Source organism: Stegostoma tigrinum, chromosome 17 (assembly GCF_030684315.1).
Source record: "Stegostoma tigrinum isolate sSteTig4 chromosome 17, sSteTig4.hap1, whole genome shotgun sequence".
Lineage (NCBI taxonomy): Eukaryota > Metazoa > Chordata > Chondrichthyes > Orectolobiformes > Stegostomatidae > Stegostoma > Stegostoma tigrinum.
The window spans coordinates 60139412-60427769 of NC_081370.1; the positions used below are offsets into that span (position 1 = coordinate 60139412).

General features: G+C 42.4%; 6 protein-coding genes across 22 annotated transcripts in view; 3 read left to right on the forward strand and 3 right to left on the reverse strand.

The window, feature by feature from the left end:
* Positions 1–31981: 31981 nt before the first annotated feature.
* e2f8 (E2F transcription factor 8) lies at positions 31982–63957 on the forward strand. 4 transcript variants are annotated; one of them, XM_048545028.2, is made up of 14 exons: positions 31982–32132; positions 36795–36896; positions 38149–38430; positions 38615–38771; positions 40689–40997; positions 52678–52839; positions 54465–54602; positions 54732–54944; positions 56692–56776; positions 57005–57572; positions 59608–59895; positions 60098–60233; positions 60822–61228; positions 62786–63957. In XM_048545028.2, exons 2-14 carry the CDS (start codon positions 36804–36806, stop codon positions 62981–62983), a joined length of 3036 nt encoding a protein of 1011 aa, XP_048400985.1. In that variant the 5' UTR covers positions 31982–32132; positions 36795–36803; the 3' UTR covers positions 62984–63957. The 4 variants fall into 4 exon arrangements, with proteins under 4 accessions (XP_048400985.1, XP_048400987.1, XP_048400988.1 ...); XM_048545030.2 differs by having other exon boundaries at positions 36830–36896; XM_048545029.2 differs by lacking the exon at positions 31982–32132 and adding an exon at positions 34122–34163.
* Positions 63958–77667: 13710 nt separating this feature from the next.
* Positions 77668–123343, forward strand: csrp3 (cysteine and glycine-rich protein 3 (cardiac LIM protein)). The gene is made up of 6 exons (XM_048545618.1): positions 77668–77773; positions 94753–94891; positions 95927–96095; positions 105137–105263; positions 116678–116771; positions 122835–123343. The coding sequence occupies exons 2-6, from the start codon at positions 94780–94782 to the stop codon at positions 122909–122911; spliced, it is 579 nt and encodes a 192-aa protein (XP_048401575.1). The 5' UTR covers positions 77668–77773; positions 94753–94779; the 3' UTR covers positions 122912–123343.
* A 12607-nt stretch (positions 123344–135950) lies between these two features.
* Positions 135951–190563, reverse strand: LOC125459522 (palmitoyltransferase ZDHHC13-like). Of its 2 annotated transcripts, XM_059652191.1 has the most exons (17): positions 190450–190563; positions 187608–187780; positions 182462–182584; positions 182287–182364; positions 179611–179755; positions 176186–176250; positions 175927–176089; positions 174200–174331; positions 171030–171163; positions 166120–166224; positions 162992–163112; positions 162321–162383; positions 158482–158575; positions 149956–150039; positions 143315–143472; positions 141492–141586; positions 135951–138498 (listed from the first exon to the last, which is right to left on the reverse strand). In XM_059652191.1, the coding sequence occupies exons 1-17, from the start codon at positions 190465–190467 to the stop codon at positions 138360–138362; spliced, it is 1890 nt and encodes a 629-aa protein (XP_059508174.1). In that variant the 5' UTR covers positions 190468–190563; the 3' UTR covers positions 135951–138359. The 2 variants fall into 2 exon arrangements, with proteins under 2 accessions (XP_059508174.1, XP_059508175.1); XM_059652192.1 differs by lacking the exon at positions 149956–150039.
* Positions 190564–203256: 12693 nt separating this feature from the next.
* Positions 203257–231498, forward strand: LOC125459326 (L-lactate dehydrogenase A chain-like). Of its 7 annotated transcripts, none has more exons than XM_048545653.2 (8): positions 203257–203338; positions 204942–205104; positions 207403–207517; positions 210956–211129; positions 216528–216701; positions 221947–222052; positions 223577–223700; positions 229316–231498. In XM_048545653.2, the coding sequence occupies exons 2-8, from the start codon at positions 204979–204981 to the stop codon at positions 229478–229480; spliced, it is 984 nt and encodes a 327-aa protein (XP_048401610.1). In that variant the 5' UTR covers positions 203257–203338; positions 204942–204978; the 3' UTR covers positions 229481–231498. The 7 variants fall into 7 exon arrangements, with proteins under 7 accessions (XP_048401610.1, XP_048401611.1, XP_048401607.1 ...); XM_048545654.1 differs by lacking the exon at positions 203257–203338 and adding an exon at positions 203603–203694; XM_048545650.1 differs by lacking the exon at positions 203257–203338 and adding an exon at positions 203874–204130.
* On the reverse strand, positions 230959–271174 carry LOC125459523 (histone-lysine N-methyltransferase PRDM9-like). The gene is made up of 12 exons (XM_048546052.2): positions 271013–271174; positions 263841–263964; positions 261776–262047; positions 261121–261182; positions 258841–259112; positions 257461–257541; positions 255565–256152; positions 253496–253618; positions 245213–245794; positions 242442–242588; positions 238933–239583; positions 230959–232005 (listed from the first exon to the last, which is right to left on the reverse strand). Exons 1-12 carry the CDS (start codon positions 271172–271174, stop codon positions 231704–231706), a joined length of 3366 nt encoding a protein of 1121 aa, XP_048402009.2. The 3' UTR covers positions 230959–231703.
* A 13752-nt stretch (positions 271175–284926) lies between these two features.
* Positions 284927–288358, reverse strand: part of dhcr7 (7-dehydrocholesterol reductase) — a 49745-nt gene continuing 46313 nt past the window's right edge. For all 7 annotated transcript variants that reach the window (XM_048545557.2, XM_059652196.1, XM_048545555.2 and 4 more), the window contains one exon: positions 284927–288358. This exon is cut by the window's right edge and continues 392 nt beyond it. In XM_048545557.2, coding sequence (XP_048401514.1) covers positions 288286–288358 — 73 coding nt within the window. In that variant the 3' untranslated portion in view covers positions 284927–288285.

Below are 288358 nucleotides of genomic sequence, written 5' to 3' on the forward strand. Positions count from 1 at the left end.
TGCAGGGTATCTGGGACATCCTGGAGTAAAATACCTCATCCTGGAAGCAGATGTGGTGGAGATGGAGGAATTGAGAGTATAGGATAGCATTTTTGCAGGAGGGTGGGTGAGAAGAAATGTTTTGGGAGTCATTGGGTTTGAAATGCATATCCTGGGGTGAGTTGGTTTCCAGAGATGGTGTTGGAGAGGTCCAGGAAGGGGAGGGAGGTGTCAGAAATGGTCCACGTGAATTGGAGAGCAGGGCAGAAGGTGTTGTTGAAGTTCATGGACTGTTTGAGCTCCTCATAGGAGCACTAGGCAGCACCAATGCAGTCATCAACATAATGGAGAAAGAGGTAAGGGATAGTGCCAGTGTAGTTGTGGACGAGGGACTGTTCCACGAATCCTACAAACAGACAGGCATAGCTCGAGCTCATACGGATGCCCATGGCCACCCCTTTGGTTTGTAGGAAGTGAGAGGAATCAACAGAAAAATTGTTGAGTGTGAGGACCAAGCAAATGAGAGTATCGGTGGAGGGGGTCTGATTAGGTCTAAGGGAGAAGAAGAAGCAGAGGGCTTTTAGGCCCTCCCCATGGGGGATACAGGTGAAGGGGGCATATGGCTGCATATTCTGATTGGGAGAGGATGGAGTAAGTGAGAGGAGAGGTCCAAGCAAAAATGTCACAGCATGTGAATTTGAGATGAAGAGTTCGAAAGAGGGATGGAGGCCAGGAGGGGGTATTCAGAAGGATGGAGTTTGCTGGAGGCAGGAAAAGGGGTTGTTACAAGGTGGGTTGGATTCCTATTTACAGAAATAGGTGAGGAGGAGGAGGAGGAGCTGGTAGAAAAAGAGTTCGACATCATGATATGAGCTGAATTCGTTCCCCTGTGGCACAGGGAAATGAAGGTGAGCCCTTTGGTAAGGACTGACCATTCAGCCATAATGAGTGGGGAGGTCTAGGGGCATGGTGAATACTCAGCAGGGCTTGGGGCTGGGGCTGGGTGTAGAGCTGCGGTCAGGGGCGGAGAGGAGACTTCATCCAGAGTGGGTGTGCGCACAGGGCAGAAGCGGAAGTAACCTGGTCATCAGTGATGTCACATGGTCTTCAATATCAGCGGAAGCAGCAGTCACGTGATTTTCAACATCAGTGGAAGTTGCAGTCACGTGATCTTCGATGTCAGTGGAAACAACAGTCATGTGATCCACACGAACTTTTGGAGCACCTGCGTGGTTTAATGGCACAGGGCTGATCCTGGAGAAGGTCAGTAGTGAGATTAGGGTGCTGAATGGTTGCAGAGGTCTGTCTCTTGAAATAAATATGAAAGAATTCGGCATCTTACAGTCTTTGATGTCTGTTAGAGCAGAAAAAGAAGAGTTTGTTGAGGATGTCGGTAATTTCGAAAGTGCCTGGAACAGAATCAGCTGTGGTTTCTGATTTCTACTTATCAAAGAAAGGTGGGGGTGGATTCAGACAATCAAAGATCAGTTTGGCTGTAATGTCCCTACCTTCAATGTCCTGCTGACAATTGCTGCCAACGTTCACACATGATGAATGATTTTGGGCAAGCTAGCAAACTACTATAGATGACCTTGAAACAATTTGCCAGCTTGTATCACTGCCTTTCAGAAAGCACCGTAGGAAACAGGGCTTCATAAAACATAAACCAAAGAGTATGCTTTATCACCTAACTGGAGCTGTCATCTAGTTTACTTTATCGAGAAGATAAGATTATCTGCTCTCCAGTATAAAATATCTAATCTCATTTGCAATAAAAAGTCAATATCATTTTTAAAAATGTAATGAATTAGGCACTGTTGCTGTAGCTGAGTAAGTAGTGCAGTTCATTAGTTCCACATTTTTCATGTAGCTGTGGGATGCAAGTTCTCCACTTGGTAAGTGTGATAACCCCTACAAGGCCCACAGGGAATCACTAATTGTTCTCCTTGTGGAGCTTGGTGAGTATGAGTTCCCTTGGTAACAGGCAAAGGTGTACCCAGCTGGAAATCATCACTTGAGCCCTTGGTGGTACAGTGATAGTGTCTCTACCCTTCAACTGAGAGACCTGGATTCCTGTTCCAGAGGTGCGTAAGAACTGGTTGTTCAGAAGAATAAGTTTTTTTTAAAAAACGCAGACCCAGAGGTAGGTCTGTAGAATGGCTCATGTAGGACTGAACTAGACTGTTATAGCTATATTAGCCACAAGTAGTCACTGTTTTGGTGTTCAACAATAAATAACATTCCTGTCCTGTTGGGCTTCCTAATTTATTACAATAAGATCCTCACTTTCACAGGAATTGCCTAGAGACCCTGTGGAATAACTGCACAGGGCCTGGTATCCCATCACCAAGTCACAGTGCACTGGCCCTGGCCGTGGCCATGGCCGTGGCCGTGGCCAGCTCAGAGTCAGTCCCTGAACTGAGAAGTGAGTCTAAATTTCCTCTTTATATTAATTAACCAGGACTCTCCGATTGGCCCAGGAGAACAAACACAATCAAGGATCTTGTAATCAATAAGATCCACCTTGTTCCAATCACCACATCCCTCTCCCTCAGTGTCCGGAGATGTAGGCCGAGTCTTCCTCTCATGGCTTTTCCTGCGATGCTCTTGTCCTAGGTTCAATTTCTCTGACTCTGAACCAGGTGGTGTGTACCAGACCATAGCCCATCTCTTGTGCCTGGAATGTCTCGGGAAAGTTTTCTCCTCTTCCAGCAGTAATGGTATCGAGGCTGCCATCCATCTCCAAATCTGAGGTTTCCTTGGCACTAGATGGAGGGGGAGAACCTACGGTTTCTGATGGGGTCTCTGGCTATTCTGTGGGAACAGGTATGTTTTACTCTTGCCCTGTTTGCGAGGTAACAGCTTTTAGGTGAACCACATGTTTGTTCAGGAAAGCCTCACCTACCCGAACTTTGTAAGTCTCCAGAGCTGACCTTGCATTATTCTCGCCTCATACCCATACAGAGCCAATTCCACAATACTGGCACCAAACTTCGTCCCCCAAATTAGATTGTCTCTCTTCCTTAGAGGAGGCATGTGGTCTGCATTGGCATTCCTGCTGCCTTTTCACCCTCCCCACCAGGCCTGGGAATATCAGGTTTAACCTGGTACAGAGCCTTCTCCCCATCAGCAACTCAGCTAGAGTTATTACTGTGTTGCATGAGGGTTGGTCCTATAATTGAACGTGAGCCAGATAGTTTGGTATCAAGTGACGTTGTAGACTGCTTCTTTAAGCCTGCCTTTGGACCACTCTTCCTGCCAGACCATTGGACGATGGATGGGATGGAGTTGTCCTTTTGTGCTGAATGCCATTTGACTTTAGGAAATACTCAAATTCCCTGCTGGTAAATGACATTCCAGTGTCCGTGACCAACACTTGTGGGAGACCAGGTATCATGAACCATGCTCGCAGCTTCTCAGTTGCCATCCTCAATTTTGCTGAACGAACTTTATGTACATCCAATCACTTTGAATGGGCATCCACAATGACCAGGAACATTGAACCCATGAAAGGACAGGCATGGTCAACATGCAACTATGTCCAGGGTTTCCCAGCCATTCCCGCAAATGTAGGGCCACCACCGGTGGCAATTTTTGGCCTTGTTGGCACTCTGGGCACTGCCCCACCCACACAGCTATGTCAGCATCTTGATGCCCTCACTTTATCTTCCAATGGGTGCAACCTGTAAACCCAGTCACAAGGATACATGAGCATCAACAAAAGCACAAAAGCAACAAAAAGACACGACCAGTACTCACTTGTCTCCACTCACACGGATAAGGAGAATTACCAGTTCAAATGGGACAACATCAGGATCCTAGGACAGGCCAAACAGTGACAAGCACGGGAATTCCTAGAGGCTTGGTTCTCCACCAAGAAGGCCATCAATAAACATGTAGCATTAGATCCTATATAGACACCACTGCAAAGAAAAATCAGAAATGAGGTAACTAATTCCATCGGACTCCAGAGTTTAAATACCAGGTAGTAAAACACAACAGTGCTTCATTGGAGGCTGCACTGATGATATTACCCAACAGGGTAATGATACATCTACGAACTAACAAACCAGCTCGGCGAGCCAACCAAACACAGCAACCCAGTTGTGTCAACTTTGTAACACAAGTAGGTCACTTGGAGTGCCCGGAACGTGTATTTTTCCCTTCTAAGATGTATGCCCACCTTGCTGAAACATTTAAGCCTATGTCCAAGTTCTCGAAGTTCTCTTTATTTATCTTCCTGGTTATTAGCACATCATCCACATAAATGGCAACTTGGCGTCACCCTTACAAAATGTTTTCCATGGGCTCCTGGAAAAGGGCACAGGCTGGTGATACCCCAAATGGCAGTCTTATATACTGGTATAAACCCTTATGGATGTTAATTGTAGCCTATTCTGAGGCTGCTCATCCAGTCACAATTGCGGTTAGGCGTGGATCATATGCAGCTTTGCAAAGGATAGTCTCCAGCCTCACACCTCCCCAACCATCAACTTTGTGTACAAGTCTTGTATGTGACGGATTTGGTTTTTATTCAGCTGCAAGGTGCAGTTTCCCATTTGCTTTGAATCCCCACAAAGGCAAACTGAGCTGTTAGGGTTCACTATCAGTATCAACAGTGCTGCTCATTCTGTAAACTGCACTGGTTTGATGATTACTTTGCTCTACAGCTTCCTGATATTCACCTCTACTTTTGCTCACTAGGCAAATGGCGTCAAGCCTGCCTTGCAAAATTGTGGAATTGGTTCCTGGTCAATGTGTTGAAGTGGCTATGGCTGCTTTGATACTTAGAAATAGCTGCTCGGAAATGACAAATATAGAGGAAAATGTAACTTTAAATAGCAAAAGTGCTTGCCAACAGTTTCTTGGTTCAATTCACTCTGGATCATAAACTTCTCCTGTGAGATTTCATGTGGCCGAACAGGCCTCAGATCTTTTGCTGGATGGGGCAGCAAGTACCACAAGATACAGACAGCAAGATTTGCTTCCTTTTCTTTCCTTCTAATTCAGCCCCCGCTTCATCATCAGGATGTTGGGACAAAAGCATGAGGCATCTTGATGGATCAGTTGACATCATTTTGAATGATTGGTAGCAAGGTCCTCCCAGGTATCAATGGTAATGCTGCCATATTTCCAGGGGAGCTTCAGAGAGTCTTTGAAGCATTGTCTTTGCCTTCCTTTTGAATGCCAGTCATTTGAGAGTTGACCCAGCAGAACACGGTGACAGGAGAAGATTTTGAACCATCTAGAGGCACTTGATCTCAAGAAAGATGGTAGTATTTGGTTGATGGTTCTCCCATTGAATCCAGAAGATGCTGTGGAGGTAATGCTGTTGCAATTCCTCTTACATTCTTACATGTCAGTGATGCAAATTCCAGGTCTCAATGCAGCACAGTCATGAGAACTGCACTACACACATGGAGAAATAGTAAGAACTGCAGATGCTGGAGTCAGAGATAACATAGTGTGGAGCTGGAGGAACACAGCAGGCCAGGCAGCATCAGAGGAGCAGGATGTTTCAGGTCAGGAGCCTTCTTCAGAAATGAGGAGGGGGAAGAGAGCTCAGAAGAAAATAGACAAAGGAGGGGTGAGGCTGGTGAAGTAGGTAGAATGGTGATAGTTGAGTTCAGGTAGGGAGTGGTGTGGGGTTGGTCAGTAAGGTGTGGAAAAGTGGGAGAGAAGATGGTTAAGTTATATCAGGTCAAGTAGGTGGGAATGAGAGGGAGAGTTGGTCATGGGATGAGGCTGGGCGTAGGGAGATTTTGAAACTGGTGAATTCCATGTTCAGGCCATTGGGCTGTAGGCTCCCAAGGTGGAATATGAGGTATTGTTCCTCCAGTTTACATGCGGTATCATTGTGACACTTGAGGATGCCCAGGATGGACATGTCACTCAGGGAGTGGGAGGAGTGTTGAAATGCTTCACGACCAGGTGTTGTCATTTGTCATGAACAGAACGCAGGTGCTCTACAAATCAAGGTCTCCGAGCCTCTGCTTGGTTTCACCGATGTATAGGAAGCCACTTCAGGAGCAGCGGATACAATAGACTAAGTTGACGGATGTGCTGGTGAACTTCTGTCTCATGTAACAAAGTGTAGAGCTGGGTGAACACAGCAGGCCAAGATGGATAGAGGAGAAGATAGGTGGAGAGCAGACAGACAAGTTAAAGAGGGAAGAGCCTCTTCAACTTGTCTGTCTCCTCTCCACCCATCTTCTCCTCTATCCATCTTCGATCCGCCTCCCCCCTCTCCCTATTCATTTCAGAACCCTCTCCCCCTCCCCCATTTCTGATGAAGGGTCTAGGCCCGAAACGTCAGCTTTTGTGCTCCTAAGATGCTGCTTGGCTTGCTGTGTTCATCCAGCTCTACACTTTGTATTCTCGGATTCTCCAGCATCTGCAGTTCCTATTACTTCTGTCTCATGTGGAAGGTTTGCTTTGTGCCTTGATTGGAGGTGAGGGTGGAGGTGTAAGGTCAGGTGTAGCACCTCCTGCAGTTGCAGGGAAAGGGGATCTTGGAGCTAGTGGAGAATGTGGAGTGGCCGACAGAGTTGCGGAAAGAGTGGTCCCTACGAAAGGCAGGTGGGGTGGAGATGGAAATATATCTTTGGTTGTGGTGTCAAACTGTCGGTGGCGGAAGTGGCAGAGAATGATACGTTGGTTATGAAGGTTCGTGTGTAATATGTGAGGACAAGGGGGATTCTGTCTTTGTTTATGTTGGGGGGAGGGATGTGAGGGCAGAGGTGTGAAAGAGCAAGAGATGTGGTTGAGGTCATTTTCAACCACCGAATGGCGAGGCTGCGGTCCTTGAAATAGGAGGACATCTGGGATGTGTGGAAGTGGAACACCCCATTTTGGGAGCAGATGTGGTGGAGGCAGAGGAGTTGGGAGTAGGGGATCTCAAAAGACACAACTAATATTCACTCATCTCAATCCATGTGGATAAGGAGAACCACCAATTTGACTGGGACAACACCAAAATCCTGGGCCAAGCTAAGCAGAGACAGGCATAGAGATTCCTAGAAGCCTGGTACTCCACGAAGAAAGCCATCAATAAACACATAGAATTTAACCCCATATACACTCCACTACGAAGGAAAACTGAAAGTGAAACAATCCAGCTCAACTGACTCCAGAGTTTAAAAACCAGGTGGGAAAATACACTGACACTTCATTGAAGGCTGCACTAGTGATGTCACCCAGCAGGGTAATGAAACATCTGCAGAGCAACAAACCAGCTCGGCAAGCCAACCAACCTTAACGCCCACAACCTGAGCTTCAAATCTACTCCAAAACCTTAGAATTTATTAATTTCTCAAAAATCTGTTGTTTTAAATGTCAAGAGAAATGGGCACTAATTCTGACAACAAAGCATTGGGCCCACATTTATGGGCTGAGTCTTTGTATTGCTGTATGGATTGATATTTGAGTTCACCTCCATTCATTAAGTATGTTTCTGCAGTTTTTGGCCAGAGTGCTATCATGCAGCATTATTCAGCAGAGGAGTGCTCCATCACTGGAGAAGAAAAATCTGACAAAACATCTGCAACTGCACTAGCATTTAATTTCTGAACCAACTGCACACAGCATCATTTATTGTGGAGAAATATCACCTGCTCATCTGACAGAGTACGGATAAAGTGATTTCAATATCATAAGTGGAGAGCTTGAAAATTTTTTGCATTGTTGCATAGAATCTAAATTGCTTGGACTTCCAATTCAATCTTTACCATCTGCTCTGCAGTTCACGCATTTTTCTTGCCACAGAATATTTCCAGCCCAGAGGCAGGAAGGTTGTCTGTTTCAAATCTGCTGCCAAGAATTACTAAAAGCAATCACCAATATATGAGTGCACTGTGGTTTGCCATGCCTATTCAATGAGGATGTGTGAGAGGGTATTAATATTATACCTTCTTGAAACACTGCTGATATGAGTGATGCTGCTCAAAATACTTGAGGGGAGACAATTACATACTGATAATGTCACTGGCCTAGGTTGACCAAGAGGCCCAGTCTGATGCTCTGGTTACATGAATTTAAACCCCATTTAAATTCAATTAAACAAAATCATCTGGAATTGAAAGATATTTTTATGGTTACCATCACTGAGACATGAAGACTCTCAGTAGTATTGTCAAGTCCGAGAATAAAGGAGGCATTGTTAGACCTGTCTCTTGGGAATGCATTGAGCTAAGTAGATGAAGTGATTGCAGGGAAATGTTTGGGAAGCAGTGATCCATCTGATTTTGATTGATTTTGATTTTATTGTCATGTGTATTTTACAGTAAAAGTACAATAAAATACAGTGAAAGGCTTTCATTTATCATCATAAAACACCACCATTTTGAATAAATTAAGAATAAAGAAAAAAGAAAGGTATAGCTGAAAAGAGTCCATCAGTCATCTCCATAAACAATGCCTTCACCGCCATCCCTCCACAACTGCTTCGCCACCATCTACAACAGATCCAACAAAAAATCGAAATTGCTGATCCTCAGGCACTATCTTTGCCGCTGGTCTGATACTCCTCTGCTTCCACTTCATTGCTTGCTGCACTGGACCCACCAACGTCAGAGTCATGTCTCTCACTGCTGGGCCAACCTCACTGACGTTGCCTTGATCCCTTCTTCCTGTGCTTTGCTGCCGGATCCAACCAACAATGAAGTCGCCGACCCTCTGGTGCCATCTTTTGCCACTGGGTCTATCTTGCCAACATCACCCCACTCCATCCACTCAACCAGGAATTCCATAACAAGCTCAAGAACATTAAAATCAACGACAACGAGATTATGGTATCATTTGATGTCACAACATTATTTATGTCCATTAACATACCAGTGGCCAAAGAAACACTTGCCATGTTACTGGATGCAGCAGGAGTGCTGACTCCAAATAGCTCCATCAGCAAGGACAACATACTGAGACTACTGGACCTATGCCTCACCACACAGTTCATCTTTAATGGCTAAATATACAAACAAACCAATGGCACACCTGTGGGGTCACCCATCTCAGGACTTATTGCAGAGGCAGTCATGCAAAGACTAAACGCACTGCACTCCACCTCATACAGCCATAACTGTGTATTCGATAACATGGACAACACATTTATCATCATTAAACACACAAAGTTAGAAGAAACAAACCATCTCATCAATAACATTTTCACCGGGATCAAATTTACGAGAGGAGAGGAAGACAACAATCAACTTCCGTTCCTAGACGTCAGGGTAGAACGAATGGCCAAAGGGGAGTTCCAAACCACACTATATAGAAAGGCAATCCACACTGACCAAATCCTCAATTTCCACAGCAATCACCCCAATGTCCACAAACAAAGCTGCATTAGGACCCTATTCAAATGGGCCAAAACTCACTACAACACACCAGAACAATGCAAGAAGGAGGAACAGCACCTATACAAGGGACTTACTAACAACGGATATCCCAACAACCTCATCAGCAGGTGCCTACTGGATAGACAACACCAAGAGGACACAGCACACCCAAAGACACTGGCCACATTACTCTATATCAAGAACATATCAGAAGTGACAATGTGACTCCTATGAACACAACGAAACATGGTAGCACACAAACCCATAACCACACTACAACAAACACTCACAAGGACCAAAGACCCCATACTCATGGCATGCAGGACCAACGTAGTTTACAAAATACCTTGCAATGACTGCAACAAATATTACATTGGCCAGACCGGAAGGAAACTAGTCATCAGGATACATGAACACCACCTAGCAGCAAAACGACATGACGAACTTTCCCTCATCTGAGAGCACTAAGTCAATGAAGGCTATCAATTTAACTGAGACAACATGACCTTCCTAGCTCAAGCCAACCACAGACACATTCGGGAATTCCTAGAGGCCTGGTTCTGCACCCATAATGCATTCAACTAACATGTGGAATTAGTCCCCATATACAAATCCATGCAAAAATGAGCCGGAAATGACAACGCAACTTAACAGATCAGATCATATACATTCCAAGGGGAGTAGAACAACATCACTTCATTGGAGGCCACACTGATGATGTTACCTAGCATGGTGACGAAACGTCTGTACAATAACTAGCCAGCTCAGCAAACAGGCCAACAACCTTGCCAACATGGCCTCTGCCAAGGTAGCCACTGATTCCATGCTTTGTGCTTGCTCCAGAAAAGTAATTAGGGCCTCACTCTCCTCTGTGCTGGGCCTGCTCAAGGTCCACGGTAGTCCTGCCTGAGGTCCATGCTCTGGATCTGGCTCAAGACCGCTCAAGGTTCATGCACTGAACTCTTGCTGCTGCTGATGCCATCCAGGCTCAGGACAAAGTAAGGAAAGAGAAGAAAGAGGAGAGAGGGGTTGAAAAGGAAAAGAAAAGAAAAGCAGTCAGAGTGGATGAGTTGCAGCACAGGAACCCTACTCTGTCACCATCTTGGAAACACCAGCGTCGTTGTATAATTAGGTTTACAACAATGGCGGGAAACAGCGTTGGTCAATACAGAGTAAAAATAATCAACCAGAGGAGAGCTGACTTCAACAGGCAACAATGGCATTAGGCCCAAGAGACTAAAACCGAAGGTTGGTGAACCTAGAAAACAGAGATGGTTTGCGCACACATAAGGTGTATTCCCTCAAAATAGAAAAGGTAAGATAAACAAGTCCAAAGCTCCCTGACAAAGGAAGTGGAAAATGATTAAAAGAAGAAATGTGCTTAGATTAGGTAGTGAATTCAATTGAGAACCAAGCTAAATACAAAAGATTCACAGGGAGGTAGAGAAGCAGTTGGGAATACGAAATAAGAAGGGAATATAAATACATCAGTGGTAAAAGGAAGAGTAGCATAAATGAATATTTTGCATCTCCCTTTACATACAAGGCAAATGCTGCATAGGCTCATGGTGACAGAGGAGGAAGCTTGATCTCAAGAGAGACTTGAAATTGTTATGGAGGTGGTATTGGGTAAGCTATCATTGCTTAAAGGTGATAGGGCACATAGGCCAAATGAGATGCATTTAAAGATAATGAAGGAAGTGGCCGAAAAACAGTGCTGGCAATAATCTTTCAATATTCTGTGATTCTGGAACTGATGGTGGAAGATTGGAGATGTTCACTGGCGTTTCAAAGATCAATCCAGTGATTACTGACCACTCAGTTTAATTTGGTGATGGGAAAATGCTGAGAAATAATTATTCAGGATAAAGTAATAGTCACCAGGAAAATGTGCTTTAATCCAGAAGAGTCAGCATGGATTTGTTAAAAGAAAATCATGTCTAACTAACTTGCTGGAGTATTTTTTAAGAGGCAACAGAAAGGTTTGGCAAGTGGCTCATGGGGGCTTCCAAAATGGATTCTGTACCATGCCACATGAGACTTCTGAGGAAACTGATAAGTCATGGAATAAAAGGGACAAAAGCAATGTGGATACAATATCAGTTGAATGCTTGAGAATGGAGAATAATGATGAATGAGTATTTTTCAGGCTGGAGAAAGGGCTGTGGTGGAGTTCCCCAATGGTCAGTATTGGGACCTTTGTTTTTTTCTGATATTTGGAAATAATCTAGATATTGGTGTTCAAGAACAATTTCTAAGTTTGCAGATGACATAAAACAGTGAGGATGATAATGTACAATTTCAAAAAGTCAACTTGATGGAGGTGGGCAGTGAGATGACACTGTTCCCTCTGAGTTGCATGGAGTTGTGCAACTACTCTGAGGGTTCTGCAGGATACCATGCATGTTGATTGGCACAATTGGCATGTCAACGTATTGCTTTCTGTTTCCAGAAGTCGTTGCCATGCACGGACCGCAGAAATCCACACACCAAAGAGAAAAATTAAAAAGAAATATTGGTGGCAGATTAACTGAAATGAATGAATGTGCAGTGATATACTTTGATACAAAGAACATCAAGGGATAGTACAAAATAATGAGGACTATTCTAAGGGTGTGCTGGAGCAGAGATATGGGCATATATGTACATAAGTCATTAAAGGTGGCAGGAGAAGTAGACTGCAGTTTTTAAAACATACAATGTTCTGAGCTTCATCAACGTAGGCCATAGAGTCCAAGAGCAGGAAGGTTATGATGAACTTATAAGAACATAGAACATAGAACAGTATAGCACAGTACAGGCTCTTCAGCCCACAATGTTGTGCCGACCTATTATCCTACTCTAAAAGCAAACCACCCTGCATACCCTACATTTACTATCATCCATGTGCCTATCTAAGAGTCACTTAAATGTCCCTAATGTATCTAACTCCATTACCACTGCCAGCAGCACATTCCACGCACTCACCGCTCTCTGTGTAAAGAACCTACCTCTGACATCTCCCCTGCGCCTTCCTTAAAATTATTCCACCTCATAATAGTCATTTTGGCCTGAGTGGCTATCCACTCTATCTATTCCTCTCGTCATCTTATAAACCTCTATCAAGTCATCTCTCATCCTTCTTTGCTCCAATGAAAAAAGCCCATCTCCCTCAGCCTTTCTTCATAAGATCTGCCCTCCAGTCCAGCCAGCATCCTGGTAAATCTCTTCTGTATCCTCTCTAAAGCATCCACATCCTTCCTGTAATGAGGCGATCAGAACTGAACACAATATTCCAAGTGTGGTCTAACCAGGGTTTTATAGAGTTGCAGCATAACCTCGTAGCTCTTAAACTCAATTCCCCTGACAATGAAAGCCAACATACCATACGCCTTCTTAACAGCCCAATCAACTTGAGTAGCAACTTTGAGGGATCCATGGATGTGGACCCCAAGGTCCTCTGTTTCTCCACACTGCCAAGAATCCTGCCATTAACACTGCATTCTGCATTCAAATTTGACCTTCCAAAATGAATTGCTTCACATTTTTCTGGGTTGAAATCCATCAGCCATTTCTTTGCCCAGCTCTGCATCCTGTCAATGTTCCAGTGCAAACTACAACAGCCCTCCACAGTATCCATAACTCCACCAACCTTCATGTCATTGCCAAACTTACTAACCCACCCTTCTACTTCCTCATCCAAGTCATTTCTAAAGATCACAAAGAGCAGAGGTCCCAGGACAGATCCCTGTGGAACATCACTGGTCACTGAGTTCCAGGCTGAATACTTTCCATCTAATACCACCCTCTGTCTTCTATTGGACAGCTAATTGTGTATCCATATAGCCAAATTTCCTTGAATCCCATGCCTTCTTACCTTCTGAATGAACCTACCATGGGGAACATTATCAAATGCCTTGCTAAAATCCATATACACCACATCCACTGCTCCACCTTCATCAATGTGTTTTGTCGCATCCTCAAAGAATTCAATTAGGCTTGTGAGACATGACCTGCCCCTCGTAATGCCATGCTGACTATTTCTAATCAAACTATACTTTTCCAAATAATCATAAATACTATCTCTCAGTAACCTCTCCAATAATTTTCCCACTACAGAAGTAAGACTGACTGGTCTATAGTTGCCAGGATTTCCCTATTCCCTTTCTTGAACAAAAGAATAATATTTTCCACCTTCAATCATCCAGTACTACTCCAGTGGACAGTGACGATGCTAAGATCATTGCCAAAGACACCGTAATCTCTTCCCTCGCTTCCTGTAGTAACCTTGGGTATATCTCTTCTGGCCCAGGGGGCTTATCCATCCTCATGTTTTTCAAAATTTCTAGCTCATCCTCATTCTTAAAATCAACCTGTTCGAGCATATCAGCCTGTTTCACACTGTACTCACAAATGTCGATGAATACTGAAGCAAACTATCCTTTAAGGACCTCCCCTACTTCCTCCGACTCTGTGCACAGGTTCCCTCCACTATCCCTGATCAGCCCATCTTCTTGTTCCTCACATAAGTATAGAATGCCTTGGGGTTTTTCTTACTCCTACCCACCAATGCTTCTTCATACCCCCTTCTAGCTTTCCTAAGTCCATTCTTCAGTTCCTCCTGGCTACCTTGTAGCCCTCATCTTACCATCCCTTCCTGCCTCAGTGGGACAAACCCATCCAGTACTCATAGCAAGTGCTCCCTAAACAAATTCCTCATTTCTGTTGTACATTTCTCTGAGAACATAGATGCCACATTATATGTGAACTTTCTGCAATAATTCCACAGCCCGAAGAAATATCTATTTTTGGTATTGATGTGAGGGCCGGGCACCTTTGATTGCCCTCACTTTATCTTCCAATGGGTGTGCCCTGGTCTTGTCAACTCGGTAGCCCAAGAAGGTCACTTGGGATGCCTGAAACACGCAATTTTCCCTCCTAAGGCATATGCCAGCCTGGGAGAAACATCTAAGGACTATGTACAAATTCTTTAAGTGTTTCTTATTGGCCTTCCCTGTTATTATGCCACCTAGATAGATGGTGACTTGAGGCTGACCTTGTAAACTGTTCTCCATCTGCTGAAAGGTTTTACAGGCTGATGATACATCAAATGGCTGTTTCATATACTGGTACAAACACTTATGGGTATTAGACGCAGCACAGCATGGAGCTGGAGGAACGCAGCAGGTCAGGCAGCTTCAGAGGAGCAGGAAAGTTGACATTTCAGGTCGGGACCCTTCTTCAGAAATAGGGAGGAGGAAGGGAGCTTGGAAATAAATAGTAAGAAGAGGGTTGGGGCTGGGAAGGTGTGTGAGATGGTGATAGATGAGTGCAGGTAGGGTGTGGTGGGGATTGGTCAGTGGGATGGATGGGGTGGATAGGTGGGAGAGAAGATGGACAGGTTGTATCAGGTCAAGAGGGCGGGAGGGAGGATGGATGGGGCTGGGGAAAAGTAGGTGGGCCGGTGATAGGTGGATGCAGGTAGGGGTAGTGGGGATTGGTCGGTGGGAAGGGTAGGATGGATGGGTAGGAAAGAAGATGGACAGGGTTGTGTCAGGTCAAGGGGGCAGGGATGAGAGGGAGGTTTGGGCGTGTGATGAGGCCAGGTGTGGGGAGATTTTAAAACTGGTGAACACTATGTTAAAGCCAACGGGTTGCAGACTGCAGAGGCAGAATATGAGGTGTTGTTCCTCCAGTTTGTCTGTGGTGTCATTGTAGCCTTGGAGGAGGCCCAGGATGGACATGTCATCAACGGAGTGGGAGGGGGAGTTAAAATGGTTGGCAACCGGAAGGTGTTGTCAATTATCATGTACAGAGCACAGATGTTCTACAAAACGGTCCCCAGGTCTGCGCTTGGTCTCACCGATGTCAAGGAGGCCATATTGGGATCAATGGATACAGTAGACCAGGTTGGAGAATGTATTGGTGAACCCCTGTCAGATATAAAAAGTTTGCTTTGGGCCTTGGATGGAGGTGAGAGGCGGGGAGATGTAGGGGCATGTGTAGCACTTCCTACGGGTTGCAGGGAATGGTACTGGGTGTGGTGAGGTTAGTGGGGAGATTGGAGCAGACGAGGGAGTCTCAGAGTGAGCAGTCCTTACAGAAGACAGGTAGGGGTGAGGAGGGAAGTATCTCTTCTGTCGTGGAGTCAGATTGTAGCTGGCAGAAGTGGCAGAGAATGATGTGCTCGATACGGAGGTTGGTGGGACGGTATGTGAGGGCAAGGGGGATTCTGTCTTTTTTTTGGGGGGGAGGGGGTTTGAGGGCAGAAGGGCAGGAAAGCAAGAGATGAGGTTGAGGGAATTTTTGATTACCGGAGGAGGGAAGTTGCAGTCATCTAGGATGTCTGGGAGTGGTATGCTCCATCTTGAGAGCAGATGACGCGGAGGTGAATTTGAAGGAATTGGGAGTAGGGGATTGCATTCTTATGACTAATTCTTAAAACTAAATGTTTTAGTATCTGGTGCCTCAGGGAAAGTTAGGCTCCTAAAAATCAAAAATGCTGTGGGTCCACACACTGTCTGAATTATTTGTTGCTTTTCATCTATCCTAATGTCATTTTCCTGGAAAAAATAATGCATTCTTTCCTTATAATGGGCCCAGTCTTCAACAGCAGTATTGAGCAAGTCAAGCTTCCCAAGTAAGAGCATAATGCCAGAAATGCTTATCCAACTCAAATGTAGCTGTTGTGAGCAAATTTCTGCAGGAACACGCTTTTCTCTCATTGCCACTGAAATACCTAGACAGGGGCTGGTATCCCATCGCCAAGTCAACCTTTATTTACATGTGGCGAGTCCTTGACACTGATCCAATTCCCTCACAGCCAAATCTCAGACTGAACAGGATATCTGACACTCCTTATCTGTCAGCCAGGGCTCCCTGATTAGACCAGATTAGCAGCTCCAATCAGGGAAGTCATATTCTTAAAGCCAACCTTGCTGACCTTTTTACAATCACTACAGTCTCCTCCTGCTTCTGATCTTTTAGGCTGCTTAACTGACAACCTAGAACTGATGGACAGGAATTTCCTTTAATTACGTATTGGGAAGACTAAAGTTTTGGGTTCCAGCTACATCTCTATTTCTTTGCTAATTACAACATTCCTCTCCATTATAAGCACAAGAATGAAACTGTTCTCAACCTTAATACCAAATTTCAGAATGGCAAAAGGCTTCTTTGAAAGCACCTTCCAAATCCCTCACCCACTAATATTTGTAAGGGCAAGGGCAGCGTGTACATGGGAACACTACTACCCACCGGTTTCCCTCTGACTCACTCATGATCTGACATGGAAATACATCAATATTCCTTCACTGTCACCATGTCAAAATCCTGGAATTCCCTCCTTAACAGCGTTGTAAGAGTATCCACAACAAATGGATGAGGGTATCTACAACAAATAGATGAGAGTACCCACAACAAATGGAATTACGTTTGGGTAATAAACGCTGGCCAAGCCAGTGAAGTCCACATTCAATGAATGAATAAAAAAGGGGAAAAAATGAACCCTGAGAGGAGATGCCAAGCACATGTTAGCACTCATTTCCACCTCTACAACATCAACTGACCTCACGCTTCCCTCACAGGTCATTTGCTGCTCAATCCCCCATACTTTAGTTAGCTGTAGTGTCGACAATCCCAATGCACTCAGACTGAGCATTCTACATTCTGTACTCTAAATGTGAGGTCTAAAATTATAATTTTACTACTATGACAAAGGCACTATATAAATTTGAAGAATTATTGTCATTGACTTTAGACTTCATTGGACGATGATTCAATTATACTTAGTGAGGAAAAGAGTTGTTTATTTCAGTACTATGATAAATTCTATTGTTTCTTCAAAAAATCTGTTTCTTTCAGCACTGTTCTAAATGTTATAATTTACATGATGTTAACTATGCAGATAGTTGAATAAATTCTGCCACCTTCAGGTAATAGAGTTTAGGTATAGAGTTGATAGCCAGAGACTATTTCCCAGGGCAGAAATGGCTAGCACGAGGGGTCATAGTTTTAAGCTGGTTGGTGGAAAGTATAGAAGGGATGTCAGAGGCAGGTTCTTTACGCAGAGAGTTGTGAGGGCATGGAATGCGTTGCCAGCAGCAGTTGTGGAAGCAAGGTCATTGGGGTCATTTAAGAGACTGCTGGACATGTATATGGTCACAGAAATTTGAGGGTGCATACATGAGGATCAATGGTCAGCACAACATTGTGGGCTGAAGGGCCTGTTCTGTGCTGTACTGTTCTGTGTTCTGTGTTCTGTAATCTTCTGAAATGAAACTTGATGCATTAGTGACAACAGGATAGCTTTTCGAAAAGATGTTTAAAGCATATTTATAAAATCACTGTATGTATGAATTCTATTTAAGGAATCTTTACATAGAAATGAAAATATAAAGCAAGGCATGAAGAATGTACAAGTTGTGAATCTAGAAGTTAGGCTGTTGGATCTCAATGAGAAAGAAATTCTAACCTCAGTGAGATTTTCTTCTTCTGTCAAATTACAATGTGTTGAAGTCAAGGTTGAACAATGGGGAACACATATACTTTAATCAACAAAATGTAAAGTAACATTAATTGGAAAAACTTCATATGAGATTTCTGGCTATTACATAAGCTATTCTGCCATCTTGTGGGTGGGAAGACCAATAATGCTAAAATGAGTACAATATAAATGATCAACTTGTCGCAGCATATTATGTTTGTAAACTATCTCTTACAAAGCAAAATATCTCAAATGCTTCAACAGGAGCACTCTAAAGTATACAAGAACTAGGAGAAGTGTGCAATAAAGAGGTTTATTTTGAATATCTGCGAAGGGGGAGGAATATAATTAAACTGCGGGAACTCACCCACCCTTTTGCACCTCGGTCTGGGTGGTTGTAATTTTAACAAGCAGAATGCTATTTTACCCTAGAAATGAGTGGGAGAATGAGGTGGTGCTATGCCAGACTACAACTGCTGGGGATCTGCACCTTGGGCCATATTCCCAGGTTTCCTTGTCAAACAGGAGGAGAATGCTGAATTCAAATCAGAGGTGACAGAAACATGGATAAAGGATTTAGCAGGATAGAATGGGCAAAAGCAAACAATTTAGAAGTACAATCGGGTAGAATTGAACATTTTCCTGATGTGTGATTTTTAACACACATCAGATTCTAACAGAATAGCCACTCTGTTGATTTTCAATTGGACAAGCAGCTGGCAGGGAAATTACACCGCAACATTTCCGGCCAAAAGCATGGGAACAGCTTTGTCTTTACTGACGTTGAAATATCTATGATTTGATATCAGTCAAGCAGGTGCAAGGCAGCAGATTTGAGGCTCGTGTCTGAAAGGTAACTCTTTATGGGTGCAGTATGTAGAGAGAAGCTAAACTGAAGCTTACAAAATAATGCCTGTGAGAAGCATCAGGGAGAGGAGGTATCGTGAGGCTGAAATTTTGGGGCACGGTAGAGGTGATATATATAATGGTGATATATAAAAGGTGATATTGGAACAGGCCAAGAAAAGAATTAAGAAAATGTGATGATATGCTGATGGATCCTGAAGGGGACTTAGAATAAGGAGTCGTCTGAATTTAAAAAAAAACACTGGCATCATGGCAACTGTGTGATCGCTATCAATTCTCATAAAACTCCATCTGGTTCATCTCATGTCCTTTACAGAAAGGAATTTGCCATCCTTACCAGATTTCATGTTAGGTTCTTCATTAGTAGGGAGATCAAGGGCTTTTGGGGGAAGGCAGGAGAATGAGGCTGAGCAACATATCAGTCATGATCAAATGGCAGAGCAGGCTCAATGGGCTAAGTGGCTCAATTCTGCTCTTACATCTTATGATCCACATGTAACTCCAAACCCAAAGCAATATAGTTGATTCTTTAACTGTCCGCTGGAAAATTAGGGGTCGGCAATAAATACTGACTTAGCCAGCAATGACCACATCCCATGAAGAAAATCAACCACATTAAAACTGCAGAGAGGTCATGGAGACATAATGCATGACACATTTATATGGGATGGAGCCAAAAATAAATTCTAATTGGGACATTTGATTGTGGAATGTCCAAGAAATTGTTCTGGTCTTAGCTGCGGCAATAATGCAACAATTTGAACAAATGAATCAGAAAGAAGTAAGCCATTTGATCCCTCAAGGCTGCACGACCGTTAAGATAATGGCTGATTTGATTATTCTACATTCCAGTCTATCCCGACAATGTTTCAACCACCGCTTAACACAAATCTATTGATTGATTCTTTGAAAATATTCAAAGTCTCTCCTTCCACTGCTTTTCTGGGAAGTGAGTGCTAAAGGCTCTCAAACCTCTATGAGCAAACGTTTCTCGTCATCAGTATCGTAAATAAGTGACTCCTTGTTTTTAAACCAAGATCCCTAGTTCTAGAATTTCTCATACAAGGAAACAACCTTCCCAGTTCCACCCTTCAAGAGCTACTATGTTTCAATCAATTAATTATGATGCAGCTTTATTCTCAAATTCTTGAAGTGGAATGAAGATGTATTCAAGCCCATGTCACCTAAAAAGGGTCGGGGGCGGGGGGTGCGATCCAGAATTGTAAAGGTGAACACAATGCCAATTCAAAGTAATAAGAGCCTTTGGCAAGAGTGAATTTGAAAAAAAGAAGATTGGAGAGAAACAAACATTAAAGTGCAGCCTTGAAGCCAAATCAAAAGAGGAGCTCCGGAAAGAAAATTTATAAAGAGAGTATCAAAGTAAAGGAAAATCAAAAAAGGGACATGGGAGTCATATTAGAGGGAAGGTGGAGTGCTAAGCAGGGTTTCAATTAATTCAGTGTTAAAATGAAGGAATTGGGATAAAGGGGAAACATAATTCCAAGTCAAGATGTACACTGGGTCATATCAAACTCATTTGTTTATACAGGGTTCTGAGTACTGTGTTTACCAGCAGAAACTTCAAACCTCTTGGGAATGTTCGATGTATATTTAGTTGATTAAAAAATGTGCAGTTCTGCTATCTGGTCATGAATAGTGAGTGGACAAGTAAGCAACTTATGGGAGGGGCAGGGTCCCTGAAAGTCCCCATCCTCATTGATTGCAGAGACTAACACATGAATATGAATGATAAAGCTGAAGAGATTTCAATCTTCTTCAGCATGGTGTACTGAGAGGATAATCCACTTTGACCTAAGTTCCCCGGGTGCAAGTATGCCAGTCTCCAATCAATTACTTCCATGCAGGCAATATGAGGACCTGGCTGAAAGCACTGAATACAGAAGCTTGAAGACACAAACTAACAGGTTCAAGAACAGCTTTTTCCTTGTTGTTATTACACTGCTGAGTGGAAATCTCTAATTTCAAATCTAATATTGATCTTGCTTTACTGCACCACCTGTGCAGCCATAATCCTGTATGCTTCGCTCTGTCTAAACACCCTATGTTCTGTATGTGCTTATACATTATGATCTGCCTGTACTGCTCGCAAAACAAAACTTTTCACTGTACTCAGGTTCATGTGACAACAAGAAATCAAATCAAATAGAACAAAGACTTCGGACCCTCACAACATTTTGGTAATAGTACTGAAGATTTATACTCCAGAACTAGCCATACATTAGCCAATCAGTTCCAATACAGCTACAATACTGCCACTTAAAAGTAATGTAAAACATTGCTCAACCATGTTCTGTTTACCAAAAGTAGGGTTTTCCAATCTGGCCAATTCTAGTTCAGGAAAGTGATGGAAAGTGTAATTGTCAGTGCTGGAAGCAGCCCTAACTCATCAATAATTTTCTCACTGATGCTCAGTTTGTGTTCTGCCAATATCACTCAAATCCAAGTCTCATTACAGCCTTAGTTCAAATATGAAGAAAAGAATTGAATTCCAAAGGTGAGGTTTCCTTTGACCAAGCATGGCACCAAGATCCCAGGAATTGGGAAAAATCAGGTGGAGCCATAACTGCACAATGAAAAATATTCAAATCATCATCTGGTAGTACAGAACTAAACTTGCTTATCAAGAAACATTTTGTTGAAGCTTTTCATCTTGCACATATCAGGACAATTCACAAAGTGATATCAATATAAAGGGAAAACAACATTTATAATGTATGGGAGGAGATTGATGAGTGATTGACAAAATGGGCTCTGATTGATATAGACATTCCCATGGAGAATGCACCAGCTAGTTGTTAACTCTCAATTAACCACAAGACAATAAGGAATAGCAGTAGGCCATTTTGATCCTTGAGTCTGTTCTGCTATTCAACAGGATCATGACATATTCGACATTTCACACATCCACTTTGTTGACTGTTCCCCAAAACCCTAAATTCCCCTACTGAGCAAGAATCCATCAATCTCAGCCTTAAATATGCACAAGGATCTCTGTGGCAAGGAGTTCCAAAGACTCACAATACTCTGAGAGAAGAAATTCTTCTTCATCTTAGTTCTAATTTGTTAATAGGATTTAAATCCAGTACATTGATATTATTTGGAAACTCCTGAACAGTCACATTTCATTTGATAGTTTACAATGTATTATCACAAGAAACACTGCACACCTTGCTAAATCTCCTCAGATAACAGCTTCCAAACCCACAACTGCTTCTATCCAGAAGGACAAGGACAGCAGATACATGACATCACCATCACCTGCAAGTTCTCCTCCAAGCCACTCACCATCTTTATTTGGAAATATATCACCACTCCCTCACTGTCACTTCGTCAAAATCCTGGACTTTCCGCCATCTGGGCATTTTGGGTCTACCAACAGCACTTGGACTGCAGATCTTGAAGAAGGCAGCTCATACCACGTTTTCAAGAGCAACTAGAGAACGGCAATAAGTGCTAGCCAGTCAGTAATGCCCAAGTCCCACAAGAGGTTAAAATAATCTGTTTGGTCTTTGTTTATTAGACAGTTGTTCCATATCAGAGATCATCCGAGTGAAATTTCTCTGACATGTCTCCAACGAAATGATATCTTTTCTTAAATAAAGGGGAAAAGGTGGTAAGGAAAAGTCAGGGAACTTTAGATCAGTGAGCCTGACATCGGTGGTGGCAAGTTGTTAGAGGGAATCTTGAGGGATAGGATTTACGTGTATTTAGAAAGGCAAGAACTGATTAGGGATAGTCAACATGGCTTCGTCCTTGGGAAATCGTGTCTCAAACTTGATTGAGTTTTTTGAAGAAGTAACGAAGAGAATTGATGAGGGCAGAGCAGTGAGTGTGATGTATATGGACTTCAGTAAGGTGTTTGACAAGGTTCCTCATGATAGACTGGTTAGCAAGTTTTGATCAGAAGGAATACAGGGAGAACTAGATATTTGGATACAGAACTGGCTCAAAGGTAGAAGACAGATGGTGGTGTTGGAGAGTTGCTTTTCACACTGAGGCCTGTGACCAGCGGTGTGGCACAAGGATTGGTACTGGGTCCACTGAGCTTTTCGTCATTTGTATAAATGATTTGGATGTGAACATAGGAAGTGTGGTTAGTAAGTTTGCAGATAACACTAAAATTGGACATAGAGTGGACAGCAAAGAAGGTTACCTCAGAGTACAACAGGACCCTGATCAAATGGGCCAATGGGCTGAGGAGTGGCACATGGCATTTAATTAGATAAACGTGGACTGATGTACTTTGGAATGGCAAATCAGGGCAGGACTTATACATTTAATGGTAAGATCCTGGGGTGTGTTGCTGAATAGAGACCTTGGAGTGCAGGTTCATAGTTCCTTGAAAGTGGAGTCACGGATAGATAGGTGCTTGGTATCTTGCTTTTATTGGTTGGTGCATTGAGTATAGGAGTTGAAAGATCAAGTTGTGGCTGTATAGGACATTGGTTCGGCCACTTTTGGAGTATTGCATGTAATTCTGGTCTCCCTTCTGTAGGAAGCTTGTTGTGAAACTAGAAAGGGTTCAGAAAAGCTTTATGAGGATGTTAGATAACAAAGTGTAGAGCTGGATGAACACAGCAGGCCAAGCAGCATCATAGGAGCAGGAAAGCTGATGTTTCAGGCCTGGACCCTTCTTCAGAAATGGGGGAGGGGAAGGATGTCCTGAAATAAACAGGGAGAAAGGGGAAGGCGGATAGAAGATGGATAGAGGAGAAGGTAGGTGGAGAGCAGACAGACCAGTCAAAGAGACAGGGATGGAGCCAGTAAAGGTGAGTGTAGGCGGGGAGGTAGGGAGGAGATAGGTCAGTCCAGGGAGAATGGACAGGTCAAGGGGACAGAATGAGGTTAGTAGGAAGGAGATGAGGGTGGGGCTTGAGGTGGAAGGAGGGGACAGGTAGGTGGAAGGACAGGTTAGAGAGGTGGGGATGAGCTAGGCTGGTTTTGGGATGCGGTAGGGGAAGGGGAGATTTTGAAGTTTGTGAAGTCCATACTGATACCATTAGGCTGCAGGGTTCCCAAGCCGAATATGAGTTACTGTTCCTGCAACCTTCGGGTAGCATCGTTGTGGTACTGCAGGAGGCCCAGGATGGACATGTCGTCTGTGGAACGGGAGGGAGAGTTGAAATGGTTTGCGACTAGGAGGTACAGTTGTTTAGTGTGCATCGAGCGTAGGTTTTCTGCGAAATAGTCCTCAAGCCTCCGCTCAGTTTCCCCAATGTACAGGAGGCTACAACGGGAAGTGCGGATACAGTATGTAACATTAACAAATGTGCAGGTGAACATCTGCCTGATGTGGAAAGTCTTCTTGGGGCCTGGGATGGGGGTGAGGGTTGGGGGGGAGGTGAAGGGGCAGGTTTAGCACTTCCTGCGGTTGCAGGTGTGGTGGCACTGGAGGGGAGTGTGAAGTGGACAAGGGAGTCATGGAGAGAGTGGTCCCTCCAGAAAGTACATAAGGGTGGGGAGGGAAAAATGTCTTTGGTGCTGGAGTCGGATTGCAGATGGTGGAAGTGTCAGAGGATGATGTGTTGGATTTGGAGGTTGGCAGGTTGGTACGTGAGGACGAGGGGGATTCTGTTTTGGTTTTCTTTTATTGCGGGGAGGAGGTGTGAGGGATGAGTTGTGGGAAATGCGGGAGACATGGTCAAGGGCGTTCTCAACTACTGAGGGGGGGAAGTTGCGGTCCTTGAAAAACGAGGACATCTGAGATGTGCGGGAGTGGAATGCCTCATCCTAGAAGCAGATGCGGCGGAGGCAAAGAAATTGGGAATAGGGGATGGCATTTTTGTAGGAAGGTAGGTGGGAAGAGGTGTAATCCAGGTAGCTGTGGGAGTCAGTGGGCTTGAAATGGATATCGGTTTCTAGGTGGTTGCCAGAGATGGTGACAGAGAGGTCCAGGAAGGTGAGAGAGGTGTCAGAGATGGTCCAGGTAAACTTAAGGTTGGGGTGGAAGGTGTTAGTGAAGTGGATGAACTGCTCGAACTGTTCAAGCTCCTCGTGGGAGCATGAGGCAGCGCCGATACAGTCATCAATGTAGCGGAGCAAGAGGTGGGGTTTAGGGCCAGTGTAGCTGTGGAAGAGGGATTGTTCCACATAACCTACAAAGAGGCAGGCATAGCTTGGGCCCATGAGGGTACCCATGACCACTCCCTTCCTCTGTTGGAAGTGGGAGGAATTGAAAGAGAAGTTGTTGAAAGTGAGGACGGGTTCGGCTAAGCAGATGAGGGTGTCGATGGAGCGGACCTGGTCGGGCCTGTGGGACAGGAAGAAGCTGAAGGCTTTTAGGCCCTCTGTATGGGGAATGCAGATGTATAGGGACTGGAAGTCCATGGTAAAGATGAGGTGTTGGGGACCGGGGAGTTGGAAGTTCTGGAGGAGGTGGAGGGCGTGGGTGGTGTCATTGATGGAGGTAGAGAGTTGCTGGACTAAGGGGGAGAAAATGGAGTCCAGATAGGTGGAGATAAGTCCAGTGAGGCAGGAGCAGGTGGAGACAATGGGTCAACCAGGGCAGTCAGGTTTGTGGATTTTTGGAAGGAGTTAGAAGCGGGCAGTGCAGGGTTGGGGAACAATGAGATTGCAGGCTGTGGGTGGAAGGTCACCTGAGGTGATGAGGTTGTGGATGGTTTGGGAGATGATGGCTTGGTGCTCAGGGGTCGGGTCCTGATCAAGGGGTCGGTAGGATGAGGTGTTGGAGAGCTGGCATCTGGCCTCGGCAATGTAGAGATCAGTGTGCCATACTACAATTGCGCCTCCCTTTTCTGCCGGTTTTATAGTGAGGTTGGGATTGGAGCAGAGGGAGTGGAGGCCTGAGTTTGGAGTGAGTGAAAGGGATGGAGAGGTTGAGGCGATTGATGTCATGACAGCAGTTGGAGATGAAGAGGTCAAGGGAGGGTAGGAGGCCTTGGGGTGGTGTCCAGAAGGAGTGGGTGCGTTGGAGGTGGGGGAAGGGGTCAGTAGAGGGATGGTTAGGCTCACAGTTAAAGAAGTAAGCGCGGAGGCGGAGGAAAAACTGCTCAATGTCCAAGCGTGACCAGTATTCATTGACATGTGGGTGGAGGGGAACAAAGGTGAGCCTTTTACTGAGGATGGTGAAGACTCAGCAGGGCCACGTGCTGCTGTCTCCTCTGGAGCTGCTGGCTGTGGAGGCGGTGGGCAAAGCGATGTCGGCGTCGGCTGTGGGCGGAATTACGATGGTGGGTGGAGTTGTGTCAGCGGCAGTGGGCGGAATTGTGTCGGCGTCAGCAGTGAGCGGAGTTGCATCAGCATCTGTGGTGGGATTGGAGGGTTGGAGCTATATGGAGAGGCTGAATAGACTGGGACTACTTTCTCTGGAGCATTGGAGGCTGAGGGGTTTATAAAAACATGAGGGGTGTGGATGGGGTAAATAGGCAAGGTCTTTTCCCCGGGATGAGGGAGCCCAAAACTGGACAGCATAGGTTTAAGGTGAGAAGGGAAAGATACAAAAGGATACTAAGGGGCAACTTCCTCACACAGAGGGTGGTGCATATATGGAATGTGCTGCCAGAGGAAGTGGTGTACCCTGGTACAACAACAACATTTAAAAAGCATCTAGATGGGTGTATGAATAGGAAGGGTTTAGAGGAATATGACCCAAATGGTGGCAAATAACACTAGGTTTATATAGGATATCTGGTCAGTATGGATGGTTTGGACAGAAAAGTCTGTTTCTATGGTGTATATCTCAAATGACTCTATGACCAAAACTGCTCACGGTACGCCAGATGTGGTCTCACCAGCACCTTATACAGTGCAGTGAGACTTTCCTCCTCTTACAGTCTAACCTCCTTGAAATAATGGCCAAAATTCCATTAGACTTCCTGATTATCATCTCCACCTGTGTATTAGCTTTCTGTGTTTTGTGCACAAATATGCCTTTATGTTGCAGCTTTCTGCAGTTTTTCTCTATTTAAATATATTTGGTTCTTTTGTTCTCCCTTCCAAAATGAACAACTTACATTTATACTGCAACTGTCAATATTTTACCCGCTTAGTTAACCTATCAATATCTCTCTGTTATCTCTTTGTATCCCACTTGCAACTTGCTTTTCCACTTATTTTTGTGTGGTCTGCAAATTTGGCTACAGTAAATTCAATTCCTTCCTCCAAGTTATTAATATATAAACAATTATGGTCCCAGCACTGATATCTGTGGAATACCACCGCTTACAGGTTGCCAATCTAAAAGAGAACCTTTTACTGCCATTCGTCATTTCCTGCCCATTAACCAATTCTCTATTGACACGAAAATACTACCTCCAATATCATGGGCTCTTATTTTATGAAGTAACTGTCTGTGAGGTACTTTAGCAAACTCCTTAACTTAAAAGCTTTGTTTCAGTTTTAAATCAGACCAGTCAAGTCTAATTGATCAAGGAAGTGAGAAATGAACCAGATGTCACCTATTTTGTTGAGATGAAACAAATGTCGTGCAAATTTGCAAACTACGGGGCACTTCCTAGTAGCATGCAATACGCACAACTTTACTGGCAATCATAAATTCATTGCCAGCACACTTCTTTGCACATTCAAGATTATTTAGCAAATGTTGTCCAATTGCAGAATCACATCAAATTTTGGACACTAAGTTTTTACTTTTGCAAGCATGGTCTGGTTGGATATGTTCAGTAATTTGTTTTGTTGAGAACAGCAAAAAGGAAATGGTGTTTGATACAATGATTAGATTGTCTTTGGGACGAATGGCCTCCATACATAGCATTACACTGGCACAGAAATTCATGTACCAGATTACTTATTGTGTGATAGGCAGAAGGTTTTTTTGGCTTAATGGCAACATCTGCTAGTGATGCTAACATAACTTAAGGAAGATACAGATATGCATTGCAACAGTATATCATGGTGATCTTAACTCACCATCACTGCGTGAATCAGCATTTATTGAACCTCTGAACTCAGCAACTCATGCATTTGGTTTTCATGAGAAACATGTCTTTGGGAAACACCTAGTCTCCTGCCCCTTGCATACTTCCAATATGTAAATAATACATTTACTATATTTGAATCCACAACCGCATATCAGAATTCACTTACGTATTTTAATGGATTCTATCCTGCACTCATTCATCCTGGAAATGGAGCAAACACATGAGCTCCCTTTCCTCAATGTCCTAACTGAGAAATTGGTCAAGGGTTCTCTTAATAATGTCAATCACAAGCCTATCTTCTCTGATCCAGCTTCATGTTGGCACTCTTTCAGTTCCATGCCCTTTAAGATTAGCTTTATCAGCAACCTTGGACATAGGGCCTGAGCTATTTGTTCACTGTACAAGCTGAAATACTGATACTGAAATAAAGCACATCAAAGCCATCCGAGGGATATTGTCTACCTTCTCAGATAATTTCTTTTTGTACGTCGCACAAACTCATTAATGAGTTTAAGGCTGACATCTTTGGTGAAAAGTGGAACAGAACAGAAGTTGCTGAAAAAGCTCCGCAGGTCTGGCAACATCCGTGAAGAAAGAATCAGAGCTAATGTTTCAGGTCTAGTGACCCTTCCTCAGAACTGATGAAGTTCTGAGGAAGGGTCACCAGACACAAAACGTTAACTCTGATGTTTTCTTCACAGATGCTGCCAGACCTGCTAACCTATTCCAGCAACTTGTTTTTGTTCCTGATTTACAGCATCCGCAGTTGTTTGGTTTTTATTTGATGAAAAGTGCCCGTTTATCTCAGTTTACCCTAGAAAAGTAAGGTATGTTAAATATTAAGGCAACAGGTGAAACTAGCTGTTTCAAGCTACTACAATGTTGTAGCAACAGGATTCTGCCACCAAGCCAAAAAAGCATTCTGCCTATTGCATAGGTCAATAATTTGGCACGTGAATTTCAGTGCCAGCGTGATGTCAGTTATGTAGACTGAAAGCACCCTAAAGCATTATGGATCATATCAGACAGCATATCCTTCAGTTGTTCACAACAAACAAGGTTCTGATGATATCCAACCAGTCCACCTTTGCAAAACTTGAAATGCAGCGTTCAAAATTAGATGTGATTCTATAATTAGACAATATGTGCCAAATAATCCAAAGTATGCAAAGAACTGTGATAACAACTAATTTACAATAATCAATCAGTATAACAGAGTAGTTTCCTTGCACTGAAAAGACAAAGTCTGAAGTGACACGACACCAGGTTATAGTCTAAAGGGTTCATTTGAAATCACAAGCTTTTGGAGCGCTGCTCCTTCTTCAGGTGAAGTCAGCTGACAAAGAAGCAGCATTCCGAAAGCTGTGATTTCAAATAAACCTATTGGACTATAACCTGTTGTCATGTTTTGACTATGTCCACCCCAGTTCAACACTGATACTTACACAGCAGTCAATAGACAATAGACAATCATAAGGAGAATGTCTTCCAGAAATCAATTGTGGTTCTATTGAAAGAGTCCAGGAAATCTGCAAATGACATAGCTGCAGAACTGGTGCAAAACAAGAAACCTCTCTCTCTCTCCTCTAAACTCTGTTCTACCTTCTGAGTCCACTGGCGCAAACAACCTCAACTAGAGAGGCGATCATAGCTCCTGAATTCTGACTTCCAGCTTTTGACTTCAGAAAAAGAATCACCAAGCAAGAAATAGGCTTGCAACAATCTTAGCTACAAAAATGAAAGTAAGATTGTATATTTTTGCCTGTACCACATTTAATCATTGCATTAATATTTTTCTACTTTTTTTAACTTCGTAACTGTCAACAATAATTGTACTTGTAATAGTAAAATAACCTTTACCTTGAATGAAACTCTTGAAAAACGAATCAATAATTCACAGGCCACTCTGTGAGTGCACCTGATGTAGTCATATCACTGTGCATAACTAATTTCTAGGTTAAGGTCTCATTCCTAGGCCTGAGTACAAAAATAAGGGCTGGTAATCCAAAGCACCTTGGGTGAGACATTAAATCAAGCTCTATCAGTCTGCTGGGATGAATATAAATTAAGGACCCAATGGCACAATTTTGAAGAGCAGGAAGCTATCCTTGGTGCCCTAAACAATATTTATTCCTAAATCTACATCACCAAAACAATACTCGGTCATTATCATTATTTTTGGGAATTTGTTGTGCGCAAATTGGCTGCTCTATTTCCTTTGTTACAAGCGTAATAATTCAGAAGCATTTCACTTTCTGTAAAGCGCTTTGAGCTAATCTGATGGTTGTGGACAATGTAACATTTGACAAAGTTTTGCTTTTGTTTTATTAGTATAGCCCAAGCTTAGCCTCAGCCAATACAGATAATAAAATATGCACTGAATAGCGATCAAAAATGAAAAAGGTGATTGACTTTAGGCCCTCTCAATTCAGTATGCCTTAATACCACAATGGAATATGCATCCGCTCAATCAATGGGGTCAGCAGTCTGTAGTATTTCACAACAACGACGAAATTACGTAAATCTTTCTCTGAAGCATATCCTGCAAGTGACTTTTGACTTCCATGCCATCTATTATTTACAGCCACAAGAAACTAATTATATTCATTAACAAAGGTCAAATTGCTCTTTCTATTTCTCTACTAAGATTATCATTTTGCATATAGACAAGCGGAGGCCGGAAGAACATAGCAAGCCAAGCAGTATCTGGAGGAACAGAGCAGTCAACGTTTCGCTTATTACCCTTCTTGACTTCTGATGGCTAGCTTCAATTGCCATCGATGGTAAAATATCTTGCTGAAAATACTACGCTTGATGCTCAGGAGTAAATACGCACTATTCATTTTAATTTAGAGCAAAAATGCCTTAACACACAGAAAGAACAAATCATACTACCTCATTCATGCTCAGCTAATTTGACCTGATCAAACCATAACGCTGGGTCTTCAAGATCCTCCAAAAATATTGCATACATATAAAGAACATATTTGCAAACCCTCAAACATCAAGTGACAGCCAAGGTGGAAACTTTTACAATATTTGTCTGGTTGATGTAATGATGGATGCTATCATTGTAGTATCAGCTTTCCATCTTTGAGGAATTAAGCAGTATTCAACTTGCAATCAACAAGCTGCCAGAGGAAGCAGTTAAGGCTGCAGTGGCTCAGTGGATAGCACTGCTGCTTCACATTACCAGGCGTCTCAGGCAACTGGCTGTGTGGAGTTTGCGCGTTCTCCCGGTGTCTGCGTGAGTTTCCTCCGGGTGCTCTGGTTTCCTCCCAAAGATGTGCAGACTAGGTGGATTGGCCATGCTAAATTGCCCATAGTGTCGAGGGATGTATAAATTAGGGGGATGAATCTGAGTGGGATGCTCTGAGGGTGGGTGTGGGCTTGTTGGGCTGAAGGGCCTGTTTCCACACTCTAGGGGATTCTAAGAATTACATCTAAAAGGCAACTAGATGGAAAGGTTGAGACTGATATGGGCCAAATACTGGCAAATTGGAATGAATCAGTTTAGGATACCTGGTTTGCATGGACGAGTTGGACCAAGGGGTCTATTTAGTGCAGTATAACTCTATGGCTCTGTAGAGTTTGAATTTGATCAGGACATTTTTTTAAGCTGACGTTGGATTGTCTAAATAACCTGTTAATGGGAACGAGAATATTCAAGACGAACAAAAAAAAATCGAAACATTGTCAAACAATTAAAATCGAGAAGTCTGCAAAAAAAATTCCGGCTCCATCAGCTTTTCACGATTTCAATTTGCACTGAGAACGTGAGAAAAGGTTACAAAGGCTTCCCACCAGTTCATCCGCGCTTAGTTCTGAACAATTCATTATCACCTTATTTGTGGTTCAAACTAAAACCAGATTTTAAAACTATTTATACTCATACTCCTCGTCCTGTTTTTCTATTACATGCTTTGAAGAAAACAACCTTCTGCGTTAGTTGAAATACGTCTGAATGCAGCAGTAACGCGTTCATTGAGCAGATGTCCAAACATTTGGGAGAAAGCTACCATATAGTTGGAACGTATAACAACTCATTATTTATACAAATGTCAGTGACCTGAACGCATGCACTTTTTAAAGCAATTAGTGGAAACTGAACTGCTAATACATGTAAGGCAATATACCGCCTAGCATTAAACAGTTCAGAAATGTCCTGAAGGTGGCGAGGGAGGAAGTGAGAAAGGAAGCAGGTACTTCACCCGAAGAATAAATTGATGTCCTTGTTTATTTTTTGCGCGCCCTTTCCCCCGCCAATTTTACCCGGCGGTCCAAAAGTTAATGTATGTTCTGGGATTGGTCAGAAAAAGTTTTTTGGGCAAGGTCCTGATTGGTGGAGAAGTTCTAGAGGGGCGGAGTCGGTGAAACAGGACGAGAAATGAACCTCAAACTCCCACCCCATCCAACATTTCAGTGTTTCTCATTTAGGAAGTTCCCGGGCAACTTTAATCACAAGTGTTGTGTGAGTTTTTTTAATGACAATGGCAAAAGCTCAATTGAACAGATTCATCTTTCAGCAGCAAAGCAATGAGTGATTAACAAGAAAAGTTTGTTCGGGTAAGGTTTTGCAACACGTATTTACGTTGTCTTGTAGAGTGTGCTTTTTGCCTTCATGGGTTCTGAGTACCGTATTAAGGCGGGTAAACTTCACTCACTGCAAGTGGTGATCATCTTTCATTTTTGATCTGGGTGAAGAGGATTAGGATTCACTCTCTCACCCTTTCACCGCCAACCCCGACCATTGCATTTTATTTTGTTCTTGAGGTTGCATTTGTTAGATCACAAACTGAATCGTGCACGACTTACTGATCATATAGGCAATATCAGACAGTTCTGGAGATGATCTTTTCAGATAGTCATACAGCACGCAAACAAACCCTTCGATGCAACCAGTCCGTACCGAACATAATCTCAAACTATACTACTCCAATCTGCCTGCTCCTGGCCCATATCCCTCCAAACCTTTCCTATTCCTGTACTTATCCAAATGTCTTTTCAACGTTATAATTGTACCCACGTCTGGAACTTTTTTTTGGTGCCTTCAAATTTTCGATTTTTTTTTCAGTTGGCCTAAAGCATTAATTCAGTTTATCTCTGTAGAGGTTTCCAGACCTGTTGAATGTTTGCAGCATTGCCAGTTATGTTTAAAACCAAAATTGTCACATCTATTTTATATTGACGGTCCTCTTTTGCTGTTGGCATTGGTGCCGATAACGTGAAGTAAGCTGGGAAGGACAACAAGCTGTTATACAAACTAAACAAAACATTGCATTTATCTGCACAAACTTGATTTTTACACTAAATGATGAAGGCTGTTATGACGATATAGCCAGGCGTTCGTTACTGATAGCAGTACCTCTGCCCTGTGCATCAGGACAGGCGTAAGCCATTCAGCCCATCGAGCTTGCTCCACCATTCAATAAGATCATGACTCATCTGATTGTAGTCTCAACTCCACGTTCCCGTTTACAACCAATACAGTTTGACTCCGTAGGTGGTCAGTAATCTAGCAAATTGTGCCTTAAAAAATATTCCATACCTCTGCCTCCACTACTGCCCTGGGGGGGAGGAGAGTGTTCCTAAAACTCATGATCCCTTCAGACGCGAGATTTCTCCGCATTTCTATCTTAGGAGATTCCTGATTTTTAGACTGTGTACTAGGGAGCAGGGAGCAACATCCTTTCGGCATCCACTCTGCTAAGTCCATTTGGGGTCTTGTGTTTTGCGCCCAGGATTTAAAAAGCGTCCCTCCCAGAGGCTGTTCCTCAAACCCAACAAACCCGGGGGTCGGAAATGAGAGCCTCTTTCTCTCCCCCCGTCTATTCCCTGACCGACCTCACCGTGCTTGACCTCCCTCCGAAATTCTTAACCTAAATATTTTTCGTCTCCCTGCCTCGTACCTTCCAACATACTCTGACCGATCAGCCCCCGCTGCTTTCGGGGTGCCTCCTTTTATCAGTACTCTATCTCCTCATCCTGATTCCACCCGCCGCCGCCGCAATTAATCCCTACCCACTGATTTCCACCTGATTACTTGCCTTCCACTCTTTCTCCCTCTCAACCCCTATTTTCTCTTCCCCCTCCCCCATCCCCCTCTTATTCCCCACTTCCCCCCCCCCCCCATTTCCTCTGATTCCCACCCCCCAACATCTTTGAGCCACGGGCTCACATTCAAACTCTAACGGCACGGGCTCGTGTTCTGGAACCCGCTGCCGCGCGGGAAAAGCCGTTCAAACCCGTTGCCCGCTAAACCGCCGCCACCTCACGGCCAGCCGGAGCGGAGGCTGGGGTGGGGGCTGGGTAGGGGAGTTTGGGGGCGGGGAGGTGCAAGCGCTGTGCCCGGCTTCCGAGCGTTTTGTTCATTTCTTTTACCCAGCGACCGCCGGAGCGAGAGGTCGGGTCTGGTGCCGCCCGCCCGCCTCCTCCCCCACCCCCACCCCCGGGCAGCACCATCGTCGCAGGCTGAAATCAGGGCAGGGAGGGAAAAGACGTTACCCGCCATCTCTTTCGCCCCCACATCTCCAAGCCCTTCCGGCCAACAAATCAAATCTAACCACCCTTCCTCAGGAGTTTGTCCATCCTTGAGAGGTATTTGTTTTTAAATGTGTCTTTATTATTGTATTTGTTCACTCACTGGGCTCCGAAACCGCTTCGGTGATGGACCGGGCGCGCGCGGGATGTTTTCGTTTACGCGCCAAATTTCAAAAGGTGAAAGGGAGGCGGGGAAATGAAACTTCAAGGAGGCGGGCGGAAGAGCCCCGCCCCCTCTCCCTATTCTCATTGGTACAGCGCCGGCAGAGTTTGGACGGTCGCTCGGGGTAACGCGGTGACAATTGGTCGCTCTCCGATGCCAATCACTTCCCTCTGACCGCGCCCCCTTTCCCCTCCTATCTCGCCAATTCACCTGGTCTCTGAGAAAGAGAACTACGCACGGGGTTGTGAGGATGGCACTTATGGATTCTGCTCATTGAAAATAATTTACATTTCAAGCCTTCTGAGCCTTTTCTTTCTCTTTTGTATCCATCAATTCTCTCCAACCACTTCACCAGATCCTTGCACAGTCTTTTTTCCCTTTTGTACATGGAGCTTGCTATGCACATATTGGCTCTCGTTTTCTTATCCCTGAACTCAGTGGGGTAGGGTAGGCTTTCATCCACTGGAGTTTAGAAGAGTAAGGGACCACGAAGGGTCCATGCCCAAAACGTCAGCTTTTGTGCTCCTGAGATGCAGCTTGGCCTGCTGTGTTCATCCAGCTTCACACTTTGTTGTCTTGGATTCTCCAGCATCTGCAGTTCCCATTATCACTGATCGTTGGATTCAAGTAGCTTGATTTGTGAAGCAAAGTAATGCGAAAAGAGTGGGTTGAATTCCTGCACCAGCTGAGGTTACCCATGAGGGATGTTCCTTATCAACTCTCCCCATGCTACACTTGTCCCCACACCTCCTCCCTCACCCCTATCCCAGGCCCCAAGATGACATTCCACATTAAGCAGAGGTTCACCTACACATCTGCCAATGTGGTATACTGCATCCACTGTACCCGGTGCGGCTTCCTCTACATTGGGGAAACCAAGCGGAGGCTTGGAGACCGCTTTGCAGAACACCTCCGCTCAGTTCACAACAAACAACTGCACCTCCCAGTCGCAAACCATTTCCACTCCCCCTCCCATTCTCTAGATGACATGTCCATCATGGGCCTCCTGCACTGCCACAATGATGCCACCCAAAGGTTGCAGGAACAGCAACTCATATTCCGCCTGGGAACCCTGCAGCCTAATGGTATCAATGTGGACTTCACCAGTTTCAAAATCTCCCCTTCCCCAACTGCATCCCTAAACCAGCCCAGTTCGTCCCCTGCCCCCACTGCACCACACAACCAGCCCAGCTCTCCCCCTCCACCCACTGCATCCCAAAACCAGTCCAACCTGTCTCTGCCTCCCTAACCTGTTCTTCCTCTCACCCATCCCTTCCTCCCACCCCAAGCCGCACCTCCATCTACCTACTAACCTCATCCCACCTCCTTGACCTGTCCGTCTTCCCTGGACTGACCTATCCCCTCCCTACCTCCCCAGCTATACTCTCTCCACCTATCTTCTTTACTCTCCATCTTCGGTCCGCCTCCCCCTCTCTCCCTATTTATTCCAGTTCCCTCTCCCACCCCCTCTCTGATGAAGGGTCTAGGCCCGAAACGTCAGCTTTTGTGCTCCTGAGATGCTGCTTGGCCTGCTGTGTTCATCCAGCCTCACATTTTATTATCTTGGAATTCTCCAGCATCTGCAGTTCCCATTATCTCAGATGTGGTGACTCTCAGGTTAAGTCGCCATCAGTTTTCTCTGTCTCTCCATGAGATCCTCAGGGGCTTTAGCAAGAATGTATGTGAAAAGAATGCCTCAAGAGCTATGGGCCACAGTTTCAAAATACTGAATTGCCCAGTTAGGCCAGGGAGGAAGAGATGCTTTTTTTTTCTTGGTGATGAGCCTTCAGAGTTCAATTCCTCAAACAACGGTTCAATAAAAGTCCTTGTATATTTTCAAGACAGAGGTAGACAGAATTTTGAAAAGCAAGAGCTGAAAGGTTATCAGGGATGTGTGGGAATGTAGTTTACAATCAGATTTCTTTTGTGTTTCTATCAGCTGCGCTCTTCTTGATTGATAGAGCAGGCTCAAGGACCAGAATAGCCTCCTACTTCCAACTTGCAAGCCTGCGAAAAGACCTTCATTGGATGTAAAGTCTTTGTGCTTTCCCAAAGTTGTGAAAAGTGCTATATAAATATCAGACTTTCTTTCTATTCAGTTGTTCTATCCAGTTAGCATTCTTATTATTCAGGTGCATTGAAATATGATGTGAGATGTGATTTTATCATGTGGCAGGGCAAAAAAGCAGGCCTCAAGTTTACTGTAACCAAAACAGTGATTATAACCTCTACAATTATCATCATTCTAAGCCACATGCCAGCTTAATAAGCCAACTCAGCTATTCACTTCCCTTCTTTTAGCCAATTTTGTCTTTACTCAGGCTCACCTGTACATTTTATTTTGTTTCAAAGAATTATGTTCATTTCCCTTGCCTGCCTTTTAGACTTTTTTCTGACTTTGATAAAATCATTTGCAATTTGCAAACTACTTAATTTAAACCTACGTTTTAATTATGGTCAGATGACTAGATTAAAACATTTTGACATTGGATAAAAGTCAAATGATAATTTGTTATGATTTTTAGTCAGAGAAGATGACAAGCATTTGTTTAAATCTAAGCGAAAGCTTGAATACTGCTGATAGAAATGGAAATCCTGAAGAAGAAGTTACAGAAATCAACCAAAGAGTGAGTTGCTTGCAGTTTGTCCCATTTCCACTTTGCTGAACAAGTAATGTACTGTGGTATTATTGTGTGCCTGTGAGACTTAGTTCTGACCTGGTATTGTATGTGCTAATGATCTCGTAGGCAAGATGGATGGTTCATTCTTCTCCATTCTAGAGAGTATAAGCTAAGTATCATGTCTGAAATGCACGTTATATGCTAATAGCAATCACTGAATGTAGGGAGATGATGTAGTATTATTCACTGTTCCCTTCAAGCCAAGCAGCTGCTCTGAGGGTCCATGCATTCCATTCAACTTGCTGACGTCATGCCAACTCATTCACATCTGTTCGTCCAGCCACTGCTGCACTCAGAAGTGGAGAATTAAAGGGAACATAGATGATAATGTTGCAGGGTAGAAACCCCAAGGCCTAGGCTAATGCTTCATATTCAACCATCATACCTAATGAAATGTAAATTCAAGTTAATTACTAATTCTGGAATATAAGCTACTTCTTGCTATTATTGTCATGAAAACCCATCTCGTTCACTAACGTCCTTGAAGAATGGCAGATTTCCTTCTTTACTTGATGCGGCCTACTTGTGTTTCTAGATATGGTTGACTGTTGAGTGACCTACATTCAAGGGCAGTTAAGGCCAGGCAACAAATGCTGGCCTTGCCAGTGACAGTCACATGCATGGAAGGATTAGGATAATTTTCTAACACGGAATAATTAGGCCAGAAGGACACCTTTCAGCTGCCACTTGAAAGAGTTGGCTGTTCAGTGCAGGACAAGTTTCAAACCAGAACTACTTAATATCTGATAACATTTATTTAAATATTTATTTTGATGTGGTAGAAATATCATGTCTTCTTTACTATCTAGACGGTCATCAGATGTGGTCAGCATTTATTTCTGTTCTCTATCTGTCCTTCAGCAAGCTGAGTGGAGCCCCTTAAACTTTTGCGGTCCATGAAGTATAGGTACACCCACAGTGTAGTTAGGAAGGGAACTCCTGAATTTTGACCATGTGACATTGAAGGTACTATAGTTCCAAAGCAGGATGGTGTGTTGCTTGGAGGAGGACTTGCGGGTTTTGTTGATTACCTGGAACTGCTGCTGTTGTTTTAGTAAGATGTGATTAGTTAATTAATTGTTTTGAAAAAAGGGCTGATAACAACACAGCAGATCTGTGTATTTTGTATTAACTCTACAATGTGGTAAAAGTGATGCAAGATGCCAGAATGTTTGGATTTTCATATTTTTCCAAATAGGGAAATATATTTTTGGAACCACATAAAAAGGCTACAAAAACTCCACTGAAGCAACAATTGTCTACCTCGCATTCATTATTGGGAGCAATTAAACCAGACTTGGGAGCCATGACGACACCAACAAAGCTTCAGGAATCACCTGTTGGAGAGCCATGGACACCTACCGCTAATTTGAAAATGTTAATCAGCGCAGCTAGTCCAGAGATTAGGAGCAGAGAAAAGAAGAAACAGGAGCTACTTGTGGATGATGATCTTACTTCAGAGACTAATGAGAATTTACAGGTACACAAACTATTCAGAAGTACGTATGTGTAGTCCATTAGCAAAGCTCAATGTGGTGAGTTACATCATTATAAAATTAGACTTGGAGAACAAAATGTGATAAAAATAAAACCTATGAATACTACTACAAAAACATTTCCAAACAATGAATTAACGTCATGTAAAGTGTCTACTTGCATTTCAGGATCAATTGTCTGGGGAAGAATTTGAGAAATTTCATCCAAGTCGCAAAGAAAAAAGCCTGGGTTTGTTGTGCTATAGATTCCTGGCACGATACCCTGATTATCCCAACCCTGCACTGAACAACGATATATGTTTGGATGAAGTAGCAGCAGAATTGAGTGAGTTGCTGCATATATCTTGCATTGAGTAAATATGTATGATGGAGATGCAGCACTTAATGTTATGTTAATAAGGCCTGAAAGTTACTGCATTTGGTTTTGATTTAGTTTCAGGTATAAATTATTTTTGTTTGAGGTGTTGCCTACAGTTGGCAACTTCTCACAGGAATTTAATTCTAGCAATCGGCAATGATGATGTAATTTGCAAATAGTCATTTGGAACATATGGGCTTGGCCATTCTACTACTTTCATTTCTCAGAGAAATGCACTGTCTAATCAGAATCAACCTCCGTGATTTTAAATTCTGTGAAAGCCTGGCAACAGTCAACTGTTAACCATCATTAGCTGTCTGCCAATCAAGTCCACTTGCCAACCAATTAGTATTGGTATTCTTGTGAATTGTACCAACATATGCAAAACAAAAAATTGAACAAAGTGTCTCTTATTTTTTGTCCAGCAATTACTTAATTTCCTTGTGACCAAGATGCTGAAAGTGTAAAATAAAACAGGATATGCTGGAGAAACACTAAATGGAGAAAGAAACAATTCACAGTTCATGTCAGTTGATCATCCTCAGTACTAATGAAGTGTCCTATTAACTTACAACAGAGAGATTGCCAACTGGTTAGTAAGTATAAGCATTGCAAAGGAAAATGCAATTACTAATGATGATTGACAGTAAACTGCTAGGTTTTGATCAAATTTGATATCTGACATTGTGTCTGATTGGTCAATGCATTTCCCTGAGAAATTAAAACTAAAATGTCACAGCCAAGCCCATTTAAGCTGTTTTGGTTTACTTTAAGGCGTAAAGTCTTTTGATTATATGGTATGTGGAGCTTAATGCAAATGAGATTTCCAAGACTGTAATACCAGGTCATTCCATGAAAAATACTTGGCGGTATTCCTGTTCCTGAAATAGACTTCTGGTTACCATTTTAACTGATTTTAGGCCAGATATGTTATGGTACTCATTATGCCCTTATTTAAAAATAACCTGAACATAAAACGGTGTAAGCATAGGTTTATTCAGCTTTGTTGATCATCTTGGGCAACACAGTGACTAAATGGTTAGCACTGCTGCCTCATGGTGCCAGGGACCAAAGTTCGATTTCAGCCTCGGGTAACTGTCTGTGTGACGTTTGCACACTTGCCTCGTGTCTGCATGGGTTTCCTCTGGGTACTCCAGTTTCCTCCCACTGTCCAAAGATTTGCAGGTTAGGTGGCTTGACCATGCTAAATTGCCCATAACATGAAGGCTAGGTGGGTTAACCATGGGAAATGCAGGGTTTTAGGTTAGAGGGTGCGTCTGGGTGGAATGCCCTTTCCAGGGTTGTTGTGGACTCAATGGGCTGAATAGCCTGCTTCCACGCTGTGGGAATCCTATTCTGTGATTCTAACAAATGGGCATTGGATATCCACTTTAAAGGAGGATAACGATAAAGAGGAGGAAAAATAATTGGATGGCCCCTCTTGTGGCACAGTGGTAGTGTCCCTAGCCCGGACCAAGAGGCCTAGGGGCAAGTCGCACCTGCACTGGAGATGTGTAATAACTTCCAATGTTACACTGTGCACTTTTGTTTATCAGACAATAAATGATTAGACACAACGTAAAGTCAGCCTTCACTATTTAGACCTGCACATGAATAAAGTCAGTAAGATCATTTAAAAGAAGACTGTTGAAAACCTTTGACATGTGCACAAGAATCCTTGCCAAATACAGGAAAAGTGAATAAATAGAGATAGAGATGAGAAGAGCAGGTTAGGTTAGATGATGTAAGTATTATTGTAAAGCTTGATGTTTAGTAGATACTTTAATGATAAGCATATAATCCTGAAGGATCAAAGTGTGAATTTTCAGCAAATGAATACTAATCTGCATCATTTTAACAAAATTCTACTTATTTACTCAATAGATGTTGAACGTAGGCGTATCTATGATATTGTGAATGTTCTAGAAAGCTTGCATATGGTCAGCCGCCTTGCTAAGAATCGGTACCTGTGGCATGGTCGCCACAATCTTGCACACACACTGGGAACATTGAAGAATGTTGGTGAAGATCAAAAATATGCAGAACAGATGTTGCATATTAAGAAGAAAGGATTTGAGTTACATGAAAACTATATAAAAGAGCCACTACGTGAGCAAAATTCAACCAGTGTCAGTGAGGTGAAATCTAAAGAAATGTATTTTGTGGAACTTCCTGGAATGGAATTTAGAGCAGGTAAACGAGCATTATGGTTTAATATAGTATCAACTAATTTAAAGGACTGGAACTTCAAGGCATTTTGCACTTTGTTTGTTTCTTTGTAAACTTGTATGACTTTTTTTTTCTTTTTGTGGCAATGTTTACCTGCTATGAACACAGTTTTAAGTTTAGATATGAGAAGGCATCATTTAAACCATCAAATTCGTAAATGGTTTCAACCTGAAAGATAATTGTCAATTTTCTATACTTCAATAGCTTTGTTTCAGAGGTTTAGTCACAAAAATTAGCTGTATAAATATTTGACTCTTTGACATTTGCTTCTACCATTTCTTTCTGTCCATTCTCAAATCTTGTAATATGTAGTGACCATGATACAGAAGGTATCACAATCCATTTTATTGGCTTAGAAATATGAATTTTAGACACTGTTCTTCAAGTAGTGTGATACAGTTCTTTTTCCATCCACATGAACAAGCAGATAAGGTCTCAGCTAAGATCTTAGTCACATAATAATTGTGCTGATGTTTCTGATCTCCCTCGATTTTTTTTTTAATTAAGTATTAGCATAGATCAGGGCTTTGCAAAGCTTCAGCAAGCTGAAATTTTGGTGTGACGAGCTCTGAGGCAACAACAGCGAGCTGTACTCTTCCTGCTCCAACAGATCCTCACTCCCTCTTTTCTTACAAGATTGCAACAAATTTCAAGCCTCAGTTGAGACTCAGAATAGCAAAGTGTAAGGGAAGCACCTAAATTTTGCATTCCAATCCTGAAATGCGACTTGAATCTACAATTGTTTTCTCAGAAATGAGAGTGCTACAGTTATGCCAAGTTGACAAGTGAAATACTGGAGGCTATTTACTGTTGTCCACCAACCAATTTATCCATATTCCCAGTTAGACCTACATACATTTTGTTACTGTTGCTGCGTCCTTGAAATTATGTGCTGGAATTCCTTCGAAACTATTTACAATATGATAGTGTGGCAGTCAGATAAATTTTTACAAACTGTTTTATGCGAGTAACCTCGCATGATTTCAAATAAAGAATTTAGAATGTTTTACAGTGTTTTTTGGGTTTTGGTTTCAATACTGTAAATGTGAAACTCTTTCGACTGAGAGAACAATCAGTATCTTGAGGACACCTATTTTAGATAATTGGGAAAAGAACTAGTGGGGATATTAGACTTCTTTCTAATGTAATGAGTTCTGGTGGTCTGGAATGTGTTGCATGAAAAATAGGAGCTTTCAAATGGGCATTGGATATCCACTTTAAAGGAGGATAACGGTAAAGAGGAGGAAAAATAATTGGATGGCCCCTCTTGTGGCACAGTGGTAGTGTCCCTAGCCCGGACAAAGAGGCCTAGGGGCAAGTCGCACCTGCACTGGAGATGTGTAATAACATCTCTGAACAGGTTCATTAGGCAAAATAGATGGGAAAAAAAATTTTAAAGGCACAACTGGCCTCCTGTCCTGTGAAGCTTACTTCAATTGCTGTGGAAAAATACAGAAAACTGGCTAAAGTGAACCAGAAAATTTAAGTTAACAGTCAATCAACAGAGGTGCAGTGGAACATAGGAACAGAAGTAGGCCATTCAGCCCCTTGAGCCTGTTCTGCCATTCTAAGACCCTGGCTGATCTGTAGCTAAATTCTATATTTCTGCCTTTGGCTCTTATTCCTTAATACTTTTGCTTAACAAAAACCTATCTATTTCAGACTTAAAATGAAGAATAGATCTAGCATGAGCTGCTATTTGTAGCAGAGAGTTTCAAACCTCTTTCACCTGTCCTCATTGATCTGGCCCGAATTATCAGACAATGCCGCATAGTTCCGGAACCTCCAAACAGTGGGAATAACCTGTCTTTTCCTGTCAATATCTAGAAGACTTTGAGATCATCCCTCAGCCTTCTAAATTTTAGAGAAAACATGTCTAATTTGTGTAATGTCTTCTTATAACTTAACCTTGAAATCCAAGTGTCATTCTCATAAGCCCACGTTATACTCCCTTCAAGGCAATGTATTGTCCTTAAGGTGTGGTTCTCAGAAGTGCGCACAATGCTCCAAGTGGGGTCTAACCAGTGGCAGAATTTCAAGGAAAGACTTCAAATAGACAATAAATACAGTCCCACAAAGAAAAATTTCTGGAGAGGTATCCGTTAGGCATGGTTAACTAAAACATAGTTAAATATTGTATTCAATTTTAAAAGCATATTATTGTGCAATTATCAGGTGAGAGGCTTTTCCCTGGAGGGAACACACACGCGCACACACACACACACACACACACACACACACACACACACACACACACACACACACACACACACACACACACACACACACACACACACACACAGTCACTCGAGGGTGGAATTGAACCTGGGTCCTCGGCGCCGTGAGGCAGCAGTGCTGACTACTGAGTCACTGTGCCGCCCCAGTCTTGTTTCTGGTTTTGTACCATAATGGTATGTAGATAAAGTCTATTTCAACATGTTTGTTAATTGCATCGGCGGAATAACATTCAGGTCAGCAGCTCCCTGAAAGTGGCAAAACAGTGGATAAAGTGATTAAGTAGGCAAATGGCCTGCTTGCCTTCACTGGTTTGGGCAAAGAGTACATAGAACATTACAGCACAGTACAGGCCCTTCAGCCCTCGATGTTGTGCCGACCTGTCATACCGATCTGAAGCCCATCTAATCTACACTATTCCATGTACGTCCATATGCTTATCCAATGACGACTTAAATGTACCTGAAGCTGGCGAAGTATAAAAATTGGCAAGTCCTGTTGCAGCTATATAGAACTTTAGTCAGGCCACATTTGGAATATTGTTTACTGTTCTGATCAGCATGTTACCAGAAGAATGTGAAGGCTTTGAAGAGGGTTCAGAAAGGGTTTATCGGGATGTTGCCTGCTTTGGAGGGTATTAGTGATGAGGAATCATTGGGCCAACTTGGTTTGTTTTCAGTTGAAAATCAAAGGATGATGGGGGACTGGAGCGATCCTTACAAAATTATGAGAGGCATTGATAGAATTGATAATCGGGGTCTTTTACCCATGGTAGAAATGTCAGTTATGAAGTGACATAGGTTTAAGGTAAAAAGGGATAAGTTTAAAGGACTTGTGACAAGTGGGTTTTTAAGTAGCTGAATGCACAACAAGAGGAGCAGATGGAGATGGATGCAATAACAACGTTTGAGCGGCATCTCGACAGTTATTTGAATCTCAGGGAGTAGAAGGATATGGACAAAATGGAGGCAAATGATTTTTAATTCAGAAGGGCATCATGTGTCAGTGCAGTTTTGGTGGGCAGAAGGGCCTGGTCCTGTACTGCACTGTTCTTTGTTCTATAAGGGAACCAACAAGAGGAAAAAAACAGACTTGACCTCATCCTTACCAATCTGCCAGCTGGAGATATATCTATGACAGTATTGGTAAGAGTGATCATTGGACAGCCCTTAGGGAGACCAAGTCCCACCTCCAAATTGAGAACACATTCCACAGTGCTGAATGGCACTACTACAGCGCTAAATGGGACAGATTTCAAATAGATCTAACAACTCAAGACTGGGCATCCATGAGGTTCTGTGGGCCATCAACAGGAGCAGAAGTGTACTCTAAAACAATCTGCAAACTCTTAGCCTGGCACATTTCCCACTCAACCATTAACTTTAAGCCAGAGGATCAAACCTGGGTCATGGGGCAGCAGAAAAATATGCCAGGAGCAACATCAGGAATACTTAAAAATGGGGTGTCAACCTGGTGAAATTACCACCCAAGAGTATTTACATGCCAAAAAGTATAGCATCAAGTGAAAGACAAAGCTAATTAATCGCACAACCAATGGATCAGGCCTAATGTCTGCCGTTCTGCTATATTAAGTTGTGAATGGTGGTGGACAATTAAATAACTCACTGGAGGAGGATGCTGCACAAATATTCCCAACCTCATTGATAGAGTCCAAGACCTCAGTGCAAAAGGTAAGGATGAAGAACTCACAGCAATCTTCATCCAGAAGTGCCAAGTGGATGATCTGTCTTAGTCTCCTCCAGTTCTCCGGCACCATAAATACCAGTCTTCAACCAATTTGATTAATTTCATTCAATATCAAGAAACAATTGGAGACACTATATTTTGCAAAGGCTATAGACCCTGGGAGCATTCCAGCAATAGTAATGAAGATTGGTGCTCTAGAACTTGCCACTCCCCTAGTCAAGCTGCTCTAGTACAGTTAGAACACTGGTATCTTTCTGACAATACAGAAAATTGCCCAGCTATGGCCTGTACACAAAAAGCAAGTCAAATCCAACACAGCCAATTACCGCCCCGTCAGACTGCTCTCAATCATCAGAAAAGTAGGAAGGTGTCATTAACAGCACTATCAAGTAGCACTGGCTCAGCAGTAACCTGCTCACTGACACCCCAGTTTGGTTTCTGCCAGCTCCTGACTTCATTACAGCCCTGGTTCTAACGTAGCCAAAAGCACTAAATTCCAGGGGTGAAAGGAGAGTGACTACCATAGAGAGGGAGTTCCAGAATTTTGACCCAGTAATCATGAAAGAATGGTGATATATTTCCTTGACATCAAGGCCACATTCAATCAAGTGTGGCAATAAGGAGCCCAAGAAAAACTGGAATCGATGGATATCAGGGAAACTCTCTGCTGTCGGAGTCATATTTGGCACATAGCAAGATGGTTGTGGTTGTTGGAGGTCAGTCATCTCCGCTCCAGGAATCTGCAGGAGTTCCTCAGAGAAGTGTCCTGGGCCCAACTATCTTCAGCTGCTTCATCAATGGCCTTTCCTCCATCAGAAGGGGGGATATTCGCCAATGATTGCACAGTGTTCAGTACAGTTTACAACTCCCCAGCTACTGAAGCAGTTCATGTTCATGTTCACACAAATGCCAGGCAATGACCATCACCGATAAGATACAATCTAAACACCACCCTTTGATATTCAATGATGTTCCCACCACTGAATCCCCACTATTAACATCTGAGGGATTACCATTGATAAATACAATGGCTACAAGAGCAGATCAGAGGTTAGGAATACTGCAGCAAGTAACTTGTCTCCTGACTCCCCACAGCCAGTCCATCACCTGAAAGGCATAAGCCAGATTGTGATGGAATACTTTCCATTTGCCTGGATGAGTGCAGCTCCAGCAACACTCGAGATGCTTAACAGCAGTCAAGACAAGGCAGCTTGCTTGACAGGCATCACATCGACAAGATACACTGCAGGATTTCATCAAACGTCTTTCGACAGCATCCTCCAAACTCATGACCGCTTCCATCTAGAAGGACAAAGGTAACAAACACACAGGAACTCTACAATCTGCAAATTCCCTTCCAAGTCAGTCACCACCCTGACTTGGATATATGTCACCATTCTTTCACTATTGCTGAGTCAAAATTCTGGAACTCCCTCCCTGTAGCCTACCTACAGCATGTGTACTGCGGCAGCTCAACGCCATCTTCTCAAGGGTAACTAGGATGGGAAATAAATGCTGGCCACCCAGCAATGCCACACCCAACGACTGAATTTAAAAAAAGATGTCATATCAAAGGTTATTGTGGAAAATGAAAGCTCATCGTCTAGGGAGGTAACTTATTGGCTTGCGTATAAGATTGGCGAACTAATAAGAAATAATAGGTACCAATGATCATTTTCTAGTTGGCAAGATGTGATGAGAGATATGGCACTGTTTAACAACTTGCATAAATAATTTGGATGATGATTCTAAAGGTACATTTCGCTAATGACACAAAGATAGGTAGGAAAGTAAATTGTGAAGAGACTGTGAGGAAGCTACAAAAGAATACAGGTTAAAAGTAAAAGAGCTGTGGATACTGTAAATCAAAAACAGAAATTGCTGGAAAAGCGCAGCAGATCTGGCAGCATCTGAGAAGAGAAATCAGAGTTAACATTTTGGGTCCGGTGACCCTTGTTCTGAAGTTCTGAGGAAGTTCTACTGAACTTTTCCAGTAATTTCTGTGAAAGGGATACAGGTAGTTGGTGAGTGGACAAAGATCAGGCAAATAGGGTATAATCTGGGAAAATGTAAAAGAATCCATTTTGGCAAGAAGAATAAAGAAATAAACCTGTTATCTAAATGGTGAGAGATTGCAGATGTCTGAAATATAGAGGGATCTGGATGCCTGAGTGCATGAATCGCAGAAAGCACAGCAAGTGATTTGGAAAGCCAATAGAATGTTGTTTGTTGCAAGGGAACTAGAATACAAACATGGGGATGTGTGATAAAGGTTCATACATTGTTATTATTCAGTAACTTGAGCTCTGATGTGAACAGAACCACATACAGCTTTAAGTTTGATTTGTATTTCTATATTGTGTGGGTTAAGAAGGGGAGACATAAGGTAAAATTTTACCAGGCTCTGAATGATATGGGCAATTTGTAAGTCAGTTGGGAAAATATGTTGAGAATAGAAAAATTAGATTGTCAACATCAAGAAAAATGGGTCAGATATTCCACCTAAGGTTTTAACAGTTAAACAAGAATCTTATTAGTGAGTGTCAGATGCACAGGATGTGTGCAATGTAACCTGTATGCCTGTCTAAATTGTTTTGATCTGTACATCCTTACTTATTATGATCTGCTTGTACTGCTCATAAACAAAGCTTTTTGGTGTACTTTGGTACACGTGACAATAAATCAATCAATCAATCAAATGTGCATTAATATCTCATTATTTATCTCATCTCACATTGAGTATAGGAGTTGAGATATCATGTTGTAGCTGTACAAAATAATAGGTTAGTCCATTTTTGGAATACTGCTCTCAATTTTGGTCTCCTTTCTATAAACATGGAAGCGTTCAGAAAATGTTTACAAGGATGTTGCTGGGTTTGGAAGGTTTCAGCTATAGGGAGAAGTTGAATAGGCTGGGACTCTTTTTTTTTTTCCCCCCTGGAACATCAGAGGCTGTAGGGTGACCTTTATCGAGGTTTATAAAATTGTGAAGGGCATAGATAGGGTAAATAGGCAAAGTCTTTTCCCAGAGGTGAGGGAGTCCAAAACTAGAGGGCGTAGGTTTCTGGTGAAAGGGGAAAATTTTAAAAGGAGCCCGAGGGACAACTTTTTCACGCAGAATGATATGTGTATGGAATGAGCTGCCAGAGAAACTGGTGCAGGCTGATACAATTACAACATTTAAAAGGCATCTGGATGGGTACATGAATAGGAAGGGTTCAGAAGGATATGGGCCAAATGCTGGCACATAGGAGTAGATTTATAATAGGGTACCTGGTTGACATGGACAAGTTGGACCGAAGGATCTTCTGTTTCCTTATTGTATAACTCTGACTCTATGACCTCTTTTGTATGCAGTTTGCTACTTTCCCAGGTAGCGGAGAGAAACCAGACAGAAACAATTCCAGACATGAAAGTCTGAATAAGTACTTGGTGGCTGCAGCCCACAAGTGTCTTCTCCATGCAGCCATCTTGTCCATAATTCCCAACATCTCAGGGCATGCTGCGTGGGCAGTGACCATTTGTACCCATCATCTACACAGATTAGCATCATACTTGGACCAGCCTCACCACAGTATCATGGTGCCCCTCCAGCTCGCTTACAGTACAGTTCGCCTTTTCAGTACTGTACGTTGGAGCTCACTGACCCTTTACGTTGCAGTGCTTCTGCTTTACAAGCAAGGGCGGGCAACCATCTCGTATATCAGACGACTGTGCAGGTCAGGCCTTCTAACTTGCTGTCTTAGCAGTCACTCATTTTCCACCTCTATCACGTGCATATTAGAGTCTCATTCAGAACTTTCAGCCTCTCTTCTATCTTGCCTTACTTCTTAGCGCAGTCAGAAAGCCAGGCAGCTTGTTATGTGTGCCAACAATCACAGTCGAAGCAGAAGAAAAATTGCAGGAGCTACTCACTTCACCTTGTACTATAATTATGAACATTGTTATCTTATACGCTCTGATAAAGTAGTGTTGGAGGGGACGATTCTCATTCTCCCTACAAACAGAACTTGATGTCTCTTTCTGTATGAATGCCAAATGGTTTGTACACCATACATCTGATTCAGGCCAACAATTGTAATGGTCTGTGTAGAGGCTTCCCATTTCCCTCCTTCTCAGAAGCGTCCATGTCTTAGTATTTTGAGGATTGAGTTTAATTGTAATTTGTGTGTGCTGCAACTGTTGACTGTTCATATTACTGAGGAACTGCTTTGTTTCCGGCATTGCTGACATAGGCTCATTGGAACTGTAAAAATGGATCTAAACACAGAAGTTGCTGTCATCTGTGTCTGCGTCTACTGCATGAAGAGAATCCACAGAAGTTGATGGGAAATATATGCATCTTGATGCCCAATCTCCAGCAGATGTGTAGCAGCCTCCTGGTGTGGAATTTACAGCCAATGGTGCCCACATGAAGTGGTAAAAGTGCAGGAGACCCAGAGTTACTTGTCTTTCCTGGAATGATGTGCAGATGAGAGCAAATGACACTCCCAATGTGTATAGAGGTGGCAGTCAGAACATTATGTCATGATGTCCATCATATGTGTATTGCAACATGTTCCACTGGAAACAAGGACCATAAAATGTCTCTTCAACATTGGATTCCCACATTGGTCAGAGCTGACCGTCTATTGCACTGCAGACAGAAGACAATGCATAATCTTTGGCTGCTTTTGGCCAGACAGCTGGAAGATACAACAACATTATAAGTATTTTCTAATCAATCTGCTCAGAGATACCATTTCACACTTCAGGAGCAGGTGTAACTTGAACCCAGGCCTCCTGCCTTAAAAGTAGGGACACAACTGCCAGACCACCTGAGCCCCTTGGGGGAGGTGATGGCCTAGTGGTATTATTGCTGGACTGTTAATCCAGATCCCCAGATAATGTTCTGGGGACCTGGATTCAGGAATCCCGCTGCAACAAAGGGTGGAATTTGAATTTAAATATCTGCACTTAAGAATCTAATGATGACCACGAATCCATCATCAGTTGTAGGAAAAACCCATCTAGTTCACTAATGTCATTTAGGGAAGAAAACTGCCATCTTTACCTGGTCTGACCTACGTATGACTCCAGACCCACAGCAATATGGTTAACTCTGAACTGCCCACTGGGTAATTAGGGATGGGCAGTAAATACTACCTAGCCAATGATGCCCTCATCCTGTTAAGGAATTTTTTTAAAAAACCAAGGTGAGATGATGGACAATGTGGATTCATGAGAGTCTCAGCATTGCATCAATTAGGAAAATGGGCACTTTCATCAGATGGAGCAGCACCTTCACCATCACCATCCTACAGTGCAACATGTCAGCCAGTGCAATACAGGCAGGACTTCCTTACCATCACTTTCAATAGAACTGGGTTGAATAAAGTCGTCTCCCACTAACTAGATGATTTGATGTTGCAGAGACTAGCATTCTCTGTTTAACCATAACTCCAAATACAAATTTTTTTTTTTGCTTTTCCTGATGTTCAATAAAGTTAAGAATACAAACTGATTGATTAAAGCCCTCTCAACATTTGATGCCACTCATTCAATCACAACAAAGTTTCATGCTAATATATGCAGTACAGAAGACAGCTACCCTTCAGTCTGAGTTAAAACATCATGTGGCGTTAAGGATGGCTAGCCTTTCTGGCTTCATTCTTATAGTTACAATTAAAGGTGTACAAGGTAATGAGAGGCATGGATAGAGTCGATAGCCAGAAACTTTTCCCCAGGGCAGGATTGACTGCCACGAGGGGTCATAGTTTTAAGGTGTTGGTAGGAAGGTATAGAGGAGACATCAGAGGGAGGTTTTTCACCCAGAGAGTTGTGAGGGCATGGAATAGTTTGCCAATGGTAGTCGTGGAAGCGGAGTCATTAGTGACATTTAAGTGACTGCTGGACATGCACATGGACAGCCGTGAATTGAGGGGAATATAGGTTAGGTTATTTTGTTTTTGGATTGGGATTATTTCACGGCACAACATTGTGGGCCGAAGGGCCTGTACTGTGCTGTACTTTTCTATGTTCTATGTTCTAAACTGACGGTTAGTGACACAGCTGATGATGCAAAGTTTCACCTTTGACACCTATGCATCCTGAGAAGGTTTTCTTTTTCTTTTCGTTCTCACTATACCTTGGGGTGATCCTGGGGTCTGCAGCTAAGGTGGCAGGAACCTTGCCTATCTCGAATCCCATTGGCCTTGAGAATTTTGGGCAGGGGAAACCAGGGTCATTGTAGCTAGAGGCTGTGTTTTCTGTCCATAATTGAGGCTTGATCTCCTTTACCTCGAATCCCACAGGTGGAGATTGCAATGGTTGGGTACCTCTGGAGAGTGCTGAGTGGAGAATTCTGGGTGCCTGAGAGTGGTTCCTCTTCTGTATAAATTCCTAAACCACCAACCTGTCTCCTTATGAGAAAGAGCATCTGGAGTGAAGTCTCGGTCCCATGTTCCCTGTTGCCTTGTCATTGGTGCCAAGCACCAATGGCTGAGGTGATGGAGTGAATGTCTGTGCACATGTCTGCCACACAGTGAGAGTGCTGAACCCTTGTTTTCCAGCGACTAACCTGAACGTAAAGACAGCTACTCACCTGCCGCAGTTAGCATGGTACAGATTGCATTTGTGGACTCCCTCAATCTTCAATCCAGTGTCTTAAGGGTGTCTGACAAACGTGACTTCTGTTCCTGTGTTTAATTCATCAGAATGTACAACCTATTAATGGTCAACAACGTGGGTTCTCTCCTGTCTGGGCCTATCCAGCAGTCCTCCAAGTTCTGGAGAGACCTGGTACATTTCTTCAGCTAGCTATAGTAATGTACTCACCAGAATGAGCTACCAAATCTAATTTAGCTAAAATATCCCCTGAGGTGTCAGTATTTGAATTAATGAATGGTATGTGAGACAGGTTGCTGGTGCTTACTCTGAAGGATTTATGACACATCCTCAGAGGTAGAGGAGATGTACTCAAGCTGGGTTTCACTCTGAAATCAAGGATTGCCATTAACAGAAATCCTAGCAGAAGTTGTACTTCCCCTTCGTAATATATTGGTGAGAACACATCTAGAATAATGTATACAGTACAAGTGTCCTATTTAATAAGAATGTAAATGCATTGGAAGCAGTTCATTGGAGGTTGACTAGACTAATGTCTGGAAGAGGTTAATTTATGAGGAAGGATTGGACGAGCTAGAATTGTATCTGTTGAGATTAGAAACATAAGAGGCAAATTGATTGAAACATATCAGGTCTTGACAGGGTACATATGGAAAGAATATTGCCCTGTGTGGGAGAAACCAGAACTAGGGATCACAATTTAAAAGTGAGGGGTCACCCATTTAATATGCATGTGTTTTTTTCTCTCAAAAGGGTCATGAGACTTTGAAACTCTGTGTTCTTATAAAGGCAGTAGAAACATGATGTTTGAATAGTTTTTTGATAAAGAATGTGGCTGAAGGTTTATTATGAGTAGACAGGAATGTTGCATAATCAGATCAATCATGATCTTATTGAATGGCAGAGAAGGCTTAATATGCTGAATGGCCTACTCCTGTTCCTAGTTTTTATGTTCATACATAACTAGAAATATTGTATTGATTACTTTGAGTGACAAGATACTAATCAAGGGTACAGAATTTTGAGCTGCTCATTTATGCAGAGCAACTTGTCAGTTTTCCAGATTACAATTAAAATTTACTTTTTCTGCCTGCAGCCTCAGTGAATGGACGGAAGGACAAATCCCTGAGAGTAATGAGTCAGAAATTTGTCATGTTATTCCTGGTATCGAAACCCCGAGTGGTTAGTCTCGACACTGCTGCTAAAATTCTAATTGGCGATGACCAGAAAGTGGATCTGGATCACAGCAAGTTTAAGAGTAAGTGGAGCACTTTAAAGTGGCAAAAGACCATCACCTGTAAATCTCATTTCAGTGCGAATAAAGTTCTTCTCTAATTAAGCTCCTCTTCACTTCCAATTTTGGAAGTTTTACTTTGGAAGGCTAAAGAAATTATACGGTTATTGAGATACACTTCGTCTCCTTTCTACAAAGGGTTCCAAGAAATAGCTTGAAAGATTGACCTTTAGCTGCTTTGGGCAGAATTTAATGCCCTCCTTTTTCATGTTTGGTGGCAGAGCAACATTTATTCAGGTGGGAATGTGGCAGATAGCGACCCTGCTACTTTCTCTAATTGAGTCAGTGATAGGAAGGCCTGTAGATGGCCATCTTCTCATGCCACAGATTGTGCCCATCTGAACAAACTCTTCTGCCAGCGTTCCCTGTTCTCTGGGATCCAGTAATGACAGTAAGTCTCAGGTAGCAGTTGTACACACAGCACACACTTCCTGATGGTGTTGCCAGCCTTTAATTGGCTGGCAGCTATCAGTAAGTTGGATTTGCACCTTTAAAGTCTTTTGATCCTGCCATGGTCCACTCAATTCAGTGGGCTTCCCCTAAAATCTTGATGCTCTTGCCACCTCTCCAAGTGACAGCTGAGACCTCAAACATCTTCAGTAAATGCTATCCTTTGAATCTTGGTGCCAAAGGAGGTGGACAGATTAAACTCTATTTTGAAAACGATAGCTGTTTTTCAAAATCCTATTGACTTGGTCCCAAATGTTTCCTCATCGCCTGAAGATGTTTGTTGTTTTCTGAGGTACAAGACTCCAAGGTGCCTTCAATATCTGCTTCCCAAAATCCTTATTTGATGTGTGTTAATGTTGGCAGGCTACTTGGCTGTGGTTGGGGCCACAGATTAACATGACATATTTGACCATGTGCATAAGCTTGGGCCTATTTGTAGGATTAATTTGGCTATACCAATCCTAGAGAGAGATGCAAATTCAACACACCTTCAGCTTTCATCTATCCATAATCTTTGGACAAAGAGGCCCATATGCCAAGAATCTATTCCCTGCATCGAAAACTAAACAAGGCTTCACCCGCTGGACATAGTGAATAAAAAATAATACGAGGAATAATGGGTTTAGACAATTCAGTTCGGTTGTTTTCCATGTTACTGTCTTCAAGTTTACTTACAGTAAATAAGTTGTTCTTGATTATTGTAATATGCATATTTTGTTTGTGCATGTACAGATAAATATTAATCTTGTATGGTGAACTTCTTGTTATGGATTAGTTATATTAATTTATACTACGTTAGCTATATTAATGAATAAAATTTGGGCTTTATGTTTGATTCTTGCAAACTAACCAAGTAACTCTCACTGAGCAGATCTTACATACCAGATAGCATGTGAATAATTCTAATATAGCTTTGATGTATAGCCATTGTTTATGCACAAGTGTTTGATTTACGTCAAACTGGAATCTTTGACAAAATTATTTCATTGGCTCTTGAAAGGCAAGGAATTAATACTTTCTATTTTATTGATAAATAAAAATAGTTAAATAGTATGTAAACATTATCAGAATTCAGTTGCTAGACTTCTGAAAAGTAACATTTTCACTGTCTGCTAATCTACTTAACTTTTATCCCACAGCTAAAATCAGACGACTCTACGATATCGCTAATGTTCTCACCAGCCTTGAACTTATAAAGAAAGTACATGTAACGGAGGTGAGAGGGCGGAAGCCAGCATTTAAATGGATTGGACCAGAGGCATTCCCAGACCTAATTGGTATACATTTTTTTTAGATTAACATTCTATTTCCTTGGTTCTTATAATTTTGCCCTTTTTCTCAAAAAATGAATTTGATATAATCAACAAATTAAACTTTTACCATGAAGGAAACTATTATTGTTGCAGACATAAAACCGATTACTCTGACTACCTCAGCTGCACCTAATTCTCAATTGTCAAAGATTTCAAAAGAAACATTTGCCAAGAATCTATTCCCTGCATCGAACACTAAACAAGGCTTCACCCGCCATGCATCTTTGAACCACTTATTAGAAAATCTGGAGAATAACCAGAGGAAGATCAGCTCTGCACCAACCAGCCCAGTTGGCAAAGTTTACAGTATGTATTTCAGAATAACTAATTTATTATGTAATTACAAATTTATGTTTATTTCTTAAGCATATTTTTGAATTGATGCCATTAATTTTTTGTCTACCTGTTGTCTAGCAAAAGTTAATTCATGCTAAATTAGTTTAACAAATACAAAATTATGCAAATAGTTTACTGAAAAGCTTTTAGTTGCTAAGCTTTTAATGCATATTCCATCAAATTTCAATGTTTAACCTTGCGGTTGTCTTGCTTCAGCTAAAATAAGTGACGTAAAAACTACCAGGAGATTCATTGCAATGAACTGATTCCTGGTCTTAATTTATAAAGAATTGTGCATTTTTGGGTTCACCATTTTAATAATTTTCAAATTTTAGGACAGAAAACAGAATACAAATAAATGTGCCATTTTCAGGTTGGCAGGTTATAACTAGTTCGGTACTGCAAGGATCAGAACTTGAACCTGAGCTGTTGCAGTTTACATCAATGATTTGGATGAGGCAAGTGTCAATATGGCTTCCAACAACCTTCAAACCACTGATTCCATGCAAGGTCTCTGGAAGGAAATCCACCAGTCTAGTGCTCCTACTATATTCCCACAACCCTGTACATTTATTTCAACCAAATGGCCCATTTAGTTTCCTTTAGAAATAATTAATCATCTCCACTTCCAGCATCCAACCAGACTGTGAGTCCCAAATCAGTACAACTTGTTGCATGTTTGAAAAAGTATTCTTCCTTGTGCACCACTCCCCCATCCCATTTCTTGCCAAAATTTGAAATATGTTCTTGTTCTTGTACTATCAACTAATCGGAACAGTTTCTCTAACTGTACCTTATCAAAGCTTGCCGTAAGCTTGTGTACCTCAAGCAAAATTTTTGTCAGCCTTCTTTGCTCCAACAAAATTCCAGCTTCTCCAACCAAACCGTGGAGTTACTTTCCTATTTTCTAGAACTTTTTTGGTAGATCTCCTATGAATTCTTTTGTCCTTCCTGAAATGCAGTGATCAGAACTGGATGCAATACTCGAAATGTGATCTAATCAGAGCCTTATGCGGGTTTGGCATAACCTCCTGCTTTTGTAACTACATACCTCTATTTATGAAGCACAACACTGCATGTTTTTGTTAAGTTTCCTAATATGTCCTGCTACCCTCAAACATTTTTGCACATAAACTTCCCAGATCCCTCTGCCCCGTGCACTGTACTATTTAGTATTTATTTATTCTCCCTAATTCGTCTGCCAAAGTGCATCACCTAACATTTCTTGAGTATGTCCTGTTGCAATCGATTGGTATCATCCTCACTGCCAGTTGCACCTCCTAATACAGAATCATCAACAAAGATATTTTTTTAAAAAAGAGTGGCTGTAGCATTGACATTTGGGGCACACAACTGCCTAGCACCTCCAATTAAAAACAAAACAGCCATTTACCATGACACCTGTTTTCTATCTTTAAGCGTTTTTTTAGTTGTTTTTTAATCCAAGATGTGACCCTCCTATTTGAGTTTTAATTTTGTTAACAAACTAATTATGTGGTTTTTCAACAAAGGTTTTTTAAAAATTCATTGCTTTGCCAGTATCAAGCCTATCAATGAGGTTAGTTAAATGCAGTCCTCTTTTTACCGTCCCTCTTTTTCACCAGCCCAAAAATAAAGAAATGGCAACTTTTCAATAAATGACTGATTCTACTAACAAATGCATTATGTTGGTGTTGTTTAGTCATGCGGTTTTACAGAATTTTTTTTTCTATGAAAGGTGATTCATCTAAAGCTGGGTTATATCCAAGTAAAATGGACCAGCTTGCTACAATCTGTAAACTTCAGTTGGAAGCACAATCTAAGTAAGTGCCAGAAATTGAACATTTGCACCTGTCTGACTGGACTTTCAAATGTTATTATATACAGAGAATTTTGTGCAACATGTCCATACAAAATGCTTAAAAATAACTTAAATCTAAGACATAATTGAAGTCAAGTTTCATTTGAATTGTGCAACATGAAAGTTTTTTTTTATTATCAGTTGTGAATGGGCACATTTATTTTAACATTTGTATTTTTCTTTCCCTCAGTCTGAATGCCAGTAAACTCATAACCTCACCATTAAAACCATCTTCCTCACAAGAGAAATCAAAACTTGATCATCCTCCTGGACTTGTGGAACCAGCACAATTTACTGGAGTTAATTCAACCATATTCCCTCAGGTTAAACCAACATTGCAGCCTCTTGGGGTCTTTCCTTTGATGCACGGACAATATTCTTCTGTTTTACCAGTGATGTTACCTCAAAGCCAATCTGGTGGATCATATACAATTTATTTACAACCTTCACAGCCAGGAAACCTGACTGCACATTCATCTAGCTTTGTACAGTCTATATCCTTGGCCACCGAGCAACAAATTGTAAATGCTAATGATTCAAAGTCAAGGAACCACACCAATAAACGGACTGCTGAAACTTGTGCTGATATGCCAGAAACACATGTTGACATCCAGAATAGTAAAGCAGCCAAACATGATAATGTTCCTGAGTGGTGCCTGAAGCAACCCTGTACTTGTGACCTCAGTGATGTTCTGCATTCCAAAGAGGGAAATAAACCCATTGAGAGCCAACTAACAAAAGATTCTGATTCATTCAAGGTATGGTAACTTGAAAATATATATATGAATTTCTCAAATTGTCTGTTCATGGTGACTTCATTCGAGTAACAGTTGAATGTAACAACCATCATCTAACTGATGTCTACTTCTGTAAGATGCAGTGGTAAATTGAGGCTTCTTTCACCACAATGCCCCGTCCCCTTAATAGTGTACCAAGTGCCATGTAAAACAAGTGCATTTCCTGGCTTAAGGCAAAACAGTCTCAGGATATTTTGGGTTTCTCATTGTTGACTAGATTCTTGACCATTGTTGTGTGAGTAGAGTGAACAGTGATTGAGGATCATTGAGAGCTTCTCCTCAATGTCTCTAGGTTGAAACAAAATAGCTGGCAACATTCATTGTCAAAGTTCACGTGACAGTGTTTCAAGTCTATTCAAGTTTCAAAAAACAATAGTGGCTTGAGCAAGATATCTGAGCTGCTATTTATATGATCTTCCAAAATGAACTGGTCTGATTTCCAACACTACCTCAACCATTCTCCCTTTCCCCACGACCATCTACCAGCAACTATAATTGAAGAGTAACACAACATTGAACAATGCTTGTTACTTGGTTGCTGGGAGATGTGGTTTCTAAACCCCCTCAGTAGAGTTTCCAGTCTTTGCAGACCAGCACGAAGATTTTTTCCTCACAGGGCATCTGGAGATGAATATACAGCGCCCTGACCCATTCTGGATCTTTCAGCCCAGTAAAGGATCATATTTTTCTATAACAAGAGAAAGGGTAGGATTGAGTAAGATGAAAGTGGGTGGCACAGCTATTAGGGCTGGTACATATGGAGGGGATGGAGTTGGTGGCTCTGAGGGCATGCAGAGTTGGTGGACATGAGGGTGGCACGAGAGTGAAAAACGATTGGGGGAAGATGTTGCATGTAGTAGTGATTGTGGTAGAGCATGAGTCTTGGTGGGAGGTGGGTGTCATAGCACAGATATAGAGTGTGAGGTAGTAGGCAGAAAATGGTGGCACCTCCCATGCTAGTGCAGAAAAGGTCATTGACCTTCTTCCTAAGATTGTTAGGTATTGCTCCAGACCCTGGACACCACACTGACCAGTGTAGCAATGCCATACCACGTTAGCAGATTCCGATGATGTGGCCTCGTCTGCTAGTCGTGAAGGAAGACAACGTCCCTCCTCTGCACCATCAGATCCACTAAGACTTTCTCATTAAGCGGGATGCCAATTTCCCCTTGCCTAGAAAAATGTCAATAAATGTACAGGGCAGCTCTGGACAGCCAGACCCTGACCCAGTGCACAATGGCCTTTTACATTTTATGTGATAGCACAGATGCCAGAATATCTAAACAGTAACAAGTACTTCTGACTCTGGAAAGTGAAAGAATCAGGCTGGCATGATACAATGGAAACATGATAGGTCCTTAATGAGGTGAGTTTGGGCTGATAGTACAAGAAAATTTGCTGAGGTTCCTGCAGGAAATTACAGGAATGAAATAACATTTTGCCAAAATATGGTAAGATTTGGCTCTATATATTTTTCAATAATTTGACGTTGAAAATTTAAAACTTTTCATTTTTATGGACCAGTAGCTGACAGTGGTATAATAAATATGTTAGCGCTGCTTGTTTTTTACATTAAGTTGGCTGCCAGTTTCAGTTTGGAGATTTCATTGTGCATTTGGTTTTCAATTGTTTGTTGATAAATCTGTAAATGGAGAAAAGTTTCCTTCTGTGTATTTTTCATGATCACCCAAACCACTTTACAACCAATGCATTGCTTTTGAAATATGTCACTGTTGAAATGCCGGAAGCATGGCCTACATTTGTGCACAGCAAACTCCCACAAACAGCAATGTGATAATGAACTGAATTTTTATTGTGATGTTGAATATTTCTAATGCACCTTGATGTCAAAATTAAGGCAGTTTTACTATAATTGATGCCTGACTTTGCAGCTTGCACAAAACATAATATTTTGGATTTGTGTTTTTATGCTTAGTACAGAACCTAAACCAAAAAAAACAGAAAAAATTGACATTCCCTTCATTTTGTCTTGAAGGGCTCTTCATCAAACAAAGATGAGCTTTTTGAGATTCATCAGGCAAAGCTAAAGGCTCGCAGAAGCCTCATAACTAATCGGGTTTCCCCAAGGGCTTTGCATCTTGACCCAGAGTTCATCAATGCCCCAGAAGACAAGAGTCTTGGCTGTGAAAAACTAGAGCACAGTGTTGAATGTTACCTTGAGAATGAAGAGAAGAGTGGGATTATTGTGTCAGAAGGAAAAGCTGCCACAGTGAAGGCTGTTCCAGTGGCAATTGCATTTCCTGCCCTTCATCCTGTTTCTGAGGTGAGATCTTGACTTTGTGAATTGATATTTACAATTAGCAAAATGAACTTTCAACCAAAAAGCTGGAATTAGATTTCTGCTACAATATTTAGTTTTTGCTTTGTTGGAAAAATCCGTGCACTTTATTACCACATGATTTCATTTTTCTTTTAAATTGTGATTGATTGTCCCCATTTAATTATTTGTTTGAATTTGCTTCCAGACTGTAATACCATCAGGATACCTCATCCCATTGCCACAGCAGGCATCTTTCAATACTTCAAGGAATGGGTCTCCTGAAATAAAAAATAAATGTGTCCCCTCCCCAGAGCATCAACTTTACCATTCACCATTATCAGGTTTGTGATTAAACCTTCATGTTCAAAAGATTTAAACTGTGTAATGCTTCTAAGAACTTCTTCTTTCGTTAGTGGAAGTTGAGAATGAAGAATGTACTTTTCATTATTGGCACAATCATTCTGCTGGGGGAACAAAGGCATCTTTATAACTGCCACACCAATCCATTGAAAAGCATCTTTGATATTCTGCTACAACTTGCTGTTACTTTCTCAGAACAGCTGAGGTAGAGTCTTATTAATGTTAAAATTCAAAGGTCCTCAATACACAATTATAGCCTTCAGTCTTGATACAGATTTCTTTTATTTTTTTCCTTTACCTTGCACTTCAACCCCTTCTCACAACCTTTCAGCTCTCTTGCAAAACTGTTTTGTGGCAGTTCCTTAGATCCAGATAAATTGAGCTTTTCACTAGGAGGAGTGAAAGGAGAGGATGGATGGAGATTGTATTGCTCACTGTTCAGCTTGTTGTTTAGATATTTTTGGTTCAAGTAATACAGTAATATATATTGTTTGGTTTCCAGTAGTAGAAGTAAAAAAATAATTTTTTGCTTTACCAATGAGTTATTAAAATGTTCCCTCCCTTTGCAGGTATTGCATCGATGACTACTTCAGAATATTCACCAGCTAATTTCTCTGCTACACATGTAACCCCTCTGAAATTGCCTTATCCAGTGGCAGTAGCTTCTTCTGTTGCTTCTCTTCCTATCGCAAGCCAAGCCAACGTCACATCCTTCACTTCTTCAGGTCATCACTTTCCTGTTCACAGTCCCAGCCCAGGAATTCTGAATTTCACACTGCAGAATCTTGGCTTGATCAATCCTGGTGTACACTTTTCAGTGAGTCAAGGGCCTACAATGACAACTGCTCCTCCTGAACAAGCTAGTCCTCTCACAGGAAACATCAATCTACAACAAGGAAAAATGATTTTTGTTAAACCAGTTTCTCCTCAGCATCAGCTGAATGGACAACCTGTAGCGTTGATTAGCATACAACAGGTAAGCTAAGACACTAAACTGCAATGAACATATCCAAATATTGTATTCTGTAAGGCTTCATTAATCTCGCAGCAAGGAATGCATGAACTGCACCTTGCAGAATCCATATAACTATAGCTAACTATAACCAACTGATGCTTAGTTTGATTCTAGATGAGTGCAGACATGTTCCTTGACTGAGATTGTAAGGAAAATTTTAATATTTCCAGTATACATGGGGCGAAAGAAAAATCCAAAATTTCTGCTTTCCAACTTGACTTGATGGAAAGAGTGCATGAATAGTTGATTTTGCTCTATTTTCTAATTTTCAATTTTGGCCAATCCTTGTTACTGAAATAACATACTATTACTGAGCATGGTAAAATATAAGCCTCTTAAATCACAAGTTTCTAGATTCAAGTGCCTCTCCAGGCTGAGCACAAAAATCAGTGTTGATGTCCCTGTGTAATTTGTGAGGAAGCACTGTACTATTGGCTGTGCTGTCTTTTGGATGAGTTATTAAACCAAGATCCCATTTGTCTGCTCTGGTGGTTCGTACTTCTTTCAAAGAATAGCAGTGGCATTATCACCAGTGTTCTGACCAATATTGATCCCTCGATCAATATCATATAATATGGATTTTCTTTCCTTTCAGTATTGTCCTGACCACCCACTTTGATATCAGAAACTCCGTGTACACTGTAAAAGTTACAAGAGTTTCAATTGGATGAAGTCCCAAGCAAATTTCCAGGCTTCGTGCTTTGCATGAAGCAACAACTTAGTTCAGTATGTAGCTGTATTTTAGTTGACTTAATAGAGTTCTTTCAAATTACTGTTGGTGCTGATATAATGCAACAGTTCCATTCTCGTGTTATAAGAAAATCGTGCAATAACTGCACCATTTAAACTAACAGCCAGAATCGCATCTTAGCCAGTACAGGTAAGTTCACATTCTATAAATAGTGGTCTGAATTCTGCAATTGTGTTAAAACAGATTCATGTTGAAGTAACACACGTTATAGCAGAACCAACTGTATGATAGAGTTGAGTGAGGTAGACTTCTAGACGTTGTATTCATTTATTATTCATCCAGAGAGTAGATTGAATATGGAACGTGCTGCCACAAGGAGCAGTTGGACCAAAGATGCAAGAGAAAAGAATAGAGGTTATGGTAAGGTTAGTTAAAACAGGTGGGAGAGGATTTGGACTGAAAATGTCTTTCTGTGTCATTAGATCTTCCAGAAACAGCATCCATTTTAACTGCAACATGCATCATTTACCAAACTGTGAAGTATGTAGGTTCTTTTCTTGTGAGCTACTAGCAATACTAACTTCAGGAATTACTCTTGTACTGTACAGTATCTTAAAGCTGTTTAGTTGGTTCTTTCTGTTGTATTGTAGACACTTACTCCAGTTCTGTGCAAACATCTTGAGTCCATCACATTGAAAATTGGAGCTTAATGACGATTCTATTCTAAGTATGCAAGAGTCATGAAGTATATCCTTAACTGTGGATGAAACAAATGATAATGTACAATTGCTTTTAACTAGTTGTTAATGATCTCTTGGATATTGCAGCCTAATGTGCCAGCTACACCCGAGGGTGCTCAGTCAGTCAACAGGGAGAGCTTTTTCCGTACTCCAGGAGGTCCATTATCAGCTTCCATCCCATCATCAGTACCTGCTATCATCACCAACAGCAATAACAAAAGTCCTGCAGGAAACTTGCCCCTTCCTCAACGAAAGCTTGAGGTTTGCACTGAAGATTTTCAATGATGGTGGAATGGCTGGTAAATCCAGAATGGTCTACAAGATTTTTTAATGTATTGCTAGGTTATGAACAAATCTTGGGGTACATTCTAAATATGTAACGCATAATTTGCGTTTAATCCTATGATTTTTTTTAAATGTTATCTGGCAGCGCATATTGCTCTAAGGGATTCTTTTGAAGTTTACATTGTACCAATGTGATGTTAACATAGCCATAATTTACAAAACTGTGATCTTCTGCTTAAGCAGAATAATAATTCAATACAGAACCATATTCATATAAGTACTATGGTTAAATATGGCTAGAATTACAAACTACAAGGAATATTTACTTTGCACATTATACAAGTGAAACAGTAGAATGTACACCATCCTACCTGGGTTAGTTTACTGTTTATGTATATAAATGGTACAACCATTGTACACATCAGCTGCAAATTAACACTGGATGACATTTATGGCATGCATTGGGGATGATATCCCCAACACAGAAATATATGTACTGTAAAGTCAGCTCATTCTCCATTTAAGAAAACAATATATTAGACGGCCATTGTTACTAAACAAAATTGGTCAACACAAGTTTAGATGGCACAGAACAACTTGAACTGGATGTAAAATTACCGGAAAATTGTCTGTTTGAAATTGAGTATGTGCATAGTACCGGAATAATCCATTGGGGAAATACATAAAAGTACTGTATCTTGTGCATATTGTGTTGTATTTATGTATGACATTAAAGCATTAACTTTAAATTGAACTAAAGTTCAAATTGATATGCTGATCCAATTTTAGCTGTCACTGTCTCTTGTAAAACCAATCTGAACAAGTACTGTGAGCTATAGATTGTTTTGGGTTTCCATGATTTCTGAGCGTTTCACAATTAAATCTTAAAAATGTGGAAGCCCCGGTAAAGAGGTAGTGATTTTAGTTAGTCCAATCAAGTTTCTGTCCAGCTATTTGAATTTATTTATATTGTCATGCGGTTCTGTACAGTGACTAGTTCAGAATAAATATGTACAGTTAAATTTCCATATATTGAACTGCTTCCAAACAATTTGATGATTTTTACAATATAATGGATGGTGTTTGTGTGTTCATGAATTTTTATTCTCAAGATGAATTATAAAGCAAAATAGTTAGCTGCCTGCTTATTTCCCTGGATGGCAGAGAAGACACAGTAGTCCACTGGCACTGGTGCAGTAAACTGGGACTCAGAAAACTTTAATTCTTGCCTCTGCGTAGTGCAGTGACACTTAATAACGTCTTACTTAAAAAGTTAAGCTTTCACAGAATAATAATGAATGAATGATTTATTGTCACATATCTAGGAGATACAGTGAAAAGTGTTCAGTTGCCACAATTTGGCACCATTTTGAGGTATAAAAGAATTAAAAATAGAATTCATCTCCATCCAATGGGGTCTCAAAGCACAACTTCAGGACTTATGCAATGTCTCTACCTACTGCAGCCGATGTCTTCACTCCGCTACTGCTGCCGATGCCTCGCCACCAATTCCAGGAATCCATGGATTGAGCCTATGAAGCCAGCCATTTTCCCCCTCCAGTGACTACCAACACTGCTGCGGACCCCCTGTGACATAGAGAGGGTGAAGTAAAGAAGAAGGAAAAGGAAAAAAGACAAGAAAGAGAGAGGGGAAAAAAATGCAGCTAGCCAGCTGGTGTCATTTTCTTGAAAAGCTGGGCCTGCTCTCTCTGCCACACCACTGGGCCTGCATGCTCTCCTCTGTGCTCCTCACCCTCCTTTCACCCCACCCCCACACCACTGGGCTCACTGTCTCACATGTTCAGGAGGCTGTGCCCACTCTCATCCACCAAAATATGGCAAAAAAGGCGATAAAAGAAACAAAAGAGAAAGAGAAGGAAAAAAATGAATGCTACACTGCCATTCCAGATATGGCAGCACAGTGGTACATAGTTGGAAATGAATTGCTTCGGGAGTCCTCAAAGTTAATTCCAGATCCAATGAAGCCTCATGGCAATCATGTCAAAGATGGAATTGGCTGATTACCACCTACAAATCTTTCTGTTTCCCCCTCCCTGCCGTCAGTTAATCTGTACTCTTTTCGTGTTGAACACTATTTGGAGCATGCGGCCAGGGTAGCAAGGTCACAGAATGTACTTACAGACTTCAAAATCCATCACCAAGAGTGGCTTGGCAGTTGACCAGGTGCAAAAAAAATCACTGCCAGATTGAGTCTGCAGCAGACACTGAAGGAACCAACTAGAGGGGTAATTTGCTTGAAATGATCCTCAACACCCAACCTATCATAAATATACCTGTCCATTACAATCTTAGTAAGAGTGACCACCACACAGTCCTGATAGCGACAAAGTCCCTTTTCAGAAAACCCTTTGTCATGTTGTGTGGCACACCATGTTAAATGAGATACTTCAAATAGATTTAACAATACACAACTGATCATCAATGAGATGCTGTAGGCTATCAGGAACAGAACTATATTTGACTTCCAAAATTTTACCGTGTGCCCATAACTTATTATGTACCTACTCAAATATTACAATTGTAGGCACAGTATGAGAAAGCTAATGTAAATGGTTACTAGTCCTGAGTGGTTACAACATGCATTCCTGGTATAAGTATGTTTCCACAAGTTTTGCAGAGTTTATCATGACAAGTACAAAATAAATAATACGTAATACAAAGTGATTTTTGGTCAATCTACTTTAGGATACAAGATCGTGAAACTGATTGACTGACTGGGCACATGTCTTATGTTCTGTTCTGGTGACTGAAGTTCTATTTTTAATCCTGTCTTGTGCACCAAGTCAGAAAGAATCAGCATTTCTTAACCCCAGGTAGCAACTGCCCCCCACCTCGTGTGTGATCAAATACCTCCCAACCTCTCAATGGGCTTGCCAGTGCATAGTCAGCACATGATCAATCTCAGATTGGCCAAACAAGAGAGACCCAACTTCTAATTGTTTCTTTAAAAGTAATGGTCATCATAGTGATGTTGTTCCTCCCTGACTCCAAATCAACATTATCTGACAACTGGACAGTCACTGCAGAGCACAGATGTTGCACATTTGCTCAGCAGGAATAAAAACTGGGGGAAATGAAATTCCTGATTCATTCTTTGGCAGGCCAATCACTTTGTAACATCTGAGATAACAAGGTGTAGAGCTGGATGAACATAGCAGGCCAAGCAGCATCAGAGGAGCAGGAAAGCTGACGTTTCAAGTCTGACCCAAAATGTCAGCTTTCCTGCTCCTCCAGTGCTGCTTGGCCCGCTGTGTTCATTCAGCCCTCAGATTCTCCAGCATTGGCAGTTCCTACTAACTTTGTAACATCATCAGTTTTAAGACAGCTTATCATCTTGGCTTATTAACTTCATAGATCTTAACCAAGATAAAATGGCACCTTATTCTTAACCACGGTAAGTATAACAATCTATGCAACTGCTACAGTATGTACTGTCAACCCTGGATATTTCAATATTGATATGCCCAAGTATCTTCTCCAAAACCGATCTTTAGTTGAAAGAAATATGAGAGACTCCAAAACAACTGTTGATGCCTAAAATAAATTAAAGGTCAAAGTAGTAATACAAATTAATATGCATAGGCGTCTTACATACTTTAGTGGCTCAACTTTGTAAATTGAACCATTTTAAAACATAGCTGAGTTGTTGGGTAAATGCCTTTTTTTACTTTGAAGCATTCTCACATTTGTTAGATTAAATGGAGCAATTAAAAACAAGCATGGAGTTATACAGCACAGAAACAAAAACCCTTTGGTCCAACCAGTCCATGCTGACCATGTTTCCAGACTAAACCAGTCCCATCTGCCTGTACTTGGCCCATATCCCTCAAAACCCTTTCTATTCATGAACTTATCCAAATGTCTTTCAAATATTGTTGTTGTACCTGTATCCACCACTTTCTCTGGCATTTCATTCCACACGTGAACTACTCTCCGTGTTCTTTTTTAAATCTTTCTTCTCTCACCTTAAACTTATGCCACCACTCCCTAGTTTTGAACTTCCCCCAATAGGGCAAAGACCCTTGCTGTTGCCTTATCTATTCCCCTTATGGTTTTATAAACCTCTATAAGGTCACCCTTCAACCTCCCATGCGCCAGTGAAAAAAGCCCCAGCCTATTTTTACAGCTCAAACGTCCATTCACAGCAACATCCTGCCAAATCTTCTGAACCCTTTCCAGTTTAATAACATCCTTCCTTTAACAGGATGACCAGAACAGTAAGCAGTACTCCAGAAGTGGCATAACCAAAGTCCTGTACTACTCATAACGTCCCAATTCCTCTACTCAAAGGTCTAAGCAATGAAGGAAAGCATCCTACGCAGCTGCCTAATCACCCCCACTGTGACACAAATTTCAAAGAATTATGTATTTGAACGCCTAGGTCTCACTTTTCTGCTACTCTACCAAAATTTGCAGGTAAATTATTTTCCATTTGATTTCATCTAAATGAGCTTTGACATTAGAGATATGGTTTTGTATTCTTCAAGCCTTTGAACATGTAAACACATGTTAGACAATTTATTAAACAGTACAAAATTAATTTTATTGTGAAATTTGAACAAGAATTTTCCATTGTCTATGTCATTGAAGAGTCATTATATTATTTGAGAATTTAGATTCTAAAATATAGGAAATTAGACTTCAGTTTCCAGTTTTTTGAACATCTGCTTTAAACTTATGACCTGAGCCATATGGCTATTCTTAAAATAAAAGGTTTTACAACTTGTTACACTTAGAGTAAAGGTCATTGATTCCTCACTTTCCTAACTAAGTCAAAATGATTAATCATTGAAAAATAACTCAATCCTACACAACCATAATCTGTAACATCGTGGCCTAAAATATGTCCTACTATCAAGTCAGAGACATACCCTGGTTTGATGAAGGGTGCAGGACGATATGCCATTAGCAGCACCAGGCACAGGTGTCAGACCAGTGAAGCTAAAATAGGTATGTGAGGAGTAAGAGGATGACTAGGGTAGGAATAGGGCCAGTCAAAGACAGAAGTGAGAAGTTGTGTGTGGACCCTGTGGAAATCGGAGAGGTACTAAACAAATTTTTGTCATCTGTTTTCACTGAGGGACAGGAGAATATTGTAGAGGAGAAGACTGAGTTACAGGCTACTAGAATTGAAAGGATTGAGATTAGTAAGGAGGAGGTGTTATCAATTCTAGAAGGTGTGAAGGTAGATAAGTCGCCTGGGCCAGATGGGATTTTTCCCAAGGATTGTCTGGGAACCTAGGGAGGAGGTGGCGGAGCCTTTGGCCTTGATATTTGAGTCCTCATTATCTACAGGTTTAGTACCAGAGGACTGGAGGATTGCAAATGTTGTGCCCTTGTTCAAGAAGGGCAGTAGAGATGACCCAGGTAATTATAGACCTGTGAACCTTACATCTGCTCTAGAAAAAGTTTTGGAAAGGATTATAAGAGATAAGATTTACAATCATCTAGCAAGCAACAATTTGTTTAGAAATAGCACGGATTCATCAAGGGCAGGTCGTGTCTCACAAACCTCATTGAGTTTTTTGAGAAGGTGCCCAAGCATGTGGATGAGGGAAGGGCAGTTGACGTGGTGTACATGGACTTCAGTAAAGCCTTTGATAAGGCTATTGGAGAAAATACAGAGGCACGGGATTGAGGGAGATTTAGCGGTTTGGATTAGAAACTGGGTTTCTATAAGAAGGCAACGAGTGGTGGTTGATGGAAAATATTCAGCCTGGAGTCCAGTGACTAGTAGTGTGCCACAAGGATCTGTTTTGGGTCCACTGCTGTTTGTCATTTTCTTAAATGACTTAGATGCAGGCATAGGTGGATGGGTTAGTAAGTTTGCAGATGACACTAAAGTCTGTAGGGTGGTGGACAGTGTGGAAGAATGTTGCAGGGAGACTTGGATAAACTACGGAATTGGGCCGAAAGGTGGCAAATGGAGTTCGATGTGGATAAATGTGAGGTGATTCACTTTGGGAAGAATAATAGGAAGGCAGAATACTGGGTCACTGGAAAGATTCGTGGTAGTGTGGATGTGCAGAGGGATCTTGGTGTCCATGTACATAGATCCATGAAAGTTGCCACCCAGGTTGATAGTGCTGTTAAGAAGCCTTATGGTGTGTTAGGTTTTACTGGCAGGGGGATTGAGTTCCAGAGCCTTGATGTCATGTTGCAACTGTCCAAAACGCTAGTACGGCCTCATTTGGAATATTGCATGCAGTTCTGGTCACCCCATTACAGGAAGGATGTGGAAACATTGGAAAAGGTGCAGAGGAGATGTACCAGGATGTTGCCTGGCCTGGAGCGCAGGCCCTATGAAGAAAGGCTGAGGGACTTGGGTCTGTTCTCATTGGAGAGAAGGAGGCTAAGAGAGGATTTAATAGAGACAAACAAGATGATCAGAGGATTAGATAGGGTGGACAGTGAGAGTCTTTCCGAGGATGATGACGTCAGCTTGTAGAAGGGGGCATAGGTACAAATTGAGGGGTGATAGATTTAAGACAGATGTCAGAGGCAGGTTCTTTACTCAGAGAGTGGTAAGGGCATGGAATGCCCTGCCTGCCAATGTAGTTAACTCAGCCACATTAGGGGCATTTAAACAGTCCTTGGATAAGCATATGGATGATGATGAGATAGTGTGGGGGGAGGGGCTTAGATTAGTTCACAGGTCAGCGCAACATCGAGGGCCGAAGGGCCTGTTCTGCACTGTATTGTTCTATGTTCTAAAATCTAGGACTTGCTTGCCAAAAGGTGACACAACAATAGTGAACAGTGCTGACTGATTCCAAAAGTCAATGGTATAGATGTAGGCACTGCAGTTCAGATATGAATGGTGGTTGACAATTAGGCAATAATTTGGAGGTGGAGGCTCCACAAGTATCTCTGTCCTCAATAATGCAGAGCCCAGTACATCAGTATAAAAGACAAGGCTATATTATTTCAGTGATTCATCTCAGCCTCCTCCTGAGCTCCACAGCACCACAGGTGCTAATTCAATTCCATGTCATATTGAGAACTGACTAGGAGTACAGTGAAAAGTGTGCAAAATCCCCATTCTCTGGTGCCACCTTGGTTACAAAGCCAGAATTATATAAAAACCAGCAGAAATAACAGAAAGCCAGAAGATAGAAAAAACATCCAGATCTTAAAATCTAAGTCTAATCTCCATAAAGGTGTTTGTAACCAACAATGCAGAAACCTAGGCCTAACTGCGGCCTGGAGTCTTGGTCAGCTTGCAAGTCTCACATCAATCAACAGCTGCTGATGTCATGCTGCTGCCGCCTCTGATCGCAAGAGGACCCCAGGTGGGACCATGTCTGCCGCCACTTACTAATACCGGGACAACTACCTCCAATCACTGGGAGATACCACACCGGCTGCCGCCACCTCAGAGCACTACGAGGCTACCGCCATTCAACACGTGGCCCACTCTCGCTGACAATGTCATGCTGCTGCCACCTCTAATAGTGATAGGAGGCCAGGAGGAACCACATTTACCGCTGCCTCCAATCACTGGGGAGAACTGTGTCCACTACCTCAGGGTGCCAGGTGACTGCCACATTCTGCACATGGTCTGCTCCTACTGCATGTACATTTTACATAAAAGGATCACAGAATTTCAGGATTCAAATTTAGAACGCAAGGTTCTGATCGCATATGGGGATCTGGAGTTTTGGAAAGGAAACTTCATGCCATTCTCCAGTATTTCTGAAAACTTTACATTTAAATCCAGATTCTAGAAGCTACTGAAACTAGCTGAGCAAATATAAGTCAATCTGGTTATCTTTAACCATTTTTGGATCAGTTCTGAAAGAAGCCATATTGACCAGGCTTGAAACATTAACTCCATTTCTCTGCTCATAGTTGCTACCAGACCTGCTGAATTTCTCCAGCATTCTCTGTCCCTATTTCAGATTTCCAACAGTTATTCAACAATCTGTTTACCCTTCCATATAAATTTGGGATCCTTTCTGTTCACAATTCCATTAATTAAATTGTCATGAAGAGGGTGGGGACATCTTAAGGCGGGGTGATAGAGGAGCAAAGCTGATGGAATGTGTCTGCGGGCAATCAGAGGTTCAGCGGACTGAGAGAACAACAATTATGATCTGAACAGAGTTGATCTTTCGTGGCAGATTTGGTATCCCACAGTTAGTATTGGTAGTTATCCAGCCCTAGTGACCTTTGGTCGCTGCTAAGATCTGGCCTGACCATTTAGGAGAGGGAAGGGCAGACAGTTTTGTTCATTATGTAAAGTGCTGAAAGTTAAAGTTAATCCCACCAAAATTAATCGAAGAAGGAAGATTCCCTTATACACTGTGTAGCAGTTAGATTCCAATAGTGCAATGGAAACATATTTATGGAACCATTGACAGTGAAACATTTGCAGGTGCTTCATGGGAGCATCACAAAATAAGATGTGACACTAAGCCACTTAATGAGATATTAGGTCAGGTGCCAAAAAATTAGACAATGAGAGAGGTTTTTTTATGAATGTGCAAAAAAAATGGCAAGTGTTAGGAAAGAGCTGTAGAGTTTGGGGCCCAGGCAGCTAAAGACATAGCCACTAAGGATGGCATGGTGGTTAACACTGCTACATCACAGTGCCAGAGACTTGGGTTTGATTCCAGCCTTGGGTGTCTGTCTGTGTGGAGTTTGCTCATTCTCCCCATGTCTGCGTGAGTTTTCTCTGGGTGTTCAGGTTTCATCCCACAGTCCAAAGACGTGCAGGCAAGGTGGATTGGCCATGCTAAATTGTCCATAGTGTCTAGGGTGGGCCTGTGTGGGGTGCTCCTTGGAGGGTTGGTTTGCTCTCGATGGGCTGAATAGCCTGCTTCCACACTGTCCGAATTCTATGATAATGGAAAAACAATTAATCTTAGCATGCACAAGATTAATGTATAATTTCCTAAGGGCTTTTTCCTACATTTTGTAAGTTATATTGTTCCTTCTGAGATGGAAGTGCATGCTCCAACTGTAAGCATTATGAATATTGTATTAAATAATAACTCACTGCCACATTTCTTCTAGGCATGCCCACCTTGAAGGAGTTCTGCTCGTCTCTCCGACGGGATTTCTGTTCCAATCTTTCTTCTTGCCCACTGACATTAATTTCTCTGTCACTCCTGGTGTTTGACCTCATATTTGCTAAAACTTGTTTCAACAGCCATATCACATTTCTCAGAGACTGCCTCCAGTTCAGGTTCAGCCCACATGGATTTCAACTGAAGTTTCATCCCACATGCTTTGAATCCTCCCAGGATCACAGGTACCTCCGTGACATCCAAAGTTCCATATACAGCTGCTCTCGTGCATCCTGAGACCCACACTCAGTGCCATGCAGCACCACATGCACACCCTCAACCTCTCTCTCCAACAGCACCACAACATACTGGCTCAGGGCTACATCACTCCACAGTTCCACTTCATCCTCCAGCTCATTTGTTGTGCTAACAAGAAACTTTCTTCTCCTTTCAGGCATCAACATCAACGACACAGAGATACCCATGGCCCTCTGGAACCTTCTTTTCCTCCCCTTCCCTCCTCCATCCCTAACCTCACCTCCTGTGGAGTATTCACCATTCCTCCTAACCTTCCGCTGTCCGATGCTGAACGCTCAGTATTCAGCAAAGGCCTCAGCTTTATCTCTCTGCGTCCCCACTTTAACAAATTTCGGGCATGACACGACGTTGAACTCTTCTTCCTCCAGCTTTGCCTCCATGCTCATTTCTTTGGACAAGAGTCCTCTCCCCATCCCACAGACCCCTTACCCCAGTTCCAACACTGTCCCTCCACCTGGACCCCTCCCCCAGCCTTTTACCTGCTCTCAATCTGTTTATTAAAAACTGTTGACATGACACTGTCGCCTCAATTTCTCTGACCCTCTCACCAAGTCCAACCTATCTCCCTCCAAACTGTGCACTCAGATCTAACGCTGACTTTGTCATTAAGCCTGCTGATAAGGGTAGTGCTGTTGTAGTCTGGTGTGCTGACCTCTACATTGCAAAGGCTGAGCGCCAGCTCTCAGATACCTCTCCTATATCCCACGGACCATGACCCCACTATGTCGCATCAGGCCACTGTATCAACTACGTAACTGATCTCATTTCATATCATGGCTTTCCCTGCAACTGTCTCCAAGCTGATCGTCCCCCTGCACAACCTGCTTCTACCTCCTTCCAAAAATCCACAAACAGGACTGTCTGGGCAGTCCCATTGTTTCAGCCCGCTCCTGCCTCACGGAACTCATCTCATCCTGCGTGACTCAGTCTTCTCTCCCCTGGTCCAGTCCCTGTCCACGTACATCCACTTTACACCAGTTTCAATATTTCCAGTTTGTAGGATCCAGCTGCCTCTTCTTTACCATGGACGTACAATCCCTTTACACATCCATTCCCCACTAGGGTGCCCTTATGGCTCTCCACTTCTTCCTGGAACAAAAGCCTGAACCATTTCCACCCACCACCAACCTCCTCTGCTTGGCCGAGCTCACCCTCACCCTCAACAACTTCTCTTTTAACTCCTCTCATTTCCTTCACGTCAGAAGGGTCGCTGTGGGTACCCACATGGGCCCTAGTTATGCTATTGTCTTCATGGGGTATGTGGAACATTCATTGTTCTAGTGTTATTCTGGCCTCCACCCACAACTCTTTCTCCAATTCATCAATGATATCATCGGTGCTACTTCTGTCTCTTGTCTGGAGTTGGAAAACTTGGTTGGTTCGACCACATTTGGAATACTGCGTACAGTTCTGGTCGCCACATTACCAAAAGGATGTGTCAGAGATAATAGGATCTGCAGATGCTAGAGAATCCGAGGTAACAAAGTGTAGAGCTGGATGAACACAGCTGGCCAAGCAGCATCTTAGGAGAAGGAAAGCTGATGTTTTGGGCCTAGACCCTTCAGAAATGAGTGGGGGGGAGAGGGTTCTGAAAGAAATAAGGAGAGGGGGGAGGCGGATTGAAGTTGGGTACAGGAGAAGATAGGTGGTGAGGAGACAGACCAGTCAAAGAGGCAGGAATGGAGCCAGTAGAAGCCAGTGTAGGTGGGGAGGTAGGGAGGGGATAGGTCAGTCCGGGGAGGATAGACAAGTCAAGGGGGTGGGATGAGGTTAGTAGGTAGGAAATGGGGGTACGGCTTGAGGTGACCTTTCTGAAGAAGGGTCTTAGCCCGAAACTTAAGCTTTCCTGTTCCTCTGACACTGCTTGGCCTACTGTGTTCATTCCGCTCTACACCTCTCAGATTCTCCAGCATCTCCAGTTCCTACTATCTCTGGCACACTACCTATTGTTAGTCACTAACAGTCCCCATTAACAGCTATTCGTTCTCCCAGCCAGATCGCTATCAACTCCTTTGTCTATCCAACTGTCTCTCTTTCTCTTTGGGCTCTATCCTATCGTTTACTCCCTACCCCATCCCCCTCCCTATTTTCTGCAGATAAATCAACATTTTCCATCAGTTCTGAGGAAGGTTCACTGGACCCAAAATGTTAACACTGATATTTTCTTCACAGATTCTGCGAGAATTGCTCAGCTTTTCCAGCAACTTCTGTTTTTGTTCTTGAATATTGTATTGTTCTGTTTGTATGTCCTTTAATCATGTTGGCTTCTGACTTACAAAATGCTCAGGGAACTGAGGAGAAGAGTTGCTTTGATCACATCAGACATGTTAAGCCAGACTCCCTTTGACAAACCAGATATAACATTTGTCTAGGCCTACCATGGGGAAACAGAACTTCCTCTGATCCCACTAACTCAGGGGACTCAGTGGAGCATATCATCAATACTGATATTCCAAAACTGATGTCTGTTAAACATTAAACATACTTTGGCTCAAAGAAGAGCAGAAAGTCTCTCTGTCAACAGCACAAGAGGCTAGGCTATTTCAGACATTGATGCCAACACCAGAAATAATTTGAGTTGCCGAGTGAAAGGGCAATGAATAAAAGTGATCAAATGACAAACTGAAAGCTAGCCTATACACACAACATTCAGTTGTGTCAGATTCACCATGATGTACTTCCCCAGTCAGATATCCTATTCATGAGTGATAATGGGAACTGCAGATGCTGGAGAATCCAAGATAATGAAATGTGAGGCTGGATGAACACAGCAGGCCCAGCAGCATCTCAGGAGCACAAAAGCTGACGATTCGGGCCTAGACCCTTCATCAGAGAGGGGGATGGGGAGAGGGAACTGGAATAAATAGGGAGAGAGGGGGAGGCGGACCGAAGATGGAGAGAAAAGAAGATAGGTGGAGAGGATAGTATAGGTGGGGAGGTAGGGAGGGGATAGGTCAGTCCAGGGAAGACGGACGGGTCAAGTAGGTGGGGTTTGTTTAGGATGTGAAAATTTCACATTACAGGAGGAAATGAGTAACAGGTCTATTTTATGACTTGTTAATTTCATTAGATGTGTATATCATCAGCTATTTTTTTCAACATCCCTAATTGCCCTGTCTGGAACCAGGCATTTGGAACATAGGAAGAGGAGTAGGCCATTCAGTCCCTTGAGTCTGTTCTATCATTCAATGAGATCATGGCTAATCTGTGTTCTGACACAATATGCTTGATTTTGGTCCATATCCCTCAATACTTTTAATAAAAACTTATGTAAAATTAACAACTGATCCAACATCAGCTGCCCTTTGTGGAAGAGAGTTCCAAACCTCTACCACCCTTTGTGTGTAGAAGTGCTTCCTAACATCTCTCCTGAATGATCTGGCTCTAATTCTCAGACAATGTCCCTAATTCTGGAACCCTCAGCTAATGAAAATCGTTCATCTGTATCAACCCTGTCTTATCCTGTTAATATTTTATATTAACAGGTCATATCCAGGGACTGTGATGGTGGTGTCTGGTACATTGTCTGTCGGGTATGATTGTGTGAGTATGACTCTGTCAGGCTGTTCCTTAACTAGTCTGTGAGACAGCCTTCCCAATTTTGGCGCTAACCCCCAGATGTTAGTGAGGAGGACCCTGCAAACTCGACAGGGCCGTTTCTGCCCTTGTCTTTTCTGGTGCCTAGGTCGATACCAGGTGATCCGTCCAGTTACAATTTTTTGAGACTTTGTAGCAATTGTTACAACTGAGTGGCTTGCTGGGCCATTTCAGAGGGCAACTGAGAGTCAACCACATTGCTGTGGGTCTGGAGCCACATGTAGGCCGGAACGGGTGAGAGTGGCAGATTTCCCTCCCTGAAGGACATTACTGAACCAGATGGGTTATTCCGACAATCAGCAATGGTTTCGCAATGATCTGTAGATTCTTAATTCCAGACTTTTTTTTAATTATTGAATTCCAATTCCACCATTTGCCATGGTGGGATTCAAACTGAGTCCCCAGAATATTAGTGGGGTTTCTGGGATAATAGTCTAGCAATAATACCACTAGGTCATCGCCGTCCGAGACACACACCACCCTGATTTGGAGCTATAATGGAGTTCCTTCACAGTAGCTTGGTCAAAATCTTGGATCTCTCCTGAGTGACATTTTGAGTGTACGTATACCCTGTAGCTCACGCCCCTTTCTCAGGGGTAATTAAGAAGAGGCAAGAAATGCTGCCCCAGCCAGAAACAGTCATGGCCCATGATCGAATTTTAAACCATTAATTCCCAGCCAATGGGGTACATGGGAATCATGTTGCATTATAGCAACTGGATCCAGAAATACTTTGAAAAACTCAAATAAAATCAGCATTTAAAAATACATCATTGGACACATCATGACGCAACTCTGGAGAAAGTGAGACGTGATTTTCTTGAACAATAACATAATCAGAAGTTGCTGGAAAATCCCAATAGCTCTAGCAGCATCTGTGGGGAGAATACAGAGTTAACATTTTGGATCCAGATACCCTTCCTCAGAACTTGATCTTCCAGCCCAGCTGTTAGGACAATACCCCTGCATCACAAGAGTCTCTTACACTCAGCTGGAATACAGACAGTAATTGAAGTCTCAGTGAAACTAGTTTAAATATCATCAACAAAATCAGAAATTGCTGGAAAAGCTCAGCAGGTCTGGCAGCATCTATGGAGACAGAAGTCAGAGTTAATGTTTCGGGTCCAGTGACCTTTCCTCAGAACTGAACATCATAACTTAGTTAAACATCATAACTTGACCTTTATAGCAGGATCGAAGATGTTTTATAATGAACAACAGTGCTCCAACTTTATAATAATGTGGGGCTGCAGCTGAACTGTAGGCTAGAGTGAGACTAACTGTCAGCACAATCAAATACTCCCAGGATAAATCATAGAACATAGAGCTGTACAGCACAGCGCAGGCCCTTTGACTCACGATGTTGCTCCGACCTATTATCCTACCAAGGTCAATCTACCCTGCATTCCCTACGTTTTACTATCCTACAATAAATAAATCAAAATAGATAAACAAATCAAAGAAAAGTCATGGCCAGTTCCCCCAAAATTTCAAACAGATTTAAGAATGTCCCTTCACAGAAGTGCCTGTGAATCGGTGGGCTTTCCTAGATCAGGCTCCCAAAATAAAAAATGCTGTCAGTTTTAGCCCATCTGGTTTGAAGTCACTTTTTGTAGGTCACTGGGATTGCTGGCTGTTCCAGCGCCTGTGTTCATTCCTAATTTCCGACACTGATTCATGCTGGGGTTTGTCAGTCACTATTTTAAGTGGAAAATTTTATTGTCTCGTCACACATTGCATGACCTTCAGGGCCCCAGGGGAGAGGATTAAAAGTGGCCTCTTCCACTCGTGGAGCTTGGAAACGACAAGCAATCCACTTACTGCAGGGTCTCCTCACTGACAGGTAAGGCATGTCCTTTCTGAGTCTTTTCTTGTTCTCATTTGTTTTAAATCATTTTTAAATGCAATTCCTCAAACAATTCTACAAGGATATTTTCATGGCAGGGAAATATTTTGTAGCGCTTTGTACCTACTGTCTGGAAGTAAACTCACATAAACACCGAAACTATTGTTATCTAGGTCATGGTGATTAGCATAGAGCACCAGGACTGTAAACAAGGGTACCTGAGCTAACATCCCTAGCTCTCGTTTCTAAGCTAAAGAAAATGTAATAAAGGGAAGGAGCGAACGTCGTTGGGAAAGTTGTAGACTTAGGAATATCTCGTCTTTTTGTCCAAGGAAAGATGTACTGACATTGAAGACAGTCCACAAAAGGTTTACCAAGATGGGAATTTTGACTCAATGGAATTTAGAAAAGTAAATGATGACCTTATTGGATCATGCAAGATTCTTAGGAGATTTGACATTGTAGGTGTGGAAATGTTATTTCCCTTCATAGTTCAGTTCTAGTATCAAAGGACATAATCTCAGAATAAGGGGTTGCAGATTTAAGACAAAGATGAGGAGGAATTTCCACTTCAGATGGTCATGATTCTATGAAATTCTTCACCACAGAGAGCTGGCGAGGCTGGGTCATTAAGTACATTCAAGGGTGAAGTAGATTTTTTAATCAGTAAGAGGGAATCGAGGGTTATTGGGAAAAAGCAGGAAAGTGAAATTAAGGTCAACTGTGATCTCATTGGATGGTGTAGCAGGCTCGATGGACTGAATTTCCTACTTTTGTTCCTACATTTTGTAGTCTTATTGTCTGCTGGTCCAAGCTGTGTGTGCATGTCACGTAGAAGAGACACAAATACTGCTGTGCCGCCCTTTGCAGTTGAATGGCCTCAATCTTGAGTAATGACTGCAGCCTGGGGAATTCTTCAGGAGAGAAGAGAAAATTATTTTTCAAAAAATTATATGGAGCTTTTTGTTTAGAATGCTTTGAAGTGTCTGGACTGTGAGTGTAATGATAGGTAAATGGAGACAGGACAAACTACAGGCTTTTCATGCTGCTTTTAGATTGTGAAGCAGTTGCTGACATAGGATTTCCTTAAATTCTGATTAAAATGGAAAAATCCACATTGTGAGCTGCTAGTGAGTTCAACAGGAAGATGTAAACTTGAACCAGTAAAGATCTTGGTCAGATTCTTTGTAAGTACAGGTTGCTTTCAAACTATTGCCTTCATGCTTGTCTGTCTAACAGATTAATACCATTAGCTTTTGTTTAGTAATTTTTTTAAAAAAGGCCATGCACAATCAGGAAAAGCACTCCATGTCAGTAAAATTACACATAAACAGAGTCCTGTCACTGACCAAGTGGTGTAGGCTCAACTTGTTCATTTACTAAAGTTAACTGATACTTCACCCTGTGATTCAGGATTAACCCATCAGCCTGTGTCCTGATTTCTGCATTTTTGTTTGTTTATTTTAAAAATCAACATTTAAGAAGCATAAAACAACTAAAATAAAAAGTAACTTCAATCAGAATTTGCATTACACTTCATTCATTTATGTATACTGTGCTTGAAGCTCAGCCCTTGGCTCATTAGAATGGAATAGTAATTGATTGTCACGATGCTTAACCCCACGCTGTTGCTGAGCACTATTGGTTTACTATTGCCTTCCAGCATTAGGGGTAGAACTTGGGGACAGATCCCAAGTCTACTCCAGTCAGAGTCGGAATCAAACTGCTTGTCATCTAGTCAACCAAGCTAATCAGCAACCGCACAGTGTGTGATACATTTGTATATTAATTTTCTATGGGCAAAGGGCACCAGTGAAATCACCCATTCTTCTGTTCAGTTTAAGTCACAGGATGTAATTTTGGAACCCTAGACTGTGTGTAAAATATTGTCTGTGCAGAGGTGTCTTCCTTTATGTTGGAGCTGAAAAGTTCTGACAGATTTTACAGAATCAACAAAATATTCAAAGCTTTAAGCTAACCGTAAATGAGAACAGTGTGCGTGTGTGTGTGTGTGTTTGTGTGTGTGTGTGTGTGTGTGTGTGTGTGTGTGTGTGTGTGTGAGAGTGTGTGTGCGTGTTTGTGTTTGTGTGTGTGTGTGAGTATGTTTGTGTGTGCGTGTTTGTGTTTGTGTGTGAGTGTGTTTGTGTGTGTGTGTGTGTGTGTGTGTTAGTGTGTGTTTGTGTGTGTGTGTGTGTGTGTGCGTGTGTGTGTGTGTGTGAGAGTGTGTGTGTGCGTGTTTGTGTTTGTGTGTGTGTGTGAGTATGTTTGTGTGTGCGTGTTTGTGTTTGTGTGTGAGTGTGTTTGTGTGTGCGTGTGTGTGTGTGTCTGTGTGTGGTTGCATGTGTTTGTGTATGCACGTGGGTTGTTTGTGTGCGAGAGAGAGATAATGTGTGTTTTCACATTTCTGATTCCATTATAGTAAACTTTCTCATTGTAAATTTGCCTTTCTATCATTACAAAATATATATTCCTTCACTGTTGCTACCTTCAATGTGGTTGGCAGTATTTTGTGTTTTTTCTAATGAAAGATGGAAACTATTTGGAAGAAAAACAACACTAAGGTTCATCACATAGCAACATCATTTTGCATTTGTATAGTCCTTTTTTAATGTAGTGAATGAATCCAAGGAGCAACAGTTTATTGGAGCTTTCTTGGTGGGGATGTCGTAATATGTACTAATTGAACAAACCAGTTTCTACAATGCCTGAGAGTGCTTGTGGATGTCAGCATTTGATTGGAGATAGTCAGCATGGATTCATCAAGGACAGCTCTCACAAACCTCACTGAGTTTTTTGACAAGGTGACCAAGCATGTGGATGAGGGAAGGGCAGTTGACGTGGTGTACATGTACTTCAGTAAAGCCTTTGATAAGGTTCCACATGGTAGGCTATTGGAGAAAATACAGAGGCATGGGATTGAGGGAGATTTAGCAGTTTGGATTAGAAACTGGCTTTCTGTAAGAAGGCAATGAGTGGTGGTTGATGGAAAATATTCAGCCTGGAGTCAGGTCACTAGTGGTGTGCCTCAAGGATCTGTTTTGGGTCCACTGCTGTTTGTCATTTTTATAAATGACTTGGACGCAGGCAGAGGTGGATGGGTTAGTAAGTTTGCAGATGACACTAAAGTTGGTGGAGTGGTGGACAGTGTGGAAGAATGTTGCAGGTTGCAGGGAGATTTGGAAAAACTGCAGAATTGGGCTGAAAGGTGGCAAATGGAGTTTAATACGGATAAATGTGAGGTGATTCACTTTGGGAGGAATAATAGGAAGGCAGAATACCGAGTCAATGGAAAGATTCTTGGTAGTGTGGATGTACACTTAGATTAGTTCACAGGTCGGTGCAACATCGAGTGCCGAAGGGCCTGTTCTGCGCTGTATTGTTCTGTGTTCGAAGTATAGAGGATTGTGACGCACATCACAACTAAGTAGCATCCCACACCTGCAGGCTTGGCAGAGTGACTGTCAAATCACAGTGAGATACCACAACAAGAGTCAATTCCTCCTAAATGTATCGCCACCAGGATATTTTCTGCAATGTTTATGAAGGGGGGGCAGTACATCTTAGTAAATTGCATGTGGTGAATTATGTTCAATATTTTGTTGATATCAGAATTCATTGTTCTTTGAGGGAATCAGCAGAAAATTGCTTGAAGATAAAAGTGGCCCTCCAATCATATACAGTAATATTTAATAAAGAATTTCTGTCTCCCCTATTTTAGATCACAGGATAAATCACCTCAACTTTGATTTCGACCTTTTGTTACTATCACCCTTTAATTAGATGACAGTTTTGTAATTATTCTGTTTGAGGTATAGCATATATTTGATCATTCATATACATAAATGGTTAGACAATAAAGTAGTGATAGATTTTTAAAAAATTATTAAAGCAATAAATATTGATCATTTCAATGTACAAACAGAAATACTAAATAATTCTGTGCTGAGTATTCTGCCAACAAAATAACTACTGCAGAAATAACACATTTTACTCTTTCCTGTTAATTTTTGTTACTAGACATTGGTGTTTATACAAAATGACATTTATGGATACTCCTGTTCCTGTTTTGCATGTTTGAGTGGGTTATTGGGATAGTCATGCATACAGAGTGATCTGATTGAATGGTAGTGCACTCAGCAAACTCCCACAGACAGCAAAATGACAATGACCAGATAAACACGTTCTGGTAACATGGTTCGAGAGAAGCACTGACCAAGACATTGGAGATAAAATCCCTGCTCATCTTCTACATAGTGCCGCGGGATCTTTCTGCATCCACCTAATCAGGCACATTGCAGCCTCAGTTTAACATGTCATCAGTTAAACAGCAGCTCTGGTAATGCAGCAGCACCACACTGGAATGTCAGCTTTGATTCTTGTACTGAACACCACAAGTAGGATTCAAACCAGACTTTTGTGATTTAAAAACAAATTCGCTACAAATTGCATTACAGCTGACATTGCTAGATCATGAAAATACCGTCTTTATTTTCAAGAAAAATGTCTCCAATTTGTCTTCAATATCACAATGGAGCTGTTTATTACGAACTGTAGAGCAGTTTTATATTTTTGTCGATACCAATGAATTCAATAAGTGCAACTTCTGTGTAAAAATGCTATTTTGTCCATTAACATAATTTCCTACCAACAGCATACTGCCAAACCATTTCAAAACCTGACATGCATGGTCTGTTTATCTATTGATATATTTAGCAATGTTTATTATTAGTCAGAGAAAGTTCTAAGTCTTTAAAGTGCCTGCCAACATTTTGAAGTCTGTACTTTGCATCTTGAATAAATTAAGAACTGCAGACATATAGAACTGATACTTTTGTTACACAGCCAAATTGAAACTTAATTTTGGTCAAGGAAGAGTTAGGACATTAAAGTGCCTCAGCTAAATTTGAGAAGGCCAGACTATAAATAGGGTATGCTCTGTACTTTTCTTGTAGAACAGAGAATTTGCAATTTACAGCCTGCATTGTCAATGCTCCTATTTATAATCCTCTGTATTCAACATATGTTTGTTCCAAGATGTTTATCATTGAAATGCAGATCTTCTTCACCAAGTAGACACGTCATTTTTTTTAGAGAATCTCTGTTTGTATGAATTCATGTGATTTGGCCGTCGCTGGCAGCGCATTTATTGCCCATCCCTAATTGCCATCAGAAAGTTGGCTGCCTTCTGCTGCCATCCAAAAATATTTTTCCCACCTTTACTGGAAGGTCACACATCATGAGAGATCATGATTAACTCTGGTCTATTCTCCTGAAGCTAAAAAGCCCTGCTGAAAAGACTTGCTCTAGCAGTTTACTCAAATGCCATGGCCATTGGATGGTGGTCATCAGGAATAATAGTGTCTGTACAGCCAGAGCTGACCATATATTGTGCAGATCTCTGTCCTATGCTGTTTACACTCTTGTAGCAACTACTAAGCAGATGCATTAGAATGATTTGAAATGTCCCCGATACATAATCTGATACATATCCCAACTTCTATTTTTGGACAGAAAAAGTGAACACATCTCTCTGTCTTTCACTTTAAATGTATAATCTGACTTTTGAAAGACTGTTTCAATTTACCATCCCTGCTCTGCTCCCTCCCTCCCGCATGTTGGCCTCACATTTCATACCTAGCTGTGAGCCCACTCTCTGATAGATCCATTAAAGTCCAAGCTGGAACATGGACTTTTGTGTGCAAGTCGAGGATCTGGTATCTGGGGTCTTATTCTAAACCCTACCCTCAAGTGGCATATGAGAGAGTGTTGGCAGAGAAAACTATAATGAACTGATTCTTCTCACATGTTTTGTTTTAAAAACCTGAAGAGTGTTTGCTGAGCAGATTAATTGCATTGTAAATGTTCACTAATCAATATTTTCAGAGATATTATGATACAGCTCTGGAGCAGGTGGGACTTAAGGCCAGGTCTCCTGGCTCAGAGATAAGGACAGTACCACAGCACCACAAGACACCCACTCATTGTACTGCATAGACTTCCTTCACATTATTGACTGAATCTCAGCGACACACCCATCAATCATTGTTATAGCACCTGATGGGAGACCCTGCAAAGAATGCATTTGCTGTTGGAATACATAACAGCAGGTTCTGATGCAAAAGTCTAAAGAGACAGTGACTGTGTGTAAACGTGACCAGCAGCTGTTTCCATTCGTTCATCGCTTGAATGCAAAATGCAGGCTGTGGGCTGCACTACTTAGGTTCGCACTTCAGTATGTGACACCCAGGAAGTCGTTGGGGTTGGGTGCTGTTACTGACTTTCAACTGAGATAATAACAGTCTGCTGTTGAGTTGATTTTAAAAGGTCCCAGTCCCCGGTGTCATTCCATTACTGCTTGGGATCTCCACCATGCCCAACTTGGCTGCTGTTTTTCTTACAACAGCGACAGTATTTACAGGGCATCTTTGGTTGCGAAGTGTTTTGGTACATCCAGAGTCTGCAAGAGTCATCGTTTGCCCTTTATTTCGAACCTTTCTTGGTGTTTGAGTCATAGACACAGGCAACTGGGTAACAGACACTGTCAGCCGTGGCTCGTAGAGGCTGAATCTTTGGAAAGGCAATGTTGGAAGAGGTGAACAGGAACAAAGAACTCAATCCTATAAGACCATCCAGATAAGAAAAGAGGTCAGCAAATTGTGCATTTTCTGGCTTTCTTCCTCTCGATGCAAACATAGCAGAGACTGTTGGTAACACTGGGCAATGCCTATCACAGAGTTGACCACAGCAAAAACCTTCATCCCATGTGACAGAAGCCTGTCACCAATCTGGACAAGCTGTGAAAGACTTTCATTTCAGAGCCTTTCTTCTTGATTCACAGATTTTTGCTGCTCTGAAAATGAACCCAGTTGATCAGTTTGATATATACCAATGTTACATTTACACAAGCATTCATGTTGGTAGCAGACTGATGTGTAAATAAGATACAACTCAAACACTCTGTTGTGCTTTTGCCTTATCTAAAATTTACAACCTGATACTTATGTCATGATGTAAGCACAATTTTTCAACTGCAAACAAATTATACTGTTGTGGATATCTTAAATGGATCTTCTACACACACCTTTTAAATGATTCAAGCTTTTCATGAAAATGTCAAGAGGTCAGATGAGGCCAACAGTGTTTCAGGCCAAACCACAAGTTTAAAAATTAACCAGCAGTTCATCCATTGTTAAAGAATGTACGTAGCTGTGCCCCTTGGAATTATGAGTATTTTGTCGTCATTGTGGCTGTCCTTGTTGTATGGTTGTTCTCTTGCCTTGAGTCAGGAGGACTCAAATACTCCGAAAAAAATCTCAGCCTATCCCTAGGCAGTGCACCACCAGTGCTGTCAGATCCGTTGGGAATTACCCATCCCTCTTTGTCCTACTATTGCCTTTTAACTACCCGTATTCTGTTGTGCTTTCTGTATATCTTACGTATAGAGTTTGTGTAGTTTTGGCTGACGCTTTCTCAAGTTGAGAGGGATAACATGAGATTTGATTGAGGTATAGAGGTGCTAAAGGAGATTGACAAAGTAGATGTTGAGAGGATGCTTCCATTTGTGGGCAATCCAGAGGGAAAGGTCATAATTCCACAATGAGGAGAAATTACTTCTCTCAAAGGGTGAATCTGTGGAATTCACTCTCCCAGAGTGTGATACATGCTGGGACATGTAGTAATTTTAAGGAGGAGACAGACTAATTTTTAATTAGTAATGGATTGAAGGGTTATGGAGACCAGGCAGGAAAGTGGAGTTGAGACTGAGATGAGAACAGCCATGATTGTATTAAATGGTGGAGCAGGCTCAAGGTGCTGGATGGCCTACTTCTGCTGCTAGTTCTTATTTCTTATTTACTGGAATTTATATTGCAAACCTCTCCATTTCTATTTCAAAAATAATATTGAAAAACTAATTTTCTTAATCCTATTTTTAGTGTCATCTTAAGTTCAATGATAGTGTTTCATTGAATCTATCCTGAAGTTCCTTAAGACGTTATTGAAATAATAATGTCCTATCTAAATGTGACCAGTCATTGTCATACGAAGAGATCACTGGATGGAAACATAAAGGTTTTCTGTAAAATTCATCTGGATACTTGGGTTAAAATGAATAGGTGAGGTAGATCCATTTAATTTCTAGTAAAATGAGACTGATGACAGACTGCCGAAAAATGGTGTCAAGAAGTATCAGTTTCCCAACTTGTGAAATTTTTAGCCTCATTCAGGGAACGTTACAGCATTGAAGGAAGTCATTCAGCCAACCAAGCCTGCATCAATTCTCTTGCAAGTGTTATCTAAATAATGCCTCACACTTTTCCTGTAGAACTGCAACTTTTTATTTTTCAACCACAGTGATCAATCCAAGTTCCTTTTGAAAGTTCTGTTTAAATCTTGTTTCCATTATCCTCTCAGACAAAGTGTTTCTTACAATGTAGAAGAAGTTTTCGTCCTTTCTTTTTGGCTCAGTTGCTGATTTTCTCAAACCTGTGTCCTCCTGCAAGTGGAAACAGTTTCTCACCAACAAAACCCTTCATAATTTTGAAAGCCTCTATTGAATCTCCTAGGCACTTCTGGTCTCTCCAAGTAACTGAAGCCTGCATCCCTGTTGCCACTCTAGTAAAATGTTTCCATGTCCTCTTACATTTGTGCCACATCTTGAGAAGAGAGACACAATGTTTAGCTGTATCAGGACCCTATTTCGACCAATGTGTATAAGCTCTGGTAACTTCCCATTCGAAAGAACAACGCTACATTAAACATGGATCGGAATAATCTCAAACTCAAAACACTTGTCACTGACAGGCTATCACTACCTGAAAATTGTTTCTTCTTGCCATGTCTTTGTACTTAAAAGATAAAGCTGCATGCAAGCCACACACCATTCTGACTTGGAAATATATTCATTCAGTGTTGCCTGGTCAAAATCCATGAACTCACTCTCTAATAGCAATGTGGGTATGCCCAAAGCAAATGGATTGCAGCAGCTTAAGAAGGCAGCTCACCACCAAATTTTCCAGGGCAATTAGGGATGGACAATGAATACTGGCCACACCCCACGAATGTACTTTGAAAAGGTCTGGAATGCATTGCTAAGTTTCAAGTCTGGTGAGGCCACTCTGACTGGTAGTGGGGAAACAAAGAAACAAAGAAACCTACAGCACAGGAACAGGCCCTTCGGCCCTCCAAGCCTGCGCCGATCGAGATCCTTTGACTAACCTGTCATCTATTTTCTAAGGGTCCGTGTCCATTTGCTCCCTGTCCATCCATGTACCGGTCCAAATATATCTTAAAAGACGCTAATGTGTCTGCGCCTACCACCTCCGCTGGCAACGCGTTCCAGGCACCCACCACCCTCTGTGTAAAGAACTTTCCACGCATATCTCCCTTAAACTTTCCTCCTCTCACTCTGAACTCATAACCCCTAGTAATTGAGTCCCCAACTCTGGGAAAAAGCTTCTTGCTATCCACCCTGTCTACACCCTTCATGATTTTGTCGACCTCAATCAGTTCCTCCCTCAATCTCCGTCTTTCTAATGAAAATAATCCTAATCTACACAACCTCTCTTCATAGCTAGTACCCTTCATACAAGGCAACATCCTGGTGCACCTCCTCTGCACCCTCTCCAAAGCATCCACATCCTTTTGTTAATGTGGCAAGCAGAACTGTACACAGTACTCCAAATGTGGCCGAACCAAAGTCCTATATAACTGCAACATAACCTGCCAACTCTTGTACTCAATACCCTGCCCAATGAAGGAAAGCATGCCATATGCCTTCTTGACCACCCGATTGACCTGTGTTGCCACCTTCAGGGAACAATGGACCTGAACACCCAGATCCAAGTTGGCAGTTCTTAATGATGAGATAAAGTACATGGGAGAATTCAGGTGGAGAGGGATTATAGGAGTGGTTGAAAGGGTCAATGGTTGTTGGGGTGAAAAGAGGGTGGAGGGGAGGACTCTGCTCCAAAGAAGTGAGCACAGAGGTAAAGACAATAAGAATTCAGCAACATCTCATGGCTGAAATACATTGAGGTGGGGGATTTGAATGGATAGAACTAACTCCTTTGAGCACTGATTTAGCATCAGATGAGAATATTTGGCAAGAGGTGGTGGGGTGAGAAGGGATCAAGCCACGGGAGGAAGAATCCAAAAGGGCATTGGTACCTGAGCTTGTCTGTCTTAATGCCTGAATGGAAGAGAAGAAGTTTCTAGTTATAGAATCGAATGGAATGAAACTGTGGATCAGAAAGTTTTGCTATGTGCGTATAGTGGTGCAATGCACCAAATGTGGATCTCGATGTAGCAGGAGTAGCTGTCTGAGGAGCATATGTATTTGAGATGCTTGTAATCTTGGATGAATTTGAAATATGAAGAATGAAATCCATGCGGGTTAAAACTGAGCAAGAGACGTTCACTGAGGAGGGAGGTTTGTTGTAGAAGATGGAGACAGAAAACAGTTAGGTGGAAAATGCCAAAAGGTTAAAATGGAAATCTCGCTGGAGAAAATAGCAGAACTTCAAGGTTGGTATTCAGTGAAAAGTGGCAAATTAAAACAAAGTACTACAGATGCTGAAGAAACTTCACAGGCTTTGCAGTAACTGTGGAGAGACAGAATTAATGTTTTTTTGAGTCTGATACGAGTCTTCAGAGTGGAAAGAACCTGGAAAATGGTAGCTTTTATTCTGACAGGAGAGAAGGCTTTTGTTCCTTAATACCTGAAAGAAAGAGTGAGAATGGCTGCCCTGAATATCAAGGCAGCCTTTCACTGAGCAGCATTAAGATACCCTAGCGAATTGCAGTCAGAATCAACAGAACACTAGTTTAAGTCATCCCCAGTAGAAAGGAAGATTGTTTTAGTTGGTCAATCATTCAGCCTCAGGACATCATTATAGCAGCTTCTCAGGCTGGTGCCTTGGTCCAAACCATCTTCAGTTGCTTCATGAATGACCTACCTTCCATCATGCGGTCAGAGTGGGGATATTGTGGAATCATCTGAATGTTCAGAACCATTTTTCACATTGTAGAAGACATGGACAACCTCTAAGCTTAGCTAAAAATATATTAGATAGTCAGCATGGGATTGTTTGAGGAAAATCATGGCTGACAAACTTGATTTTTTTTTCAGGAAGTTATCAAAAAGATTGACAGCAGTAGATGTTGGTTGGCTTTGTGAGGGGTAGGTCATGCCTTACAAACCTTATTGAGTTTTTTGAGGATGTGACTAGAAAAGTTGATGAGGGTCGAGCTGTGGATGTGGTGTATATGGACTTCAGTAAGGCATTTGATAAGGTTCCCCATGGTAGGCTCATTCAGAAGGTCAGGAGGAATGGGATGCAGGGGAACTTAGCTGCTTGGATACAGAATTGGCTGGCCAACAGAAGACAGCGAGTGGTAGTAGAAGGAAAATATTCTGCCTGGAAGTCAGTGGTGAGTGGGGTTTCACAGGGCTCTGTCCTTGGGCCTCTACTGTTTGTAATTTTTATTAATGACTTGGATGAGGGGATTGAAGGATGGGTCAGCAAGTTTGCAGACGACACAAAGGTCGGAGGTGTCGTTGACAGTGTAGAGGGCTGTTGTAGGCTGCAGCGGGACATTGACAGGATGCAGAGATGGGCTGAGAGGTGGCAGATGGAGTTCAACCTGGATAAATGCGAGGTGATGCATTTTGGAAGGTCGAATTTGAAAGCTGAGTACAGGATTAAGGACAGGATTCTTGGCAGCGTGGAGGAACAGAGGGATCTTGGTGTGCAGATACATAGATCGCTTAAAATGGCCACCCAAGTGGACAGGGTTGTTAAGAAAGCATATGGTGTTTTGGCTTTCATTAACAGGGGGATTGAGTTTAAGAGTCGTGAGATCTTGTTGCAGCTCTATAAAACTTTGGTTAGACCGCACTTGGAATACTGCGTCCAGTTCTGGGCGCCCTATTATAGGAAAGATGTGGATGCTTTGGAGAGGGTTCAGAGGAGGTTTACCAGGATGCTGCCTGGACTGGAGGGCTTATCTTATGAAGAGAGGTTGACTGAGCTCGGTCTCTTTTCATTGGAGAAAAGGAGGAGGAGAGGGGACCTAATTGGGATATACAAGATAATGAGAGGCATAGATAGAGTTGATAGCCAGAGACTATTTCCCAGGGCAGAAATGGCTAGCACGAGGGGTCATAGTTTTAAGCTGGTTGGTGGAAAGTATAGAGGGGATGTCAGAGGCAGGTTCTTTACGCAGAGAGTTGTGAGAGCATGGAATGCGTTGCCAGCAGCAGTTGTGGAAGCAAGGTCATTGGGGTCATTTAAGAGACTGCTGGACATGTATATGGTCACAGAAATTTGAGGGTGCATACATGAGGATCAATGGTCGGCACAACATTGTGGGCTGAAGGGCCTGTTCTGTGCTGTACTGTTCTATGTTCTATGTTCTATCTCTCTGTTCAGCAATTTTCCCCAGGACTTTTCCATTTACTGTATAGTTCACCCTTGAATTTGATCTTCCAAAATGCATCACCTCACATTTGCCCGGATTGAACTCCATCTGCCATTTATCTGCCCAAGTCTCCACTCTATCTATATTCCGCCGTAATTCACCTTCATGTGAAATGCTTCTGAAGGTCATTGTACTTCCGCTGATTAACACGAGCTGAGTAGCCTTGGCAAGGAATTTCAATTTAATTGTAGCTGGATTTTTGGTTGCTTCCCACTGCTGTCCTGTGTAGGGTTTTCTCAAAACTGGGAAGCAACCTTGCTATGAAACTTGGGCAAGGGGCTCCTGGAAATTCAAAGCAAGCATTTTTCTGCTCAGTTCTGAGCAAGGGTCACCGGACTCAAAACGTTAACTCTGTTTTTTCCTTCAAAGACGCTGCCAGACCTACTGAACTTTTCCAGCAACTTCTGTTTTTGTTCCTGATTCAGAGCATCCACAGTTCTTTCGGTTTTTATTTTTCTGCCCTTGTTGTTTGTCTTGAATGCTTTCATACAAATATGCAGAAGGGGCTCTGCAATGTCAGGTGGGGTATGTGTTTACTGGGTATTAATGTTTTATCAGATATCTGTTCAACATTTCCTTAGGGTGATGAACAACTCTAGAACAAATAAGTAAACTGCTGAACTATGTTTCGGTACATAATTAGCATCCCCTCCCTGACCGTGCATCAAAATTGATGGACAAATAAATAGTATAGGCCATAAAGATTTAATTTAATTAATTTTCACAGCAGCTGACAAATTGAAATTGTACTAAATGGTTTGTGCGTAAACATTTCATCTGCGAAGTAGCTGTAATGGTAGCTGCGTGCTGGGGATGTCTGTTTCAATTGAATCTTAAATCAGCTTTTGCATTGTATACATGAGATAATTTGAAGTAATTTAACATTAATCTGATTTGAAGACTGAAAGCAGTTTAAATCAGGAAAATAGTACTGTGACAAATTAGGCAGAGCAGAGCACATGGCAAGCAGGTGCTCCTGAACTAAAGAAAAACTGAAAAGCTTAATCCTGCAGCATGGAAGCAGTGACTCATTTTGTATTGTGGTAACAAAATCAGAGCCAGCTATAGTGAGATCCTTCAAGCAGAGTTTGGCTTCCTACCCAGCTACTCCTGGATTCTTATCGTGTTATTCCAGACGTTCCCCCTTCTTCATTACAGAAAGGGCACCAGGACCTGTTATAATGACAATTCTAATCTATCCAGCCTGGCAGTCAACTGTGTCTTATCACTGTCTGTGAGAGATCGATTCATGTCTCACTGAAACAGAGCAGCAGCTCGTATTGGCTGTGTAAATAAACCTCCCTCCAGATTCCTTAGGTTTTCCAAATAATTCAATAAAACCAATTGTACAAATGTCAAAGATTTATACCATTTAGCAAGATTAGAACTGTGATCAGCAACCACAGTTGAGATGTCCTTATGCAAATTGGAAGGAAACCTCTAAAGTGTTTAGTTGTGATAAATGTATATAATTTAGAGAGAATAGAGAAATAGTTTTGTCTTTTAATTTGGAAATTTATTTTATAATTTTGTGAAAAAAAATTCACCATTTTTAGCCAAATTTGAAGTGAACCTATGAATATCTCAATGATAAGGTCAATAGCATTATTGTTTGGGACTGACCTTAAGAATTAATCTTTGTATTTCATTTGAATTGCTCACACTTCACTGAACAACACAGTAGTGGTTAGAGTTTGTTGTATGGGGCTAGTGTGTATTTGATTCAAAAATTGATGCAGGTTTTAAAGAGATTCTGTGAATTTTGTTTTGAAGAAATATCCCATACTGTCTTCGGATATCTCCGTTGTACAGGCATTGAGGTTATTGGATGTCCGTCATGTATATGCTGGTCAAAAACAAACATGGCTGCTCTCATCCCATTTTCCAGCACAGGGTGCATGCCCTGCCTTGTATGTCTTGAGTATGTTAAATATGTTTTGTAAATGCATATTGCTGTTGTTCCTCTGAAAATCTCATGTGTTTATCAGGAAATCATATTTTCCAATATAATATAGGGTTCACTTTGTTAAATTAGACTATATTCTTCTTAAGGTGACATACATCTACAAAGTTGTTCAAAACCTGAGCTATGTTCGCTGATTATAATTCAATGGAGAAGTCCCTAATACCGGTTATAAAACATTAAACAGTCAGAGTTTTTAACAACACAGGAATAGGCCATTTAGCTCATTGTGTCAGCTTTGGTCATGAAACATGCATCTACTTTAATCTCATTTTCCAGCACCTGCCTTGTAGCCTCGTATGCAAAGTTGTTTCAAGTGTTCATCTAAATGCTTCTTAACTATCTTGAGGGTTTTTGCTTCTCCCACCCTTTTCGGCTGTATCCTTTTATTTAATTTTTGGAAGTGAAAACTAATCGTTAGTTCTCTTAAACGAGTGACGCCATTTGTCTTCCACTGTTAATTGTGGCACATTTGTGCCAAGCAGCAGTATGAAGGAATCTAATGGGAAATAGACTCAAGCTATCATGCACAGCCTGAGGATAATGGTACACTGATAACAGATTATGGTACAATATCTGTCAGACAGATTGACATTTTGTGACATTCAACTATCAGGAGACAGACAAATAAAGAATAACAATAATGGGAATAGATCTTCATAATGCTGGGTTTTAAGCATGGCATTTGTAAAATTTTTAAAACTTTATTTCTCGACATTGTGTAGTGACCTGAAATACATTAGAAATGGACACAGGAAGTCTGAACTGTGATTTGATGTTAAGATTGCAAAGTACTTTTGAAGGAACACCTGCTGCAAGCTTGTTGAAATAAATTCTATTTTGTACTTGAGAGACCTAGATATTTATTGTGATGCTGTTTGCATGTTAACAATTGTATTGGTAATAGGATTTAAATCCTGTACATACATACTATTTGGAAACTCAGGAATAGTCACATTTCATTTGATAGTTTACAATGTATTATCACAAGATGCACTGCACACCTTGCTAAATCTCCTCAGATAGCATTTTCCAAATGCACGACCGCTTCTATCCAGAAGGACAAGGACAGCAGATACATGTGAACACAACAACCTACAAGTTCATCTCCAAGCCACTTACCATCCTGACTTGGAAATAAATTGTCATTCCTTCAATGTCACTGGATCAAAATCTTGGAACTCCCGCCCCAGCAGCATTTTGGTTAACCTACAGCACATGGACTGCAGAGGGTCAAGGAAGCAGCTCACCTTTTCAGGACATTTAGGGATGGGTAATAAATACTGGCTGAACCAACAACACTCACGTCTCATAATTGTTTCATACACAAATGTCCTTATGTTGAATTAGGCAACAGAGGAGTTTCAGTGATTTATAAGCCTTTTATTGTAAATCTATAGTACAAAAACAACTCCTAGCTTTCTCTTCTGGTCCCTTTCCCTGTCCAGAAGGCAACACCTCACTGGCTTTATTTTTGGTCAGATGTTTTCTAACCAACGTTGCAGTTATGTTAATACACAGCCCTGGAGCAGATTAAACTTGAACCCAGGCCTCTTGGTCTGAGTTAGGGGCACCACCACTGTGCCACAAGAGCTGTTTTGCTGTGTTTTGCCTAGAATTGTCTAATTCAAGCATCATTTCATCCAAGTCTGGTGACTGTTCATTAAATAGGTCACAATACAACAATAGACAAGTATTACGTGTGGTCACGTGTTCCAGGATGCAGCAGTGATGTTACATTGTTGTACACCTTTGTAGTGAGAGGGAGGCGGAAGTTTATAGAACACGTTCCTGTCAAGCCCAGTCTCATGCAGGCAACTTGACCCTTCCTTCGGATATATTCCTTCTCCAAGGTCAATCGCCTCAGACCAGAGAAAGCCACAGGATTTCAGAGTCTGGCTCTATACAGAAAGACCAGATTGAATGTTCTTCAGTGCAGTTTGTCAGTGGTACTCACTGCTGCCACAGTATATCAGTGATGGAGAGAATGAATGATGAGGGTAGTGGAAGGGTTGCTCATCCAGGACATTGCTGTATCCTGGAAAATGTAGAGACCTTGAGTGTTGGAGCTGCACCCATCCAGGTAAGTGGGAAGTATTCCATCACACTCCTTACTCGTGCCTTGTATGTGAGTGGATAGGCTTTGGAGAGTCGGAAGTTGAGTTACTCACCAGAGAACTCCCAAGCTCTGACCTGTCCATTAGTCTCTCTCTCTCTCTCTCTCTCTCTCCTTTTTGTTGAAGTCTTATCTCTGCACCTGTGTTTAAATGTTTGAATGTATGTGGAATATATGTCAAGTGATTTTGCTTAACAATTGGTCCTGTGACTGCATCATCATTGTCTTAAAGGCACAATAGAAAATAGGCATTGCTGTTTTGACTGACATTATGTTGGGAGATGTGATCATCTTAACTTTTTGAAATGTTGCCCTCTTTTGAAGGTGAGAGGCTTTCTTCATGGCTGTGAATGATCTTGAAGAATACATTGTGTTTATGCATTTTGGTTATTTGTCAGTTCTGGATTTGTCTTCTAGATTGTTAGGTCATTATTTTCCGAGAAGATGCCACAGTGGGGTGGTGGAGCCAAATGTGCTGCCTGTGAAAAGACAGTCTACCATGCTGAGGAGATACAATGCAACAGCAGAAGTTTCCATAAAACCTGCTTTATCTGCAGTAAGTAAGCTTCTTCCATCATGTACCCCCCCCCCCCACCCACCACCACCACCCCTCAAAGAAGGTCTGAAAGACAATCTAACTGAACAAGGTGAGCTTGGCAATAGGGCCCCCCTCCAACATTAACCTATGAAATTCTCGTTGTATGACCAGCTGATTGTTCTCCAGTGATTCTGACCCATATTACCCCCCGGAGTCTAAATCAGAAACTCATTACTGTTTAGTAGCAGTTTCTGTTAGTGGATTTGTGGGCATTGTAGAAGACAGACATGTGATGTATCCGACAGCATTAGTAACTGTGAGCAACAACTGCAATTTGCTCATTAACAGTACTTTGGCTATATTACTGCCCATTTGTAGTCATTGAAGTTCTCTCCTATCATGCCAGATTAGCTGGACAGTAATCTAAAATCAAAATCATATTCTTTGCTAGCATAAACAAAATCTCAACCTGCTGGTCACCTTCAGTCCTTTATAAGCATATCGCTTTGGTCCATCTGCTCCTCATCCCCTTCTAAATGTACCCTTCGTGTCACAAACACGAAGAATGCTGGAGAAACTTGATAGGTCTAGCAGCGTCTGCAGAGTCCAATATGACTGTTCTTCAAATTTTCAGAACAGTTCTGAAGAAGAATTACGTAGAACTCAAAATGTTAATTTTATTTCTCTCTCCACAGATGCTACCTGCCTAGTTTCTCCTGCATTCTGTGTTTGTTTAGATTTCTAAATTATTTTTACCTTTTAATGCTTTGCAAAATTAACTGCTCCACACTTGTGCATTAAATTCCATCTGCCATTTGCCTCCTGTTCCACTACTAACTTAAACTTGATCATTACCCTCTTCATAATTCATCTTCAGTTCTCGAAATTATATCAATGCAGCCCATGTATCAAGTTTTTCCTGCTTGCTACCTGTGCAGTTTTTTCTTATCAAATCACTTTCTCATTACAGTTAGGTTTTTAGTGTTCATTTTGCTAAATAAATGCATCAGCAGCCATGGTTTCCATCAGCCTCCTGCTTTTGTTGCTTTTCAGTGATCTGTAGAAAAGCCCTGGACAGCACTACAGTGGCTGCACATGAAGCTGAGATCTACTGCAAGGCTTGCTATGGCAAGAAATATGGGCCAAAAGGCTATGGCTATGGTCAAGGTGCTGGCACCCTTAGCTCTGAGACCCTGGAAACTCCTGGTGCGCATCAGGTGGAGTAAGTGTTTAAAATATAAAGCATATTTCTGAAGGATGGATGGATTTATTTTAGCTGAAAGGAAGAGGAGAAACTGTATAAACGAAAGGATACAATTCTGAAGGGGATGTAACAGCAGAAGGGCTGGAGGTTTTATGGACAAAAATCATTGAAAATGGCAAGGCTGTTTGAGAGAATGGTTAAAAGACTGTGCGTTGATTCTTGGGCTTTTATAATTAGGCACAGAGATCAGAAAAACAGGAAAGCTGCAATCAACCTATAATAGAGTACAATAAGTCGCAATAATCCTGAGTAAAACGTCGGTTTACTCTTCAACTGAAATGTTGTATCCGGTTCTGGGATCACAAGTCTTCAGGCCCAAATGGATTTCCACAAGGTGGTTAATGATGTGAAAGATACACTAGCTAATTTTCTGAAGTTCACTTGATTCTGGAAAGGACTGGAAAGCCAGAAACATAAGCCCTCTGTTTGTGAGGGAAGAGAGGCAGTAAAAAAGGGGGAACCATGGAAAAACTAGTTTGGCTGTCATTGGCTTTCAGTCAAGTTATGGCTTGTTATTTAGGAAAACGCAGGATAAGTAGATATGATGATTTTGCATAAGGAATATCATTTAATTCATTGATTGGAGTTTTTGAAGGAGTCATGTGCGCTGCATATAAAGGAGAACCTGCTAATGGACGAGGCTTGGATTTCTAGAAGGCTTTGACAAGGTGCCACATAAAAGGCTATTGTGGAAAGTAGAGGCTCAATGTCTAGCGTGTTATATATTAGCATGGAAAGAAGATCAACTGATGATAGAAAACAGAGTGTTTAAATGAGTTTTTACCAGGACGTCATAAATCATAGAAGGCCTACAGTGTGGAAACAGGCCCTTCAGCCCAACAAGCCCACACTGTCCCTCAGAGCATCCCACCCAGACCTATCCCTCATAACTCACCTAATCTACACACCCCTGAACACTACAGGGTAATTTAGCATGGCCAACCCACTTAACCTGCACATCTTTGGACTGTGGGAGGAAACTGGAGCACCCGGAGGAAACCCACACAAACATGAGGAGAATGTGCAAACCACAGGCAGTCACCCGAGGGAGGAATTGAACCAGGGTCCCTGGTGCTGTGAGGTAATAGTGCTAACCACGGAGCCACCATATTGCCCCAAACATGGTAAGCATAGGCCCACAGGGATCTGTGCTGGGACCTCAACATTTTATAATTTACACCTATGCTTTAATGAAGTGAAGATATGATGGCTGATGTTGTAGCTGACACAAAGATAAGAATATATGCTGTGAAAGGGCCATAAGAATGTTGCAGGTGGCTGTAAATCAGTTGAGTGGATGGGCAAAAATCTGGCAAATGGACTATAATGTGGGAAGAGGTGAAATTGTTCATTTTGGCAGGAGGAGTAAAAAAGTAAAATATTAACTAAAAAGAGGGCAACTGCAGAATTCCAAGGTGCAAAGAGATCCAGGTGTTCTAGTGCATTCATCACAAAAAGTTAGTCTGCACCTACAACAAATAACCAAAGAAATCAATGAGATGTCATCCTTTATTGCGAGAGGAATTGAACATAAAATTAAGGATGTTCTGCTTCAAGTACCCAAGGTGTTAGTAAGACCACATCTCAAATACAGTGTGTAGTTTTGGTCTCCTTATTTAAGTAAGGCTTCAGAGATGGGTTGGAGGAGATTCACCAGATTGACACTTGCTGTGAGTGGGTCATTTATGAAGATAGTTTGGACAAGCTGGGCTTGCTTCCACTGGAGGTTAGAAGAGTGAGGAATGATATAAGATGCTGAATACCGTTGACGAGTTGGACAGGGAAAGGACATTCCAGTCCCAGGCTAGGAAGTTTAACAACCGTATAGAGATTTATAAGACCATGGGAGGCATGGATAGGGTGAATAGCCAATTTTCCTAGGGTGGATGCATCCACAACTATGGGGCATAGGTTTAAGATGAGAGTGGAAAGATTTTAAAGGACCTGAGGGGTAACTTTTTCATGCAGACGGTGGTGTGTCTACAGAACGAGCTGCCAGGGAAGATTTGGAGGCGGGTACAATTACAACATTTAAAAGGCATTTAAAATGGGTACATGAATAGAAAGGGAACTAAGCCAAATGCTGGCAAACGGGACTAGGTCAGATTGGGATGTCTGGTCAATGTGGACAAGTTGGGCCAAAGGGTCTGTTTCCATGCTGTGCATCTCTATGGCTCCATAAGTCAAGATTGGGCTTTTTTATGACAGAAATCAGGAGACATATTTTCTCTCAGAGGGCTGTGCAACTTTGGAAATCTGTGCCTCAGAAGGTGTTGAGGCGAAAGTGTCATTAAACATTTTTAGGACAGAGTTAGGTTGATTCCTCATGGGCAGAGGATTGAGATTTATTGGGAATAAATGGGAATGGGGTTTCAAAACATAAACAGATCAGCCATGATCTTATTGAAAGGAGGAGCAGGCTCAAAGAGCCGAATGGTCTGTCTCGGTTCCTAATTTGAATGGTTCATACTTCAGGAAGAATGTGAAGACTTTGGAGAAGATGCCGCAAAGTTTCCTGAGAATGATCCCAGGATTGAAGAATGTTGACTGTGTAAAATAGCTTGCAGAAGCTGGGTCAGTCATCTTTGGAGAGGAGAAAGTAGAGAAGAAATTTGATTGAGAGACATGAAATCATGGGACAGTATAGATGGGGAGAAGCTGTTCCCCTTGGTGGAAGGATTGAGACCTAGCCACGACTGATGTGGGGTGGTTGGCAAGAAAAAAGGCAAACAAGAAGCATTTGTCTTCATGCAATGCGTCATTGGAATCTGGCATGCACTGCCTTAGAGTGTGCAGTGGCTTTTGCAAAGGAATTGAAACATTATCTAGAGAAGAACCATTGTAGGGCTGTGAACAAAAGGCAGGTTGATGGCACTTGCTCCTGCAGAGAGCTGGCACAAACATTTCAGGCTGAATGGCCTCTTTGAATGCTGTAATTAGTGTTTGAATGGAGTGATAATACCCTCATGCACATTTGCTGACCAGAAATTGCTGAGACTGCTTGTGAACAGATTAGTATACAGAAAGAATTGTTATGAATCTTCCAAAGATGAAAACGCCACACAAATTGAAATTTGAATCATAGCTGTCTCAAACTGAGTTTCTGATGGAAAATGTGTATCATTATAAATACAGTCTAGTTTTCTGAGTCTCCATTGTAATCCAGTATTAAAACGCAATCTGTGTGGTTCTGCGCTGATCTATCTCCCAGTGTGGACATGGATACAGATCAGTACTTGAATAAATGCCTCTGCATGTTGTGCAGTATGGAACAAATCACATTTCAATTTAATTATCGTGTTTGTGTGTACCTCATGCTGTTTCTTTTTCGCTCCATTTGTCACAGTTGCAATGTGAAACAAAGGAGCAATGTATTTTTACAGAGAATGTTGGAAACACTCGTTAGGTCAGGCTGCAACTGTGCGGAGAGTTCATGGTTCTGATTCAAGAGAAAGATAGGATTGTAGAATAATTCTGGGACAACCTTTCCTTCTGGCTTTTCAATCTCACATTTTCCTGTATCTGCAGCTGAGTATCACCAGCATTTGCTACTTCTCACTATCAATTTGCAGCATCTACAATAACTTTTTTTATTCATTCACTGGATGAGAGCATCACTGACCAGGCAGCATTTATAGACCATATGTGGAGTATTGTGAGCAGCTTTGGCCCTGTTATTTAAGGAAAGATATCATTTCATTGGAGGCAGTTCAGAGAAGGTTCACTGGGACATCTCTGGTATGGACAGGCAGTCTTTTGAGTGAAGGCCAAATGGGTTGAGACTCAACTCTTTGGAATTGAGGAAAATGAGAGGCGAACTCTTTGAAACATATAAAAATCTTAAGGAGATTGACAGGGTAAATGCTGAGAGGATGTATCCCCTCATGGGAGGAGCCTAGGACCATCGGGCATGATCACAGAATAAAGGGACACCAATTTAAGACTGAGATGATGCAGGGGTGCTGGTGTTGGACTGGATTGGATAAGGTTAAAAATGACAAAACACCAAGTTGTAATCCAACGGGTTTATTTGAAAACACAGGCTTTTGTAGCATTGCTCCTTCATCGGATGCTCCAAAAGCCAACGTTTTAAAATAAACCTGATGGAGTATAACTTGGTGTTATTGATTTAGGACTGAGATAAGGAGGAACTTCTTCACTGAGAAGGTTGGAGCCTTTGAAACTGCTTCTCAAAGAGAGCTGAGGGTGACAGAATCGTTTGGTATATTTAAGGTTGAGATAGATAGATTCTTGATCTGAAGGAGACTCAAGTGTTACAGGGAGAGGGCAGGAAAGTGGATGTCAGATCAGTCCTGATCCTGTAGACTAGCAGACCAGGCCCGAAGGGTAGAATTTTACCGTGTTTAATTCTGTTAGAACTTCATAAGTTTCTGAGTTCTGCACTGATTCTTCTAAACTCCAGTGAGTATTGTCTCAACCAATCCAGTCTGTCTTCATACATCAGCCCTTCAGTCTCAGGAATCAGTCGAGTAAACCTTCATAGCCAGGGCACCCTTCCTCAGAGAATGGGTAGATGATAAATCATTGCCAATCCAGCAACGCTTATGTCCCATTTAAAAAGTTATATTAAAGTTATGTTTGATAATTGCGATGCATCACAGCTAAACCCATGGATACCATGATTATCAACCAAACCAATCCTGTCCCCACACACCACTGAGAATGTTTTCTTTCTTGTTCAACCCAAGTGGTATGAAGCAGTTTTAATATTCTGTCTGCCGCTGCAGATGGGATCAACGTTGATCAGAGATCAGGAAAAACTAATCAATTAAAGGCACTTGGTTTTAAAGGAGGTTTACTTTGTGAGAAACTCTTTCTTCGAGCGCAGCTGGGGCATTATTTTTAGGCTGCATTTACAGCCACCAAACTACAGGAGGTGCACTCACCACCCACACAGTCACTGTGCCTGTGGGCAATGCCCAGGGAGGTACCGCTATCAAAGAACTGCGGTAATGAAATGACGTTTTTCCAACATTGTAAGCAAATTCAAATCCTGGGCCAGTCTATCTCAATCCAAATGCTTCTCTGCATAACACCCAGTCTCCATAATGCCTGCCTCCCACTCAGCACCATGTTACCATCTCCTCCCTTCGGGAGTGAGGGAGTGAGACAGCGAGTGGGAGGGTGGCAGTGAAGGATCAGGAGCAGAGCAGAAAGGGAGGTAGTGAGCAAGGTGGTGAGCAGAGGAATGGGATTCAGAGTGCGGGGACGAGTGTGGGGCCAGAGCATTGAGCTGAGCAGAGTGAAGAGTGTGACGTTGGCAGGAGTTTGTTTGTTTTCTCTGAAACCAAGCAAACAGCTATGGGAGGAGTCAGCTTCCAGCTTTGACATTAGAAGCACCAATTTCCTGTGCCATTGCAGTGGCATGAGTGGCTCAATCATTTTAAAGGTGTCTGATTTATATCATATCTCAAAATAATCTTGGCATTCATCACTTTTTTCAGGGAGTTAAAAAAATAGTTAGGTCAGTCAGCATTCCTGAACATTCAGCTGATCCAATAGCAGGAATAAATTATCCCATTGGAAGTTAGTTTTTGCAACTTCTCAACTAGGAGTTTGTAGACTGTAAGATAAGGGAGTATAATTAGGCTATTCAGCCTGTAGAGTCTGCTCTGCCACTCACTGAGATCGTGGCTGATCTGATAATCCTTAACTCCACTTTGCTGCCTTTTCCCCATAACTTGTAGAACATAGAACAGAATTGCATAGGAACAGGCCCTTCGGCCCCTTATGTCTAAGCCAACCATGATGCCTTTCTAAAGTATTCATTTGCCCGCACGTGGCCCAATTCCCTCTATTCTCTTCTTGTTTGTGTGTCTATACAAATATCTCTTAAACTTTGCTATTGTCTACCACCTCCCCTGGCAGCACATTTCAGGCTCCTACCACTCTCTGTGTGCAAAACTTGCCTCACTATCTTAAACTTGCCCCCTCTCACCTTAAACCATTGCCCCCTAGCATTTCCACCCTGGGAAAAAGGCTCTGATTATCCACCTATCCATGCCTCTCATAATTTTATTTACATCTATCAGGTTGCTCCACAGTCTCTGAAACTCCAGTGAAAACAATTCAAATTTGTCCAACCTCTCCTTATAGCTAATTCACCACAACCCAGATAACAACTTGGTAAAGAGATAGTAAGAACTGCTGATGCTGGAGAATCTGAGATAGCAAGGTGTAGAGCTGGATGAACGCAGCAGGCCAAGCAGCATCAGAGGAACAGGAAAGCTGACGTTTCGGGTTGGGACCCTTCTTCAGAAATCCTTATCTGTAACTGCCTGGCAAATTTCTTTTGCACCCTGTCCAAAGCCTCCACATCCTTCCTATACTGTGGGGACCGAAACTGCATTCAATCGTCCAAATGTGTCTGAACTAACGTTTTGTACTACTGCAACAAGCCTTGTCAACTTTACACTCAATGTAGAAGTCGAATCATTTATTGTCACATATTAAATACAAAATACAGTGAAAAGTGTGAATTGTTGCTCATTCATAGGCGCTATCCACAATAACTTAAGATAACTTAAAGAAGGTTCAAATGTTTCCTTCTCTGCTACAGTCCCACTCCAGGCTTCCCAGCCCACACTATGTCACCACCAGGGGCCCTCTCCAGGCTACACCAGCCCATGCCATGCTGCCACCAGAGCCCCACTCCAGGCTACACCAGCCCATGCCATGCTGCCACCAGGGACTGACTCCAGGCTACACCAGCTCATGCCATGCTGCCACTAGGGCCCTCTCCAGGCTACACCAGCCCATGCCATGCTGCCGCCAGGGGCCTTCTGTAAGCTACACCAGCCCATGCCATGCTGTCACCAGGGACTGACTCCAGGCTACACCAGCCCATGCCATGTCACCGCCAGAGTTCCGCTCCAGTCTTCAGAGGCCAGCCAAGTCTGTAGCCACACTGACTCTGAAGATGGCACCGCCGCTCCAGAACCCATCAAAGCTACCTCCCTACCAAGGAACTCTGTTTGTCAGGTAAATTTGAGTGAAAGCCAAATAACACTGAGAAAGGAAGAAGAGGGAAATCGAGAAAGAGAAAAGGAAAGAAAGCGGATGAAATGAACAAGCCCAGGCACAGGAGGCCAGACACTGCCGGCTCCACAATCGCCATCTTAGGCTTCATGTTCTGACCTACGAAGGCAAGTATACCGTACACCTTCATCACCAGCCTACCCACTTGTGGTGTCACTTTCAGGGAGCTATGGGCTTGCACTCCGAGGAATCTCTGAATATTTCTGTAAATATACCCTAACTGATTAAAAATCTGTCTATCTCAACCTTGAGTATACACAGTGAGCCAACCTCAATAGCCCTCTGTGGTAAAAATAATTCAACAGATTCACCATCCTCTGAGAGAAAAAAGTCCCACCTTATCTTTGTCTTGAATGTGTGACCCCTTATTTTGAGATGATGTCCTTTGGTTCTAGACTAAGCCCCTACCCCACACCCCCACACACACACGCGTGCGCGCACACACACACACACACACACACACACACACACACACACACACACACACACACACACACACAGAGAAACCACCTTTCCACGTCTTCCATATCAAGTCCCCTAAGAATGCCGTTTGCTTCAGATATGTCACATTTCATTCTTCTAACATCTGATGAGTACAGGCTCAGCCTACTCAATCTCTCTTCATAAGACAGTCCCCTCCAAACATGGCATCAGCCTAGTGAACCTCTCTGCAGTGACTCCAATCTCAGTGTATCTTCACTTAGATAGGGGTCCAAAATTGCACTGTATTCCAGCTGTGTTTAGTTAGAAACCTGCAGATTATTAAAATTATTATTTGGAATACTGTATGCAATTCTGATCTCCCCACTATAAGAAGGATGTCGTGAAACTTGAAAGGGTGCAGAAAAGAGTTACAAAGATGTTGCCAGGATTTGAGCTACACAGGGAGGCTCAATAGGCTGGGGCTATTTTCTCTGGAGCTTCAGAGGCTGAGGATGACCTTATATAGGTTTATAAGATCGTAAGGGGCATGGACAGGGTGAATAGCCAAGGTCTTTACCCCAGGGTAGGGGAGTCCAAAACTAGAGGGTATAGGTTTAAGGTGAGAGGGGAAAGATTTAAAAGGGATCTGAGGGGAAACATTTTCACACCGAGGGTGGTGCACATTTGGAATGCCAGAGGAAGTGATGGAGACGGGTACAATTACAACATTCAAAAGGCATCTGGATGGGTACTTGAATAGGAAGGATTTCGAGGGACACGGGCCAAATGCTGGCAAATGGGACTAGATTAATTTAGGATATCTGGTTGGCTCGGACATGTTGGACTGAAGCGGCTGTTTCTGTGCTGTACATCTCTATGGCTCTAAAAGACTAAGAAAGTATAAGCTTTCCATTTTGTGAGTATTTACGTCAGAAGCCTGCACAGTTCACAGGACACAACTGAGGAGCTCCAGTTAAATCGAGCCCAAACTTTTGATAGGGAAGAACCATTTCTCTGGATTTTGATCGCTCTAAAGTGACGGTGCTATGGAATAGATTAAAGTTTGTTTAACTTCTATGATTTTGTTTTCTCCCTTTAGATAGCTTTGTTTGCCTTTTCCTTCTTTTACGTAATAAACTTTGTTGCTATTAAAAGAAATCTGCAGCTTTGTAGCTACTTTTCATTGAATGGCCACAATGTTAAATTATTTTTTTTAAAAAGTGATCTATCATGTCAGATTTTATTCTGGGACCAGTGGTAACATCAGCTAGATTCACAACTTTATGTACCACATTTAAACAATTGATAAGACAAACATGCAAACATTGAAGTGAATATCAGAATGGGTCTTTCACAATGCATTAATAGTCAAACCATATTTACTGTCTTACAATTAGCTTTGAGAAACTTTGGCAGTTTTATTGTTTCTGGTGTAACATACCTATCACACTAACCACGTATTTTGACAAGTTTATACTCTAATTTTTTAATCTGTCTTTGTTTGCTTTTCCCCCAAGGGCTAAGCCTCATCCATCTGCAAACCCCAGCTCCTCCAAATTTGCTCACAAATTTGGTGGTGCCGAAAAGTGCCCACGATGCAGTCAATCTGTGTATGCAGCCGAGAAGGTGATTGGAGGAGGAAAGGTAGGAAAATGTGACAGCTAGATACATTTTTTCCTGCATTCTAATCGTAGGCGGCAGGAAATGAGAGTCATGCAAAATGTGAGTATAAGATAGCTCACACGTTTGATGATTGGTTTCATTCGAGTATCTACAAAGGATGTCTCATAAAAAAGTACATGCTTTTGGACCAATAATAATCCAAACAGAATTTAAAAACTTCAACATGAAGATAACAATGAAAATCAGGCTGCAGTGATAAAAGTCAGACACCACTTACATAATTCTTACGGGGCATGACAATTTACAGGGAAAATGACCAGAACTGAACACAATGTTCCAAATGTGGCCTAACTAAGGTTCTATAAAGCTGTAACATTACCAGCCAAATTTTAAACTCAACACCCCAGCCGACGAAGGCAAGCATGCCATATTCCTTGCTGACTACCCTTTCCACCTGTGTTACCACTTTCAGTGACCTTGTACCTATACACCCAGATCCCTCTGCCTATCAGTAGTCTTAAGGGTTCTGCCATTTACTGTATAAACAGTAAATAAGTGTGAGGAATGTTGGATCAGCCATGATCTTAGTGAATGGTGGAACTGGTCTGACAAACCGAATGGCCTAGTCCTGATCCTATTTAGTACGCTCTGACAGACATAATCTCAGAATAAAATGTAGGCCATTCGGGACTGGCATAAGGAGAGATTTCTTCATTCAGAGGGTGGTGAATCTTTGAAATTCTCTGTACCAGAGGTCAGTGGAGCCTCAATCATTGAACAGTTTCAAGATAAATTTCTGGAGACTAACAGCATGTAAGGACACAGAGACAGTACAGGAAAGAGGCTTTGAAGTAGGTGATCAGCTGTGATCTAATTAAAAAGGTGTAGGCTTGATGTGCTGAATGGCCTATTCTTATTTTTATCTTTAGCCGGAATTCCTAAATGAGTCCAAGATATAACATTTGTGAGATATTATTGAAATTATTCTAAAAGCAAAGTAGATCAGGACATTTACATGCACATGAACATTAGGTTTGAGCTGATTAAAAGAGTTGAAATAATTTATGAAGAGTAAAACTAAGAATGAGCTTTTATGACAAACTCTGAAATATAGGCTGAGATTTTCCATGCTGTAGTCTACGTGTCAAGGGTAGTTGTATTCAGTGGCACCTCCCTCTCCACCAACCACAAGATGCCGAATCAAGCTCCAATATACATGCCTTGGTGAATCAAACTCTAGTCAGCTTGTTTGTTGAGCTTCTTGATGAATTGCAATTGGGGTGCCACCTCATTAGAGTCTACCAGCCAATAGGACGTCAGGAGCCTCTGGGTCTTAGACTTCATAGAAATGCAGGCTCTTTCTGTGCCAGACAGAACATCTTCCAAGTTATTGACAGTACGTGATGATTATTGATCTTTGTGCCAGGCAACAGCCCAGTGGGGAGTCCACTCCTGGACAGGGAAAAGGTAGAAATTGGTGGTTGTGCTAAACTAGAGGCTTACATTTAAGCCCTGGTAAATCTCTGAAAGCCTTTCACTTCCTAATTCAATATAATTCAATTTATTAAAAGCTAGATAGCAAGGTGTAGAACTGGATGAACACAGCAGGCCAAGCAGCATCAGAAGAGCAGAGGAGCTGACATTTCGGGTCTGGACCCTTCTTCAGAAACGGAGAAGGGTCCGGACCCGAAACATCAGCCTTCCTGCTCCTCTGATGCTGCTTGTCCTGCTGTGTTCATCCAGCTCTACACCTTGCTATCTCAGACTCCAGCATCAGCAGTTCCTACTATCTCTATTAATAACTAGGAGTTCTTGCTGGAAGACTAAAGTTTGGGGGACCCATTGGCAAGATGTGTCTTTCTCCTGGGATTCCCAGCCTGAGTGTCTTGGGGAGAGGGCACAGGGAGCTCAGAGGCAAGGGGAGGATTTTAGATTTCAGCAGCCCCTCATCCCTACCTGTGATTGGGACAAATTGAACACAGTTTGAACTCAGCCACTACTTATCCCAATCCAAGCTGGGAAGCCCTGGAACCAGCAAGCCCTCTCTTCTCTGCTGTGCATGCAGGGTAGTGGGTGGTGAATTGAGATTTCTTAGTGTCCGTTGCTAGCCTGTTTGGAAAGTCCCCTGTAGAAGCTTCACTTAATCACTGAAGTTGGTGAGAAAGGTAAATAATTGGGCAAGCTGGCTCTGGAGAGATTCTCACTCCGTTCTTGTCACCTCCGTTGCCAATCTCAGGGGCGAGTAACTTGCATTGCACCCATAGTCTCTGAAGAGGGACAACCTACTGGGGAGTCTTAAGAACATCACAGCATAAGAACTAGGAGCAGGAGTAGGCCATCCAGCCCCTTGAGGCTGCCCCGCCATTTAATAAGATCATGGATGATCTTTTTGAGACTCAACTCCACTTACCTGCCTGCTCACCATAACCCTTATTTTCTTTACTGTTCAAAAATTTATCTAGCCTTGCCTTAAAAACATTCAGCATGGTAGCTTCAACCGCTTCACTGGGCAGGGAATTCCACAGATTCACAATCCTTTGGGAGAAAAAGTTCCTCCTGACCTCAGTCCTACATCTGCTTCTCTTTATTTTGAACCAATATCTTAATTCTTATTCTTAACCAATAACTATCCTTCAACAAATGTTAGACTGTCTTTGCTGTGCATGTGCGTTGCTGACATTTCCATTCATTGCAATGATGAAAATATTCCAAAATAGGTGTTTGGTCAGCATGGCAGAATGCTTCCCACGGTGTAGGTTCAATTCCTGCACCAGCTGAGGTTACCATGAATATTCCACCTTCTCAAACTCTCCCCTCGCCTGAGGCACATTGACCCTCAGGCCAAACCACACCTGTTCTCTCTCTCTCTCTCTCACACAGAGCAGCCCTATGGTAGGACAATGAAAACTTTACCTTTAATACTTCAAAATGTACTTCTTTGACTATTAAGCATTTTGGGATGTCTGTTCAGGTTGTGAAAGGTGCGGGAAATATTTCTTTCCTGCACCTGACTAATTTCTTTGACAGTGTATTGAGAAAGTGACAGCCCAAACATAACAGAAAGTTCTTGAATATGATCTGCCCTGTCTTCCAAGGAGTACTTGATCATGTTCCACACAAAAATGTAGCTTAAAGCTGGAGCGGTGTTGGACAGAACTGGAAAACACATTTTCTTTGAATGATTTAGCATTAGGTAATATGTTGGGGTGAAGCGAGCTCCAGTGATCAGTGTCGGGACCCCAACAGTTTCTCATTTACGTTTTCAATTTGAATTCAGAAGTTCAGTGCCAAAGGGCATCATTCACTGGCAAAACCAAAGGAGATGACATACCTGTGTCTGAGAGAAAAGAGATGGGAATGGGATTCTGATTAGCCCTTTCTGTGAGGCAGCATAGATGTGGTAGACTGAATGGCCTCTTTCTGTGCACCAATTCTACCAGGCCCAAGTGGGTAACTACTCGGTGAGGATACAGCATTCACTAACTTAACTGAAAAGACCAGGGCAGTGACCGAACAGTAGGCCTGCAATAGCTTCCCTTTGGTCTAGGCTTTCACAGGCTTTTCCTTTGTGTGGTATAAATTTTCTTGTATTGTTTTCAAAACTAGTTTAAGTTGTTTTTTTATAAAAAGCGAAAGGACTCTATGCCTGTGTTGTGCGTTTGAGACTCTGTTTTGGCCGTTGCTGAGGTAAACTACATTATGAACCACTGAGTAAGAAACAATAGGAGGAGTTGGAACAAGCTAAAGCTAAATATTTTGTTTTCGGGTCTATCAGGAGTTGAACGATAGCATGCCTTCTGGTCTTTGCTGTGCGAAATGGAGTATGCAGACTTCCGATACTGACTCAGTGGGTGGTACCCCATGGTTTATTGAGTAAGCACACCAGCTAACTTGAGAGCTGATCCTAACCAGGCATATTGTTGGGAGGGATTTGATCCCATTGGAAAATGTTATCACTAGTGATGCGTGCTGAACCTTTCTCTGTGTTTGTGGATAAGGATTAGCCTCTGACATCTTTCATTGCTTTGAGGTAAATTGTCCAATGAGAGAGCCATGCTGGATGTGGTGTGGTTTTTCTTCCACAATAAGTCCCCTGTCCCTACTTGAGGTTAAGTCTACCCTTCAGTGATTGAGCTCACTTGTGGGCCATATTTTGGAGGGAATGTTTCTTTTGCCAGTGAAGCCATAGGCCAGCAAGAGGAAAGCTGTAGATTAGACTTTCAGAGGTGGAGACCATTGATATTGAGAAGGGAAAAACAGACATTGATTTCATAAGTAACTTACACAATAAATACACTCAGTAAATTAGGTATTTTTTTCAATTGAATTGCTGAAACCATGATTAAAAATTGAGGTGTCAGCCTCCAGGATCCAATTGAAGGAGACTTTCAGGAAAATCCATTCTCTATGCATCCGATATCCGTCAGCAGATTGTTTTCTGCTGGACACCACAGAAAGGTGGACTAGAGTGAGCTTCCATGTGATGTTTCAGATAGTAATGGGGTGCAGGGAAATGGGGAAAAGGCAGGAGATTTGCACTAGGTTGTAGAATCAGTATAGGCAAAACGGGCCAAATGGCATCCTTCCCTACCGTATCTATTTCGAGATTTTGCTTTCTCTTGGATGGAAAGAAGAGTGGATGTCCTTTTGTCAGTGTCCGTAGCTACAGCTGAGAGGTCTCAGTTTCAGAACAAGGGGTGTCAGATTTACAACATAGATGAGCAGGACTTATTTCTCTCAAAGGGTGATGAATCTGGAGTTTACCCCTCGAGAGAGCAGTGGATGCAGGGACATTGAGTAAATTTAAGGATGTGAGAGAGAGAATTTTAATGAGTAATGGGTTGAAGGGTTACAGGGAATGGGAAGGAAAGTGAGTGAGGCTGAGATGAGATCAGCCATGATCATTTAAATAGTGGAGCAGGCTCGAGGGGCTGAATGGCCTACTCTGTTCGTATGACTAGACTGCAACATGAAGGCATAAATCCATATTGCCACAGCAACTTGCACGTCCTGAATGATTGGTAACTCACCACCACTAAAGTACTTTAAACCCCGTGATTTTAGAGCAAATCAATGAGCCAAACATTGCATTAGCCTCTGTTTGCAAGGCCAACAGTTTGCATTCTGTAACTAAAGTAGTAGAAGAGTTAATTGGACTTGAAACATTCACTCTGTTTCTCTCTACATGGATTCTGGCAGACCTGCTGAGCTTCTCTGTATTTGTTTCAGATTTCCAGCATCTGCTGTATTTGCTTTGATAGGTTTTATTGAAGTTTGTGTTATCTTAACAATATAGAAATGCAAAATAGTTTTGTTTCCAAGAGATTTTGAAGTAAGTATATTCCGGTCTAAGTGGAGCCTCTGCTTTAGGACACAGTATTTATTGTGCACTGTTCCATAGTGGGCTGGCTCATTTGTCTGCAGTTGGCTCATGGGAAGTAAACGTATTATAGGAGGGAAAAAGCAAAATGTTGGGGAAGTGAGTGAAGGTCGCAGTAAGAGTTAATAGTTTTGAGGCCACTCAAGGCCACAAGGGATGTAAATTCAGACAACATCGTGAAGCTGCAACAAATGCGTAACTGGAATCGATGTGAAATCATATTGGAGCTTTGTGAGGCACCATTGGTTTACAAATACAAGTGGAATTGATGTGAGTTTGCTTAAACAAGAGGCAGAGTTCAGCTGGCTGTAAGTGAGATGGTACAATCTGGGATTGATACATGAGCTGTGAATCCTCTTGACTGGGCTGGAATTACTCAATGTGCCACAACTGTGCATGTGCAGCGACATCAAAGGCATGTTTTCAATATCATTGCACTGACCAGCGCCCTTTGAGTGTCAAGGCTAGAAACAGCCATCTGATTCTGGTATGGGAATGGCTCTCGGATGAGGTTTACACTGGATTTAGTGGGAACCTATTTTTATCAGCTGTAGACACGCTGCTGTTATACAACTGGTAGCAACCAAGAAACAAACTTATCTCTTCTGCCAAGACCAACCATGACGAAGACGTGTACAGAAACAGAAGTTGCTGGAAAAACTCTGGTTGCATCAGTGAAGGAAAAATTAGATGTTAACGTTTCGGGTCCGGTGACCTTTGTTCTGAGGAAGGGTCTTCAAATGAGGCCATCTGGGTAGAAGTTAAAAATAAAAAAGGGGCTATCAATTTGCTGGGATTATACTAGAGGCCTCTCAACAGACAGGGAGATAGAAGCATAGATATGTGGGCAAATCAGAGAAAGGTAGGAGAGAAACAGGACAATTGTAGTGGGGGGCTTCAACTTTGCTCACATTAACTGGGATCCCCTTAGTGTGAAAGGTTTAGACAGGGAGGAATTTTTGTGCCAGTGCATAGATAGTCCGACTAGAAATAAGGCAGTGCGTGCACCAGAGCAAGTGGGTGAGGTTTGAAATGAACATTTTTCATCTGTATTCAGAGGAGAAAGATATTGTAACCACAGATATCAGTTGGGATGGTAAGGTTCTAGAAAATGTTGATGTTAAGATAAATAAGCAGGTGGTATTAGATGTTTTAGTGGGCATAAAGACACATTAATCTGCAGGGCCTTATGAGATGTATCCCAGGCTGCCATAGGAGGCAAGGGACAAGGTTGCTGGGGTCCTGGTAGAGATATCTAATACTTCGCTGGGTCACAGGCAAAGTGCCAGGTGACAGGACGATGGCTCATGTGCTTCCTTTGTTCAAGAAGAAGGGCAGCAAAGATAAGCCACGTAATTACAGACCAGTTAGTCTGATGTCAGTGGTAGAGAAATTATTGGAAAAGATTCTGAAGGGTAGGATTAATCAATACTTGGAAAGGCAGGAATTTATCAGGGATAGTCAGCATGGATTTTTGTCCAAGGCAAATTAATAGAGTCTTTTGAAATGGTGGTGAAATATATGGATGAGGGTAGAGCAGTTGATGTGGTTTATATGGATTTCAGTAAGGCCTCTGACAAGGTCTCACATGGAAGGCTGGTCTAAAAGGTAAGGGCCCATGGGATGCAAGGTAAGTTGGCAAACTGGATCCAAAACTGGCTCGCAAACGGGAGGCAAATTGTGATGGTGGAGGGGTGATTGGAAGACTGTGACCAGGGATCGATGCTGGGACCCTTGCTATTTATTAAGTGCATTAATGACTTGGATGTGGATGTGGAAGTATCATTAATAAGTTTGCAGATGACATGAAAATTAATAGTGCTGTTGATAGTGCGGAAGATGGTCTCAAGCTGCAGATTGATATTAATCAAATAGTAAATTGGGCAGGGCAAAGGCAGATGGAATTTAATCCCATAAAGTGTGAGGTCATGTATATGGGGAGATCTAATAAGGGAAGGATTTACGCAATGAGTAGTAGGTCCTCATGGAGTACTGAGGGACAAAGGAACCTTGATGTACAAGTCCATAGATCCCTGAAGGTGTCAGCACAGGTAGGCAGGGTGGTGAAGAAGGCATTCAGGATGATTGCCTTCATTAGCTGGGGAGGAGAATAAAGGAGCAAGGAAGTCTTGTTACAACCTTTTATTACATAGTTAGGCCAATGATGGAGCACCGTGTTCCCCCTGGTCACCACAATTTGAGAAGGATGTGATTGCACTGGAGAGGGTGTAGAGGAGATTCACCACAGTCTCGCCTGGAATGGAAACTCTCATTTATGAGGAGAGGCTGGATGGGCTGGGGTTGATTTTCTTGGAGCAGAGGAAGCTGAGGGGGGATCCGATTGAGGTATGGAAAATTAAGAGCAGCATAGACAGAGTAGATCGTGAAAATCCCTACCCCATGGCAGATGTGTTTAAGACCAGAGGATGTAAGTTTAAGGTGAGGAGTAAGTATTTAAAGGAGATCTGAGGAAAAATATTTTCACCCAGAGAGGAAACAATAACCTTTTCCACAAAGTGTTCTGAACCACACGGCCTGAAAATGTGGTTGAATCTAGTTTGGTGATAATGGGAACTGCAGATGCTGGAGAATCCACATTAACAAAGTGTGGAGCTGGATGAACACAGCAGGCCCAGCAGCATCTCAGGAGCACAAAAGCTGACGTTTCGGGCCTAGACCCTTCATCAGAGAGGCTTTCAAATCTAGTTTGGTGGCTGATTTTAAAAGGTAATTCTTAGAGAGGTCTAATTTTCAGGGTATGGAGAAAAGACTGTCGACTCGGGGACTAAATTAGATCTTTCAGCCTGGGAGTGGCCTTCATTTGGAACTGTCAAATTCTGCTTCACTTGTCAAATCCTAGCAAAGTCTCCCAGCTTTGTAAATGTATGAGAATCCCAACAGTTGTCTGCTTACAGACAGATTCTACTAATTGGCAAATAACAGGTTTAACTTTATTTTAACACTGTTACATTTTAAACATCAGGCTACTGGTCATTGAGGTATTTTATTAGATATGTGCAATCTGCCTTTTAAAAGCTGAATTAACATTTACTTCCTCAAATAAAGTGAAAGGTCAGTTGTCCTAAGGGAGAAAACGCAAATGCCACCACGGTTTCCTTTTACATTTTTATATGCTTATGGACCTATCATTTATTGAATGTGATAAATTATATATTCTGCCTTTTTACAGGAAGCTTAGTTGAAACCCCAGTCTTGCATTTTAATTAAGATTTGTGATGGGTAAAATGCTTATCATGAATTCCATGTGGCAGGTAAAATGAATTGTATAGCAATCCCAACAAGATTATCTGCTAATAAAATGAAAGATTATCTGCAAATTGAATTGCCAAAAGCCTTGGGCAAGCTGTTGCTTTTGAGGATCATTGGCAGAAACAACAGCTGGTCATTCGGTTTTATTTAGGCCTCTCACAATCACTGGCAAATGCAGGAAATATGCCCAGGAAGATCACTGTGAATCCTGAAAGTGTTGGAGAAACTCAGCAGATCAGGCTGCATCTGTGGATAGAGAAGCAGAGTTGTCATCTCGAGTTCTGAATGACAGGAAATTGCCATTTCAGCAAGATTCAAAATGTTACAGAAAAACTGATGTGAACGATCTGCTTTTAGTCAAATATCAATCAACTGAAGGAGCACGTTCAAGAACCTGCAACAAACAATGACCTTTCCAGTCCAGAATCATTAAAACTCGCCATCACCCCAGAGGGCCATAGTGCTGCTCTGTTATTAGAGAGAGACAACTGATGGTAGCTTAACCTGAGGATTTATCGAGGGGAGAGATTGTGAAGGTAGGGCTTCATGGCAACCTCAGTGGGGGCAGGAATTGAACCTGTGCTGATGGTATCACCCTGCATTGTGAACCAGCCATCCACCAAATACCAGGTAATGTTTTGAGGAGACTCAAACAGCAATATTTACTCTAGTAGTTTGGGAAGGTGTAGTCTTTAGATGAAGTAAGAATTATTTTTACTGTCACTCTGTAATGTTTTGGATAAGTATTTATATCTGCAGTATTTTCTATGTCTTGTACTTGTGCTTAGGCGTTCTACCTTCATTCTAAAATCCGAAATATTCCAAAATTCGGAAATGATTTGTTCTGTTGCATTCTGGTCAGGAACTGTTTCCCATATAACATAACATAAAAAAAAATAACATTAGAACTAGGAGCAGGAGTAGGCTGTCTGGCCCCTTCAGCCTGCCATGCCATTTAATAAGATCATGGCTGACCTTTGAGACTCAGTTCCACTTATCCACTCACTCACCATAACCCCTAATTCTTTACTGTTCAAAAATTTATCTAGCCTTGCCTTAAAAACATTCAGCGTGGTAGCTTCAACCACTTCACTGGGCAGGGAATTCCACAGATTCACAACCCTTTGGGTGAAGAAGTTCCTCCTGGCCTCAGTCCTACATCTGCTTCCCTTTATTTTGAGGCTATGCCCCCTCGTCCTAGTTTCACCTGCTAATGGAAACAACCTCCCTGCTTCCACCTAATGTTTCTGTAAGATCTCCCCTCATTCTTCTGAATTCCAATGAGTATAATCCCCAGCCTATTCAGTCTCTCATCATAGTCCAACCCTCTCAACTCTGGAATCAACTGAGTGAATCTCCTCTGCACCCCCCCCAAGTGCTAGTATATCTCTTCTCAAGTAAGGAGACCAAAACTGCACACAGTACTCCAGGTGTGGCCTCACCAGGACCCTATACAGCTGCAGCATAGCCTCCCTGTTTTTAAACTCCATCCCTCTAGCAATGGCAGACAAAATTCCATTTGCCTTTTTAATTACCTGCTGCACCTGCAATCCTACTTTTAGCGATTCATGCACAAGGACACCCAATTCCCTCTGCACAGCAGTGCGCTGCATTTTTTTTACCATTTAAAACATAGTCCATTTTCCTGTTGTTCCTACCAAAATGGATGACCCACTTATCAACATTGTACTCCATCTGCCAGACCTTTGCCCACTCACTTAGACTATCTACATCCCTCTGCAGACTTTGTGTCTTCAGCACACTTTGCTCTAACACTCACCTTAGTATCATCTGCAAATTTTCACACACCACACTTAGCCCCCAACTCCAAATCATCTGTGTAAATTGTAAACAATTGAGGTCCCAACACTGATCCCTGAGGTACACCACTAGCCACTGACCAACAACCAGAAAAACACCCATTTACCCTGACTCTTTGCTTTCCATTGGTCAACCAATCCTCTATCCATGCCAATGCATTACCTGTAATATTGTGTAACTTTATCTTATGTAGCAGCCTTTGGTGTGGCACCTTGTCAAATGCCTTCTGGAAATCCAAATACACCACATCCACAGGTTCCCCATTGACCACCATGCAAGTAATGTCCTCAAAGAATTCCACCAAATTAGTTAAACACGACCTATCCTTGATGAACCCATGCTGGGTGCTCCCAGTGTGCCAATTTATATCCAGATGTCTTGCTATTTCTGCCTTATTGATAGATTCAAGCATTTTCCCCACTACCGAGGTTAAGCTCACTGGCCTATAGTTACTTGCTTTTAGTCTACTTCCTTTCTTAAACAGCGGCGTCACATTGGCTGTTTTCTGATCTGTGGGAACCACCCCAGAGTCCAGTGAATTTTGGTAAATAATTACTGGTGCATTTGCTATTACCCCCATCACCTCTTTTAGTATCCTGGGATGCATTTCATCAGAGCCAGGAGACTTATCTACCTTTAGCCCCATTCTCCAGCCTCACACTCCTCTCCCCACGCCATCCCCACACTCTTAGCACCTCTGCCTCACACCCCCGACCGCCAGCTGCTCACTTTATGGTGGCAGCTCAAGCACCTCGGTTGCTGAGCCAGTGATTTAATTATTTTAGATCTTGTCCTTATGGATCCAATTGAAAAAAAATCCAAAAGCAAAGTTCGAAAATACAACTTTCTAATGGTGAGGCAGACTTGTGAATGGAGGGTGTACCCTATAGCAAGCACAGCCATGATTAAACTGACAAGTGTTCATCCAGTAAAACTTTGTAATCCTCACTTTGTCCGATTACAGGCATGGCACAAAACCTGCTTCCGCTGTGCGCTGTGTGGTAAGAGTTTGGAGTCTACCACAGTTACTGACAAAGATGGAGAAATTTACTGCAAAGGTAACATCTGCGCTACAATTGTCTACTTCTTATGAGGGAGAAAACCAGGTTAAAGTAAGCATTGCTCCTAGTTTTCACTACAAGTGGTGCATTCTATGCATCAAACCTAGCAGCACTGCCCTCATGTCTCTTCATGTGAAGTGTTGATCGTCATGGGACGGAGAGAGAGAATTTTTACTTTATTTTCTCCATTAATTAGCTGCAGTAAAATGCATGAATCAATTTTAAATGGGTTTGTCAGATTAACAGTCGGGTCTTTGTGCCTTGCTATGGATGACTCGCTCCGGATGGTACACATTGCAATGAGAAGAAGAGATTCCTTGTAATCAGTAATAAATATGGCAGATTACAATTCATGAATCTTTCACAATCTAGGCTTTTACTCCAGACCAGTGCCAAGGAAGTTTGTTTTGATTCTTTCAGACGATGCGGGGCCCACTGGCTTGCCCAGTATTTGTTGTCCATTGCTAATTGCCCCATAAGAAGGTGGCAGTGGGCTGTCTTCTTGAACCTGAGGACCCAGGGACACCCATGATGTTGTTGGGGAGTGAGCTCCTGGGATTTTGGTCCAGCGACACCGACAGGACAGAGATATTTTTCCAAGTCAAGTGGGAGTCAATGACCTAGTGGTCTAATCACTAGATTGTTAACCCAACTAGAGAGCTAATGTTCAAATCCTACCACAGATTTAGAAATTAAACAATATGGGAATATAAGAATCTCCTAATGACCATCAAACCACAGTCAATCGTTGGTAAAACCCATCTGACTCATTTATCTTCTTCGGGGAAGGAAATCTGCTGTCTTCACATCTTGCTGATCTGTGACTCCAGACCCACACCAAGCATTGACCCTCAACTGCCCTCTGAAATGGCCTAGCAAGGCAACTCTCTACTCATCAAAGAAACCGGGGGGACTGCGCAGCATCGATCTGGGCACTGAAAACAGCAACAGCATGAACAGCCCTGTCTGCTTCCTCCTCACTATCACCTCGAGGTTAGCCCCAACACTGGGAGAGCTGTGTCAGACTAGTCAAGCAACAGCCTGACATAGTCATACTCACGCAACCATACCTTGCAGACAATGTTCCCAGACACCACCATCAACATCCCTGGATATGTCCTGTCCCACTGGCAGGACAGACCCAGCAGTGGGGGCAGCACAGTGGGATAGTTAGGAGAGTGTTGCTCTGGGAGTCCTCAACATTGACACTGGACCCCATGGAGTCTCACGGCTTCAGGTTAAACATGGGCAAGGAAACCTCCTGCTGATTACCACATACTGTCCACTGTCAGCTGATGAATCCGTATTTCTCCATGGTCAACACACTCAGAGGAAGCTCTGAGGATGGCAAAGGCACAAAATGTATTCTGGGTGGGGGATTTCAACGTCCACCACCAAGAGTGGCTCGGCAGCAGAGCTACTGACCATGGCTGGTTGCGAACTAAAGGACATAACTGCTAGACAAGGTCTATACTGGGGGAGAAGGCTCCACAAATATCCCCATCCTCAATGATGGAAGAATGGAACACATCAGTGCAGAAGATAAGGCTGAAGCATTCATAGCAATCTTCAGCCAGAAGTGCTGATTAGATGATCAATCTCATCCTCCTCCAGTGGCCCTCAGCATCACACATACTGGTCTTCAGCCAAGTCGATTTACTACATGTGATATCAAGAAACAGTTGGAAGCACTGGGTATTGCAAAGGCTAGGGACATGAAAAGGCATTTGATAAGGTTCCCCATGGTAGGCTCATTCAGAAGGTCAGGAGGAATGGGATACAGGGGAACTTAGCTGCTTGGATACAGAATTGGCTGGCCAACAGAAGACAGCGAGTGGTAGTAGAAGGAAAATATTCTGCCTGGAAGTCAGTGGTGAGTGGAGTTCCACAGGGCTCTGTCCTTGGGCCTCTACTGTTTGTAATTTTTATTAATGACTTGGATGAGGGAATTGAAGGATGGGTCAGCAAGTTTGCAGACGACACAAAGGTCGGAGGTGTCGTTGACAGTGTAGAGGGCTGTTGTAGGCTGCAGCGGGACATTGACAGGATGCAGAGATGGGCTGAGAGGTGGCAGATGGAGTTCAACCTGGATAAATGCGAGGTGATGCATTTTGGAAGGTCGAATTTGAAAGCTGAGTACAGGATTAAGGATAGGATTCTTGGCAGCGTGGAGGAACAGAGGGATCTTGGTGTGCAGATACATAGATCCCTTAAAATGGCCACCCAAGTGGACAGGGTTGTTAAGAAAGCATATGGTGTTTTGGCTTTCATTAACAGGGGGATTGAGTTTAAGAGTCGTGAGATCTTGTTGCAGCTCTATAAAACTTTGGTTAGACCGCACTTGGAATACTGCGTCCAGTTCTGGGCGCCCTATTATAGGAAAGATGTGGATGCTTTGGAGAGGGTTCAGAGGAGGTTTACCAGGATGCTGCCTGGACTGGAGGGCTTATCTTATGAAGAGAGGTTGACTGAGCTTGGACTTTTTTCATTGGAGAAAAGGGAGGAGGAGAGGGGACCTAATTGAGGTATACAAGATAATGAGAGGCATAGATAGAGTTGATAGCCAGAGACTATTTCCCAGGGCAGAAATGGCTAGCACGAGGGGTCATAGTTTTAAGCTGGTTGGTGGAAAGTATAGAGGGGATGTCAGAGGCAGGTTCTTTACGCAGAGAGTTGTGAGAGCATGGAATGCGTTGCCAGCAGCAGTTGTGGAAGCAAGGTCATTGGGGTCATTTAAGAGACTGCTGGACATGTATATGGTCACAGAAATTTGAGGGTGCATACATGAGGATCAATGGTCGGCACAACATTGTGGGCTGAAGGGCCTGTTCTGTGCTGTACTGTTCTATGTTCTATGTTCTATGTTCTATGAAAACATTCTGGCAAAATTAATGAAGACCTGCGCTTCAGAACTTGCTACCCTGCCACACCACTCCCCACCCCCCCCCACCCCAGCCAAGTTGCTCCAGTGCAGTTACAACACTGGCATCTACGCGAAAATGTGGAAAACTGTCCAGTTGTGTCCTATGCATAAAAAGCAGGACAATTCCAACCCGGCCAATTACCACTCCATCAGTTTCCTCTCGATCATCAGTAAAGTGATGGAAGGTGTCAGTAACAGTGCGATCAAGCAGTACCTGCTCAGCAATAACCTGCTCAGTGACGCCCAGTTTGGGTTCCGCCAGGGCCACTCAGGTCCTGACCCCATTACAGCCTTGGTTCAAACATGGACAAAGAGCTGAATTCCAGAGGTGAGGTGAGAGTCACAGCCTCTGATATCAAGGCTGCATTCGACCAAGTGTGGCATCAAGAAGCCCTGGCAAAACTGGAATCAATGGGTATTAGGGGGCAAATTCACTCATAACTGGAGTCATACCTGACCCATAGGAAGATGGTCGTGGCTGTTGGAGGTCAGTGAGCTCAGCTCCAGGACATCTCTGCAAGTGTTCCTAAGAGTAGTGTCCTCAGCCCAACCATCTTCAGCTGCTTCATCAATGACCTTCCCTCCATCATCAGGTCAGAAGTGGGGATGTTCACCGATGATTGCACAATGTTCAGCACCATTCGTTACTCCTCAGATACTGAAGCAGTTCATGTTCAAATGCAACAAGATCCGGACAATACCAAAGCTAGGGCTCATGGGTGGCAAATAACATTCGCGCCACACAAATACCAGGCTAAGACCATTTCCAATAAGAGACAATTTAATCACTGCCCCTTGACAATCAATGGTGTCACCATCACTGAATTCCCGACTATCAACATCCTGGGGGTTACCATTGACCAGAAACTCAACTGGACTCATTCCATAAACACAGTGGCTACAAAAGCAGGTCAGAGGCTAGAAATACTCCAGCGAATAACTCACCTCCTGACTCCCCAAAGCCTGTCTACCATTTACAAGGCACAAGTCAGACTGCAATGTGTACTATCTACAAGATACACTGCTGAAATTCACCAAAGGCCATCAAACAGACCCTTCCAAACCCATGACTTTTCCATCAGGAAGGACAAGGGCAGCAGAAACGTGGGAACACTGCTAGTCCCACTCCAAGCCACTCACTATCCTGAGTTGGAAATATATTGCTGTTCCTTCATTGTTGCTGGGTCAAATTTGTAGAATCCCATCTTTGTGGGTCTATCTGTGGCACGTAGGCTGAAGCAGTAAGAAAGCAGCTCACCACCACTTTATGAAGGGCAACTATGGATGGGCAATAAATGCTGGCCCAGCCAGAGACACCCATGTCACACAGGCAAATAAAAAATTGTCATGATGGTGTGTGGTGTGGAGGGAGCTTGGTGGTGTTGCTCGGGTGAATTGTACATCATTAGGGGTAAGGCCTGTTCAATCAGACCTTTATACTGAGGCTCCTTCTGTTGTTTCAGGTGGATATTATCATTTCTGCAACCTTATTTGCAATTGTGGCCAAATTCCTCCCTGAAGCAGCCACATTAAACATAGATTTATTTTACTGCAACTTGGTTAAACTGTTGGCTGGGTTTGCAATGTGCTGCACTTGTCTTTAGTGGAGGATGCACATATCAACATCGAGAACCATGTTCTTTGCTGACAGTAGGAACATGTACATACACTGCACCTGTTTCTACTTGATATAGCTAATAACCAGTCCCTAGTCCGCTCCGCACAGAAATGACCTGACCAATCAGAGTCAGCCAACCTGTTTCAATTTAAACAAAGCTTGGCAGTTAACTGTCAGTCATCACCTAGCTGATTTATTCTCAATGGCAGAGTCTGTACCGATCACCAGCCTCTTCTCAAACAGTGCAAAAGTATTGTTCTTCTTTAGATTGATATTTCTTGCTGATGTGTGCACACCAAAAATCTTTGATAAAATGTGCCTTTTTCCAGCAATAACTGATGGTTGAGCACATCTTAGATGCCGATTCTCAATGCTAACGGGAGACAGACACTTCGCCTGGACATTCAACACTATTGCCATTATCAAATGCCCCTGCCTGTCAGTATCCTAGAAGATACGATTGAACAGAATCCAGCCACATAAATATTGTATCAGCCAGAACACGTTAGAGACTGGGATTCTGTAGCATTTGCCATCCCTGTTGTCATCCCAAAGCCGTTTTGATATTATCCACAAATCGGGAGTGTGACAGAATACTCTTCATTTACCAGATGACAGCATTTCCAAAAATACCCAACATTTGACCCCAGCCAGCATAAAAAGAAACAGCAGACTCGATTACCATCTCATCCACTACTTCTAGCACTTATTCAACCCGCAACTGACCCTCAGTAGCATTAGTGTGTATTGTTTACACACTGCAATGCAGCAAACCACTGAGGTTCTTTCACCAACACCTTCCAAATTCATGACCTCTATCATCTAGAAAGGTACATGCAGCAGATACATGGGAAAACCACCACCCCCATGTCCCTCTCCAAGCCACTCACCACCCTGACTTGGAAATATATTGGTTTTCCATCACTATTGCTGAGTCAGAATCCTGGTACTCCCTCCCTAACAGTATGTAGGTGTTTTTACATCCCAATGTCTGTAGCTGTTCAGGAAGGCAGCTCACTTTCTCAAGGGGTTAGCCAATAAATGTTGGTTTTGCCAGCAATTAATCCCATTAATCCTTGGTTACTGAACAATACAATGTTTGATCAGAAAGTGGAATGATAAATTCCATTTTGTTTATTTTGTGTTTCTGTCTGACATGTATTGTTGGATAAATGGCCCAATGGCTAAGGGAACAAAGTGTGGAGCTGGATGAACACAGCAGGCCAAGCAGCATCTCTGAAGAAGGGTCTCGGCCCGAAATGTCAGCTTTTGTGCTCCTAAGATGCTGCTTGGCCTGCTGTGTTCATCCAGCTCCACACTTTGTTATCTCAGATTCTCCAGCATCTGCAGTTCCCATTATCTCTCTCCAATGGCTAAGAGAACACTTGTTCTGATGGTTTTAGTGAAATAACAGCTGAATAATCATATTAAACTCAGGACGTGATTGACTGATCACTTTTATTTAGTCATCTTTTAAATGAATCAATGAAAAGTTAACTAATTTTTCTTACTGTTTCAGCTTGTTACGCGAGGAACTTTGGTCCAAAAGGTGTAGGACATGGGCAGTCTGGTGGAGCCTTACCAAGCACAGACTGAAAAATAACCTTCTGGCACCATCAAAAATACATTTCAGGCTCCAACCTTTCCCCTGGCAGCCCAGTAATCATGTCGATCTAATCCAATCCTCTTTCCAGGGAAACTGGGAAAACATTTGTAATAAGATATAACCATACATGACCATCTTCATTCTTAAAAAGTCAGTTCTTTTTACAATAAAGCATTTGAGATACAGACCACCCAAAGTAGAGGAAATGCTATATATGGTCAATAGAGGACAAGGTCCAATATATTTACAGGTCTACCATAAAGCAATCATTTATTGTTTTATTGCTTATTCCAATATTGAATAGAATTAAGAACAAATGATAAAACGCTTAATCAAGTTCATCTTGCTGTTATAAATTTATGAAAGTACCTATTAATCAATGCTTAGTAATTCTAAATAAAGGATTGTTTGCACCTAAAGAATTGGACAGTATTCCTAGCACTATCCTTTCACAAAGCAACTCCTCCATTATCCCAAACTTTCAAATGAAGTACTTTCACTCCATTCAGTTTGCAAGTTCCTAATGGTCATGGATGATCGTGGATTGTGCTGCTAGATTTTCTCATAGTCATCTTCTTAATAAGCCAAAAGTCAGGAAAAATTGTTTTCTTTCAGTTCCTTAACTAAACAAACTTCCATAACAAATTACCTGACGTTTTTCATTTCATTTACCCCGTCTCATTATGCCCAGGAATGGGGCAAAGCCCAGCTTAAAGTGTAATGGCACCACAATCAACCCTTGCTCTGGCCACCCAGGAAATGGGGAGCTCCTGGGACTATCTAGTAGGCGGAGACTGTGATCACAGGTGTCTAATACAGGCATTGATAATTAGTACCAATCTTCTTAAGGTTTACTGAGTTTGTTAAGAAGCAGGGGTAAGGGAAGTTTACAACGTGATAAATGAGGACTGGTTCTGTAGAATGGATCTTCAAGAAGATCATGTCTCATTCCCCTGGATTTTCTCTCTCTCTTATTCTATCATTCTCTTTGTCTCTGTCTCTCCCTTTCTTCTTCCCTGTCTATACCTTTCTCTGTCTCTATCTATTTCTCTCCCTTTTTCTCACTCTTCCATGTTAATGTACATTAGTTTGGGGACTGTCCAAAACCCTTCAGCCAATGACCAGGGGTACTTACTCAATGATGCCAGCATGCCTGCTGTCCCTTTGCCCACTTCCATCTGAAGTTCCATTTTCATTCCTTGTCAGAAAAAAAACCTTTTTATTTTTCCAAAAACTGCGAATGTAACAGGCTGGTGTGGCACCTGACAGATCTACTGTCACACTTGCAGAGGCAGGTTTCTGTTATAATAGTTAAATGAGGTCTCATGCTCCGCAAGAAATATTAAATATGGAATATGTAAAGAAAATAGTTTTAAAGGAGGCCCTAATTTCCAACACAACCAAAAGAGTTCGGAAGTTTTTAACAAGCGCCATGTATCAACATTGCCAGAAATGTACTGTGAACAAAAGCAGAGATCTCAGTTGGTTTGACTGCCCTAAGTGCAGACTTATTGCTGGTAACTGGCACATCCTGAAAGTGCCCCCTGTGTTTGGAGCTGTACCTTGCGTCACTGCCTTCTGGGGAGAAATGAAATAATTGCATCTAGGACAGTGTTACAGACAGATTCAAATGACAGATATCTTTACAACTTAGATCTTTCCATTTTTAGTTTCTTTTTATTAATTCATGGTAAGTGAGTGTCGCTGACCAGGCCAGCATTTATTGTCCACCCCCAATTGCCCAGACAGCAGTTAAGAGTCAACCAGAGAGTTGTGGGTCTGGAGTCACATCTAAGGTCTTTTATCTTTCCCTGTGAACCAAATGGGCTTTTCCAGATAATCGACTTGTGGCCATTGTTAGACTCGTCATTCCAGATTTTTACTGAATTCAAATACCACCATCTGCCATGGCAGGATTTGAACCAGGACCCCTCAGTCTCTAGATTAATAATCTAGCAATAATACCACTGGGAAATCCAGGAAATCTTCCAGTCCCACCAGCAGATTCCTATGCAAACATTTTCATAACTGCTGCCTCCTGCTCCTCAGTCATAAATGGGAGGCAAAGTCCTACTTGGTTAAAATCATTAAAGTTGCATTTTGTTTGTCTTTCACAATTCAATTGTTTTGGAGTTTTAACATTAATGATAGAAAAAATTGTGATTGCAGAAACATTTTCTGATTTTATTCATGGGTGTGATAAGCAGTGTGGACTCTGTCATTTGTTTAGTAGATTAGTTCTGAGCTCAGCATTGTGTTAACCCTGTGATTTCACTAAGGTTATGATTGTGTGAACATTCACATTGCTGAGAAAGCAGATAAAACAACACTCTCTTCAATATTTCCAACAATATAAATGATAAGCAATAAAACATGACCAACCTGCTAGAACTATCTTTGGGCTCAAAATGAAGTCATTTTAGACTCAAAATGTTAACTCTGTTTCTCCTCGCCAGACCAGCTGAGTTCCTCCAGCACTTTCTATTTCCAGTCTCCCATTGACTATTTGCCACTTATTTGGAGATATTCATTCCTAATCATGCCTTTCTTTTGCTCTTGGCTAGATGTCCCCACACTAATCACGATCAAAACCTTTAATACTGAAGTATGACACTCCCTGTTAAAGCTTTCCTTCCAGCTGCCTCTGCTTTTCTCGCTTTACTCAAACTAACTATTCAAAATTGGCACGCCACATTTTTTATTTCAACTTGATATTCTGCAGCCTACTGGAACCAACATTGAGTTCAATGACAGAGAATGCTGGAGAAGCTTGTAGGGCCTGTTGGCAGAGAAACAGAGTTAATGCTTTGAATCCCAAGTGACTTCTTCAGATCTCCATATTCAGTTCAATAACTTTAGATTACAGTCTCTGCCCCAATGTTATTCTGTGTTTTGCTGTTGGTATGTTTCTTTATTCCTCTTGTTTTTCTCTCGGTTGCTTTAACTTATGTTTGGATATCTGTGATTTGCACATCTGGACATGTTGTTTACTGGAAATGCAGTGAAACATTGTGCATGTACATACTATCCCTTGCTGCAACACACACAACTCTTCCTGACACATTTCCAATCCAGCAAGAAGTTGGAATTTGCACTATTGTCATTAATTTCATTCTAGCAGATAAAGGAGATTTAAGAAAAAGCATAAATTGCAAGCAACAATTGTAAAATCTCACCATCAGTAGCCTGGTGATTTACCGCAGCTTCCAAACTGTGGTGCAATCTCAATCTTAACTAGAGTTCATATAAGTGCTGCCTCTTTAAGAGGGATCACTGTGGCACACCACTCTGGGCTAGTGCACTGGAAATCAAGCCAAACTATTCCACGTCATTACAAAGGTGAAAAGATTTAACCATACCATCTAAAGCCCCCAATTTGTCTGATTGATGAGCACTGATTAAGAGATAACACCACTCAGGCTTCTGTCCTTAACAGGAAAGCAGCTACTCAATACAAACATATCATGCAGAAATGAAACATGAAATATAATTTATAACTCTTTATAACTTCCACTCTACCCTTTTATAAAAACTCCAATTCATATATGGACAGACACATAAAGAGATGAGGCAAGGTACAAAGATTATGAACAAAGACAGAAATTGTCGGAATAGCTCAGCAGGTCTGGCAGCATCTGTGAGAGAAATCAGAGTCAACGTTTCAGATTGAGTGACCCTTCCTCACAAAGGATTTTTGTTTTTGTTTGTTTCTGATTTACAGCATCTGCAGATCTTTCCGTTTTTACAAAAATATTATAGGTGGGGAGGGAGTGAAAAGTGTCAGTTGAACCACAGTCCAGATTTCAGGATCCGTCTAGCTCTTTTCAACTCTTTGAGAGCATTGCCAGGCTGTGGAGACAATGATTCTAAACCTTTCACTCACTGGTTCAGAATGCAGTGTCTCTTAAGGTGTTTATTCCTTTTCTAGTCAGAGAATTTGCAGTGTGAAAAGCTTTCTTTTATTTCTCCACTGACAGAAGGGAGGGAGAGAGCTGTTTCCTCCTTCACAGGCTGGTTGTCTGCACTGTACTGCCCAAACACAAAGCTGCAGCTTCTCACACAGAAAGCACTCCAGAAGTTCTTGCTGTGCTGAACTCTCCTAAACACACTTCGCGGAAGAGATGGCCTACTGACATTACTGCTGCACTGTTAATCCAGAGACCCAGGTAATGTTCTGGGGAGCAGCGTATGAATTCTGTCAAAGCAGATGGTAGAATTTGATTTTAACAAAAATGTGGAATTAGGAGTCCAATGATGACCATGAAACCAGTGTCAATTGTGGAGAAACACATCTAATTCACCAATTCCCTTTCGGGAAGAAAACTGCCCTTTTACCTATATTCATAGGTAAACTCATATTCCGCCTGGGAACCCTGCAGCCATATGGTATCAATGTGGACTTCACCAGTTTCAAAATCTCCCCTTCCCCCACTGCATCCCTAAACCAGCCCAGTTCATCCCCTCCCCCCACTGCACCACACAACCAGCCCAGCTCTTCCCCCCCACCCACTGCATCCCAAAACCAGTCCAACCTGTCTCTGCCTCCCTAACCGGTTCTTCCTCTCACCCATCCCTTCCTCCCACCCCAAGCCGCACCCCCAGCTACCTACTAACCTCATCCCACCTCCTTGACCTGTCCGTCTTCCCTGGACTGACCTATCCCCTCCCTACCTCCCCACCTACACCCTCTCCACCTATCTTCTTTACTCTCCATCTTCGGTCCGCCTCCCCCTCTCTCCCTATTTATTCCAGTTCCCTCCCCCCATCCCCCTCTCTGATGAAGGGTCTAGGCCCGAAACGTCAGCTTTTGTGCTCCTGAGATGCTGCTTGGCCTGCTGTGTTCATCCAGCCTCACATTTTATTATCTTGGAATCTCCAGCATCTGCAGTTCCCATTATCTCTGCCCTTTTACCTGGTCTGGCCTACAGCAATAGTGTTGACATTTAGTTGCCCTCTGGGCAATAAATGCTGCCTAGCCAGCAACATCTACAGCGTATGAATGAATTTTAAGTCATGCAACTGGTCCTTGTTGAAAACCCAATCAGAATACACTAAGGGCTAAAGAGTAATAAGGAAGAAAGTAGAGCCCTTTAAAGATCAACATTGTCATCTATGTGTGGAGCTGCAGATAGATGAGATAGGAAATGATCATTTCGCGTCAGTATTTACTACGGAGCAGTACATGGAAATACAGAACTTGGGGAAAAAAATGATATCTTGAAAAGTGTGCATATTACAAAGGTGCTGGACATCTTAAAACACAAAAAAGCGGATAAATCCCAGAGCCTTATCAGGCGTACCCTCAAACTCTGTGGGAAGCTGGGTAGGAGATTGCTGGGCCCTGTGCTGAGATATCTGTATCATTAATAGCCATGGGTGAGGTGCTAGAAGACTGGAGGTTGGCTAATGTGGTGCCACTATTCAAGGAAGGTGCTCTAGAAATGCCAGGGAACCTGACATCCATAGTGGGAAAATTGTTGGGGGATTCTGAGAGCCTGGATTTACATGCATTTGGAAAAGCAAGGACTGATTAGCGAGAGTCAACATGGCTTTGTGCATGGGAAATTGTGTCTCACTAACTTGATTGTTTGAAGTGATAAAGAAGACTGATGAAGGCAGAGGATGGATGTTGACTACATGGACCAGCAAGGCGTTCTGCATAGTAGACTGGTTAGCAAAGTTAGGTGTCATGGAGACAAGGGAGAACTAGTTACTTGGATACAAACTTGGCTGGAAGGTAGGAAACAGAGGGTGGTGGTGGACGATTGTTTTATGGACTGGAGGCTTGCGGCCAGTGGTGTGCTGCAAGAATTGGTACTGGGGTCCATTGCTTTTAGTAATTTATGTTAATAATTTGATTGGAAATATAGGAAGAACGGTTAGTAAGTTTGCAGATGACACCAAATTGGTGGTGTTGTGGACAGTGAAGGTGGTTATCTCAGAGTTCAACAGGATAGGTCAAGGAGTAGCAGAAAGAGTTTAATTTAGATAAATGTTGCATTTTGGTAAGGCAAATCAGAGCAGACCTTATGACACTTAAATGACAGGATCCGGGGGAGTGTTGCGAACAACGAGTCCTTGGGATACAGGTTCGAAGTTCCTTGAAGGTGGAGTTGCAGTTAAACAGGATAGTAAAGGAGCTTGCCTTATTAGTCAGTGTATTGAGTATAGGAGTTAGGATGTCATGTTGTGGCTGTACAGGGCATTGGTTAAGCCACTTTTGGAATATTACAATCAATTCTGGTGCCCCTGCCATTGGAAGGATGTTGTGAAATTTGAAAGGGTGCCAAAAAGATTTACAAAGATGTTGCCGTTTAGAGGCTTTGAGTCACAGTGACAGGCTGGGGCTATTCTGCCTGGAGCATTGGAGGCTCAAGAGTGACATTATAAGGGTATATAAAATCATGAGGGGCATGGATAGGGTGAACAGCCAACGTCTTTTCCCCAGGGTAGGTGAGTCCAAAACTAGAGCATAGATTTGAATTGAGAGGGGAAGATTTAAAAGGAACCTAAGGGGAAACTTTTTCACACAAAGCGTGACATGTGTATGGAATCAGTTGCCAGAGGAAGTGGTGAAGACTGGTACAGTTACAACATTTAAAAGGCATTTGGAATAGTACATGATAGGGAGGGTTTAGGGGAATATGGGTCAAATGCTACCAAATGGAGGTAGATTAGTTTAGGATATCTGGTTGGCCTGAATGAGTTGGACAGAAAGGTTGGTTTCCATGCTGTACAACACACTCTCAGAGCTGAGGTGTCCAGCATCCTCTTGCTCTTCATAAATAATGTCATGTTGTAATTACATCACACAATGAGTTCTGGTAACTTTTTATTAAATAAAAATGCTGCAACATCTTCCAGTCTCTTGGTATAAAGTCATATTTCAGTAGATGATCTGTCTTGTCTGATAATAATATCAGCTGGGATCATAACAATATCACTTAAATACGATGAAATATGTTTTATTCATATTTCCTCATGGGTTCTGGCTCCAATGCTCTCTACAAAGTCTTTGTCCCAATGTAAAGAAGGACAAACTAACACAAATGCAGGAAGTGACACTCTCCCGAATGAACTGAAACTGTGTGTGGATGACAGCCTGTGACTGGGTACCCCTGATACACTCTCCAAACATGGGTTGCAACTTGGCTTAAGCTTATTGCAGTACAATGGCCAACAACCTTCAGCTGAGTGAATCGCTGTGACAATTACATCTCCACAGATACAAACTAAATCAACAATTACTGACTGCAAGAATAGCAGTGAATTATGAATTCGAATTCAAATTGCTCTGTGTGCTGCATTTGTGTTGTGACAAGAAGAAAGAACAGAGAAAATTACAGCACAGGAACAGGCCCTTTGGCCCCCCAAGCCTGCGCCGATGCAGATTCTCTATCTAAACCTGTCACCTATCTTCCAAGGATCTGTATCTCTCTGCTCCCTGCCCATTCATATAGCTGTTGAGATACATCTTAAATGGCGCTAGCTTGATCGCCTCTACCATCTCTGCTCCCAACACATTCTGGGCACCCACCACCTTCTGTGTAAAGAACTTTCCACACATATCTCCCTTGAACTTTTCCTCTCACCTTGAAATCGTGACCCCTACTAATTGAGTCCCCCACTCTGGGAAAAAGCTTCTTGCTATCCACCCTGTCTATAGCTCTCATGATTTTGTAGACCTCAATCAGGTCCCCCTTCAACCTACATCTTTCTAATGTAGATAATCCTAATCTACTCAAACTCGCTTCATAGCTAGCACCCTCCATACCAGGCAACATCCTGGTGAACCTCCTCTGCACCCTCTCCAAAGCATCCACATACTTTTGGTAATGTGGAAACCAGAACTGTACGCAGTACTCCAAATGTGGTCGAACCAAAGTCCTATACAACTGTAACATGACCTGCCCACTCTTGTACTCCATACCCCAACTGATGAATGAAAGCATATTGTGTGCCTTCTTGATCACTCTATTGACCTGCGTTGCCACCTTCAGGGAACAATGGATCTGAACACCCAGGTCTCTCTGTGTATCAATTTTCCCAGGACTTTTCCATTTACTGTACAGTTCGCTCTTGAATTGGATCTTCCAAAATGCATCACCTCACATTTGCCCAGATTGAACTCCATCTGCCACTTCTCCACCCAACTCTCCAATCTATCTATATTCTGCAGCATTCTCCTACAGTCCCCTTCACTATCTGCTACTCCACCAATCTTAGTTTCATCTGCAAACTTGCTAATCAGACTAGCTATATCTTCTTCCAGACGACAAACAACAGTGGTCCCAGCACAGATCCCTGTGGAACACCACTGGTCACTGTTCGCCATTTTGAGAAACTCCCTTCCACTACTACTCTCTGTCTCCTGTTGCCCAGCCAGTTCTCTATCCATCTAGCTAGCACACCTTGGACCCCATGCAACTTCACTTTCTCCATCAGCCTACCATGGGGAACCTTATCAAACGCCATACTGAAGTCCACATATATGACATCTACAGCCCTTCCCTAGCAAGTTTTGAGAAGCCCTTCCTTCATCCATCAACTTTGTCACTTCGTCAAAGAATTCTATCAAGTTGCTTAGACATGACCTTGCCTGCACAAAGCCATGCTGCCTATCATTAATAAGCCCACTTCCTTCCAAATGTAAATAGATTCTATCTCTCAATACCTTCTCCAGCAGCTTCCCCACCACTGACATCAGGCTCACCGGGCTATAATTACCTGTATTATCCTTGCTACCCTTCTTAAACAAGGGGACAACATTAGCAATTCTCCAGTCCTTTGGGACCTCACCCGTGCTCAAGGATGCTGCAAAGATATCTGTTAAGGCCCCAGCTATTTCCTCTCTCACTTCCCTCAGTAACCTGGGATTGGTCCCATCTAGACCTGGGGACTTGTCCACCCTAATGCCTTTTAGAATACCCAACACTTCACCCCGCTCCTTATACCAACTTGACCTACAGTAAATCAAACATCTGTCCCTAACCTCAAAATCCGTCATGTCCCTCTCCTCAGTGAATACCGATGCAAAGTACTAATTAAGAATCTCACTCACTTTCTCTGACTCCTCACATAACTTCCCTCCTTTGTCCTTGAGTGGTCCAATCCCTTCTCGAGTTACCCTCTTGCTCCTTATGTATGAATAAAACACTTTGGGATTTTCCTTAACCCTGTTTGCTAAAGATATTTCATGACCCCTTTTAGACCTCTTAACACCTCGTTTCAGATTTCCTACTTTCCCGATATTCTTCCAAAGCTTCGTCTGTTTTCAGTCGCCTAGACCTTATGCATGCTTCCTTTTTCCTCTTTGCTAGTCTCACAATTTCACCTGTCATCCACGGTTCCCTAATCTTGCCCTTTCTATCTCTCATTTTCACAGGGACATGTCAGTCCTGCACTCTAATCAGCCTCTCTTTATAAAAGCCTCCCACATATCAAATGTGGATTTACCCTCCAACAGCTGCTCCCAATTTTGCTATAGTTGGCCTTCCCCCAGTTCAGCACTCTTCCTTTAGGAACAATCTCAACATTGTCCATCAGTATTCTCTAACTTACGGATCACTGTTCCCAAAGTAATCCCCTACTGAAACCTCAGCCAGCTGGCTGGGCTCATTTCCCAACACCAGGTCCAGAATGGCCCCTTCCCGAGTTGGACTATTTACATACTGCTCTAGAAAACCCTCTTGGATGTTCCTTACAAATTGTGTTCCATCTAAACCCCCAACACTGAGTGAATCCCAGTCAATGTTGGGAAAATTAAAATCTTCCAAAACCACCACCTGTCACTCCCACATCTTTTCATAATCTGTCTACATAGTTGTAGCTCTATCTCAAGCTTGCTGTTGGGAGGCCTGTAGTACAGCCCCAACATTGTTACCACATCCTTCCTATTTCTGAGCTCTGCCCATATTGCCCTCCTTCAGCACAGCTGTGATATCCTCTTTGACCATTAATACAACTTCTCCACTCCTTTTACCTCCCTCTCTATACTACCTGAAGCATCTATATCGTGGGATATTTAGTTGCCAATCTTGTCCTTCCCTCAACTAAGTCTCAGTAATAGCTCTAACATCATACTCCAACACTAATCCAAGCCCTAAGTTCATCTGCATACCTACTACACTTCTCACATTAAAACAAATGCACCTCAAACCGCCTGTCCCTTTGCATTCATCATCTGCTCTCTGGCTACTCTTCCCCTTAGTCACACTGACTACATTATCTAGTTCCTTACAGGCTTTAGTTACTACCTCCTTCCTGTCCACTAACCTCATTTGGTTCCCATCCCCCTACCACATTAGTTTAAATCCTCCCCAACAGTGTTAGCAAAAGCAGCCCCTAGGACATTGGCTCCAGTCCTGCCCAGGTGTAGACTGTCCGATTTGTAATAGTCCCACCTTCCCCAGAACCAGTCCCAATGTCCCAAAAATCTGAACCCCTCCCCCCTGCACCATCACTCAAGCTACTCATTTATCCTGCCTATTCTTTCATTTCTATTTTGACCAGCGCGTGGCACTATCAGAGTGACAGAGTCATAACACAATAGCCCAGAGAGAGGCAGTCTGACTCATCGATCTGCCCCGACCCTCGGAAGAGTACCCCCCAGCCCAGAGACCCTTGAAGTAATATTTTGGCTGTGGTAAAGGAAAACTGACTAATTTACTTGACTTAGAGTTCCAAAAGGTATTTGGTAAGGTGCCACAGAAAAGGTGACTACTGAAAACGTGGAGCTAACAGACTGGTATGGGCTGAAGACTGCGCTTCCTGTTAGCCAAAGAAAGAGTACATTGGTCTTTTTCAGATGGGCAGGATGTCAGAGTAGTGTCTGACAGGTGGTGATACTGGGGCTCTTCACAATTTATATAAATGACTCAGATGAAAGGACCAGAAATATGGAAGCTAAATTTGGTGATGACACAAAAATAAGGAGGAAAGAGAGATTTGAAGAGGACAAAAGGAGCATAACAAAGGGACATTAAGCTAAAACAAAGTTGCTGGCAAAACTCAGGAAATCTGGCAACATCTGTGGAAAGAAAGCAGAGTTGAGCCCAGTGACCCTTCTTCAGAACTGATCACAGCGAGGAAAAACAGATATTCATGCTGAAGACAGGTTGTTTTTTTAAGGGGGCAAACAGAAGGAGAGATGAGAGGATTGATTAAGACAGAGCTGAGAGAAATGAAAGGGGCAGGTAAACAAGTGGATTATGGATGGCAGACCAGGACAGGAGAGATAATAAGAGCTGAAAGTAACAGAAATTGGGTGCCTGTGCTGAAAGCAAACTATGTAATATAACACTAAGTCTGAGAGTGGTTGAAAACAAGTAGTCTATGCTGAAACTAACCTACATCATAACAGGATTGGGTGTGGGAGTAGGGCTGGGTAAATAAAAACATAGCAGGATGGAATGAGGCTCTAAAATGATTGAACTTTATGCTGAGTCCCAGAGGCAGCAGGGTATCCAAGCAGAAAATGAGACATGAATCTGTGAAAATGGCCCAAGTTTCCAGTTGCCTATCCCTTCAACACACCACTATATTCTAATGCCAACTCCTGCCTTGGGTTTGCTGCAGTGCTCCAGTGAGACTCAGAGCAAACTCAAAAGACCAACACCTCATTTTCCAAGATAAAGTGTGGAGCTGGATGAACACAGCAGGCCAAGCAGCATCTTAGGAGCACAAAAGCTGATGTTTCAGGCCTAGGCCCTTCATCAGAATAGGGAGATGGGGAGAGGGTCTGAAATAAATAGTGGGGGGGAAGCGGATCGAAGATGGATGGAAGAAAAGATAGGTGGAGAGGAGACAGACAAGTTAAAGGGGTGGGGATGAAGCCTGTAGAGGTGAGTATAGGTGGGGAGGTGGGGAGGGGATAGGTCAGTTCGGGGAGGATGGGCAGGTCAACGGGGCGGGATGAGGTTAGTAGGTAGGAAATGGAGGTGCAACTTGAGGTGGGAGGAGGTGGATAGGTGAGAGGAAGAACAGGTTAGGGAGGTGGGGCGAGCTGGATGGAAGTGTTGGAGGATGATGCATTGTATCTGGAGGTTGGTGGGGTGGTACATGAGGACGAGGGGGATTCTCTTTTGGCGGTTATTGCGGGGGTGGGGTGTGTGGGATGAGTTGCGGGAAATGCAGGAGACACGGTTGAGGGCGTTCTCGACCACTGCAGGGGGCAAGTTGTGGTCCTTGAAGAACGAGGACATCTGAGATGTATGGGAGTGGAATGCCTCATCCTGGGTGCAGATGCGGCGGAGGCGAAAGAATTAGGAATGGGATTGGAATTTTTGCAGGAAGGTTGGCGGGAGGTGTAGTATTCTAGGTACCTGTGGGAGTTGGTGGGCTTGAAATGGATATTGGTTTCTAGGTGGTTGCCTGAGATGGAGAGAGAGATGTCCAGGAAGGTCAGGGAGGTGTTGGAGATGGCCCAGGTGAACTTGAGGTTGGGTGGAAGGCGTTGAAGTGGATGAACTGTTCAAGGTCTGCTTGGGAGCACGAGGCAGCGCCAATACAGTCATCAGTCATCAATGTAACGGAGGAAGAGGTGGGGTTTGGGGCCAGTGGTAGGTACCAAAGAGGGATTGTTCCACGTAACCTACAAAGAGGCAGGCATAGCTTGGGCCCATACGGGTACCCATGGCCACCCACTTTGTCTGTAGGAAGTGGGAGGAATCGAAAGAGAAGTTGTTGAGGGTGAGGACGAGTTCAGCTAGGCGGATGAGGGTGTCGGTGGAGAGGGGCTGGTCAGGCATTTTTCATTTGGGGACACTGCAGCCTCTGGGACTCAATAACTTTACAGCCTGTTTCCATCATTCCATTTCTGTTTTAAACCAACCCCACACCCATGATAATAAAGTGTGAAGCTGGATGAACACAGCAGGCCAAGCAGCATCTCAGGAGCACAAATGCTGACGTTTCGGGCCTAGACCCTTCATCAGAGGGACCGAAACGTTAGCTTTTGTGCTCCTGAGATGCTGCTTGGCCTGCTGTGTTCATCCACCTTCACACTTTATTATCTTGGATTCTCCAGCATCTGCAGTTCCCATTATCACCCACACCCGTATCCAGTTATATGAAGGGCTGCTTTGAGCAGAGGAAACCCATTTTCACACACTGTCAGCCTATTATCACATTACATGGTTTGCTTTCAGCACAGACCACCCATTCTCTGCTACCCTCAGCTCTCAGTATCACTTATACAGCTTCCCTTCTGTCCTGGCCTACCATCCATAATTTCCAGCTTACCTACCCTTCTCATATCTCTCTCTCTCTCTCTCTCTCTCTCTCTCTCCCCCCCCGTCTTTTTCTAGACACTGTCGTAATCTATCCGCTCACCTCTCGCTTTCTCTGGCTCCTCCCTCACCTTCAGTACAAATATCAGTTTTTCCGAGCTCTATCAGTTCTAACGAAGAGTTGAAACATTAACTTGAAATGTTAATTCTGTTTCTCTCCCCACAGATGCTGCAAGACGTGCGCTCAGTTTTGCCAAAAATTTCATTTTTCAAAACTAAGGTTGATGAATTCTTTGTTTTAGTTTAATCAATATCCTGTTTTAGTTAAATGAGTAGACAAAACTCTGACAGTGTGTGGAGTTGTAAATTTAGCAGAAAGTTTGTTAAAAAGCTTATTATTGAAACAGTGAGAGGTTTCAGAGCTCAGAGAGAGATCTGGATGTCCTAATGGATGAATTGCAGAAGGTTAGCATGCAGCTACAGTTTAGTGTTTTACTAAACAGCTAAACGTAAAAAAAAAGTTTTCAGATTGTATTTATTTCTATGTACAAACTATGAAACTTGCCCATATCAACCTGGTGTTAAGTCTTTTCGACAATTACAAATTAATGTCAGAAAATCATTTCCATACCTTGAAGAAAAAGTGCTTTAAATTTAATTAAGTCAGTTGTGCAGCATCTCAAAAGTGCAATGCTGTTACAGCCTTGTAGTTATCAAGTAAACATGGATATAAAATCATTGAACACAGATGGGCATCCTTGAAGTAAAGTTTGCAAAAAATTTGGGCCAGTCAATATTGAAGCCTTTGCAGACAGCAACTTCATTTTGGTCATTAACAAATATAAATCATGACTGAATACACTTTGGATACAGCTTCTTTATAGGCAAGAGATCCTTTAGATATAATTTAAAGTGAGGTGTAGAGTTTCACAATTCTGTATGTTTACCTCAGTCTGATGCCTTCAGTTATGCAAAACAAATTTAAGATCCAAGGCTGTTATTCCAGATAATCCTACAGTCCTCCAAGATCACTACATTCCCTTAACTATAGGCTCCTATACAAATGTAAACATTCCATCACCTGTGTTCCCACCTTCGTTAACTGGGCCCAAAGGTATACCATTGCCTCCCTCAATCTTCCTGATTTCAGACACACCTTAAAACGACTTTTCACTGAGCCTTTGATCACCTCTTCTACAATCAATGGCTCAGATGCAAATTTTACCTGATAACACCCATGTGAAGTGCCTTGGGATGTTAGAGTGCACGTACATGCTATATAAGTGTAAGCTTTTGTTGATCATAGACACACTGTTATTTTATAACATGACCTCTAGATCTACATTAGTTCCAAATAAAATGTTGCTATAACGCATAATTTACTAAGAAAGAAAACCTCAAGTGGTTAGTCAGTTGATAATGACCATACATCTGGACTTCACATTGCATTTTATACCTTTCCTGTTAAGGTTATAACCTTTGTATACTAAAATAAATCAGCTTTACTTCTGAATGAGTGTAACAGATCACATAAGTAAAGGCAAATAATAACAGTTAAATATATATCTTCAATAAACAACAGCTAAATGAACTCACAAATATCTGCAAATTTTCAAATGTGTTTACTGTTTGGCCAATAATCTAGAATTTCTCTAGAATCAACAGACCTTCTTTACTGGACAGTGCCGTGAGCAAGTCAGGAGAAAAGTAAAAGGAATATTTCCCCCATCACCCCCAAATTTTCTTCAAATACATTAGCTCACTTAAAAATAAAAATCCAAAGGGAGAAACGGAGACTTGACTGGACAGGATGAGATGAAGATATCTGTCCAACCGCAGTTGGTACCCTGAATCACCAATTAAGCTGGTCAAGCTTTGAATTAAAAGCAATCATTTGGTCCCTAATAAGAAACTACAAACATTGTAAGACAAAAAATATGTTTTTTTATAATAATTTAAAGCATGAATTTGATTTTAACAATTTTTTTTCATAAACGTGTGAATTTGACCAATGTTTGACCACCAAAGACATCTCAGTAAGTTTAGCACTGAAGTCAAGTTCACATTTAAAATATCACAGTTCCAAATAGTGAAAATACACATTGCCTGCTTCAGAATTCTACAGTCGGAAATACAGCGTTTACTCTCCACCACAAAACAAAAGCTTCGTACACAATTCATTACCAAACAGTTACAATGTTCATATTTCTCAAACAAACTGAAATTCACTTGTTCGTGGTTGTTCAAACCCCACGTTGTACTGTCGAGTCCAGTCAGTTTGGTTCGGCTTAAATAGACCAAAGCAGCGGCACTGGAAGAAATCCACCATATTCCGGAAACAGCCAAGACTGCAATCAACGAACCAACATTTTAGCACCCAGCGCAGCTTTATTTCTGCAACAGTCACAATATCATCACAAATATATCATTCCCCCCCGAACTCCCATGGCACCACTGCTCGAGCTGAGGAGACAGGCCCACAGCTCATTCATGAAATCCTTGTGTTCCATGACAACACATGGTCGCAATTTCAGTGGTTATAATCTGTGCCTACTGTGCCACATCCACAAAATTCAACCCTCTCATATACAATTCTGACATTTGCTCCTTGTTGGTGCTAAAAGATAAAATAAAACATCTGACTGGATATATAAAAACAGGGACCAGGATTCCCATAAATTCAATGGCAATTTTCAGAAATTTGAATGGGAACACTAACTTTCTCAACTATGTGACTAAATTATATCGAAGCACATTAAAAGTCTTGAACTAAATACACTGGCTTTTTTTTAAAAATAAGGATTACAGATTCATAGCAAAGCACTTTACAATTTCAAAATTGATGAGGTAGGACTAGTTGAGCACAAGCTGCGACATAAAGCCTGATGGGAGACTGGTACATACGGAACATTTACCTTGGGCCAAGACAGCCACCGAGGGTCAGCTGACCTCCAGTGACTTCTGCACACAGGATCAACTGCATACTGCCAGAAAGCTGTTAATGTTTAAATGGTCACAGTTGGGGTGCACTCAACTAAACAAGCAGACTCAAAACACATCAGTGGCATTTACATCTTCTATTGTTTGTCAACTTCCAGAAAACACAAACTTAATAAAATTGCAGACTTCTTGTTGATACATTCAATACGCGATACAAAAGTGCCTGCAGAAGTCATAAATTGGTGTTAAATGGGTCACCATGCTACAGCAATGGCATCTAACTTTAATTATCCTCGGAAGAGGTTAGAAGTATGGAACATATGGATGAAAATGACTACAGATAAAGGAGGATCAGGACAGAACATTCAGACAGCCCACAAACCAGGGATTCAAAACAAAAATGGAAAGTGCTGGAGAAACTCAGGTCTGGCAGCATCTGTGGAGAGAGGAAGGAAAAAAAATATTTAACATTACGGGTCAAGAGACCCTTCAAGGATCCAAGGATGTGAATTCTGTTCTTCTCCCCACAGATGTTGCCAGACCTGCTGAATTTCTCCATAAACTTCTGTTCTTTGAGAAGGTGACCAAACAGGTAGATGAGAGTAAACCGGTTGATGTGGTGTATCTGGATTTCAGCAAGGCGTTCGATAAGGTTCCCCACAGTAGGCTATTGTACAAAATGCGGAGGAATGGGATTGTGGGAGATATAGCAGTTTGGATTGGAAATTGGCTTGCTGAAAGAAGACAGAGGGTGGTAGTTGATGGGAAATGTTCATCCTGGAGTCCAGTTACTAGTGGTGTACTGCAAGGGTCGGTGTTGGGTCCACTGCTATTTGTCATTTTTATAAATGACCTGGATGAGGGCGTAGAAGGATGGGTTAGTAAATTTGCAGACGACACTAAAGGTCGGTGGAGTTGTGGATAGTGATGAAGGATGCTGTAGGTTACAGAGAGACATAAATAAGCTGCAGAGCTGGGCTGAGACATGGCAAATGGAGTTTAATGCAGACAAGTGTGAGGTGATGCACTTTGGTAGGAGTAACCGGAATGCAAAATACTGGGCTAATGGTAAGATTCTTCGTAGTGTAAATGAGCAGAGAGATCTCGGTGTTCATGTACACAGATCCTTGAAAGTTGCCACCCAGGTTGACAGGGCTGTTAAGAAGGCATACAGTGTTTTAGCTTTTATTCATAGAGGGATCGAGTTCCGGAACCAAGAGATTATGCTGCAGCTGTACAAAACTCTGGTGCGGCCGCACTTGGAGTATTGTGTACAGTTCTGGTCACCGCATTATAAAGGAGGATGTGGAAGCTTTGGAAAGGGTGCAGAGGAGATTTACTCGGATGTTGCCTGGTATGGAGGGAAGGTCTTAAGAGGAAAGGCTGAGGGACTTGAGGCTGTTTTCATTAGAGAGAAGAAGGTTGAGAGGTGACTTAATTGAAACATATAAAATAATCAGAGGGTTAGATAGGGTGGATAGGGAGAGCCTTTTTCCTAGGATGGTGACGGCGAGCACGAGGGGGCATAGCTTTAAATTGAGGGGTGAAAGATATAGGACAGATGTCAGAGGTAGTTTCTTTACTCAGAGAGTAGTAAGGGAATGTAACACTTTGCCTGCAACGGTAGTAGATTCACCAACTTTAGGTACATTTAAGTCGTCATTGGACAAGCATATGGACATACGTGGAATAGTGCAGGTTAGATGGGCTTCTGATTGGTATGGCAGCACGGCACAACATCGAGGGCCGAAGGGCCTGTACTGTGCTGTAATGTTCTATGTTCTATGTTTTGTTTACTTCAGATCTCCTACGTGTACAGTTCCTTGTTTTTGAAAAGGAGGTATTACTCCAGCTAGACTAAATATCAGCCAACTCAGGCAGGGCAAAAGGGTCTCATTCATTTTCACCCTAAAACATTGACCTCTGCAGAAACTTTACAATGATTTCACTTAGAAACCCGGAAACTTCCAGAGAACCAAGACAGAATCCCCAAGGTGTGCATCATGTACATCTTCAGGATTAAAATCTGCTTAAAAGATTACTTTGTGAATTTCAGCACATACGCTTAATGCACGCTTTATTTCTACAATCTATCCCTCGTTGATTGTGCGCTTGGGGGAATGAGGATGCTTTACCATGTTTACTTTTTGACGTGTGAATAACCTCCATTGTTTCTTCTGACTTAATATTTACTCAAAAGCCTGCATCATACTTGTCACTGAAAAATCACATACTCTAAAGGTTTAAAACATTCTCCCGCAAACACACATGGACAAAGGAGAGGTGAGATAGCACAAAAGTTATCGCGGCATCTTTCCCACACCACAATGAATATAAAAACAGAAAGGACTAGAATTGATTAATCCAGCTACAGTTAGGATTCCTTTAGCCAAATACTTACTTGAATGGATTTTGCTGAAGTCCACCGTGTCGACCATTGCGTGCACATTTGATCAGAGTGACCCTTTCACTCGTTGTTAGGCCCAAGCAGAAAATCTGGAAGAGGCAGAAGCACTTCTTAGTCTCTCAAATATTTTTGCACTCAGTCCTGTCTGTTTAAAATGAATGTTTATTCAGAATGATGACTCAGCCTTTCAATATTAGAGAAGTCCATTGACATGCATAACAGCAGTCATTACCCAGAACTTTCCATTGAATCAGATACTGCGTCAGCGGGTGAGCCAGAGCGGGTGGTGGGGGGGTGAGCGGGTCAGGCAGACAGTTGGAGGGCTGAGTCAGGCAAACAGGGAGGTGGGTGAGGGAGTCAAGAAGCGAGAGAACACAAGTCCAACAGGCAGAAATAATTACTTATACAGCAATTGTACAGACTAATGAAATTAAACATGGTGCAGCTACACACTTAAAAGCTGGCTCTCAAATTTTCACATGCTGTTTTGTATTTTTTTGTTTATTTACACACTTTGAGATTTAATGTGACTATGATGAAGAAAAATGGGTCACATTTGAATGAAAGAGGGGAAAGGGCCTTTTTGTCTTCCAACTTTTTAGATTTCTTTGTGAATACATGACCACTTGGACACACTATCCCAGAGCTCTGTGCATGTTCCCATGCTGACCATATTTATGGTTGGGATAGACAAATTCTTCATCTCCCAGAGTACCGAAGGATTGGGGAAGACCTCCACCTACAGGACCTCTCTAGTTTAAAGATAGCAGTCTGACAAATGAACAAGAATAAGTTATCAATTGGAGAATGTGGGTCGGCATTGGCATGGAGGTAATGTCACTAGACTAGCAATGCAGAGGCCCTGTCTAATGCCTGAAGCAAACCTGGTGATGCCTGCATCTCAGGAATATAATAAATGTCTCTCAGTGCAATGGCTCCAAGAAGAATGCAACATTTTTACTGTTAGAAGAAAGATATGGCTGAGATTCTAGTGTTGATTTTCTGAATGCAATGATCAACAATAGGATAAAAACGAGCGCTGAGGCCAGTGTGATGATAGACTAATAAATTGATATTCTTTTTTGCAGCCAAATGAACATTACAGTCGGCTTGTGACTGGAACATACAGATGACAAGAGAAATTTAAAAAGCTAACCTCAAAGACTGTAAATCCACCCCAAAAAAGTGGGATACTTATGGTCACAAGAAATCCTGTACCAGTATGTGAAGGACACTGAAGAATTCCAATTAAATGTTACTGAATGTACTCATTAATTTAAAAACAGACCTGAAGGCACAGACAACTGTTAAATCTCTCCTAGTAATAGCTGATATTTTGCCAAACACACTGGGCCATTTAGATTTGACTGTACTTAAAGATTTAAAGATCAAAGGTGGGACACATGTTTTCAGTGTCAAAACAGACTACTGCCATGGGCATCAATTATTACCATTTGAACAGATAGTTTGCCAAACTTAATGTTATGTCTTAATGAAGCGTAAAACATCAAATCACTGAAAAATATTAATCACATCTTAATCACAACAGGGGAAACCAGAAATTAATTCATTTGATTGTACAGCTACAATTCTTAAAATGCAAAAATGGTTGCATTGGAATGCTTTCATGAATGTATGTCATATGACATATTAATACATGTCAAGAATTTTGATCTAACATTCGGCAAGGGGTTAATTCCCGAAATATCGCCCACTTTTCTCAAGTATTTCAAAAGCATCTCAAGAAAGGACAAATTATTGAACCTTCATATTGCACAAATTTAATTCCATGTCAAATCCAATGTTACTATCTTTACCTGATAGAGCTGGTTTAATAAGAGGAATGTCACCCATGAAGAATGGAACACCACAAGAAGAAAAATCCATATTATCCATGGAGAGCATGAAATTATTTCGGTCAGGAATATCCACAGTCCATCCTTCTCATAGCTAGTCGAACAGTGTATGGACCAGTCTACAACAGTAAAACAGTACATGGTTATTTCTTAAAATGCTTGCAGACAAGTATTCTGTACAACCAAGCCTTGACTCAGTAATCAAATTTTAATTATTAGTTGGCGAGACTTAATCATCAGCATTTCATGTCTATTTCCAAACTGAGCTGCATTGTCCCTCAAGGGTTTTTTGCTTCCAGGAGGACAAGTAGTTAAGAGAGCTCATATTAGGGTTAGATAATGCACAGTCAGCGTGATCACAAACAGCTTCTTCTGGCAAAATCAACTTAAATATGCAGTCTCAAACTTTAAACACACTCCAGCACACTAGCACTGTACGCTAGAAAAATCCATGCAAATTACAAGTTCAAATGAAATATAATATAACACGAACAGTTGCAGATTCTGGAGATCTGAAACAAACAAAAACAGAAGTTGCTGGAGAAACTGAGCGGGTCTAGCAGCATCTGTGAAGAGAAAACAGTGAACATTTCCAGTCCAGTGAGGACTTGAAATATTGAATCTGTTTCTCTCAACAGATGCTGCCAGACTTGCTGAGTTTCTCCAGATTAGGAACAGGAGATTGTTATTTATTGGCAAAATGGAGGTGCTGATCCCTAAAATTCTCCTCATCCTCAATGGTGGGGAATCCCAACACATCAGTGCAAACAAAACGGAATGATTTGCAACTATCTTCAACCAAAAGTGCTGAGTGGATGATCCACCTCAGAGATCTGTCCTGAGGTCCCCAGCATCACAGTGTCAATCTTCAGTCAAATTGATTAATTTCATGTGAAACCAAGAAACGGCAGAAGAGAATGGATGCAAAGATTGATCCATATCCCAGATGTATTGTTAAAGAATAACACTCCTGAACAAAAACAACGTTTCTGGAAAAGCTCAGCAGGTCTGGCAGCATCTATGAGGGAGAAAACAAAGTTAACATTTCAGGTCCGGTGACCCTTCCTCAGAACACTTCTGAACTAGCTACGCTCTCAGTCAACCAGCTTCAAAACAGCTATAATGCAGAATATTTCATCAGGTGTGCTCTGTCCAAAACAAGCAAAAATAATCCAATTACTACTTCAGACATCTCTCAATTATCAGCAAAGTGATAGTGCTTTTCCTATCATGTTGCACTCACATAGCAATAATCTGCCCACTGATGCACATCTTTGGAATTCTTCATAATCTTGGTCCAAATATGGGCTAATGGGCTGAATACGGCATCAAGAAACCTTAGCAAATATAGTCAGCAGGAAGCAAGAGGAAACTCTGTTGATCGCAGTCATACACTGCACAAAAAATGACAATTATGCACGCTGAAGTCATCCGCGTGAGCCAAGGATATCACTGCAGAAGAAGCTCAGAATAGTGTCCACAGCCCTTCAGCTGCTTCATAAGACCTGAAGCAATCTGTGCTCATATGCATCAAAATCTGAACAACATTCAGACTTTGGTTAACAGTTGAGATAGGAGTTGGTTGACGGAGGAATGGAAATGCTCTCTTAACTTGGTAGGACAATAAAAAACATTGCTAAAAAGAGAAACAAAATCAAAGAACTTTAGAGTCACAGGGCCTGTCTCTGTGCTGTAGGCTCTTTGGCTGAAGCTGGTCCATGCTGAACACATTCACCCCATTTCCCTGCACTCCTAAACCTTTTCATTCCACGTATTCGCCCAAACACCTTTTAAATGTTGGTAATATACCCACCTCAACCACTTCTGCTGGTAGCTCATTCCATATGCATATCACCCTCTGTGTAGAATGGTTGCCCCTCAGGTTCCCATTTATTCTTTCCCCTCTTGCCTTAAACTGATGCCATCTAGTCCTCATTCCCTCAGCCTCGGGAAAAAGACTGAGGCATTCACCTGATCCATGTCTTTCATGATGTTATACACTAAGAGATCCCCACTCAGTTTCCTACGATCTAAAGAAAACAAGTCCTAGCTTGTCCAATCTCTCCCAATAACTCAGTTCCTCGAGTCCTGGCAACATCCCTTTAAATATATTTTGCACTCTTTCCAGTTTAATAACAGCCTTCCAATAGCAAGGTGACCAAAACTGAACACAATGCTCCAAGTGCAGTCTCACTAACGTCCTGTACAGCTGCAACATAACTTCCCAACTTCTACACTCAATGCCCTGACTGGTGAAGGCCAGTGTTCCAGAAGCCTTCTTCACTACCCTGTTTACCTATGACTCCATTTTCAGAGAACCAAGGACATGAACTCCAAGGTCCTTCTGTTCCACTACACTCCTTAAAGCCCTGCCATACACTATTAAACTCCTACCTTGATTTGACTTTCCAAATGCCACACGTCACACTTATCTATATTAAAATCCATTTGCCATTTCTCAGAAAACATCCCCAGGTGATCAAGTTTGTGCTGTAATTTCTGATAACCTTCCTCACTATTCACGATACTACCTATTTTAGTGTCATCTGCAAGCTTACTAATCATGCCTTGTACATTCCTCATCCAAATCATTGATATAAATAACAAACAGCAATGAGCCCAGCACTGACCCCTGAGGCACACCACTAGTCGTAGGCCTCCAGTCCAACAAGCAGCCTTCCACTGTTACCCTCTGCTTCCTACCATCAGGCCAATTGTGTATTCAATTTGCTAGCTCTCCCTGGATTCCGTGTGATCTAACCTTCCAGAGAAGCTATTAAAGGCCTTAGTGAAATCCATACTGCCCTCCCCTCAACCACCTCCTGGTCACTTCACCAAGAACTCTAACAAATTTTAGAGGCATATCTCCCATGCACAAAGCCATGCTGACTACCCCTAATCAAAACCTGTCTTTTTATATGCATGTATATCTTATTCCTCAGAATCTTCTCAAGTAACTTACCTACCACAGATGTTGGGCTTACTGGTGTATAATTTCCAGGTTTTTCTTTGCAGCCCTTCTTGAATAAGGGCACAACTTTCACTCCCTCCAGTCTTCCAGGACCTCACCCATGGCTAATAATTATGCAAATATAAAACAAGGGCCCCCACAATTCCTTTTCTAGGTTCTTGAATACATCTGATCTGGACCAGGAAATTTATCCACTTTCATACATTCTAATACTTCCAACACTTCCACTACTGTGATATGGACTGTCGCAAAGATATTGCCATTAACTTCCCCTAGTTCCCAAGTCTTCATGTCTTTTTCCACAGTCAACATAATGAGAAATATTCATTGAGGACCTTGCCCATCTCCTGCAGTCCTGCAGATACATATCCACTTTGGTCCTTGAGGGATCCTACTGTCTTCACTGGTTAAAATTGTATCAGAGATAATGGGAACTGCAGATGCTGGAGAATCCAAGATAATAAAATGTGAGGCTGGATGAACACAGCAGGCCAAGCAGCATCTCAGGACCACAAAAGCTGATGTTTCGGGTCTAGGCCCGAAACGTCAGCTTTTGTGCTCCTGAGATGCTGCTTGGCCTGCTGTGTTCATCCAGCCTCACATTTTATTATCTTGTCTTCACTGGTTATTCATTTTCTTTTAATATACTTACAGAATCTCTTTGGATTCACCCTAATCTTCTCAGCCAAAGCCAACTCGTGTCCCATTTTTGCCCCCCTGATTTCCTTCTTTCCTTCCTGTATCTCCCATATACCTCCAGGGATTCCCTTGTTCCCAACTGCCCGTTCCTGAGCCATGCCTCCTTTTCTCTGGTCAAAGCCTCAATAACTTGACAGCCAGAGTTCCCTATTCCTGCCAACCTTGCCCTTCACCCTCAAAGGAACATACAGACGTTATAGACATTTGGGGCCGGCACGGTGGCTCAGTGGTTAGCACTGCAGCCTCACAGCAGCAGGGACCCGGGTTCAATTCCACCCTCAGGCGACTGTCTGTGTGGAGTTTGCACATTCTCCCTGTGCCAGAGTGGGTTTCCTCCAGGTGCTCCGGTTTCCCCCCACAAAGATGTGCAGGCTGGGTGGATTGGCCATGCTAAATTGTCCATAGAGTTCAGGGATGTGTAGATTAGGTGGGTTATAGGGGGATGGGTCTGGGTGGGATGCTCCGAGGGTCGGTGTGGCCTTGTTGGGCCGAAGGGCCTGTTTCCAAACTGTAGGGATTCTATGAAAAAGAAGTGATAACTAGAATTCAAAAGCCTCCCACTTGCCAGAGACCCCTTTGTCGGCAAACAGCTCTGATCAGCTCCTGCAAGCTCCTGTCTAATTCCATCAAAATTCGCCTTGCTCCAATTTAGAACTTGAACCTGTCGATCAGTGTTGTCCTTCTCTGTAACTTTTAAAAATTAATAGAACTATGGTCACGAGTCCCAAGTACTCCCCCACTGTCATCTCAGCCACCTGTTCTGCCCTATTTCCTAAAAATTAGATTGAGTTTTGCCCCTTCCTGAGTAGACAATAGGTGCTGGAGTAGGCCATTTGGCCCTTCGAGCCAGCACCACCATTCATTATGATCATGGCTGATCATCCACAATCAGTATCCTGTTCCTGCCTTATCCCCATAACCCTTGATTCCACTATCTTTAAGAGCTCTGTCTACCTCTTTCTTGAAAGCATCCAGAGAGTTGGCCTCCACTGCCTTCTGGGGCACAGCATTCCATATATCCACCACTCTCTGGGTGAAGAAGTTTTTCCTCAACTCTGTTCTAAATGGCCTACCCCTTATTTTTAAACTGTGTCCTCTGGTCCTGGGCTCACCCATCAGTGGAAACATGCTTCCTGCCTCCACAGTGTCTAATCCCTTAATAATCTTATACGTCTCAATAGGGCTCAATATGTCACGTACAGCCTTTTATATACTGCTTGAGGAAACTTTCCTGAATACATTTAACAAACTCTACCCCATCTAAGCCCTTAACACTAGGCTATGCCCAGTCTATGCTAGGAAAATTAAACTCTCCCACTGTGACAACCCTATCGCTCCTGCAAATCTCTACAATCTACCAGCGTACTTGTTCCTCTAATTCCCATCGACTATTTGGGGACCTATTGTATAACTCCAGTAACTTCACCATCCAATTCTTATTTCTTAGCTCCATCCACAAAGCCTCACTGGATGATCCCTCAGTTATTTCTTCTGATTAGTGCTGTGATACTCCCCTTAATGGAAAATACAACTCCCCATCCCCTCTTTCCACCATCTGTCCTGCCTAAAGCATCTGCGTCCTGCTAACTTAAGCTGTCAGTCCTGTCCTCCCTTAGCCATCTTTTTGTAAAGGCTATAATTTTGCAGCCCCACATACCTATCAATGCCCTGAGTTCAGCAGACTTGCCTTTTTTGTCTTTAGTCATTAAAGGGATGAGGACATTGCCGGCCAGGCAGCATTTACTGTCCATCCCTAATTTCCCAAAGGTGAGGGAGAAGACCAGGTGAGGATGGCAGTTTCCTTCCATAAAAGGAGATTAGTGAACCAGTTGGGTTTTTCTGACAATCAACAATGGATTCATGGTTATCAAAAGACCCTTAATTCCAAATTTTATTGAATTCAAATTCCACCATCTGCCAGGGTATATGAACCTGGTCTCTGAATAACAGTCCAGTGATAATACCACTAGGCCAGTGCCTCCCCCGTCAGCCCTCTGACATTGGAATAGAGGCAATTTAATCCAACAGGCATTCCTTGCTCCCTGTCCTGTTCCAGCCTAACCTCTCTCCTGAACTTGCTATTTCTGATTACTGTATCTCCTTCCAACCTCGCTGTGGCCTCCCTGCTGTCACCACGCTCCCCCCACCTGCCCCTGGAACCAATACTTTAGCAATGCATATCCTCCAGTTCTTACCCTCAGTAACACGCGGCACTAGAAGTAATCTGGAGATTATCATTGTCAAGGTCCTGGCTTTTAAACTTTTCCCTGCCTCTCTATAATCACTCCACAGGACCTCATCACTATTTCTACCCACGCATTTGTCTCAACAATCTTGTCTTGCACTCATCAGGCCTGATGCAAGAATCCAGGCTTAGAGAGGAAACAGCAATTTAGCTGTGGAACAGCTGATTGGTTGTAACATTCCATACAATGCACCCTTCTCATGGAGGAAAAGATCATGAAGACTGCCCAGGCCTGCTGCCTTTCTCATAGCAACATCCTGGCCAATTGGAGTCAATCTGACCAACCTGAGTTTTTTCAGATGATTGACAGTCAACAGATTCTGCTGTATCACCATGCTAAACATGTTCAAAAGATCATCACCATCTACATTCCGTATGAATTAGTGTTCCCTTTCTGACTAGATTCTTGCATGTTTGTCCCGTTGAGTGCCACATGGAATGCTTTCACTTTTACATTTAAATGAGTGGCACATCATCAAGACAGCACAGGATCACCTGAATACAATAATTCTGACACTGTGCCACTGACAGAAAAATTAATTTTCACAATTTAAAGTTTTCTGTTTGCCTTTTGCACAACTATATGACAATTAGCACTTAATCACACTGCATGAGATTTGAATTGAGTATTTTGAAAGCCGCATTATATTAATTAGAAAAAAAGGATAGTTGAAGAAAGTCACTTACACACAACAGTTCCATAGCCCATCCACACAACTACTGTAAACAGGAAAAACAGGAAGCTCACAAAATACCGATGATTCAATGCGCCTGTGTAAAAAGAATGAAACCTGTGGTGAAAGAACTCAAAACAAACAATTTAGATATTAACTTTAAGCAGTTTTCTACTGATTAATATTGCTCAGCAATCATTATAGCAGATAGCCTTCCTGTCCTTCTACAATCTTCAACATTTGTGAGGGGTAGGTCATGCCTTACAAACCTTATCGAGTTTTTTGAGGATGTGACTAGTAAGGTTGATGAGGGTCAAGCTGTGGATGTGGTGTATATGGACTTCAGTAAGGCATTTGATAAGGTTCCCCATGGAAGGCTCATTCAGAAGGTCAGGAGGAATGGGATACAGGGGAACTTAGCTGCTTGGATACAGAATTGGCTGGCCAACAGAAGACAGCGAGTGGTAGTAGAAGGAAAATATTCTGCCTGGAAGTCAGTGGTGAGTGGGGTTCCACAGGGCTCTGTCCTTGGGCCTCTACTGTTTGTAATTTTTATTAATGACTTGGACGAGGGAATTGAAGGATGGGTCAGCAAGTTTGCAGACGACACAAAGGTCGGAGGTGTCGTTGACAGTGTAGAGGGCTGTTGTAGGCTGCAGCGGGACATTGACAGGATGCAGAGATGGGCTGAGAGGTGGCAGATGGAGTTCAACCTGGATAAATGCGAGGTGATGCATTTTGGAAGGTCGAATTTGAAAGCTGAGTACAGGATTAAGGATAGGATTCTTGGCAGCGTGGAGGAACAGAGGGATCTTGGTGTGCAGATACATAGATCCCTTAAAATGGCCACCCAAGTGGACAGGGTTGTTAAGAAAGCATATGGTGTTTTGGCTTTCATTAACAGGGGGATTGAGTTTAAGAGTCGTGAGATCTTGTTGCAGCTCTATAAAACTTTGGTTAGACCGCACTTGGAATACTGCGTCCAGTTCTGGGCGCCCTATTATAGGAAAGATGTGGATGCTTTGGAGAGGGTTCAGAGGAGGTTTACCAGGATGCTGCCTGGACTGGAGGGCTTATCTTATGAAGAGAGGTTGACTGAGCTCGGTCTCTTTTCATTGGAGAAAAGGAGGAGGAGAGGGGACCTAATTGAGGTATACAAGATAATGAGAGGCATAGATAGAGTCGATAGCCAGAGACTATTTCCCAGGGCAGAAATGGCTAGCACGAGGGGTCATAGTTTTAAGCTGGTTGGTGGAAAGTATAGAGGGGATGTCAGAGGCAGGTTCTTTACGCAGAGAGTTGTGAGAGCATGGAATGCGTTGCCAGCAGCAGTTGTGGAAGCAAGGTCATTGGGGTCATTTAAGAGACTGCTGGACATGCATATGGTCACAGAAATTTGAGGGTGCATCCATGAGGATCAATGGTCGGCACAACATTGTGGGCTGAAGGGCCTGTTCTGTGCTGTACTGTTCTATGTTCTATGTTCTAAGTAGAAATGAGTTCCAGTTCATCAGGCACTGGCACCAGCATAGGAAAAGTGAAACTTACACTGTTAGGACAGTCTTGACATGAACCATTATGAACTATAACAGAACTAGCACTCCAGTGAGTCACTTAAGTGGGAAGTCGAGTGGGTTTTAAATTAAATGGTGGAGGCATGGCATCAAATTTGGGAAGATGTGGGAAGTTAACAAGGTGAGGCAAGGCAAGAAAAAAGGTGCGAGTATGGGAAATGGAAATGGAAAACAGCCATGATAGGAAGGTAATAAAGTGTGAAGCTGGATGAACAAAGCAGGCCAAGCAGCATCTCAGGAGCACAAAAGCTGACGTTTCGGGCCTAGACCCTTCATCAGAGAGCATCTGATGAAGGGTCTAAGCCCGAAACGTCAGCTTTTGTGCTCCTGAGATGCTGCTTGGCCTGCTTTGTTCATCCAGCTTCACACTTTATTATCTTGGATTCTTCAGCATCTGCAGTTCCCATTATCTCTATCCATGATAGGAAGGGTTTAATTTACAAATCAAAGAGTAACCAAAAGATAAAGCTGGAGATTACAAAACAATAAGGATAAAATTAACCGCTCTGAATTTGAATGCACCTTGCATTGAAAACAAAACAGATAAACAAACAACACAAACAGAATTCAAAAAGTACAATCTGATAGCCACTACAGAGAAATGGCTGCAGAATCACAAATTATTAAAAGGTACATGACATTTAGGAAGGACAGAAAGCCAGGAAAAAGTGGGGTTGGCGGGGGGGGGGGGGGGGGTCTGTTATTTCATGATGGTATTAGCACAATAATGTGATGTGATATGACTTAAATTAAGGAAACCAGAACGTAGAAGCACTGAATGTGCTTAAGAAATAGTTGGAGTTCTCTCAAAAATCATGGAGGATGTTAATCCATATACCTAGTAGAAAAATCAGATCGGCAAAGGTATCCTACATGTGGAGTTCATCGAATTTTATTGGGATTGTTTCCAAGAAGAACATGTTCTGAAGCCAGAAAGCAGGCTATACCCAATGTGGTATAGTACAATGAGATAAGATTAACTAATGACTTCTTAGGAACGGCATGCCAAAGGAGCAGTGACCATAATATGATTGAATTCTACAATTTAGCCTGAAGGAGAGATGAATGTGCCCAATACTAATACTTACGCTTGAACAGCAGCAGCTGTAATGGAATGAAAACAGAGCTACCCTAAAGTGAGCTTGTAAATTAGGTTAAGGGATAGATCAACAGATACAGTGGCAGGTATCCAAGGGAATATACAAAATAGATACGTTTAGCAAAAGTTCCAAAGGGAGGCCCCACCATCTGTGGTTAATTAAAACATTTGAAGATGGTACCAAATTTTTAAAAATACATAATAATGTAAAGACGTGTCGCAGATCAGAAGATCGCAGGGTATTAAAAAACTGCAAAGAATAATTTAAGTGAAAAAAAGGGAAAAGTTAAAGTACAACAGGAATCTAGTCAGAAATGCAAAAAAAAGTAGGAAGACTATCTGTAGGTGTGAAGATGAGCTTTGGTAAGACACAAAGTCAGTCTGGGGAATTACTGATGGAAAATAAGAAGGAGACAGATGAACTCAAGAGATGTTTTACTTTAGCTTTCACTATACAGGGTATAAGTGATATCCTAGAAATAGCTGCAACCAATGAAATGGCAGTCTGGAGGAACAGAGGGATCTTGGTGTGCAGATACATAGATCCCTTAAAATGGCCACCCAAGTGGACAGGGTTGTTAAGAAAGCATATGGTGTTTTGGCTTTCATTAGCAGGTGGATTGAGTTGAAGAGTCGTGAGATCTTGTTGCAGCTCTACACAACTTTGGTTAGATCGCACTTGGAATACAGCGTCCAGTTCTGGTCGCCGTATTATAGGAAAGATGTGGATGCTTTGGAGAGGGTTCAGAGGAGGTTTACCAGGATGCTGCCTGGACTGGAAGGCTTATCTTATAAAGAGAGGTTGACTGAGCTCGGTCTCTTTTCATTGGAGAAAAGGAGGAGGAGAGGGGACCTAATTGAGGTATACAAGATAATGACAGGCATAGATAGAGTTGATAGCCAGAGGCTATTTCCCAGGGCAGAAATGGCTAGCACGAGGGGTCATAGTTTTAAGCTGGTTGGAGGAAAGTATAGAAGGGATGTCAGAGGCCGATTCTTTACACAGAGTTGAGAGAGCATGGAATGCGTTGCCAGCAGCAGTTGTGGATGCAAGGTCATTGGGGTCATTTAAGAGACTGCTGGACATGCATATGGTCACAGAAATTTGAGGGTGCATACATGAGGATCAATGGTCGGCACAACATTGTGGGCTGAAGGGCCTGTTCTGTGCTGTACTGTTCTATGTTCTATGTTCTAAATGGGAGGGAGGAAATCAAGAAATTTCCACTTCCACAGCAATTGGGATTTGTTACTGAGCAAGTTTTTGCAGCAATTGGTTGACAAGGCCCTAGGTCCTGACTGATTTCATCCTAAAGTCTTCCAAGAAATGGCTAATGTGATACTTAATGTATCCGTTTCAATTTTGCAAAATTCCCTAGATTCAGGGAATATCCCATCAGATTGGAAAATTGCAAGTCTAACATCTTTATTCAAAAAAGAGGGAGATAGGAAGCAGGAAACTACAGTTCAGTTAGCTTCACATCTATTGTAGGGAATGTGTTAGAAGCTGTCATTAAAGGCATATATCAGAGCACTTTGAACTTTTCCAAGTAATCAATCAGAATCAATGTGGTTTTGTGAAAGGGAAATCATTTTAACCTATTTATTGCAGTTTTTGAGCAAGTAAAATGCACTGTGGATAAAGGTAAGCCAGTGGTTCTATTGTACTTCAATTTCCAGATGGTATTTAGCAATGTTATTGCAAAAAATAAAAGATCATTGGGCAGAGCTGACTTTTTTGCACGAATAGAAGATTGGCTAGCTAACAGGACAAAGAGCAAGCATAAATGGGATATTTTCTGACTGACAAGGGTCATTAACAGGGCCACACATTTTACAGTTTATGGAAAATACTTGTATGAAGGGATCAAAATTAGGAGCTGCTAAATTTGCTGATCATACAAAGATAAGTAAGCTAATTATGCAGAGGACAAAAGAAGACTATAATTTAATATAGATACATAAAGCAACTCGGCAAACTCCAGCAAATGGTGTAGAATGAGAGAACACATGAAATTGCCCATATAATGGTGAGAGATTCAGGGTTCTGAAATAGGAGTATCTGATTGCCCTAGTGCATTAATCTCAAAATGTCAATATGCAAGTACAGTTATTAGGAAACCTAATAAAATGTTTTGTTTTTTGTGAGGGAAACAGAATACAACACAGAGATAGTAGGAACTGCCGATGCTGGAAAATCCAAGATAACAAGGTGTAGAGCTGGATGATCACAGTGGGCCAAGCAGCATCGCAGGAGCAGGAAAGCTGATGTTTTGGGTCTCGACCCTTCTTCACAGAATATCTGAAGAAGGGTCCAGGCCTGAAAGGTCAGCATTCCTGCTCTTCTGATGCTGCTTGGCCCACTGTGATCATCCAGCTCTACACCTTGTTATCTCAGAATACAAGACAGATTCTTTGGTTAAGAAAGACATTGGTAGAGACATAGAACATAGAACATAGAACAGTACAGCACAGAACAGGCCCTTCAGCCCACAATGTTGTGCCGACCATTGATCCTCATGTCTGCACCCTCAAATTTCTGTGACCATATGCATGTCCAGCAGTCTCTTAAATGACCCCAATGACTTTGCTTCCACAACTGCTGCTGGCAACGCATTCCATGCTCTCACAACTCTCTGTGTAAAGAACCGGCCTCTGACATCCCCTCTATACTTCCCACCAACCAACTTAAAACTATGACCCCTCGTGTTAGCCATTTCTGCCCTGGGAAATAGTCTCTGGCTATCAACTCTATCTATGCCTCTCATTATCTTTTGTGGGAGCTTTTACAGCCCCAACAGCGACTGAAAGTTAAACTAAAAATCCTCGTTCTGTTGGAGTTTGACCTCACTCATTTAGGCTGCTTCTATTGCCATCTTTAGAAAAACCCAAGGCATCACAAAAGAGTACTGTAGGATATTTGTTTCCTTATTTAAGGAAAGGTGTAAAGACTTTGGAAGCAAAGATCTGTGATACATTCTAGGAGTATGTATATGGAAAGGATGTTACTCTTCCAGGAGAATCATGAAATAAGGGGGTGTCCATTTACTACAGAGATAAGGAAAATTCTTTTCTCACAGAGGCTCCAGTCTGTTTTTAGAATCTATTCCTCAAAAGCTGATGAAAGGAGAGACCTTGAGTATTTTTAAGACAAAATTAGTTAGATTCTTAGAAAGCAAAGGTTATCATAGACAAGAATACGGAATGAGCCTATCAGTCATGAACTTACTGAATGGCAGACCAAGCTGAAAAGACAGTGACTTTCTCTTGCTCATAATTTATCCATGTAAATGCAAAATATTCAAAGTTCTGACAAAATATCAGACCTGTAACGTTAACTCTGTTTCTATCCACAAATGCTGCCTGACCTGTCGAGTATTTCCAACACTTTTTTTGTTATTATTTCAACATCCTTGGCATTTTGCTTTTGCAAAATTTCCAACTTAATTCGGGTAAAATGGAACTTATTCACTTGAGAAAAAGAACATTTGTCTTAACAAGGTCACAAGTCCAACACTTTTCAGTAGTAATACTAAAACTTGCTCGTTCCTACTGGAAGAATTTTGTTAGATCTTGGCATTGGAGCTGGATAGCACAGCACTTGGCCATGAAAGAGGGATCAACAGGTACAGTTCTACACTGTAGTACCAGTACTGCCATTTTACCAGCAATGCAACTGGTGAGCCATGCATGCTGGTAGGTGCAGCCGCACTTGGAGTACTGCGTACAGTTCTGGTCGCCACATGATAGGAAGGATGGGAAAGCATTGGAAAGGGTGCAGAGGAGATTTAGCAGGATGTTGCCTGGTATGGCGGGAAGGTCTTATGAGGAAAGGCTGAGGGACTTGAAGCTGTTTTCATGAGAGAGACAAAGATTAAGATGCGACTTAATAGTGACATACAAAATGATCAGAGGATTAGATAGCGTGGGCCGTGAGAGCCTTTTTCCTCGTATGGTGATGGCTAGCACAAGGGGACATAGCTTTAAATTGAGGGGTAATAGATAGAAGACAGATGTCAGAGGTAGGTTCTTTACTCGGAGAGTAATAAGAGCGTGGAATGCCCTGCGTGCAACAGTGGTAGACTCGCCAACTTCAAGGGCATTTAAATTGTCATTGGATAAATATATGGATGATAATGGAATAGGTTAGGTTGGGCGTCAGATTGGTTTCACAGGTTGGCGCAACATCGAGGGCCGAAGGGCCTGTACTGCGCTGTAATGTTCTATGATAATAATAAAGCTTAGGAGATGAATAACTAATCGCTGGTTTAAATAGAATATATTTTAAATCACCATATAGGAATGTGATTGCAGGCTATCACCCTTCATAGTGATTCACGTAATACTTTAGAACAAACTACATCACATTAAATGCAATTATTGGGAGGCGATGACCTAGTAGACTGTTAATCCATGTAATGTTACGGGAACTCAGGTTTGAATCCCACCACGGTAGCTGGTGAAATTTGAACTCAATAGGCATCTGAAATTAAGAATCTAATGATGACCATGAATCCATTTGTCGATTGTCAGAAAAGCCCACCTGGTTCACTAATGTCCTTCAGGGAAGAAAAACTGCCACCCTCACCTGGTCTGGCCTACATGTGACTCCAGGCCCACAGTAATGTGGTTGGATCCTAACTGCCCTCTGGGCAATTAGGGATGGGCAATAAATGCTGCCTAGCCAGCAACAACCTCATCCCATGAATGAATAAAGAAGAACAAATTTCAGAGATGACTTCCGAGACAAGCTTTTAGGTTGCATCAGGAGCAGCAAGAGAAAGCCGTTTAGGCTCAATTCCTCCTTACATTGGTGCTGGTCAAGAAAGTTGCAGCACAGTTGGTTCAAAAACTATATATATCCTATATTGTAGACGACCTCAACCTGCTCACTGCAAATTTTCTGGCAAAAGTGTGAACCCAAATATGGAACGAGAAGAGAGAGAAAATGATTAAGAACCTCATATTTCATATTGGACACTTCTATATAAAAAAGACCATGAAAACTTTCATACTCGTGTTACTGCTGGCGAAATCTGGCACATTGGCCTTAGAACATAGAACAATACAGCGCAGAATAGGCCCTTCGGCCCTCAATGTTGTGCCGACTTGTGAATTAATCTAAGCCCACCCCCTACACTATCCCATCATCATCCATATGCTGAAACAAGGACTGTTTAAATGCCCCTAATGTGGCTGAGTTAACTACATTGGCAGGCAGGGCATTCCACGCCCTTACCACTCTCTGAGTAAAGAACCTGCCTCTGACATCTGTCTAAAATCTACCACCCCTCAATTTGTAGCTATGCCCCCTCATATAAGCTGGCTTTATCATGCTCGGAAAAAGACTCTCACTGTCCACCCTCTCTAATCCTCTGATCATCTTGTGTGTCTCTATTAAGTCACCTCTTAGCATATTCTCCAAAAGCCTACCACACAGAACCTTATCAAAGGTATCCTTATCACGTAGAAGACTGAATACCATGGCTTATAGAAAGAACGCGCCTTATGAGAACTCTAACTTATATGCAAGCATGAATTAATGATAAAACGGAAGCCATAACTGAGAAAAATATGAAGAGTGACAGCTGATTAGGGAATATTGTTATGCAGCTCAAATGTTGAAGGAAAACTAAGCAGAAAACCAAGAGTAAAATGATTGGCCTTGATAGCTTACAAGATCACTGGAAGGGTTAGTGTGGTTAAATACACTGAGCTACCAAATGAAGATTTCATCACCTCATCACTAGCCCCTTTCTGAAAGTTTACAAGAGTTTTATTTAAACCATTTCCAAAATAAATTTGGATTTAGAAGCCTTTTTGCATGGTTGCCACCTTTACATATCCTCATGCAAAATAAACTTACCGATACACCTTGCAGTCCACAGGCAGTGGTGATCATACTTTACCACACAACAATCACAAACGACACAGTGCTTGGATCGGAGGGGTTTGCGGATCTGAAAGTCAACAAACATATCTTAACAAACCAATCTTTTCAAATCTCCAGATAACTACATTGCCAAGGTTTTCAGTTCAGGGGTGATAAGTTATATTGATGACAAAAAAATACAGTCATCTAATTTTAATGGAAGAGTGCAGGGGTCATACGTAAAAAGTGAGTGTAAACTTAATACAAAATAAAACAGGACTAATTGCATAGCATCCAACAAACAGTGCGTATAAGAATAATCACTGACAACCAATAGAAGAGACTAAAACCGTCTACAGTCCTGCCGCATCCTGATGTGACTGGTATTGGATATTTGATCACCTAATAGGAAGAGGTGGCTACACAGAAATCGCAATCCTTAACCACGAGGGAGCTCAGCACATCAGTCCAAAAGACAAAGCTGATACATTTAAGTCGATGATCCATCTTAGCCTCTTCCTGAAGTCTCTAGCATCAAATTTAATCTACTCCATGTAATATCAAGAACAGCTGAAAGTACTAATACTGCAAAAACTATGGGCACTGGCAACATTCTAGCAATAGCAGTGAGTACTTACGTTTATGAACTCGTGCGCCATTAGCCAAAGTGTTCTACCAAAGCTACAACACTTATTTACCGAGTAACGTGAAAATTTGCCCAGATAGGTCTTTTCCACAACAAGGCAGACAAATCCAACCTGCTCAATTATTAGCCTATCAGTTTTCTCTCAATCATCAGTAAAGAGATTGTTGATTGCAAAGAAAGGTTTGACTTCTGCTCAGACCACTCAGCTCCTGAGACTATTAAACCTTTGGTCCAACTACGGCCATAAGAACTGAACTCGAGGTGTACCGAGATTGACTGCCCTTGAAACCAAGACTGCATTTAATACAAAAACAGAAATTGCTGGAAAGGCTCAGCAGATCTGACAGAATTTGTGAAGAAAAATCAGAGTTAACAATTTCAGGTCCAGTGACCCTTCTTGCATTTGAAAGTTTGGCATCAATAAACTCTAGCAAAACTGCAGTTAATGAGAATCTGATGGGGAATCCTCTCTGCTCGTTGCAGTCATATCAAGCACAAGGGAAGATGGCTCTGATTACTACAGGTCATTTATCAGTGCAAAACCATCTCTCCAGGAGTTCCACAGGGGAGCATCCTAGACCCAAACATCTTCATCGATGATCTTTCTTCCATTATAACGTTAGAAGGATATTCACTGATGATTGCACAACATTCAGCTGCATTCACCGGTCTTCAGATGATAGAACTATTTGTGTCTGTATGCAGCAAGACCTGGACAATATCCAGGTTTGGGTTGACAAGTAAGAAAGTGAAGGTAAAGCTGCCATAGTCCGATCAAACCATAGGGCTGCTTTCTCATGAGAGACAGAGATGTCAGGTGGTGATTCAATCCAAGGATCACCATGCCTCAGGCGAAGGGAGAGGTTGAGATGGAGAGTAACCTCAGTCAGTGTGGGAATTCGACAAATGCCGTTGGCATTATTCTGGATCACAAACTGGCTGACCAGCCTACTGAGCTAACAAATCCCAAATATGTAAATAATGTCCGTCATACACAAGGGCTAGGCAATGGTCAGCTCAAAGAAGAGAGAGAAACTAACCATCACTCCACCTTCAAAGATATTACCATCATTGAATCACCCACTATCAACTTGTTGAGGTAATCATTGATCAAAAACTGAACTGGACCAGTTTCATAATCTATGGCTACACAAGCAGATCAAAAGCTTGGAATTCTGGGACAAGTAACTCACCTTCTGAATCCCCAAAGTCTGTCCAACATCTACAAGGCACAAGTTAGGAGTGTGACGGAATACTGCCCACTTGCCTGGATGGGTGCAGATCCAGCAACACCCAACAGGCTTGGCATTATCCAGGGCAGAAGAGCCTGCTTGACTGCACCCCAGCTACAACCTTGAACAATCACTCCCTCCACCACTGATGCACTTCATCTGCAAGGTGCACTACAGTAACTCACCAAAGCTCCCTGAATGCACATTCCAAACCGCTGACATTTAACTCTGACAAGGACAAAGGGAAACAAGGGAGCATTTCTGCCTGCAAGATGTTCTTTCAGTTGTTTTTCCATTCTGACTTGGAACCATAACCACCCTTCCTTCCAAGTCGCTGCACCAAAATCCTGGAACTCCCACCCTAACAGCATGTAGGGTTGTACTCATATCTAGTGGATTGCAATGGTTTAAGGCTGGCACTTCACAATCACCCTCTCGAGTTCAATATAGAATACACAATAAATGTTAGCAATACAGAACCCATGGATGAAGAAGAAAATCATATCTCTAAGAATCAGGAAGTGGATACAATTCAATAACATTAGACTTGCTGACAAAAATTAATGAACAGTTCAAAAAACAAGAGAACTGCAGATGTTGGAAGTCAGAAATTGCTGGAAATAGTCAACAGTTCCAGCAGCACCTGAAGAAGGGTCACTGGGCCTGAAACATTAACTCTGCCTCCTCTCCACAGATACTGCCAGATCAGCCCAGTTTTTCCTGCAATTTCTGATTTTACTTAACTATTATTATTTGAGATACAAATGATCATTTTACATATGTTTACTGTAGGTGAGATACAATGTATAGGAGTTGTGGCTGGCTTTGTTTTTCAAGGAAAATCACATCAACCGACAACAAATTTACAGGTTAATGCGGATGAGTCTGGCGTATTAAAATTGTTAAAACAGCAAAAACTTCAACCATTGAGCTTGCCAGAAGTATCTGCTGGTGAAGAATCCAGCTGATGCAATACATTGCCTCTTCAGGTGGCCACAGATTTCTCATCAGTGCAGCTTTTACCTTTTCAAGTCCACTGATGAATAGCTATACCATAGCTGACAGTGAAGGATAAACTATAGAGCATTTTTCAGGTCACATAACTTCTTCACTGCACGACAGTCTATGTGGGCATGGTATGCACGATGGATGATAAATCGACATACAAGCTTTGCTGCAAATGCTAATATTGAGTTAGTACAATGTTTCTTGATATGTGCTTTCGTATGCCCAAGGAGATGCAGTTAGAAATCCTATCATCACATGAAATGCAATTACTTTATGCAGCCATTTCATGTTTACTATTAATAAATTGGATTTATAGTTAATGGTTTAGCTTACTTACTATAAGAGGGTTTTATCTGTTGTTACCTGAAATCGGAGAGAACTCAAGACAGCCATGCCAATTCCAGAAAGCTAATGCAGTTGTGATAAAAATCGATATTTAACTCAAAGGCAATACTGCTGTAACCAGATATTGAACAAAGCCACACTGCAGTTTGTTGAGAGCAGGAAGTGTCAGAAGAGCGGTCGCTGGCAATGAGCTTCACAGAAGGATCAGAATACAGCCTATAAATAATTTCTCGGGTTTATGCTATTGGTGAATTAAAAATTATTGATGCGATCGAGGATAAACTGAACCATTTAAAAAAGTCCATTTTGTAAGGGACTGAAAAGCATATTTTAAAGCAAGGACTCAATGAAGAAGGGTCGTAAAGGATAGTGGTGGGAAAAATTAGTACAAATGGAGACAGTGGAAGGAAGAAATTAACTGATAACTGAATATATGTTGTAGAGATGTTTCCAGGAGTTTGACTTAGATCTGGAGCCATGCTGCAATTGTGTCTGAATGTCATTTTTCAGTAGAATTACCCTGGAAGAGCCACTGACAATTTTGTATTTGTGAAAAATGACATTGTTAGTAGTCTGACTATTTTTGTTTGATTGTCACTTACAAGACATCTGGTACAGAAGGCCCTTGGATCCAGGCAGTCAGTTTCTGCAAGTGCCACAACAGTCTGGAAATACATTAGAAATATTAGTGCAATATGTATAAGTCTAAGAAATTTTACACACGACTTTAAGGAAATTAACACTTGTCATGGATTAGTTTATTTTGTACTTTCTAACAAGAAGATGCTGAAAGCTACATGACGGGCTGGAAATAGTATAAATTACTTGATGTGGCAAAAACCATAATATTTTCCCCACAGAAATTTTAGCCTCATCTACTGCAAAGGCATTAAAAGAAATATCTGTGTGGTCTAATTTCATTACTGCATGAGTGTCATAGATTAACTGATTGTTTGCTTTATTGCTGACTGTTGGACTTTGCAGTGCATCAGTTCTCTACTGCATGCACTCACATTTTCAAAGTAACTAACTGGCTATGAAGCAACTGGAACATTGAGAATGCACAGGGCATTAGACTAATGCAATCTTTCTCCTTCATCTATCATTTTGGCAATCTCATTAGCTTCAAGTAAAGGTTCAGAGGGCAAACAGTCCTTTCCATGATATTTGCACTTCTAAAAAGTCACAACAATCTGATCTTTGCATTTAGGAAAACAAGAACTAAGTACAAGACAGCAAGGTCTCACAAACATTGATTCTCAAGTATCTTTACCCTGTTTTTCTCTTGCTCTGAAACCTGGAGGTAACCAGGGCCTACTGTCCAAGTTTTATAAAAATAGTAGATGCAGCCTGTAATGCTGAGGGCAAATGGAATCTGAAATCTTGAGTCTGGCATATGTACATTCTCAGTTAAGGACTTTTCAGTATAGTTGCATACAAATATAATCTTATATTTCGTAAGTATCCCACAAGACAAACACTGAAAGAATAACTAGGGTGGGAGAGGTGAGACCCGAGTAAATCAAATATTCTAGGTACATATCGCAGATGAACTTGCCAAATTCACAGAAGATATTTCAAATTGTGTATGCTGAAGAAAAATTAACCTATCCTTTTCAAGAAACTGTACTAAGGAAATCACACAAAAATAGCAACAAGGTGAATTATAAAAATCATGTAGAAATACTCACAAATGAAACAAAATTAAACAGAATTCGAAAATAAAATTAAGAAAAGAAATTCATCCGATGAAAATCTAAATACAAGAGGCAAAGTTGGATCGGTGCTAAGCAAGCAGGAAGCAGAAGACAGGAAGAGAGCTGTGGACTATGAACCATCAAAGCTCAGCAACCAACTACAAGCATTATTAGGTGTCTGGTCTGACCCTGGAAGCATCATTTCAACTTCCATGTGTCTCTTCAAGGTGCAAATATTACCGGTATTGCCATTTGAAACCAAACAGACTCAATATATTATTAGTGGTTCCAGTTCACATCCTCATTCGTAATTTTGCTTAAAATGCCAAGCTAATGAAAATGTTTTGCTGAAATCTAATTGGAACAGATCATCTCCTAGAGACATCAAGAGGAGTAAATAAGCAAACACTGTTGCTTGATTTCATCACAGCAACAGAACTGCAATTTCAGAAAGGGGATTTTGAGGTGGATGGTATATTTTAAAAAGTAAAATTAAAAATATTAAAATTAATTTTTCCGGGATTTTTAAAAATGTTCTCATTGGCTGTGGATGTTACTAGCTGGGTCAGTGTTCATTTCCTACACCTAATTTGATCAGAGGGCAATTAAGAGTCAACAACATTGTCATACATCTGAAGTCATATGTAACCAGAGCTGGTAAGCATAGCAAATTTCCTGCTGTGAAGGATACTAGTGAACCAGATGGCTTTTCACAACAATCAACAATGGCTACGTATCATCATAGACAGTAGGAACTGCCGATACTGGAAGATCTGAGATAACACTGTGGAGAGCTGGATGAACACAGCAGGCCAAGCAGCAGAGGAGCAGGAAAGCTGACGCTTCGGGTTGAGACCCTTCCTCAGAAACATCAGTTTTCCTGCTCCTCTGATGCTGCTTGGCCTGCTGTGTTCATCCAGCTCTTCACCGTGTTACATGTCATCATGCTACTTTATTGAATTCAAATTACATTATCTGCCATGCAAACTTATAACCGCAGGGCAGAACATTCGCCTGAGCTTCTGGTTTACTATTCTAACAACATTGGTGATTCACACAGTGCCGCCCTTCAGAAAGCAGACACTTTAACAACTAAGAACAGAATAGCAGAGACGGTCTCTTGTTTCTTATCATGAGGAAACCATGAACAACTCCTCTTCTAATCAAAAGTCAACTTCTACTGGAAAATCTTCGCTGCAGACAATGTTCCTTGCTAACGGGCTCACTATAGGGAGAATCTTCCCAGGTACTAGATGACGTGGGCATTCATAAGGAAATTGAAAAAATTGCACAAGGTTAATGAGGAGTTTCCTGACATTGAGAGCAGAAAGCACCAGTTTCCAAGCCAAGTGTTGAACAGCAAGGCAAGATCCTTGCTAGAGTGTGGCAACAGGCCTAGTTTCACATATTAACCCCTCATTATTAGTCACCCGCATCTCATTTCTATGCAGTATTCATTCTCCTACACGCTGAATTGAAACTGGACGATGACATTTCCTGACATGAAAGTCAGAGCAGATACTCAGTGACACCAAGATAGTAAGAATTACCGATGCTGAAGTCAGAGATAACACCGTGTGGAGCTGCAGAAACACAGCAGTCCTCCAGCTCCACACTATTATCTCGGGCTCCAGCATAGGCAGTTCTTACTATGAGTGAGTTATAACCCCTTCTTCTAGGGATGCCCACCTTGAAAAAAATTATCCTCCTCCCTCCAGAAAGACCTCAGTGGATCTCTCTCACTGCACCCCTCTGGTTTTCAGAGCCTGCTTCCCCTTCCCCCATTTCTGAACAAGAGTCCTGACCTGAAGCATCAGCTTTCCTGTTCCTCTGATGCTGCCTGGCCTGCTGTGTTCCTTCAACTCCAGTGTTGACATAGTGACTCCAGCTTGCTGCTTGCTTCTAGGGACCTCCATCTTAGACAACAGTATTCAACATCTCAGAGCATGCTCGAACGGGAGGAACTGCATGCATCCCGCACGCACAGACCTACACTTCAGACATGGAGCAGCTTCACTTCACCTTCATGCCACATCTCTGAACCATTTACAAGATAGCTCTACACTTCAATGCTGCATCAGAGCACACGAGCAGCTGTCACAGCAACGATGCTGCAAGTATCTGTTCGCATAGGCATGGGCACTTTTCTCAAAGTCTAGACCTGAAACATCAGCTTTCCTGCTCCTCTGATGCTGCTTGACCTGTGTTCATCCAGCTCTACACCTTGTTATATCAGGTAGGGGGTTTGTTTTTGGTGGGATGCTTTTTGGACGCCAGAGTGGACCCGATGGGCTGAATGGCCTGGTTTCACACTGTAGTATTCTATGATACAATGAAGTTGTAAATGGCACAAAATTAATGCAAGTTCCTTTGAAAATTAACTTTTTGTTTAAATGAATGAGGGTATTAATATGTTCAGAATTTCTAGCTAAGTTTACGTATGAGTTAAGTCATCAGGAAGATTTAACATTGCTGACTTGCTCCATGAACAATATTCCAAAAGCACTAAACCATACATGCGACTGGAGACAAACAAGCTAACTGCCTGAGCATTGCTTTACATATGTTTTACTTATTAAGTGTGATCATTTGGACAGTGATTCTGCTTGAAAGCAAAACAAATTAAATCGCCCAGTCATTAAGACACTTCAATTATCTCATATTGTATGTGATTATTTTTGCTTTGATTGTTTCTTTAAAAAGGATATCAGGCAAGTACCGGACAAACCACGTGATGACCATCCAAAAAAGCGATGCTGATAGGAATGCCAAAGGGAAGTAGCTGTACGTCTGCATGGTTATAAAACGCCTATAGGAGGGGAAAGCATAGGTAAGTAATATGTAATACAAAAACAGAAACTGCTGGCAAAACTCAGCAGCTCTGGCAAGCATCTGTGGGGCGAAAGCAATATTCACATTTGAGACCAGTAACTCTTCACTAGATCACCATCATCTGCAGTTCTTCGTTCGAGTTATCAGTGGTAATTACTTCTGGTTGTCTGTTCCTCTGGCAACTATCTATTCTACCCTCCTGTGGGTATTCAGCCTGCCTGGACTAGGGGTCCATAAAACACATTATGGCCACAATGCATTAGTAACCCTCAGACCAAGCATTATGGCCCAGAAACACAGATTAAAATCTCACTACAGGAATTTAAATTTAATTGAACAAATTTGAGATTAAAAAATATCTACTGTGTTGACTATTTAACTACTGAATTGTTGCAAAAACTCAATTGGTTCACAAATCATATCCTTTAGGGAAGTAAATCTTCCATCTTTACTTGGTTGAACCCATATGTTATTCAATACCACAGCATTGTCCTTGTCTCTCAACTTCTCTCTAAACAGTTTTGCCATTGCACTCAAGAAGCTGGCATCTTCTCAAGGGTGAAGAGAGATGGGCCATAAATCCAAGTTTATTTTTAACACAGGAAATATCTTGCACAACAGCCCATTCTTCATTTGTAGTCCAAGTGGCAAGTCCAGCAGGCTACACAAAGTTCACCTCATTCAGGTCCAAAACATGAAAAGTAACTTACTTTTCTCTGACTAAATCAGAGGCATTTGAAACAAATGGCAGTGCCATGTACTGCTACCTCAGCAAGCACCAGAAAACTCAGCACAGAGATAGCAGGAATTGCAGATGCTGGAGAATCCGAGATAACAAGGTGTGGAGCTGGATGAACACAGCAGGCCAAGCAGCATCTTAGGAGCAGGAAAGCTGACACTTTGGGCCTAGACCCTCAGCACAGACTGGGGATCAAAACTGGCATTTCCTACTTCACTCGGCTACGTCATTCACACTCAATCAAACTTGGATTTATGGCCTATCTCTCATCACCCTTGAGAAGATGCCAGCTGACTTGTCAAGAAGTTATATTTCATCAACAATGTCTTACTAAATACAATGAATCAGCTGGAAAGCTCTTTTTACTTCCCATCTAGGTGCTGCATTATAGACAAGGTGCATGATTAGACCTGAAAGACAACAAAAGTCCTGGCAGGTCCTACTAGTTGCAAGCACTTCCACCTGGGGTGAACAGGAGACAACAATATGTGGGAGGCATAACTAATAAGATGTGCTTGGGATGATAGTGTAGGTAACCTCGCTGGGCCTCAGAGAGAAGGCCTCTAAGAAACTCCACAAAATTAGCTGATACCTTGTAAAGGTTATCCACGTGTATTTACTGCAACAAGACAACTAGGATTTGACTCTGAGCGCTCATTGGAAGCATTTTTTAAAAACTTCCCTAAATTTGCAATTGCCATTAAGTTTCTGACCTGTGTCAGTCAAAATGCACAAACCGAAAGTTTTAAATCATCAATACTGCGAAAATCGGACTGCTTTGAATTCAGCTATGTGGATTCATAGTCACACAGAAAGGAAACAGACCCTTTGGCCCAACGCATCAATGCTATTCAGAATTTCTAAACTGAAATTGTTCCATTTGCCTGCATTTGGTCCATTTCACTTTAAACCTTTCCTATTGATGTACCTGTCCAAATGTCTTTGTAATACTGTAATTATATGGCCTCTGCACTTCATCCAGTAGTTCATTCCATACACATACCACCCTCTGCATGAAGGTGGTGCCCCTCAGGTATCACTGAAATCAGTCCCCTCTCACTTTAAACCTATGCCCTCTTACTTTGGACTCCCCTTGGCTATTCACCTTATCTAGACCTCTCATGATCTCACAGACCTCTCTAAGTTCACACCTCAGCCTGCTACGCCACAGGGAAAACAGACCCAGCCTTTCCAGCCTCTCTTTACAACACAAACCCTCCAGTTCCGGTAACATCCTTGCAAATCTTGTTTTGCACCCTTTCCAGTTTAACAACCTCCTTCCTATTAGAACAGGACTCCAAATGTGGCCTTACCAATGCCTTTCACAATAAAGGATGTAAGGAAACATTGCTTAAATATTTTTCTGATCAAACGATCAATTTTGCTGCACACACAGAAAATTAGACAGTTTGAGATTTATGTGGAAATGCTTGACATCCTTGCAATAGCTGTTGCACAAATGTGTTGTACTTGTGAAAAGAATATCTGACCATCTGCTGAACCTGAAAAACTGAATAAATGCTGCCCTCAGCTGTTTGTGTGGCAGACAAACAGGCTAGTGAAGTTTTCAAGGTAAAGGGTCTTTTAAAAAGGCTTGATAACTGAACTCTCGAGTAATAATTCCAGTCTGTTTGGCCCTTGCTACACTGTTGGAGTCATTTAAAGCTTGCAATTTATTTTTCAATTATTCTAAATCATCCTTTTGGCATTTCAAACTCTCCATAAGGAGTTATTTATCTTGAATTGGTAATAAAATCTGTCAGCAACCAACACTGAGAAACATGAAACAATTTATTTCTAGTTCTGCATTTTTAAGTTGAGAAAATTCAGCGTTAATTGACACTCAAATCCCACAGGAATCATTCATTATTTGATTTCCTGAAGACAGGAATGAAGTGGTTCCCTGCTTACTATATTAAAGAAAGGCTTTTTTTAAGGTTTTGAAGGCATCAAGGGTATAGGCAGAAAGCAGTAATATGGCACAACAACAAATTACTGGAAAAAGTCAGGAGGTCTGTAGCATCTGTGGAGAGAAATCAGAGTTAAAGTTTCAGGTCCAGTGACCCTGCCTCAGAACTGGGAATATGGCAGTGAGTTGGATGCTCAGTCATGCTCATATTGAATGATGGAGCACACACAAAAGAACAGAACTGCTCCTAGTTTCTATGCTTAACGTGGAGACTCAGAATGTTAAGGGTCTGCTCTGTGAGAGATCAATATCAAAACTGTAATACCCCATTTTTGAAATGTAACCATATGAGGCAATTCTTTGACATAAAGATGATGAGACCTAAAAATCAAATTGCAATCTGCCACTGATTAAGACAATTCAAAGAGCCATTTTGCCAATGTATATCAAATGTATAAAATTTTTAAAATGTTTCACCTGATGAGAGAGTCATTGAACAGGCCAGCATTTACTACCTGTCCTTAATTGCCCAGCGGACAGTGTGTCTGGAGTCATATGTAGGCCGGACCAGGTAAGGATAGAAGTTTCCTTCCCTAAAAGGATATTAGTCAATGTAATGGGTTTTTCTAACAATTGACAATGGATTCATGGTCATCATTGGGCTCTTAATTCCAGGCTTGTATTCAAAAATTTAAAATTGCTTCATCTGCTGTTTCAGAAATGGTACCCAGGTCCCCAGAACATTTCCTGGGGTTCTGGCTTAACAATCTGGTAATAATACCTCTCGGCCATCACCTCTCGTATACCCATATACAATAAAAGATGGTACTTATTTTATGTAAAATAAATCGCAGCCTAGAAATACACACATTGTACCAGTGCTTGCAAAACTTTTTCCCACTGTGACCCGACTTTTAGACTTAAACTATCACGGCCCCGTGGTGAGATGGGTTTGTTTATTTAGTCAGCCATTGTTGGCTGGATTTTGCAAACCCTGGGAAGCCCCTGTATTATACCAAAAGCATATGTACGATAAGTTTCTTTCCTTGGTTCTGCTGTCTTGTTATGCGTCCCTTCACATAAGAAATTGTGACAACATCTGGAGATTATGGATAATTTCAATTTTTGAACATTTAATTCAATTTAAAATTACTAACAGCCAAGCGCACAGAAATACATTCTGCATTAAATTTATGTAACATGCTTCATTGTAAAAGTAACAATGTGCCAAGAGTTGTACAATCCGCAAGACAAAACCAGACCAGTTGTATAGCTCAATCCTGAATGTCCCAGATTTATCACATTTCATACATTGAAAACAATATTTCTCACTGTTAAAATGTATCTGCAATGTTTAAACAAATTATGGCATAATTCTTCATTTATTAACATAGCCATACAAGGTCCATTGTAAACAAAGAGAACAGCTTCACCATTACCAGTGGTGAATGAGCTCGTAAAATCGTTCTACCCTTTAGAATGCTATTGAGTGTTTCCCGATCTTTTTGTCTTTCCAGGGTACTGCTCCAGTCACTGAATGTGTCTCACATCCCCATCTGAAACCTCAGCCGTATCTGTATCCACATCAGGTCACTGTGATCAGTAGACTTGCAGAAGAAGGGATTGGGGTGGATACAGAGAGCGTTAGTGGAAGAAGGTGAAGGGATGACCGAGTCTGACTTTGCTGCCCTTCATAATTTACACTCATGTATTGATACTCCTCATCATGGGCAGTTAAATGTAACCTCTCTTCACCTTCCATTCCTTGTCCTGTTCACCCCCAACCCAGAAGCATGGAATCAACTTTAACACAGTCTATCATCCCACCTGGAATCAGATGGTTTAGCATGAAATTAGTAACCAGAGGTGGGAGACACAGGACAGAGGGAAGAACCACAGGCATTTTCTTATTGGCGAGTGATAATGGGAACTGCAGATGCTGGAGAATCCAGGATAACAAAGTGTGTAGCTGGATGAACACAGCAGGTCAAGCAGCATCTCAGGAGCACAAAAGCTTGACCTGCTGTGTTCATCCAGCTTCACACTTTGTTATCAGGCATCTTCTTATATTGCATTGTGTATGTGAATTCTGGTGACAATTAGAGAAGGTCAATGCGCAAGAAATGGCACTTACCTTATCACAAGCTGTATTACAAGCCAAGCAGAAACAAATAATATGCCCTTCAAAAGCCACGAGTCAGATTCCATATCTGCTATGTAGCCAGTCACCCATATCACTGCCACTGCCATCAAAAACAACAGGAGAAGCTGCGGTTCAAGAGATAATCCAATCAATAACTATTTTTACTAGTTTGCATTGATCTTCCTTTCACAAATATCCTACAGTCCACAGTTTAAAAAAAGGAGGAATTTTTAAAACATGTAACTTTCTCAATCAGTATGTTTCCAGACTAATGTGGAGAACACAAATGCTGCATCTAGTCTGGATGAAATGAAGGCAAGTGCTCGTGATAGTGGAGAAGTATTTAAGAACTTGTGGCCACAATATCATGAGGTTTACAGTAATATCGGAATGAGGCAAGGAAAAAAAATCAGAAGCATAGCAACGCTCAACGAGTGGAGAAGTAACTACAGTGAGCTGCAAAGCCACCTAGCCAAATGGCTTGTAATCAAAGAGTGCAAGTCAAAACAACAAACAAGCATTACAAAACCTTCAGAGGAAATGGCTGTGGTGCTGGCCTATCAAATTCCCATGAGGAAAGGGGGCAGTGCAGCCAAAACTCAGGCTCCCAATGCAAAATTAAACAGCAAAAGAAGAGTTATGTTAGACATCAAATTCACAATACAGGAGGGAAGCAAGCTGAGTACAGAAGAAAACCAAAGAACTGAAACAGAGTGAATCAGAGACTGGGGGCCAACATAGAAGGAAACCCAAGCATCCTTTACGGGTTTAGAACAAAAAGACAGCAGTCAAAGGAAGGGTCGGAGTGCCATCTGAGACCAAAACAGAGATATTGGGAAGAAGTGAGCGTGGTTAAAGTACTAAATGAGCACTCTGCACCTGAATTTGCTCGGGAACAACATGTTACCAATGTCACAGTAAAAGGGAAGGCAGAAGAAAAATTGGATAGGACAAAAATAAGTAAATACAATGAACTTTAAATGTTGTCAATGATTAAAGCAGAGATGTCACTTAGCCTAGATGGGATGCATCCTGGGTTGTCAAGGGAATAAGGGTAGCAGGTATTGAGGCTGTGGCCAGAATCTTACAGTCTTTCTTGGATATGGGAGTAGTGCCAGAGGATTGAAAGGTTATACCTCTGTTCAAAAAGACTTTCAAAGTCAATAAGCTGCAGCAAAATTAATTGACACAATTAATAAATCAAGGCATAGATTTGTTAAAGACATATCACTTTTGACAAAGCTAACTGAGTTAATTGTGAACATACAGGGTTGATTCTGATACGGCAGTTCATATCACATATGTGGACTTTCAAAAGTTCTTGAACAAAGTGCTATGATCAATTTGACAGGAAAATTGAAGCCCTAGGGCATAATGAAGCAGTTGTGCCATCGATATGAAACTGGCTAAAAGCCAATAAGTAAAGCAGAGTGGTTATTTTGAAGGAGATGGTAGGAACTGCGAATGCTGGAGAATCTGATAACAAGGTGTTGAGCTGGATGAACACAGCAGGCCAAGCAGCATCAGAGGAGCAGGAAGGTTGACGTTTCAAGCCTAGACCCGACAGGTAGTATCCCAAATGATCAGTGTTGGGACCACTGTGTTTTTTAAATAGATAATGATGTGGATACACAGAATATCATACCAGAGTTTGCAGATGACAAAACTCAAAAACATAAACAGTGACAATGACAGTGATAGAACAGTCAAATACATACACAACAGATCAAATTTCTTCTTTAATGAGGCCTCTGCCAAAGGCAGGTCTAGCCTAAAGCACCAGGGGTAGGGTAAAGATGCAGGTCCTAAATTATTCCCAACCAGAATGGAGATCAATTGCCATGTTTTTGGCAACAATCTGATCCAGACCAACAATCCAGCCAACAAGTGCAACCTGCAGGTCCCACCACACCACAATCCACATTCTTTTCCAACTGTCCCCACCCACTCATGGATTCACAGTTGCTGTCGCAACATACACATCGTGCGCTTGAACCACGGATGGAGATGGTACAGGCAAAAGAAATTCAACAGGGAACTGTGAAGCGATTCATTTTTACAGGAAGAACAAGGAGGAACAATACAGACAAGGAGAACAATTTAAAAGAAGGCACATAAATAAAAAAGTGTCTGTATACATTACGTAAGTCTTGTGTACACAGATCTTTCAAAGTAGCGAGACAAATTGAGAAGTCTACGAAAAAGGCACAAACGATCAGTGTTTTTAAAAACTGAAGCATAAAGTACACAAGCAAGCGCTTGCACTGAACATGATGAAACATTAGTTAGACTGCAGCTGGCACACTGAGGCCAATTTGCAAGACCACAATTTATAAAGTCTTGCAGATAGTAAGGACAAGATTGCCTTGACTTATATTAGAGATGAAAGACTTCACTTATGTTGACAGACGAGGGGGGTTGGGGTTTTTCTCTTTAGGTCAGAGTACGAAGAGTAAAGTTTTGATAGGTACATTCAAATCAAAACTAAAGATTTGCATTTATACCACATAGTATACACAACCACGTCATCCCACTGAATTACTGCCATTTGGGAAACATGTTAGCCTATTTGTACACCACAATCTCCAACAAACAACAATGTGATAACAACTAAGCAATCCTAGTTTGTGCTGCTGCTTCAAGTATAATTATTGGACTGGAAACGGAGGATAACTTCTTCCTTTATCCACATCCATCCCTGGCAGCATCTCTAAAGCAGGCTTGTCACACCTTTCACAATCACCAAAAGAGTACAGACAGAGCCTTAGTTTAATATCATGTGGGAAAGACTGCAGCTCTTGACAGGCAGCACTCCTAATTACTGCACTGAAATGTCAATTTTGATTTTTGTGAGCAGAACTAAATCCTACAATTTTGGTGCTTAGGGCACTGCCAACTGATCCACAGTTGGCACCCAATTCACCCCTCTCCTGCACCAACCTCTCCCTGAATGCTCCACTTCCTCCATTCCTTATTGACTGATCCCTCCTCTCCTCGCCTATAAAGCCACAGCCCCTCCTTCCCCCCTTTCCCCGACCCAACCTCTCTTCCACCATTCACCCTCCAGCAATTCCAAGTTATGAAATATATCTGGAAGGATGAATGTGTAATAATTGCCCGAAAGGTGTCACATTCTACTATATTTTTAATTTGTGACTCACCTTGTATTTTTCAAAGATCTTGAGAACCTTCACCACAAAATGACTTCTATTTCGCTGAATACTTGCATCAAGCAGATAACGTAAGATCCAAAGATTTCGGTTTTGCTGGGCTAACCCCAGAGGAGTTTCTCCCTGGAAACAGATAAGCATTTAATTTCAGCACCTCAAGGACAAATTCTGAGAAGGCACTAATCTCAAGAATACAATTCTACAACCATTTAGAGAAATGGAATGATTATGCTGGTTTAGTAATCCTTAAATTAGAACAGTTATGCAAGAAAAAAATAAACCGATTGCATACTCAAAAAGGGAAAAAAAGACTTTTTTTTATTCACTTGAGAGACATGGGTGACACGGGCTTGACCAGTATTATTGCCTGCCTCTAGCTACCTTTGAGAAGGTGATGGTGGACTATAACTTGGCAGGAGGAATAGAAAAACTGTGCACCATTTAAACAGAGAGATTATAGAACTCAGAGACCAGTACTAAGGGATCTGGATGTGCTGTTCAAGAACCGCAGAACATGAGCATGCAGGTACAGCAAGTGATTTGGAAGACAAATGGGAAGTTGCCACTTATTGTAAGGGGAAATCAAATATAAAAGTTTTGTTGAAACCATGCAGAGCTTTGGCAGGGCCATATCTGGAGTCTGTGCACAGATTTGGTCTCCTCATTTTAAAAGGATATAAAATTTAGAAACCGAGATAATGGGAACTGCAGATGCTGGAGAATCCAAGATAACAAAGTGTGAAGCTGGATGAACACAGCAGGCCAAGCAGCATCTCAGGAGCACAAAAGTTGACGTTTCGGGCCTAGACCCTTCATCAGAGAGCTCACTGCTCATCCAGCTTCACACTTTGTTATCTAAAATTTAGAAACTGCTCAGCGAGGGTTTATTTGATTCAGTCTGGGATGAAGGAATTATTTTATGAATAAAATTGAACAGTTTGAGTCTTTATCTATTAAAATTAAGAAGAATGAATTATTGAAATATGCAAGATCTTAAAAGGGACTGGAACAAGTTTCCTCCCATGTAGGGGATCAAAACCAGAGAACATAATTTGACAATAAGAGATCTCCCTTTTAAACTGAGGCAAGGAGAAATGCTCTCTCAAAGGGTCATTAGAATGTGGAATTCTACTAGAATGAACCATAAGATATTTCAAGTTGGGCCTTCAACTTGATTCAAGGCTGAGTTAGGTAAATTTTTAGTGGACAAAACAGTGAACAGTTATGGGCGCAAATAGGAATTGGAGCTCAGATCACAATCAGATCAGCAGAAATCAGATTATCAAAATAATTGGAGCACATTCAAAGGGACAAATAGCCAACTCCCCGAAGTTTTGGCTGATCCACTCACTGGTTAAATGATGTGCTCGTGCTGTCTATTTTTAAATTTTGTTCAAGGAAATCAGTCGTGTTGGCAAGGTACCAAAATAGCTGCTTGCTGATCAGCACCCCACCAGAAATAGGACTTTCACGTACTCGGAAATCCAAATACACCACATCAAATAGTTTCCCTTTACCCACTATGAATGCTAGTTTGTCAAAAATACATAATTGCCCTTCCACAAAACCATGTTGGCTCCACCTGATCATATCGATTTGCTAAGTATCCTGGAAGGCAATGAAAGGTTTCATAAAGACAGGTCACAAAAAGACAAGTAACCAAATTAAAATATTCAGAACCAAAATCAGACAAAGATAGATATTGAGGACTTACTTACCATTGCATTTACAAGTTCAACATTAGCACCGGCATCTAGAAGTACACTCAGTGCAGCCACATTTCCTGACATTACAGCCCAATGCAGTGGTGTGTTTCTGTGCACTTTATCAACAGCATTTACTGAAGCATTTAATTTTACAAGGAACCCGGTTGGCTCAGGCCTAGATAAAACAGAGTACACAGCGACACCAGTTGACTCAGTTAAACAAAATGCACCATTTCTGTGTGATGCCAAGATACAAATACATTTTTCTTACCCTATTATTCTGCTTGCTGCCATCATTAAAGCGGTTTGTCCATTCATATCAGGAGCATCTACATCCTTAAAGTGACAAAAAAAATCTCAGTTTCAGAAAAGAAAGTTTGATTTTAATGAGAATAAAAACGAAGTTCATGGAGCTCCATTCCACAAGCATGTGAATTCAAATCAGGGACAGCAAGGGATATTGTGGAAGCATATTGTACAAAAAGTTCTGGGATTAGAAGTCTAATGGTGGCCACAAAACTGTTGCTACTTGTCAGAAAAACCCATCTGACACACTAGTGCCGTTCAGGGAAGGAAACCTGGTATCCTTACCCAGTCTGGCCACGTGACTTCAGACTTACATCAATGTGGTCGACTCTCAACCACCACCTGGACAATTAGGGATGGGAATAAATACTAGCCTGGCCAGCAAGATCCACATTGCATGAATGAATACATTAAAAAAAACTGCACGAAATAAATAAAAGCAAAAAATCTGCAGATGCTGGAGTTCTGAAATAAAAACAAAGCGTTGGCAATATTAGCTTTTATTAATAGAGGGATTGAGGTTATGCTGCAGCTGTACAAAACTCTGGTGCGGCCGCACTTGGAGTATTGTGTACAGTTCTGGTCACCGCATTATAAGAAGGATGTGGAAGCTTTGGAAAGGGTGCAGAGGAGATTTACTAGGATGTTGCCTGGTTTGGAAGGAAGGTCTTACGAGGAAAGGCTGAGGGACTTGAGAGAAGAAGGTTGAGAGGTGACTTAATTGAAACATATAAAATAATCAGAGGGTTAGATAGGGTGGATAGGGAGAGCCATTTTCCTAGGATGGTGACGGCGAGCACGAGGGGTCATAGCTTTAAATTGAGGGGTGAGAGATATAGGACAGATGTCAGAGGTGGTTTCTTTACTCAGAGAGTAGTAAGGGAATGGAACGCTTTGCCTGCAAGGGTAGTAGATTTGCCAACTTTAGGTATATTTACGTCGTCATTGGATAAGCATATGGACGTACATGGAATAGTGTAGGTTAGATGGGCTTGAGATCGGTATGACAGGTCGGCACAACATCGAGGGCTGAAGGGCCTGTACTGTGCTGTAATGTTCTATGTTAAAACTCAGCAGGTCTGAGCATTTTTGAACAAGGGCGTTATGTTAGCAATTCTCCAGTCTTCAGGCACCCATTTCAAGTCTAGGGACGACTAGAAGATTGTGGCCAGTGTCCCTTCAATTTCCTTTAAATGTCAGCATCACCTCCCCCTTATAAATTCTTAACCCTTCTTCTAGTGTCAGTGCTTCTTCCTCTGGCCTAGCCAGCACAAGTCAGCAGTATGAAAGAATACACCCCAGTTGTCTAAAATGTACAGTTCTAACAACACTCAAAAACTTGACACCACCCAAGAACAGACAGCCCACAATACATCCACAAACATTCACTCCCTCCACCAGTGATAGTCAGGAGCAGCAGTATATACCATTAACAAAATGCATTACAATAACTCACCAAGGTTTCTCAGGAAACAATCATCTGAAAGGGCGAGGGCAGCAGATACATTGGAACGCTGCCACCTGCAAGTTCCCCTCCAAGTCAATCATCATCCTGACTCGGTCCCTCACTGTTAACCCTATCGCTGCTGGTCAAAGTCCTGCAACTCCCTCCCTAACTCCACAGTGGATCTACCTACAGCACATGGACTGCAGTGGTTCAAGAAGGCAGCTCACCAAGGACAACTAGGGATGGACAATAAATGCTGGTTAAGTCGGTGACACCCTCTCCAAAGAATGATTTTTTAAAAAAATCATAGGACAAAAGGATTCAAAAGATTATCTACCATCATTGCAAGCATGACATCACCACTAAACACATTGTTCCCTCACTTTTTGTCAGTTCTGTGAGGATTGTTCTATTTGCAACATGCTCCTCTATAGTTCCATCACCCACCAAAACTCAAACCCACCTGCTGCACTTGGAATCACAAGAGTTATACAACTTTTCTCCACTCTTACTGAGAGCCCCACCCTCAACTTTTCTCCTATACATTGATGATTGTATTTGTGCCATTTTCTTATCTCACTGGAAATTTAGTTAATTTTATTTCCAATTTCTGTCCTTCACCTGTCCTCTCTACAGTACCTCCCTACCCTTCCCTGGCTTTTTAAAAGCTACCTACTAATAATATTCACAAGGCCACCAACTTCCTTACTATCTTAACTATATTTCTCCACAGATAACAGTGTGGAGCTGGAGGAGCACAGCAGGCCAGGCAGTATCAGAGGAACAGGAAAGTTGATGTTTTGGGTCAGGACCCTTCAGAAAATTTGAAGAAGGGTCATGACCCGGAACATCAACTTTCCTGCTTCTCTTTTGCTACCTGGCCTGCTCCTCCAGCTTCACACTTATCTCTGACTATAGCATCGGCAGCTCTTACTATCTCTGTATTTCTTCACAACCTGCTTCCTATAAAGATTCCATTACAACTTTTTCCACTGCATCTGTTCTGGTGATGCTACCTCCTAGAATGACTCACCTGCTTCCTGTAAGGATTTCATTCCCGCCTTTTCCATTCTATCTGCTCTAATGGTGCTACTTTCAAACATGTCTTTCCGACAGCATTTTCCCTCAATCATGTTAGCTTCCTTTTTCCTTAATATGGCTGATCTATTTCCTGCACTCAGGCCCTCACCCGTTCGCATTCCTTCCAGAAACAGGATATGGTAATCCTTACTTTCCACCCCACCAGGTGCTGCATTCAAAGGATCCTCCTCTGCCTTTTCCATCACTTACAACACAATGCCATCACCAAACACTTAATACCTCTCTCCTCACTACTAACACTCCTGCCAGATGGAGAAATGAATTAACTGCATTCTTTTAATCTAATGTGGTCGTCTTGACATTGGTGAGATTAAATACATATCCCTGGCCTTCCCTTTTGTTCCACCTGGCATTCTCCAACAGCATAAAACCCTTCATATTTCCACATCACTTCAATTCCAAAAGAAAAGTCATAGGGGCTAATCGTGTTTCTCTCTCCATAGGTGGTGTTGGACCTGCTGAGTTCTTCTGGCAATTTTTGTTTGTATTAAATTCAATATGACAGTTATTTTCTGGAAGGAAATAACTTTTCCTTTTTGCCCATCCATTAAATGGTTGATGATTGGCCAGGAGAAGATAAACCTGTATCAAAACCTTTTCATGAAACTACAGGTATGGAAATAGTCATGGCGTGACTTCTAAAGCAGAGACATGCATGTGTTAACATACATTACATAACAATGATTCTTAAATAGGAAGTGCACAGATCAAATTTCATTCAGACTGCAAACCAGATGTTACCTTAGCTTTTCCTTAGCATCAACTTCAACAGAATATTTTCAAATAAATGCACTTGATTACAGCAATGCAAGTAATTTCATCCCAAAGACAATCTGACATACCTGACCTTTTGCCACAAGGTATGCTACGATAGGCATGTGCTGGAATTGAACTGCAAGGTGAAGGCAGGTAAATCCTTCCCTGTCAACCAAGGAGGGGTCTGCTCCATATTTCATCAGTAATACAACCATAGACAAGTGACCTTGCCTGGAATATAATAGAAAGGACTATGTTTGGTTAAAAACTTCCCATTGGCAATACTTACAATGCCACAGTTTGAAATGTTACCACTGCATAATTTTTACAACCAGCCAACTGCAAAGTATGTTATGCTTATTTGGAATAAATCAATGCTTTTCATTTGAGGATTTCCTGCGCACTTTGTATTTAATGCATCTCTTTTCAAATTGCTTAAAATTTTCCAATTTTTCATATTCAATCTGGTCAATACTTAACTCTTTCCCTTCCACTACTATAACCACTATTGTCCTATTTCTATCTCTACAACCTTTCCAAACCTTTCTGGACGTCAATACATTATGCAGAACAACTGAATTCGAGTAGATTTGCCCAGCTTTTACCAGATGGAATACTCATGGAAAAACCTTCATTACGAAGGATGGTTCCCAGATTAAAAATTGCCAGGCTGCAAGAGGGAAAAAATGAAAGAAAACCCTTGGGAGGTAAGGTTGACTACAGACTAGCACCTGGGAATCAAATGAATGCTTAAGGAACAATGTAAATAATTCTTGTGATGTGCATCTTCAGCTGTGTTACAAGTAAAAGGGATAAGTTTTGTTGTGTGGTTTAGGATATAAGTTGCCTACAAAAATATATCAATGCAAAAATTAATTAATGATAATTTTAGTTCATCTGTTACAGAAATAGTCTAAAAAAAGAAACTTATAAAATATGAACCAAGACTAAAGACAAAACAAAAGCATGTCAAAATGCAGTGTCTGCTCAGATCTCTTACAACACAGTGACTAATAAGGTTTCAAGCTGAATTGTCAAATTTCAACATTCACCTTAAGGTTAATTACAATGCTATTAAGTTGTAAATCCTATCTGAATAATACTTCCTCCATGCTAAGGCAGTTTACTGTCAAAAGTTTATTATGTATAACAGTTGTTATCAATCCTGGAAATGAGCTAGAGTTAGAACATAGAACATAGAACAGTACAGCACAGAACAGGCCCTTCAGCCCACAATGTTGTGCCGACCATTGATCCTCATGTGTGCACCCTCAAATTTCTGTGACCATATACATGTCCAGCAGTCTCTTAAATGACCCCAATGACCTTGCTTCCACAACTGCTGCTGGCAACGCATTCCATGCTCTCACAACTCTCTGCGTAAAGAACCTGCCTCTGACATCCCCTCTATACTTTCCACCAACCAGCTTAAAACTATGACCCCTCGTGCTAGCCATTTCTGCCCTGGGAAATAGTCTCTGGCTATCAACTCTATCTATGCCTCTCATTATCTTGTATACCTCAATTAGGTCCCCTCTCCTCCTCCTTTTCTCCAATGAAAAGAGACCGAGCTCAGTCAAACTCTCTTCATAAGATAAGCCCTCCAGTCCAGGCAGCATCCTGGTAAACCTTCTCTGAACCCTCTCCAAAGCATCCACATCTTTCCTATAATAGGGCGCCCAGCACTGGACGCAGTATTCCAAGTGCGGTCTAACCAAAGTTTTATAGAGCTGCAACAAGATCTCACGACTCTTAAACTCAATCCCCCTGTTAATGAAAGCCAAAACACCATATGCTTTCTTAACAACCCTGTCCACTTGGGTGGCCATTTTAAGGGATCTATGTATCTGCACACCAAGATCCCTCTGTTCCTCCACGCTGCCAAGAATCCTATCCTTAATCCTGTACTCAGCTTTCAAATTCGACCTTCCAAAATGCATCAACTCGCATTTATCCAGGTTGAACTCCATCTGCCACCTCTCAGCCCATCTCTGCATCCTGTCAATGTCCCGCTGCAGCCTACAACAGCCCTCTACACTGTCAACGACACCTCCGACCTTTGTGTCGTCTGCAAACTTGCTGACCCATCCTTCAATTCCCTCGTCCAAGTCATTAATAAAAATTACAAACAGTAGAGGCCCAAGGACAGAGCCCTGTGGAACTCCACTCACCACTGACTTCCAGGCAGAATATTTTCCTTCTACTACCACTCGCTGTCTTCTGTTGGCCAGCCAATTCTGTATCCAAGCAGCTAAGTTCCCCTGTATCCCATTCCTCCTGACCTTCTGAATGAGCCTACCATGGGGAACCTTATCAAATGCCTTACTGAAGTCCATATACACCACATCCACAGCTCGACCCTCATCAACCTTTCTAGTCACATCCTCAAAAAACTCAATAAGGTTTGTAAGGCATGACCTACCCCTCACAAAGCCGTGTTGACTGTATTTGATCAAGCCATGCTCTTCCAGATGGTCATAAATCTTATCCCTCAGAATCCTTTCTAACACCTTGCAGACGACAGACGTGAGACTTACCGGTCTATAATTGCCGGGGATTTCCCTATTTCCTTTCTTGAAGAGAGTTAGGGAATGAACAAGTGGAAAATGACTGGTATGTCCCAGTTTACATATTCAAAACGAAACATCTCATGCATCAGACTTTTCTATCTTTCATTTGAATAGTCAGGACTTATGGTTCAAGAGTTACCTAACAACACATTTATGAAAATTATTGAGAATTGAGCTTTTCAGCAACTTTACCTGGTCGCCCAATGAAGGGGTGTTGAATTTAAATCTCCGCCTAGCTGGTCCACAATGGCACCTTTTGAAACATAGTATCTGTGGATGTATTTTGGTGAAGTTACTATAATGAACACATGTACAATGAAATATTACGCAAAAAATAAACTTTAAAAGAGGAACTGACAGGACTTACTTGACTAGATCGATTCGGTTATTGATGGCTGCCCAGTGAAGCAATGTCACATTCTCTTTGTCAGGCTGTCTGACATCATAACCAGCTTCTATTAACTCTTTACATCTATCAATTATTCCGTATCTGAAAGAGTTAAACATGGTCTTTGTTAGAAAAGAAAGTGGAGACAAAGATGGACTGAGCTTGGCTACAGAGCCAGTTTCTTCCAAACAGAAGGTAAGTTTATCCATAATCATTAGCAAGTTTTGAAATTGCACCTCCACTTTTGAAGTTCAAGCACTATTTCAATTTCAGGAAATGCATCAGCTGATTTGTACATAAACACCTATGAGTGAAATCTATTTCTGAGATGCTGACTGAGGAATGAATATTGATCAGAATGCCAAGAGACCACAGGAACTTTTTTTCACCCATGAGATATGAACATTGCTGGCACAGTCATTATTTATTGTGCATCCGTACTTGTCTTTAAAAAAGGGATGAACGAAAGAAATTGTGGTGGAAGGATGGCTACAGGGCTGTACGGCTGGAAATTCCACGATTTTGAACCAGTCACAGCGACCTAGTGATTTTGTGGCAAATTAGAATAGTGTGCGGCTTGAATTTGCAGGTGAAAGTGTCTGCCATTGTTGTCCTTCTATATGGAAGCAATTATGGATCTGGAGGTCAAACAAGTCTTGGCATGTTGCCACGATAGAGGTTGTTTGCAGCATGTACTATGTATACAGCTCCAATAACATTTAAAAATATCTGAAAGCACTGCATAAAAGGATAATCAGAAGAAAAGTGATGTCAAGCCTAAAGTATATAGTAAAGTGGGTAACTTAAAGCTTACACAGAGAACTGGATTTTAAGGAGGGTCTTAGAAGAGTTGGAGGTTTAAAGAGGGAATTGCAAATGGTCGAACCAAGGCAACCAAAGGCTGCAGAAGTGGTTTGAGCAGGGAGGTAGTTGTACAATTGGAAAGTGAGGAATGCAGGATACCACCAGTCATCAAGTCCTCAAAGGGAAATGCTGGCTAGTGTTAACTCAGGAAATTAATTATCTAGCAGTTCCACTGTTATTTTTATATGGAAGCAAATGTTACCTAAATTTCAAAAATGGGTGCCAAAGGTGAAAGGCAAAAAGGTAATTTACAGGGTCACCTAGTTCCTTTGTCTTTCCAATTCTCAACTTGTGGTTAGGAAAGAAAGATCAGTGCTTTAAAATGTAACACTTTTCTCAACAGATCCACCTACAAATGGGCTAGATTATCTACTCATCTCAACAGGAATCTGATCCTGAGAGAAAATATTTACCTTCTCAGAGCTGCAAGTCTTAGGAATGAAAGGAAAACAGGATGCCGAGCACATGCAGCTTCTAGAATGTGCTTTATAAGTTTCTATCTCAAAACAGTTAGAAAACTGTCTTAAATAAAATTAAAGCATTGAGAAACTCAGCAAATCTGGCCACAACTGTGGAGACAGAAACAGAGTTCAGTTTCAAGTCAGATACAACTCTTCTTCAAGAGCTTAAGAACTATCTGGTTTGGAAGAGGCAGGTTTCACTATGCCTAAATTTTTATAAATACGACATTTAAAATTGATACTTGATCATTTATTAGCATCTTGAAATTGTTTCCTGTGAATCAAATTGCAAAGGAAGCAACTGTAAGGTGTTTCAAGTATTTGATGGTGGAGCATCTGACCCTGGGGTAAAATACACAGCCATACATTTTGTAAACAATGAATAATTACAGTAGGACATGGAAAACAACTTCAGAGGCAGACAGAAATTGACAACTTGTTTCTAGTGCTAGTAAATATAATTCAGTAGGTACTGCTGTAATATTGTTTATCATCATCACAGAAGCCCAGCACCTGTCAGCCTGTTACTCAGCCAGTAACTGGGTTTCTTTTTTAAGAAGCACAGTATTATGAAACGAAGAGGAGTAACACAATACATCAGACTTGTGATATCACACATGTGCTGAATTTTACTGTTCGTGTTAATACATAAAATTACATGCAAGTGACTTTTCTGCCTTCCAGAGTCAGTGTAAATTGTCTTATACCACAGACAGCATCTCAGATGCAAAAATCTGTGGTCCGTACCCTGCAGGTTCAAGGAGTGCTGAATCTCAGAATTTTCCTGTCTAGCTTGGTTCCACACTGAACTGAGTGACTGAATGCCACAATTAATAACATAAATTAATTGGTCAAACAGCACACTCTATGTATAGATTTTCAAAGTATTTCATACAACAACCATGAAAATTATACTTACTACAGTAATATCATAATAAGGGCTGCACTTTGCTGACAGTTAAAAATATAATGCCACAACACTGCTGTTGTCCATGATTCTCGTTATCACAGGCTGATACATTCAGAAGGACAAAATCATACCAAATATTTCACTACCACCACATGAAGGTGCCCACGAGGTACCCAACTGAAACTGCCATCACGGTTTCAAAAGTGCTCACTCTACAATTTCAACACTTTAGAAGTAAAACAGGAAAGATAGATTGCAGTTTAGTGTATCAGACTCGATAACAATCTCAGTGATCGTGCAAAATTTTGTTGAGTTGACCTAAGGGGAATTTTCAGCACATATTTTTATAGTGACATTCCTAAAGCAATCCAACTCACACAACAACCTGGATGCTGCTGACCTCATTCCCATCTGCCCAACAATGCTCATCCCCATAACAAAGTTCACACCACCTGGACCAATGTGAGTACCACATATAGCTACCCCCAACTATACCACCACCAAATGATTCATAGAACAGTGCAGGCCCTTCGGCCCAAGATGTTGTGCCGACTTATTATCCGACTCTAAGATCAAACACCCTGCATACTCTTCATTTTACTATCACCCATGCACCTATCCAAGAGTTGCTTAAATGTCCCTAGTCTATCTGACTCCACCACCACCACCAGCAGTGCATTCCACACACCCACCACTCCCTATACCTTCCTCCAATCTCTTTAAAATTATGTCCCTTCGTAATATCTTTTCCGTCCTGGGAAAATGTCTCTGGCTATCCACTGTATCTATGCCTCTCATCATCGTGTATACCTCTATCAAGTCACCTTTCATCCTTCTTTGCTCCGGTGAGAAAAGCCTTAGCTCCCTCAACCTTTCTTCATAAGACCCGTCCTCCAGTCCAGGCAGCATCCTGGTAAATCTCCTTTGCACCCCATGGCCCTGAAACTGCTCAACCATAGGTGAGGCGATAGACTAGTGGTATTATCGCTGGACTGTTAATCCAGAGACCCAGATAATGTTCTGGTGACACATGTTCGAATCCCGCAATGGTAGATGGTGGAATTTGAATTCAATAAAAATCTAGAATTAAGAATCTAACGATGACCATGAATCCATTGTCAATCGTTGGAAATTCCCATCTGGTTCACGATTGCCCTTGAGGGAAGGAAACTGGCATCCTTACCTGGTCTGGCCTACATGTGACTGCGGGCCCACAGCAATGTGGTTGACTCTGAACTGCCCTCTGGGCAATAAATGCTGCCTGGTAAGCAACATGCTCATCCCACGAATGAATAAAGAATAAAGGAAGCAGACCAGGTACTACAGCTGCATTGCTTTTCTCAGTACCTGCCTACGGAGCGGATCATTCCCCCATGGACTGCAGTCTACGTTCAGGCCATTCCCGATTTGGCCCTGGCCTCAACAACCCCTCCATTCAGCCCATTTCTGAAGAAGGGTCCTGACCCGAAATGTCAACTTTCCTGCTTCTCTGATGCTGCCTGGCCTGCTGTGTTCCTTCAGCTCCACACAATGTTATCTCTGACTCCAGCATCTGCAGTTCTTTCCATATCACAATATTCCAAGTGTGGTCTAACCAGGGTTTTACAGAGTTGCAGCATTACCTCGCAGCTCTTAAGCTCAATGCTCCTGCCAATGAAAACAAACACACTATAGGCCCTCTTAACAATCCTAGCAATTTGGATGGCAACTTTGAGGGATCTATGAATGTGGACCCCAAGATCTCGCTGTCCCACCACACTGCCTAGAATCCTGCCTTTAACCCTGATTCGGAACCCAGGACCAATGCTCATACACTCAGCAATACTTTTGTACACACCCAACAAAACTTCTCCATCCCCAAAACCCCAATGACACCCCGAGCACCGAGCCACCCTCAACTCTGAACACCCACCTCCACACTGAAAGACTTAATTTCTTTTCATCATCCACCCCAGGTGACCCTCAGCAAACCATTTCCCTTCCCCTGGACAACACTCAGCCTCTGCCCATGACCTGGGTAAACTCCCTCACCACATCCTCGACCAGCTTAACGTCAAATCGTGCCAGCTGTCACCCAGTATCCCCAGCAACTTAATCTTCCCAATACCAGAATATAGTTATCGCTGAATATGCTGGGGGTGGAGGGGGACAGATACTTTTAAGGAGGAGGCTGTGATGTAGTAGTAATGATATTCTGGGAACATGGGTTCGAAACTCATCCTGGCAAATGGTGAAGCTGGAAATTTTTTTAAAAGACTGGAATTAAAAACTAGTCTAATTGCAACCATATAAACATTGCTGATTGCCATAAAAACATACTTTGCTTGCGTGCTCCTTACGGAAAAAAATCAGCCAACCTTACCTGGTCAGGTCGACAGGTGAGCCAAGGCCCACACAAATGTGGTTGACTCTTAACAGCCCTCTTAACAAGCCACTCAGTTCAAGGAGAGTAAAGGTTCAGTACTGTCAGAATCTTTCACATTGAACATATTCAGTGGTTTGTCAGGCCATTCAGTCATATTCTCATTGTAACTGGTTTCTCATGTAGTAGTGCATGTTACTTATCCATTTTCCAGCCCTGATCCAGTATGAAAACAAGGTATGTAAACACATCCAGTGCCAACTTGCATTAAATATATGTAAAATTATACACAGGAAGAAAAGTTGAAGTTCTGCCCTCAAAAGGAAAAGGATGCATAAGAGATTTGCAATCAAGATAGATGGGGAGCACATGGGAAAAGTGCAAATGAAACAGCGAAGAGAGAGACATGTTCCCATTAAAAGGACTGAGCAGGCTCAAGGGGCCTCATGGTCTGCTCCAGTTCCTTACATAGTGTTCAGACAACCGGGTGAATATGCTAGATAACAGTGCCACTCACAATGTACTTACTGGGTAGCTTTTACAATATCCCAGTTGCTACAGTCTTCCATAAAAGCCAGGTCACTCTGATGTTCAGTTGGACTTGTGGCTTGATTGGAGTTATTGAACAGCTCTTCTCTGCCGTCGCCATGAGATCCTTGCTTGTATGGCCTCTGGTGGTCATGAGGACAGTTGAGGTGACACTATAGATAAAACATATCAGCAGTAATGAAACACTGAGGAGATGGAGGGAAAATGTCTCCCTTACCTATGCCATGCATTATATTGAACTGAGAGGGCAGTTAGCTTGTGAACAGTTTGCTCAGTATTGCCTCCGTTCACAGTACCCTACAAGAACACTCAGGATGCTTTTTTCCCCACACGTTCCAATTGAATATCTAAATTCAGAAACTGAACAAAAAAGGTACAAAACAGAGAGATGCAGGTCAGATGTGGACAGACACAGAATTTATAAGTAAAAGATCAAAGGGTCACATAACTGATGAGGATGTATTAAACAAACTTAAGATGCTGTTAATTCTTTAATCAGTTAGAAGGTTTTAATTGATTAATATGTATATGTAAATTTCCAAATTGCTTTCAAGTCACTACCTTAAGAGAACTAAAGGTGTTATTAATGTAAATAAGTTGCGACATTTTCGGTTAGACAATGCATGTAAGGTGTGAGGTCTTGTTTAGAATATGTTTGTGGTTTGGTCTGGAGTAGTTACTGAGTGTGTGAGTGTGTGCGTGAGTGAGAGAGCGCGAGAGAGAGACAGACAGAGAGTGTGAAAGAGTATAAGGTGATGTCAAACCATAAGTTAGTCCTGAGGTGGACTTGACAAGGTGGATTAGAGAAGATGTCTTGACTTATGGGAGCACCTCGAATTGGGATCACTGTTTAAACTTCAGGAGTTGCCTGATTAAAACCAAGACAAGGTGAATTTTTATATACACACACACACACACACACACACACACACACACACAATGGATTTCTTTCAACATCCCTAGGGAATAAAAATCACTCAGGATTTGTTTACCAGTGCTCAGGTGCAACACCCTTTCCAGGATTGAGATTTTTATTGGAAAAAAGGTAAATAATTTTCAGCATTTACTGTAAACTCAGTGACAAAAATTGATGTTAGCTTTGGAGAAAAAAAACTAGTACACTGCTCATAATCTACTTTGATAGCAAAATATCAAGCAGCGTGTTGAGAGAATTCGTTAACACGTTTGCAAGAAGCGTTGAGCAATCTGATACTAAACAAGAGTGTAGTAACAGTTTCAAAAGATCCACTGGAGTTTTAGTTCCTCATTCTTTACAGTCCTACCCCCAACCTGAGTCAATCAAACAAACTGTATCCAGCTAACGCCACAACATGGCACACTAAAGCAGAAAGTGATAGCTTTTACAAATGCTTTCACAGATATAGTTAAATAGCCTGTTTGGACACGTTATGATACATCCCTACAGCAGATGGGTTTTCTGGCCCAGAGGCAGTGTGGCACAAAGCCTTTAAGCCAACTACGCCTCGTATTCACAAGCAGTTTCTCATCCAGGTTGTGACCAGGTCGAGTCTGCTTAGTTTCCAAAATCAGGCGCTTTCAGACATGCATGGCTAGTTAACCTAGCAACTAAACTCACCAGAAACTGATTTTATTTTAAGCAAATTTAATCAACCCGTTCAGACAGGCTATGTCTGGGTCAGGTGGGACTTGAACCCAGACATTCTAGCTCAGTCATAGGCAGACTATCACAGCCCCACAAGACCAGTGAATTTAAAAGTTATAACCAACCAGTGTGGCCATGTTACAAACATGCCCTCTACAGCTGTTAAGACCTGGCAAAAATCTTGAAACAAGAACCTCTGGTTCAGAGGCATGGACATTGCCCACTGACCCACAAGACATCCCACAAAGGCTTTTATATAGTGTGCATGAGTGAGTAGGATACATAGCTGTCAAAAGTCACCCAAAAACCTCTTTTGGAAGTGCTTCTCCACTTCGATAAATGAGAGTACCATCACTCATTAATTCTCTCACCAAGTTGGTGACGTATGGGTTCTTCGTCCCCAAAAAGAAACCAAAGCAGATCAGTTGCTCACTATCGTCTCGACCCACACACAATCGAAACAGAAACACAGAAGACAGGAGCAGGAGGCGGCCATTCGGCTCTTTGAGCTTGCTCTGCCATTCTTCGCAAACATGGCTGATTGTCCAACTCAATAGCCGAAGAAATAATGGGAACTGCAGATGCTGGAGAATCCAAGATAACAAAGTGTAGAGCTGGATGAACACAGCAGGCCAAGCAGCATCTCAGAAGCACCGAATCCTGCTTTCTTCCCATAATCTTTGATCCCGTTCACCCCAAGAGCTGCATCTAGTCACTTGTTGAATATATTCAATGTTTTGAAATCAATGACTTCCTGCGATAATGAATTCCACAGGCTCACCGTTCTTTGAGTGAAGAAATGTCTCCTCATCTCCTTCCTAAATGGCCTACCCCGAATCCTCAGACTGTGATCCCGGGTTCTGGACACACTCACCACAGGGAACATCCTGCCCAATGCTGTTAGAATTTTTATAAGTCTCCATGAGATGCCCCCTGATTTGTCCAGGGACTGCCTCCTCCCCAGCCTTCTCCCTAACCTGGAGACAAGAAGCAGGAGTTAGGTCCTACACCTTAGCAACAAATATGCAGCTGGGGAGGAGATCACGATAGGGACAGGGGGCCCTGAATCCCTCCACGTGCACAATATACTGACCACATTCACCCGGTTCCACAGGCATACCCACTCCGCCCCCCTCTTTATTCCTCTCATCGTCCCCCGCCATTTCGAAAGTGTTGTATTTGACGGGATGTGTGTACCTCAGGGACGCCGTCCATCTCCAGATCCCACTCCCACCGCTACACCACGCTCCGGAGGGACAGTGTGCCGGTTTCCATCGCCCCCTGCGTCCACCCTGCTCCGCCCTCTCGCGCCACCACGTACGGCCAGTCCCACCCCCTCACGTCACCGCGTACGGCCGGTCCAGCCCTATCCAGCCACAGCGTACGGCCGGTCCCGCCCTATCCAGCCACGGCGTACGGCCGGTCCCGCCCTCTCGCGTCACCGCGTACGGCCAGTCCCGCCCTCTTGCGTCACCGCGTAAGGCCTGTCCTGCCCTATCCAGTCACCAGTCACCGCGTACCCCCATTTCCTCTTCACGTAAACCAGCCTTTGCCGCCTACACCATCGCGTAACCCCTCCCTCTGATGTCACCACATAAACCCGCCCCTTTTTTGCATCCCGGTACGCGGCGTGCCCCGCCCGAGCATGCCTTTCCGCCCCAGACTCTGTGTGAGTGAATACCACGGGGCGGGGCTGACGGAGCACCACGTGGTCAGAGACAGGGAGTGTCAATTAATCTTGGCCGGGAGGCCTTTCGGCCCACTGTGCCTGTACTGGTTCGACTACCTACTCCCAATCTTCTGGCTTTCCCCGTATTCCTGAACGCTGTTACTATCCAAACGTTAGTCCAATGGCCCAGTCGAACTTGCCTCCATCACGTTTCCAGGCAACTTTTCCAAACCCTCACTAATTATTGGGTGAGAAAGCTTTTTCTCACAACACCCTTGCTCCTTTTGTACATCACCTTAAATCCCCACTTGTTCTTATTCCTTTTATGAGCACAGTCGGTTTGCAATGCAGAATCATGAGTTCAATTCCTACACCGGCTGAGGTTACCACAGAGGTCTCTTCTCAACATCTTCCCTCACTTAATAGCTGTTGACCCTCAGTTTAAATCTTTACCAGCCATGTCTCTTTTATAAGACATCAGCCCTATGACATGGTAAGACTATGGCAACTTGTTTTCATCTTCTACACATGGGAACAGCTTCTTCCTATCTATCCTATCCAACACACACACTCATGATTCTGAAAACCTCTATTAAATCTTCTCCCACCCTTCATCTCTCTAAGGACACACCAACAGCTTCAGCCTATCATCACAACTGACATTTTTCATTCCTGGAACCATACCTCTTTTTCATTCATGGGTAAGGATGTCACTGACCAGGCAGCATTTATTGCCCATCCCTAATTACCCAAAGGGCAGTTAAGAGTCAACCATATTGCTGTGGGTCTGGAGTCACATGTAGGCCTGTCCAGATGGCAGTTTCCTTCCCTAAAGGACATCAGTGAACGAGATGTTTTTTTCTGACGATTGACAATGGATACTTGGTCATCATTAGATTCTTAATTCCAGATTCTTTTTTATTTGAATTCAAATTTCATCATTTGCCCATGGATTTGAAACAGGGTGCCAGAACATTATCTGGGTCTCTGGATTAATGGTCCAGCGATAATACCACTAGGTCATCGCCTCCCCATTGAAATGCTGGGAACTGCAAGAAAAACCACAGCAGAATAATGGGAAGCCTTGCGAGAGAGCTGGGCCAATACTTTCCCATAAAGTTGAAGGGTGGAACAAACAAGGTCCCGAGAACTTGGCTGTCAAAGGATTAGATGAAGAAAAGATTAGATATTTATGGCAAACACTGAGGGCTCAAATGAGTAGATGCCTTTGAGGAGTAAACAAAGTCCAGTGGATTACTCAAGAAAGAAATTCAGAGAGCAAGAAGGGGATGTGAGAAAACACTGGCAGCAATACCAAGGCATTTTATAGGTATATTAAGGGCAAAGTTATAACAAGGGAAAAAGGAGAGCCCATTATGGCTGAATTGACAATTTGTGTGGAGCAAGATGACGTAGCTGAGGTTTTAAATTAGTACTTTGCATTTATATTCAATGTAGGGAAGAATGATATCGGTATAGAAATAATGGAGGGGAACTGTGATATAGTTGAACAAATTAGCATTGAGATGGGCGGTATTAGTGGTTTAAATCCCCAGTATCTCAGGTTGCTGTGGGAGGCAAGGGAGGAGATTGCAGAGGCTCTGACATGAATTTTCAAACCCTCTCGTCACAGGGAGGATGCCAGAGGACTGGAGGACAGCTGATGTGATACCATTATTCAAGACAAGTGGTAGGGATAAACCAAGAAACTAAAGGCCAGTGAGTATAACATCTGTGGTACAGAAACTACTAGACAAAATTCTGAGGGACAGAATTAATTTCCACTTGGAGAGGCAAGGATTGATCAATGTAGTTATGCAAGGTTTAGCAAAGGGGACATCATATTTCACAAACTTGAATTTTTTTGAGGAGGTGAAGTGGTGTGTGGATGAGGATAGCACAGTTGACATAATCTCCAAACAGACTTCTGTAAGGCTTTTGACAAGTTTTCCTATGGGATACTGGTCATAGGTAGTGTACTAGTTAAATGGTGACTGACAGTTAACTGTCAAGATTTGTTTAAATTTAAACCATGCAAGTTGCCTCCGGATGGTCAAGACATTGCCTGTGGCAACTTGACAAAAAAGATTGCAGCACTCTATGTTTCATTCCTCACGGAAATGTGCCTTTTTTGAAAATACAAAATTTATGTGTCCACTGTTATTTGATTATTGCATTCTCTTTGTGATTTCTTTCAGATCAGACATTAAAACAAGACCCTGTCTGTTTGTCCTTGCAGGGGGGCTGTTATTCACCAGTGTTTACACAAATCATTTTCACTTTGCTCTTTGTAGGAGCATGCTGTGCACAATTTGGGCACTGCATTCCCTACTAAAATAGTATCTGCACTTCAGAAAATATTATTATTTATTGGTTTAATGCACTGTGAGCCAGAAAAATGCCTGCCATGAAGCACAATTATGAATTCAACAAGCACGAAGTGTCATTACCATGTATTTAACACATAGAACGACGGTTGAGGTTATAAGAGATAAGAACAGGGGTAGGCCACTTGGCTGCTGAGCCTGCTCCACCAGTCAGTAGTATATCATGGCTGATCTGACATTGCTTTAATTTCATTTTCCTGCCATGTTCCCATAACCCTTGATTCTCTTTCTGATCGAGAATTTATCTCAACCTTAAATACACACAAGGAATCTGCATACCATCCTCCCTCCAGCCCCCACCCCCTTAAACAAACTGCAGCAAGAAGTTTGAGAATCTCAATCCTCTGAGAGAAGAAATTCCTCTTCATCTTAGTCTTAAATTAGTGTCTCTTTATTCTGAGCTGTGTCCTCTAGTCCAAGACTGTCGCATGAGGAGGAACGTCCTCTCAACATTTACAGTGTCAAGCCCCCTAAGAATCCTGTAAATTTCAATGCGATCCCCTCTCATTCTTCTCTATTCCAGTGAGTAGAGTCCCAAACTGTTTAACCTTTGCTCATGTGACAGTCACAGGTGGATTCAAAATTTACTTTGTGGTAGGAAACAGTCAGTGACTAAAAACCTTTGTCTGGTGGTACATTATCGGTTTCATTGCTGGGTCCCATCATGTTCATAATGCACAGCAGTGACCTGGACATGGGTGTTTGAGGTTTGATTGGTAGTTTGCAGATTATTGAAATTGTTATTGTGATAAATAGTGAGGATTACAGGACGATATAGACAGGCTGGTCAGGTGGGCTGAACAGTGGCAAATGGAATTCAATCCTGAAAAGTGTGAGGTGATGTGTTTTGGCAGGTCTATCAAGGCAAGGCAGTACGTGAAGATACATAGGACCTTGGGAAGTTCAGAGGATGAGAGGGACCTTGGTGTGCGTGTCCAAAGGTCCTAGAAGCAGCTGGAGGGGTCAATAAAATGGTGAAGGTAAATCTGATTAGAGATTATGTGGAGGTGCCAGTGTTGGGCTGGGGTGGACAAGGTCAGAAGTCATATGACACCAGGTTATATCCAACAGGTTTATTTGAAAACACAAGCTTCAGAGCCTTATGGAGTGAGGCTCTGAAGCTTGTATTTTGAAATAAACCTGTTGGACTATAACCTGGTGTTGTGTGATTTCTGATCAGAGATGTTATCATATACCTCTGGAGCAAGTGGGATTTGAACCCAGGCTTCCTGACTCACAGGTAGGAACATTATTTCTGCACCCTACAAGACCCCTAAGATCAATGGGATACTTTTCTTTATTAGTCGACACATTAAATGCAACAGAAAAGAGGTTATGACGGAGCTGTGTAAAATCTTAGTTAGGCCACAGCTGAAGTACATTGTGCAGTTCTGGTCAGCACCTTAGAGGAGGGAATGCAGAGGAAATTCACCAGGATATGGCCTGTGATAGCCAGACTTAGCTCTTAGAATATAGAGAACATAGAACATTACAGCACTGGAACAGGCCCTTCGGCCCACCATATCTCTGCTGACTATGATGCCATTCTAAACTAATCCCATCTGCCTGCATATGGTCCATTTCCTTCTATTCCCTGTTTGTTCACATGTCTGTCTAAATGCTGCTTAAATGTAGCTATTGTATCTGCTTCTACCAACTTCCCTGGCAGCACATTCCAGGCATCTACCACTCTCTGCGGAAAAAACTTGCATCACACATTTTTTTTAAACTTCCCCCTCTCACATGAAATTTATGTCTCATGGTATTTGACATTTCCACCTGGGGAGAAGACTCTAACTGTTCACCCTATCCACACCCCTCATAATTCGATATACTTTTATCTTGTCATCCCTCAACCTCCAAAGCTGTGTTCAACCTCTCCTTATAGCTAATATACTCCAACGCAGACAGCATGCTGGTAAACCTCTGTTGCACTCTCTCCAAAGCCTCTACATCCATCCTACAGTGTGGTGACCAGAACTGCACACAATACTCCAAATGTGGCCTCACTAACGTCTTATACAGCAGCAACATCACTTGCCAATTCTGATACTCAGTGTCCCATCCGATGAAGACAAGATGCCATGTCTTCTTTGCCATGTTATCCCAAGATCCCTCTGTATGTCAATGCTCTTAAGAACTTTGCTATTTACTGTATACTTTCCTCTTGCAATTGACCTCCCAAAATGCATTATCTCACATTTGCAGGATTAAACTCCATCTGCCATTTCTCTGCCTAACTTTCCAATTGATCTATATCCTGCTGTAACCTTTGACAACTTTCCCACTATCCACAACTCCACGAACTTCCGTGTTAACTGTAAACTTACTAATTAGACCACTTATATTTTCATCCAAATCATCTATGTATATTAGAAACAACAGAGGTCCCAGCACTGATCCTAGTGAAACCCTACTGGTCACCGAAATCTAGCCACAAAAATGCCCTCCACAAGGGTCTAGGCTGGAAATGTCAGCTTTTCTGCTCCTCTGATGCTGCTTGGCCTGCTGTGATCATCCAGCTCCACACCATGTTATCTCCACAACTACCTCTGTATTCTATGGCCAAGCCAGTTTTGTCCATAGTTCACTGCCGGATCCGATATGATTTAAACTTCTGGACCAGCCTATCATGAGGGACCTTGTCAAAAGCTTTAAAAGCCCATATAGACCACATTCATTGCCTTATCTTCATCAGTCGTCTTTGTCACTTCAAAAACCTCAAAATTGTGACACAAGTCCTCACCTGTACAAAGCCATGCTGACTGTCCCTAATAAGTTCATTCTTCTCCAAATGTGAGTAAATCCTGTCTCTAAAAATCTTCTCTAATAGTATCCCAACCACTAATGTGAATCTCACCAGCCTATAATTTCCTGTCTCATCCCAGTTGCCTTTTGTAAATAACGAATCAACATGAACTATCCTCCAGTCTTATGGAACCTTGCCTGCAGCTAAAGAGAATTCAAAAATCTCTGTCAAGGTCCCAGCAATCTCTTCTTTTGCTTCCTTCAGTATCCTGGAATAGACACCTTCGTGCCCTGGAGACTTATCTTCCTTAAAGTTTTTCAAGACACCCGGCACCACCTCCTTCTTAATATCAATGTGCCAAACAATATCAACATACCCATTCCTAATCTTACCATCATTCATGTCCTTCTCCTTGGTGAAAACCAATGCAAAGTAGACTTTGAGAACCTCATCCACTATCACTGGCATTATGCATTAATTCCCTCCTTTGTCCTTGAGTGGACCTATCCTTTCCCTACCTACCCTCTTGCTCCTAATATACATACAAAATGTCTTGGGATTCTCCTTAATCCTTGCCAAGGACACTTAATGGCCCATTTTAGCACTCCAAATTCTTTGTTTAAGTTCTTTCCTGTTTCTTTTATATTCCTCAAGGGCTATATCTGATTTCAGTTTCCTTAATTTCACATATGCTTCCTTTCTCTTTTTGACTAAGCTTCAATATTTCTTGTTATCCAGGGTTCCTGAATCTTGCTCTCCTTGTCTTTCATCCTCACAGAAATATGCCAATCCTGAATTCTGATCAACTGGCCTTTAAAAGATCCCCACATGAGAGATGTAGATTTACCCTCAACCAGCTGCCCGCAATCTAATTTCTCTAGTTCCTGCTAAATACTATTACAATTTGCTTTTCCCAGTTGAGAACTTTGTCAACGGTTGCAGTCAGATTTGATCAAGCTCTCTGTAATCTTAGAAAACCTTCTTGACTGTCTACTATGACACCAATTTTGGTGTTGTCCCCAAACTTACTAATCATGCTTTCTGTATTCTCATCCAAATCATTTATATAAATGACAAACAAAAGAGGGTCCAGAACCGATCCCTGTGGAACACTGCTGATGACAGGCCTCCACCCTCCACCAACACTCTCTGTCTCCTGCCATTAGGTTAATTATATATCCAGTTGGCAAGCTCATCCTGAATCCCATGTGACCTAACTTTACTAATTAGTCCACCATGCAGAACCTAATCGAAGGCTTTACTAAAGCCCAAGTAAACAACATCAGCTGCTCTGCCATCATCAATCTTGTTGGTAACTTTCTCAAAAAACTCAATTCAGTTTGTGGGACATGATTTTCCTCACAAAACCATGCTGACTACTCCGAAGATAACAAAGTGTGGGGCTGGATGAACACAGCTGGCCAAGCAGCATCTCAGGAGCACAAAAGCTGACGTTTCAGGCCTAGACCCTTCATCAGGGAGGGGGACGGGGAGAGGGTTCTGGAATAAATAGGGAGAGAGGGGGAGGCGGACCGAAGATGGAGAGAAAAGAAGATAGGTGGAGAGGAGAGTATAGGTGGGGAGGTAGGGAGGGGATAGGTCAGTCCAGGGAAGACGGACAGGTCAAGGAGGTGGGATGAGGTTAGTAGGTAGGAAATGGAGGTGCGGCTTGAGGTGGGAGGAAGGGATGGGTGAGAGGAAGAACAGGTTAGGGAGGCGGGGACAGGCTGGGCTGGTTTTGTGATGCAGTGGGGGAAGGGGAAGAGCTGGGCTGGTTGTGTGGTGCAGTGGGGGGAGGGACGAACTGGGCTGGTTTTGGGATGCAGTGGGGGGAGGGGAGATTTTGAAGCTGGTGAAGTCCACATTGATACCATCGGGCTGCAGGATTCCCAAGCAGAATATGAGTTGCTGTTACTGCAATCTTCGGGTGGCATCATTGTGGCACTGCAGGAGGCGCGTGATGGACATGTCGTCTGAGAAATGGGAGAGGGAGTTAAAATGGTTCGTGACTGGGAGGTGCAGGTGTTTATTGCGAACTGAGTGGAGGTGTTCTGCAAAGTAGTCCCCAAGCCTCCGCTTGGTTTCCTAGTATCAATTTTTGCCCCTTTAAATGTCCTATCTTTTAAAATTACATCCATCAATTTACCCTCAACCGAAGTCAAACTCATAGGTCTATAATTCCCCAGATTCTCCTTAAAAGCTTTCTTAAACAAAGGTACAACATTAGCCACCCTCCAGTCATCAGGCACCTCACCTGCAGTTATAAATGACGCAAATATTTCTGCAAGGGATCTCATCATTTCCTCCCATACTTCCCACAATGCTCTGGGATACATTAGATCAAGTCCAGATTTATCCACCTTTAGATTCTCTGAGATCTCCCAAACTTCTCTTCTGTAGCGTGAAATGTTTTTAAAACAACAAAATTTATTTCCCTACATTCTTAAGCCTCCATTTCTTTCTCTACATTAAAAACTGATGCAAAGTATTCATTTAGTATCTCTCCCATATCCAGGGGTTCAGCACAAAGACAACCCTCTTGATCTTTAAGGGGCCCTACCCTCTCACTAGTTACATGCTTTCTTTTAATGTATTTGTAGAATCTCTTTGGATTATCCTTAACCTTAACTGTCGATGCTATCTCATGTGATAATGGGAACTGCAGATGCTGGAGAATCCAAGATAATAAAATGTGAGGCTGGATGAACACAGCAGATCCAGCAGCATCTCAGGAGCACAAAAGCTGACGTTTCGGGCCTAGACCCTTCATCAGAGAGGGGGATGGGGTGAGGGTTCTGGAATAAATAGGGAGAGAGGATGAGGCAGACCGAAGATGGAGAGAAAAGAAGATAGGTGGAGAGGAGAGTACAGGTGGGGAGGTAGGAAGGGGATAGGTCAGTCCAGGGAAGACGGACAGGTCAAGGAGGTGGGATGAGGTTAGTAGGTAGGAGATGGAGTTGCGGCTTGGGGTGGGAGGAAGGGATGGGTGAGAGGAAGAACAGGTTAGGGAGGCAGAGACAGGTTGGACTGGTTTTGGGATGCAGTGGGTGGAGGGGAAGAGCTGGGCTGGTTGTGTGGTGCAGTGGGGGGAGGGGACGAACTGGGCTGGTTTTGGGATGCGGTGGGGGAAGGGGAGATTTTGAAGCTGGTGAAGTCCACATTGATACCATTGGGCTGCAGGGTTCCCAAGCGGAATATGAGTTGCTGTTCCTGCAACCTTCGGGTGGCATCATTGTGGCACTGCAGGAGGCCCATGATGGACATGTCATCTAAAGAATGGGAGGGGGGGTGGAAATGGTTTGCAGTGCCACAATGATGCCACCCGAAGGTTGCAGGAACAGCAACTCATATTCCGCTTGAGAACTCTGCAGCCCAATGGTATCAATGTGGACTTCAGAGATAATGGGAACTGCAGACGCTGGAGAATTCCAAGATAATACAATGTGAGGCTGGATGACACAGCAGGCCAAGCAGCATCTCAGGAGCACAAAAGCTGACGTTTCAGGCCTTGACCCTCTCTGATGAAGGGTCTAGGCCCGAAACGTCAGCTTTTGTGCTCCTGAGATGCTGCTTGGCCTGCTGTGTTCATCCAGCCTCACATTTTATTATCAATGTGGACTTGACCAGCTTCAAAATCTCCCCTTCCCCCACCGCATCCCAAAACCAGCCCAGTTCGTCCCCTCCTCCCACTACACCACACGACCAGCCCAGCTCTTCCCCTCCACCCATTACATCCCAAAACCAGTCCAACCTGTCTCTGCCTCTCTAACCTGTTCTTCCTCTCACCCATCCCTTCCTCCCACCCCAAGCCGCACCTCCATTTCCTACCTACTAACCTCATCCCACCTCCTTGACCTGTCCGTCTTCCCTGGACTGACCCTTCCCCTCCCTACCTCCCCACCTATACTCTCTCCACCTATCTTCTTTTCTCTCCATCTTCGGTCCGCCTCCCCTTCTCTCCCTATTTATTCCAGAACCCTCTCCCCATCCCCCTCTCTGATGAAGGGTCTAGGCCTGAAACGTCAGCTTTTGTGCTCCTGAGATGCTGCTGGGCCTGCTGTGTTCATCCAGCCTCACATTTTATTATGCTATCTCATGTCCCTTCTTTGCCTTCCTGATTTCTCTCTTAAGAAAGCCCTTACACTCTTTGTATTGATTAAGAGATTCTATTCAACCAAGTTGTCTATATCACAAATAAGATGATTTTTTATTCTTGATTAGAACCTCAACATCTTTATTCACTCACTGTTCCTTCATCTTACCAGCTTTACCCTTCACTCTAACAGGAACAAAATGTCTCTGAACTCCTGTCATCATGCACTTGAATGCCTCCCACTTGTCCTTTTACCTGAAAACAATCTCTTCCAATCAACTTTTGAAAGTTCTTGTCTTGTACCATTAAAATTTGCCTTACTCCAATCAAAAACTTTAACCTATTATTTAAAGGCTTATAACTTTTCCATAACCATTTTGAAACTAATAGAATTATGATTGCTAGACCCAAAGAGTTCTCTCACATTTACTTCAGTCACCTGCCCTCCCTTATTGCTCAAAAGAAGGTCCAGTTTTGTTCCATCCCTAGTAGGAGCATTTACATATTCATAAGGAAAATTTCCTTTAACACATTTGACAAATTCTTCACCATCCAGACCTTTAACACTATGGTAGACCCAGTCAATGTTTGGAAAATTCAAATGCCCCATTATTACTATTACACTTACACATATCTGAGATGTCCCTACATATCCATCTCTCAATTTCCCTCAGACTCCTTGCACTAAAACAAATACACTTCAGACTGCCAGTCCTGGCGTGTTCATTAGCCTGGCCCTGCCTATTGTTCCTATTAGACTTTCTTGATTTAACCTCCACTTTTCTTCAATTACTCCACATGCTGATCTAGCTCTAGTTCTCACCCCCCTGCCACACTAGTCTGTGAAGAGAGATTAGATTGGCTAGGATTTTCCTTAGAGCAGCGAAAGCTAAGGGTGGACCTGACCGAAGTGCCCTAATGCGGGGCATAGATAAGTCAGATAGGGAGAGCCTTTTTCCCTTAGCATAGCAGGTGATAACCTGGGAGCAGGTTTTGAGGAGATTTGAGGCTAGTGGGAATCTAGAAGAATGGTAGAGGCAGAAACCCCTCACAATGTTCAAGAAGTATTTAGATAAGTGGTTAAAACACTATTGCATAAAGGTACATAGCGAGTTTTGAGAAGATTTGTAGCTCAGGTTGAGGTTCTGGATGTGAGATTGCTCGCTGAGCTGCAAGGTTAGTTTTCAGACGTTTCGTCACCATTCTAGGTAACATCATCAGTGAGCCTCCAACGAAGCGCTGGTGTTATGTTCCGCTTTCTATTGATCTGTTTCGGTTTCCTTGGGTTGGTGATGTCATTTCCTGTTCTTTTTCTCAGGGGATGGTAGATTGGCTCCAAATCAATGCGTTTGTTAATGGAGTTCCGGTTGGAATGCCATGCTTCTAGGAATTCTCGTGCGTGTCTCTGTTTGGCTTGTCCTAGGATGGATGTGTTGTCCCAATCAAAGTGGTGTCCTTCCTCATCTGTATGTAAGGATACGAGTGATAGTGGGTCATGTCGTTTTGTGGCTAGTTGATGTTCATGTATCCTGGTGGCTAGCTTTCTGCCAGTTTGTCCAATGTAGTATTTGTCACAGTTCTTGCAAGGTATTTTGTAAATGACGTTCGTTTTGCTTGTTGTCTGTATAGGGTCTTTTAAGGGTCCATTAGCTGCTGTTTTAGTGTGTTGGTGGGTTTGTGGGCTACCCTGATGCCAAGAGGTCCGAGTAGTCTGGCAGTCATTTCGGAAATGTCTTTGATGTAGGGGAGAGTGGTTATGGTTTCTGAGCCTATTTTGTCTGTTTGTTTGGGTTTGTTGCTGAGAAATCGGTGGACTGTGTTCATAGGGTAGCCATTCTTATTGAATACGCTGTATAGGTGATTTTCCTCTGCTCTGCGTAGTTCCTCTGTGCTGCAGTGTGTGGTGGCTCGTTGGAATAATGCTCTAATGCAGCTTCGTTTGTGGGTGTTGGGATGGTTGCTCCTGTAGTTCAGTATTTGGTCCGTATGTGTTGTTTTCCTGTAGACGCTGGTTTGAAGTTCCCCATTGGCTGTTCGCTCTACTGTGACATCTAGGAATGGCAGTTTGCTGTTGTTTTCCTCCTCTTTTGTGAATGTTATGCCAGTAAAGGGTATTATTGATGGTCTTGAAGGTTTCCTCTAATTTGTTTTGTTTAGTGATGACAAAGGTGTCATCCACGTATCTGACCCAAAGTTTGGGTTGGATGATTGGCAGAGCTGTTTGTTCGAGTCTCTGCATTACTGCCTCTGCTAAGAACCCTGATATCGGAGATCCCATGGGTGTACCGTTGGTTTGTCTGTAGGTTTTGTTATTGAAAGTGAAGTGGCTGGTGAGGCATAGGTCCACTAGCTTGATGATGTTGTCCTTGCTGATGAGGTTGGTGGTGTCTGGTGTATGTGTCTTCGGTTCTTCTAATAGTGTCGTCAGTGTTTCTTTGGCCAGGTTGATGTTGATGGATGTGAACAGGGCTGTTACGTCAAAGGAGACCATTATTTCATCCTCTTCTATCTTGGTGTCTTTGATGGTGTTCAGGAATTCTTGGGTGGAGTGAATGGAGTGGTGGGAGTCTTCTACTAGGTGTTTTAGTCTTTGGTGTAGTTCCTTGGCTAATCTGTAGGTTGGTGTTCCAGGTAGCGAGACTATGGGTCTGAGGGGGGCTCCTGGTTTGTGAATTTTTGGTAATCCGTAGAAGCGTGGTGTGTTGGATCCATCTGGTTTCATGAGCAAGAACTGTGACAAACACTACATTGGACAAACTGGCAGAAAGCTAGCCACCAGGATGCATGAACATCAACTAGCCACAAAACGACATGACCCACTATCACTCGTATCCTTACATACAGAGGAGGAAGGACACCACATTGATTGGGACAACACATCCATCCTAGGACAAGCCAAACAGAGACACGCACGAGAATTCCTAGAAGCATGGCATTCCAACCGGAACTCCATTAACAAACACATTGATTTGGAGCCAATCTACCATCCTCTGAGAAAAAGAACAGGAAATGACATCACCAACGCAGGAAATGACAGCACCAACCCAAGGAAACCTAACCAGATAAATAGAAAGCGGGACATAACACCAGTGCTTCATTGGAGGCTCACTGATGATGTTACCTAGAATGGTGATGAAACATCTGAAAACTAACCTTCCAGCTCAGTGAGCAATCTCACATCCATAAAGGTACATGTTGGGAAATGGGATTAGAATAGATCGGGAATAACGGACTGTGGGAGCTGGAGTAACACAGCAGGTGATGCTGCCTTCCCTGCTGTGCTCCTCCAGGTCCACACTGAGTTATCTCCATTGGGAAGTCATAATACCAGCGGGGAAAGAAGCTGCTCTTGAACCTGTTGGTAGATGTGTTTAATCTATGATTGGTTGACTCTTAAATTGATTTGTCCTGCAAGCCATTCGGGTCAAGGGCAATTTGCAACAAACTGGGGCAGTCAAAACCCACTCATCCCGATTCTAATGTGAACGCAGCACAAAGCACAAAATCAAAAGAAAACGCCGACGCGGTGATTATTGAGGAGCAGGTTTGTGTAATCTGAGGCAAGGTGTAGTCCCTCCGAACGCGGGGGGGGGGGGGTGGTCAGCAATAGAGAGAGGTGGCACTCCCTCTGTGTCGCCTTTGTAGTGTAGATTGTCGACAGGGTTGTGCTGAATTGGCTGCATTTGGGAGTACGGTGCAGTCCCGCAGCAACTGCAACAGAGACGAACAGGCGCTATATCAATGCAGCTGCGGCGCCCGCTCGCTGGAGACGAGGGGGGAGGGGGCAGCGCGAGGGAGGCGAAGAGAATTTGGAGCGGAGCTTTCCGAGTTTGAATAAAAACGGAGAGCAAGGAGCGGTTGGGAGGAAACATCCACAGAAGGAGAAGAGAGAGAGACCTGGTAGTGGGTGAGACAGCCCACAGACAGAGAGCCAGCCCTGGCCATCAGGACTGACACTAGGAGAACACAGCCTGATCCCTGTAAGTGAAGAGGGACATTCTTCAAAAAACTTAAGGAAAAACAGTGGCTGGGCGAAGATAAGATTGAGACAGCAATTTCACTCTGGAAATGACACTTCTGTGAGCTTGCCACCCAACTGTGTAGTTTGACTGGGTCAGGAACTCTTCAGTGAAATCACAGTCAAAAAGTGGATAACATTAGGTTGAGATCAAGATCTTGCTCAGGTCATGTTCCAAGCGCTCAACATTGTTGATGCTAAATGATCGTTAGCAGTGAATTAGGACTGAAAACCTTTTTTCTCTTTGCTTTTTCCCAAAAGTTTTCTAGTTTTTAGACAATTCCCTTTTCGCAGGCTTTCCATTTCGTGATTGAAACAGGTTGGAGGCTATAAACTTCTTCTTACGTGACCCTCTGTCAGTGAAAAGGTGGCGGGGGGAGCGATATGAGACTTTTAAGGTCCGCCGTGGCGAGTTTCCTATCTCTCTCTCGGTGCACTGTCGCTTGCCTTTCCCTCTAAGGTAAAGGAAACTCAGCCGGTCTGGCAGGATTTGTGGAGGGAGAGAGACCGAGTTAATGTTTCCAGTCCAGTAAGACTATTATTTGGCTTTGTGTTTTTTTTTTGGAAATGCAGGGCTCCATCAAGTATTTAATCTTTAAGAGATCCGACTAAAACAGGTGATCCACCCTCAGTAGAAATAATGAAGGTTCACTTGAAGCTCAGATTCAAATCCAGTCTTTAAGCTGCTTGGTCATTAGTCCCTGTTTGTTCTGAACAAACTACTCACCTTGTGTATTACGCTAATAGATGTTTTTTTTTCTCTCCCTTCAAAGTTTTGACCTTTCTGCGTTGAACTGTTAGTTTAAAACGATGAGTTTGAAAAATAAATTGATGCACGAGGTGCATGCTGATACTCCGATGAAGGCAACATCAAAAGTCTCAATTGTGGGCGCTGGGCAAGTTGGCATGTCGTGTGCTATTTCCATCCTCCAGCAGGTAAAGGGTCTGACCTTCATTATCCTGCGCGGCACTCTTCTTCAATAATCACTCCACAAGTGTTTTTTGTTTAATTTTTGTGCTTTGAGCTACGCTCACATTGAAACTGGGTTGTGTAGATTTGATTTCCCTTGTTCTATTTCAGGTGTAAATGCTAAGTACGTGCCTTAATTTATTGATTTTTATTTTTCCTCTTCAACGTTTCATCGAAATGTGGTATTGTTTTACACACGGTGCTTGTGTTACTGAATTCATATTCCTCGCGATGTACAGAGACCAGTTTATGTTCCATCATAACTTAGTGGAATTTTAAAATAAAGTGTTAGTAATGGTTGCAATGAAACTGCTAGATTTCATGAACACATCTAGTTTATTTGTGAGTAAAAACTGAAAGAACTGTGGATGCTATAAATCAGAAACAAAAGTAGAAATTGCTGGAAAAGCTCAGCAGGTCTGGCGGCATGTGTAGAGAGAAATCAGAGTTAGCTGAAATGTTAACTCTGGTTTATTTGTGTCCTTTTAGGGGAGGAAAGCTGCCATCCTTATCTGGTTTGGCTTACATGTGACGCCAGACCCACAAGAATGTGATTGACACTTAATTGTTCCCAGAAATGGTTTTGGAAGGCACTGATTTCTGTGCAAGACAGATGGTGTGCCTTTACATTTCTTTAATGCCAATTGGGAAATTTTTAAAAATGGACTTGCATTTGTAGAGCACCTTTTGCAGGAATGTGTCAAAATGCTTCCACCCATTACTGTATGTAATTTAGAAGTGCAGCCACTGTTGCAAAGTGAAAAAAGGTTGTGCACAAACTGCAATCAGCTGACATTGACAGCACTAAGGTGACAAGTGTGTAACTATTGTACATTCATATTCCTTTCACGGAACATGGGTATAACTGGCAAGGCAGGCATATCTAACAACGATAATTCAAAGTACAGAAGGGAGGTAGCGCGCTTGGTGACCTGGTGCAATGAGAACAATCTCTCTCTCAATGTCGGCAAAATTAAAGAACTGATCATTGACTTCAGAAAGAAAACAGGAGAACACGCCCCCATCTGTGAAAGAAACTGAGGATGAGAGTGAAGAGCATCAAGTTCCTGGAGTGATGATAACCGATGACCTGTCCTGGATTTCCCAGGTAAATGCAACAGTCAAGAAGACACAATGCCTCTTCTTCCTCAGGCAGCTCAGGAAATTTGCCATGTCCCATAAAGTCCCTCACAAACTTCTACAGATGCACCATTGAAAGCAAACTGTCCGGGTGCATAGCGGCCTGGTATGGAAACTGCTCTGCCCAGGACTGTAGGAAACTACAGAAGGTTGTGAGCGCAGCCCAGACCATCAGGGAAGCCAACCTTCCATTCATGGACTCCATATTAATGGCTCGCTGCCATGCAAAGGCTGCCAACATCATCAAAGACCCATCGCATCCTGGTAATGACTTCTCACAAGCTCTTCCTTCAGGCAGAGGATACAGAAGTCTGAACACATGCACCAGCAGCTTCAGGAACAGTTTCTTTCCAGCTGTTTATCAGACAGTTGAACGGACTCTCACCTCAAATATTGTAACCTGCAAATTCACCTGTATGCCTCTAAGTCTTTTTGATCTGTACATCCTTTGCTTGCTGGGATCTGCCTGTACAGCTCATAATCAAAGCTTTTCACTGTATTTTGCTACAAGTGTCAATAAATTTGATCAATCATTTGTTACCCATCCCTAATTCCCCTTGAATTGAGTTGCTTCCTTAGCCATTTCAGGAGGCAGTGAAAAGTCAATCACATTGTTGTGGGTCTGGACTCACAGACCAGACCAGGTAAGGATGGCAGATTTCCTTCCCCAAAGTATATTAGTGAACTAAAGGGGTTTTTATGATAATCAATTAGATTCATGATAATGAACATTTGAGATTAGCTTCATATTCCATGGTTCGACCACTGCAATGGTTGGATTTGAACCCATGACCCCAAGAAATTACCCTCTAGTCTAGTGATATTTGCACTCCACCACCAACTCCTGGAAGGTCAGCGATTTTTGTCCAATAAGTTTAAAAACAGCAACAACAATCAGCAGGCAAACTTACACACACTTTAAAGAATATAGACATAAGGTCTAAGGGAAGATGTAAATGCATGATAAACAACAATAGTGTCAACAATATGGCATGGACTTGGTAGGGTGCATTGCCTCCGGTGTTGTCATGAATACATTATATGTTTAATATCTTGTGGGAGTTGGATGCTGTTTAAATCTGCATTTTCCAAATATGAAGTCCGCTTTTTTTCCCTTCCTGTAGCATATTGCTGATGAGCTGGCTCTAGTTGATAGAGTGGCAGATAAACTGAGGGGAGAAGCTCTGGATTTGCTACATGGTAGCCTCTTTCTTAAATCCAAAATTTCAGCAGACACAGGTCAGTGATGGAGCGTGGAATTTATTTTAGAAAATATGTTGAATTTGTGTGAAAATATAATTGTACTCCTTTTGTATGTTAATCACATTTTTGGCTCAGAAATTACTCATCCAACATCCCTACCAATATAATGTGATACAAATCTTCTACAAATGTGTTTCCTGACAGCCTGTTGTGACATGTGTTCTTAAGCCACATTTGTAATGGAAACTGGAACACAAGAACAGGAGTAGGCCATTCAGCCCCTTGCATCTGTTCCACCATTCAATGAGTCCATGGCTGATCTGTAGCCTAACGCCATATACCTGCCTTTGGCCCGTTTCTGTTCATACCTTTCGCTTCATAAAAATCTGTTTATCTCAGATTTAAACTTAACAACTGATCTAGCATCAAGTGCTGTTTTTGGAAGAGAGTTCCAAATCTCTCCCACACTTTGCGTGTAGAAGTGCTTCCTAACATCCCTCCCGAACGGTCTGGCCCTAATTCTCTGACTGAAAGTCCGCTCAGAAAAAAACTTGTCACCTTGCAGTGAAGTCACTACGGTGCAATATTTACCCCCATTCCTTTGAAACTGCATTTTTTCATGCAGTTGGCCACAGCATTCTCTTTTAATGCCATTGTTCTGGTCAGCTGACTAAGACTAGCTTCATCTCATTGTGCTCTTGCCCATTGAGTTATAGTTTGAGAAACTGACCATGTTCCTGCTTTTTACACCATTATCTCTTTAACCTCATCCGCCATTCCCTTGCGATTTCTCACCTAAAGCTGCTGCCTGGGGAAATCCTACAGGGGTGTGAGATGGGCGCTGGATGAGCTGGTGACTGCCAGCTCTTAAATAAAGTGAAGAACTGTACATGCTGGAGGTCTAAAATAAACAAAAACTGTTGAATTTCTCCAGCAATTTCAGGCCGTCCAGCATCTGCAGACGGAAAAGAGTTAATGTTCCAAGCCCTTAGGGGTCCTTCCCCCTCTCTCTCTCCATAGGTACAGCCAGACCAGCTGAGTTTCTCAAGTAATTTCTTGTAATTTTTTGCTCGCTTCAGACTCATATCTCTTCTTCACTCCTGTTTCCATTGACCTCTCTGCTGCCTCTGCGTAGATAGAGTTGTTGTCTAAAGCCCAGTTCCAGAGGAATAAAAATTGGATTTCTATAAATGTTGGTCAGATCATTGTCTTCCACAAAAACAACAAATTTTGTTGCTGTGCCACTGTTGCCACACACAACCCTTGTCCATGATCAAGTTGCTGAGCTGAACCAGCCTGTTGTGAAGCTGTGCTGAATATCCAACCCTTCATCTTCCCTATCACACAGAATTCCTATTTCCACCTCCATCAAATTGGCTTGTTCCTACCCTGCGTCAGCCCACCTGCTTTTGAAACATTCCCTTTTGTTCCCTCAGATTCAAATAAAACCACAGGATCTAAAAATATCACAGATCTCCTGGCCACCTTCCCATCTTCCACTTTCCATAACGTCACACTCTTCAAAGTCTCGTGTTGCTGCTGTTGTTCCTGCTTTCCCCATTCACCCCTGCGCTCACTGACCAGCAGAAGGCTGGGGGGGGCTATGGTGATGAACTGCTATTCGGTCGAATCCATTTCTTTGCTTTTGCAGTTTTGGGATGTATTTTATCAGTCTGTTTCACTTTCTGTTGAGTGGAACAGATTTTCGATTCTATTCCAATTCAGTAAATGTTTTGGTTACCCCATTGGCAAACATAACCTTGCAGCACACAAAATTCAGTTAAGTTGTTTAGATTACGCACACCTAGTTCTTTTTAATATCTGATCCAAGACTAGTTATCAGGAAGTTAATTTGTGTTAACTTCTTAAGGTTAGATAAAAGACTAGGAAGGAAGCTGTGATGTTATCGAATGATTGGTAAGGCTGGCAGGGCCGAGTGGCCTACTTCATGCGTGCTTTTGTTTCCAATGTATTTATTTATTTATTTATATAATTTAAAGAAATGTCTTGGTTAACATTTACATTCAACATTTTACCTGCCACACAAGGTTCTCACTGATATTCTTTCTATGCCAGAGCTGAAACTTTGGTATCCCATCCCAAACTCAGGATCAATTTTATTGTTCTTGTTTGCTTGTTTTAGTCAAGGCAATTGAGAATTGATGAGCCCTGGATCAACATGTCTAAGCAATGTATTTACTACTTTCATTGCTTGATGGTGCAGTCCTGAATAAACCTTTACTCCCAAGACCCTGTGCAGGACTACCTCCATCCATACTCAACAGTTGGCATGGTGACAAGTCACCTGGGAGATCGAGTGAGTGGAAAAAAGACACCATACCATGGCCTCAATTGTTGCTAAGCAATTTGTGATATTTTTAGATGCGATGGTTTTATTTTTCCCATAAAGGCAATTTTTACAGTTGACTTAATCGCACATAATATATCCTTATTATTTGTCATAACACTGACTGCTATGGAGTTTCCTGTTACAATGTTTGAATGTTCTGTTATAGATTTTCTCTTGAAGTGACATTCACTGGGATGTTAAAAAGGGAATGGGAATTGGGACGAGGGATGCAATCCCCTCAGGAAAGGTGTGATAAAACCATACTTCTAATTCCAAAGTCCCTCAAAGGAACAATTCTAAAAGCAGGAAGAGTTATAGAAAGTGTGTTTGTTGTTGGTGACGATGTTTTCTGTGACAGCTTGTTCACACAGTAATCAAAGTGTGAAATACAATATTGTAAGCAGCATTCTGTCCTGTAACTCCAGTCACAGAGTTATACAGCACAAAACCCTCTCGCTCAACTCCTCTGTACCGACCAGACATCCCAATCTGACCCAGTCCCGTTTGCTGGCATTTGGTCCATATCCCTCTAAACCTTTCCTATTCACATATCCAACTGCATGCCTCTTAAATGTAATTCTATCAGCCTCACCGCTTCCTCTGGCAGCGTATTCCATACACGCACCACCCTCTGCATAAAGTCAGCCCTCTGGTTTTTTTAAATCTTTTCCCTCTCCCCTTAAACCTATGCCCTCTCGATTTGGACTTCCCTCCCCTGGGAAAAAGACCCTGGCTATTCACCTTATCCATGCCCCTCGCGATTTAAAAATCTCTGTAAGGTCACCCCTCAGCCTTCGATGGTCCATGAGAAAAAGGCTCCAGCCTTTCCTTATATCTCAAACACTCCTTCCCCAGCAGCATCCTTGTAAATATTTTCTGCACCCTTTCAAGTTTAACAGCATCTTTCCTAGCCCTTTGAACAATATTGGAAGTTGAATTTTGCCAACAAGTTGGTGGGTGGCAGTTGCAAGGATGAGACGCTGTGAATTTGAAGATTGGTGAATGAATACCATTCAAATTCACACTGTCATGTTCATGTCTTTGTCATAGAATATTTGTTTTTTTGTTTTGAAAACAATTCCTGTTAACCTGAAAGTCTGTTTCTTACGTTGGTCATCCTGCAGACTTTCTGGTTACAGAAGATTCAAAGATATGCATCATCTGTGCTGGTGTGAGACAGACAGTGGGAGAAGTCAAGAGGAGGCAGCTGCAGAAAAACATAGCTACCTACAAGGAGATCATCCCTCACCTGGTCAAGCACAGTCCGAATGCTGTTTTGCTAATTGTTACTAATCCAGGTAAAGTCTTAAATCATTAAACATGTCTTTAGCTGCATACATGACAACTTAGAATGTCAACCCACAGGACTGAAGAATAATGTGCAGAGTACAGTGGGTTCTGGAAATCTGGCACTAAAAACAGAAATTGCTGGAGAAATCCAGCAGCTGTGGCTGCATGTGGAGAGAGAAACAAGAGTTAATGTTTTCAGTCCAAAAGTTTGAGATTGGATCTCTATATTAGTTTTTTTTAATTAGGAAGGGAGCAATGAACATTAAAACCAGTAGCTCCTTTTCACATTTCAATGTGTCAAAGTGCTTTCTTGCTCCTAAGATGCTGCTGGGCCTGCTGTGTTCATCCAGCTCCACACTTTGTTGTCTCAGATACCCAGCATCTGCAGTTCCCATTATCTCTGCTTTAAGAAATTGTTTTTGCAACATACTTTGTCATTAACTACCCTCTCACAATGACTCTGCTAATAGCAATCATATGCGAGGGCAAAAAAAATGAGATCTTGTTGAAAGGAAAGCACTGGCTTAGAAAGGAGATTCTGTGATGCAGTAGGCGGTGCCCCTACCTCCGAACCCAGGATCGGATCCCACGTCAGGACTTGCTGATGGTGTCATTATCACACACAACCAGTGTAATTGTCAGTCTGAATCTCTCTGACACGCCTGTAGCGGGTGGTAAAAGTGAGTGAGTTTCCTGGACAGCCTGAGCCACCAGGTGGTTCTGCAGTGGAACAGCCTCCCTGTGATGAGCAGCTCCAGGTACTGATTCTTGCTGTGAGCAAGAGTGCTTCTCGTTCTGAGTGATGACCATCCTGGTCACCTTCAATTGGTTTCATGGGATGTTTGACATGCATGTTAACAGAAATTGGTTTAATACCTCATCTGTCACAATTGGCTTTTGTTCCTCTGTCTATATATTAGAAGATGATCTTTCTTCTTCGTCCTGTTGTTGCTCACTCCATTGGTGGCAATCGCATGTCTATCAGGAACTCTGATCTTTCTCCTGACTTGAGTTTAATCATTTCCAGTTCACCCTACGGACTGTATGGCCTTGCTTACAATGATCTACCTGAGCTGCTCGCAAATGGAACTTTTCACTGCACTGAGGTACACATGGCACTACATCAAATCAACTCGCATCTCAAGGGTCAGCACTTTCAGTTCTTCAATCTCATTCTTTATTCTGTCCAGGTTCTTTCACTTCTTCAGGCAGTGCAAGATGATTGATACACTAACTGCGAAGTCTCTTAGTTACTGGTTAAGAGTAGCAGCTTACAGCAACTGCCTCCTGCAGTGCCACAGTGTTGCCACCCGAAGGTTGCAGGAACAGCAACTCATATTCCGCTTGGGAACCCTGCAGCCCAATGGTATCAATGTGGACTTCACCAGCTTCAAAATCTCCCCTTCCCCCACCGCATCCCAAAACCAGTCCAGTTCGTCCCCTTCCCCCACTGCATCCCAAAACCAGTCCAGCCTGTCTCTGCCTCCCTAACCTGTTCTTCCTCTCACCCATCCCTTCCTCCCACCCCAAGCCGCGCCTCCATTTCCTACCTACTAACCTCATCCCACCTCCTTGACCTGTCCATCTTCCCTGGACTGACCTATCCCCTCCCTACCTCCCCACCTATACTCTCTCCACCTATCTTCTTTTCTCTCCATCTTCGGTCCGCCTCCCCCTCTCTCCCTATTTATTTCAGAACCCTCTCCCCATTCCCCTCTCTGATGAAGGGTCTCGGCCCGAAACGTCAGCTTTTGTGCTCCTGAGATGCTGCTTGGCCTGCTGTGTTCATCCACCTTCACACTTTATTATCTTGGATTCTCCAGCATCTGCAGTTCCCATTATCACAGCTTACAGCAACTGCTAGGAGGAAAGTTATTTTTACTGCAGAGAGGGAGAGACATTATCTGACCTCCCAGAACGTCTGAAGGCTTCTCAATCAAGCTGTTGGGGTCCAATCAGACAATTGTTGTCAGGTTAATGATCTTTGGGATGAACAACTGCTCACAATCACTTAAACCAATCTTGTTGGTATGTACCTCCCAGTCGGCATATACCCCCTCGTGCCGGGACCTCTGCAGCCAGCTTTTTCACGAGCTTGAACAAAGCTGCAGTGTAAACACCACACACAATGAGCTTGGATAACAAAGTGTGGAGCTGGATGAACACAACAGGCCCAGCAGCATCTCAGGAGCACAAATTGAGCTTAAGTAATTTGTTTATAAAAATCAGCAATTTCTTTCACAGTCCTTGGTTTTACAACAGTCTTTTTTTTTGTACCATTTTAGTCCAACACCAAATCTACAGAAAATTAATTGATAGTCTTTATATTGCAATGTTTATAATGGGTTCTCTGCAGACTACGATTAATCTGTCTCTGTTCGCTCATTATTATCATGTTCCACTCGTATTTGAATGTTTTTGCTCAGATAGTAAGAACATAGGATTTTCACCCAAAAAATGCATTTTTTCCTGTATGCGAATTTTTCGGTTTTAGTTGGATTACGATTACAGGAGAGTTTATACAGTGGGGAGCTGGAGGAACACAGCAGGCCGAGCAGCATCAGAGGAGCAGGAGTTGAAATTTTGGGTTGGGACCATTCTTCAGAAATGGGGAGGGGGAAGGAAGCTCTGAAATAAATAGAGAGGAGGAATGGGGCTGGAAGAGGTCGATGAGATGGTGATAGGTCAGTGCAGGTAGGGAGTGGAGGGGATTGGTCAGTGAGATTGATGGGGCAGATAGGTGGGAGAGAAGATGGACAGGTTGTATCAGGTCAAGGAGGTGGGGATGGGAGAGAGGTTTGGTCATGGGATGAGGCTGGGGGTAGGGAGATTTTAAAACTGGTGAATCCTATATTTAGTCCATCTGGCTGTAGGCTCCTGAGGCGAAATATGAGGTGCTGTTCCTCCAGCTTGAGTGGTGTCATTGTGGCACAGGAGGAGGCCCAGGAATGGACACTGTCACCCAGGGAGTGGGAGGGGGAATTAAAATGGTTGGCGACTGGAAGGGGCTGTCAATTATCATGTACAGAGCACAGACGTTTACAAAACAGCGTCCAAGCCTCTGCTTGGTCTCATCAATGTACAGGAGGCCAGTAGACCAGGTAGGTGAACTCCAGTCTGATATGGAAGGTTAAAAACCAAAAGAAATGTGGATGCCGTAAATCAGGAACAAAAACAGAGTTGCTGGAGAAGCTCAGCAGGTCTGGCGGCATCTATGAAGGAGAAAACAGTTCATGTTTCAGGTCTGGTGACCCTTCCTCAGAACTGATGGTGGCTGGGAAAACGTCAGTTTATATGCAGAAAATAGGGAGGTGGGTGGGTGGGGATAGAACCCAAAGAGAGAGAAAGACAGTTGGACAGACAAAGGAATTGCTAACGATCAGGCTGGGAGGGTGAATAGTTGTTAACGGGGACTGTTAGTGACGAACAACAGGAGGCGTGTAGTGACAGACTATGTGGTAGCAAGGACTGGTGTGTGGGGTGGGGGCTGGGACATGGGAGAGTTTAGGCCCTAAAATTATTGAACTCAATATTGAGTCTGGAGGGCTGTAAGGTCCCCAAGTAGAAAATGAGATGTTGTTCCCCCAGCTTGTGCTGGGCTTCACTGGAACACTGCAGCAAGCCAGAGACTGGGATGTTGGCAGGGAGCAAGGTGGTGCGTTAAAGTGGCAGGCAGCAGGTAGTTCAGGGACTTTTTTTGCAGAATATCTATGTTCTGCTTGCAAAGTGGTCGCCAAGTCTACACTTCATTCCCCCAATGTAGAGAAGACCGCATTGTGAGCAGCGAATGCAGTAGACAAGATTCTTGGAAGTGCGGGTGAAGTGTTGCTTCACCTGGAGGTATGTTGGGCCCTTGGATACTGGGGAGGGAGGGGGTAAATGGGCAGGTGTTGCACCTTCACCGGTTACAGGGGAAGGTGCTGTAGGGCTGTGGAGAGGTGTTGGGGGTGAAGGAAAAGTGGGCCAGGCTGTCCCGGAGGGAACGGTCCCTGTGGAAGGTGGACAAGGGAGGGGAGGGGAATATGTGCCTGTTGGTGGCATTCTGCTGGAGGTGGCAGAAATGGCATCTGATGATCTTCTGGATGAGGATGCTGCTGGGATGGTAGGTAAGGATAAGGGAAACCCTATCGCTGCTGTGGGAGGGAAGAGAAGGGGTGAGGGCAGAAGTGCAGGAGATGGGTCAGACCTGGTTGAGGGCCCTGTCAACAATGGAGCTGGGGAATCCTCGGTTGAGGAAGAAGGTGGAAATTTTGGAGGCTTCCTTGTCGATATTGGCCTCATCTGAACACATGCAACGGAGACGGAGGAACTGAGAGAATAGGATGGAGTCTTTACAGGAACCAAGGTATGAGGATGTACAGTCCGGGTAGCTGTGGGAGTCAGTGAGTTTGTGATGGATATTAGTGGCCAGTCTATCCCCAGAAATGGAAACAGAAATGTCAAGAAAAGGAAGGGAGGAGTCAGAGATAGACCAGGTGAAAGTGAGGACAGGGTGAAAATTGGAGGCGAAATTGATGAAGCTTTCCAATTCTTGACGAGAGAGGGAAGCAGCACCGATGATATCATCGATGTATCGGAGAAAGAGTTGTGGGTGGGGGCCAGAATAGGACTGGATCAAGGAATGTTCCACGTACCCCAGGAAGGGACAGGCATAACTCGGGTCCATGCGGGTACCCATGGCAACCCCTCTTACCTGAAGAAAATGAGAGGAGTTAAAAGAGAAGTTGTTGAGGGTGAGGACAAGCTCGGCCAAGCGGAGGAGCTCTATCCTATGGTTTACTCTCTACTCCACCCACCTCCCTATTTTCTGCATATAAATTGACGTTTTCCCAGCCACCATCAGTTCTGAGGAAGGGTCACCGGACCCGAAACATTAACTCTGTTTTCTCCTCCACAGATGCTGCCAGACCTGCTGAGCTTTTCCAGCAACTTTGTTTTTGTTCCTGATATGGAAGGTTTGTTTTTTTGCCTTGAATGGAGGTGATGGGGCAGGTGTAGCACTTCCTGTAGTTCCAGGGAAAGTTGCAGGGGTTGGTTAGGGTTAGTGGGGAATGTGGAGTAGATGAGGGAATCAGAGTGAGCGGTCCCTATGGAAGGCAGATAGGGGTGGGAAGGGAAATATCTCTATGGTTGTGGTGTTGGATTATAGGTGGCATAAGTATGAAGGTTGGTGGGTTGATATGTGTGGACAAGGGGTATTCTGTCTTTGTTTTTGTTGTGGGGAGGGGATGTGAGGGCAGAGATGTGGGAAATGTAAGAGATGTGGTTGAAGCCATTTTTGATCACTGGCCTGCTGTGTTCCTCCAGTTCTACACTGTATTGTCTCTGACTCCAGCTTCTGCAGTTCTTGCCATCTCAGGAGAAATTTGTGTTTTCTTTTTCTGGACTTTTTTTTTGCTTTTTCAGTGGATATCATGACCTATGTGGCCTGGAAAATAAGTGGTTTCCCAAAGCATCGTGTGATTGGCACAGGCACGGACTTGGACACTGCCAGGTTTCGTTTCCTATTGGGCGCAAAGTTGAGAATTAATCCAATCAGTGTCCATGCTTACATCATCGGTGAACAGGGAGATGAAAGTGGTATGTAGTCTCCAGCTGTCGGTTTAGTGAAATACTCATAAAGTATGTGCACCAGCAGAATCCCCACGCTTTGTAGCTTTGTTCTAAATTATGAACATAAGGTGCAATTGACTCGCGTTTTAGTTTGTTTGCATTGTTTTCCTACAAAGGCTTTCTGAAATATACAACTGAATATACTGCAAAAGCATCATTCAGAGTTATATTTTGTTGTTAATGTGTGCTCAAGTTTAGGAATACTGGGGTAAGATGAAAAGTGTACAAAGTCGTCATTCTCCATCCCCACCTTAGTTACAAAAACCAGAAATTGAAAAAAAAATCAAAAGCAGAAATAAAAGAAACTGAGCCAAGGGGAAAGGAAAATGTCCAGATCATAAAGTCTTATCTCCATTAGGGTACGTGGGTCCTCCCAAAGCCTCCAGTCTCTGCCAGTTGCGAATGATGTCGGCACCCGGGCCTAGCCATGGCCTGGAGCCTCAGCCAGCCTGTGACCCGCTCCTCTATCAATAGGAATAGCTGTGCATGCACACCTCATCCTGGGGTCACTGGCGCCTCCACTGGTGGCCCCCGGAACACGCTCCTCGATCGCAGGAGCCACGTTCTGTTGCTGCCGCCTCTCGGAACATCATTTGGACCCGTGTCGCTTTTTAATCCCAGGGCTACCGTAGAATCCCTACAGTGCACAGAGAGGCCATTCAGCCCACTGAGTCTGTTCTCACCATCTGAAGAGCATCCCCGTAACTCCATATTTACCTTGCCTAAAACCCCTAACCTGCATATCCCTGACACTATGGGACAATATTCCATGGCCAGTCCATAGAACCTGCACATCTTTGGACTGTGGGAGGAAATCCACAAAGACATGGGGTGGATATCCATGTGGAGTTTGCACAGTCACCCATAGCTGGAATTGAACCCATGTCCCTGGCGCTGTGAGGCAGCTGTGCATTCACTCCAAAGGTCAACTTTTGACCATTGATCTCTAACAATTTCAGTCAGATGGATATAAGACCATGAGAAATAGAAACAGGGGTAGACGATTCGGCCCCTTGAGCCTGCTCCTCCATTTTGATCCGATATCCTTCACATCCAATTTCCTGACCTCTCCCCATAACCCTTGATTCCCTGACTGGTAAAGAATCTATCTTTCTCAGCCTTACATATATAAAGGACTCTGCCTCATTAGCTGTCTGTGGTAAGGAGTTCTAAAGACTCTCAACTCTCCAACAGAAGGAATTCCTCCTCATCTCGGCCTTAAATTGTACCTCTTCTAAGCCCATCAAGTATGGACCCAGAGTCCTCAAATGTTCCCCATATGTTAAGCTTTTCATTCCTGGGACCGTTGTCGTGAACATCCTCTGAACCTGTTCCAGGGCCAATACATCCTTCCTGAGATATGGGGCCCAAAATTGCACACAAAACTCCAACTCTGTAGTACATCCCTGCTTTTATATTCAAGTCCTCTCAAAAATAAATGCCAACATTGCATTTCTAACGACTGAATCAACCTGCAAGTTTACCTTGAGAGAATCCTGGACTAGAACTCCCAAGTTTCTTTGCACCTCAGATTTCTGAATTTTCTCCCCATTTAGAAAATAATCCATCCTTCTATTCTTCTTACCAAAGTGCATGACCTCACACTTTCCCATATTGTACCCCATCCGCCACTTCTTTGCCCACTCATCTAACCTGTTCAAATCCTTCTGCAGCCTTTCTGCCTTCTCAATACTACTGTCCATCTACCTAGCTTCGTATCGTCAGCAGACTTAGCCAGAATATTCTCAGTTCCTTCAGATCATTGCCGTATAAGGTGAAAAGTTACGGTCCCAACACTGACCCTTGCGGAACACCTTTTGGCACCAGCTGCCATCCTGAGAAAGAGCCTTTTATCCCCAGTCTCTGCTTTCTGCCAGACAGCCAATCTCTATCCATGCTTGTCTCTAACACCATAGGCCCTCATCTTACTCAGCAGCCTCCTGTGTGGTATCTTGTCAAAGGCCTTCTGGAAATTCAGGTAGATAACATCCATTGGCTCTCCCTGGTCTAACCTACTTGTTACATCCTCAAAGGATTCTAACAGATTTGTCAGGCATGACCTCCCCTTAATGAAGCCGTGCTGACTTTGCCCATTTTACCACGCACTTCCAAGTATTCAGAAATCTCATCCTTCACAATGGGACTCCAAAATCTTACCCAAGACTGAGGTTAAGCTCCAGATTAAGCCTTCAATTTTCAGTCTTTCGCCTTACTCCTTTTTAAACAGAGGTGTCACATTAGCCATTTTCCAGTCCTCTTGGACCCTCCATGACTCTAGCAATTCCTGAAAGATCACCACTGACTCCTCCACTATCTCTTCAGCTATCTCCTTAAGAACTCTGGTCCTGGTGGTTTATCCATCTTCAGCCCATTCAGTTTTTCTAGTACCTTGCCAATTGCTCTAAAAGATGTAACATTCTTCCAAATTAATGTAACCATTTTCAGTTCCTTAATCAATGGCCTTCCCTTCATCATAAGGTAAGAAGTGGGGATGTTCACCAATGATTGCATTTTGTTCAGGACCATTCTCAACACCTCAGATACTGAAGCAGTCCATGTTCAAATGCAACAAGACCTGGACTGTATGCAGGCTTGGGCTGACAAGTGGCCATTAAGATTAGACCACAGAAGTGTCAGGCAATGATCATCTCCAACAAGAAATAATGTTCGCATCATCCCTAAATATTCAAAGACATTATCATTGCTGATCCCTTTGCTGTTTTCAACCATAGGGTTATCATTGACTATAAACTGAACTGGGCAAGCTATATAAATACTGTGCAAAAACACAAGTTGCTGGAAAAGCTCAGCTTCACAGATACTGCCAGACCTGCTGAGCTTTTCCAGCAACTTCAGTTTTTGTTCCTAATTTACAGCATCCGCAGTTCCTGCTGTTTTTATATAAATACTGTGGCTTGGGTTGGGGGGCGGGGGGGGGGAGTTCTGAGGGAGTCGTTCTCCTTTTGTCTTCCCGGTGTCTCTCCACTAAGCCACAGTACAGGTCAAGAGTACAATGGAACACTCCTCATCTGTGTGGGTCAGTATAGTTCCAACAACACTCCAGCTTGATACCGTTCAGAACTAAACAGTCCACGTAATTGGGATTCCATCTACTACCTTCAACATTCGTCCCATTCACCCCCACCACACTGTGTGTACCATTTACAAGACAGACTGCAATAACTCATTAATTCTCCTTTAACAACACCTTCCAAACTAGAAACGTCTGCTGTCTGGAAGGGTGAGGGCAGCAGAATCATGGGAACAGCGCCACCTACAATCCCCCCCCCCCCCCCCCCCCCCACATTACCAGTCAGCAACCTGACATGGAAATACAGCAGCTTTCCTTCAGTGATACTGATCTCTGTCTCTAACAGCATTTTGGTTACTGACACCACACACACTACAGCGGTACAAGATGTAGTTCACCACTAACCAGACATGGGTCTCAGTAGCTGGGCTAGCATTTATTGCCCACATCCTGTGAATGAACTAAAATAAAACTGCCAAAAGTAAAATAGCCCAAGAAATCATAAAGAGAGAACTTTATTTAACTAATTTTTAAAAGTGGATGTCCGCACTGATTATTTAATAAATATCAATTTTGAATAGAAAGGATTATCTTCATATGAGAGTGAATTATTCTGTTAGGTGAGAATGATCTACTTAAAGCTACTTTGGTCACAAGAAGAAACTCTTCCGGATTTTTCTATGATCTGGTTTGCATTTAATAGCCGTTAACTTGAAGTCAGACTCCAGAACCTCAAGGAAATAGAGAATCTCTGAAACTTCCCCACTTGAGGCCATTGTAACAGATGATAAGGTCATGATTATATTCTTATGCTCTTTGACTCCTGTTGTGGCAAGAAGATGACAGCGTACTGCTGGACTGGGGGGTCCAGGTTCAAATCCCACCCCCTCCAGAGGTGTATAATAACCTCTCTAAACAGGTTGATTAGAAAAATAGTTTAAAAAAAAGTTAAAAGGATATTTTCAGTGGCCCTCCTGTGGAACAATGGTAATGTCCCTACCCCTGAACCAGGAGGCCCAGAATCAAGTCCCACCTGCAAATGAAAAACAGGTGGCAGCCACTAAAAGTTTGTGTCTATTAGGTAATTAACAAGCCTAATCTGTCTCTATATTGACATTTTGGTGAAAAAAGGAAGTTTCTCAATTCACACCCTTATTATCAGAGCCTAGTGGTTAATGTCTGAATACCAACTCGATGTTATTGCACTGAGGAAAGGTCCCCAGTTTGCTTCCCTATGGGGTCAAGTGAATACTCAGTTTCTAAACCACTAGTTCGCTATTGGTCCAGAATATTGTGTACAGTTCTGAACCCCACATTTCAAGTAAGATGTAAAAGGCTTTGAAGGGTGCAGAGGAGGTTTCAGTGCCTGTCCAAGGGTGAGGAATTTTAACTATGAGAGAAAGCTGGAAAAGTTAGGATTATTCTCCTTGGACCAGAGAAGGTTCAAGAGATGATTTAATACAGATCTTGAAGAATGACTAGAACTTTTGACAGGGTTCATTGAATAGTTGCTGTGCAGAATAAGACCATTTGGCCCATCATGCTTTCAAATGAGGATTGTTACCTCACCCAAACTCTCTTGTCTTTTTCCCCATCGCCTCATGCAGTATTTCTAGCCAAATAATCATTTGAAGTACTCTTGAATGTCTCATTGGAAAAAAGAAACTTTTGGCTGATGGAAATTACCAGAAATTTCAAATAATTACCAAAGCACCTCGTTGTGAGCTGAGGAGAATTCACTGGCACCCAGAGGGTTGTCAGGATCTGAAATGATGGTGGAGAAAAGGAGTTGGCTCATGTTTGAGGTTGATCATGTTTGACAGTGCTGCCATTACCTGGCCAGGATGCAAATTGCTGACAGTTTGTCATTTTCAATTAACTTTGTAAGAATGCCATAGCGACATACGCTCTATAGCATTTAGTCTTTCACGCTATTACTCCCAAGACTGTGGGAGGATCTGTGACAGGAATATGTTTAAATGGAGGATAGCCTTTCTTCAGTGTTTATTTCTTGCCAAAAAGTGATGACCAATCATTTTCTTGATGGTAGATGATGCCATCTGCTCCCAGATAATTAAGAAGGCCCACACGTTATTTAATCTCTTAGGGTTCATGCTTTGTGAAGCATGAAATAAGTTACTACAACTAACACTGTTTTTTTCTTTCACCTTTTTAATGCAGTTGCTATTTGGAGCAGTGCAAATGTGGCTGGTGTCAACCTGGAGTCATTAGATGAAAAGTTAGCAAATGAACAGGGAGATCAAATTCATAAAAAGGTTATAGAAAGGTAAATGTTAATGACTTCTTGTGAATAAAAACACCTTGAATGTTGACACAGAAGGTTATACATTGATGTTGCACAAAACATCTGCTTGGTGATCACTGCCATAAATCTTTGAAGGTTACATGGAAAGCTGATAACGCAGTTCAAAAGGAATACTTGGGATCCCATCGGAGGTACAGATAATACCACTCCAACGCTAAAAAGGTGACACTAAATATTTATATATTAATGGTCAGGTCTCAACTGATGTAATTGTGTTCATGTCCGGACACTGCCCTTGAGGAAGAAGTTATGGGGGAGAAGGCAATTAACTAGAATGATAATGAGGATGGAGGCATTCACTGACATGGAGAGGCTACAGATACATGGCTAATTCTGCTTGAGAGTAGAAAGGAATGCAGGCTGATTCAACAACCATTTGAAATTGGGGCATTTTTATCTAATAAAAAGGAAGAAACTGTTACATCGACAGGTAACCTGAGGATAGATTTTAAAATATAAAGGAAGCAATGTGGGTATAGAGATCATGGAATCCTATAGTGTGGAAGCAGGCCATTTGGCCCCCTCAAGTTTACACTGACTCTCCAAACAGTATCCCACCCAGACCCACTCCCCTACCCTAGCCCTGTAATCCTGCACTTCCCGTGGCCAATCCACCTAGCCTGCAGATTTCTACACACTGTGGGCAATTTAGCATGGCCGGTCCACCTAATCTGCACATCTTTGGACTGTGGGAGGAAACCGGAGCACCCAGAGGAAACCCACACAGACATGGGGAGAATGTGCAAACTCCACACAGACTGTCATCCAAAAGTGGAATTGAACCCCAGTTCCTGGTACTATGAGGCAGCAGTACTAAGCACTGAGCGACAGTGCCGCGCCCATGAAATTTTCTTTTATGCAAGTGTTTTGCCTGAATGGGCAGAGGAAGAAAATAGCAATTGCCAGCCTGAAAAGAAAAACAAATACAAGGTTACAGAGAGAGCAGGACAAGAGTATGAATTGAATAGCTCCTTCAAAGAGCTGGTGCAGGGCTGATGGGCCAAATAGCCACTTGTTGTTGCTGTATGGTTTTTATGGGGATCATTAAAATGCTGTGCCCTGGGTGAGAATCCATGGAGTCATGAGTTCCCACATCTGGAAACCAATTCACCACCATTGACTTATGGAAAATAAATCCCCTATAGGTACTATGCTGTATATAGCCAATCAACACGTTATGGAACTGTTCAAAAGGCCAATCAGCCCATCCCTTTACCAGTCCTTAAGTTTTTATGTTCTAAGAGCTTTGCTTATGAGCTAAACCTGGATTTAGACTCTGTCTAATCACTGAATACTTATTTAGTAGGACTTATTTTCTTGTATTGTGGTTTGTAGACATTTCACCTTTTACATAAAACACACAAAATGCCTTGAAGCAATTGATTCTTTAACCAAAGTATAGGAGTGTGATGTGGGAGCTCAGGATACTTTAGTGGACAGTGGAATTTCAGTTAAAATTTATTCTTTTTTTTCTTCCCATCACAGCACCCATGATGTCATAAGGCTGAAAGGATACACCTCCTGGGCCATTGGTTTAAGTGTGGCCAGTATCGTGAATGCAATTTTGAAAAATATCCGATCCATCCACCTGGTGTCCATCAATGCAAAAGTAGGTTTTAATCAGCTGCTTTCCCATTAAACACTGGTACAAATTTCCTGTGGCATGTGGTATTGGGTCAGCATCTTCTCCAAGTGGGATACATGCACGTACCAGATGTTCTATGATTACATGCTGCTAAATATTGCATTAGTGTCTTATTCACAGCAAAACATGAAATATTGTGTCTAAATACATTGGTACAAAATTATAATTGGTGTTTGATGCTTGTTATGATCTGCCAAATTTATGCTGTAGCCACGATAGGGATTAGTGAGAAAGAAATAGACACCATGTCATGAGGGCAAATTTTTTTTTACTCAGGTTGGTTTGTGTGTGGAATGAACTTCCTGAGGAAGTGGTGGATGTGGGTATAACTGTAACGTTTAAACGACATTTGCTTAAGTAGATGGATAGAAAAGGGTTGCAGGGATATGGGCCAGGAGCAGGCAGGTGGGACTAGTTTAGTTTGGGATTATGTTTGGCATAGACTGGTTGGACCGAAGGGTCTGTTTCTGTGCTGTATAATTCTGAGATCTCCTGTCTGATATCTGTGATCTTTCATTTTCTCCCAATCCTACCCCAAACGTGCCTCATTTCATCCTTTCTGAGTGACATCTTTGGCTTCCTTACTCGGGACTTTGAGTTTGGTTTCCCATGGGATTCATAAACCACATCCTCCCAATATTCTTGGGATTTTGAACAATCTTTTGAGAACTGCCTGGACTCCTGTAAGTCTATCCTGTATGTCCAGCATGGGAGACACTTCCGATGTGGTGTCAACTGTTATTGACTCTTTAAGGTCACTTTGTGGTCTCAGTCATTTTTAATCAAAGACTGCATCTTCCAGTGGAAAGCAGTATCTTTTATGGTCAGATTCATCTCCCTGTTTCTAAGTGCCTGACTGATTAGCACCTTGAAGTTACTAACTTACTCATCTGACTGGCTCTGTCCAACTGAATAAAACTGACTGCTCAATAACATTTCAACCTTTCGCAAACTTTGCAACAAGGTCCACCCTTGTTCCTCAGATGGATTGAATTTAGCAACCTAACAATCAAAATATTGCAACCTTTTGGAGCTGTTTCTTATCTGACTATTAGAATTCACAGATCGATGGATTAAGATCAATAATGCGTATGAAATAGATTCCTAGAGGCTAAAGGTGTGTAGGGGTGGGGAGTTGGTGAAGTGAGTGGGAATATGATGTTGACATGGAGCATTCGGTTTTGGATAACTGCCTTCAGGGAGAATATATATGGCCTTGATTCACAAAACCAACTTAAACCACAAGTCAAGATAATAAAATGTGGGGCTGGATGAACACAGCAGGCCAAGCAGCATCTCAGGAGCACAAAAGCTGACGTTTCGGGCCTAGACCCTTCATCCAGCCCCACATTTTATTATCTTGGAATCTCCAGCATCTGCAGTTCCCATTATCTCTAAACCACAAGTCAAGTTGTGTAACCTGGTGTGTGGAGAATTTGAGAGAGGCTTCCATTGAAGTGTTTGTAACATGAACAGGATTACACAGGGTAGGAATGGAGAAAATATTTCCTCTGATGTGGTCGGGGAATTTTGAATGGTAGGATTTGATTTTAAAATGACAGTGAGGTCATTCAGGAAAGAGATTCATGTAAATTATGATGTACCAGATTCTGACATTAGTAAGAGACAAGACCCGAGTCCAGAACAATCATGTGCAGAGGAGACATTGCATTAGAGAGCTGTATGTGATAATCTACAATGTGCAGATGAAAATAACAGTTTCACAGTTCATAAGGAATTAAAGAGCCTTCCTTTAGAGATAAGGAGCAAATAACCTCGAGGATAGTTTATATACAGATACCCCAGACTGGTGCCTCAATGTGCAGTTTTGGATTAAAGCTCGGTCAACCAGAAATTGGGAAGCATTTTATCAAAGGTGAATGGAAACCTGCAATTCTCTCCGCCGAACCACTAGATGCTGTGAGCTTTCAGCTGAGACCAATAAATTTCTTTTGTTTTTGCACTATGAACCAAGGTAGGAGTTGAGCTACAGTTCACCTATGGTCTATGGGAATGGTAAAATAGGCAGGAGAGGTTGACTAGCCTACCCTGTTCCTATGTCCTGCAGGATCAGCAAAGTAGTTAGGTTTTATTTCAGATAACAAAGTGTGGAGTTGGATGAACACAGCAGGTCAAGCAGCATCTTAGGAGCTTCACACTTTATCTCGGATTCTCCAGCATCTGCAGTTCCCATGATCTCTGAGGTTTTTTTTTCACTCCCGTTATCTGTTACAGCAATAGATTGTCATTCTTATGTAAGATCTTAAACTATTAGCTTCATTTGTCTCCAAATGCACCTTTTCTATCACCTCACCATTATTTATCTTCCTCTCTCCAACCCTTTCTTTCCATAGCAAATCTCTTTAGTACCATGACCACTTGGTACATGTGGGCCAAATACTGGAAGGCACTGACTATTCACTTTAACTTTCCTCTGATACTTAACTGCACTCTGTCAGTAACTGCTGGACAGCTGGCTTTGGATTGCAGTACGAAGTTGAAACTTTCTGGGCTTGGAACAGCTGCCCCACCCTTTCCGCTGAGTAGGGCTCAGTTCTGCTCCAGGGATCAAGTATTGAAAGCAAGGCCAGCAGCACTCAGCATGGTTCTGAGGGAGTGCTACACTGTCAGTAATGCCATCCTTCAGCAGAGACTTTCAATTGAAGATTGATCTGAGGAGAGCAAGGGAGTTATTCTGTGGCTGAATCAACATCACAAGAAGAGATTGTAGTCATGATCATATTGCTGTTTGTGGAGACCATTCTGTGCAAATAGGGTGAGACACTTACCACACTGACCAAAAAATTGGCTCAAGATCATTCTGAACTCTCCTGTGATCTTGCTAAGTGCCATATGAGTCTTTATCTTATATCTCTTGGGTTGCTTAGACAAGAGTATAGTACACTTACCTGTTAACTTGGAGTGGAAATCACACACACAATCTCCTCTGTCAGTTCAGTGATCTCCTGCATGACTAGGCTCAGAACTCAATTTAAAGATTATAGCCTGTCTAAGGAGAACACTGGTTCCCTCTTGTGGTCATCATGTGCAGAGCAATTGATTATTTCAGGAGTCCATTCGAGTTCATTTTGAAATGGTCTCAGCAAATGTTGAAGTTATACAGTCTATGTTAATTAAGTAACACAATTTAGATGAACTATTAAAATTGCATTCCCAGGAATTTCTAAGTTTAAGAGTTAATTTAGGTGAGGTGTTTAAAGGAATACAAAAGTAAGGAGATAACAACAAGGTGTAGAGATGGATGAACACAGCAGGCCAAGCAGCATCATAGGAGCATGAAGGCTGCTTGGCCTGCTGTGTTCATCCAGCGCTACAGCTTGTTATCTCGGATTCTCCAGCATCTGCAGTTCCTGCTATCTCTGATACAAAAGTAAAGAGGTTATGTTTCAGCTATACGTGTCACTGGGGAGACTAGACTTGAGAGTATGGTATATAGTGTATGAGGTGGGTTATCTTATGAAGAACGGTGGATAGGCTAGGCACTTATCTGCTGGAGTTTACTAATTGAAGCAAGTAAGATCCTGAGAGGGATCCTGACAGGTAGAAGTGAAGACGATGTTTTTCTCTTAGAGAATTTAGAACTGTTTGAAAATAAGGGGATGGCCATTTAACCCAGAGAAGAAGAGATAATGGGAACTGCAGATGCTGGAGAATCCAAGATAACAAGCTGTGGAGCTGGATGAACACAGCAGGCCAAGCAGCATCTTAGGAGCACAAAAGCTGACGTTTTGGGCCTAGACCCTCCATCAGAAAAGGGAGGGGGGGGGGGAGAAAGGGTTCTGAAATAAATAGGGAGAGAGGTGGAGGTGGATTGAAGAGAAGATAGGTGGAGAGATCCCCTGAGGTTTGTCCGGAGGGAGGATGGTAACTTCTTCAGGTTAGGCATCCCTGGAAGAGGCTTCACAGTGAGGTTAAAACTGTATCAGAGATAATGGGAATTGCAGATGCTGGAGAATCTCTGAGATAACAGAACTGTTTTCTCACTGAAGGTTAGGTGTCTTTGGAATTCTGATTCCACATCTTTGAAGATAGTTGAACATACCTCCTCTCACCCACCCTCCTGCAAAAATACTTTCTCATACTCTCAATTCCTCCACTTCCACCACATCTGCTCCCAGGATGAGCCATGTTACTCCAGAACATCCCAGATATCCTCCTACTTGAGCAACTGGAATTGCCCCTCCTCTGTAATTAAGGATGCCCTCAGCCACATCTCCTCCAGTTCCCACACTTCTTCTGCCCTCAAACCTCCTCCCCCCAACATTAAGGATGGAGTCCCCTCAGTCCTCACATACCACCCCCAAACTCTGAATCCAACACATCAGCCTCCGATATTTCCACCACCTACAGTCAGACCCCACCACCAAAAAGATATTTCCTTTCCCTACCCCTGTCCGTTTTCCACAGGGACCATTCATTCTGCAACTCCCTCGTCAGCTCTATGCTCCCCACCAACTTCTCCACGACACCCAGGACCTTTCCTTGAAACCACAAGAGGTCCTTCCAGATCTGGCAGAGATTCACCTGCACTTCATCCGACCTGATCTACTGTATCAGTTGCTCTCAATGTGGTCTCCTCTATATCAGGAGACCAAATGCAGACTCTAGGACCAGTTTGCGGAGCATCTGCGTTCTGCACGCACCAACCAACCCAACCTTCCAGTTGCCATCCATTTTAATTGCCCCTCCCATCCTTGGCCTCCCCCACTGTCAGACTGAGGCCAAACATAAACTGGAGGAACAATACCTGATATTTCTCTTGGGAGCTTACAGCCCAGTGGCCTCAAATACTGACTTCACCAACTTCAAAATTTCTGCACCCCCAGCCTCATCCCACGTCCAGTCCTCCAAACCTCCCTGCCCTGATCGATCCACTCTATCCTTCCTACTGATCAATCACAGTGACCCACTACCTGCATATATCTATCGCCAACTCACTGATCCTACCCCCAGTCACACCGCCTCCCCCTTTACTTGTGGGCACACCCCCCCCCCCCCCCCCCCCCAGTACTGACAAAGGGTTTCAGCCTAAAACTTTGACTTTCTTGCCTCTTTGATGCTATCTGACCTGCTATGCTTTTCCAGCTTCACATCTATTTACTTTGAGACATTTGATGGTTGTGGTGTGTACTGTATAAATGCAAGTTTTTCTTTCTTTAATCCTCCTGTACGTGATGCTTCAAGCAAGCCCACCCCTTGGGTTTTGCAGGACCATATTCAGTATTTTTCCACTGGTGTGTAAGTACGCTGCAACACTGCACAATTACTGACCTCTACAAAGTTGCTGACATACAGATAGATGCCTTGATACCTGAAACATCATGGTGTTGGCCAACAGGTTGTTTATTCAACTCTTGAGAGTGGGAGAGGAATATTTCCTATCGGAATGATCATATATCTGAATGTTGTTCTGTTTTTTTCTCATTTTACAATTTTATTTAACTAGTAATCATTAGTTCTAACTTCAAATAAAATGCAACATTTAGTGTGTATGTATATATTTAAGAAAAATAGATATCTTAGCAGTAACAGACGTAACATTTGTTCTAATACATCAGGATGAGCACAATATCACAAACGATGTCTTTCTCAGTCTTCCTTGTGTCCTGGGAATAACAGGAGTATGTGGAATCTTGAGACAACGACTCAAGGAGAAAGAAGAAGTAAAACTGAAAAACAGTGTGGAAAATCTTTTGAAGATCCAGCGGGAGATCGTATTGTGAACAAAATGCTAAGTACAAGGCTCCACTAAATGATGGAAAATCAGCGGACCATCACTTATAGGTGTCACATTATGTAAAGTGTATATTCATTGTGAATGTTAGTCAAGCTTTTTACAGTGTGGAAGTTGCACAGAAGTTAGGTGGGAATATATTTTCTTCTAGGTCAGCCCCTGAAGGTTAATGGTTAATAAATGGTAAGGATGTCCTGAAAACAGTAGTGTCCACATCAAGTCCCACATTATAAAAAGTAGTAACTCTTTATTAAAAAAATGCATCGGACATGAATAGCCAGAACATTATTACTCCAATAAATGCAGCAATCTATGACTGGGTGGCCAGTGCTTTGAGTTTTAAGTTAATGCTGTCTGCATTCAGCCTCAATGTAAAATTTAAAGTATACTTCAAATGGAAGTCTCAACACCAACTTTGCTAAATGACCTCCATTGCCTAAACACAAATAAGTTTTAGTAACAAGATCGACACTCAATGTGCAGTAACACAGATGGACCGCTGGGAAATATTATTCTTGTTCATAACAAAAACAAACAGCACAATGCATCAGTGCTACATTTACATTGTGTTTCATGTGATAGTAAGATTTTCCTTGCTATGTTTGTGGGAGCTCTGCAGGGTACATATGATTGCAGAATATGTCAGGAATTTAGCTAACTTACTCTAAATGCTATGCTTTCAGCCAATGACAAAATCAACTGATTTCTGCTACAAAATTGAAGTTTTCCAACTGGTGAGTAAGGAAACAGTTTGGAGGCAAAATTTGCATCAACTGTAGCAAATTTACAGTGAAAACAGAAAACTGGGAATACACAGCTGGTCCCTCCCCGGCTATAATAATGATAGGTTAATACTTAGTGTGAATTCTTCCATATTTTCTGTTTTTAATTAGAGGTCTCAGCAGTTACAGTTTCCTCAATGCCCTCGTATGCATTCCTGTCCACGTTTCTGCCCCAGATTTCCGCAGACCGTAAAATGACTTGCTGCACTTCTGCAGCATTCAGAAGAAGGTGGCATCAAGCAACAATAGTTCAGATTTTAGAGGCTGTTGGATTGCTTCATTACATTGAATCTAAGAAAAGCAAACAACACAAAGCAAACATGCCCTTGTACAGAAAACACACTTTTTAAAAATGCTTTTTTTAAAATTTCTGGGAAAGAGAAGGCAGGTGACAGTAAATTCTTCCTCAACCAATTTTTCTCTTATCCTAACTCCCAGCTTCGATGTGCATTCAAGGCATAAGAAAATTTTCCCCATTGTTTCAAACATTCAATTGCAGACTGTCCTGCAGTTAATAAATTGCTTATTTTTAGAAATTACAACTTTAGAAAAAAAATTGCTCATAACTTCCTCTGATTCGATTTATTTAGTAATCCTAGTCCCATTGTTGACTTAAAACAGCATTTATATTTCCAACATTTAGAATGGATAAAGGCATTGCATAAACTGAAACAAAAGGAAGGAACATTGAATATCCTCTTTTATTCTGAAATTGTGAAAGCAAGCCCTCCTTTAAACAAAAGCACAATCTGCAAATATACAAAGGTGCATGTCTGGAACACAGTTATTTCTAAAACATTGTTATCTATTTGACATGTGGGCCCTGATTCTAATTCTGTGCAAATGGATGGATTTCAAATGAATAAAAATTTCACCCATTAAATCAGCCATGGGGATTGACTCTCAATACATTTCCTGTAAAGTTACTGGAGAAATTACATGCCAAGATTTTTCTTCTGTTGTCGTGTGATGGATTGTGATTCAGTAGTGTGCGTCTTTCTTTGGTTAATCTTCATCTATTATCTGTAGTAAGTAAAAAGCTGTTTTACAATGTTATGAAGTTTTAAATAAACTATTACATGGAACACACCTCTTCATTAAAAGCAATGGCTTCTGAATTTATTGCCAGTTGTAATAAAATCAGGAAACAGGAGGGACTGTGGAATGATTTTTGCAATGCTGGTTTTGCTGCTGTCACTTTGCGGAATCCTGTTTACAACATAAATGCCCATGATAGAAGGGTATTATTCACGACCAAGTCCCTTACTTGTAGGGGGAGTTTTGCAGGTGGAATTGGTCCACTTGTCTGGAAGTGCAGATGTAAGGTCACTTGTTTGTGTATGAAGAACAATGCTCATTGCTGTTACATTTTGCTGTGTCTGACTGCACAGTCTTCAGGGGTGTCTAATTTTAAATGGTGAGCAACATATTTAGTGCAAATAGCTCACAGAATGTTTGGAATGTGTAGCGGGTTTCCCCTCCACTTCGGTTTGAGGAGTAAGTAACTGCTCATCCAATAGTGCATCAAAACTGTTCTTTACATATCTCCCACTCTCTGAAATCAATGTGTAATCCAATTTCTCTCCATTGCTAATGTGAGTATGAGTATTGGCAACTGGTTTTCCTTCAGAACCACTGAAATCCGAGGTATGGACAGAGTTACAGTTCACTGAAATATCTGTGGAACACATGTTCTTTTTGGGGTTTTGCTTGCAGAGGGTGCTGCATAAATCTAGGAAAACAAAGAGAAAAATGATTCATCATGTTGCAACCACAGTTTCCATTTCAGGAATCAGAGTTGGTGCCCATTAATTCCAAAGCTTCTGAAGAACTGCAGTTAATTTTGCAAATATACAATCAACTCTAATGCTGCCTCAGGTAAATAAATTAGATTAGATTAGATTCCCTACAGTGTGGAAACAGACCCTTCGGCCCAACAAGCCAACACTGCTCTTTGAAGCATCCCACCCAGACCAATCCCCACCCCCCTTTAACCCACACACTCCTGAACACTACGGACAATTTAGCATGGCCGATCCACCCTAGCCTGCATATCTTTGGACTGTGGGAGGAAACCGGAGCACCCGGAGGAAACCCACACAGACACAGGGAGAATGTGCAAACTCCGCACAGACAGTTACCTGAGGCTGGAATCGAACCCGGGTCCCTGGCGTTGTGAGGCTGCAGTGCTAACCACTGAGCCACTGTGCCACCCTAATATCAATTGTTCACGATTTTGAAGTATACCCTTGGGTAGAGTTACATTTTCCATTTTTGTTTGTTAGGTGTTTGTATTGCCAGAGTTGATTTTCTTTTATTAAAACATATTTGGGTGGGCATGACACCACATACACGTAAAGCCTCGTATTCAGTTCTATTGCAGTTTATGGAATTCAATACCAGATACTTCATGCAATGAAGTGGGCAAACCAATGGCACCAGTTTTGAGTCACAGCCCAAGATACATTTATTGCCCAGTACTGCTGCAAAATACAGTAATCAGCTTTCTGCAAAACAAATAAGCTCACTCACAGTTACATTAGAATCATTGCATAAGTGCCTCGATCCGGGTTTGATGTTGACCCAAAGTTAAGAGGTTCTGCTGTGGTCTTCAGGTGACTAAACAGGCTGATTCTTGAGATTTTTCAGCAGATAGGGCAAGCTGCCCTGCCCCAAACAATAATGGGATTGGGAGGGCAGGATTGGCTTCTCCTCTGTTACTGCTCTGCCTCATCATGAAGATAGTGGGTCTTAAAGCTTGATGGACAAGTTGCTGGCATTTTGACAACTGGGAGCAAGCTACTCATTATTTATGTCAACGATGCCAAGTTTTAAACAGTCTTTGAAAAGTGTACTGAAGGTAGCAGAACAGGTTGAGAGTGCAATTAGTAAAGCATACGCTTTTTCTTTATTCACTCGTTGGATATGGGCATCGTTGGCTGGGCTAGCATCTATTGTCCATCCCTAGTTGCCCTTCAGAAGGTGGTAGCGATCTGTCTTCTTGAACTGCATCCTAGGTTCATTAATAAATAGAGGCACAGGGTACAAAAGCAAGGAGATGATGTTAAATTTGTGCAGAAATCTAGTTTAGCCCTAACTGGAGAATTGTGCTGTGCTTAAGGAAAGATAGGAAGGCTTTCAAGTGAGTGCCAAAAAACCACATGCAAACAATTCCAGGTTAAGTACAGCTTTAGTCTCAAATAGGCTGAAGAAACTGGGACTGTTTTCCACAGTGGAGATCTGATGGAAGTCTATGAAACCATGAGGGGGCTGGACAGAGTACACAGGGAGAAACTTTTCCAAACAGTAGAGGATTGAATACAAGAGGCTGCAGGTTAAAGGTTATGAAGAAAACAAGGCACTCAAAAGGAAATTGATTATTTCCTGAAAAGCAAGAATATACAGTTTACAGGGAGAAGGTGGAGGAGTGGTAGTAAAGAAATGGCACTTTTGGAGAGATGGCACAGCTGTAATGGGCTGAATGGCATCCTGTACTGTGACCATTCTGTGATTCTGTTTTCATCAGCTTCCCGGGGACATTGGCTGTTTGAGAACTAAGGGAACAGAGGACTGGTGGGGCAATGCTTTTGGCCATCTAGACAGTGTCCAGTGCATTCAAGCTGACCAGCTCGTTTTGCCTCAATCTTTGTAGAGCTAACTTCAAGAAGAACAGCTTGAATGTTGCGAAGTTGGTGTGTGTAATATGGGGGAAAGCACTGCACATCCCTTTAAAAGATGGTGTTTTTTTTTCAGTGCTTAGAGAAATAAACTTGGCTCTCACAAAGAAAAGATCAATAAGCTCTCTAAAATAAAAAACACCAAAGATACCCCAGCATTCTTTCCAGCTCAGAGTCCTCACAGAGGAAATTAAAGAGAAAATATCCATGTCAGCAAGATGTTTGTGACTTGGGATCAGCAGAAGAAAGGCTGAGGAGGCAGAGTGGTCCAGAAGACACAGTCTGTGTGAACTTGGGCAGATTAAGTTCTAGTTTATTACTGTCTTATTAACTAGGGTTTATATAAGTGGGACTCGTGCTTATTTGAACAGCATTCCAGTAGAATTTTGTTCAGTTAGGGAGTAGTTAGGAGATAGGGGGGAATTGTTCAGTTTGTTAGTAGTTCTGTAATTTCTTCACTGTTAGCGTTAATAAAATAAATTGTTGCTTATTACTTATAAAGTGACTATCAGGAATTTTCTTTAATTTAACCTCCATTTCATGAAAGGGATTAAGCGCTATGGCGAGAGGGGGAGTAAGCGGATCTCAGGCTATGTAAAGATCAGCTATGATCTTACTGAATGAAGGAGCTGGCTCAGAGGGCCAGATGGCCTACTCCTGCTCCTGCTTCTTATGTTTGATCTTCTCTCCTTCTCCGTAACTGTTTAACTGATTAGGCAAGGTCAGGTGAGTTTCTCTGGGTGTTTTGCGTTTAATTATTAGAAGAGTTTTCTACTCCCACCACAACAGATTGGGCACTTATGTTTCAATATTAATTATCAGAGGGGTTCAATCTCCCCTTCCCTAAGATGAAGAACAATGTCAGTATTTATTTCGTAAGTTTCCCATTGAATTTAAAGAATGTGATTATTGGAGGAATATTCCTTGCACTCGTGTTGCTGATATACAATTCAGATCTCACTGTGCCGACATTTGCTTGGTTATCAGGGCTTTCTACTGATGCTCACTCATCTGTGCTGTCAAACACTCACCGCTGTGGCTTGTAATCATTGGCGCTTTCATCAATGGTGGCCTTTGAAAGAAGTGGGTTTATAAAAGTTCATTCATTTTTTGCTGCAGCAGCAGGAGCAGTGAGAGCGAGGACCAGGGGGCTGCTGGGAGGTAAGCTCTTCATTTCGGCAGCGGAACTGAGTGGGAGCGGTAAAATTGCACTCTGGGAACTTGAGTGAATTGATATATTTGTTCAGCCTTTTATTCATATGTAAGGAGCAAGAGGGTAACTAGAGAAAGGGTCAGCCCGCTCAAGGACAAAGGAGGGAAGTTATGCGAGGAGTCGGAGAAAATGAGTGAGGTTCTTAATTATTACTTTGCGTCGGTATTCACCAAGGAGAGGGACATGATGGATGTTGAGGTTAGGGATAGATGTTTGATTACTCTAGGTCAAGTCAGCATAGGGAGCGGGGTGGGGGGGGGGGGGGGGGGGGCGAGTGTTGGGTATTCTAAAAGGCATTAGGGTGGACAAGTCCCCAGGTCTGGATGGGACCTATCCCAGGTTACTGAGGAAAGCGAGAGGGGAAATAGCTGGGGCCTTCACAGATATCTTTGCAGCATCCTTGAGATCCCGGAGGACTGGAGAATTGCTCATGTTGTCCCCTTGTTTAAGAAGGGTAGCAGGGATAATCTAGGTAATTATAGACTGGTGAGCCTGACATCAGTGGTGGGGAAGCTGCTGGAGAAGATACTGAGGGATAGGATCTTTTTACATTTGGAAGAAATGGGCTTATTAGTGATAGGCAGCATGGTTTTGTGCAGGGAAGATCATGTCTTACCAACTTGATAGAATTCTTTGAGGAAGTGATAAAGTTGATAGATGAGGGAAGGGCTGTAGATGTCATATACATTCCTAATAAGCTTAGATTTTTGTTATGCAATGGAATCAAATTGCTACTAATATTCAATGACCCGAACTCCAACTGAGGCAAAGTGTTCCTGGGTCGCAAACCCTCAAATTAAAACATTCTCATCTATGTCCTAAAACGGTGAACCATTAATTGTAAAAGTGTCTCTATTTCTAGACTGACCCAGAAGAGAAAACATCCTTTCCGCATCCACCCTGCTCAGACTATTCAGGATCTTATACACTTCAATCGAGTTACCCCTCACTCCTCTAAATTCCACTTGAACCAAGCCCAGTCTGTCCAACCTGTCCTCATAAGACAACTCACTCATTTCAGTATTAATCCAGTAAACCTCCTCTGAATCACCTCCGTTACATTTGCATCCTTCCTTAAATAAGGCAACCAAAATAAGGCACAGTATTTGAGATGTGGTCTCATCCAATGGCCTGTATAACTGAAGCATAGCACCCTTACTTTATGTTCAATTCCACTTGTAATAAAGAATTAGAGTCCATTTGCCTTCTAAAATAGATGGTGAACCTGTGTACAAATTTTTTGTGAATCATGCATCAGAACATACAAATCCCTCTGCACGGTGGAATTCTGTAGTTGCTCAGTCACATAGTCAAAAACAGCACAAAAACAGATCGGTCAGTTCAACCAGTCTATGCTGACCATAATCCCAAATTAAAACCAGTCTCACCTGCCTGTGCTTAGCCCATATCCCTTCAAATCTTTTCTATTTGTGTCCTTATCCATATGTTTTTTAAACATTGTATATGTACCTGCATTCACCACTTTCTCTGGAAGTTTATTCCACACATGAACCACTCTCTGTGCAGAAAGTTCTTCATTTAATTAATAAAGTGTGAAGATGGATGAACACAGCAGGCCAAGCAGCATCTGAGGAACACCTAAGATGCTGCTTGGCCTGCTGTGTTCATCCATCTGCACACTTTGTTATCTTGGATTCTCCAGCATCTGCAGTTTCCATTATCTCTGATTTAATCATTTAATTAATATTCTGTTTTTACATTCTTCCTGGCAAAGTGAACAACTTCACATTTTCCCACATTTTCTCCTGTCTGCCACATTTTGTCCACTCACTCAACCTAACTTTATCAGTTTACAACCTCCTTATGTTTTCTTCACAACACATTCTCCTACTCACCTTGGTGCTGGCTGCAAAACATATTTGTTAAAACACATTTTCTCTGAATTTTCTGCTATCTTTCTGAAAACCATAGAGAAGCAAATGTTTAATATGTCACTGTGGAGCAATATAACTGAAAGGTTTTGTGGGTAAGTGAAGACGTGAATAGTGGGACTTTACCGTACTTGCACAAAGAACACTCGTTATGATATTCTGGATGTGAATTTGCTCGCTGAGCTGGAAGGCTCGTGTTTGTTGATGGAGTTCAAAGACGTTGATTTGGAGACCATCTACCATCGTCTGTGAAAAAGAACTGGAAATGACATCACCAACCCAAGGAAACCTAAACAGATAAATAGAAAGCGGGACATAACACCAGCGCTTCATCGGAGGCTCACTGATGATGTTACCTAGAATGGTGACGAAACGTCTGGGAACAAACCTTCCAGCTCAGCGAGCAAACTCACATCCAGAACCTCAACCTGAGCTACAAATCTTCTCAAAACTCGCTCGTTATGATATGTTTAAATGAACCATTGACATGGGTTATGATTATGTTGTGATTGAGCATGAGGGATCAAAAGACTTTCTCTTTCATTCTGAAATGATCATCAAAAATACTCTGCCCCTCTGACATTTACTGCGTTCAACAGCTGCATGTGATAAAATCTCTTAAAAATGATGCTTCTTTCAAAAGAAATCAAAAAATGAAACTTCTATCAATTACACCCAAAGTATTACGTTCCTCAGGACATTCACTATTTCCCCAGAATGTGCAATGTAAATTACTGTTCCCTCGCCTCAATCAACCATTTAAAAGGTGTTTAAAGGCCCGTCTTATCCACTGTGGAGAACTTCCTGGAATTTCATCCACAGTTTTCCACCATTATATTCGAAAATTCTGCATAAGGTGCTCAGGGATGTATATCTCCATCCTGTCATTGCAAAGTACAACACATTAACATTTATCTGAATTAAAGTCAATTTGCAACTCCTTGGCCCATTGGTCCATTTGATCAAGGTCCCGTTGCACTCTGAGATTAGCTTCTTCACTGCCCACCACACAAGCAATTTTGGTGTCATCAGCAAACTTACTAACCACTCCTCCTGTATTCACATCCAAATCATTTCTATAAATGATTAAAAGCAAGGGAACTCAGTACCTATCCTTGTGATGCACCACTGGTCACAGACCTCCTCGACTACCCTGTCTCCTACCTTCAAGCCAATTTTGTATCCAATTGGCTAGCTCCCCTTGGATCCCATGTGATCTAACCAATTGTGAACTACAAAGAAAGACTGATAAAGGACCTACGAGTTCGTCCAGTTTGCCGTACTTAATTGCAATATCTTATTCATCAGGACACTGATACACATCACCCACCATGAGCTATGCAATCACCATGCCAAGTCAGGAAAGCCAGGTGGGAAAGCAGGAAGAAAGCTGGTCTGTTAATTTATGACTGCCTCCAGCAACTAGAGCTATCCCAGTTGTTCATATTGACTCAGATTTGTATTGGAAGGTACTTACCTCTTACACTATCAGACTTACACACAGCCAGAAACAGGGTCCACCTCTCTCATTGGCTTCAATTCTGTTCCCTGTCAAGTGTACTTATTGAGAGATACAGTGCATGACATTTGACTTTTCTAAGTTAAATACAATTCTCCCAACCCACTTGCAGCTATCCTTAAATCATCTGGAAATTTGCAGATTCGTCCTTTCCACCACCACCACTATCTAGATTAGCAAACTGGACAGACACAGTTGGTAATCAGTCGCCGAATTCACTGATAACTGTCTAAGTCCGATCAACTCTCAAACTGCTGCAGCAGATTGTCACTATTGTCACAGGGCTATACTGTGTGGTGCAACAGTTTGCAAGGTACCTCATCAAAAACTTCTATGCAAGTCCAGGCGAGGCACTTACCTGAGGGAAATCGCCTGTGTTTCTGAAGGGAAGAAGAATCCACAAATGTTTTCTTGCAATCCTCACATGTGTATGGCTTCTCTCCAGTGTGGCGGCGGAGATGTACTTTTAGGTGCGTACTACGGTGAAATGTTTTGACACAGAAAGTACATGCATAAGGGCGTTCACCTGTGTGAGTTCGATGATGGTCATTTAAGTTAGACTTTTCTGCAAAACCTCGACCACATTCATCACACACATATGGCTTCTCTCCAGTGTGTGTGCGTCTGTGCATTGTTAACTGTGCTTTGCGCAAAAATCGCCTCCCACAGTATTCACATTTAAAACAATTCCTTCCAGCAGAAATAATGTCATTGCTTAGTGATGCAACCTCCTTTAATGTCTTACCAACACTCAAAGGTCTCAAACAGGAGTTGGCTTTGTTATCAGTTTTGTAGTTTATGCAATTCACTGGAGAGTAGGAAGCGCTAGTTTTTTTCTCATTAAGCGACCAGTCATTCATCAGTGACAAAGTTCGACCTAAAAAAGCACCTGCTGCACAGCTGCCGTTGTAGTTGGGACGTACTGTGAAATCCTCAGAGTGATGGCAGCCTGTATCCTCAAAGTACTCTGCTTCAATAGGCTCCACTTCAGGAAGCGTGCAGATCGACCCTATAATAATTTCAAAAGAAACAAGGTTCTGATGCAGCTTGAAAGTAGATAAGACATCACACAATGCAAATGTGAATGCAGAATAAGATGAAGTCACCTCAGTGCAGTGATGACCCTTGTACCACACATAAAGGTCATACAGTTTCACTGAAAGGTAGTTTAAAAGCTGGTTCAAGACAAACTCCAGAAATATGCACAGGCTGAAGAGCATCAGCCCGGCCAGAACGACAGTCTAATTTGAATTTTAAGGCTAATTTGCAGAGTTCAGTTTTGTCACAGTATTCCTTTAAGGGGCTATTACTTACTTATTTGTTTGAAAAAGAGTAAAATCCAAGCTCAAACATTAGTCACAGCTGCCAATGGAGTATCAAGCCAACGTTGCGCTTGTCTGGCAGAATGGATAAGACCCTGCTGCACCAATCAGGAAGAAAACCAGAGAGGTCTCCAAGTGACTTGGCCAAAATCTATTCCTCAACCAATGCCACTGAATTATGACTGAGCCCATTGCTTCCCAAATATTTTCCCATTGTAACCCCAGTTTAATGCTTGAAAGTTGTTGAGAAACTGGATCTGAGAGCATGGCCAGTTGGAGATGGTGAGGCAGCTGTTCAATCTCCAGTAAAAAGCAAAAAGCTTCCTGTTGGCTTTTTCAGGACACGATTCAGGCCTATGAGAATCCCACTCTTTACAAAGCTGCATGCCTTAAAGCAGCCTTGCAGCTGCTGGAACTTGCTCCAGTGCAGCCTTTGCTCTTTGAAAGTTTGCAACCCCAGAATTCTTCATGTTGACCCTGATGAGAGGTTGTGACCCAGAGTCTGGGAAGCCCTGATTGTGTGACTCTGAAAGATCTGATGGCAAGTAGATAATCTGCCATGTTTGCACAATGTGACAAGAGTGACTTCAAAAGCAGTTCTGCAAAAAAGACTGTGAACTACGCATTGCCTGCCACTATAATGCACCACCCTGTTCCCTGACCAACATCCCTGTCTCTGGCTTGCTGCAGTGTTCCAATGAAGCACAACACAAGCTGGAGGAACACATCTAATTTTCCACTGGGAAACCTGCAGCCCTCCTGATTCAAAATCGGGTTCAATAATTTTAGGGTCTAAACTCTCCCATGTGCCAGCCCTCTACCCCATTTACCAGGCCTTGTTACCACATATCCTGCCATTACACATACCTGTTATTAGTCACGAACAGTCCTCATTAACAATCACTCGCCCTCCCAGCCCTATCATTAGCAACTCCTTTGTCTATCGCAGGTGTATCGGCTTTCATTGGCAGAGGAATTGTGTTTAAGAGCCACGAGGTTATGCTGCAGCTCTATAAAACCCTGGTTGGACCACACTTGGAATATTGTGTTCAGTTCTGGTCACCTCATTAGAGGAAAGATGTGGAAACTTTAGAGAGGGCGTAGAGGAGATTTACCAGGATGCTGCCTGGTTGGGAGGGCAGATCTTATGAGGAAAGGTTGAGGGAGCTAGGGCTTTTCTCATTGGAGTGAAGATGGATGAGAGGTGACTTGATAGAGGTGTACAAGATGATGAGAGGCATAGATAGAGTGGATAGTCAGAGACCTTTTTCCCAGGGCGGAAATGACTATTACGAGGGGGCGTAATTTTAAGGTGATTGGAGGAAGGTACAGGAGAGATGTCAGAGGGAGGTTCTTTACACAGAGAGTGATGGGCGTGTGGAATGCGCTGCCAGCAGTGGACGTGGAGTCAGATACTTTAGAGACTCTTAAGCGACTCTTGGATAGGTGCATGGAGGATAGTAAATTGTAGGGTATGCAGAGTAGTTTGATCTTATTAGGATAAGAGGTCGTGGGCTGAAGGACCTGTACTGTGCTGTAGTGTTCTATGTTCACACGATGAGGAACATATTTTAAAAAGGGTCCAAAATTTTGGAAGTCAGAAGTGCTCTCCTCAACATTACTTTCATCTGATCATTATTCATGTCTCTATTTGAGTTAAGTGTTTTGAGGTGTCCTGATGCCATGAGAAATGCTAGAATAACATAAGCTCTTTATTTCTTTTGATGTACTTGGCATTGCAAGCATCACTTTCCTTGGGATGGTGGCACTAGTAATATTATTGGATTTCGAAATGAGATCCAACTGATGTTCTAGGGGCTCAAGTTCAAATCCTACTGCAGAATCTGGTGGAACTTAAACTCAGTTAATAAATAAATCTGTAATCAAAAGCTGGTCTCTCGTGATGGTGACTATGAAACTACATCGAAATTACGTCACTCAGCTAGCTTTAAATCAGTGCAGGGATCTAGTCCAGACACGTAAGAGAGTTGATCGAATTGAACATCCACCACACCAGTTGTTGTAAAAATTCTGGTTCACAATGTCCTTTCAGGAAGGGAATGTGTCTGCGTGGGTTTCCTCCCACAGTCCAAAGATGTGCAGGCCAGGTGGATTGGCCATGCTAAATTGCCCGGAGTGTTGAGGGATATGTGGATTAGGTGGGTAATGGCGGAATGGGTTTGGGTGCGTGCTGTGAGGGTTGGTGTGGACTTGTTGGACCGAAGGGCCTGTTTCCACACTGCAGGGATTCTATTGTGTTCTATTCTAAATCTGCCATCTTCTTACCTGGTCTGGCCTACATGTGACTCCAGACCCACAGCAGTGTGGATTACTCTTAACTACGCTCGGAAATGGTTTAGCAAGCAACTCATGTGTGAAACTGTTTCTGAAAAGTCAAGTAAAACATTTTTGCCCTTGTCAATATTTTGTGTCCTTCCTGACTTCAAAGATTCACCCCCAGCATTATATGAAAAGACTTCGAAAACATTACCAGGAACCTCCTATAACTAATATCCATAGGTTTGTTTGAAAATTACAGTGTTACCTCTGTAAAGTCTTTTGTTTTCCATGTTATTGCCTTGGATAAATTGCAAATCTTCTGTGGCAGCTGCATTATAATTTTGACCGAGTTCATTCATTGGCATAATAAGGTGCGTTGTTGCTGATTCCATCTGGTCAGCCTTCCAGCAAGCTAATGAAATGATAAAAGCAAGTTATGCATTAGAAGCAACAAGCAGGGTATAAGCAGATGACTCTCACAAAGTTAATTAAGTTTAACAGGAATTGAACTTATCAGTACGGTTTCATGCACAGTACAGTTTGATATGAGCCTAGCACAGGCAGATGGGACTAGTTTAGTTTGGGAACATGGTTGGCATGGACTGGTCAAACCAAACGGTTTGTTGCCATGCTGTATGACTCAATGACACAGGATTGTTGAAAAACTTCAAAAGCCTAAATAACCTTGTACCCTGGAATGAGAAATAATAACTTTTAATCAGAGCATCAATCAAAATTTAGATCAGAGATAATAGAACTGTTGATGCTGGAGAATCCGAGAAAACAAGGTGTGGAGCTGGATGTACACAGCAGGCCAAGCAGCATCTTAGGAGCAGGAAAGCTGATGTTTCGGGCCTAGACCCTTCATCATCGTCTAGGCCCAAAACATCAGCTTTCCTGCTCCTAAGATGCTGCTTGGCCTGCTGTGTTCATCCAGCTCCACACCTTGTTATCAAAATACATACACTATATTACAACAAGGACTGTGCTTCAAATCTATACTGTCGGTTGTGTTGCACCCTAAGGCCTGGAGTACTGTGTGCAGTTTTGGTTTCCTTACCTAAGAAAATATATACTTACCATAGAGAGAGTGCAGTGAATATTTCCGATTCTTGTGATAGCAAGAGAGTGGGTCACTTGACCTGTATACACTCAACTTCAGAACAACACGAGGGGATCACCCTGAATTGTACACAATCCCAAAAGGGCTGGGTTGACTGGAATGCGGGGATGACATTCTTCCCAGGTCTGGGTCATGGTCTAAGGACACAGGGTAGGCCATTTCGAACTCTTGAGAGGCAGCCTGTTGACACCCTACTCACACCATTTGTAATTATCTGTTGACATGCTTAATTATCTGAAGTTATCTTGCTATTATCCTTCCACCTATAAATGCCGTGCCTGTATGTTTCTTTCCACTACACCTGACAAAGAAGCAGTTCCATGAAAGCTCACGATTTTAAATAAACCTATTAGACTATAACCTGGTGTTGTGTGACTTCCAATTTTGTCTGTCTGAGTCCAACACCAGCATCTCCACATTTTGGACTGAGACAAGCAGACGTTTCTTCACTCAGATGGTGATGCACCCGTGGAACTGTCTTCCACAGAAGGCTGTGGAGATCAAGTCATTAAGTATATTTGAAAGAGAAACATATTTCTCGAAGCCTAAGATGTCAGGGGATATGGAAAGATAGAGTGGGGATATGATGTTGAGTTAGAAGATCAGTCAGAATTACATTGAATAGTACAACAAATCTAAATGGGCCAAATGGCCTACTTCTGCTCCTATTTTCTATGCCCCTATCAAAGAGGATACATAAATGCAAATATTTTTACAATGATGTCAGCTCATGGCCTATACAGTGTGAGAGCTCAACACAACCAGCCACTGGGTGAAACTAAGACAGAAGCTGCTGGACAAAACTCAGCGGGTCTGGCAGCATCTGTGAAGAAAACATCAGAGTTAACATTTCGGGACCAGACACCAAACGCGAAACATTTAACTCTGTTTTTTTTTCTTCACAGATGCTTCCAGACCTGCTGAGCTTTTTGTTCCTGATTTACAGCATCCGCAGTTCGTTCAGTTTTTATTTAGCCACAGGATGAAACGGTTAGTATTCTGATGCTTGGGAGCAACGTGTCAAGGATCAGAATTCCAATCAATGTCTTGTACTGTCAAGAGAAGTGACATGATTCTGTGCTTATGTTTTCCCACGACAGTTAGCATCTGATTTAAATAATCATGAGCAGCTGTAAAGTGGAAGCTGGAGAGCAGAAGAGGAAAACAAAACTGCAGACTCTGTTCTTTCTCGTTTTAGTTTTTGATTCTTCCACCTACTGCGAATGATAGCCTATGGTGAGTAACTGGTCAAGCAGCTAGGACCAAACTGTAGGGACTGGCCAGGCTCTTCTCATATTCCAGTCAACAGACTGAACAAAGAATCAGAGACCCCAGCATAAAAGTTACTTCGAAAGCTCAAATTCCAGCACAGGTGTATTTTTGAAAGTGAAGTCAACATGGACTAAGATAATTAACCAAAAAAGCATGCAGATTATTATAAAATTCAACTTCTTCACATAACGGTCAATGAAGTGAGCCATCCTAATCTGACCTGCATGATTGAAATTCCTTCTGAAATGACCCAGTGAGCTCAGCATCCTAACGATCGCTGGGTCAAAAACAAACCTCAAACTGCCTTTTATCAATAAACCAAACAAAATCTTTGCATTTAAACTGAATAACTTGTCAGGCCTTCAAACAACTTGTAGCAATATAACAATTACACTCAATGATTGCTATGTTTCAAAACAAACATTCTAAAATGTCTTCCACGGAAACATTAGCAGTGGCAGAATCAGTAAGGGGAATCACATTTATGGGGAAAAGATAGGAAAGTGGAATTGAGGATAACAGATAGGCCATGATCTCATTAAATGGCAGAACACAGTATGGGCCGAAGGGCCTACTTCTGCTCCTCCATCTTATCGTCTTACAGTCTTACGTCAAATAATGTTTTAAATTAAACACCTTACCTGAAGGGAACCGCCTGTGTTTCTGAAGAGACGACGAATCTACAAATGTTTGATGGCAAGTGTCACATTTATAGGGTTTCTCTCCAGTGTGACGACGGACATGCACCTTCAGATGGGAACTGCGATAAAATGCTTTGCCACAAAAACGGCAAGGGTAAGGTCGTATGCCAGTGTGGGTGCGGCGATGCTCTTTGAGGTTCCACTTCTCTGCAAATGCCCTTCCGCACTCTTCACATGCAAAGGGCTTCTCACCCGTGTGTGTGCGGAGGTGCATCGTTAAATGCTCTTTACGAAAAAATTTCCTTTCACAATAGTCACAGTTAAAACGCTTCTCTTTGTTACAGATTGGTGAGCTGGGATTCAATGTCCTTCTATTCTTATCACCAAATCTAATTGGTGCTTTATAGTTTTCCAAGTTTAACAGGCGCTCAAAGGAGCATTGTTCATCTCGGGAGAGGTTACTGTCCAACTGCTGTAAACCATTGACTAAACCATCCCCAGGTACACTCCACCTTTCATTCTCACACTGAGGGTTTGGAAGATCACACTGTCCATTATCTGGAAGAACTCCATTAACTGAAACTGGGAACAAAAATAAACAAAAAATGATCTGTAACCCCCATCGAAGTAATGGAATTGAATGATGAATAAACAACTTTTACATGTGGGACAATCTAGAACAAGAGGTCCCAGTTTTAGGATTAGAGGTAGCAGATTTAATACAGAGAGAGGAGAAATTACTTCTCTCAAAGAGTCGCGAGTCTGTGGAATTCACTCCTTCAGAGTATGTTGGATGCTGGGACACTGAATACATTTGCGGAGGAGATAGACAGACTTTTAAACAGTGGGTTAAAAGGTTAGGAGAAGTGGTGGAGGTACTTTGCACTGGTATTCACAAAGGAGAATGGCACGGTAGATGGTGACACTATGTTAACGTTCGAGGGCACAATGATATAGAAAAGGAGGCAGTGATCATGTTTCTGGTGCAAGTTTACTCCCTGGTAAACTGTCTCCGTACCCTCTCCAAATTGTCCACATGCTGTAGTAGTAAAGCTACCAGAACTGTACACAATATGCTAAATGAAGTTCTATACAGCCGCAACATGGCTTGTCACTTTTTATACTCTATGCCCCAATCAATGAAGGCAAGCATGCCATTTGCATTGTTAATCACCTTTCCCACATGTGTAGTCACTTTCAGGGAATGGTGGATCTGAACACCTAGATCCCTTTGTGCATTGATGCTACTAAGAGGACTGCCATTTACTATATACTTCCCTTCAGCACATCATCTTCCAAAATGCACGACCTTGCATTTGTCCAGACTAAACTCCACCTACCATTTCCCTACCTCAGTCTAAATGCTGCTGTACCCTCTGCCAAACCTCCTCACCACCTCCCAGTCTTTGCATCAGACCACCTCCATTCTCCTCCAAACCGTTTACATAAATATCACAAGCGACAAGTACAAGTCCCAGTACAGGGCTGCATGATTGTGCACTGTTTAGCACTGCTGCCTGACAGCGCCAAGGATGTAAGTTCAATTCCAGCCATGGATGACTGCCTATGTGGAGTATGCGCATTCTCCCCATGTCTGTGTGCATTTCAGCTGGGTCCTCTGGTTTCCTCCCACAGTCCAAAAGATGTGTGCACTGGGTTGACTGGCTGTGCTAAATTGTCCATTGTGTTCAGGGTTGTGAAGGCAAGGTGGGTTCACCATGGGAAATGCAGAGTCACGGGGAAAGGGTGGGTCTGGTTGGGATGCTTTTTGGAGGGCAGACTCAATGGGCCAATTGGCCTCTATCTGCACTGTAGGGATTCTAAGATTCACTGATCCCTCCAAAAGACCACTAGTCACAGGCCTACAATCTGAATAACACGCTTCCACAACTACTGTCTTCTGTGGCTAAGCCAGTTCTGCATCCAGCTTACCAGCTCACAATGGATCCCACTTGACTTCACCTTTTGTATCAGCCTACCATAAGGTTCCTTGTCAAAGGCCCTGCAAGTGCACATAGACATCACTGACTGCTCTGTTCCCCATCAATTATCTTTGTCACCATCGCTACTATCTTGAAGAACTCAGGTAAGTTTGTGAGACAAAATCTACCCTACAAAAAGCCATACTGCCTATCGCTAATAAGTCCATATTTTTCCAAATGTGAATAAATCCTATTCCTAAAAATCATCTCCAATAATTTCCCAACCACTGACGTTAAGGCTCACTGGTCTGTAATATCCTGGATTATTCCTGTTGCCCTTCTTAAACAAAGGAAAAATGTTGGCTGTCCTCTAGTCTTCTGGGACATCTCCTGTAACTAAACAGGATACAAAGATTTCATACAAGGCCCCCCAGCAATTTCCTCTCTCATTATTCTGGGATAGATCCCATGAGGTTCTGGAGACTTGTCTACCTTAATGCTTTTCAAAAAACTGTCCTGGGCACACCTAACAATTTCTCGCCCACCCAAGTCCTGGCACTGAATGAGTCTCAGCCAACATGAGCAAAGTTAAAATGGCCCACAACAATAATATTTTTCCATAATCTGTCCACCTATCTGTTCTTCTCTCAGGCACTGGCTGTTGGGAGATCTGTAGTACAATCCCAAAGTGATTACATCCTTGCTATACCTGAGCTTTCTACACATATGGCCTCACAGGATAAGACCTCCAAGATGTCCTCCCTCATTGCAGCTGTGATAGTCTCCCTTGCCAGCAATTCCCTCACCTCTTTGCATTCCTCTCTAGTTACAGTCTTTTTCCCAGGGTGGGAATGTCAATTACAGGGGACGTGGGTTGAAGATAAAAGGGATAAATCTTGAAGGAGATGAGAGGCCGATTTTATTTTTTTACACAGAGGATGGTAAATGCCTGGATTTTGCTGCTAGAGATGGTAGTGGAGGCAGATACAATAGCAATGTGTAAGAGGCATCTTGACAGATACATGAATAGACAGGGAATAAAAGGAGACAGATTACAGAGAGGCAAAAGGATTTTAATGTAGAAAGGTGTCATGTGTCAGCATAACTGCGGTGGCCTGAAAAGCCTTTTGCTGTGCTGTATTGTTCTTTGGTGTGGGAAGGAGGCTCAAGGGGCTGAATGGCCTGTGACTGTTCCTAGGCCTATGTACTGGTGAATGACAGGGAAGATTCCAAATGGTTTGCTTCATCAATGATTTGACATCACAGCACCCTTCACATTTTCGCAAACAATAATGATTCTCCTTCTCTTTTTAGGCTTGCCACTTCCTCAATCATGTACCAGTTCTCAACTGGGCCCCTACAACACTGGGCCCACTACAACAAAACAGAAGGAAACATGTACACAGCTATCACTTCTTCCTTGCTGCTTTGGCTTGCAAATCAGCAGCATAGAAGAATGAATGGCATAATAACAGTCTACCTCCCTCCATTCTGCAGCCAGGCCACCTGAATGTGCAATTCTTTCAAACCACAGACATTGCAAAAGTACTTCACTCTCTAAATAACCCTGCCATCCTCACCCACCAGCTGTGAAGAAATGCACAAACTTTCAAATTCGTAGCTAAAACTGGATATTTAATGTGAAAGGATGTAAGCATACTAGGTAATGGAGCTGATGTGTTGACCCTCTGTTCATCTTCTCTAGTTCTTCTCATACTTTGCAGTCTCTTGTTCCTTTAATTTTGTTATGTATATCTCTATTCCATCCAGTTTTTGAGTCTCTATTGTCCAGCAAACTCTTGTCCAGACTTCCAAAATCTGGTTCTTTCTCCTCCTCCAGTCAGGACAGCCTGTATGAATCTAACCATTCATCGTTCACTTCTCACTACCTGTCCCCACTCCACATTCTCTGACTTGAATTTTTAAACAAAGCATTTTCAAAACAGGTCTTCTAATCAAAAACTATGTGGTCACAAATGTAACAAACTGCATGCTATCATCAGATCAACCTCTTCCAGAATTTAAATGCACCAATGTCAGAAATAGTGTTGTGCTTGACTCAAGTATTGAACTTACAAATAATTGAAAATGGCTGGAATTAGTATACTACGTTTCAGTGTCACTGGGTCAAAATCATGGAACTCCCTCCTGAACAGCACATGCACTGCAGTCAACGACACCTTTTCGAGGACGACTAGGGATGAACAATAAATGCTCACGCAGTCAGCAACACCCACATACTATGAATGGATGTGTTTTTGAGGAAAAGCTTTAATTTTAATGGCCCCTTCCAATAAATGTGCAACTATAAAGTAAAAGCATAAACAAATTAGGGGCTTATGTTATTGCATATTTACCAATTGTATTTCATCTCCTCCAAGAGATTAATTCATTGAGTATACAACAGAGTAAATTGTACAAGAAAAACTTAGAAAAATCAAATGACTGGAATGCATTTAATACTTTCATACCTCCTTCACAGTTTCTACCATTTAGATGGAAGTACACCCAAAACTATATATCGCTCTCAGCACCTTAGCATTGCACAGAAACACAATGCATTACCAAGTAGTTCTCAAAAAAGACACGCCATTGTGTTGGTATTATATTAACACAAACAGAAAACGCAGAAGAAAATCAGTAGGTCTATCTGCTTTTGTGAAACATGAAACAGGGAATTAACATGTAAGAGTTCGGAACTCATACTGGGCTAGAAACAGGAATTCTCTTTCTCTTTTGACAGATTTTATTTATTATTCGTTCATGGGAAGTGGGCATCACTGGGTCAACATCTGTACCATCCCTAATTGTCCAGAGGGCAGTTAAGAGTCAATTACATTGTTGTGGATGTGGAAGCTGGGTAACGGTGGTGGATTTCCCTCTCCAATGGACACTGATGAACCAGACGCTTTTTCGTGATTACATAGTCAACAATAAGCCAGCCCTTTATTGTGCATTTTATTGAATTCAAATTTCATCATTTGCTATGGTGGTATTCATGGATGTCCCCAGAACATTAGCCTGGATTGGTTCTAGATTGCAAGACCAGTGACATCACTAGGCCAATACCTCCCCATGATGCTGCCAGCTTTGATTCACTTTTATTTTCACTTTTATCTTGTGTCTGTTCAAAATAGCCACAATACAGGTTAGGAAACACAGTCTCCATCCAATTTCTCCAACAGCAGATGATGTGCAAAGTTGAAGAAGAAACAATACAAACACAACAAAGAGAATAATGTAATTTTACAATAATGATTGTGACGGCCCAGTGGGAAAATTCTTCAGGTTGGATAATGAAGATTGCATATACAATGGCCTGTATCATGACGAGGTGCTGGGGTTGGACGAAGTCCGGAGTGGGGAGCCAATGGCCCTGCGGTATTATCGATGGACTGTTAATCCAGAGACCCAGATAATATTCTGGGAACCTGGGTTTGAATCCCACCATGGCAGATGGTGGAATTTGAATCCAACTAATATCTGGAATTGAGAATCTAATGATGACCATGAATCGATTGCCAATTGTCAGGAAAAAACCCACCTGGTTCACTAATGTCCTTTAGGGAAGGAAACTGCCATCCTTATCTGGTCCGGACTACATGTGACTCCAGACCCACAGCAACATGGTTGGCTCTTAACTGTCCTCTGGGCAATAAATGCTGATAGCCAGCGACGTTCTCATCCCATGAATGAATAAAGGAACAAAGAATAAAACAGTCACATGATACCAGATTATAGTGCAACAGGTTTATCTGAAATCACAAGCTTCTGGAATGTTCACAAGACAAAGCAGCAGCAATCCAAAAAGCTTGTGATTTCAAATAAACCTGTTACATTACAACCTGGTGCCATGTGACGTCTGACAACGGCCAGTAGATGGTATCGAAAAACTTTGAAATATTTATAGAGTCATACAGCATACAGCTCTTCAGTCGAAATAGTCCATACTGACCATGTTCCCAAACTAAACTAGTCCCATCTGCCCACATTTGGCCCACATCCATCCAAATTGTTCCTGTTCATGCACTTATCCAAACGTCTTTTAAACATTGTAATTGCACCAGCATCCACCACTTCCTTGGGAAGTTCATTCCACATGCAAACCACCCTCTGTGTGAAAAAGTTGCCCCTCACATCTCTTTTAGGTTTTTCTCTGCTCACCTCAAAAAAATGCCCCCTGGTTTTGAACTCCCCCACCTCGGAGATCTTCATGTGAAATTGGTTTACCAAGGTTAGCAGCCTTCTTTATTTATAAGTTATAGCTAGCTCACCATATCACTTTGATCTGCATGAAGAAGCCTTTGAAAAATCCATATTAAGACAGCATTCCATTCCTTCTCTCAGACCGTAAGAAATAGGAACATCGGTAAGCCATTCGGCCCCTCAAAACTGCTCTGATATCCAATAGGGTCATGGCTAATCCAACATTCCTCAATGTCCACTTTTCCGTCCTTTCTCCTTAACTCTTGATTCCCTGACTGAACTAGTATCTATCTATTACAGCTTTAAACATGCACATGGGCTCTGCCCTACAACTCTCTGCAGCAATGGATCTCAAAGGCCCTCAACCCTCACAGAAGTTGTTCCTCCTCATTTCCATGTTAAATTGGTGCCCCTTTATTCTGAAACAATGTCATCTGGTCCGAGACTCTTCCATGAAGAGAAACATTCTCTCAGCATTTACTATTTCAAGCCCTTTTAAGAGTCCGATATGCTTCTCTGCGATGTATGTGTCTCAATAACATCAGGTTGATCACATTACAAGCTTAGTTGCATGTGCTTGTTATAGAATTAACAGCTTCCAACTCTGGTGATATACTTTTGAAAGGAAAAAAATGGAAACTGTGTTGTTAATGATCAAACTTAGAAAGTCAATATAGATCAGTAATCACAGCAAACAAAGTAGTGGAACAAGATGATGTACCCATTGAATGCTTCACAGAGTGGGATAGACTTTTATTATGAAGTGACTCCACAGACAGCTCGAACATTATTCGCCATCAAATTCACACATTATTTGTTCTGCTTAAATTTAACAACAGCCTTGTTTTCTTATGTCACACTTATCTCATGATCTAGAAGAGTATGAGTTTCCATTATGACACATCCTTTTGTACACTTGCTCTGCTTTTTAACAGATTTTATAAAGATCTTTATGGTCATCCCTCAGCTTCTGATGCTCCAGAAAAAAAAACCCAGCCTATTTAGCCTCTCCCATAACTCAAACCCTCCAGTCCCAACAGCATCCCTGTAAATTTTTTTCCTGCATCCTCTCAAGTTTAACAACATCCTTCCTATAGAAGGGCGATCAGAATTGCATGCAGTATTCTCAAAGTGGCCTCACCAATGTCTTGTACAGCCATAACATGACGAACCAACTCCTATACTCAAATGTTCTTCCCAATGAAGGTAAGCATGCCAAATGCCCTCTTCACTAAACTGTCCACCTGTGATGCCACTTCCAAGGAAATATGCACCTACACCCCTCTGTTTCTTTGCTTGGCAACACTCCCTCGGACGCCACAGGAGAGGGTGAATAGCCAAGGTCTTTTTCCAGGATAGGGGAGTCCAAATCCAGAGGGCATAGGTTTGAGGTAGGAGGGAAAAGATTTAAAAGGGACCTAAAGGGTAACTTTTTCACTCTATTTAGAGGATGGTGTTATTTAGAGGGTGGTACGTGTATAGAACAAGCTGCCAGAGGAAGTGGTGGAGGCTGGTGCAATTACAACATTTAAAAGGCATCTGGATGGGTATATGCACAGGAAGGGCTTAGAGGAATAACGGGCAAAATGCTGGCAAATGGGACTAGGTCAGGTTGGGATGTCTGGTCAGCATAGACAAGTTGGACTGACAGATGTTTGCACGGTGTATGAATCTATGACTTTATAAATGTTTAAAATGCCCTATTCTGTATTGCTCTGTTGATCTTGGGAGTATCAGGTTTGAGGACTGGTCTGTAACAATAATGAGGGTCTCAGCTAGTGTGATACTGAAAAATGACAAGGGCTAAACTGTCTCCGAAGTAAAGTGAAGAAGGTATTATTGCTGCTCGCTACCCACTGCCCTTGACTAAAATTGTCAATGTCAGAGGAATACAGAATTGTGTTCACGAATAGGCTGCCTAGGGTGACGTAATAAGAAAATACTTCAATTGGTTACCCTGTCAAAGCAAACTTCCACATCCATGGAACTGAATCATAGGTTCACAGGAGAAGGAAAAAGTGGATACCCAAGAACATATTGAATTTATAAATTCACCAGTGAGATCATTCCTAAAGTCTATTAACATAAAAATTTAGCAAGGCATGGAAACACTGCTCAGCCTGTCAAATCATTAAGTTTACCACAAGATTATTACCTTTATTTCCTGATGGGTTTAGCTGCCTGTCGTCAATGTTAGCTTCATCACAACTGTTTGGCACTTGGCGTTCCATTGCTTCCATCCCCTGTGTATTCACGAATATTGCATTCTTACAGCACACTGAAAAACACACAAGTTGAATTACTGGTGCATCACGTTCACAGCCAAACCCTACATATCAAACATCAAGTGACGAATAGTTAGCAACAATGCAATGGCATTTTTCCCTTTAAGCAATGAACAATTCAGATGGGGTGGCTAGTTGATGAGACAGTAAGCAAGGTTATAAACTACTTTTATCTGAACAGGTTTGGCAAATACACTAGACTAGGTGGGGTGCGTTACAGATAAATCACTGCTTCACCTGAGGAGCGGGGGGGATGTGTGGACCAGGGTGTCCACCTGCCATATTAACACCATTGAATGTCAAGGAGCGATCGTTATTTTGTCTCTTGTAGTTCACTGTCTGCCATTTGTGTGGCACGAATGTCCCTTCCCACTTGTTGGCCAAGCCTGGATATTGTCTCGATCTTCCTGTATTTGAACATGGACTGCTTCAGGTTCTCAGGAGTCATGAATGGTGCTGAACATTGCACAATCACCAGTGAACATCCCCACTTCGGTTCTTATGATAGAGGGATGGTGATGGTTCTGCCCAGAAACCTCCCCTGAGGAACTCCTGCAGAGATATCCCGGAGCTCAGATGACTGACCTCTAACAACCATAACCATCTTCCTATGTGCCAGGAACTCTCCAACCACAGGAGAGGTTGCCCCCTGACACCCACTGATTCCAGTTTTGTTAGGGCTCCTTGATGCCACTCAGTTGAATGCAGCCTCAAGGGCTGTCACTCTCACCTCACCTCTGGAATTCAACTCTTTTGTTCATGCTCGAACCAAGATCTGGTAACAAGATCAGGAGCTGAGTAGCCCTAGTGGAACTCAAACTGGATGTTACTGAGCAGGTGCTGCTTGGTAGCACTGTTGATGACACTTTCCAGCACTTTACTAATAATTGGGAGTAGATTGATGGGGCAGTAATTGGCTGGGTTAGCTTTATCCTGCTTTTTGTATATAGGACACCTCTGAGCAATTTTCCACATTATCAGGTAGATCCCAGTGTTATAGCTGTACTGGAACAGCTTTTTCTGGGGGACAGGCAAGTTCCAGGGCACAAATCTCCAGTACTATTGCCAGAATGTTGTCACGGCCCATAGCATTTGCAGTGTCCAGTGTCTCCAGCCATTTCTTGATATCACGTGGAGTCAATCAAATTGGCTGAAGACTGATATCTGTAATGCTGGGGACCACTAGACAAGGCCGAAGTGGATTGTCCACTCGGCATTTCTGGCTAAAGGTTGCTGCAAATGCTTCAATCTTATCCTTTTCGCTGGTATTCTGGGCTCTTCTGTCATTGAGGGTGGGAATATATGGGGAGTCTCCTCCTCCTTTGAGTTGTTTAATTGTCCACAACCCTTCGCGACTGGATATGGCAGGACTGCCGTTAGTTTTGGGATCTCATAGCTCTGTTTATCACTTGATGCATATGTTGTTTGGCGAGCGAACAATCCTGTTTGGTAGTCTGACACCTGATTTCTGGGCTGCTCCTGGCATGCCCTCCTGCAGTCTCCAGTGAACCAAGGCCGATCCTGTGGCTTGATGGTAATGACTGAGATGTGACACATAATATTACCAAATATGAATACACTATAAAGTTGTAGACAGGGAGAGAGATTGGGTCTCTTTTGCAACCATGTTGAGTTTTAATTCAATATTATATAATCTTCGTTATCTGAGAAACAAAAGTTTGCAATTAGACTTAGAAGTTAGTGGGTCTCAGAGTGCTTAAGAAATTAGTTCAATTGCTTGTGAAAAGTCTTTTCATTAAAGAATTAATCATAAAATAATGAAAGTTTGAATCCAGGTTTAACACTACGTGATTAGTATTACTGTGCAAAATAATCAAGACTTCCACAGACATGTTAATAGTCACAGAAGGAGCATTTTCACTTCTGCAGAGTGAAATATTTGCACATTTGAACCAATTTTCTAAAGTCAGTACCTTACCTGAAGGAAACCGCCTGTGTTTCTGAAGGGATGATGAATCTACAAACATTTGATGGCAGTTGTCACATTTATAGGGTTTCTCTCCAGTGTGACGACGGACATGCACCTTCAGATGGGAACTGCGATAAAATGCTTTGCCACAAAAGCGGCAGGGGTAAGGTCGTATGCCAGTGTGGGTGCGGCGATGCTCTTTGAGGTTCCACTTCTCTGCAAATGCCCTTCCGCACTCTTCACATGCAAAGGGCTTCTCACCCGTGTGTGTGCGGAGGTGCATCGTTAAATGCTCTTTACGAAAAAATTTCCTTTCACAATAGTCACAGTTAAAACGCTTCTCTTTGTTACAGATTGGTGAGCTGGGATTCAATGTCCTTCTATTCTTATCACTGAATCTAATTGGTGCTTTATAGTTTTCCAAACTTAAGAGGCACTCAAAGGAGCATTGTTCGTCTTGGGAGAGATTACTATCCAACTGTTGTAAACCATTGACCAAACCATCCCCTGGTAGAGTCTCTCCTTCATCGTGTCCACAGTCATTCTCAAACCAAACATTCTGAGGTTCACTTTTTGGTTGAACTTCATTAACTGAATCTGTTTAAAACAAAACATATAAGCTCAAAGATCCACGGATGGGTTTCACAAAACATTAGTAAATCTCCGGTGGGCTGTGAGGGTCCTCCAGGTCATCTGCAGTTGACGAAACATACTGGTTATTGAGGTGCAGTGTTACAATCGAAGTCACACACACGTCTATCTCACTCATTCACCGAACATCGCAAACCAAACTGGCTCTTGTGCTGCACCAATAATTCTAAGCACGAGCACCCAAGAGGTAAATGTACGAGCAAAACCTGTGTTACTGGTACCACATACAAATGTGAGATTGAGTGTTCAATCCTTGTGGCACTGAAAACAAAACAGGAACCAATGAATACATGTGGAGCTCAACACAAGACTGAAATTGTCCAACCTGGATCCGGTTATCTCATTAGTAACTCATCAAATGTAGTGCCATGCTCCAGCTGGCAGGTGCCCAGTGGGGGTGGAGCAGGACTGGAGGCACCTGGTTGGGCTGGGGTCTTTTTCCTTGCCCAAGTTGTCTGTGGACAACAAAGTTTGTGAACCACTGTTATGTATAAAACCAAGATTTGAGCATAATATTAATCTTTGTAAGGTTCAATTGAAATACTGGCATAGTGCATTCCTTCTTCTAAGTAAAATAAAGTTAATGTTATAACAGTGGTCTAAATATATCTTTAAACCTATAAAAAGATGATTATGAGCTCCAAGAATAAAGCTCAGTTTCAAAGATTTGGATGCCTTAGAGAGTTCTATTCTGCATTGCTTGTCTTGACAGGTAAGTAATTCAGAATATTTTACATCTAAGACAACACATACAAATGTTTCTTCCTCCCGTGGCAGCACTTACAAACTTGAGTACGAAGGTGAAATACTTTCATCAGAAACATTACAAACACATTGTTAAAAAATCCCTCAACTGTAGTCTCGAATTTTTCAAGTCACCGATTCTGTCATTTTCATCAGTCTGTCTCCATTTCAAAGATAGTAGGAACTGCAGATGCTGGAGAATTTGAGATAACTAAGGTGTAGAGCTGGATGAACACAGCAGGCCAAGCAGCATCAGAGGAGCAGGAAAGCTGATATTTCGGGCCTAGACCCTTCTTCTGATGAAGGGTCTAGGCCCGAAACGTCAGCCTTCCTGCATCTCTGATGCTGCTTGGCCTGCTGTGTTCATCCAGCTCTACACCTTGTCTCCATTTCACGACGTGTTGAATTCGAGTTTACTTGTTGCATTTTAGACTTGAAACCGTGCAGATTTACTTTTTTCATAAACTGTCACTCACAAAAATCATTTAAAACAATGAAGTGATTTCCTACCTCCCAGGGGTGTCTTCATCTGGTCAAAGTTATGGTGTGATTGAACTTCTGTAGCATTCCAACAGCGCAGCTCGTCTTCAGCTGGGTCAGGACAATATGGTGTGATGAAGCCAAAAAAATTAAACATAACCAAAAAATAAAGCACAACAGTAATACAAAATGGTTCAACCTTTGGCAGCAATTTCAAACTGCAACCAAATGTCAGTGGAGCTGAAATGGAGACTCAAGATTTTGAAGCTTTAATTTACATTTTGTAGTCTTGTTGCATTCAAGAAGAGATGCAGGAGGACTGAAAGAAAGGCTCAGTGGCCATGTTTGTAAGCTACAGGAAAAAACATTTGTCCGATGGTGAAGGGAAATTTTTCTAGAAACGTGGTGGAAATGAGAGTTGCGAGATAGATACAAAGAGGCTTCCAGAAGATTTAGACAGGCTAAGTGAGCAAACAGAAGCATGATAAAAGGAATGTAATGTGGGCTAGAATGAAGGTACAGAGTTAGACCATAAGAGAGAGGATTTGACATAGGCCATTCAGCCCACCGAGTCTACTCATGATCTAGTGAGATCGTGACTAATCTGACAATTGTAACCTCCACTTTCCTGCCTTTTCTCATGACCCTCAATTCCCTTACACTTTGAAAATCTGCATCTCCCAACCTTGAACACGCTTACTGACCTAGCCTCGGCTGTCACAATAATTTAGCTCCTTCTTTCCCCAGAACTGGTGCCAGCACCTCATGAATCAAGTCAATTGGACCATTTATGAATTATATGTATAAAGGTATTAAAAATTCCTTTCTTTACTTTCTGATTGATTACTTTTCTGGTTATGTCCAATTTGTGCTCTCTCATTGCCACAATATCAACAAAGGAGTGTTACCAAGGACCAATGCACCCAGATTCACAAGGATTTTGACTTTTAAGATAACTAGATTAAATGCAGGGAGCAATGCAATTTAACTTAGATAGGTACAAAATAATTATTATGGAATTAAAAACCAAAAGAGTTTGTGATACACAGACCACCATGCTGATCAGAAGAGATCTAGCATATGAAGTCTATGTGTTTGTCAGTGATAGTTTTTAATTCTAGCAAGGGCAACTAATGTACTGATCTTCAGTGTCAGGTGCTGGGAGTATAAATCGAAAGAGAAATACCTTTGCCTTACAAAGTGTTCATTAGGTCTCACCCAGGTTGTTTCATGCTCTGGGCACCACAGAGAATATATAAGTATTCATAGGACAATGGAAGTTTTTGCAGTTGTGAAGTCAGATGATCTGAGCAGGCAATTCACTGCACTGAAGTCCGCAAAGATCACAGAATGCACTTTTGAAATTGTGAAAATTATAAATGGTAGTCAAAAGCAACTTTTTCCACTCACTTGGGTCTGGCTCTTCCTCAGTTTTTATTCTTTGTTTCTGTTGCGCTGAACATGCCTGGGGCGACTCCATGTTGTTGTATGCAGAAACATTGCTAAGTTTCTCTCCAGCTGGTCTGCTTTTATGCCAAGGTCTATTTACTTCTACATCCCCGTGCCAGATAAACAGTTCATGTGCTGGTTCAATTGAGCGACACACTCTGTAATAGAGCTTTCCACTAATCTGGGAAAGGGTCAGATTTGTCTCTTCTGGCGTCTTAGCAAGATTCACAAACCTGCATCAAGTACAGAATTTTTTCATTACAAAAGGTGAATCTCAATCTTCCCTCAAGTCATCAGAACATCATTCTACATATTCTATCTTCCGCCTTTGCACGAATGCCATATTTCTTCTGCTTGTGTTTACTCAATAAAGGTCCTGGAGAGTGTTACTGAGCAAAGAGACCTTGGAATGCGGGTTCATAGTTTCTTGAAAGTAGAGTTGCAGGTAGACGGGATAGTGAACAAAGTGTTTGGTATGTTTGCCTTTATTGGTCAGTGCATTGAGTACAGGAGCTGGGAGGTCATGTTATGGCTGTACAGGACATTGGCTAGGCCACTTTTGGAATACAGCATTCAGTTCTGGTCTTTCTGCTATAGAAAGGAATGTGAAACTATTGTGAAACTTGAAAGGGTTCAGAAAGAATTTACAAGCATGTTGCTAGGGTTGGAGGGTTTGAACTATATGGAGAGGCTGAATAAGCTGGGGCTATCTTCCCTGGAACATTGGAGGCTGAGGGGTGACCTGACAGAGGTTTATAAAATCATGAGGAGCATGGATAGAGTGAATGACCAAGGTCTTTTCCCGAGGGTACAGTGCATTGGTTTAGGGTGAGAGGGGAAAGATTTAAAAGGGACTTAACGGGTATTGTTTTCACACAGAGGGTGGTGCATGTATGGAATGAGCTGCCACAGGAAGTGGTGGAGGCTGGTACAATTTACACCATTTAAATGGATGGGTACATGAATAGGAAGGGTTCTGGCAAATGGGACTAGATTAATTTAGGATATCTGGTCGATATGGACGATTGGGACTAAAGGGTCTGTTTCCGTGCTGTACAACTGTATGATTCTAAACATATAATAATGAGAAACCTGTTGTTTAGTAACTTAAGATCTTGATCGTTCTTTTCCAGTCGGAAAATAAGAAAACAGTCAAGTGTGGTACACTTGGAAAACGGTAGTGATTTCATGGTTCTAGAATAGTTTTTGCCATTACAGGCTATAACAAAACATACTTTACTTGTCAAGCTTGATGAGATCAAAGAACATTGGTAGCACTGTACACACTGGCCTGGTTCAGAATCAAATATTACCACTACAGAAACAGGAACTGCAGCTGATACAATCCCCTGACCTCAGGAGGCTCACACAGGAGTCAAGTTAAAAGCTGCAGTGGAATGCCTTTCCCTTTCCTTCTCCTTCTTTAGCATTAAGCTTCACCCACCTTCCTCTCAACTATTGTCCTATCAAACTGATGAGTGTAGAAGCTCAGCAAGGTGTGAACTTCAATTGCGTGACACCATTGCAGCCATTCAATTAGAATTTTTAAAAATTCATTAAACATTAACACTGTTACTAATTGCTTCTTCAAAGACTTGTGGAGTGTTTCAGATGAGTGAATGAGCTGTCAATCTATTAAGTTTTGAATTCAATCTCTGTCCCACGTGAAGTCTTCTGATCTCACCAGGTGTATCTGTTGGAGTGCTACCATTGTTCAGTGTCTCTAGATTACAGACAAGAAAGGTGCACAAGGTTATGACTGATCATTATCTTATTACTCCTGAAATGTTATGTGCAACCACTAAGAGCAGGAATAGTCTTTTTTTGGGCTATGCTGTGATTGGTGTTCCATGACTGCGTAACCACCAAACTATTTTTAAGATTAGCATCTTAAGCAGTGGTTGCTTTGCTGATGTACTGACCAACAGGACAGAATTGAATTTCTACTGAAGAGGAAGGATGGGGAGAAAAATGATCCAGGATATAATTCACTTAAGTTTGGGTTAAAATAAACTGTTTATTTGGGGAATGTAAGCAAAAAGAGCATCAACTGGTAATCCACAAGAATTGCCATGTAGAGACACGGAAATATACTCACTGTGCAATACAACCAGAAATCTGAAAAGGAAAACATGCTTTTGGGGAGATCTATATTATTTGGGGCACAAAAAAACCAGAACATTTTAAACTGTGAAGCATTCAATACAGTGAACCATTTAAAATCTGACTGACTTATCTCACCTCATCCAGTTGCATTTAGATTCATCAAAGGTCCCTGGTTTGGACAAATTCCTCTCCTGCACCTATGAATTGAAAATATTTTTGGTACGGACGTATGTATAAATGAAGTTACTTGCTTTGACAAACATATCAGCTAATGAAAGTTGGGAAATTTTTAGAATGAGCACAGTAGGTTATTGAAGGTTTACCGAAGAACTAAACTCTATGATCATTATATGCAAGTCAGAGAAGATTAAACTTCAAAAGCAACCCCTGATTACTACCTGCACTTCTGTTTACTATTATACTAGCTACATTGCAGTAAAATAGCCAGCATTATGTACAGAGCTCACAATGTTACCAAGTTAAAGAATTACATTTGGTGGTGGAAATTATGGGGATTGAGCAGAGGGGCAGAATGCTATTAAGTCCTTCAAGCCCGCCCCATCATTAAATTTGATCATAGCTGAACATTCAGCACAATGCTACTTTTCCTCACTCTCTCCAAATCTTCTGACGCCATTAATTTCCAGCAATGTATCCATTTCTGATTTGACCCTTCCACAGCTCTTTGCAGAACAGAATTCCAAAGATTGAGTGAAGAAACTGCTCCTAATCTCAGACTCAGAAATAACAAACATATCAATTTTAAAAATGACTTTTAAAAATAACATACCATCTGGGAATATAGCTTTTCAATAGAACCTTGTTCAACAGCAACCTGGCCTTCATATGGTCCAAATATCACACCTTTAGGAATGGCCTTTGCTGTACACCACACTCCAAGCCCTCCATCGTGACTCCCTGATGGTCCCACTGCAAGTCCATGAGGAATGCTGTAAAATGCTCTCGAAGGGGTATCAATCCCAACTGGCGTGTCAGTGACAAACACTGGTGGTTCATGGGCAGCACAGCCACCCACAAAATAATCCTGACAGTCTTCACAAGCTATGATAAAGAATGTAAAAAACATCTTTACCTTCAGGAGCAACTTTTGAGAAAGAAGTGAACACTTTTCAGAGAATTATCTCCAATAACAAACACCTATGCAAATGGAAACAGTAAAGGCAAAAATCTGTTCATTTAAATTGTGCAGATAGAAAGTGTGAACCAGTTTCTAGTCAAAGTTGAAGTATGCTTCTATTCAAACAAGCAGAAAATACATGCTGCTATGTTGCAAACAAAAGAAATAGTACTTGGAAATGAGCAGCTTAAAAGGCAGACTAAAAGGAAAAGCAAGATGTAATAATTACAAGCTAAATAATGAAAAAAAACAAAAAAAAACTGTTGATGCTAGAAATCAGAAACAAAAGCAGAAATTACTGGAAAAACTTAGCAGGTCTGGCAGTTCTTCAAAAATGAAGAAGAGTCACTGGACCCCAAACTTTAACACTGATTTCTCCCCACAAATTAAATAACTACTGCAGGCTTGTGATCAGTAGTTTTTCCAGCCAGTCTATACCTTTGAAAACGATAATGATGTACACATGCTCACATGCATTGCAGGGCTTCCAGCACCGATTTTTGCCATCCTACTGTAGCTTAAATAAATCACAGTTCATACACCAAAAATATAAATTGTACAGCAACACATTAAATGATTCATGAGGTAAAAATATCACATATACCAAAATTACACAATGCACAGATCTAAGTTTTGAAATAAAATATCAGGAACATAAGAATGGGAGTAGACCATTCAGCCCCTGAGGCTATTCTATCACTCAATGAGATCATAGCTGATCTGTGGTCTAGCTCCATACACCTGCCTTTGTCCCATATCCTTTATTAAGCAAAATTTATCTATTACAGATTTAAAATTAACAATTCATTTAGCATCAACTGCTATTTGTGGAAGAGGTTTCCAAACATCTACCACCCTTTGTGTAGAAATGCTTCCAAACAACTCTCCTGAATGGTCTGGCCCTGATTCTCAGACTATGCCACTCGTTCCAACCAATGGAAATAGTTTTTCTTTTTCTACACTGTCTTTTCCTGTTAATACTTGAAAGACTTCAATGAGAACACCCCTTAACCTTGTAACTTCTGGAGAAAAACCATCCAAATTTGAACAATTTCTCCTTATAACCTAACCCCTGAAGTCTATGCATTATCCTTGTTGAATTCCACTCCACCTGCTCCCCGCTCCCCACCCCCCACCATGGTGCACAGGAAGTGATGGCCTAGTGGTATTATCGCTGAGTTGTTAATCCAGAAATCCATACAATGTTCTGGGGACCTGGGTTCAAATCCTGCCACGGCAGATGGTGGAATTTGAATTCAATAAATATCTGGAATTAACAGTCTAATGATGATCATGAATCCATTACCGACTGTTGGAAAAACCTATTTGTTCACTAATGTCTTTTAGGGAAGGAAAATGCCATCCTTACCTGGTCTGGCCTACAAGTGACTCCAGACCCACAGCAATGTGGGTGACTCTTAACTGCCCTCTGGGCAATTAGGGTTAGGTAATAAACACTGCCTGGTCAGTGATGCCTTCATCCTGTGAAAGACGTTTTTAAAAATCTGCTTACGGTACTCCAAGTGGGGTCTAACATTGCAACAGAAGACATTTCAAAAGGTGTATGAGAGAAAATATGAGGGAAATGGGACATCTGGGCACATTCAGCTTTCAACCAAATACAAAGACAATGCTTGCGGTTGTGAAATCAAGGTAGATAAATGAAATCAATTTACAGATCAGCTGCAGCTAATGCCCAAAATTAAAATTTACTTACACAAGTTAACATTTTCACTGTTACTTCTTTGCGGAGCGCTGATGTCATCTCTTAGCTCCCTCAGAGCTGCTGCCTGCACCCCATCACACTGATCTGAATTCATGCTTCCATTAAGCATCACCTTCTACAAGAACAAGTGGAGCCATTTAACAAAAAAAAAAGAGGAAGACAATCATTATGCAAGATACGCACTTAGAAACTCAATCATTCCAGCAGACAAACCAACAACCACACAAAAATCAGAATAGCGAGGAGGTTAATAAGTTCATAACCAGCAAGAACTCAAAGATGACTTATGGCCCCAAAAATTTAAAATTCATTGGCTCAAACGTAACTGGTTAATGAATGGTGGCTATAATTTGTTAAGACTTTCTTTTGTATATTTAATCTTTATTATAATTTGCGAGGCAAAATGCTAGAGGTGGACACAGAGGAATGTTCTTTAAAGGCATCTGGGATCTGAATGAAAGTCAGCCTACTTTGTATCTCTGAACTAATCAGACTGAAGCAATAACAGTAAAAACATTGGTAAGAATGCAAGTGGAATAAGGCTTGCCTGATTCTGGTATTCTCAATGCGTGAATATGTTGCAAGGGAGGCAGGCATTTTTAAATTTGGAGTTGCCTCTAGCTTCCTTCACTATTCAACATGATCATGGCTGATCTTATTCTGCCACTTTCACATTTACCCCCGATAATCTTCCAAACTGTTGCTTTTCAAGAATTTATCAACCTCTGCCGAAAAAAATGCAGTCTCTGCTTCCACCAACTTTTGAGACGGGAGTTCCATAAACTTGCAATACCCTGAGCAACAAAATTCTTCCTTATTTCTGCAATAAGTTGGCAAGCCCTTACTTTAAAATAGTAATCGCCAAGTTCCAGATTAGAACTGAGATGAGGAGGAATTTCTTCAGCCAGAGGATGGTGAATCTATGGAATTCATTACTGCAGAGGGGCTATGGAGGCTGAGTCATTGAGTGTATTCATGACAGAGATAGACAGGATCTTGACTAGTAATGGGATTAAGGAATGTGGAGAGGAGGAGGAGACTGGAGTTGAGAAACACATCAGCCATGATTGAATGGTGGAGCAGACGCGATGGGCCGAATTGTCGAATTCTGCTCCTGCATCTTATATTCTGATGGTATTCAATACCCTTTGGATTAAATAACATTCTAGTATCTTTCCTAATTACTTGCTGAACCTGCATACTAACCTCTTGCGAATAAGGCACGAGGATACGCAGATTCCAGAGTTATGATGATCTGTACTGCACTGCTAAAAAATGGTGGTAGAAGCAAATTCAAAAGCAAGTTTCAAAAAGGGACTCAATCATGAATTAAAAAGTCAAAGCATAAAGGGCTATCAGAAAAGAGAAGAAATCAGACTAATCAATAAATCTTTCAAACTAGCATGGCTAGTGAATGGCTTCCTCTTTTAAAATAATTTTTTATAAGTGAGCTGAGGATTGGCAAACAATATTCAATACAGATAAGTGTTTGGAAAGTCAAACGAAGATAGGACTTATACAGTAAATGGTAAGGCCCTGAGGAGTATTGTGGAACAGAGGGGCCTAGGAGTACAAGTATGTAGTTTGTTGAAAACAGCATCACAGGTAGACAGGGAGGCGAAGATGGCATTTCACATGCTGGCCTTCATCGGCCTAGTCATTGACTGTAGGAGTTGGGACATTATGATACAGTTATATAAGTTATATAAGTCATCCTGTTATGGGAAAGGCATGGTTAAACAGGAAAGTATGCAAAGACTTATGAGGATGTTGCCATAACTAGCAGGCCTGAGTTATAGGGGGAGGTTGGTCAGGATAGGACTTTATTCCTTGGAACATAGGGGAATGAGGGGTGACCTTATTGAAGTGCATAAAATCATGAGGGACACTGATAGGATGAATGCATATAGCCTTTTTCCCAGGGATGGGGAATTGAAAACTTGAGGGCATAGATTTAAGGTGAGAGGGGAAAGATTTAAGAAGGACCTGAGGGGCAACTTCTTCACGCAGAGAGTGGTGTGCATACGGAATGAAGTGCCAGAGAAAACAGTTGAGGCAGGTACAATAGCAATATTTAAAAAAACACATTTGTATAAGTACATGGATGGGAAGGGTTTCGAGGGATACGGACCAAAAGCAGGCATATGGAATTAGCTGAGTGGGCACCATGCACCAGTTTGGGTCAAAGGGCCTGTTTCCATGCTGCATTATTCTATGACTCTATAAGTTTACAATTCTTTAACAAGGTCAATGCATGGCCCTTGGGAATTATTAGACATTTTGCATTTAGATAGCAACAAACAAAATTTGCCCAGGAAGGCTTGAATGAGTTGAGTGAGGGTGCAAGCACGTGGCAGCTGAAGTATAATTTGGATGGAGGTGATCCACTTTGAGAGCAAAAACAGGAAGGCAGTTTATTGGAAAATGGGGGAAGTACAATGAGCGTCCTTTGTAGTGAATGGAACAAGGTCAACCAGGTGGATTTCATAGAGTATGACTTCCCTGATTAGGGCTGTAAACCTGGTGTGATCAGGGTCAGGGTTCTGCTCACTCTAGGAGATGGCCCTAAACTAGCTGGGTCAGTGTCACATACTATGCATGTGTAAATACCAGCCTTCGTTACTTTATCCTTATACACCAGTCACTGAAAGTAAACCTGCAGGTGCAGCAGGCGGTGAAGAAGACAAATGCTATGTTCGCCTTCATATTGAGAGATTTGAGTACAGGAGCAGAGATATCTTTCTGCAACTGTACAGGATCTTGGTGAGATTGCACCTGGAGTATTGAATGCAGTTTTGGTCTCCTTATCTGAGGATGGATGGAGGGAATACAAGAAACGTTTACCACACTGACTCCTGAAATGGCAGGAGATGTACAAAGGGAGAGTGGATCAGTTTGGGCTGTATCACTGGAATTTAGAAGAATGAGGGGGCATCTCATTGAGATGAATACAATTCTAAAAGGGCCAGGTTGGCTAAATGCAATATGTTCCAGAATTAGGGGTCACAACCTAAGCATAAGAGTTGGTCATTTAGGACGCAGACGAGGAGAAATTTCTTCACCAAAAGAGTGATGAATCTGTGGAATTCTCTGCCACAGAAAGTGGTTGACGCAGATTCACAGTCAAGGTAGATTTAAACCCATACCCCCCCTGCATTAGAGATAATGGGAACTGCAGATGCTGGAGATTCCAAGATAATAAAATGCGAGGCTGGATGAACACAGCAGGCCAAGCAGCATCTCAGGAGCACAAAAGCTGACGTTTCGGGCCTAGACCCTTCATCAGAGAGGGGGATGGGGGGAGGGAACTGGAATAAATAGGGAGAGAGGGGGAGGCGGACCGAAGATGGAGAGTAAAGAAGATAGGTGGAGAAGGTGTGGGTGGGGAGGTAGGGAGGGGATAGGTCAGTCCAGGGAAGACGGACAGGTCAAGGAGGTGGGATGAGGTTAGTAGGTAGCTGGGGGTGCGGCTTGGGGTGGGAGGAAGGGATGGGTGAGAGGAAGAACCGGTTAGGGAGGCAGAGACAGGTTGGACTGGTTTTGGGATGCAGTGGGTGGGGGGGAAGAGCTGGGCTGGTTGTGTGGTGCAGTGGGGGGAGGGGGCGAACTGGGCTGGTTTAGGGATGCAGTAGGGGAAGGGGAGATTTTGAAACTGGTGAAGTCCACATTGATACCATTAGGCTGCAGGGTTCCCAGGCAGAATATGAGTTGCTGTTCCTGCAACCTTCGGGTGGCATCATTGTGGCAGTGCAGGAGGCCCATGATGGACATGTCATCTAGAGAATGGGAGGGGGAGTGGAAATGGTTTGCGACTGGGAGGTGCGGTCGTTTGTTGCGAACTGAGCGGAGGTGTTCTGCAAAGCGGTCCCCAAGCCTCCGCTTGGTTTCCCCAATGTACAGGAAGCCGCACCGGGTACAGTGGATGCAGTATACCACATTGGCAGATGTGCAGGTGAACCTCTGCTTAATGTGGAATGTCATCTTGGGGCCTGGGATAGGGGTGAGGGAGGAGGTGTGGGGCAAGTGTAGCACTTCCTGCAGTTGCAGGGGAAGGTGCCGGGTGTGGTCTTCCTCCACCGCATCCCTAAACCAGCCCAGTTCGTCCCCTTCCCCACTGCATCACACAACCAGCCCAGCTCTCAGATGGTCCAGCACATCCCTCGTCTTCCTGGACCTCTCAGTCTCCATCTCAGGCAACCAGCTTGTAACTGATGTCCATTTCAAGCCCACCGACTCCCACAGCTACCTAGAATACACCTCCTCCCACCCACCGTCCTGCAAAAATTCCATCCCCTATTCCCAATTCCTCCGCCTCCGCCGCATCTGCTCCCACGATAAGACATTCCACTCCCGCACATCCCAGATGTCCAAGTTCTTTAAGGACCGCAACTTTCCCCCCACAGTGATCGAGAACGCCCTTGACCGCGTCTCCCGTATTTCCCGCAACACATCTCTCACACCCCGCCCCCGCCACAACCGCCCTAAGAGGATCCCCCTCGTTCTCACACACCACCCTACCAACCTCCGGATACAACGCATCATCCTCCGACACTTCCGCCATTTACAATCCGACCCCACCACCCAAGACATTTTTCCATCCCCTCCCCTGTCTGCTTTCCGGAGAGACCACTCTCTCCATGACTCCCATGTTCGCTCCACACTGCCCTCCAACCCCACCACACCCGGCACCTTCCCCTGCAACCGTAGGAAATGCTACACTTGCCCCCACACCTCCTCCCTCACCCCTATCCCAGGCCCCAAGATGACATTCCACATTAAGCAGAGGTTCACTGCACATCTGCCAATGTGGTATACTGCATCCACTGTACCCGGTGCGGCTTCCTCTACATTGGGGAAACCAAGCGGAGGCTTGGGGACCGCTTTGCAGAACACCTCCGCTCAGTTCGCAACAAACAACTGCACCTCCCAGTCGCAAACCATTTCCACTCCCCCTCCCATTCTCTAGATGACATGTCCATCATGGGCCTCCTGCACTGCCACAATGATGCTACCCGAAGGTTGCAGGAACAGCAACTCATATTCCGCCTGGGAACCCTGCAGCCATATGGTATCAATGTGGACTTCACCAGTTTCAAAATCTCCCCTTCCCCAACTGCATCCCTAAACCAGCCCAGTTCATCCCCTCCCCCCACTGCACCACACAACCAGCCCAGCTCTTCCCCCCCACCCACTGCATCCCAAAACCAGTCCAACCTGTCTCTGCCTCCCTAACCGGTTCTTCCTCTCACCCCAAGCCGCACCCCCAGCTACCTACTAACCTCATCCCACCTCCTTGACCTGTCCCTCTTCCCTGGACTGACCTATCCCCTCCCTACCTCCCCACCTACACTCTCTCCACCTATCTTCTTTACTCTCCATCTTCGGTCCGCCTCCCCCTCTCTCCCTATTTATTCCAGTTCCCTCCCCCCATCCCCCTCTCTGATGAAGGGTCTAGGCCCGAAACGTCAGCTTTTGTGCTCCTGAGATGCTGCTTGGCCTGTTGTGTTCATCCAGCTTCACATTTTGTTGTCTTGCTGTTGTAATACACCTGAATAACAAACAATGAACATTTATGAAGTGGCATTTTGTTTATTTGTCAATATCTTACAGCAAATATCACTGCATTTAAACGCAACCGCAAAGGCCTGAAGTGAAACTAGATCTACATCTATATACTTTAACCAAATTTCTAAAAGGACTGAACGCCACAACTACTGCCATCTGGAAGGGGAAAAACAGCAGATACATGGGAACACTCCCCCTGCAGGATGTGCCCAAGCCATCATGCCACTCATCATGCTGGAAACTTATTGTCGTTCCTTTTGTGCCACTAGGTCAAAATTCTGGAATTCCCTCCTAATAGCATTATGGATTTACTATAGCACATGGAATGCAGCAGTTCAAGAGTGCCACCTTGCAAACAGCATCGAAGGACGGGCAACAAACGCAAGCCCAGCCACTCATTGTGACATCCCAAGAGTGAACAAAAGAAATACCGAAATAATCCATTTTCAGCTGAAGGAGAGAAGCCTCCCTGCTCTTCTTCAAAATGACATGGGATCTTCAAAACTCTCACTGATTAGTGGCTCTTTGGGAAATGGCTGGAGGTGTGACCAAAAGTAAAGATCCCAGATTACACCAGACAAGAGTTGACAATTGAGACTGCATTGCAGGTCTAAGTGAATGGTGGAGTAGCTGGAGGGGTTGATTGCCCACATTGATGTTGCTTTAGGTTTGCACCTTACGACTCTCAGCTCTCCAAAAACACACAGATTGATCAGGTAGTGCTGATCAAACATACACTGTTTTAAGGGACTGTCCCTGCTTTTGACTCTTAGTTCAAGGCTGGCCCATGGATTCCGAACCATCCCGGGAGACCTTGCAACCTTGAGATTTACTTTTTAACCTTCTGGGGATTATATTTCCACTCATTTCACCGCATACACCAAATACATTTTTATATGTCCCACCAACTCCCTCCCGTTGGTTGGCACGTCCCTTATTTTGTTACCTTGGTTACCTGGGAATTTGGTCTCCAGCCCCATTCTCACATCCACAGGAACCCCAGTCCTGCCCTACAGTCCCCACCAAGGTCTCCCTGAAGTATTGATGTATTTGGCCAACCAGGTGAGGACAGCTGCGATGGTCCTTTCCAAGCAGGTGAGGGTGAACACAGCTATCTGCAACCAAACCTCCTCTCACACCCAATTCGGCCCCTGAGAGTGGGTGCCACAGCCCTTATGGGCACGCATACATTGATGCATAAATACCTATAGTAACTGAGATATACGCGCACACACAGACACATTTATATTAATACATACATATGCTTACAAATTGATACACACATACGTGTGGACATATATGTACATAAACACATAGATGTACACTGGCAGACACACACAGTACATAGATATATACTGACATACATATCCATAAGTACTGACAGAAATGTATACTGAGACACACATATAGATGCAGATGTGCACTGACATATATAAATGGAGATGTACACTAACACAGAGATATCGATTGACACATATATGAAGATGAATGCTAAAATATATACATATAATCTGACATATGGAGACTTAGATATGTACTAACAGCTACAGATATAAATTATGAACTGACTGAAAGGTAGGAAACACCAGCCCACTTACGTCACCTCCCTGCGGCCCACCGCCTCCCGCGCACGCGCAATCCTGTGCGGCTCGGGGAGGAGGCGGGGTAAGCGCCCTGACGTCGCAGGCACCAACAGCCAATGGAGTGGCGAGGGTTGGGGAGAGTTCCACGCACGCGCGCGCCACGGCCTTCAGGCGCATGTGCATTCACTCCCGGGCTGGAGCCACGCTGCGCATGGGTGCTGAGGGATGTTTGTTTGGCACGTGGTGAACACAGGGGTCTCTGTCAAAGAGCCTTCCACTGGGCCTCAAAGCATCCACAATGTCTCACTGTATAAAACAGTGAAGCCAGTACTCAACTCCCTGAGATAACAAGGTGTGGAGCTGGAGGAACACAGCAGGCCAAGCAGCATCAGAGGAGCAGGAAGGCTTGACGTTTCAAGCCTAGACCCTTCTTCGACCCGAAATGTCAAGCTTTCCTGCTCCTCTGATGCTGCTTGGCCTGCTGTGTTCATCCAGCTCCACACCTTGTTATCTCGGATTCTCCAGCATCTGCAGTTCCTACTGTCTCTGCGTTGTTATGGAGCCTTTTTGTGACTTTAGGAGATCCAAAGGAGCTTCGAGGTGTAGACACGGGAAATGTTGTGGGATGCTCTGGCAAACCTGGTTTGTGATGTCAATGGAGAGATAAATATTGGTCAGGACACCTCCAACACTGAAGGACTAATTAAAAAAGAACGATACAGCAATACTTGGGCAAGGAGCATGCTGGTCATTCTGAAGCTCCATTTTGAGGTATACAAGGCAACATGGACCAATATAATAAAGTGTGAAGCTGGATGAACACAGCAGGCCAAGCAGCATCTCAGGAGCACAAAAGCTGACGTTTTGGGCCTAGACCCTTCATCAGAGCAATATATGTCACCACACATTTTCTGTTCTTTCCTTCTGGGCACAAAGAACTCCCATCTTCCACTTTGACATCTTTACCGTCCACCTGGGTAGGCACATAAGGATGGTTTCAATGCAAGCTCTCAGTGAAAAGCCAGCACTCCCCTACCAGTTTGGACAGTGAAATATAACTAATGGATCAGAACACTGACCGCATCAGAGCTAGAAATGTGAGGATGAAGGCCCCTGCTAAAACAGGGAAGCGGGCTGAGGCAAAGAGAAGACGGAACAAAATAGAGAACTTGATATCAGGCAAATTGGTCAGCAGATCATTCCCATGCTCCTAGAGGATATAACGGACAGACCTGAAATTACAAACAGAGCTAAAATCACAAGAATCCAGAACCAGGCAAATATGGGGGTTTCGGAACAAGGAGGCAACCGCTTAGTGGTATTATTGTTAGACTCTTCATCCAAAGACTTCAGTAATGTTCTGGGGACCTGGGTTTGAATCCTGCCTGGGCAGATGGTGAAGATTTGAATTCAGTAAAAGTCTGGAATTAAGAGTCTAATGATGACCATGAATTCAATGTCGGAAAACTCATCTGGTTCACTTACCCCTTTAAGGTAGGAGACTGCAATCCGTGCCTGGTCCGCCTACATGTGATTCCAGACCTGACAGCAATATGGCTGAGACTCTTAATTGCCCTCTGGGCAAAAAATGCTGGCCAGTCCAATGACACTCTCATCCTGTGAATGAATAAAAACTGCAAGTGCTGTCTCTACCTCCTGGTCTCTGTATCAATCCATTGACATGCCAGTCACCTGATCCCACGCCCCGGCACAGCATGCTCTATCACACAAATCTGTTTTGTTTTTATTCATTCACAGGATAGGATGTGATCGCTTTGGAGAGGTTGCAGAGGAGACTTAAAGGATGTTCCTGGACTTGAGCGTTTTAGTTATGAAAAGAGATTGGATAGACTGGGGCTGTTTTCTTGGGGCAGAAGGGGAAATGATTGAGGTGTATAAGATTATGAGGCACATTATCAGGGTAGATGGGGAGAAAACTTTCTGCTTGATAGAGGGAGCAATGACCAGGGAGCATAGATTTAAAGTAAGTAGCAGGAGGTTTAGAGAGGGTGGTGGGACGCTGGAGCTCATTTCCTCCCAAGGTGTTAGAGGCAGAAACCTTCATAACATGTAAGCAGTACTGAAGTGAACACTTGTGATGCTAAGGCATGCAAGGCTATGGGCTGAGTGTGATAAAGTGGGACTAGAACAGTCAGGTAGTTAGCACAGACTTGATGGGTTGAAGGCCCTTTTTCGGTGCTGTGGATCTCTATGGCTGTATGCTGAGAGCAAATGTTTGCACATTGGTGGTGCTGTGAGGTGGGATGGATGAATAGAAGTGGGGGGGGTTATCAAAATTGAGGTAAAAGTTCATGGTCAAAAGTTATTGAATTCATTGTTGAGTTCTGAAGACCATAAAGTGGCAAATAAGATCCTATCTTCCAGCTTGCATTGGACTTTGTTGGAACGTTGCAGCAGGTCGAAACTGAAATGTCAGCAGTAATTAAATCACCATGGTCCCAGAGGACTAGACAGCTGCTCACTAATTAGAGAGAGGTGAGGAGGGGCAATGGACTCGTGCTATTATCACTGGACTGTTAATCCAGAGTGCCAGTTAACATTCTGGGAACCCAGGTTCAAACCCGCCACAGCAGATGGTGGAATTAAGAACCTAATGATGCCGTGAATCCAATGGCGATTGTCAAGAAACACCAGTCTGGTTCACTAATGTCCTTGAGGGAAGGAAACTGCTGTCCTTACCTGGTCTAGCCGACATGTAACTCTATTGGTTGACTCTTAACTGCCCTCTGAGCAAATAGGGATGGGCAATAAATGCTGCCTTGCCAGTGATGCCCTCATCCCATGAATGAATAAAGAAAAAAACGCCTTCGTGATAATCTAAGCCAGTGTGAGGGATGAACCCACACTGTTGACATCACTCTACAAAACCAGATATCCAGCCAACTGAGCTAACAGTTTCTAAGTTTCTCCTCAGGATGAGCAGGAAACTATTCAACATGTGTCATTTTCAGTTCAAAGCCCCAAGGACACTCCACCCTCTGGCACTGACCTGTAGTGTGTGAATGATACTTCCAATTCAGAGGATGAGCTCCAGACAAGAGACATGTGAAAGGTTACATATCCATAAGATAAACTCCTCTTAACAGCCTTCTCCAATATCAGTGTCTTCTCTCAGGTCTGCATCGTCAGTTTCAAGCTGCTGGCTCTGGAAAATCAGCAAAATTTGGTGGCGGTGGAAAAGGGTGGGGCGCTCAAATCGCCTACTTGCCTGACACAAAACTCTGCTCCGAGCTCTGACATGTCAAATGGGAGGGGAGGGAAAACTGCTCAAGGACATCTTTTAAGCATCTCTGAGAAAGAATGCAACTTATCTACCAACTTGTTGGAACCTGTTGCCCATGACCAGTCAAAATGGAGAGGAAGAATCTGCAAAGATGCCAATTATCTCTAGCATCTCTGACAGGCCCAGAGGAAGGCCAACTGCAAACAATGGAAGGAGCATGTGAAGATCTAAGCATCACACCCATCTCTTCAAGCAGCACCTGCTCCAACTGTGCAAGGATGGATACGTCCAGCATTGGACTGTTTGGTCACCTCAGAACTCACAAGCCTGGAGTGAAAACAAGCTACCCTCGATCCTGAGGAGGAGCCTAAGAGGAAGAAGGAGCTTGGGCAGATTTTGTAACAATAAAGCGTAGCAAACCCTTAGAACTCTCACTAACTCTGAATGATACAATTTTCACAAATTGCTGGCTTTCAGCACAAATGCTTATGACAAAAAGATGGCCATTCTTCACAAAATAAAAAGGTGCAAATTGTGCAAGCAAGTTTCAAACTTAAGCATGCTGTATTCCTGTGAAATACACTTCTCTTGTATGTAAATGGGGTTGAATTTTGAAAGCAATGAAAGCAGGTTTTAAGCATACTAGAGGATGGTAAAGTAAAATGGGGTGTATTGTGATCAATGAACAGCCTACTAGGGCTATATTCACAGCTTTGATCCCAAATGTGGCAGTCAACATTATTTCTTGAATCTATTAGAAAAGTGAGCGAGGAGATAACTGTTTGGTCATTAGTGTAGAGACCAGACAATAGCTGGAGTATCCAACCAGTCTCCAAATGAACTTATTCTGCTAGGGTTTCAAACTCTCTGTAAATTATTAATTAAAGAGTTTTCCATTTCCTGCATTAAGACCAGATGATATTTATTCAATACGTATTGATCTGTGACTAGGCCAAGAAAGTAGGGATTACATTTCTGAAGTAAAATGCTGATGTACAGCCGTTCATTTTATCAAGTCTCAGTTAGAAGAAGTGATGAGTTGTACAGATGAAGGTTAAACTCGAGGACGAGGTCTAAAATCACACAATACCAGGTTATAGTCCTGTTGAAGATTGAAGGTTGAAGACACAAATAAACCTGTTGGACTATAATCTGGTGTCATGTGATTTTTGACCTTGTCCACCTCAGTCCAACACTGGCACCTCCACATCAGCATGAGTTTGCATTTTCAGAAAGCGTATGATGTGCCACAAGAGTGAAAATTCAGGTCTATAACGATATGCAGCAACATTGATAAAACTTGCGTCAGCAAGCAGGAAACAAGGGGTTAGGATTCAGGAGTGTTGCTTGAATTGGAGAAATCTTGGAAACTGTGTATTCCAATGTCAGTGATCCAGCTATTTGACTTAGATAGTGGGAAAATGTAAGCAGAACACCTCCGCTCGGTTCGCAATAAACAACTGCACCTCCCAGTCGCGAACCATTTCAACTCCCCCTCCCATTCTTTAGATGACATGTCCATCATGGGCCTCGTGCAGTGCCACAATGATGCCACCCGAAGGTTGCAGGAACAGCAACTCATATTCCGCTTGGGAACCCTGCAGCCCAATGGTATCAATGTTGACTTCACCAGCTTCAAAATCTCCCCTTCCCCCACCGCATCCCTAAACCAGCCCAGTTTGTCCCCTCCCCCCACTGCACCACACAACCAGCCCAGCTCTTCCCCTCCCCCCACTGCATCACACAACCAGTCCAACCTGTCTCTGCCTCCCTAACCTGTTCTTCCTCTCACCCATCCCTTCCTCCCACCCCAAGCTGCACCTCCATTTCCTACCTACTAACCTCATCCCACCTCCTTGACCTGTCCGTCTTCCCTGGACTGACCTATCCCCTCCCTATCTCCCCACCTATACTCTCTCCACCTATCTTCTTTTCTCCCCATCTTCGGTCCGCCTCCCCCTCTCTCCCTATTTATTCCAGAACCCTCACCCCATCCCCCTCTCTGATGAAGGGTCTAGGCCCGAAACATCAGCTTTTGTGCTCCTGAGATGCTGCTGGGCCTGCTGTGTTTATCCAGCTCCACACTTTATTATCTTTTCCCAGCCACTATCTGTTCTGAGGAAGGGTCACCAGACCCAAAACGTTAACTCTGTTTTGTCCTTCACAGATGCTGCCAGACCTGCTGAGCTTTTCCAGCCACTTTGTTCTTGTTCCAGCTCATGTAGTTGGGTTTGGGACTGTGGGGGTGTAAATAAACAGAGACAAAATGATTCAAATGTAGACGTCTCTGTGTCTGCACGCAGGCAAATAAAGCTGAAGAAATGGCCAGCAGCATTCTGGATTTTGTAAATAATGGCAGGCTATAGAATAGTGAAGAGGTTGTTATCATGTTCTACAAACCATTGTAGGATTAAGATCGATTAGATAGGAATCACCCACATCGATGGATACTAAGGTAAATTTTGTGTTCCAAATGTAAGAGACCAAAGAAGTCCCAGGCTAACTAGGTGCCAAAAACCTTGAAAGATCCATCTCTTATAACTGTTTCCTGTGCCCTGTGCATGGGAAATGAGTAAAGATCTGTCTGCAAAGTTTACTAAAACATAAAGGCAAATAAAGTTATCATATAAAACATTTTGCCTTTTTCATAAAATTAGCAGATAAGAATTTTATCTCCACTTGTTCAATAATTTACACTGTTCTGTTGCTTGCGGAGGTTTGCAGATATCACTTTACCTTGTGGTGAGAATAAATAACAATAGTGTGGGCATTCATGCACAATTGATGTGTAATAATATGCACACTGTCAAATCAGCTGTTGTATAATTTTCCTTTGGAAGCTTATCGAGGGATAATATACAGTTGATGTCCAGACAAATGACACATTTTGTATACACTGCTGTGATAAACTTCCTTTTCAAAAGACCTTGCCTGCCCAACCCACCCCTTTGTGATACACAGCCACTAGCTTGCCGAGCCTATCAATATTGCCCTGTGTTTACATACCTGAGTGCTGTACAAACTGAAGTAATTTGCTTTCTCAGATATGGTAAACTCTGTGGCTTCAGATCAAAGGTTTCCCTCTCCGCCTGCCCACCCAAAACAACTAGTTCTTTCCAAAAACAGCATATATGCGCTCTGTCTGACAAATACATTGGAAAACAAAATAACTGTCTGCAAAAATCCTCATGAACAAAAACAAAACTCACAACTTTTCTTATAGACCTTGAGAAGAAATGAAAATGAATAACAGCTAAGTACTGAAGACCATAACATGTAGAAGCAGAAGTAGGCCATTCAGCCCACTGAGTTTGCTTTGCTACTCAATGAGACATGGTTTCTTCACATATCTTTGTTTTTCACGTCATTTCACAAACATAGAAGAGAATCAGTGAAGGAGCAAATTACTGCAGATGCTGGAATCTGTACTGAAAACAACATATTCTGGAGATCACAGTGGGTCTGACAGCAGTGGAGTGAGAGTAAGCGATCATTTCAAGTCTAGATGAGCTCTGATGAAGAGCATCAACAAATTCAGTACAGATTCAGGGAACCCCGTTGCGACTGTAATAGGAGCAGTGTGCGAGTAATGAAGTCCCATTACACCACAAGAACTACCTCAAGTGATAATGTTTTGTTTAATTATCAAAATGGTAAATTTGTTTCTCTTTGTTATTGTCATATAAAACTTTCATTAGTTATCTCCAATAAATGCAAAAGACCTCATTTATTAGAAATAAATGTATTCTTACAGTAAATGGATAAACTGGTAAGAGCTGAGTTTACTGTTGAAGTTAAACTAATGCCCCTTAATCACAAACACATTTAATGGACGACAGACAAGAGGCTGTCCTCTGCAGAGATTATCTGGGATTCTTTTCTGAAAAGACAAATAGGAAAAAGATTCCAGTGAGGCCAAGGATCAAAGTTCAAATGATGAAGAAAGAGATGACATTTCCCTCACCGTCCATTCAATTTCTTGTCAACAATATTACAAAACTAACAGCTACAGAATTGATGAGAGTTTCAAATCCAACTTTAGTTCAGATGCGGATCCATTAGGCTTTGGTCTTTGAATGGAAGCAGTAGTCTAGCTGCTACATTTAAGAATAATTTAAACATACTGATGTCTGGAACTTTCTCAGGTACCCAATCATCATTTTACTGAAAGATCATTGCAGCAAGTCCTGATGTAAAATTTTTTACTTCATCCTGTGATAATACTGTGGCATTATGAGGTGTATTTTGTCCTTTTTTTTAATGATGAGAGGTTGAGACAGAGATGACAAACAGCCTGCTTCAAGCCAATAAACAGCTTGTAAGGCCTTGGCCTTTTTTAAGTTAGAAAAATAGAAGCAGCCTGAATGGGTGGGGTCAACCTCTCACAGAACCAGGATTTTACTTAGATAACAAGGTGTAGAGCTGGATGAACACAGCAGGCCAAGCAGCATCAGAGGAGCAGGAAAGCTGATGTTTCGGGCCTAGACCCCTCTTCAGAAAAATGCAGAAAAATTTTCATTTGCTGCTTGGCCTGCTGTGTTCATCCAACTCTATACCTTGTTATCTCATGCAATTTTAAAAACCATTTTAATCACTGAGCATTTCGAGTCTAGGCCTGAAACGTCAGTCTTTCTGCTCCTCTGATGCTGCTTGGCCTGCTGTGTTCATCCAGCTCCACACCTTGTTAAGTCAGATTCTCCAGCATCTGCAGTTCCTACTATCTCAGGATTTTACTTCAGAGTTTGGAAGCTGCAATACATCTCTGCCCGCTGCAGCAAAACACTTGAGTTCTCTCTGTCTCTCAGAATCTTTTTGTTGATGTTATTTCCTCTTGGATTGGAGAATTGCATATGAGATCATCTATTTTACTGATTTTGCCTTTGCCAAAGGTATGTTTATAGGATGTAACTACTTTGGAACAGTTGATGTTTAGTAGTTAAATAATCCATCATTCTTTTAAATTTTCCAAGAGAGTGAAGTTATTCCAATCCTTCTTTCTTTGCTTATATTTTAATTATAGCATATGAATAAAGTGTGTTTTGCTTCAAGTCAAGTCTTTTCTGATGAAGAGTCTAGCCCCAAAATGTCAGCTTTTGTGCTCCTGAGATGCTGCTTGGCCTGATGTGTTCATCTAGCTCCACACTTTGTTATCTCGGATTCTCCAGCATCTGCAGTTCCCATTATCTCTGATCATCCTTTTGTTTCAAGTCTGGTAGTTTAACAAATCGAATTGCTTCCAGAACTCAATGCCTGGCACTTACTTTTAAAATAAGAAAAAGTTAGGGTCTAGGCTATCTCCTTGACATGCTTTGAGGAGGTTTGGTCTGATCTATAACAAATCAGGGGCTCTCATCAGGATCAATATTTCTAATTCCAGGTTCAGTTTAGGCTTATTGGAATCAAAGATGAGTGCTGGTGTTTCCTTATTTTGTGTACTGCATTCGGTTGGTTTAAACAGGGTTTACCTGACTAATAATGGCTCTTTCTGTCATGAAGAATTTCCTGGGGGTGCAAAAGTAACTTTGGGTGTTTTACAGGAAGCAAGTAAGGCAAAACTTTTGGAAGTGGCAAACAAGTTGAAGTTGGAATTGTCTGTGTCTGTGAGGAAAGGGAAAATATTTGTTGCAATAGCGCAGCATTTACAATTGCCAGGAATGCAAACAGAATCATTGGAAATGACTAAGATTCAATTACAAATGAAGCAGCTTGTATTGGAGACAATAGCAAGAGAAAAGGAAATTAAACAGTTTGAATTATGACTAAACAATTAGGAAAAAATAAAAGGAAAGGATGGCCCTGGCAGAAGAAAGGGAGAAAGAGAGAGTTTTTAATCTTCAGCAGTTGGAACTGAACACTCAAAATCAATTTAAAATGGTGGATGTAGAAGTGAAAAGTAGGAGTAGTGATGAGGACAGAGATGGACAGCAATCCCATTGCAGCTAAAGACCTGGTGGAGATCTGTTTAAATATATCCAAGCATTGCCAAAGTTCATCAAGAAGGATGTAGAAGCCTTTTTCATTTCATTTGATAAATTAGCAGAACAAATGAAATCGCCATTGATCATGCGGGTGTTGCTGATGCAAACAAAGTTGGTACATCAAGCTAGTGGGGTGTTTGCATGACTGTCAGAGAAATATCTGGGAAGTATGATGAGGTAGAAGAATGTCATCTTGAGTGTACATTTTTTCTGTGTGGGCATCGCTGGTTGGCCAGCATTACTTGCGCATTCCTAGTTGCCCTTAAGAAGGTGGTGGTGAGCTGCCTTCTTGAACAGCTGCAGTCCTCCTTCTGTGGGTTGACCCACAATATTATTAGGGAGGGAATTCCAGGATTCTGACCCAGCGACCGTGAAGGAACAGTGATATATTAGAGCAGTGGCATCAAATGGCATCAAACTTTAAAGACCATGTTGAGTGTTTGTAGTCAAGACTATTCAGAGGATTGGGATAAAGGAATTCCATTTGTACTTTTTGCAGTTAGGGATGTACCTAATGAATCTACTGAAAGCAGTTCATTTGAATTAAATTTTGGACATGAGGTGAGAAGACCACTTGAATTAATTAAGGAAAAATCAAAAATTCACAATTTTGTGGAGATAAAGTGTCAGTGTTACTTCTAGAGGTAGGAGAACCTATAGAAGCAAGGTTTAGCGTACCACACTGCTAAAATTCAGTACAAAATTTCAATAAACCTACTCAGTCCCAGGAATCATAGTACTTCCCTCTTAGTCGATTGAACACTGCTCAAAGACAATCACTTTTTGAACCTGTGCCAACTTTACAGGGCTGTCTATAAGAATGTTACTAAATTGGAATGGCATTTCCTACATCCACACCATGTGTAATTGGTATCAGAGAATGTCTACATTGACTGATTGATTGATCCATTGTCACATGTACCAAAGTACAGTGAAAAGTTTTGTTTACGAGCAGTACCAGCAGATCACAGGAAGTAAGGATGTACAGATCGAAAAGGTTTAGTGAGAGGTTACATTGCACAGGGCGTGTGCTTGGCAAGATTTGAGGATACAGAGTCTATTCATCAGTCTGCTAATGGCCGGAAAGAAGCTGTTTTAGCCTTTCAACCCAACATGTCCACACCGACTCTCCTAAAATCATCCCATCCAGACCCATTCCCCTCTACCCTCTCCCTGTAACCCTGCATTCCGCACGGCCAAACCACCTAGCCTGCACATCTCTGGGTACTACGGGCAATTTAGCATGGCCATATCGTTGGAATATGGCGGGAAACCGGAGCACCCAGAGAAAACTCACGCAGACATGGGGAAAATGTGCAAACTCCACACAGGTAGTTGTCCGAGGCTGGAATTGAACTCAGATCCTTGGCACTGAGGTAGCAGTGCTAACCACTGAGCCTCCATGTCAGATAAGTCAATGTTAAATAAGATCAGTACTTCCCAGCTTATTCCCACCTATCTTTCCAATTGATTATAATAATTCTCACAGGTCATTTTGATTTTTCTGTGGAAAGTAACTCAATAGTTTATCCCAATTTTTGAGATCTTCCTCATTGTCCAATTTGAGGAATGACAAACAGGAGGGAGGAAGTACACAGCAAGCCAGCCAGCATCATGATGAAAAGAGCAGTCAATGTCTCAGGTATTAATGTTTCTTCAGTGCTAAAGAACAGTAATACTTGAAAGGTTGCCTTCTCCTTTCCACCAGATGCTGTGTGCCTTGCTTCTTCCAGCCTCCTGTTTGCCTACTTTGCATTTCAACATCTGCAGTTTTTTTTGTCTCTAACTCAATTTGAGGAATGTCCAATTCAGAATCATCTGAACTGGGTTCTTCACTCTGTGTTGTAATTAGTAATGCAGTCTCCTTTCCTTCTCTATCAAAATGCCTTCTGAGCATATTCACTTGACACACGCTGTGGGATTTCTTTCTATCTAGCGTGCTGAACAAAAAAATTCAGCTCATTTTTCTTTTGATTTCCAAAACTTATTTTGTTCCCTTTTGTCTTTCCACAGCAGTTTGGAACATCTGAATGGGTGGTTAAATGGGTTGTTATAAATCAACCACATTGCCGTTGGTGTGAAGTCACATGTAGGACAAAACAGATAAAGACAGCAGATTTCCTTCCTCAGAGAAGGTTGGTGGAACATGACCATCAACAGTGATCAATGACTGTTACATGAGATTGGCTTTCAATTCCAGTTTTATTTCATGAATTAGTAAATTAATTAAATTAACTTCACCGGCTATCCTGGTGGCATTTGAAACCATGCCCCCAGAACGTTTGATTGGGCTCTGAGTTACTAGTTCAGTGATAGTGTCACCATCTCTCCAAGACTAAATCACCCTCTCCCCATTGCCACCTTGGTGTGTGGTCTTCCTCCAATATCTGCCATTTCTCTTTCACAAGGCAAGGGCAGGCTCCATCATGGCAGCTATCAGCCTTTGTCGTTTGAGGTCTGCAGACATCTTTCACCCCGATGACAAACCACTGACTGGATGCTGAGATTTCTGCCAGCCTAATGAGGGCATTTATATTGTAAGATTGCAATGTGGGACTGAGACAGAGAAATTATCTGGGCATTTGATTATGGTCCCAAAGTGAGGATCAAGCTAAAGGTTTCAGATCTGTGACCTATTGTCTGAGCTTAAAGGCTACAGACCCGAATTGTTTACTCAGTTACTTTATCCACAGATGGTGTCACACCTGTTGAGTACTTCCAGCATTTTGCTTCTGTATTACTGCTTTACTAATGTTATTTTCAAATATTTTAATTTTTAACCTCTGAAAATGCTGCTACAATTATGCTGTAGACCAAAAAAAATTCTAAAATGTTGCGATACCAGAGGAACAATGCCACGATGGCATGAGCTAGTTAGACAAACATATTTGGAGATGTTATTATTGAACTGTAGGACAATCAGAATCTTTTGAAGTGAATCCCGTTAATGAATTGCATATATAACGACACAAAATAATTTTACAAAGACTGCAAAGCAGAAGATTTATTTAAGAATACAACTAGTTAGCACTGAATAAACAAAAATTAGTCAGAAGAAGACAGTCCTAATTTGCAGTACACCAATATTTTGAGGCAGTTTGCTACATTTTTATTCATTTGCATAAATATACTGCAATAGAAAACTATTACATGAATTTCAACAGTATTAAAAATACCTTGGAACTGTTTTTCTTCAACGACCTCTACATTTTATAGACAGAGAGAGAAAGAGAGAGAGGGAAACAGAAACCAAGACAGTGTGTGTTTGTTGGTTTGACAACTTACAGCAAACTACAATCACAGTTTGAAACAAATTCCAATATTTTTTGGGAATTATAAATATCAGAAACAATCTACTTGTTTAACTAATACAATTAAAGAATAAACAGGCACAACACATTGTTAATGATTTTTTTGTCTTTTTTCCGCAAGTTTAGGATTTTTACAATAAATTAACTTTGTAGTACTTGTGCAAAATCAGGTGTTTATATTTGCTTTGATGAAACATGGAAAGTAAATTCAGTCGTAAAAAGAAATGCAACAGTTTGACAAGCTGACGTTTCGGGCCTAGACCCTTCATCAAATAGGGGGATGGGGTGAGGGTTCTGGAATAAATAGGGAGAGAGGGGGAGGCGGACCAAAGATGGAGAGGAAAGAAGATAGGTGGAGAGGAGAGTATAGATGGGGAGGTAGGGAGGGGATAGGTCAGTCCAGGGGAGATGGACAGGTCAAGGAGGTGGGATGAGGTTAGTAGGTAGCAAATGGAGGTGCGGCTTGGGGTGGGAGGAAGGGATGGGTGAGAGGAAGAACAGGTTAGGGAGGCAGAGACAGGCTGGGCTGGTTTTGGGATGCAGTGCGGGGAGGGGAAGAGCTGGGCTGGTTGTGTGATGCAGTGGGGGAGGGGACGAACTGGGCTAGTTTAGGGATGCGGTGGAGGAAGACCACACCCGGCACCTTCCCCTGCAACTGCAGGAAGTGCTATACTTGCCCCCACACCTCCTCCCTCACCCCCATCCCAGGCCCCAAGATGACTTTCCGTATTAAGCAGAGGTTCACCTGCGCATCTGCCAATGTGGTATACTGTATCCACTGTACCCGGTGTGGCTTCCTCTACGTTGTGGAAACCAAGCGGAGGCTTGGGGACCGCTTTGCAGAACACCTCCGCTCAGTTCGCAATAAACAACAGCACCTCCCAGTCGCAAACCATTTCAACTCTCCCTCCCATTCTTTACATGACATGTCCGTCATGGGCATCCTGCAGTGCCACAATGATGCCACCCGAACGTTGCAGGAACAGCAACTCATATTCCACTTGGGAACCCTGTAGCCCAATGGTATCAATGTGGACTTCACCAGCTTCAAAATCTCCCCTTCCCCCACCGCATCCCTAAACCAGCCTAGTTCGTCCCCTCCCCCCACTGTATCACACAACCAGCCCAGCTCATCCCCTCCCCCCACTGCATCCCAAAACCAGTCCAACCTGTCTCTGCCTCCCTGCCCTGTTCTTCCTCTCACCCATCCCTTCCTCCCACCCCAAGCCGCACCTCCATTTCCTGCCTACTAACCTCATCCCACCTCCTTGACCTGTCCGTCTTCCCTGGACTGACCTGTCCCTTCCCTACTTCCCCACCTACACTCTCCTCTCCACCTATCTTCTTTTCTCCCCATCTTCGGTCTGCCTCCCCCTCTGTCCCTATTTATTCCAGAACCCTCTCCCCATCCCCCTCTCTGATGAAGGGTCTAGGCCCGAAACGTCAGCTTTTGTGCTCCTGAGATGCTGCTTGGCCTGCTGTGTTCATCCAGCTCCACACTTTGTTATCTTGGATTCTCCAGCATCTGCAGTTCCCTTTATCTCTGCAAGTTTGACATGATGGATTGCTCCAAATGTCGAGAATCTCTGATTCCATGTGAAAATGTTACATGTGATAATTACTAAATGTAGCCAGTAAAATGTTTTGACGTTTTCATTTCCTGTTTACCAAGGCAATTTTAAGCTTTCATAACGACACATCCCAACAACATCAGAGAAAATTTCAATTCTTCAGTGTTTCAGAACATTCCTTGCAATGACTTGCTATTAATAGACAGTCAGAGCTTATGAGGGAGGGGCTGAGCTCCCCTTTCCTCTGAGGAAATTTGTGTACAAAGCTGAATCAGGACTACATTCAAAATTCCTCAGTCATTTGCAACCACTATTGGATTATACGGCCACTTCACTCACTAATATAGCCTGATCCCTCCATGTAACTGACAAAAGAAGGAATTTCCAGCAGTTTTGCCACTTTGGAATAAATGTGAAATTATTTCCCAAATATTATGTGCTGCAGAACTCCTGAGATGACAGTTTTTCGGACTGTTAGGTCATTTTTCTGAACAAAGTCATTTTTTGGATCACATTATATTCTTGAATGGGTTACATTAAAAAGAGCTAATGGTACTGGAGTCCAAGGTCCTGTACAAAGTTTGTTACACAAGATTGCAGAGCTGGGTAGTTATTTCAGGAGCCAGTACAGTCAAAGTGGGCTGAATGGCCTCCTTCTGTATTGTAAGATTTTATGAATCTATCATATAATTGGGCCAATAATATCTGCTTAGATTGAGAATTGGCTCCTTGACACAATATAGTAGGAATAAGTGGATAATGTTTGCATTAAATGGGAATAAACTGTAGGGAAACACAAAGAGGCTACTGCCAAATATAGACAGGTGAGCATGAGCGTCTGTGTGCAAGGTATAATATGGTGAAATGTGACATTTTCCGTGTTGGTTCGAAGAAAGAAAAGCAGAATTTTTTTTAAATCAGAAAAGATTAGTCAATGTTCTAAAGCTTAGGCCAGAGATTCCCGAACATCTTCCCACTATGAGATCATTTGGACACTTGAAAACTGTTGTGACCCCTTAGTGAAAACGGAGAGAGAGGATGGATGGGGTAGGCGGTGTTGGCAGAAGAGATCTGTGACATTGGAGCCCTGTACATGGGCAGTTGTTATTACTCAGTCGGGCTCCACCGCAGTCATTGCTGCCTCACATATTGGAGGAGAGGGGATACAACTGAGATTTGAGAGGCCCTCGGGTTGGGGGGTACGGGGGACGGGGAAGGAAACCTTCAGTCAGTGGAGTTACATCTCAGCAGATGGGCATTGCTCCCTGACTCTAACCCTGTTGCCACCTGGACCCATTGGAGGCTCATTAATTAAAATTCAGTTGGCATCTGAAGTCCTTGAACGGACATAAATTGCCCATTTAAGGCTCCAATTGGTCACTGGTAGGTGGGGAACTTTCTATTATCCTTGTCATTGAAATTATCACTGAGGGTAGGTGAATAATGTACTCCCCAGTGCTTACAAACTCATTGGTGGGGGAAAAATTAAATCCAGCTGTAAGGTAGAATGGTCCGATAGACTCTGGTGTTTGAAAGATATAGAGGCAATCATACTGAAAGAAAAAAAAGAGAGCTTGATGGACAAGATATTGAAATATTCCTGCTGGCTGGGTGGTGTAGAACAATGGGTCACAGTCTTAGATTAAAAGGTCATTTATTGAGGACTGAGAATGGACAGCGCAGATCAGAAGACAAGATTATTTACTGAGAGCATTACAAATCTATGACATTCCCTGTCACAGTAAAGTGTAGACGTCCAAGTTTAAGATTGACAGATTTTTGGACACTGAGGGAATCAAGGAATATTATTAAGGGTCACGGTGGAGAACAGAACCGAGGCAGAAGATTATCCATGATCGTACCGAATACTACTGAATTGAGAGGCCAGGTGTCCAATACTTCCCTTATTGTGTTTGCAGTTGTTAATGTTGTCTTGATGGTGTGTGAATCTGTTTCTTTATCATAGGATCAAGAAGATAAAGACATACTTTTGGCAAGATGTTCTGAACTTTCCTCAGGCCCAATTATTCTTTTGACAGAAGTGCTGCAGAATTTGGCCATTAAAATTCATATTAAACATAGCTCATTTGGTGATCAGAGGAATTGCCCTTTGCATCCTGGCCAACATTTGTTTCTCAAATCATTAGGCTGAGGGGTGACTTCATAGAGGTTCATCAAATCATGACAGGCATGGGTACGGGTGAATAGTCAAGGAATTTACCCCAGGGTTGAGGAATCCAAAACTAGAGGGCGTAGGTTTAAGGTGAGAGAGGAAAGATTTAAAATAGACCTAAGGAGCAACTTTATCACACAGATGGTTGAGCGTGCATGGAATGAACTGCCAGAGCAGATGGTGGAGGCGTCTGCATGGGTATACGAAGCGGAAGGATTTGGAGGAATATGGGCCAAATGCTGGCAAACGGATCTAGATTAATCTAGGATATCTGGTCAGCATGGAAAGTTGGACTAAAGGGTCAGTTTCCATGCTGAACTCTCTATGACTCTATCAGGACCAACATAATGTTGAGGAGAGTTTGTTGCTAATTGGGTGCTGCATTTTTAAAATTGAAAGCGTGATTTCACGTCAAATGTACTTCAATACCCACAAAGTACTTGAACATCAGGATGTCATGAAAGGTGATTTTTACAAGTTTTTTGACTTGTCTGTAATCATTAACTCGTTTAAAATGAATGGTTTGCCAACTGTGCTAAAGCTGCACAGGAGCAAAATGTTAAGCCTATATCTCTTGCAGAAATTGAAATTCCATCATTCTATTTGGGGATCATACCCAAAGCAGCATTTTAAAAATGAAATTACAAGAAATAATTAGGACAGGTGAAAACCAAAAGGTCAGGCACTCGGCTTGTGCTGGTATTTATCACTTCCATCCATTGATTTGGAGAAATTTAATGTCCATTCAGGCAACACCTTTCTAATACATCAATGGTTAGACTTTGGTCTAACTTTGGTCAGTTTACACAGGAAGCCCAGGTAAGTTTGTTAAAATTGGATAGGTCGCTTTTACGAATGTGATCAGATTTCTGTTATATTCAGAACCCATAATGCTTCATCTGTTATGCCCATGAAAATATTTACTTGTGAATCAGAATTTGTGATGCAAACTTTTCATTGACTGAAGTAAGCCAGGCTTCTGAAAACTGTACAACGATGACAGGAACCATTCTAAAAGACACCTGGCAACAGGCGATAAGGCACTGCATCAGTATAATGTTTCCAGTCCTTACCATACTTACTT

Bases quoted from the DNA above. Each gene is read 5' to 3' on its own strand.
- e2f8 (XM_048545028.2), top strand. From the start codon at position 36,804: ATGACAAGCATTTGTTTAAATCTAAGCGAAAGCTTGAATACTGCTGAT. The intron at 54,603-54,731 runs GTATACATTTTT...TTATTGTTGCAG, and splicing joins GGCATTCCCAGACCTAATTG to ACATAAAACCGATTACTCTG. The intron at 60,234-60,821 runs GTTTGTGATTAA...CTCCCTTTGCAG, and splicing joins TTACCATTCACCATTATCAG to GTATTGCATCGATGACTACT.
- csrp3 (XM_048545618.1), top strand. From the start codon at position 94,780: ATGCCACAGTGGGGTGGTGGAGCCAAATGTGCTGCCTGTGAAAAGACA. The intron at 94,892-95,926 runs GTAAGTAAGCTT...GTTGCTTTTCAG, and splicing joins TAAAACCTGCTTTATCTGCA to TGATCTGTAGAAAAGCCCTG. The intron at 116,772-122,834 runs GTAACATCTGCG...TTACTGTTTCAG, and splicing joins TGGAGAAATTTACTGCAAAG to CTTGTTACGCGAGGAACTTT.
- LOC125459522 (XM_059652191.1), bottom strand. The intron at 176,251-179,610 runs GTATGTCAGATT...TGTCACTTTAAG, and splicing joins ACCTTGTGGCAAAAGGTCAG to GATGTAGATGCTCCTGATAT. The intron at 174,332-175,926 runs GTAAGTAAGTCC...ATCTGTTTCCAG, and splicing joins TTGAACTTGTAAATGCAATG to GGAGAAACTCCTCTGGGGTT.
- LOC125459326 (XM_048545653.2), top strand. From the start codon at position 204,979: ATGAGTTTGAAAAATAAATTGATGCACGAGGTGCATGCTGATACTCCG. The intron at 207,518-210,955 runs GTCAGTGATGGA...GTCATCCTGCAG, and splicing joins CAAAATTTCAGCAGACACAG to ACTTTCTGGTTACAGAAGAT. The intron at 223,701-229,315 runs GTAGGTTTTAAT...CTAATACATCAG, and splicing joins TGGTGTCCATCAATGCAAAA to GATGAGCACAATATCACAAA.
- LOC125459523 (XM_048546052.2), bottom strand. From the start codon at position 271,174: ATGCGCCTGAAGGCCGTGGCGCGCGCGTGCGTGGAACTCTCCCCAACC. The intron at 263,965-271,012 runs GTAAGTGGGCTG...TTGTTCTTGTAG, and splicing joins GTGGGCCGCAGGGAGGTGAC to AAGGTGATGCTTAATGGAAG. The intron at 259,113-261,120 runs GTGAGATAAGTC...TACTTGATGCAG, and splicing joins TCTAAATGCAACTGGATGAG to GTTTGTGAATCTTGCTAAGA.